Raw genomic sequence first — 265,784 nt, 5'->3', positions numbered from 1 at the left:
ATGGGTGCCTGAAATCTGAGCTACTTGGGAGGCTGAGGTGGGAGAATTGCATGAACCCGGGAAGCAGAGGCTGCAGTGAGCTGAGATCGTGCCATTGCATTCCAGTCTGGGTGATATGAGTGAGACCTCATCTCAAAAAATAATAAATAAATAAATAAGGAATGACCAAAAACCAAGAAAGGACTTTTGAATAATCACTAGAATAAACATTTAGTAAAACACTTGGAAAATAAAGATGAGAAGATATCCCCAGAGGACAGAACAAAAGCTCAAAGAGATGGACAAAAGGAAAAAAATGAATCAACAAGGAACAGAAGGTGGGTCTAAGAACTCCAAACCCCGGCTCACGGAGGGGAGGAAATTATCCAAGAAGGGAATCAAGCCTGGATGGCTGGGGTCCCCCGACTGGAAGAGCACACTGTGTTCCCAGCACAGTGACTGAATGAAAACCCAGCCTGGTGCATGTCGTGGTGAAATCCTCATCCTCTCAGTGTAAATACGTATTTACCCTAAAAGCTTCCAGATTGGGAGAAGCGAACAGACAGCACAGAGCACTAAGAATCCGATGATGAGAACCTAAGTAGACACCCATGTCCCTGACCAGAAGCAGCTCGGTTCTGGGCAGTTTGCTGGATCCCCTGCCAGTCCTGGGTCCGTCCTCAGCGGTCATCTGGACCTTCTGCTCCTCAGTGGCTCCAGAGGGCTGTCATTTTCTGGGAGGCACCTCGCCATCTAAAGGCCACAGTTCCCATGGTGTTCCCAAGTGGTCTGAATTGCCGAGCCCCTGCTAGCCTGTGCCCGACTCCAGAATCTCCCCAGGATGACTGAGGGCCCCACACAGAATGTGTCCCTCACCAGATACAATTCCCCAGGTGTTCAGTAGCAGAACGAGGATGTGCTGCTGTGTTCCCACGTTCCAGACCCTATATTCCTGTTGATGCAGCCTCAACTGGAATCGACTTCTGATGCCTGTTCTTTGCTAATTAATAGTTTTGCTAATTAATGGTGACTCTGTGGTGATGAGTGTGTGTGCTGCTCCCAAGCCCTCTGGGGTCTGTGCCTGGTCTCATCTGAGAGAGAGGATTTCTGCTTGGCCTGGCCCAGCCCAAAGGCCAGACTCGGATGTGGTGCTCAGAGTGTGTTGAGTTGTGACCGGGGCTCTGAAGTCAGTTCTTGGGCACCTAACTGGTGGTGCTTTTGCCTCTGTTTCCTCTCAACATCGTTGGGTTTTTGTGAAAGTCCAGCCACCTCCACTGTGCTGGGAGCTGGGAGGGAGAGTGGGTGTGTGCACTCCATCCCAGCCGTCCACTCTGGAGGGGCCGTATCCAGAGAGCCAGCATGGGGCAGCAGTGCCTCAAGGCTCTGTGCACCCCCCAGGGCTGTGGGGAGTCCTCCGCCCACCACCAAGCAGCCCCCACGCCAGGACATGCTGCAGAGGCTCTGGAAGAGTATCGTCTGCCTCGCCCCCTACTGTCCTCTACTCCACCCTGGCAAGGACTTCCTGAAGGGCACAGATGTGGGGAAAAGAAAGAAAGATCAGACTGTTATGTGTCTGTATAGAAAGAAGTAGATAGAAGAGACTCCATTTTGTTCTGTATTTGAGATGCTGTTAATCTGTGACCCTACCCCCAACCTTGTCCTTGCAAGAGACACGTGCTGTGGTGACTCGAGGCTTAATAGATTTTGGGCTGTGCAGGATGTGCTTTGTTAAACAAGTGCCTGAAGGCAGCTTGCTGGTTAGAAGTCATCACCATTCTCTTAATCTCAAGTACCCAGGGACACGTACATGGCCAAAGGTCAAAGGGACCTCTGCCTAGGAAAGCTAGGTATTGTCCAAGGTTTCTCCCCATGTGATAGTCTGAAATGTGGCCTCGTGGGAAGGGAAGGACCCGATCATCTCCCAGCCTGACACCCGTGAAGGGTCTGTGCTGAGGAGGACTAGTACAAGAGGAAAAAAGGCCTCTTGGCAGATGTTGGCAGTTAAGATAAAGAAAAGCATCTGTCTCCTGCCCGTCCCTGGGCAATGGAACATCTCGATGCAAAACCCGATTGTATGCTCTGTTTACTGAGATAGGAGAAAACCGCTTTAGGGCAAAAGGTGGGACTTGCTGGAGCAATGCTGCTAAAAGGTTTATGGAGATGTTTGCATATGCATATCAAGGCACAGCATTTTCCTTTGAACTTATTCATGTCACAGAGATCTTTATCCATATGTCTTACTGCTAATTTTCTCCCTACAATGATCCTATTGTCCTGCCACTCCCTTATCTTTAAGATGGTAAAGATAATTATCAATAAATACTAAGGGAACTCAGAGACCGGTGCCGGCGCGGGTCCTCTGTATGCTGAGCGCCGGTCCCCTGGGCCCACTTTTTCTTTCTCTATACTTTGTCTCTGTGTCTCATTTCTTTTCACAAGTCTCTCGTTTCACCCAACGAGAAACGCCCACAGGTGTGGAGGGGCAGGCCACCCCTTCACACAGACAGGGGCAGGGTGGGGCTCTGCCAGACCAGGAATGGGGCCTCTGCACACAGCACCCCTCTCTGTGCCTTGGATCCCCGAGGGAGCCTCAGAATCCTCCTTGACACAGAGCTCTCGGAAGCTACCACCTGGCCAGAGTTCACCTTTCCATCTAAAGCTCTTTGCCACAGCTGGTCTACACTGGCCATGTGAGTGCCCCCTCAGATGGGCAAGGCTGGAGCAGAGTCCCAGGCCCGGTTCTTCCTGTCTCCCTGATCCCCAAACCTGGCCAGGGACAAGACTGGACATCTGCGCTCAGCCCGGGCTCAGCTGTTCAGCTTCTAAGGAATCCATCCTGAGGTGGGGATTGTTCCATGGACTTCTCCATCTCTTGGAAATGAAAATCCCAGAGGGCCAGGGTGGTAGAAGTCAGGGACATGGAAACTATCTGCTTGGCTGTGCCCTGGACAAAGCCACAGGGTGGGCCCCAGAAAAGCTGGGTTTTGGTGACAGCAGGAGGTGTTTTGGGGCCGTGGGGGCAGGTCTGGAGGACCAGGGCAGATGTAAGAGTCCTGAGGAAGCCTTGAATAGGAGATATGGGGCCAGTGGCAGGGCCGGGACCCATTCCAAGGGTTCCCATAACACAGGAGGGCACTGCACTGGGGCAGTGGGGGCAGGATGGAGAGAGGAGAGGGTGCAAGCCCAAGTAGGCTGCCCTTATTCTCACACAGGTGCATCCCCCATCCCTGCTCCACTGGTAACTGTTGGTCACCTTCTTGGGCCTTTCCAGAATGGTGTGACCTGATCCCCCCCCCCCATGCAGGTCTGGGGTTTGGGGAGAGTCATGGGCAGGCTGAGCATGGCCTCTGCAGAGGGCAACTGAGGGCTCAGGCCCCTGAGGAGGGGGAGAGGAGCAGGGAGCCCCGTAGGGAGGCCTTCCAAGCAGAGGGCAGCCTAAGAGGCTTCGTCGGGCTGAGGCGAGCTCCTTGTGGGTGGGGCGGCAGCAAGCCTGGTCCTGGCTAGGCAGCGTGCCCTGTGGTGGTGAATGCAGGAACAGAAAGGGGAGGGCGGGGAGAGGCTGGTGCCATGACCACAGGCCATGCCGCAGGGCTGGACACAGCCAGGCCCGGGAGCCAGGTGTGCGGTTTTCAAGACCCCCTCGTTACATGTGGATGGTTGTGGGGAGGTGGGGAGAGGGAGCCCCTGGAATGAGCCAGGACTCAATGCGTGCACAGTGGCAGGGGCAGACCCCCAGGACCTGGGTACCAGGAAGTGATGTGGGCTCTGATACGGTCATGGTGTTTCCTGACTTTGGTCTTTGAGGATCACCAAAGACCTGGAAAGATCTGACTCAGCCAAGGGCCATGGGTGCTGTGGGAAGGGAAGAGAACAGAGAGGGAGGAGCCCAGGGATGCTGGTCCCCCTGAGCCCCCACCAAATGCACCATGGCTCCCTGAGCTGGTTCTGGGTCCAACTTGTCCCTGAAGCCTCCAACGGCCCCAGAGTTAGGGACAGGAGGGTTTCCAGCTGCAGACAGAAGCCTGGGGGCATGCCTGGGCCAGGGAGCTAGCCTACCTGAAGGCGGAGGGGGACAGAGGCCTCTAGAGCCTCTGGAATGGGGACCACACTGCCCAGTCCTGAGCTACCCCTGCAGGCCACAGGAAATGCAGGCCGCACAAAGCAAGAACCCAGGGCCTCTGAAAAATCAGGAAGCTCAGGACAGTGTTGCATTAAAGTAGGTAGAGCCCAGCTGAGCACAGGGCCTTCTGGGCATGGGCCCTCCTGAGCACGGGGCCCTATAGAGTGCAAGCCCTCCTGGGCATAAACACTCCTGGATATGGGCTTTCCTGGGCATGGGCCCTCCTAGGAATGGGCCCTCCTGGGCATGGACCATCCTGGGCATGGACCCTACTAAATATGGGTCTTCCTGGACATAGGACCCTCCTGGGCCTGGGCCCTCCTGGACATGGACTCTACTGTGCATGGGTCCTCCTGGATATGGACAGTACTGGGCATGGGACCTCCTGGACATGGACCCTCCCAGGCATGGACCCTTCTGGGAATGGGTTCTCCTGGATATGGATACTCCTGGATATGGACACTCCTGGGCATGGGTCCTCCTGAGCATGGACTCTTCTTGGTTGGCATGGACCCTCTTTGGTTGGCATCTACTGGTCATAGACCCTCCTGGTCATGGATCCTCTTGGGCATAGGCCCTTCTGGGTACAGAGCTCTTTTGTATGTGGACCCTCCTGTGAATAGGCCCTTGTGAACACTACTGGGCATGGGTCCTTGTGGGCATGAGCCCTCCTGGCCCCCAGACATGGACTTTCCTGGGTATGGACCCTCCTGGGCATGGAGTCTCCTGGGCATGGGGTCTCCTGGGTGTAGGTCCTCCTGGGTATGGCCCCTCCTGGGTATGGATCCTCCTGGACATAGACCCTACTGGGCATGGAGTCTCCTGGGCATGGGGTCTCCTGGGTGTAGGTCCTCCTGGGTATGGCCCCTCCTGGGTATGGATCCTCCTGGACATAGACCCTACTGGGCATGGGTCGTCCTGGGCATTGATCCTCCTTGGTTGGCATGGACCATCCTGGGCACAGACCTCTCCTGGACATGGACCCTCCAGGGCATGAACTCTCCTGTGAATAGACCCTCCTGAACATGACTTTACTGGGCATGGGTCCTCCTGGGCATGAACCTTCCTGGGCAGGGACCCCTGGACATGGACCCTCCTGGGAGGGACCCCCAGGCATGGACCCTCCTGGGCATGGATCCTCCTGGGCATGGGCCCCTGTATTATTCTGTTTTCATACTGCTATAAAGAACTGCCCGAGACTGGGTAGTTTATAAAGGAAAGAGTTAACTGACTCACAGTTCAGCATGGCTGGGGAGGTCTCAGGAAACTTATAATCGTGGTGGAAGGTGAAGGGGAAGCAAGGCACCTTCTTCACAAGGCAGCAAGAAGACATGCCAAGCCAATGGGAAAGAGTACCTTTAAAAAACTGTCAGATTTCATGAGAACTCTATCATGAGAATAGCATGGGGGAGACTGCCCCCATGATTCAGTTACCTGCACCTGGTCTCTCCCTTGACATGTGGGGACTGTAATTCAAGATGAGATTTGGGTGGGGACACAAAGCCTAATTACACCATTCTACCCCTAGCCCCTTCCAAATCTCATGTCTCTTTTACATTTCAAAACCAGTCATGCCTTCCCAAGAGTCCCCCAAAGTCTTAATTCATTCCAGTATTAACCCAAAAGTCCAAGACCAAAGTGTCATCTGAGACAAAGTAAGTCCCTTCTGCCTATAAATCTGTAAAATCAAAAGCAAGTTAGTTACATCCTAGATACAGTGGAGGTACAGGCAATTGGGTAAATATACTCATTCCAAATGGGATAAATTGGCCAAAATGAAGGGGCCACAGGCCCCATGCAAGTCTGAAATCCAGGTGGGCAGTCAAAACTTAAAGCTCCAAAATGATCTCTTTTGACTCCATGTCTCACATCCAAGTCAGGCTCATGCAAGAGGTGGGCTCCCATGACCTTGGGCAGTTCCACCTTTGTTGTTTCACAGGGTACAGCATCCCTTCCAACTGCCTTCACAGGCTGGTGTTGTGTGTCTGTGGCTTTTCCAGGTGCATGGTTCAAGTCATCAGTGGATCTACCATTCTGGGGTCTGGAGGATGGTGGCCTTCTTCTCACAGTTCCACAAGCAGTAGGCAGTGCCCCAGTGGGGACTGTGTGTGGGGGCTCCAACCCCATGTATCACTTCTACACTGCCCTAGCAGAGGTTCTACATGAGGGTTCCACCAGTGCAGCAAACTTCTGCAGGTCCAATACCACATGTAAGCCACCAAGGCTTGGGGCTTGCACCTTCTGAAGCAAAGGTCTAAGCTGTACATTGGCCCCTTTTAACCACTTCTGGGATGTGGGGCACCAAGTCCTGAGACTGCACAAAGCAGCAAGGCCCTGGGCCCCACCCACAAAACCATTTTTTCCTCCTAAGCCTCCAGGCCTGTGATGGGTGGGGTTGCTGTGAAGACCCCTGACATTCCGTGGAGACATTTCCCTCATTGTCTATGCTATTAACATGTGACTCCTAGTTACTTATGCAAATTTCTGAAGCTGGCTTGAATTTCTCCTCAGAAAATGGGTTTTTCTTTTCTATCCCATAGTCAGGATGTGCATTTTCTAAACTTTTATGCTCTGCTTCCCTTTTAAATGTGAGTTCCAATTCCAAATCATCTCTTTGTGAATGCATAAAATTGAATGCTTTTAAGAGCACTCTCTAATGCTTTGATGCTTAGAAATTTCTGCCAGATACCCTAAATCATCTCTCTCACATTCAAAGTTCCACAGATCTCTAAGGCAGGGGCAAAATGCTGCCAATCTCTTTGCTAAAGCATAGCAAGAATCACCTTTATTCCAGTTTCCAGCAAATTCCTCATCTCCATCTGAGACCACCTCAGCCTGGAATTCATTGTCCATATCACTATCAGCATTTTGATCAAAGCCATTCAACAAGTCTCTAGGAAGTTCCATACTTTCCCACATCTTTCTGTCTTCTGAGCCCTCCAAACTGTTCCAACCTCTGACTATTACCCAGTTCCAAATTTGCTTCCACATTTTTGCGTATGTTTACAGCAGCACCCCACTCTCTGTGGTACCAATTTGCTGCATTCGTCTGTTTTCATTGTTTTCATACTGATATAAAGAACTGCCCAAGACTGGGTAATTTTAAAGGAAAAAGGTTTAATTGACTCACAGTTCAGCATGGCTAGGGATGCCTCAGGAAACTTACAATCATAGCAGAAGTTGAAGGGGAAGCAAGGAACTTTCTTCACAAGACAGCAGGAAGGAGAAGTGCCAAGTGAAGGGGGAAGAGCCCCTTATAAAATCATCAAATCTCATGAGAACTCACTCATTATTTTCCACATGTATTTCCCACATTCCCACAGCATGTGGGAAACAGCTCCCATGATCCAATTGCCTCCACCTGGTCTCTCCCTTGACACAGGGGGACTATGGTTATTATAGGGATTACAATTCAAGACGAGATTTGGGTGGGGACACAAAGCCTAACCATATCAGCCCTCCTGGGTATGGACTCTTCTGGACATGGACCTTTCTGGGCATGGCCACTTTTAGGCATGGAACCCTCCTGGGCATAAACCTTCCTGGGCATTAACTGGCCTGGGCATGGACCCTCCTGGGCATGGGCCTTCCTAGGCATGAGGCATGAGGCTGTCATGGGCATGGCCCTTACTGGACATGGACCTTCCTGGGCATGGGGTTCTCCTGGACATGGTCCTTCCTGGGCACAGGGTTCTGTTGTGTATGGACCCTCCTAGGCATGGATCTTTCTGGACATGAACCCTCCTGGGCATGGACCCGCCTCAGCATGGACCTCTCCTGGACATGGGCCCGCCTGGGCTGGACCTTCCTGGGCATGAACCCTCTTTGACACAGGCCCTTCTGGTCATGGACCTTCCTAGGTAGGGACACTCCTGGACATGAATACTCCTAGGCATCAATCTTTCTTGACATGGAGCCTCCTGGGCATGGAACCTCCTGGACATGTATCCTCCTGGGCACAGGGCCCTCTGTGCACCTGATCCTCCTGGACATGGGGCCCTACTGGGCATAGACTCTCCTGGGCATAAACCCTCCTGAGCATGGACCCTCCCGGGCATGGGACCCTCCTGGACATAGACCCCCCACTAGGTATGGACACCCTTGGATATGAACCCTCCTGGACATGGGACCCTTTTGAGCATAGAACTCTCCTGGGCACAGGACCCTCCTGACAGTGGGGCCCTCCTGCTCACGGACCCTCCTGGGCATGGACCTTCCTGGGCACAGAAGCCTCCTAGACATGAACCCTCCTGAGCATGGGCCCACCTGGGATGCACCCTTTTAGGCACAGGGCCCTTATGGGGCTATCCTGGGTATGGGCTCTCCAGAGCCTGGGGTCCTGTGAGATGCCATCAGCTGCATGCTTGTGCCATGTCCCTGCCACAACATGACTGCCATCTCTCTCCAGTCCTGTGGAACGTGGAACAGGGTGGGGCGGTGCCTGTGGACATGCAATATGGGATGACACGATGGGGTTTGAGCCCAGGCCGTGCTGGCCCACACTCGCAGGAGGTCTCTGGAGTGCCCCGTCCTTCCAGCTTGGGGTTCGAGATGCCCTCCATGCAGAAGTACAGGAAAGTGAGAAACCCACAGGACATCCCGCCTCTACCTGGGTGGGCACCCAAGCCCTACCCCTGCCAGACATGGTTTCCAGCCTTTCCCTGAAGGAAGGAGAAGAGGGCTGGGTCCCCTGGCAGATCCTGGCCACCCCTTCACTGCCACCCACCCCAACCCACCCTCACCTGCTTGACCTTGGTCGCCCCTCCTCGCACCACTGTGCAGCCACTACATGGAGATAAGCTCTGCCTTGAGCAAGGAAACCTGGGCTAGGGACCTCTAGTGCGGTCCTGCCAGGAGCTTCCAACAGCCCCTGCTCACGCTTCAGATGATGGGGGTGGGAAAGTGTCAGGGGGCCTCAGAGTGAAGAGCCCCAAAGGGTCCCTGGAAGATGTCCGCTGGCCCTCTGAGCCACGTACTCCCTCCCTGCCTCCCATCATGTGAGTGGGCAACACAGAGGGCCCCACCAGGACTGAACTGGGGAGTTTTATTCCAGCCCCGAGGGGTGGCAGCAGGTGTCCTCAAGGCTGCACCCTCACCAGCAGGATCTCACTTTGGCCTGGTGAGCTGGTTCTGGGGGTGGCAAGTGTGAGGCCCCATCCCGGGGGTCTCTGACATTGGCCTTGCTCTGGTCTCAGTCCTCTTGCCCTTGTCCCTGTCCCTCTCTCTTCCCAAGAGAGCAGGTACCTGGGCCATCCCTGCCCACCCAAGGCTCCAAGAGAGCTCACAGTGAGTTCAGGGCTGATCCCAGGCTCCTTGCTGCTGGTCCCACCTTCCCCTGACAGGCAGCACCTCACGGAGCCCCCAAGACCTGGCCCACAGCGCCCTCCGCACGCCTCCTAGGCCAGGGTCACACTCAGAGAGGCCTGGCTTTTGTGGGCCTTGGCACTGGGAGCCACGGCCAATGCAGACGCCTCCTGGAACTCCTTGGCCATGTAGTAGTAGCAGATGGCGTCCAGGCAGCAGTTGGCATCTGAGAGCTTGCTGGTTATGAAGAGGGTACGACGGAGCATCTCCTGGAAGGCACAGGCGTTCCAGCCCACAGCGAGGCGCACCGTCAACCCCACATGCAGGGGCAGGAAGCAGACCACAAACACCACGAGGTTGGCCCAGACCATACGGGCAGCCTTGTGGCTAGCCTCTGCCTGCCCCACATCAATGGGTGGCCTCTGGGCCAGAGCAGTCACCACCTTCAGGGAGCAGAAGACCACCACGGCCAGTGGCAGGTAGAATCCCAGCAGCGGGAAGGCCATGGAGCTGAAATTGTGCCGGGTACTCCTGAAGCAGAAGCCACCCTCCTGCATGCCCAGGAACCAGCGAGCCACCAGGGAGCCGATGACTAGCACCCAGAGGACCACACACACGGCCGCAGCCTGCCTGGGGGACCGCAGCCCACGGGCGCGCAGGGGGTGCCGCACGGCCACGTAGCGGTCCACGGCAATGGCCGTGACCAGGCTGATGCTCATGTACCTGTTGGTCAGGTAGATGCCTTGGGAGAGCTGGCACAGTGGCGTGTCCGAGGTGTCCTGCAGGGAGTGCAGCACGAAGGGCAAGGCACACAGCAGGCAGAGGTCGGCCACCGCCAGGTTGGTCATGTAGATGCGGGTCTCCGTCCACCGCTGCATGCGGCAGCAGAACACCCAGAGCGCCAGGCTGTTGAGCAGCAGGCCCAGCACCAGCAGGATGCCCAAGTAGGCGTAGAAGCCCAGCTTGATCGCCGGGGGCCAGGTGAGGTCGCTGGAGCCACAGGTGTTGTAGGTGCCGTTCATGGTCCTGGGATTGCAGAGGGAGCTGGAGGTCAGCAGAGGGCGAGCGGGAGGAGCGAGGCACTGCCCCCACTCCGTCCACCTCGGCCTCACATCCACAAACACAAAACTCCTCAAAGAAAGCATGGATGCCGTAAAGAACTCCAAGTCACCCTCGAGGTCTAACCCCCGGACGGATCCTCTTCCTATCTCCTGAGCCCTTCTCTCCTGGGACCTGCCTGCTGTCATGGGGCAGGAAGGGAGGCAGAAGGAGCTCCACGTCCCCTCCAGTCCCCAACCCAGCAATCCCTACCCCTCCAGAGTGCAAATCCTGGACAGGGAACAAAGGCTGCCAGCCTCGCCCAGCACACAGCTCTCAGCAGGGAGGCTCAGAGGCAGCAGCACCTGTCAGTCTAAGGATGGGCCAGCCTCGCCCAGCACACAGCTCTCAGCGGGGAGGGTCAGAGGCAGCAGCACCTGTCAGTCTAAGGATGGGAAGACCAGGCTCCCAGACAAAGCCCAGGGTGGCCCCTCCACCCCTCCCGGGACCTGGCTGCAGGAGGTGCCCACATTTGACTCCACACCTGCATCGGCCCTTCCCCACAGCAGAGTCCAGGACAGCTGGGACTCTGGCCTGCCCCTCCCTCCCTGTGAGCTCACCACCCAGTCCTGAACTCTGGAGGTCCTGCCTGGATCAGCCTGAGTCCTCATTCCAGTCCCACATTTGGGATATGGGGTCCACCCTTTGAGCTCCCAGGGGTCAGAGCCCATGAGGGCAGCCCTGCCCCTCCAGGCCCTGGCTGTGCTGCTCAGGGGCCGCCCAGGGGTGGAACTGAGTATCCTCCTCTCAATCACTATCAGGACCACTCACAAAGCCACCTCTCCGCTGTCCATGCCAGCCTCTCACTGTCCCCATCACCCTCCACAACATAGTCCAGGAAGGCTGAGATCAGCCCCGGATGAACTTGGGCAGAGTCTGGTGTCCCGGACACGGGCTGGAGTCATCCTGACTCGGCCACCCCTGCAGCTGGGCAAACTCGTTCCCTTATCATAAGGGGTGCTGGTGTTGCACACAGGCAGGTGTGAGACGGAGCTGCTGGCGAGCGCCCAGAATCCGGGACTCACAGCCACACGTCCTACTGCCCAGGTTCCTCAGTGGGTCCAGGAAGATCCTGGAGGGGTGGGGGTGGGAGAAGACTCTCCCCCTACCACCAGGCTGTCCTGTGGGGCATCCCTCAGTGGCTTCCTGCTGGGCTGGTATGGAAGGTGGGAAGGACTCAGTCCACAGCGAACGGCCTTGCTCCTCCCTCTGCCTAGAGGAGCACACAAGTTCCCCCAAATCAGGAGATGGGAGAGCGCCCAAACCCCGTGACTGCAGCTGCTGGGGATGCCTTTCCCCCACGGTGGCCCCCGGGAACTCCAGGTCCCCAGTCCATGAGGGATACAGGGCACACGTTTCAGCCAAAAACAGAAACATCCTGCCCTCTGACTTCATTCCGTCTCCTTAGTCCCCACCCCCAGTGAAGTACGGTGGGCATTTGCTGACTTCCAAGTTTCAGGAGCCCCTCCCCCGAGTGCGAATCGCTGCGCGCCCGAGGATCTCTCCTCCCTTCTTGAGGGTCCTGCTTGCTTTCTCTCTGATTCATGAGCAACACCTTGCCCTGCTTCCAGGGATCTTTGTAGGGACCCTGAGCAAGGCCAGGTTCCGAGGACATCCCCAGAACCCACTGGAACCAACCGCTGGGATCTTCCCTTCCTGTCGGTCCTGTGCTCCTGCCGCAGCCCCCGCTGGGGACCAGGAGATCCCAGAACCTGCTCAGAATTTACATCTCAGAGGTACCTGAGCTGGGCAGGCGCTGTGCGTTGGGGAGGGCTCCGTGCGACTGACCTCCTACTCTCCCCACCTGAGCTCTCAAATCCACCAAAAGTCCAGGGCCAGCTTTGGCGGGGTGCAGACCTGGCGAGGGGAGGGGCCTGCATGGCTAGAGGGCGATTCCTTCGCTGCCTCATCTTGAGTAGCCTGGAACCCTGCCTGGTGGGAGGTGAGGACACGAGAGCTCGTAGGCCTGGGCCCCTTCCCGTTGCCCCAGCTTCCCAGATCCCTCCCCATGGCTGCCAAGGGGTTGTCAGGTCACACATACCCAGGGCTGTAACTTGCCTACTAGCCTCAGTGTGGCTGTGGGGGAATGTTTAACTGCAGACCAGGCACAGTGGCTCACGCCTGTAATCCTAACACTTCGGGAGACTGAGACAGGAGGATCACTTGAGGCCAGAAGTTTAAGAACAACCTGGGTATCATAGGGACACCCCGTCTCTACCAAATAATAATAATAATAATAATAATAATAATAATTAGCTGGACTGGTGACGCGTGCCTGTAGTTCCAGCTACTCGGGAGGCTGAGGCAGGAAGGTCGCTTGAGCCCAGGAGGTCGAGGCTGCAGTGAGCTATGCTGGCACCACTGCACACCAGCCTTAGGAGACAGAGTGAAACCTTGTCTATAAGAAGAAGAAAAAAAGTCTAACTACAATATTTAAATTTTCCCATTTATAATAAAACAAACACTGGACTATTCGGGAGAAAAATGCAAATGTTGCAAGAGTTTCAAGGTGTACGTAGGCTTTGAAGAAGTGCCCTGTTCATGGGTCCTTGTCTTGCCCCGGGGTGCCTCCCAAAAAAGTTCAGGAAATCAAGGCCCAGGTTTTAGCCCCGACGGCATGGGGCCCCGGGAGCTAACATGGCCAGCACAGATGCCTACCTACTGCCCCAGCCCCACACAGGAATCCGTCCAGGCTGCGGACCGTAGCTGGCCTCCTGCCTCAGATCCTCAGGCCTGGTCTTCCTCAACAGACACCAACACCATCAGCCTCAGGGAGCTCCCACTGCCGGGGACCATGGGGATAGGGCCTTTCCTCTTCCTGCCCAGGAGGCTTTCCGCTTCCTGCCCAGGAGACCCCGCCCTGAGACCCCATCACGGCCTCACCCCGCTCTGAGGCTAGTAGGCAAGTTACAGCCCTGGGTATGTGTGACCTGACAACCCCTTGGCAGCCATGGGGAGGGATCTGGGAAGCTGGGGCAATGGGAAGGGGCCCAGCAGTACACGTAGGAGGCCCCGCTTCCCCTTCTGATGACAAGGTCAGCCTCGGCTTCTGCACACAAAAGCAGAAAAGTGCCCTTTGATTCTGCACTGAGCAATCCAGGAGAGAAAGCTGGCCGTAGACAGGCATCCAGCCACACTGGAGCCCCTCGCCAGCCCTTCCCACTGTCTGGACCAGGGACCCACCCAGACCCCTGAGTACCTGGTTGGCCTGGGATTGGGAGCACAGGACCCAACCACTGCTGAAGACGTGGGGGCACGGAGTGGGGGTGCAGATCCCTGTGGCCCAGGCACCAAAGAGTGCCCCGTACCTGTGACCCTCTGGGCCTGGGCCCCACACCGCACAACCCACTGGGCCTGGGCCCCACACCGCACACCCCACTGGGCCTGGGCCCCACACAGCACACCCCACTGGGCCTGGGCCCCACACAGCACACCCCAGACCCAGGATGGGGCTGTGAGTGACACAAGTTCACCAAAGTAGCCGCTCACCTGAGGGCCACAGCACGGGGGTATTTATTCTTGTTTTTAGATGTCACATCCCACACTCCAACAAGCTGCTACCCACACACAGGCTCCGAGTCTTCATCAGCCTCAGCCACACCTGAGACCCCCAACAGCCCAAGCCCACCTGAGACCCCATCACAGCCTCACCCCGCTGAGACCCCATCACAGCCTCACCCCACCCTGAGACCCCATCACGGCCTCACCCCGCCCTGAGACCCCATCACGGCCTCACCCCGCTCTGAGAACCCCCATCACGCCCCTGCCCCACTGGGAGGCCCCTAGGGCAGTGGGCAGCACTGACCTGCAGGCAGCTTTGGCCTCCCGGCTGGAGTGTGTGACCCCCGCTGCCAAAGCCTGCACAGTGGCTGCCTGAGGAGGGCTGGGGGAAGTGAAGCTGGGGTGAGCCACCCCTTCGGGGCTGGTCCCTGACTCTGCCCCTCCTTAAGGTGGCGGGGCGGGTGGCCAACTGACGGCAGCAGGGCAGGGGTAACAGGAGATCGCCCTGCTCCTGCACCAGCTAGAAGGCGTGGGGGATTTCTGGGAGGGAAGTGGGGTGCCGGCTGCCTGTGCTGACGCCTCTGAAGAACCAGCATCCTTGCTGAGGGCACACATTTGTTCTGGAAACAGCGTGAGAGACAACAAAACCAGAGGCACTCCAGTCCCGCCCACGGAGCCTTCCTCCTCCCCAGCCCACTTCTGCCCTGTCATCTCGGAAAGCTTCTCAGGGCCCGGCCCTCCCAGGGTGTGCGGTCAGCCCGCCCTCCCCAGCACCTCACGCCCAGTCCCCTGACAGGGTGCAGCATGCACGCTCATCCTAGTTCACGCAGACACGCTCCGTGGTCATCTTCCAATACACACACACACACACACACCCCAGCACACACGCGCACACACACACCCCAGCACACACGCACACACACACCCCAGCACACACACACACACACACACCCCGGCACACACGCACACACACACCCCGGCACACACACACACACACCCCGGCACACACACACACACACACCCCGGCACACACACACACACCCCGGCACACACGCACACACACACCCCGGCACACACACACACACACACGCACACACACATGCACACACACACCCCAGCACACATGCACACACACACACATGCACACACACACCCCGGCACACACGCACACAGACACGCACACACACATGCACACACACACCCCGGCACACACGCGCACACCCCGGCACACACGCACACGCACACCCCGGCACACACGCACACACACACCCCGGCACACACGCACACGCACACCCCGGCACACGTGCACACGCACACCCCGGCACACACACACCCCGACACACACACACACCCCCCCAGCACACGTGCACACGCACACCCCGGCACACACACACACACCCTGGCACACACACACACACACCCCAGCACATGTGCACATGCACACCCCGGCACACACACACACACACCCCGGCACACACACACACACCCTGGTGCACACACACACACACCCCGGCACACATGCACACGCACACCCCGGCACACGTGCACACGCACACCCCGGCACACACACACACACACCCCGGCACACACACACACACACACCCCGGCACACGTGCACATGCACACCCCAGTGTGCACACACACACCCTGGCACACACACACCCTGGCACATGTGTACACGCACACCCCGGCACACACACGCACACACCCCGGCACACACACACACACCCCAGCACATGTGCACACGCACACCCTGGCACACACACACACACACCCCGGCACACACACACACACCCTGGTGCGCGCGCACACACACACACCCCGGCACACACATGCACACACATGCACACACACCCCGGCACACACACACACCCCAGCACACACACACATGCACACGCCAATGCACACGGGTGAGAGGCACGCACTCTGGCACACACAGGCAGGCTGGCTCCTCCCCCGCTTCCCCCCTCCTCGGCCATCTGCCCCTCCTCCAGACCCACCCCCTCAGAAGCCTATCCAGACCACCCCTGTCTGGTCTAGAATCTTCTCTCTGGCCCCCACCTCCTCGGCACACATCTTCCTTCTGAGCTCATGCTGGGGGAGCCCATAGGCCCAGGCTGTTCCCCCATGGTGCACATCACCCCCGTCCTGGGCCCCATCCACTCAGAGAGGAGGGGCCTTGTCTCCTCAACGTGGGCCCCACAGCCCCGACCACAGCCTCTCTCTCCTCAACGACTGCGATAGGCTGGGGAGAGCTTCAGTTTCACCCCTCCCCACTTTACAGCGGTGGAAACTGAGGCCCAAGGAAGGGGAACACTTGGCCCAGCATCACACAGGTGGTGGCAGGTCTGAGACCAGTGCCTGGGGCTCCTGAGCCAGACCAGGGCTCTCTACCCAGAGGCACCTGAGGAAGCCCTGCCTGGGCCTCGGTCCTTCTCTGCTGTCATCCCAGGCCCGGCGCCTTTCCCTTCCTTCCTGCTTCCTCCTACTGTCCTTCCTGCCCATCCTCCTGCTTCCCCAGCTGGCCCTCCAGAACCAGTCCCCAGTGTGGGCCCTCGGGTTCCCTGCCCAGTCCCCGTGGGCCATGATGTTCAGTGGAGAGGGACCTCCTCCCGCTGCAAGAGGCTCAGATTTGGGTTTTCATTTGCCTGATTTCAACTCCCATGCCTCACTCTGGCCACAGGATCTGGCCTCTGGGGTCAGCAGAAGACGCGGCACCTGCTCAGTCCAAGCCTGGCCACCGTCAAGCAGGGACTGGAGGTGCAGGGCGGGGCGTCTCCCAGGGGTGCTCCTTCCACCTCTGGCAGATCAGAGGCTAAACGGCGGGATGGTGCCCCAAGCAGGCCTGCCCAGCCCACCAGGGCCAGGACCCTGCAGAGACCCCCCCCACCCTCCCACCACCGGGCCAGCTACGAACTCCACGTCCCTCCCCAGCAGTGGCCTGGGGCATCCTGATCCCACCAGGCCTGGCCTCCCTGACGTGGCCTGGCGTCTGTGCTCCTCACACGCTGGAAGGGAAGCCCCTCTGGGCAGGGCCACATGGACCCAGTGGATTCTTGGGGGCTGTGTGGACTTGGGGAAGAAACTGGACATTTAGAGACTCCAGCTGTCTCTGGGAAGGCCCCTCGCCGCCAGGTTCCACCTGTGTACAGGAAATGCTGTCCCTAGCCCACCCCCCACCTCTCTCCATCTGCCCCTTGGCTATCTCCGCAGGGCATGGGGGCACTTCAGGGCAGTCCCCCCCAGCCTGGAGCCTGGGCCCTCATGCTCTGCTCCCTCCCACTCAGGCAGGCTTTGCCTAGGGCCCCTCCAGTGTGCTGTTTCTCTCTTGGCTCCCCGCTCACCCCCAGGGCCCCTCTCTCCCCAGAGCTGCACCCTCACGACCTGTTTGCACCCTCATGACCTGTTTCTAGCACTTCACCCTGTTTGATTTTATCACAGAACTTATTTTTTAAGTAACCCTTTCTGCGCACTGGGTTCATGCTTGTGGGACTCCATCTGCTTCCTGCCCTGTCAGGGCCCCGGCACAGAGCCTGACCTCTGTGAAGCTCGACAACCCCTCGCCCACAGCGACTCCTGCCGTGGGGCCGGCGAGTGCCTGGGACACAGCAGGTGATCAGTCATCGTCAGTTGCCTGGGGTCCTCTGCTGCCGCCCAGGCCCTTCTTCAAGGCCCCCTGGAGTCCCCAGGTTCGAGAGGCCAGAGGGCAGGTTTCCATTCCAGACCAGGCCTGTTCTCTCCCGGCTGGGCAACCTCAGACCACCCGGGCCTCTGTGGAGGAGAACTGGCAGCCAGGGTCCTGCTGTGGGCACAGGGGCACCGCCCAAGGTCCTCCGTCCCCCGCCTCTGCTTCTGGGCAGCTCCTTCACCCCCAAGGTTAGCCCCCTGCAGCAGCACCAGCCCCTCCCACTTCACCCTGCTGGGCTGTATGTGTGACAGGAGGAGCTCTGAACAGGATTCCTTCCTGCCCTTCCTCCTCCTTCCCCAGCTACAGCTGCTGGACGCCACCCCTGCAGCCCTATCTAAAGGAGCCTCTGCAGCAAGCTTGTCCAGCCCTCGGGCTGCGGGCTTTGAATGTGGCCCAACACAAATTTGTAAACTGTCTTAAAACATTATGAGATTTACGCACGGACCTTTTTTTGCTCATCGGCTACCGTGAGTGTTAGTGTATTTTATGTTTGGCCCAAGGCAATTCTTCTTCTTCCAACGTGGCCCAGGGAAGCCAAAAGACTGGACAGCCCTGCTTTGAAGGGAAGTGTGTGAGGGGATGTCAGGGAAGCAGGAGCCTGGGAGAGCCAGAGAAAAGCCGTTTACGTTCAGCTCCACCTTGAGACCAACGAGGCACATACCTGCCAGCCACAGCCCACGGTCATACGCTGTTTACAGCTAAAGCAGCAGCCAGTGACGCCTGCGTGGACACACTTCTATGACAGCAAAGTGTCCAAGTGCCCTGGTATACAGAACAACATATGCTTTCCAGATAACTATCCTTGGCCGGACACGGTGGCTCAGGCCTGTAATCCCAGCACTTTGGGAGGCCAAGGTGGGAGGATGGCTTAAGCCCAGAAGTTTTGAGACCAGCCTGGGCAACATAGCAAGATCCCGTCTCTAAAAAAGTAAAAAATATTAACCAGGCATGGGGGTGCATGCCTGTATTCCCAGCTGCTCGGGAGGCTAAGGCAGGAGGAGCACCTGAGCCTGGGTGGCAGAGGTTGAAATGAACTGAGATTGTGGTACTGTACTCCAGCCTGGGCAACGGAGGAAGTCCCCGTGATGGACGGTTTTCTTTAAATCAATAGAATAATACATGTTAGGCACAGTTTAGTTTAGTCTTTACATAGACGAGACCCCTGTATGAGAAAAACTTAAAGCTGGGTTGTTCCCCCTCTGGCTTTCTGAGGACGCCCCGCTCTGTGATGGAGCAACCTTCAATAAACCCTCTCTTCTCACCACATTCTGACTCACCTTGACTTCCTTCCTTCCTGAGACCCAAGAACCCTGCCTTGAGGTCTGAATCGAGACCCTATTCCAGTGAGGCTGTCTCCTAAATGCGTTGCTTGGATCCTCATGAGTCCTTTGCATAGTTTTTGTTCATTAAAACAACACTTTGGGCCGGGCACCGTGGCTCACGTGAGCCTGTATTCCCAGCACTTTGGGAGGCCGAGGCAGGCGGATCACGAGGTCAGGAGTTCAAGACCAGCCTGGCCAACATGGTGAAACCTCGTCTCTACTAAAAATACAAAAATTAGCTGGGCGTGGTGGCGCGTGCCTATAGTCCCAGCTACTCAGGAAGCTGAGGAAAGAGAATCGCTTGAACCCGGGAGGCGGAGGTTGTGGTGAGCCGGGATCACGCCACTGCACTTCAGCCTGGGCGAGAGAGGGAGACTCCATCTCAAAAATAAATAAATAAATAAGAAATAAAACAACACATTACTGTTTTATCTTTATGACCGTTTTTCTGGTGTCCCTTCCAGCACTGTGCCCCCGAGGCCAGTGCCTCACTTATCCATCTGGCAGCTGAGGCAGACCAGTGGGGTCCTCTGTGTGGGGGCTCAGCTGTGGACCCCGAGAGAGGATGTGAGTCCACCTCCCGCTTCTCGAGGTTTCTCTGTCACCCTCAGCACTTTCTGTTCCCCTCTTCACAGAACCAGGTCTGGAAGTGGATGTCCTGCTGGGAAACTCCCCTCCCCCACTGATCTTGCCTGAAGCCTGGGGGTGTCACCGTGAGGGGCTGGGGACCAGGACACAGGGTCTCTGTCCTAGATGTCCTGCTTTTGTGTGTATTTGATGTTTTCCATAATAAAAGTGTATAGCAAACTGAGTGTGTGGCCATGGAACGGCAGGGAGGGCAAAGCCCGTCAGCCGCAGGGCAGAGGAGGTGGCCTGCAGGGGTCCCGGGGCTGGCTGCACAAGACTGGCACCTGCGGCCTGAGGTCCCCTCCACCCAAGACCTGCCCTGTGCCCAGCCTCCTGTGATGGCCCCATCCCAGCCTGCCCAGCCCACGCCCAGCGGGTGTGTCCTACGTGACCCCAGACTCATCTTCCCACAAGAATTAGCCCCCGGCACCACTTGCCCCAAAGCCAGGGCAGCCAGTGGGGACTGGGCCACAGGGAATGGTTTGGGTTGGGGTGGCAGGGAAAGCCGAGGCCTCCTCCCTATGCTGACTGGGTGGGCAGCAGCCAGCATTTGCTGGCTGGAGCCGCCACCTGGAAGGAGCCGCCAGGGAACCAAGAGGAAGAGTGCAAACCAGGCCAACAGAGCCGCCAGGTTGCAGGAGACCCCTTCTGCCCCACAGCTCTTTGGCCCCCACCTCCCTCCACTCTTCAGAGAGAGATAGAGTCTCGCTCAGTCTCAAAAAAAGACAGAGTGAGTAGCTGGGATTACAGGCACATGCCACCACGCCCAGTTAATTTGTATTTTTAGTAGAGACAGGGTTTCACCATGTTGGCCAGAATGGTCTCGGTCTCCTCTTCTCGTGATCTGCCCACCTTGGCCTCCCAAAGTGGCAGGATTACAGGCATGAGCCACCACGCCTGGCCGGGGCCACCTCTCTTACTTGAAGGCCTCCTACCGCATGTCAGGCTCTTTCCAGCGGTCCCTACACAAAAGTCGCTTTGTGGCCCCTGAGACCTGCACTGCTTTCCCAGGCGCTCAGGCTGCATTCGGCGGCTGAGGAGCAGCAGGGATGCTGGCCAGGGAGGAGTGGGGTGGGCAGGAGGCTTCTGACACCTTAAGGGGCTTCCCATGCCAGGCTCGTGCTCCCTTCAGAGGGACTGAGAAGGATGCGTCCCCCAGTGCAGCCACCAGAAGAAGGTGCCACCCTGGCCTGCTCCCTGCCCTGGGGGCCTTGTGGCTGCTGAAGCCCCTCTGGGACCCGCCCAAGCATGGCTTCCCCCTCCAGAAGTGCCTCTGCTGGGCCTCTCTGGACCCCACACAGGCTCCAGCCAAGCTGGGTGCTCAGGGGGTCCCCACAGCCCAAGCATGGGGCCCTTGGTAGGAGCTGGGCACCACCACAGGATGGGCAGGGGACATGGCACCCCAGTGGTCTGGAAGGGATCCTGAGGGGTCCTGAGGGGACCACGATGGGGGTGGGAGGGGTCCTGAGAGGGTCTAAGGGGCTGCAAATTGCACCCAGGGCCCTTCCCTGCCTCCCCCGTGCCCACTCCTCCCTTCACCAGGCACCTTCACAGTGAGCCTCCAGCTCTGCCTACCTGCAGCAGGAGGCCTGGCTCTGCCCTGGGCACTCAGGGCCGCCTTCCCGCCTTGGAACTCCTGCCCCACCTTCACCCAGCCTGGGGGGCATCAAGGCATCTGGCCACCAGCAGGGGGTCACTGCCCAGGGAGATCCCAGCCCTGGCCACCAAAGGTCAGAAGAGGCTCCTCAGGCTGAGGGCAGGTGACCACAGCCCCTGGGCTACCCCGCCAGCTCACTCACCCTGATGGCTCCCACTGCCTGCTCCTGGGGACCCACTGCTGCCAGATGCCCTGCTGGGGTCCCCACTTGGCCTCGGGATGGGCCTTGGGTGCTGCCCCAGCCAGGTTTCTGCTATTTCCAGCAGCGTCCCCCTTTCTTGGCTCTGGACAGCAGGGCCACCCTCCCAGACTCCTTCCCCTTCCTCTGCACAAGGCTCTGTGACTGGGAGGCCGCCTGCTCCTTGGTCCTTCAACTGCCAGCTGCCTGTCTCCATCCCTACGGCCCTCCCTTCTCAGCAGAGAGAGCCATCCGGCCCCGCTTGGGGCCCTCCCAACTCACTCACCCTCCTGTCCAAGAGCCCCACTCCTAAGTGCCACTTCCTGGCTCGGGAACCTGCAGAGGCTCCCCGCTGCTTGCCGGAGGCTGCCTGCCAGCCGCTGGAAGGTCCTCCACTCCGGGGAGACCTCCGGTCGGGGAGTCTGGTGGGGAGGGAGTAGTAACTCTTGACAGTGGAGTGTGTGTCGTGTGCTGTCGTCCCTGCCCTACAATGAACCGTAAACACCCAGTAGCTGGACAGGGAAGGGACAGTCCCTCCAGAAGGGATTTTCCCCACGTCCTCCCCGGGGCGGCAGGATCCCGGCCTGGCTGACTTGCAGCAGCCTGTCTAGGACGGGCCCAGGAATGGCAAGTTTAATCACGCCCAGGAGCCACTGAGGCAGAGGGTCCTTAACCCCCCAAGAAGCACTGTGTGGAGAGTTCTCACGCCCGTCCCTTGGCCCTGTCCTGGGACCACCAGCCTTCAGAGACACTTCCTCCAGGGCCGGGTAAGACACCTGCCGATAGACATGGGAATAGACGTTCACAGAGGAGATGTAAACAGCTCCTTAAAGATACGAAAAGATGCTCAAGACGATCATAAAAAGAGAAACATAAATTAAGCTCAAAACTATCATAAAAAGAGAAACACAAATTAAAAGTTCACTGCAACACCGTTTCTCCTCCATTAGACAGGTCAAAATACAAGAGTCTGACCAACAGAAAGACATCCTCGGATATCACCCGTTGATCACTGATCTCTAAGGTGATACAAACCCCCATGCAGGTGGATTTGGCAACACCCTTAGCCAAACTAGAGATGCATTTACCCTTTGACCCAATAACCCCACTTCTGGGAATGTATTCACAGAGAGATGCAAGGACGATGAAGCATGTACTTCGGCAGCTATTCACTGTTGCAGTGTGGAGTGGGGACAGCCCGGGAACCACTCAGCCTCTCTCCAGAGGGCCCGGGTTGAATGAAGCATGTTCACTCACAGAACATTGGGCAGTTGTAAAGAGGAGGGAGAAATATTTCTACACACTATCATATGGTCATCTCCAGGATATATTTGTAAATGAAAAAAAGCATGCTTATGTACATATAGACAATTTATATGTTTTTAGATACAGCCATCAGCTTGTATGTTTTACAAATGGAAATATAAGCCACAAAATTTGCTTTAAATTAAACTGTTACCTGTAGGAAACAGGTGGAAATGGGGTGATGGGATAGGGGTGGACTTTCGTGATCATATCTTGGTTTCTAGATTTGGATTTAGAATCATGTCAAATGTTTGTGTAATTACTTAATTAAATTAATTTGTAAAAGGAATTCTGAAAATTGAAAGCAAAATGAAACTAACTGACTTGCATTATGGGTTGACAATATGACCCTACCAAACTCTTCCAAGTGATTTTAAAATCCAGTCATTTGGATGTATATCCATATAGCCTGACAACAAAAAAGAATGGCAAAAGAAGTTTTCATTATTTTAAATAATCATTTTCCAAATAATTTTAAAACACTGTTTTGTCTGTACATTGACATAACCCAAGGACTTTAAAAGTATCTAAAAATAATTTTAAACTATTTTCAGTGGTTATACTGTTGATGGTAGTGTTGGTAAAGTCATTTTGAGAACATTGTGTTACAGGATAAAACAAATGAATAACTATGTTGGGTATTGTTTGAGATTTTTGGCGTGGGAGAAAGGAGATGCACATGTATTATCAATAAGATTAAGTAAAAACTATGTAAATCTTAATTTAAATAGAAAGTGTCAGTTTGTACTCATAATGTGTCTTTCAAAAATAAAAAATAAATAAATAAAAAGCCTTAGTTCTGTCCACTGACAAGGCCTAAAAATAAGGACAAATCCAGGAACCACAAGCACACCTAACACCCAGATTGTGGTCTCTAAGTACCATTTTTCTTGAAGGGGAAGAGGGGCTCTTGGAGAGAAGTGTGTGCTGTCAAATCTGGGTTAGGAAATGTCTAAGATAATCCTAGATATGCCAGAGAACAAAGTAGCTGTCAAAGGTTATTAGGGCAGTGCCAAAGGGGCTCAAGAGTTAAATGAAATAGGCTAGCACTGGACAAAGACAGGAAGATCTGAATATCAATAAGGATAATAATTTTAACAAAAGGGAACATCAAAAAATGTTAAGCTCATGAATTCATAATTATACTTTAAAAACTCATTAGTCATTCTTGAAAGATGCCAGGAAAACAGTTCATTATTTTATAAACGAGGAAAGAAGGGAAAGAATCAAGCATTTACCCTGCCTTTCCTATGCAAACTGTACCTCAACATGACCAAAGAGTTAATGAAGGAACACTTCTTTTTACAGATACATTTCTGCTAATAAATAATGAAGGAAGACAGAAGTAGAATATCACCACTTTGCAAACCCTGATGGATGAATGAAACTAGCATTAGGGTTAATTATCTATTATTTTAGTTGTGCATTGTCAGTTACCTATTGCTACACAAAAAATTACCTCTAAAATGAGAAGATTAAAACCACAGAGTTTTATTTCCCAGTTCCCGTGGGTCAGGAATTCGGGCTTTGCCAGACTGGGTCTTCTACTCAGGGTCTTTCATGAGTCTGCAATCCAGGTGTCAGCTGGGGCTGCAGTTTCATCTGAAGGCTCAGCAAAGAGGAGATTCACTTCCAGCTTCCCCAGGTGGCTGCTGGTAGAGTTTCATTCCCAATGGGCAGCTGGCCTGGGACCCCAGGTCTCCCGTGGTTCCTGCCCTCAGTTCCTTACTGGCCATGTCTCTTCACAGGGCAGCACACAGCATGGCATCTGGCTTCCCCCAGAGCCAGCGAGAGAGAGTATGCATCCAAGACAGATGCCATGGTCTATTTCAACCTAACCACCGAAAAGACAATGCATCACGTTTTTTTTTTGTTTTTTTTTTACTGTATTGTTTGTTATAAGTAAGTCCAACCACCCTTACAGGAGGGAATTGCATGACATCGGGAGGCAGGAATCACCCACTGGGGATCTCTTGGCAGCTTCCTGCCACATTCATGATCATCGGTGGCTGCTGGCCTCACAAAAAGAGCCCACCAGACATCATGAGCCCCCTGGTAGAAATGCACGCCCCCCTGATGAAGTGGGCTTGCCAAAAAACCAAAACTCTCACCCGAATCTAGTGAAGTATCTGGAGCTGACTAGCAGCTGACAGGAGATTGGCAGGCATGTGAACTCCAGCCATGCAGGCTGCAAAGTCCAGTCTGCAGGAAGCTGCACAGGGCAAGAGACCCAGGAGGGGAATGGAGAGACGGAGGAGGAAGCTGCCAACTAAGAGTCCAACAGGTATGTCGGTCAGGTGACTGCGTGGACCTCGTGTGCATCCTGTGGAGCCACTGCTGTCGAGGTTGGGACCACGAGCCCAGCGGAAGGTCACCCTCAGGCCTGTATTCACAATTGCAATAGTGCAGGCAAGAGGCAAACAGAAGGAAAACGGTGCCGGCTCCTCCGTTTTTTGCCCCCTGGATGACATCAGGCAGATGGGGAGATGATCTCACTGCCAAGGAGGCGAAACAGAAGGCTCAAACAAAAGGATCTGGCCTGGGGAACCATGGAGGAGGCTGAGAGCGGAAAGTGCTGTCTGTGGCAGGAGGGCTGCTTCTCCTGTGGCAATGTCTGCGGTTGGGCCTGAATGATCACACGGGGGATTTTGGCCTGGAGCCAGACTCCTCAGATCTAATTCAACCAAATAAGCTATTTTTAAAAATGTATAAGGTGGGAATTGAGCCTCATCTCCCTTCCCTGCTGCAAACCTCCACTGTGGTAGCCTGCGTCGAATGAAGTCTACCTTACTGTTCTCTAAAAATCTGTAGAAGAAGTAGGGAAAATGTAAAAGTTAACTCCTGTTTGTTGCAATTAAGGAAGGGTTCATTTTTTGGCTAGATGTGATAATGGTTATTGTGGTCATGTGTTTTTAAAAAGTCCTTATCTTTTATTCACGTGACATTTTTTGTAGACAGAAGGATATGATGTCAGGCACTTATCTCAAAACACTTTGAGCCCATAGATGGAGTGTGGTGAAGCAACATCAGTTGTGACTTAGCGCTTGCCACAGGTGGGATGACAGGCACAAGGGGTTATTATACTTCTGCTTACTTCAGTCTGTTTGAACATTTCTTAAATAAAAGGTCAAAACCAAAGATGGTCAAACACCCCGCTGCTAGTCCGTAGAAAGTGTGGGAGTGTGTTGTGGCCTTCTCCTTTAACTCCATGGCAGTGAGGTAAAGATGGGGTTTCCTCACTGGCCCTGACATGAATGATCCCTAAGCATCACGGGCAGAGGAAACAGAGAAGGGACTCATGGGCCTACGTGAGCCTTAGAGAGGACTCGGCAAGGGGCTCTTGGGCACCATCTGGGCAGGAAGGCAGCGTGCTGGGGCCTCGTGAGCCCTGGGGAGACTGCACTTGGGCTCGCAGGGCCTGGTGTGGTGCTGCAACACAGCTTCTCCCTCGCCTGTCCACATGTATGTATACACACACACCCCCAGCACATGCATATACATATACACACAGACACATGTAAACATACACACATGCACATATACAATACACATGCACACACACAAAAACAGGCACATCACACAAGCACTGCATACACACATGCACACATGCATATAAACACACATAGATACACATACAAATACACACATAAACATACACACAAGCACACATATATACATATATGCACACATGTATACATATATACACATATACAGATACTACATATACATACATACACACAAGCACACACACATGCATATATATGCACACATATATACATATATACACACACATATACATCTATATACACATACACATAGAGATACTACATACACATACATACATAGGCATACACATACACACATGTGCATATATATGCACACATATATATACATACAACATACACACATGCACATGTGCACATACACACACATATACACACATTCTGATAAGCTACATCATTGGAGGGGCCTCTGAGTGGAGGGACAGGACTGTCAGCCCACATAAGCCTGAGCCAGGAGCATGGCGGTGCCATGTCAACCACGCCTACCTGGTCCCTCCCTACAGGAACTCACACAGAGATGGACACTGGCCAGGAAGTGCCCACGCTGGGTTATGAGCCCCCTTCCACATGGGCAAGGGGAGAACTGGGAGAGCAGAGGCCTCCTCGGGACCAGGGGCAGGCTTGTTCCATCGGCTCATGTGCCAGTCTTTGTACCCTCAGCCCCAAACCCATGCTGCACAGGCGAGGAAACCAAGGCCTGGGGGCCAGGGGTTGGCTCAAGTCCCTGGGAAGTCTGAAGGGAGGAGAACTGGAATGGTGATGGTGAGGGTGAGAGTTAAGGTGAGATCTGGCATTGGCTGAAGAGTTGTTTGGATCAGAGGGTGCATTTGGATTAGGGTTAGGATTTGAGTTAGGGTTAGGATTAGGGCTAGAGGTAGAATTAGGGTGAGGACTAGAGTCAGGGTTAGGGTTAGAGCCAGGCTGTGGTCAACACAAGGCTTAGGGTTAGGCTTAGAGTTCAGGTTAGGGTTTGAGCCAGGTTATGGTCAACATGAGGCTTACAGTTAGGGTTAGGTTTGGAGTTGGAGTTAGGGTTAGTGTTAGGGTTTTGGTTAGGGTTAGAGTTACAGTTAGGCTTAGGGTTAGGGTTGGAGTTAGGTTTAGGGTTCGGGTCCATAGATTCATGGTTAGGATTAGGGTTAGGGCCCACATGAGGCATCGTTAATTAGGTTTAGGGATTGGGAGAGCGTTAGGGTTGTAGTTGGAGTTAGTGTTACGGTTAGGGTTTGGGTTAGGGTTAAGGTTGGTTTGAGTCAGGGTTAGGGTTTTGGTTAGGGTTTGGATTTGGGTTCAGGTTAGAGTTGGGTTGAGTTAGGGTTAGGGTTAGAGTTTCGATTAGGGTTTGGATTTGTGTTAAGGTTCGGGTCCACATGAGGTTTAGGTTATGGTTAGCATTAGGGTTGGGGTCCACATTATTTACGGATTATTATGGCTCGTTATGGTTTACTTGGTGCTCCGTCCTTTAACCACCTCATGAGATTCTTCACTCCTTGTCTGGGGCCTCTTTTACACACCTGCACTCAACTGCACACCCTCTGACACTCCCCTCTTCACCCTCACAGTGCCAGGTAGGTTTTCCCGTGTCCTGATGCCCTCTCCGCTCATCCCCCATCTTGAAGGCCTGGTCAGTGTCTCTTTCCCCACTCCTCCTCCTTCTGGGTGGCCTGCAGTGCCTTCTGTCCCCGCACTTCACCTTCTCCTGTTCAGCGTATCTTCTAGAGTTCTTGTTTACTGAGCGTCCCAGCTGGGCCCTGAGCTATCAGGCTCTGCCCCATCCTCATCTGGGGTTACTGAAGGTCTGCACAGCTCATGTTACAGTTGAGGTTGGAGTTCCAGGAATTGCCACGGATGAGGCTGATTGCTCAGCTTCTGCGGTTGTGCAGAGCCTCTGCTGTCTGCAGCTGAGGCTGGGTTATGTCCGTGCCCCTGGGAGGTTGGGGATAGTGTCTCTCTGAGCACAGCTCCCACAGCAGGACTCTGGAGAACCATCACCAGGAGGCCTTGCACGCTGGGATGTGGAGCCCACCCATGGCCACGGGTCTAACCCACACTCTGACCTCCCCAGATCCACCCTTCCCCTTCTTCCTCTGGAGAAGGCTGGATTTGATCAGCTGCTTGCCTCCTCCTGAGGCCCCGCTGGCTGCCAAGCCCTGTTGAAGAACCGTGTGCTGGCTCAGGCCAGTCTTGCAAATTCCTCTGAAAGAGAAGTTCCCACTCACAGAGTCCATTTCCTCACAACCCCTCAAGGTCCACCTGCTAAAATTTGGATCCCACCATGGCCAGCCCACCAGAACTTCTCACTGAGGAGGTGAGAGCCCTTTGGACTCCCATGTCCCTAGAGCCCAGAGCACAGCTGACGGGCAGCACCTCCACGCATCCACCAGCAGCTTTTGGCCAAGTCAATGAGTCCTTAGTCCTTTTTTCTTTTTTTTTGAGACGAGTTTCGCTCTGTCACCCAGGTTGCAGTGCAGTGGCGCAATCTCCGCTCACTTCAAGCTCCACCTCCCGGGTTCACACCAGTCTCCTGCCTTGGCCTCCCGAGTAGCTGGGACTACAGGTGCCGCCACCAAACCCGGCTAATTTTTTGTACTTTTAATAGAGACAGGGTTTCACAGTGTTATCTAGGATGGTCTCGATCTCCTGACCTCAAGATCCGCCCACCTCGGCCTCCCAGTCCCTAGTCCTTTTTAAAAATTGTTTTAGTAAGATGTTGAGTAGATCTAAAAGAACACTAATTCACCCACCATAAAGGTGAAGGAACAGAACTTAAGATGATCTTTGAGGCCCCCTTGCACCCTGCCCTGAATCATCCTTATGTCAATGCCCCAGAAGTAACCACAAAGCCACTTCCTCGTGTGGCCTCCGTGACACACACTTCCTTGTTTTACTCCTTCTCTGGCCTCCCCTTTCATCTCTACTGTCCCGCATTTGGGTCCTTAAAATGTTGGGGCTCCTCAGGGTTTGGTCCTGGATTCTTCTTGTCCCATCGCACATTCTGCAACCACAGACTACCGTGTTTCCATTCATTCAATAATCACCCCTCTGCCCTTTACCCCTAGAGCCAGCTCTAGCCCTGGCCACTGCCCTGAGCTCAGGACCTTGTAAGGCAATGCCTACCAGGTATCTCCTCTTGGATGCCTCAGAAGCACTTTAAACACAACTAGTCCAAAACTGACCGCATCATCCAGCCCTTTCATCACTCCCCAAACTAATCTTCCTTCAGAGTTCTCCATCTCAGAGAGCGGTTCCTCTTGTTACCCAGGCCAGATATGTCAGTGTCATTTTGGAATCCTTCTCCCCCTCATCCCTCCTACATCCAATCAATCATGAATAAGTTAAATATGCATATCATAAACCCTATTGCAACTAATGAAATGATAAAACAAGGAAGTATAATAGTCAATAGAAGAGATAAGTGAAATACAAAACAGTTAATCTAAAAGAAGGCAGAAAAAGAGGAGGGAAAATGGGTACAAAGAACAGAGGAGATGAATAGGAAACAAATAGCAGATGGTAGGTTCAAACCCAAACATATCAACCATTACATTAAATGTGACTGGGATAAACAATCCAGTTAAAAGACAAAGATTATTGGCCAGGCACGGTGTCTCATGCCTGTAATCCCAGAACTTTGTGAGGCTGAGGTTGGTGGATCATTTGAGGTCAGGAGTTTGAGACCAGCCTAACCAACACAGGGAAATCCTTGTCTCTACTGAAAATACAAAAACAAACAAACAAACAAACAAACAAAAAAACAGCTGGGCGTGGTGGCACACACCTGTAATCCCAGCTACTCAGGAGGCTGAGGCATGAGAATCACTTGAACCTGGGAAGTGGAGGTTGCAGTGAGCAGAGATCATGCCACTGCACACTAGCCTGGGTGACACAGTGAGATTCCATCTCAAAAAAAAAAAAAAAAAAAAAAAAAAGCTAAGCGTGGTGGCTCATGCCTGTAACCCCAGCACTTTGGGTGGCCAAGACAGGTGGATCATGAGGTCAGGAGATCAAGACCATCCTGGCTAACACAGTGAAACTCTGTCTCTACTAAAAATAAAAAATAAAAATAAAAAAATTAGCCGGGCATGGCGGCGGGCACCTGTAGTCTCAGCTACTCAGAAGGCTGAGGCAGGAGAATGGTGTGAGTCCGGGAGGCGGAGCCTGCAGTGAGCCAAGATCATGCCACTGCACTCCAGCCTGGGCGACAGAGCAAGACTCCATCTCATAAAGAAAAAAAAAAAAAAAAAAAAAAAGACCAAGTTTATCAAACTGGATTTTAAAAAGCAAGAAGTGGCCGGGCATGGTAACTCACACCTGTAATCCCGGTGCTTTGGGAGGATAAGGCAGGAGGACTGCTTGAGGCCAAGAGTGTGAAACCAGCCTGGGCAACATAGTGAGATTTCATCTCTACAAAAAGTTAAAAACAGCCAGGCAGGGTGCCTCACGCCTGTAATCCCAGCACTTTGGGAGGCTGAGGCAAGCGGATCATGAGGTCAGGAGATTGAGACCATCCTGGCTAACACAGTGAAACTCCGTCTCTATTAAAAACACAAAAAAATTAAATTAGCCAGGTGTGGTGGCGGGCACCTGCAGTCCCAGCTACTCGGGAGGCTGAGGCAGGAGAATGGCGTGAACCCAGGAGGCAGAGCTTACAGTGAGCCGAGATCGCGCCACTGCACTCCAGCCTGGGTGACAGAGCAAGACTCCGTCTCAAAAAAAAGAAAAGTTAAAAACTAGGCTGGGTGCAATGGCTCAGCCTGTAATCTCAGCGCTTTGGGAGGCCGAGGTGTGTGGATCACTTGAGGTCAGGAGTTTGAGACCAGCCTGGCCAACATGGTGAAACCCCGACTCTACTAAAAATACAAAAATTAACCAGTTGTTGTGGACATGCCTATAATCCCAGCTACTGCCTGTAATCCCAGCTACTTGGGAGGCTGAGGCAGGAGAATCACTTGAACCAAGGAGGTGGAGGTTGCAGTGAGCCGAGATCATGCCACTGCACTCCAGCCTGGGTGACAGAGCAAGACTCTGTCTCAAAAACAGAAAAAAAAATGTTAAAAACTTAGCCACGTGTGGTGCCACATGCCAGTAGTCCTAGCTACTTGGGAGGCTGAGATAGGAGGATCGCTTGAATCCAGGAGTTTGAGGCTGCAGTGAGCCCTGATGGTACCACTGTATTCCAGGCTGAGCGACAGAAGAAGACTCTGCGTCTTGGGGCGGGGTGGGGAGGGAAGCAAGAAGTGACAATACGCTGTCTGCCTGATATAATATATACTTTAAATATAAAGAAAAGTTAAAAGTAAAAGAATGAAAACAATGTAAAAGAATGGAAAAATTTATAAAACGCAAGCATTAATTATAAGAAAGCAGGAATAGAAATATTGACATCAAAGTAGACTTTAGCACAGGCAATATTCCAAAATACAAAAAGGGACATTTCATGGCTGGGCGCGGTGGCTCATGTCTGTAATTCCAGCACTTTGGGAGGGTGAGGTGGGCAGACCATGAGGTCAGGAGCTTGAGACCAGCCTGGCCAAGATGATGAAACCCTGTCTCTACTAAAAATATAAAAATTAGCCAGGCGCAGTGGTGGGCACCTGTAATCCCAGCTACTCAGGAGGCTGAGGCAGGAGAATCACTTGAACCCAGGAGGCAGAGGTTGCAGTGAGCTGAGACTGTGCCACTGCACTCTAGCCTGGGTGACAGAGCAAGACTCCACTTCAAAAAAAAAAAAAAAGGATATTTCGTATGAAAAAAGGGTCAATTCATCAAAAATATCTAACAATTCTAAATGTATACATACCTAATTACAAAGAACCCAAAAAATGAAGTAAACTAAGAGAACTGAAAGGATAAATAGATACATTCACGATTGTGATCGGTTATTATGACACCCTCATCTCAGTAACTCACAGAACAAGTAAACCAACAATTAGTAAGAATATGACAGCCTTGAGCAACACCAATCATCTTATCCAAACTGATGTTTATAGAACACTATGCCCAACGACAGCAGAATATATATTCTTTTCAAGTGCACATTGAACATTTTCCAAAATAGGCAATATGCTAGGCCATAAATTAAGCCTCCACAAAATTAAAAAGATTTAAGTTATACAGAATATGTTCTCTAACAACAACAGAGCTTAATTAGAAATCAATAGCAACAAGGTATAAGACACCTAAAGAATGCTCAAATATTTGAAAATTAAACAACACATTTATAAATACCTCAGGGATCAAATAAGTAATCAAGGAGACGTAAGAAAATATTTTGAACTAAATGATTATAAAAATGTAACTTACTAATATTTGTGAGATACAGTTAATGTCATGCTTAGAGGAAAATCTGTAGCTCTAAGTGCTCATATTAGGAAAGAAGAAAGGTCTAAAATCATTGATCTAAGATTCCACTTTGAGAATCTAGAAAACACCACCACCAACAACAAATGAAACCCAAGTAAGTAGAAGAAATAAGAAAGAGTGAAAATCTGATGTGCTAGGGGAAAAGAAAACAAAGAAAATCAATAAAATGGAGATTGGTTACTTGAAATGATAAAAAAAAAAATTGATAAAGTTCTGGCTAGATTGATCAAAGAAAAAAAATCCACAAATTACTAATATCAGGAATAAAAGATGAGACATCCCTTCAGATCCTACAGACATCAGAATAATAATACAAGAATATTATTAAGAACTTGATGAAATTACATTTGACCACTTCGATGAAATGGAAACATTTATTGAAAGTTACAACTTGCCAAAATTTATACAAGAAAAGTAAAATTTAACTAGCTTATGTCTATTAAAGTTGTTGAATTCATAATTTGAAGCCTTTCTACAAAGAAAATACCTCCCCCAGATGGTGTTACTGATGAATTCCATCAAACACTTAAGAATAAAATAATACCAATCTTAACCACATCAGAAAAAAGGAGAAACACTTGCCAGCTCATTTTCTAAGTCAAGTTTTACCCCTGTATCAAAACCGGACAAAGATATTACAAGAAAAGAAAACTACAGGCCAATATCATGCAAAAACATAGACATAAAATCTCTAATAAAATATTAGCAAATCAAATCCAGCAACATATAAAATAAATAATACATCATGAAAAAAGCATGCAAGAAATGAAAGGTTTATTTTAGCATTAGAACATCAATTAATAGAATAAATGATAAAATGTAGTTATCTCAATAGATGCAGAAAAATATTTGACAAAATGCAACATCCATGAATGATAGAAACTCTCGGTAAACTAGAAATAGAAGGAAACTTCCTCAACGTGATAAAGATCACCTACAGATAAACTACAGGAAACTTCAAGCTGGGAAATGGTAAAAGACCAAACTTTCTCACCATACTCAGAAACAAAGGAAGTGACTCTCACGCTTCTATTAAAAACAGTATTGGAGGTCCTAGCCAGTGAAAATAAGGCAAGGGAAAAAATGCAGATAGAAAAGGAAGAAGTGAAACTACCTATTGTCACATGTGACATAATCATGCACGTAGAACATTCAGCTTGGCACAGTGGCTTAGGCCTCTAATCCCAACACTTGGGGAGGCTGAAGTGAGAAGATCACTTGAAGATAGGAGATCAAGACCAGCCTGAGCAACACAGCAAGACCCAATCTCAACAAAACATATAAAAATTAGCCAGGCATGATGGTGCACACCTGTAGTCCTAGCTATTTGGGAAGCTGAGGTGGGAAGATCACTTGAGACCAGGAGTTTGAGGCTACAGTGAGCTAAGATTGCATCAGTGTACTTCAGCCTGGGCAACAGAGTGAGCCCCTGTCTCAATTTAAAAAAAAAAAAAAGAAGAAGAAAGAAGAAAGAAGACGAAGAGGAGGAGGAAGAGGAGGATAAAGAAGAAAAAGAAAATCCTAAGGCAGAAGAAAAAGAAGAGGGGGAAGGCAGAGGATTGGGAGAAAAAGAAACTCCTAAAGCATTTACCAGAAAAGAACAAAAGAAGGAAAAACACTATAAACTAATAAATGCATTATCAAGGTTACAGGATACAAGATTAATATACCAAAAAATGCATTTCTGCATACTAGCAAAAAACAATTGGAAAATAAAACTAAATATACAATACCATTTACAAGCATTGGAAAACAAAGTACCTAGGCACAAGTGGAAAACATGTATGCTTAAAGTTACAAAATATTGCTGGGAGAAATTAAAGAAGATCTAAATAAATGGAGAGGGTTCAGCATAGTGGCTGAAGCCTATAATCCCAGCACTCTGGGAGGCCAAGGTGGGTGAATTGTTGGAGTCCAGGAGTTCGAGACTAGCCCGGGCAACATAGTGAAACCATGTTTCTACTAAAAAACAAAAATGCAAAAAATTAGCCAGGTGTGGTGATGTGTGCTTGTAGTCCCAGCTACTCAGGAGGCTAAGGTGGGAGAATCACCTGAGCCCAGAAGGTTGAGGCTGCAGTGAGCTGAAATCCTGCCACTGGACTCTAGCCTGGACAAACAGAGTGAGATCCTGTCTCAAAAAAATATATAAATTTAAAAAAATTAAAAATAAATAAATGGATGGGTATACCATGTTCATGGATTGAAATATGTCAGTCCTCCTAATATTGATCTATGTGATCAATCCAATCAAGCATCAAGCATCATGCCCTATTGGTTTTGCTTCCTGGGTATACCTCAACACTAGCCTATTCTCTTGGTGTCCATCACCTCCCACCTAACCCAGGACACCACCTTAATGTCTGCAACAACCATTTAGTTGGTCCTCTACTTCCAATTCATCCTCAAGACCAGCCAGAGAAAGATTTCAAACATATGTATGTCAGGTCCTGCTTTAAACTGCATAGTGGCTCCCCATTGCCCATGAGATAAGACTCAGGCTCCTTAAACAACACTCAAGGCCCCCCCTACTGCTTACATCTCCAGCCTCAGCTATTGCCATATTCTCCAAGCCCACTCCTCGCACTGCAGGCACAGAGAGCTTCTTTCCATTCCCTAAGGGTGCCCAGCCCCTTTCCTGCCCTTGGCTGCTCCTCAGCTGGTTAAGGAATACCCCCCTGCCACTCTCACCTGTTTTTCTACGAACCCCCTGTCTGAGTCAATGGATTACCTTTGTGCAGATGGTCCTCCCTAATGGATCATGAATGCCATGGGGGCAGGGGTGAAGGATGTCACGGCCACATCCACAGCTATCAGCAGTGTGCCTGCCACTCCACACATGTGCTTAGGAGGCATCAGGATGGAGGGACAGTGGGCAGCAAGATGGTGGAAAGTGATGTGTCCACACTTTTGATATCCTCATAGGGCTTGGAGGAGGAGTGATGAGCCCATGTCAGCTGCAACACAGAGACAGGCATGCAATGCCACAGTGCCCAATGTCACACCCATCCAGGCCCCAGCCCAAGCCTGGCTGCTCCTCCCCTGGCAGATTCATACAGGGACCCGGTGTCCTAGGCAGCTAAGGTAGGCCCAGCCTGAGCCTTGACCTGGGTGAGGGACACTGCACATACCCCTGACGAAACCTACTAAACCTGGTGCATGTTCCCTGGGACCCCTGAGTGAGTCTTGTGGTCCCAGCCCAGACCTGAGGCAGTGCTGTCTATGTGGACACTGCATGTTCCCTGGGAGCCCTGAGTGAGTCTTGTGGTCCCAGCCCAGGGCTGAGGCAGTGCTATCTGTGTGGACACTGGCTCTGCCTGCTGGGGATTAGGGAGGAATGGCCAGGGTTTGGAGGTAGCACTAATCAGACGGCCTACAGGCTATGGTCAGAGCCCTGCAGCCATGGTCTGAGCTCCCCAGGATGCTACGGAGAGCTGAGAGCTGCTGAGAGTCCCAGGCCAGCCTGCCCGCCAAAGCCCTTGCTCCAAAGCAGAAAAGACCCTTCCCCGGGTGAAGCAGCACGTCCAGGGCTTCACGTTGGGATCCAAAGGCCCCAAATCATCCCCAGGAATAAAATGATTCTTCCATTAGTTTCAAAAGGCAGCAAAACTAAAGTCTGGCAAAAATTAGGTGAAAACAAACAAAAAACAGCAAAACCAAATGAGGCCTCCCAAGGGACAGCGAGCAAGGCACGACCACGAAGAAAGCATAAGACCAGAGTTCAGGTCTGAACACCTTGGCCCCAGCCTGGCCAGCCGCATCCTGCATCCTGCCCAGGCAGCCCTGCCCCAGCCAGCCCTCTCCCCGGGTACTGCCCTCAGGGCACAGGATCTCGACACTCACCCCAGAAGCTCTGCTGCCCGCAAGGCTGGTCCAAGCCTGGAGGACTGTGAGAGAGATGGCGGAATCAGGACTGGGTAGGACACAGCTCCCGCCAAGAAGTCACCAACTGCTGTGCCTGGAGCTGGAAGTGACGATAGCAAGGTGGTTTGGGGCAAAGTCCACGGGAAAGGCCAGGAAGGAGGTGCTCTCACAGGACACACCCAGTCCTGCCCATCCAGATCTGCCAGGGCCACCCTTTGTCCCTTCCCGCCATGGTGGGGAGACGGTCTTCAGCCCATGTGCCCCGTTCTGCAGGTCCACAGTACAGCCAGGGACCCCACAGCCCCGGACCCCATAGAAAGGCCAGGTCCTGCCTTCGAGCATTCCTGAGAGTTCTGGGTGCCCTGCCAGGGCTGGCACTGGGGAGACAGCATTTTACTTTTCAGGGCAGTTCTTGTTTGCTAGGACGCAGGCCACTGGCAACTCAGCATTTGTGTAAGAGATGGGCCCTTCTGTGGATGACCTGTTTACGTTTCCGAAATTCACATACTGAAGTCCTCATCCCCAAAGTGAGGAATGAAAAGGTGGGGACCTCTGGTAGGTGATGAGGTCATGAAGGCAGAGGTGTCACGAATAGGATGAGGGCCCATATAAAATGGGCCCCAGGGAGTTCCCTTGCCCTTCCACCACGTCAGGACACAGGGAGAAGGCGCTGTCTCTGGACCAGGAAGCAGGCCCTCACCAGGGACCAGGTCTGCCAGTGCCTCGATCTTGGACTTGCAGTCTCTAGAATGGAGAGCAATGCATTACCATTGTTTATGAGCTGCCCAGGCTATGGTGCTTTGCTATAGCAGCCCAAAGGAACTCAAAGAGGGGCCCCGCCAAGGAACTCAGGCAGGTGCAACGCCAGAAGAGCCAGGAAAGCTTAACGAGGTGAGGAAACTCTTCGGCTTTCTCTATTTTTACGTAAACCAACAGCCTTGCAGCAAAACAACTGGTCAATAGGAGACTGAGTGAGTGCTTGGCAGATAGCCGAGAGAGGCTGGAGAGGGCAGGAGTGCTGGGCAGGGGCTCCCAGCTCCAGAGCACCCCTAGAGGCCCCTAGGTGAAACAGGCAGGGGAGCCTCACCGGGATCCAGGAGCAGGCATGCTGGTGCCGATGACAAGCCTGCTGATGGTCCAGGCAGAGCTATCGGCTCTGAGGCTGACGGGGCTGAGAGTTTCTAGGTGGCCTCCACCCCATAAGCAGAGCTGTGCAAGGAGTCCATCCAGGCCAGCAGCAGCCACTGCAGAGTCCACCCCAGCAGATGCTGAGAGAGAAATGTCACTGGGTGGCCTGTGGCCCCTGGCCCAGAAAGCAGGAAAAGCCCCACAGCGCCCCACCCCTGCTTGCCTCCCTTCCCTCCCGACACCCCAGGAGTCTCCCCCAGGCTGCCAGGCCAAGGGTGTGTCTCCCTGCAGGTGTTCCCAGGATGATGGTGCTCACGGCCACTGCTGAGAGGGTGCAGCCAGCAATGAGTAAATCCGCTGGCTGGCAGGTGTGAGCCGGGGTGGGAGCCCCAAGGGAAGGCCCATGGCTGGGCTGTGGGCAGCGTTCTTGGGGACGGCCTTGTCCAGGGATGCCATGGGGTAGCCTGCCTGGGGAGGCCAAGCCAGGCAGGGCACAAAGGCCAGGCGTTTCAGCCAGGTGGGGGCACCCTGGCTACCGACACTCCAGGCTTCTCCCTCACCAACCTCACCTCCTCCACCTTCCCTCCGAAATACCTTGCACCCAAATTCTATGTCTGTCTCTGCTTCTGGAGAATCCAACCCCCACTGGAGAAGAGAGTCACTAATTTGGGATTTGGAACTGGGTCACTCACGGCCCATGGGAAATGAGGACCCATCACTGGTCAGGGGAGATAGCTGGCACCTGGCACAAAGTGGTCGTCCTGTCCAGTCCAGTTGTGAATCTGGTTCCAGTGTCCAGTGGGAAAGCTGAGGAAGGGGGTGTGCTGGGGGGCCCAGCTGCTGTGTTTGATGAATGCACAGACATGAGGGGCCTCCAAGGAGGAAGCAAATAAGGCACAGGTGGCTGAAGCCTCACTGAAGTGCCCGGCTGGAGTTCAGAGAAGCTGGGCGGGGGCGCAGCACCCCCAACTCCTGACCAACACCTAGCCAAGGCCAAGGCCCCATCTGGAGAACCCAGGACCCTGGACAGGGAGGAGGCCGTGCATGGCGCCGGAAGGTTTCACTCTCTAGCCTCTCAGGAAGCTTCTGAGCCTGCAGAGGGACGTGGCCCACCCCTCGCTCCTCCCCCGTCAGGCCCTGGCCCCCTTGGGTGCTAGGGCTCCAATCGAGTGACGTGTCAGCAACATCCAGTGACCAGGGAGGAGGCTGCAGGCCTGGCCAGCTGGGGACAGGAGGCAGGAGCACTGATAGGACTGGGTGCTGAGGTGCCTGATAGGGAAGCTGAGACCTAATGACGGTGTCCAGAGACACAGGGTTTGACACCCTGGCAAGGCCCCTGGAGGTGGAGCAAGCCCAGAGATTTCCAGCAGCACAGGCCACACTTCCACTTTTGCTGGGCAGGGTGGAGACGTCACAACCGCTGTGGCTGGCGGAGGGTGGGCGTAGACGTGTGTGTGGTGGGAGCTGCCAAGCACTGGTTCCCTGGGAAAACCAAGGTGATGATGGGCAGGACTGGGTGTGTCCTGTGAGAGCACCTCCTTCCTGGCCTTTCCCGTGGACTTTGCCCCAAACCACCTTGCTATCACTTCCAGCTCCAGGCACAGCAGTTGGTGACTTCTTGGCGGGAGCTGTGTCCTACCCAGTTCTGATTCTGCCATCTCTCTCACAGTCCTCCAGGCTTGGACCACTTGTGCCATGCTGGTTAACGGGGACTGGCAGCTGTGCCGCAGGAGGCTGGCGGGAGTGGCAGCTGTGCCGCAGGAGGCTGGTGGCAGGAACCACCATCACAGGGTTTGGCTCGCCAGGGGCGGAGGGCATCAGACCTCTACACAGCAGAGGCAGAGACCAGGAGACAATCGTGAACACAGTGGGAGGGCGCCACGGGGCCTGACTGCAGGGCTTATAGGATGGCAGCAGAGCAAGGCAGGGGCCGCCAGCGAGGGCAGCGCTCAGGTAGAGCCAGCAGAGGGATCCAGGAGGACGGAGGGTGGTCACTCCACTGAAGAGCCCCAGTTGGGCCCACACTGCCCGAGTTGGTTTTCAGCCCAGGTATCTGTTGACTGAAGAGGTGGCCAGGCCTGCAAGATGAAGGACACTCCCCCATCGGCGAGTGTGCATGACAAGGACTTCCCCAGGGACTATGTGCACCGGGGAGAGAATGTCCAGACATCTGGGAGCCACTGAGCACACAGGCCGAGCTGACGCTGGTCCCCAAGAGTCACCAGGGCTCCATCACAGTGGGACACATGACAGGCAGTTAATAATGGAGTCCTGCCCTGGACCAGCTCACATGAGCCCACAGAGCCTACAGACCCACCCGGGGCCACGTCCTGGTCTCTGAGCCTGTGACAGATTGACACCTGGGGAGTGACCGACATCTTTGTTGCATCTTTGGGGTAGAGATGGCTGTGGGAAGGCCAAGAGGGACACCAGAAGGCCAAGACTGCCCCCTCCTGCCCGGGTCCCAGAGCAGCCATGGCATGTGGGGAGAGGGTGGTGGCCCTGCTGTCTCTCCATTTGGTTCAGTGTGGCCCTGTGGGGTGGGATTCCTGGAGGGCCACGTGGCAAGTGCACATATGGCTGAGGGGCGGCCCAGTGCAACAGGCTCTGGAGGCCCAAGTACCCAGGGTTGGCCATCAACTGGACGAACATGCCATGGAAGATCAGAAACTGCTCACATTCCTATGGAATTTGTATGGAATGGACAAAGGCATTTGCCATTTTTCCTGGGGCCTGTGCCATAATATAGGACAGAGAGACCAGCTGGCCGGACGCCCTGAAAGCACCGCACTGATCCACGACCTTGACGACAGGATGCTGATGGAGTCGGAGCAGGAGGCAACCAGGGACGAACAACGCCAGGCCGGGGCCTGCTGCACCGGAAGTGTTCAGGTTGGCTGGGGGTTAGAGGCCTGCCAGGCATTCCCTCCAATCGCATCTGGCACCTCCCATCAGAAGGAAGCACAGGGCCTCAGGGGTCTCTGCAGGCTCCAGAGGGAGCCTTTTCCACACCCAGGAACATGGTTCCAGCTGGTAGACCAGATGGCCAAGGCAGCCAGGTCGAGTGGAGCTAGCCCGCACCGGAGAGATGATGGGCACCAACCACGGCCCCTAGAGTCATGGAACGCTGCGCTTTCCAGGCCTCCTCTGAGGCGACGGCCCGGATGCGGGAAGCAGGTCCTGGCTGTGGACTTTGGGAAGAGCTGCTCAGCAGGAGGGTGTGTCCGCCACTGTCAGGGCCTGTCTTAGAGACAGTGGCTCCTGAGGGCTTGGGGGGCAGGGATGCTCAACATAAGGGCCCGGCCAGCCCAGGTGGGGTTTGCTCCAGAACTCTTCCTGGGGTCCCCACCACAGTCTATCCTGACATGGACACAACCCCTGCAACTGTCTTCCTTTCACAGGCACTGTCCCTGAGAAATACCTTGACCCCACCTGTCCCACCTCAACCTGCACCATCAGGCACCCCGCACAGGACCTGCCTCTGCCCACAAACCCAGGGATCCAGGGCAGCTCTGACCCAGCTCGAGCCTCTGGCTTGGGCACTGTCCTGCAGGGTATTTCTTTGGTGACTAGCCCCTCACTGTTTGCCCCAAGTTCCTGCACCCTAATAGGCAGCACCACTGGCTTCACCCGAAGTCAGCACATAAGCCAGTGGATAAGGGAGATCTGTGGCAGGCTCTGCACACAGGGAGACACGTCTGTGTGCAGAATCCGTGTCTGAAGATGCTGAGAACCCAGCTGCCACAGCCACTGCTGCTGTGGGCCACTGAACCAGCAAGCAGAGGGGCTAAGGGGGCAGGGGCCAGGGCCAGGGCAGGGGCCAGGGCCAGGGCAGCTTCCTGTGGGTGAGTGGGGAGGGTGACTTGGCATGACCAGGGTATGGAGAGGGGAACAGCGGCACAGGTCCCAGTGGGAACACAGACACCAGGACTCCAGAGATGGTCGTGATCGGGCAGCAAGGCCCAAATCAGGCTCACCGGGTGCTATGGTTTGGAGTTGTGTCCCTGCCCAAATGTCATGTCAAATTATATATAATCCCCAGTGTTGGAGGGGCCTGGTGGGAGATGACTGGATCATGGGGGCCAACATCCCCCTTGCTGTTTTCGTCACAGTGAGTTCTCCTGAGATCTGGTTGTTTAAAAGTGCACAGCACCTCCCCTTCGCTCTCTTCCTCCTCCAGACACCTGCAGACTGCCTGCTTTCCCTTCGCCACGATTCTAAGTTTCCTAAGGCCTCCCCAGCCATGCTTCCTGTACAGTCTTTGGAACTGAGGCAATTAAACCTCTTTTCTTTATAAATTACCAGTCTCAGAGAGTTGTTTATAGCAATGTGAAAAAGGACCAATATACGGGGTCTCCCCAGGCATGAAGGGACTCAGGAAGCGAATGGAATTTAAAAGGGATTAGTAGTAGTGGGGCTGGTGGCTCATTGCTGCAATCTTAGTGCTTTGGGAGGCCAAGGCAGGAGGATCGCTGAGGCCAGCCTAGGCAGCCATATATCAAGACCCCTAAGTATTCAAGAATTCAAAAGCTAACCAGGCTTGGCACCGCGCCTGCTTCCCTAGCCACCTGGGAGGCTGAAGGAGGATTCAAGAATTCAAAAGCTAACCAGGCTTGGCAGCGCACCTGCTTTCCTAGCCAGCTGGGAGGCTGAAGAGGGAGGATCGCTGAGCCCAGGAGGTCGAGGCTGCAGTGAGCTATGATCACACCACTGCACTCCAGCCTGAGCAACAGAGCAACACCCTGTCTCTAAAACAAAAGGGCTTAGTGACAGTGCTCCCCAGCCATGTCTGGAACTGACCTCTGCACCATTCAGTGACACTATAGCTCTCATTGCAGCATTTGGTGTGAGGGATGGAGAGAGGCCTGGAGAAATAAGTAATCCCAGGACACTGCCCAGGTGAACTCCGGCTGAAGGCAGAGGAGCCATCCAGATCCAAGACTCCCTGTCCACACGAACCTGGGGTGCCTCCCTCTGCGGCAGCTCCCATTCTAACACCCATTTCTGAGACGTTCTTCTTCACCACAGCCTTAGCAGTGCCTTCGCTGGCCCTCCCCACCCCTCACTCCCCAGTCTATCAGTCCCCCAAGGCCAAGGCTTGACCTGCCCTGGCCAGCCTCAACCTCAGCCCTCAGCCCCCTGGCCTGGGGCATGCCCTGTGCCCGCCCCTCCAAACTTCTCCCCTCCTCCCCACTTACCATCTCATCCTGCAACCTGCCCTGCCTGGGTTGGCTCTGCCCACCTCGCCAGGCCCCCAGCCCCTCCAAAGGCCATCTTCATCCTCACCACCTCGGCAGGCCCCCAGCCCTCCCCACAGCCTGCTCAGCAAGAGCGGGCATAGCCTGGAGCTACTTGGAGCAAGACAGATCTGCAAATCCTTAGCGTTCATGTTTATTTATAAAGTTACATCCTAAAAGTGATGCAAACAATAAATAGGTATAAAGAAGATCTGTTGCCCTACCCTGTGGGTGTGAGGCTTCCGTGTGGAGTCAGCAGAGGAGGATCTGGGAGGGATCCTGGGAAGCTCTGGGATCCTGGGGTCTCTGCCGTCTCAGAGGCGCGACAGAAGCCGCCAAGCTTCCCGCCCTTCCTCTGCAGCACCTGCTTGCCCCCAGGGCTGAGTCTCTCATGGAGGCTTCCCGTGAACCCTTAGGCAGCAGCCCCCTGGCAGGGCTGGGAGGCAGGCCAAGACTCAGGACCAGCCCTCACAGTGCAAAGCTGGCCGGCCCAGTTGCTGGGAACCTGTCAGGCCCTTGGGTTCCAGTCACCTGAGCTGGTACAGGGGGCCACCCTGTTAGGTTTTCATCACTGCCATGACGGAGACCTGCAAGGACAGATGGGGGCCCAGGTAGTGGTGGCACTCGCCCCTTCTCACATCCCACCCCGAGTGCACCCAGGGAATGGGACGCAGCCTCAGCTCCCCCTTTCCTTCAAAGCACCGCCCGGGGCTCTCACAGGAAGAGTCAAGGGCACCTCACGTCCCAGGCAGAAGCCACCTGCCTGAGGTTGCAGGTAGACCCTAGGCCACCAGGCAGCCCCAGGCAGGTGAGCCGAGCTGGCGGGGCTGCATACACACCTCCTGGAGGAACTGGCCCAGCATCTCCTGGCTGTGAATGGATGGCCTGTGGAGAGACACCAGGTCACCGCTCCCAGACTGCACTTGTCACACGAGGGCTGCGTGCTCCTGGCCCACCTCCCACCAGACTCTCCTCCCAGGCTCAGACCAGCAAGGAAGGGTCCCCAGGCAGGCAGGACAGCCCTGGTCCGCCAGGACAGGTAGAAGCTTGAGGGTGAGGGGTGGGCAGGAGAGACGTGGGGGGACGGGCGTGCTCCAAGACTCCAGGACCTCAGCCTCCAGCTGGCCACCCCCAAGTCCCAGAGCCCCACCTGTCAATCCTGGTTGCGATGGTCACAGTGAAGGCCCCTTCTGTGTCTGGCAGGTAGGTGGAGGGCACGACCCTGTAGGTGCCTGGAGGCAGGAGGCAGAGCCGGCTCACCTCCTGGGCATAGCGATGCGGCACGCAGCTCAGCAGCGGCTCCTGCAGCAGCAGTGGGGGTGCGTCCTGGCTCCTGCCACCCTCTGGGACCTGGGGGAAGCGTGGGCTCAGACTGAGGGAGCCAGCCTTGGGGTAGGGGATGCAGCCAGGGCCATCTGCTTGGATGCCCTCTTGAGTTACACACAGCCCCTTCTCCAAGGAGGGGCTGCCAGGCCTGGACACTGGACTCGCCTCCTCACCAAGGCCTGGCCGCCCTTGCCAGAAGGTGCTGGCAGTGGGGCCCCAGCCTGCAGGCCCATCGCATCATCAGGGGCTTTAACACCTGTGGCTGCCCAGCCTGCCCCAAGGGCTCCCACTGGCCCTGGTATGTGTTTTCCTCAGAGCTCTAGGGCACCTCAGCCAGCAGCCCAGGGCAAACAGCGAGGCTCTAACGGCCCCCAGGCAGCACACTGTGAACCAAGGGTCGAAGTGCCTTCCTCATCGGGGCCCCTGCATTCCAGGGGACACATGTCTGCAGAGAATGAACCTCGGGACACAATTGTTCTGAGTCAGGGTAAGTAGACAAGGGGCCACAGGCTGAGCCCAGTGACTGTGGACTTCCTCACACCCGAGAGGCTGCTACGGCCAGCCAGCCTGGGCCTCCCCTCCTCTCACTCCTGAGTCCATCGGCCTCCTGTGTCCCTAAGCCAGGGCTCGACCCACCCCCGCCAGTCTCAACCTTGGCCTCCTCCAAACTTCTCCCCTCCTCTCCACTCACCACCCCCTCCAGAAACCTGCCCTGCCTGGGTCAGCCCTGCCCGCCTCCCAGGCCCCCGGCCCTTCCAGAGGCCATCTTCAGCCTCGCCTCTGTGAGGATGGAGACGGGAGAGGGCCCGTGCGGGTTCCAGGCAGCGCCTCGAAGGACAGGGGGAGCCGGGCCTGTGTGCCCAAGTGACTGAGCCCAGAGCCCTCTGTTGAGACAGTGGAGGCCAAGATGCAAATTCTCTGAGGGCCCCTTCTACTCTCCCTCCCTCCCTGGGGCAAGGAGCTTGCCTGGAAGATATGGAAGCCGATGGGGTGGAACTCGGTGTCACTGGGCCGGCAGTGCTGATGCAGAGTGATGCGGACGCAGCGGGGGCCAGGGCCCTCGGGGACCGAGAAGGGGAAGCAGGGGTTGGTGGGGTACGAGGCAAAGTTCCTGCTGCCCCCCGCCGTCTGGCCAGCTCTCCAGGAGCCCCGCAGCTGCACGGTCCCCCACTCCCCCGAAGGCAGGGCTGCTCCGGGGCTGGCGTTCTTGGCCACTGCCCTGATGGCGCTGCCAAGAAGACAAACATGGGAAGGCGCTGGCAGCAGGTTCCCGGCGGCCTCAGTCCCCACATGGATACCTGCCAACCACAGAGGGAAAGAGCCCAAATCCTGCCTTGGAAAGGCCTGTGGTCCTCCAGAGGCTGTGGCCTCAGAGAGTCAGCAGCACTGCACGGTTCCTCTCACCTAAGGGAGACTCGCCCGGTAGAGAAGACTCGGAGCAGGAACTCCCCTGGCGCGTCCTTCAGGAAGGTGCTGGGGACAGCCAGGTAGTAGCCCGGTGAGAGCTCGCAACGCAGGTGGACCTCCCGGTCGTATGCGTGGCACGCAGTGCCAGCCACGGGGGGCGTGGAAAGGACCCTGGGCAGATTGACCCGCCGCTTCTCCACCTGTGAGCACAGGCAGGAGGCTCAGTGCAGAGGAGAGGCCGGCGTCAGGTGCCCTGGCCTTGGCCTTCCTGCTCCAAGCACAACGGCCTCTGGAGTTAACAGACGAAAGCGCAAGGCCTGTCAGCACCCTCCACCCTCTCTCAGGGCCAGCTAGAGATGCCCGCCAATCCCGGGCTTCACTTGGCCCTGGGGCCAGTATCTGTCCCAGACACAAGCCTGCAAGTCCTCCCTGTAGCTGGGCCCACAGAGGCACCGTGGCCCAGGCAACCTGGGGCTGCTGGACAGTGGGCCTTCCAGCAACTTCTTTTGCAAGAGGAAAGGAACATCATGTGGGCCACATCCATGACGGAACAGGGAACAGTGTAGTGCCAAGTGTCACACCCTGTCAAGACACACAAGATGACAATCCAGCTCCTAAGCAAGCAGCTGGCATATTCTCGACCCACACTCAGGCCCTTTGCTTCCAGGCGCCTCCATCTGTTCTTCCAGGAAACAGCACATTTTGTGAACCAGTGGTTGGGCCCGGGACTGCCTGGGCCTCAGAGCAATCCCATGAGATCCATGTCAGGACCCTGTCTTGCAGGGGGAGAGACAGGGAAGCAGGGAGAGGATGTGTGCCAGGTCACACAGCAAGCTGCAGAGCTGAGACTGGCCCTGACAGGTCCTCAGCCGTTGGCTCTACCTCCTTGCCTCAGAAAGGCACGGCGCTGCCAGGAGTCCCCAGGCCCAAGCCCCTCCGGTGGGTCCTGCCCTGGCTGCAGACTCTGTTGCTTTCCTTTGGCCAATGAGGCACACGGCAAGGCAGAAAGACGCCCAGACCTGCGGTCTCAGGTCAGAGCCAGGTCTGGGAGCACCAGCAGACGTCAACCCCGTGCAACAACACAAGGGTGCGGGAGACTGTTGGGGCTGGTGGCAGAGTCACACGTGTCCCGGCAGAGCCAGTCCTAGGACTAAGACCTCCACTGGCCTCCACACCACCTGCCCAACCGAGCGTGAGCCAGGCGGGGCTGAGTTACCTTCCAGAGGTGCAGGCCCACAGCCTGGTAGTGCTTGCCCGGGATGCTCGCTGGGCTCCACGAAGTATGACTGTCACCCACCAGTGCCCGGGCCCGGCCTGCCCAGTCCACTGCACGCAGCCTCGATCTCTGCAGGACGGCAACGTACACCTCACTCGGTTCTGAGACCCGCAGCCAGAATTTGGGGTTGCTGGGAAAGCCGCTGTTGTTCCGGCAGCCTCCTGCTGACTGCCCCTTGACCCAGGCCCCAGGAAGCGCCCGAGTGTGGCAGAGCAGCTTCTCTAGTGAGAAAACACCAGGCACCAGCTGTGGGACACGGCTCCTCACTGGCCTCCCGCCGTGGTGGCCTCATGAACCCTGGCAGTGTCTAAGCAGCAGCTATGGCCACAGACAGAGCCAGTCCCTCCCACGAGCCCACTCTCCTCCCAGCTCCTGGGACAGAATCATCTCTCCACACTTGAAAGCAGCAAACCAGGAATGGGCAGGGGGAACCCGGGCACCTGCCCAGCCGCCTCACTTGGGCAGGCAGAGCACATGCCCAGCACAGCCCCTCGGGGCACTACCTGTGTAGAGGCTCTGCAGGTGGCCAGCCTCTGTGATTGGGTAGCCAATGGTGATCTCGTCAAACTCCCTGAGGAACTCTTCCTCCTCCACCCAGAACTCCCCTTCCTGGAGCTGGGACAGGAGCTCAGACGTTACTGCTGCATCTACCTGGCTCCACCCTTCACCCCTGGAAGAAACCTCATCTCAGCAGAAGCCCCTCCCAAGAACTGGTAGCGTCAGCTACCAGCAGGCTGGGGGGAAACCTGGAGGGGACCCAGAGAGCCCTGAGTTCCTGCCAGCGCCCCCGCGCCCCCGCTATGCGGCCCCTCCCACACCTGAAGCAGCTCTGCAGCACAGGGCCTTCCGGGCAGCGGCCACCCACGGGAGCCTCTTTTCCCAGAGGAGCTTCACGTCTCTGGACGTGTCTTCCCAGGACTGCTGCCTGAGCCCGTGACGATGTCTGCCCTATTGAAACCCCAGGTCCAAGGGCCACCTAGGTCCCAGGCCTCAAAAGGATTGTCTGGAGCCAAGACAAGCATGGTGTCACAAGAGCAGTGGCTCAGGGGCCTTGCTGGAGATAGCCAAGTACGGTCCTGACAGCTGAAGGTGACCAGGACACAGGCCAGATTGGTACTGGGCCCCCCTCCCGACAGCAGCATGGTCCAGGCCCCAGCACTCACCCCTCTCTCCAGAGCCCCTGCCAGCACCGCCGGCCCCAGGGGTTCTGGATCCGCAGCAGCAGGATGCTCTGGCCCGTCTGATCCTGCAGCTCCCGCAGGTCCGAGACAATGAAGGCATGGAACTCCCCCAGCTCCCGAGCACCTGCGTGAGGAATGGCTCGGGCACGGGCACGGGCACAGAGGGCACCGTGGAGTCCCAAACTGACAAGGACACACGGGCCTCTGTCTCCTTTGGAGATGCTCCAGCCCACCTGACTACGGCTACATGGGAGACCCCAGATCCCCATGGACCACGGGAGCTCCTTTCTTAGCAGCTGTGGCCCGTCAGCTCAGGAGCATCTCCAGGAGCAAGCACACGGGGCCTGACTTGGCTGCCATCCGGGTCCGGTGCTGGGTAAGTCATCCCCTCCTCTAGGCCTCAGTCATTGCCCATACCCGTCAGTGCACGACGCCTGGCACAGCACCAGTTCTCAAACACACCGCACAGATGCAACTGCAACTGCCAAGAACCTAGAGTGTTTCTCTTGGCAAAGCCTGCTGGAGGTGGGACATTCACATAGTGCCTTGGCTAGAAGCCCACTGGAGGCAGGGAGGCCCAGAGGGGCAACAGCTCCACCTGGCCAGAGACCTTGAGACAGACGGGCATAGAAAAGAAAGAGCCAAACAGAGAGGGGCACCGCATCTGTGGCGGGGCAACGGTCTAGAGAGGAGGGTCTCCTGGAAAGACTTCAGTCTCATCCACGCTGCAGCCCCTTGCCACCTCAGCAGGCTCCAATGCACCTCCAGTCAGTGCCAGCTGCCATCTCTCTCTGCCTAGGGGCTTTCTCTAAAGCCTGAAGTGCTAGGACTTAGCCCTATCCCACCCTAGAGCAGCCCAAAACCAACAGGTCCCCGAGCTAATGCCCACGAGACCAGGGCCCTCGCTCCCAGGTGGGACGCTCTGAGGCCACCATCCTTCCTGGCACCCCCGCGGGGCTGGTGGGGAGTGCACGCCCTCCAGGTTCTCCAAACCTCTCAACGTGCTCCTGAACCCCATCTCAGGGTCTGCTTATGGGGGACCAGACCAAGGCCTATGACAATCTGTTTCAGTTTATTGTGATATTCATATTATTTAACCAATATTTTTAAAATAATCCTAAGTATGAAAAAAATTATAAAGATGTTCATTGATGCTATTTAGAATTATATAAAACCAGAAAGATCTTTTTTTTTTTTTTTTTTTTTTTTGAGACGGAGTCTCGCTCTGTCACCCAGGCTGGAGTGCAGTGGCCGGATCTCAGCTCACTGCAAGCTCCACCTCCCAGGTTTACGCCATTCTCCTGCCTCAGCCTCCCGAGTAGCTGGGACTACAGGTGCCCGCCACCTCGCCTGGCTAGTTTTTTGTATTTTTTAGTAGAGACGGGGTTTCACTGTGTTAGCCAGGATGGTCTCGATCTCCTGACCTTGTGATCCGCCCGTCTCGGCCTCTCAAAGTGCTGGGATTACAGGCTTGAGCCACCGCGCCCGGCCCAGAAAGATCTTAATATCCAACATCAGGGTAATGATTAAGAGACTATGGCAAACCTGCTCATTAGGCGAACATTTGACAGCGTGTGTGGCAGTGTGAGAAGTGGTGTGGAATGGAACGTGTAAACCACACGTGCTCACAGAAAACTGAGAGCGCACTCAAAAGTCACAAGAGGTTCTATCTGAGTGATATCTTTTCTTCATTTTTTGTAGAGATGAGATCTTGCTATGTTGCCCAGGCGGGTCTCGAACTCCTGGGTTCCAGCGATACGCCCACCTCAGCCTCCCAAAGTTTTGAGATTACAGATGTGAGCAACCACACCTGGCCCCCTTCTTTTTTTGGAAACAAATTGTTTTTAATGAACATATCTATCACTAAAATAAAAAACAGGTTTTGATTTTGCCAGGTTGCCAGCTGGGCCAAGGATGGCACAGACAGTGGGCTTTGACTCGGTGCCAGCTCTTCCTGCCTTGCACTAGCAGAAAGTACTGGTCAGGGGAGAGAAGGGCCACGTCCCTCCGGAAGAGGACAGTAGGAGAAGGTCACAAAGCGAGGACACCACCCTTCCGAATAAGCTTACTTCTTCCCACTTAGTCCTGACAGGGCTGTGTAGCCAGTCACATAAAAAGCTACAGCGTGCCTGAGGCCTGGCAGTGAGGAGCACTCCCGTGCTGGCCACGTGCCTCACCTGCTCTGGGGCTGAGCACGGAGCAGCTGATGAGACTCTGGTCCTTCAGGCGGAGCAGCTGCCGACAAGTCCTGTGCTCCCAGCGGCCCGGCCTGTCCTGCTGGCCTCCGCTTCCTGCTATGCCCTTCAGGCTCCATCTTTCTGCCAGGCCACCAGTCAGGTCCACCAGGGCATCCGCCACCTGCCCTGCCCACAGGTGCTCGTAGGACCCATGGACCCTAAGGGACACAATCACCACGGGAGTAAGCCCCTGGCATTGAGCATGCCCTCCTCTCCGATTCCCACGGTCTGCAGCACCCCAAGTCGTCCAACCGTTGCCTCAATCCCACCTCTTTACGCCCCTCTGCCTTCGTCCTCATCCTTATCAAGTCAAGGCTTAGCCTCACCTTCAAACGTCTTACTTTGTAGTAAGTGTGAGCGCCCTGTAGTCCACATATAGAAACTCTCTGGCCTCCGGTGTGGGCACAGGGGCAGGGCAGGAGGGGTGGAAGCTATGGATGCCCACATCCCTCGGCTCTCAAGCTCCAACCCTGCTTTTCCTAAACCAGCCCTTGGGATGGAAGGGCTCACTGGGCACTGATGTCACTGGCCAGCCTTCCCATGTTCGCCAGCTTCCCTGCCTGCCTGTTGGTCCAGTTGCCTTTGGCAAGATGATAAATGCATTCTAAGAGGGAAGGCTATTCAATTACGACTCATGGTGAGGGTCCTGGTCCCCTGAGCCAGCACCATGATACACAAGTGTTGGTGTGCCGGGGTAGCCCCATTCCTTCCCAATGACGACACAGTGAGACTGCCTATCCCAACCGTTCCACAACAAACAGAAAGAAGCATCTTTCTTGCTGGGGCCGAGAAACCGAGGAGGGCGGTGCACGTGCTCTCTGTGGAGGACGACTCCACGCTGGGCTTTGGAACAAGGGAAGGGAAAGATGGGAGTGGGGAAACCACAGGCCCAAAAGAAGAATCTCTGCACCTGGCCAGTCAGCCTGACCCACAGAACGAGCTGCCAGACCCTCAGAACGGAAGGGGGCTCTGCAGCCCAGAGTGAGCAGAGACCCTCCCAGGGCAGCCCATGGTAGTGGCAGCTCCCCGACTTGCCCCAGGCCAGGCCCTCAGCCCCCAGCACACGCACTTGGCGTAGACCTTTTCCAGTAAGGGGAGCCAGAACACATCCTCCCTCTGGCAGCGGGAGAAACAGAGTCTCCCCGCAAGGCATGGCAGGCGGTCATCTGTGGTCACCTCCACCCAGCGTCCAAACTGCCAAATGCGACAGGTGAAGGAGCCCTGGTACTCCTGGTCGGCCCAGCTTGGCTGTCCTGGAGGAATGACCTGCCATGCACAGGGAGAAGCAAAAGACAAGCATGACATAAGCACCACCCGGCGCTGCTCCAGTGTCCTGGCTGCGGTGTGGCCACAGCTGAGCACTCCACAGGCACCACGGTCTGCAGAGAACTCTACGGCACACCTGGATGTCGGCGCTTTCACAGGGCTCGGTCACCACACACGAAATTAACAGACCTCTCATTGCAAAACTTGAGGACTACAACGAAGGAGGCACATATCCCAGGCCACACTCTGCTGCCCTCACTAAAAGCATTTGACCTGAAGCCAAAACAAATATGACTTTCAAGGGTATGAGTGACCCAGTTCTTGACTGAGCTGACTGCAAGCAACATATCACCACAGGAACGGCAGCCCCTCCTGCTGCTGGGAGCCTGGCGCCCCAACACTGGGCCAGCTGGAATGCACCCACTGTGTCCACCGCAGGGCTCCTTCAGGAGTAAGCATTCTGACCCCCAGCATCAGGCGGAGTGCAGGCTGGGCACTAGGCGCCTGGTGCAGTCCTGGCTCTGCCACTTAATGGCCAGAAACACCATGGCAGTGGTTTTAGCACTCTCATTTAAAAACAAAAAAGGCCAAAGCTGGCAAGGCTGTGAGACTGAAAGCCAGTGACTGTGACATGCTTACCATGGGGCCTGGGACATGAGGGAAACTCTGAATGAGGTCACACTATCAATGCCGCTGCATTAATCAGCAACGCTTAGCAACGAGCCAAGCATAAAACTATGAACACTTCCAGGTAAGGAAAACCTGAGAAGGCCTTCTCTGCCCAGAGTATCTGTCTACCCACAGAAACAGGTTTAATAACCTTTTGCAAACTTATATTCAAAACCTGTATGAAAACCGGTCACTTAGCTGAGGAGAGATCTGGGGCAGAGTCCCCCAGCCAGCCCCGTTCTCCTGTGAGCTGGCATATTTGTCTCTTTATTCTAAATGTGGTGATCTGATTCCATGGAGAGCCCAGGGCTCACGAGAGCACAGAGCAGGGTGAACTTCCCTAACAGAGCCTCTGGCGAGGCCAAGGCACCCCGTCCTGCAGCCGAGGGACAGAGTGCAGTCCTCAGTCTCTGCCTTGGAATGTTCCTGCTTTCCCCAACACAGCGAGCGATCCGGCTGCAGCACGGCTCAGCTTTCGCAAGGGCTCCTGGTACTCAGCAGGCAGGAGAAACGCAAAGAGAAACCGGCTCCAGGACAAACACAGGGAAGAAGGGGCCCCACACCTGGTCCAGGAGGTGCCTGCTCTTCTGCAGGGCGGCGCAGGCACACAGGAACCAGCAATCCCCCAGCAGCCCCTGCTTCACCTGCCCTTCCTGCGGGTCATCTGGAAACAACCGGGGCATGGCACAAATCTCCTGAAATACAGAAAGTTGTCCAGAGTTAGATCATGCCTGCTGGGGAGTCCTTCAAACTAAGAACCCAAGGCTCTAGATGACAGGGGTTGGGGTGGAGCTTTTCCGATCATCAGTGTTACCCAAAAGCGGACAGGAAAGTGGTTTCCTGCAGTGGGTGTCCTTCAGCTCCTGGCTTCAAATCCCCCTGTCCAGCTTAATTCTGGGGTGCCTGTGTGTCTGCCTTCCTTACTGGAAAAATCCCAAACTCTACCAAGCTCCTTCTCAAAACAGCTAAATGTTGGTTTAGAAAAGTTTTACTTTTCACTCATGCTGGTAAATCTCAAATGCATCCTCCATCCTGCTGGAAATCTTACTGTTTCTCTAGCAGGCTCCATTTACCACATCCCCTAACTATCAAATACCTTCCCCTTTCTCCTCGTCTACTCAAAACATCCACACTGCCCTTGCCCACCCCTCTGAGCTTCCACCTTGCCTCCTGCTTCTGAACCTGACCCTCTCTCCTGCCCTCGGAGCCTGGGCTCCTCTCACAACTCCTTCCCTTCCAGCTCCCCAGGCAGAATCCCACCCCCATGTTGTTTAAGACATTATCCCTCAGCACCATATTCTCCTTCAGGCTTCTCTTCATTACAACCTTCTTGAAAGAGCTGCCATGCCCACTGCCCGCTTCCCATTTACTCTCCACGCAGGCTCCTCTAGCTTCTGAGACAATCATGGCCCCTAAACTGCCTCGATCAATGTCGCTGTCACCTCTATGTTATCAAACCCATTGGGCTTCTCTTGGTCCCAACTCTCTTTCCCAACTACTCAGCAGTATTCAGAACAGCAGGACAGCCATCTGCTACCCCTGAGGCAGTCCCCACTCAGCTTCCGTGAGGCCGCATGCCCCCAGGTACCCTCTACCTCACTGCCTGCTGCTTCTCAAGTCTATTTGTCAGGGCACCTGACCCCAAGAAATGTTAGGGTTCCTCAAGGCTCAGTCCCAAGGCCTCCTTCTTCTTTACTGATACTCCCCCGAGACACTCTCCCAGGCTATGGACCGTAAACCATCTAATATGGTCTGCCTCCCAGATGAATGTCTCTAGCACAGATCTCCCTGCTCTGTATCCACCTGCCTCCAGGCCAGCTCCACCTCAACACGTGAGAGCAAAGTCCGACTCGAGGTCCCCCCCAGGCTCTGTCCCAGGACCACCATCCACCCACTGGCTCAGGTCAGAAACCTAGAAAACATGCTGATTCCTCCACTATCCTCACCCTCTATTTCAATCAGTCACTAAGGCCTTTCAATTCCCATTGCAAAGTAGGTCTCAAACCAATCCACTCCAAATCCACATCCTAACGGTCGTCAGGCTAATCTGAGCCCCTTCATCTTTCTCCAGGACCACTGCAATGGTCCCCTGCATTCTTGCCCCGACAATCCACTTCCCACCCAGCAGCAAGAGTGAGTTTGTAAAAACACACATCCAAAAGAATCACTCCTCTACTAAAACCCGCTAGTGGCCTCCAGCTGCACCTAAAATCAAGCTTTTAACAAAATAAAACCCAAATTACAACGACAAGGCTCTACATGCTCTGACCTTTGCCTCCTCTCAGGCCCTTCAGTGTTGTCCAAGGAAACCAGGGGGCCTGTCAAAACCATCTCAGTCACCAGATTCCAGAAGTTCCAGCTCTGTTCGAAGACTGGTGGCCATCAGTTGTCTCTGCTAAGACTGCATCCGCTTAGGGCAAGATTGTTCCCTGGGTAGTCTTATTCAGCAGATAAACTACTTCTAAAAATATGACCACGGCACTCGGCCAGGACATCCCTTGGAGGTGCCATTTTTAACTGTTTACAACTGGAAAGGCAGGTGCACAAAATCCAAAACTTAAATTCTATCACGCTTTGCTTTGTGGGCTCGACCCAGCCACTTCAGAGGGGCATGAGCGGCCCTCTCTGCCGGGAGGAGCAGACACAAACGCTCTTCAAGCCGGAAGCAAACAGGTGGGCTGGGTTTGGGACTCTGTTAAAACGCCTCTCGCTGAGCTCCGAGCCTCCTTCTGGATTGGAGCTCTCGCAGGTGGTGGCCACGACCTAGTCTAGTGTCCTCGGGGTAGCGCGGCGTCCTGCTCGTTCTGGGCGGGGGTAGGAAGGAGGTAAGAAAGAGGGGGCCGGGCGTCCACTTCTGAGAACAACAGCGGATCCTGCGTTCGGAGCTACCCTGGCCGCCCGCCCCGTCCCGCCCCGTCCCGCCCCGCCCCCTGAGAGGAGCGTTCTCGGAAACCAGACACGGCGCCCACCGCACCCGCAAGGTCCCACCTGGGGCCGCCTCCACGTGATGTCCTCGCGGAACTGGGCCAGCGGCGTAGACAAGTCGCAGAAGAGCGAGGAGTCCGCGGCGGGGAAGGCGGCGTCCCGGAACAGCTCCCTCGCCGGCGTCGCGCCCCGGCCCGCCCGCATCCTCGGCTCCGCGGGCTCCCATCTGCAGCCGGTAGCCTCGGGGTCGCAGCCCCGGAGAGAAGGCGAGTCCGCCGCCGCCGCCGCCGCCGCCTCCGGCCCGTCCCGCCCGTTCCCCGCTCAGCCCAGCCCTCCAAACCCGAGGGCGGCGCAGGTGCTGGACTAGGCCAGGACGCCGGCCCGCTAGTCTCCCACTGGTAACCAGGCGGCAGCCAACCGGGCGCGGGGCCTCGGGTCACGTGACAGGCCGGCCCAATGGCACTCGGGCGACGGAAAACGCCACGGACATCGGAGGTCCAGGGGGCGGGGTTCCCCAGCTCTGCGCTTACGAGGTTGGGCAGCTGCCCGAGCTGTAGTTTTTCCTTCCGGGGGCGTCGGAGCCCAGGGGTGTCCCGGCCTCCGCTCATACCCGGAGGGCCGGCAGGCGTTTAGCCCTCCAGCAGGTGTGGCTCGGACCGGGGTGTCAGGACCGCCTGAACACGCGGGCTCTGGGAGCTTCAGGGACCAGGGAGGCACCTCGGCCGAGTTGCGTCACAGACTACAGCTCCCAGCATGCAGCGCCGTTCCCAGCATGCACCTCCCTGCCGAAACGCGTCTCTGTTTCCGGCGCTCTGCTGCGGAGGAGGTGGCCGCGGGTAGTTGGGAGGAACAGCGATTTGCGCAAGGGAAGGCGAGTAGCGAGCTGTCCAACGCCGGTCGAGGGCCTGCCGCCGTCGTCGTCAGGCAGGGGAGAAAGGGGCCTCGACCCTACTAGTGACAGCTGTTTGCTACCTAGTGGAGTTTTTCGTCCCACCAGGCCCCAGGGCTCTGGTTAGGGGCCCAGCAGGCTCAACTTCTTGCTGTGGTTCTGGAAAAGGGAGTGACCACCTAGCCCAACACCTCTCTCTGTGATGTGTTTGGGAGTTTTGGGAAATGAGACGGCTCCGAGGAAAGAGCTTGAGGGAGCGGCGTCGCAATGGTTGGACCTTCCTGGGCCTGGGCTTTGTTTCTAGGCATTTTAGGTCGAACGCTCTACATCTTAACAGGGATCAGGGGAGGCGGCCAGAGCATCCCGCTGAGCTTTTTCCGATCCCCAGATGGCCAGGCACCTGGTCCTGGTTGCTGGACAGTGACCCTGTGGACGCACATTTACAACTATTGCCACTCAGTGCCGCGGGGAGGTGAGGATAGTGATCCTGGGACCTGCTCAAGGATTCACCCTTGCCGCAAGAACCTGTTCCATTCCCAGGAATGAAGGCGGCCAGGCAGGGGAGGAGAAGGGGGCCTCAACTCTTCTAGTGACGGCAGTTTGCCACCTAATAGAGCTTTTCGGATTTTGCCGCCTCAGGCTGTTTTACCCAGCCTCGGGCTACGAAGGATGGTCACATTGAAGCTGTTTTTCTGCAGTCAGGAGTGAAAAGTCCCGCTGTTGAAGGAGAAACTGAATCAGGTTCAGGAGTCCCAGGTTCCTCCCTCTGAGAGGCCAGGTGGGGCCTGCGTGAGTAGCAGTTCAGGTTGCAGGACACTGCTGTTTTCATCCCATCTGGCCCCAGGCCCTTGATTAGGGGCCCAGAGTGCTTATCTCCTTGCCTTGGTCTGGAAAAGGGAGTGACTACATAGCCCAACACCTGTGGGATGCTTCATTGCCTATTCAGCACCCACTATGGTGCTGACTCTTGCAGAAGATGTTTCTGATTTCTTGCTAGGCTGGTGGTTGCACCACAGCCGAGAGGACTCAAGAAGAGCCTGGTCCCTGCTTCACTTAGTGGTCCTGGAGGAGTAAGAAACATATCTTCCCTGTCCTGGGCACATGTGGGTGGGTAGCAGAGCTGAGGCTGGCCGAGGATCTCGACTTTCCTTTGGGAGCCTTTTGCTGTGCCACTCTCCCAGGCTGATCAGATCTGGAGAGCTAACAGCTTTCTGTGGCCATATCTGTGTCCAAGGCTGGGCCCATGCCGGTAGCCAGATGCCCAGGATCTGGAAGGGGCCAAGAGACAGCTGGTGGTGGGTAGGCAGCAGCCCTGTGTCAACCTGCCCCCACCATTACCCTGTGCTGTGATTTGCATATGGTCTGCCCCTGCCCAAGCTGGTATTGAAATTTGGTCCCCAATGTGGCAGTGTTGGGAGGTGGTGCCTAGTAGGAGGAGTTTGGGTAATAGGGGTGGATCCCTCATGGATAGGTTAGTACCCTGTGTGGAGGGGTGAGTTCCCATGAGAGCTGGTTAGAGTCAGCCTTCCTGGGCTTGTCTCTTGCTTCCTCTCTCGCCATATTGCCACATAATCTCTTTGTGTGTGCCCCCCCCTTCCGCTTGGTGCCATGAGTTGAAGGAGCATGAGGCCCTCACCAGGTGCAGCGGCCCAATCTTGAAATTTCCACCAGAATTTTGAGCCAAATAAACCTGTTTTGCTTTTTTAAAAAATAAATTACCCAACCTCAGGTATAGCAGCGTGAAACAGACTAAGACACTGCATATGCCCTGTGGTCCCATCCACTACCCCAGGGTGCAGAGATGTTCCCTCAGCCGTGAAGAACGACATTCCTCCCCGGGATATCTGGAGGGGCTGTAAGCAGCTTGGGTTGGTGAGATAAGAAGGGGTTTGGGGGGCAGCTGCTTCGTGATCCTGGCGGCCTCAACTGCAGGCTCTTGGTCTGAAGTATTGTAAAGTACGAGAGCCTCGGGGCCCTCACTTCAAGGAGGGAACAGCATCCCCATGCCGCAGTATTTGAGGATTGTAGGAAGATGAGAGTCCTTCAGGTGGGACTAGTTCCCACCATGACCGCACTGCTGGCCAGTGGACTGAAATACATCTGACCACTTACTTCTCAGGTTCATGGGTGTTGAGGAGGAGCCCTATAGAATCAACCCTGTCTGCCTCCTCTCATCCTGCCACTCCTCTTGTTCTGTCTGGATGACTGCCCTTGTTTTTCAAGGGAATGTTCCCTGTCTTCCTCAGCCAGGATCTTTTCTGAACTTGACATCTCCATTTGTTCAGGGGGCAGTAATTGGGTACTTCACTGTGCTGGTCATTGCGTTCTCATGGAGATGCAGAGATGAAAAATTAGTATCTTGTCCATATACTGCCCAGAGTTAGAAAGGATTGCTCTTCTGTGGCTTTGTCTCAGGTCCGGTACAGTGGGGGTAGGGTCCTTCTCCCTTTTCCTAGCCTAAAGGTTCCAGCTGAATCTTCCCAGGCAGGGCTGAAACAGGAACCATTTTAGTCTTTGCTGCAACCCATGGTCAGTTCTCCAAGAAAAGTGAAGAAGGTTCCACCTGGGACAGTCCTCAAGGACTCAAAGGGCCAAAACACATGTAGAACATGTTGAGACACTGCGTTTGTGTGATCACACATCTCAGCAGTAGGTATTTCTGCCTCATTTTACTGATGAGGAACCTGAGCTTCAAAGGGAAGAGGTGACAGCTCAGGACCACACAGCTGTAGGTAGGAGGCAGGAAAATAGGGTCTGGGTGCAGGGAACATAGGCCGATTCACACTTAGTTATGACAGGAAATATCTTCTCCATAGGGCGTAGGACAATGACTTTGTAACTTCACCCTCTCCATCTACATAGTGCATACCCCAAGTAACCAATGGAATCATCTGGAGGGTATTTAAACTCCCCAAAATTCTATAACAGGGCTTTTGTGTGCCTATGCTCAGGCCCGCTCCCACACTGTGGAGTATACTTTCATTTTCAATAAATCCCTTCATTCCTTCTTTGCTCTCTTTGTGTGTTTTGTCTAATTCTTTATTCAAAACGCCAAGAACCTGGACATCTTCCACTGTTAACAGTAAGACACATCAACTCCTTAGAGTTGGGGCAGCCAGCATAAAACCATGCTGACCTCAGCCCGCTTCATTCACTGCAACATGAGGAATGGATTCTTTGTTGGCAATTTTTAGATTGAGCTTTTTTTCTCATAAGTATAATACATGCTTAGTAAACTAAACAGAGTGGGAATAAATAAATAGGGTACATGCTCCTTACAGGAATTTTTTTCCGAACTATTGGTATGAAGTGGTTTTGTGTTCTTCAATTTTATTACGAGGATTATGCAGATAATTTCCACAGTTGACTGGTTATCTGAGGTGAGCATATTTCAGATGTGGGCTATTTTCTGCATTGTGGGTGTTGTGTTCCCTCCACACTGGAATTTTTCTGTTTGCTCATTCATTTGGAACAAGGAGAGGTTTATTTGGGCCTGGCTGGATGGGTGGGTAGGTGGGAGTGATCTCCTTAGCACTCTGCCTGTGCCTGTTGAAAGCCCCTTAGATCTGTGCTGGGCCTGGCCACTCCGTGGACACCCTTGCCAAGCTCTATCTTTAGCTGGCATGTCCCTGCTCTTGGGCTTCTGTCTGACCAGGTGATTATTCGGAGAGATGGGGGTGGGGGGAGACTAACAGCTGACATCAGATTCCTCTTAGTAAAAGGACAGTGTTTGTTGGTGAAAACACCGCGGTGGGTGCTTGGGTTAGAGCCCTGAGGGCATGGCTACCTGAGGTGGCTTAGCTTGCAGGGTGCAAAGGTCTGATGGGAAGGGAAGAGAGATGTGGGGGAGAAAATGGCTAAAGAAATGAGGCTGAGTTGTGGGGTTGGGGGAGATGAAGGGCCATGGAGGGGACCCCTGGAGGGTAGAATGTAGGCCATGTTGAGAATGAGGATGCCTTGATTGATTGGAAATTTTTTTTTTTTTTTTTTTTTAACTCTCCATGACCTAATATCCCCAAGTTCATTTTCTGCTGCTATAACAATACCACAGACTGGGTAATTTATAATGAAAATAAACTTATTTCTTACAGTTCTGGAGGCTGGGAAGTCCAAGGTCAAGGGGCTGGCATCTGGTAAAGGCCTTCTTGCCACACCATTCCACGGGGGAAGATGAAAGAGCAAGAGGACACACAAGCAAGAGACAGCTAAACTCATTTTACAACACATCCTCATGATAACGAACCCACTCTGATAATGACATTAATCCATTCATGAAGGCAGAGACCTCATGGCCTAATCACTTAATGGTTCCACCTCTTAATACCATCACAATGGCAATTAAATTTCAACATGAATTTTGGAGGGAACATTCGAACCATAGCACTGTTCCACTGAGTTTTCATTTTTTAATGATTGCTTTTAAAAAAATTTCCAGGGTCTCTGGCTGGTTCTTTTTTATAAACTACCTGTTCTTGTTTCACAAGTGCCTCTTCCTATGTTATAGTTTATTTCAGAAGTCCCCTTTAGGTCTGAGATTTTGATTATATGTGTTCTAAAGTCCTTTTCTGATTTTTCTGTTGCCTCTGTCTCCTCAGGTTTGGGTTGAGTGGCCTGTTTTCCTTCACACTGTGTTGCTGTCCTGGGCAGGTGATTCTCAATTGTGCCTTACCTTTATACCTGAAGTTCCCTAGTGTTCTATGCAAAGCATCTGGCCTTAGGAGAGAAGCACCACCAATAAGTTCTAGTTAGAGTAGAGATGGCAGAGAAACACTCTGGGAGACAAATCTGGACTGAATAGGTCATGGCCTGAGGGACTTAGAAAACCTTATTTGGACCTCCAAGGCCTAGGAATTTGCATGGGTCTCCCTCACTGAAGCCTCAGGCTTCAGTTTTCTAATCTGTCTCTGTAGAAACCAATCTTTAATCAAGCTGCTTTTCCCTTTTTGAACATCATCTCCTCCTACCTGCCTGGCTAGGCCCTAATCCCCAAAATGCAGATCTCTCTCACATTCTGGCCTCAGCTCTGTCATTGTCATTAGTGCTGTTTGCCATCTACCCCCACTTTTGTGCATGTGGTGGGGTTGCAGCCCCTGTGGTTGTAGGCCCTTCAGAACTTCCACTGCCAGTGTGAGCCCCTCAACAGCTCTCTCATCCCTGGCAAAGTGCCTGGAAACATTCGAGATCTCTGTCCCATCAGTATAGGTCCCAGAGTGGTCACATTGAAGAGAATCCACCCTTCCCCTGCCAGCCTGAGGTGGGCCTGCAGCATGAGCAAGCTTTGTCGGGTGAGACGTCTGTGCCTCATAGTTGTCTAGCTGGAGCATAACTTGGCCTAATAGAGAAGCTGGCCGCTAGAATAGGGATGCTGTGCTAACAAAACATGTGACCTGCCAGGATTTGGAATGTTGGCAAGCTGTTAGGTGGGGCAAAACATTTGGTAAAGCTCAACGGTGATGACTCATAAGGCAGATCGTGAGCTAAGTGTGCATGTCTAGTGGAGAGGCTGGGAAACAACCCTGGCCTGAATATTGGCCAGAGGCTGCATTTGACAAGGGACTACAAGGAAGCGATGAGCTAAAAAAAAAACTGCACCTGCAAGCTGGGAGGAAAAGGAACGAAGGCCAGGAATGCAAGGACTTGAGGCTGAAAGAGCCCTCCTGTGCACCCCACGGGCGGGTACAGAGCCAGGACAGATTGTGGCAAGGGTGCCATCCTGGATCCAGATGCCCTCCTACCCCCCAGGTTATGATGCTGGGCACTGCTGCTGAGTTTCCCAAAGGCAGGTGTCAGGCAGAGGTGCGCAGCTCAGCAGTGTCCAGAGGTGGCGCTGCGGGCGTGGCTGTAGGCACCTGGAATGGAGTCACCTGCAGACCACAGAGTCATTTTGAGTTGAATTCCAAAAGAAAGAAGAGCCCCGGATGAAAGTTTGTGACTACTGGGACTTGAAAACAACCTTGGTGGGGAAGAGGCTGGGAAAGCAGTTCTGCCACTGAGGAGGGCTCCTTTGCGGACACCATCAAGCGTGGCCAAGAGGGAAACGGGAAAGGGGTCCTCCCGAGGCTAGAACCCCAGGCCACAGAGAGCACGACTTGGGGGAGTGGGGTGTCCACTCCCAGACAGGGGCCCTGGCTGTGCCTGCCTGGCAAGACTTTAGATGGCCATGGAGCAGGGACTGCCAGGTGCCCTCCACACCCACTTTCACAGGGGTTACTGCAGTTGTCCTATCCCTGGGTGTGAGGGGCAGTGACGGTCTTCTAGTTCCTAGGTCTTTGGATGGGGTGGCGCCTCCCCCAGCCTTGATGTGAAGAAGGTACGTGAAGCAACACATGCAGAGACAGTCCCAGACCCTAGACTGGAGTTGCTACTGCCACTGGAGGGGAACTCGTCTGCCCTGGGGAGGGGCGGGGCATCCAGAACAGGGAAGAGGGTGAGTGGGACATTTGGTGGCTGGGGACTGGATGGTGATGGCGTCAGGGTTATTTGCCCAACACCTCCTGCCCTCCCCACTTCCTGGCTGCCATGTGTGGAGTGGAGCTGTGACTGGGCCTGGCCAGTGGGTTGAGAGAGGAGACGTGCTGCTTCTGGGCCACGGCATGTTGGCCAGGTGTGTGTGGCACTGAGATGGTGGCACCACATCCTTGGGGACTCAGAAAAGCAGCGACACCTATTGCCTGGGAAAATGGAAATCTCAATTCTCCAAAACTAAACATGCCTGTCACCTGGTACCCATCTTGGGACAGGATCACCACTTGAGGCTGGGATTTGGCTTAAGCCACAAAGGTGAAGGCCCAGAGTGAAGGTGACACATGGCCTCTCTGTGACATCCAGAGGCTACTCAGGCCCAGGAGGTCCGGCCAAGGGGCTGGGCAGGACTCGGGGAGCCTGCTCTCAGGCTTGTGTATCAGAGGAGGGGGCCACGCCCAGCTCCTGACCAGCTGCAGGTTCCAAGTCCTGGCAGGCCAGCCCATCCTACACAGCCGGGAAGATGCAGAGGACAAGTCGAGAGAAAGAGGGAGGAAGATCAGGTTTGCAGAGTGGAAGTTTTAATGGGACCATCACCGTGATACCCCATCGCAGCAGTCCCAGGCTGGAGCCCCAGGCCCCATCCGCCTCTCCCAGCATGGTGGGCCTAGAGAGAGCACCAGCACCACCTCCCACTTTCCCTAGGGTATTGCTGTGCCCATCTGCCTCCCACCCCAGGAAGCCACAAGAGACAGGCTCCCCACACTCCCCCTGGGTCCTGGGACTCCCTGTTCTGAGGGGCTAAGGTTGCCTGGGGCCAGGGGGCCCTCCCCAGGGACAACTGTCCTCTCCCTGTGTCCCCTGCCCCCACACTGAGGGAATGTCTGTGTCCTTGTTCCTCTGCCAGGGGCCAACTGAGGCTGCCAACCCCAGGGGCGGGGTGCAGGGCTGTGCGGGGAGGGTGGCTCAGATCCCTGCAAGGAGGCGTGCTGCAGGGACGCAGACACAGCACAGCCCGGGCCCCTGGCAGATGTAAGGCACAGTGTGGCGGTCACCGTAGGGCTGCTGGGGCCCTTGCCCCAGGGGCAGCACCTGGCAGGTGCTGGCATCCGGGGCTAGGCACAGCTGTCAGTGTTGAGACAGGAGGCATGGCGTGTGCGGGCTGGCCCCAGGGCCTGCAGTGCAAGAGAGCTGGGAGTGGGGAGGCCAGGTCCACAGGTCTCTGCCGGACACAAGGAGGTCCCTCTCCCCATTCTCCCTGCCTGGGAGAGCCCAGGGGAGGGGCTTGTGGGCCTGGGCAGAGCTCATGGCCAGAGCCATAGGCGCAGTCATGGCAGGCCTGGCCCACAGAAGGCACAATTGTGGTGTCTGGGAGGTCGAGGGTCAGCCTGCCAACAGGGCTAGGCAGACACATTGACGTCCCTGAGAGAGATGGCACTGCTGGGGGCCTCATCCCCAAGCAGCAGGGCCTGTGCGTCTGAGTCTGTGTCTGCTTCAGCCCTGCCCAGCTCCGTGCTGGGCTCTGGGGCAGGCTCTGTGCTAGAGCCCAGGCCCTGGGACAGGATCTGCTGGATGGCTCTGCGCAGGTTGGGGTGTAGCCGGCCCTGCGTCTGGTAGAAGACCTCCAGCGCGAAGGACTTGAGGGCACCGGTGCAGAGGTCCTCGTACAGCGGGATGGTGTACATGCGTGACATCTGCGGGAGGGTCACTCGGTCACACTGGTGGGCTCCCCAGGCCCCTCGAGCCAGCCCACCCTGCCAGACCGGCCAGGCGGCTCTCCTACCCCTGGCTCCCCAGTTTCATCATCAGGGCTGTGGCCTGGAATCTGGTGTCCAGGAGGCCTGCCATTAGCCTCCAACCTCCACCCCACCCTTCCAGGCCAACCATGGAGTCCCCATCTCCAGGGAGCCTGGGCTGGAGGAAGCACATACAGGGAACAGGGCAGCCAGGTCCCACGGGCCTGAGGGCTCTGGGTTCTCTCTGAGGAGCTTGGACGTCCCCTCTGCCCAGACCTGGACGCTGAAGGCCCAGGGCCCAGCAGGCTGAGATGGCCTGGACCCCTGACTCCTGCTCCCAGCTGGTCCCTTCCACAGCTTCTCCAAGAACTGGTGGAGTCCAGGCTGCCCTCTGACACTTGCACCCAGTGCATGCCCCCACTCCCAACAGACCCCTATGTCTTCCCCGCCCCATTCTCCGGAATGTGCCTGGCCTGCCCCAACAGCTCAGACTAGGGAGTCAGGTGGGATTCCCACTCCGCATGGCTAGGCCGTTCCAGACTGGTTCCCTGGGTTGGTGACTACACCTGGCTCTCCAGGAAGCGCCGCACCCTGTGGAGGTCAGGATAGTAGTCATTGCGGACCACGATCTGTAGCCAGCGGATGCGGATCTCAGCGTTCATCGAGTCCAGCAGGGAGGAGTAGCACTTGGACAGGCTCATCACCACCTCTGCAGGGCAGGGGCAGGTCAGGGCTGAGCTGCTGTTGCACCCCAGCCCCTGGGCCACCCCCATCAGCTGCAAGGACCCACCCTGTGGCAGCGGGGACCCATCCAGGAGCCGGTCCAGGAAGAGTGCTGTCTGGAAGGTCCTCCACTTGGAGATGTCAATGGCACTGGCTGAGGCAGCTGCCTGGTCCAGGGGTTCTGCGGTCCACAGCTGGAAAAGGGCTTCCACGGGTCGGGTCAGGCTGGATCCCTGAGACAGGTCCGGCTCAGCCAGTGGCGGGCCTGTGGCATTGAGCCAGCGCTCGAATTCCAGCCCTGGAGGGGAGAAGTGACCCTGGGGTCCCTGCCCGGGCTGGGGAGGGGCTGCCTGAGCAATCTGCCCAGGAGACCCCAGACCCTGAGTGTGTCCCAGGCAGGTGGCCTGTTCCAGGGACATGGGCCGTTCAGGAAGGCGAGGTCAGCTCCAGCCAGCACTGCCACTTGAAGCCACTGAAGGGGCTTCTGTGAAGGGGTACAGGGAGGCAGAGGCTTGGGTTGGTGACCCAACCACGCCTCTCCTGGGTGGAAGACAATGAAGTAGTCTAAACCCAACCTCAGTGCTGGCAGAGGCCACCTGCGCCATGAGCCAGCAGGGGCGGGATGGGGGAAACAGGCTCTTAAGATGATGTTCCTGCTCTAAAAGGGCAGTGCCCATCCCCTACCCACAAAAAGCTCTTGGTGAACTTGCTGTACCTTCCAAAACTTGGTGTCACCATGCACAGCCCTCCCAGCGGCACCTCACCACCCTCCAGCAATTCTGGCCTCTCCCTCAATGTCTGAACCCTGCAGTGCCTTCCTGGGCCCCAAAGCCCTCAGACCCTCAGGGACACCCTTAGAAGTGATGCATAAGCAGGGCTGGCTGCTGCTTTCCAGCTCCAGGACACCCCCATCACCCGCCCTTCCTACACCAGGCCCTTTGCGCACCTGGTTTCCATGGCCCACTTCCTGGGAGTGCCTAACTCGGCCCACTTAGCCTTGTGCCACCGCCCCCAGGCAGGTCCCCAACCCCAGCCCTGTTCTCATAACATACCGGCCTGGGGCCCATATGGTCCAGCAAGGGTCAGCTGAAGGACAGACAGTGAACTGACTGGGCTTTCCTCCAGGCGGAGCGGCCTCTCAGGCAGCAGAGGCCCTGCCTGTCATCACACGCACAGTTCCCTGACTGCAGCAGTGGGGTCAGCCTCACCTGCCCGGCAGTCCACGCTCTGCTCCTTCAGCTCCGGGAAGAAGCTCAGGAAGGAGTCCAGCAGGTCCTGGGCCACCACACTGGTGAACTTGTACTTCTCCACGTAGGCCTGTGTGGCAGAGGTGGGGCCTCAGCAGGCCTGGAAGGGTGGGGCACAGGCAGCCCCATGAGAGGCCTGCAGGGCACTGCAGGGCATGCGCCAAGGTACGTGCTGGACACAGGGCAGGCGCAGAGGCAGCTAGTAGGCATTGCGGAGCCAGCATTTGGCACACAGGCCCTGCCAAGTGACCAAACGGAGGGTGGGAGAAGGGAAGGTGGCAACCCAGGCACTCCCCGCAAAGAAAGGCAGACTAGGTCCCAGCCAGGCTCACAGGCCCCTGCCAATTCCACCCCAACTGCCAGAAGAGCAGGCAGCCCTGTGAGCTGGGGAGGGGCTGGGGGCAGGTGGCAGCAGGGCCGTCCTGGGCACGGGGCTGCTCACTCGGAGAAAGTCATCAAAGCGCTGTGGGTCTCCGCAGAGCTGGGACAGGTAGTACACGAAGCAGTAGCCCTTCTCGTAGGTGAACAGGTTCATCAGGTGGCTGGGATTCACTCCTGCAAGGTGAACACCCACCTGGGCTGGCGTCCGAGACCACCAGTGTCCCATGGGACAGGGAGGGGCGGTGGTCAGGCTCCGAGGAGTAGGAAGGGCCAAGAGCCACAGTCCCTCACATGTCCAGATGTGTACTGACGCCCTGGGCACGTCTCGGGGAAGACTGAGGACTCACACGCCACTGTGACCAGTGCTCAGAGCCAGGGAGGTGGCGGTGGCTGTGGGAGCCTGGGGAGGCCTTGCCCAGACGAGGGGCTCTCAGCTTGGCCTTGGCAGGGGTCCAGGAACAGTGGGGGACAGAGAAGCCACAGCCAGAACACACGAAGGGCAGGCAAGGAGGCCTTGAGGGGTGACATCCCCGGTTCCAGGAGCAGGTCCTGAGGAGCAGGTACCTGGCTCCAGCTTGACCTGCAGTTTGCTGACCGGGCTGTCCTCTCCCAGAAGCTTCATCTGCCGGTGCAGGGCATCCAGGCGGAAAGCAGTCTCCAGGCAGGTGAAGGCAGCACCTGGATGGGGTCCGGAGACGGGCGAGGTGAGGGGGTGTAGGGAGAGTCGGGGGAAGCAGGAGGGTGTGGGCACCTGCAGCATGGCAGGGGAGCCAGGCTGGGCTTTCTGCCCCTGGCTCAGTGCCCAGGGTCCCCAGCGGCTGCCCTCCCCGGCCCCGGCCGCACCGTAGGTCTCGGTGGTGATGCGGCGCTGGGCATAGGTGGCCAGGCCCTCGCTCAGCCACATCTCTTCCCACGTGGCATTGGTGACAGCATTGCCGAACCAGCTGTGGGCCACCTCATGGATGACATCGATGACCAGGAACTCATCGCTCTCCAGGATGGAGGAGATGATGAAGGTGAGGCAGGGGTTCTCCATGGCCACGATGGGGAAGGAGGGGGGCAGGAAGACAATGTCGTACCTGCACCAGGGGGGCGGTGAGGGTGGCAGACCTCAGGGCTCAGACTCCCACCCCGCACACCCACACCCCACCTTCCACCCAGCAGGGATCAGCCCCGCCCCTGCAGTGAGCTCCGCTTCCTCCCCAGGAGATGGGGACAGGACACCCTAGGGGTCAGACGAGGGGCTCCCCCTCTGACCCCTCCTTCCAGTCAGCCAGGTCTACAGGTCCCCGGGGCCTACCTGCCCCACATGTACGGCCCATACAGCCGCTCAGCTGCACTCAGCCACTGCTCCACTGCGCCCGACAACTTGCTGGTGGCCGTGGGTAGGAGGCACGGCTCGGCCCACACGCGGCTCCTGTTGCATGCAGAGAGGGTCATCTGAGGCCGAGCAGCCCCAGCCCTGCTCACCCCAAAAGGCTCTCCCACTGCCCTGGGGCTCCAGTAACACCCACACCTCATCCAGCCTGGCTGACCACCCTAGCCCGCAGCCCGCCCTACCTCACTGGATGCGCAGCTACCCTGGCCCTTCCCACAGCAGGGGCAGAGCTGCATTCTAGGGGCCACTTAGCTCGTTTTATCTCTGGGTTGAAGGCACCAATGAAGGTGTGAGGGTGCCAGGCTGTGCAGGGGCCTTGGCAGGAAGGACCAGTTTGCAGGGCAGGCACTGGGTGGGCCAGGCTGCTGGGTCTGAGGGCACATGGGTGGGAGGACCTGGCAGACACGGCCCTGGCAGTGGCACCAAGGCAGGGGCAGGGCTGGCTCAGAGTGCCCAGAGGTCAGTGGGGGTCCTCAGCAGGGCACCTGTGGACACAGGTCACAGATCCCTGGTGGGGCTCTCCCTGAGGCCTGGGCAGCCCGAAGGCCCTCCCTACCTGGGCCCGATGTCTGCTGGCTTGAGGTCTCCGGCCACCAGGGCCACGAGGTAGGCGGGCACGGGATGTTCCATGTGGAAGTGGAAGACGCCTTCTTCCTCCATGTACGCACTCTGGGTGGCACTCATCAGCACCTGCACCCCCGATGGCGCCTGTAAGGAGGCCAGACTGAGACCAGGAGGCCCCACCGTCAACACACCCACAGCCCAAGCCAGGGAGCCCGTCAGGCTGCCCCACATTTGTAGCAGGAAACTCTACATCCCCATCAGGGAACATTTCTGTCAGAGAACTTTTCTCCAAAGACCTGCCACCCTCCACTCGGACCCCGAGCTCCCAGCCTGCAAACCTCATCCCAGTGCAGAGGGTGCTGCCAAGCTCGGGCCCAGTGACCTACAGACCCCACCAGAGATCAGCAGCTCTATCTAGAGACCCCTTGTCTGGGGCCCCTACAATCCCTCACCCTGGGTCCAGGACCCTGAACCCCTCAGGCCCGTTGGAGGCAGCCCAGCTTCCCCTGTTCCCTGCAAAGCAGCTCCTCCCATAGAGTAGGGAGGGTGGGCTCCTGCTAGCACTGTGACGTGCTGGCAGCTGGGGCCACAGTCCAGGCAGGTAGGAGCAAGGGGGAGGCGGTGTGGCCAGGCTGCTGGGCTGTCCTGGGAGCAAGGTGATGGCAGCTGGCGGCCCCTGACCTTGACGACGGCAGAGTAGGTGCACTTCACGGCAGGCGTATCAAAGCACGGGAAGAAGGAGCGGTTGCACACGGAGTGGCCCTGGGTGAAGACGAAGGGCTTGGCGCAGCCATAGGTCAGCTCTGGATCCAGCCACCAGATCTGCAGGCAGGATGGCACATCAGCAGATGGCCACCCAGCTGGGGTGCTGGGCCCTAGCCACTGGGCAGCAGCCTGAGAGAAGGCAGGAGGCTCTGGGAGGCGACGATGGCTGGATTATCTTGCTGAGTTCATCGAGCGCCAATAGCCACCCCCTAGCCTTCACTTGCCTGCCGGGGCAGGGAGACATCCCAGGCAGGTGACCCAGGGTGTGGCCTGCACTGTGTCATCAGGGCCAGACCCTAACCCAGGCAGGAGGCCCTGCATCAGGGAGCTGACAGGGGAATCTCCCAGCTAACACCAGGGCGAAGAAAGGGAATAGCCCATCATTGCATTATCTTAGCTTCCTTAGGGAAACTAAGGCAAAGTCGGAACACACTCAGTCCAAATTCCCAGCAGCTCATCTGGTCATGGCCAGGAAGGGGAGCCTGGGATGTGGAACCTGGGAAGCCAGAGCCTCCTGATGGCTACACACTGGCAGGCAGCACACCCGAGCCCAGAGCCACCCTGAGCCCAGGCAGCCTCGCCTGGAGGGACCCCGCAGGAAACAGGCTCCAGGCCAGGGAATGGCAAGCAGGGAGTGGAGGCCAGGCCAGAGGCTCCTGCTGGCAGGGGACAGGAGTGGCTAAGGGAAGGATGGCTGGGGCCACTGCCTGGAGGCTGGGGGCTGCGGTGAGTGCTGTGGAATGGGTGTGCTCACAGCAGCTGCTGCCCACCTAAGGTCACGCCCTGGCAAACCTCTCATCTGCGCCATAGCTGTTGAGGTTTTCCTCACCCCTAGATGCTGAGGCCAGGCCCCAGCGCCACTGAGAAGCCTGCACCCCTGGGCCCTCCTGCCACTATCCTGCCGCACCCATCTCATCTTCCTTCCAGGAATTCTGACCTCTCCAATGAGGGTAGCTCAGAGTCTGGGAGGGGGACCCTCTCCCAACCACAGCCACATTACCTTGGTCCCGAGTCAGCCCTGCACGCCGTCCCCACCCTCCCCTCTGCCGGAATGAGATTGTCAAGGCAAACTGAATTGCTCCTCATGCATGGGCCCTCCCAAGACCATGAGTGGGAGACGCCCCCAACACCTTCTGAGAGTGGACGAGTGGAATCCACAGCTGATGGCCACTGACGGCATGGAGGATCCCAGACCAGGAGGGCTGCCTCCCCTGCAGACCCAGCCAGACCCCTGCCAGCACTCTCAGATCTCTTCCAAACTTCCTGTTGGTGCCCTGGCCCTGCCCCAGCTGGGCAGCAAGGTGGCACAGGTGTCTTTTCATTCCTGCTAAGCCCTGGGCTGCCAGGGTGTTCAGGACCCACCTGGGGAGCCATTCACAAATGCAGCCTCCCCCTTGGGGGTACTGGGACCTGGGAATTGGTATGAAGGAACCTCCCTGCAGGAGGTTCAAGCCCAAGGAGAAGCCCATCCCTCAGTTCTCACGTGTCATACTGAGAGGCATACTTGCCACCTGTCAGAGCCCTGGAATACCACAGCAGGGGTGGGGCTGGCTGGCCAGCGGCCTGCACACCCACAGGGGTTCTGGGAGGAAGGTGAGGTGGCAGGTCCTGCTTAGGGCTCCTGGGAAATGTACAGGAAGCCCACAGGGGTGCACTGGTCTGGGTTCTTCCTGCCCAGATGTCACCTTGGCTCTTTGTGGCTTGACGCCTTTCCACCACCCTGTCTATTTATGTGCCGTGATCAGTGACAGCTGGACTTCCCAGCACCTGCACAGCTGTGTGTGTGCTGCATATGCTGGGTGTCACATGTGTGCCATCCATACCACCTGGGGATGCAGTATGAACCCCCATGCTGTAGGCAGGAAAGGCCCTGCTCCATCCTGTACACACCCCCACTGGTGGAGGTGGAGGGGGTGCTGCAGCCACAGCACCAGCCTGAGCCACCTGGCCTTTCTTGCAGAGCCTCTAGAGTGGTGGGTACCCAGTGTGCAAGCCCTGCAGAGCCTATGTGTGTCTATGTTGGGGTCGCGGGGCCCACTGGTCTCAACACTCCACCAGTGCTGGCCAAGGGAGCCCCAAATCGAGCATCACAACCACCCCCCTCCCATGGCCCTTTCCTCTGCCTCTTGCTTGGACACATCTGCAGGCCCTGGTCACATGGAGGCCCTTCCGCAGCTGACACTCCAGCCCTACCCTCGGTGCCAGGATCCTGCAGATGTACACCTTGGTGGGTGACAGAAGCTGCTCATGTCCCCAGGCAGGGACCGAACACTTGAACGGGAGGCTTCCCTGAGTGACATGCTGTCCCGTGTCCCCGCAGGACTCCGGCCTGTATGCAAAGGTCCTAAGGGCTCACAGGCAACAGCTGGGAATCACCAGGGTGAGGGGAGGGGGACACCTGTAGGGCACAGATTCGCGTCCCTCAGCCTGGCCGTGCGGCGAGAGGCCGCCAGCAGCGCCCTGCGGACCGGCCCGCAGCCCCGGCGCCCGCCCCGAACTCACGGCGGGGGCGTCGGTCGAGGTGTAGCGCAGGATAACCTGGAAGGGCTGGTGCGCCTGCAGCTCGGGCGGCAGCGTGACGGTGAGCGAAGAGCCGTAGTCGGTGAACGGGTCCACCCTGAAGGCCAGCGGGCAGCAGGCGGGCTCGGCGCCGGGCGCCTCGGGGAAGGCGGGCAGCGGGGGCGGCGGCGCGGGACCCGGCCCGGGGGCGGAGAAGGCGAAGGCGCAGGGCGTCTCGGCGGCGGCGGGGGCGCGACGGAAGGCAGCCGAATGCAGGCGCAGGGCCGGGTGCGCGTCGAGCACGAGCGCGCGGGGCGCGGGCCGCAGCGCGCACAGCTCGAGCACCAGGCAGCCGGCCAGCTCGCGCGCTTCGGGCCGCAGCTCCAGGCCCAGCTGCAGGTGGCGGAGGCGGAAGAGCTGCGCGCTGGAGGCCGAGGCCACGTCCAGGGCGGGCGGCGGCTCGGGCGGCGGGCGGACGGGCGCGGTCTCGGCGCCGGGCGCCTGGCGGCAGCAGCACTGCGCGGCCATGGCCGCCGGCACTAGGTGAAATCCATGGGCGGCGGCCGCGCCGGGCCGCGGGCAGCGGGCTAGGGGCGCCGGGCGGCGGCGGCGGGGCGCGGGCACAACAGGAAGTCGCGCCGGGAGCCGCCCGGCCCGGCCCCGCGCCGTGCGCCGCCCCGCTCGGGCTCCGCTCGGCCGCCGCCGGGGGCGCTGTGCGCGGGGCCGGGGCGCGGGACCGGGGCGCCGGGCGGGGAGGGCCGGGAGCCAGGGGCGCGGGGAGCCGGGGAATCGAGCGCGGCCCGGGGCCGGGGCGCTGTGTTGGGAACCGAGGCGCGCGGAGCGGCTGAGCAGGACCCCCAGCCCCTCGCTCCCTCCCCAGGCGGCGCCCGGGAGATCCCAGGAGGCGGGATCGCTGCTTCTTCCCGGACACTGCCGGCCAGGCCCCTGGGGCAGCCGCTGAAGGGACCTGGGAACCTTGGGGCCACCGGGGCAGGCTGCTTCCAGGTGTGGTTCGTGCTCCCGAGGAGCGCAGCGTCGCGAACTCAATGTCATCCTTCCATCCGGGGCTACGGGCAAGGCAGGATTCTCCTGGCATCCCTGCCACTCCCCCAAGTCTACCGGTGTGGTCTGTGCTGTGGGTCCTGCGGTGCGAGGAGCTCCGGAGCCTTTACGCAGCGTTGTCAACTACAGCACCCACCAACCACGTGTGGCCATTTAGATGCGAATTAAATACAGTTAGAAGTTCAGTTCCTTGGTGGCAGGTGGAGTGAGTGAGTGTGTGTGTTTTGCTGGGAGGAGTGGCTAATGGACAAAGCAGGCAGGAATCATTTCCACAATCGCAGAAGTTCCTCTGGGCAGCGCTGGGGACCTCTCAAGCCCTGTGCTGGGGTACGAACGAGGGCTTGGCCTGCCTGTCCCCACCCCATCCGCCAGGTCCACCCTTCCCAACGCTATTCTCTGCGGACCTGGCGAAGGCTGCCCAAGGCTGAGCCTGTCCAGGAGCCTGAGCCCCGAGGGAAGGGCTACTTGCCTGGCAGAAGCTGCTAGTGAGCTCACAGCGGGTGAATTTTGAGGCTGTGGATTAACAGGAGCCACCATGATGTCGTTGTTGTCATCAAGTAAGAATTCAAATTCCTAGGGACAAGGGGCTTCTGGGGCTGGGGAACTATCCGGGAACCCAAGACACCGCTCTCCTCTGCTGCACTGAGGTGTGGCAGTGCAGGGCTGGACTCGGGTACCGCACTTGACTCAGCGTCAGCCCTGAGTAGCATTTCCTGTGTCTGGACTCAGCCTCCCCGATGTGTAACCCTCCATGTCTACCCTCCTTCCATGGGGCGGGAAGGAAGGCTGAGAGGGAGAGTGTGTGTTCACGTTTGCGGGACAGAGCACTGAGGCATCATTTCACTTTTCCCATAGGACCTCAGGTGCCCACGTGCCCTTTTCAGGGACACGGCCACGATCTTGGGGCACCCATCCCAAACTCACCAGGAGCCCCTAGGCTTACACAGTCACTCAGAGATGTGATCAGCCTTGCATCCAAGGCTGACAGGGAAGACAACTGGGATGGGACCCTCCTCACTGCCCCCAGCGCCCTGCCCGGTGGGGCCCTGCAGTGCCAAGGGCATACTGTTTTCGAGGGCACCCCCAGTTCTACAGGCTCTCCAGAGCCCACCGGGCCATGTACCTGGCTGGAAGAACCTCAGTTCTGCACACGCGGTGCCACACTAGCTGGGCCTGGCCGCCCGGGGGGCAAGTCACCACAGGGAGCTTGGGGGCTTGCCACCCTAAGCCCCGCACTGGACTCAGGGAGCAGAGGTTGGGGTCTTGCCCTGGGCACCTCTCCGCGGCCAGTTCTGCACACAGGAGTCTAGAGTTGCTGTGGCACCTCCTCCCCAGGGGTCCACAAGTGTGCTCCGCACACTTATGCCAGGAGCTGCCCTACTGCACCCCACGGTGCGGGAGGCGCGGCTGAGCCGAGAAGGCGGGGTCTGCAATTGCGCTGCGGGCGCCTCTCGCACCGGCCCCGCCCAGCCCGAGGAGGCCCCGCCCCCGCCTGCCTGGCATCCCCTGGCGGCGGGAGGCTGCGCCGCAGCCAGGCCGGGGCAGGCACCTCTGACTTCTCTAACCCAGGAAGAGGAGCCTGGACGTCGGGACTGTCAGCCCTGGGTTTCTCCCACAGGAATTTTCATATTCCAGCTTTTTGGGGATCAGCGCAATGAAGTGGCTGCGCGGCATCTGCACCCCAGTCTTCCCCTGATGCGCCTGAGGGAGGGCTCCCTGGCTTCACCCACTAGGAGGTGGGTGTGGGCATGGAGGGTTCCAGCGGGCTAGGGAGGGCAGCAAAGCTTCCAGGAAAAAGCGGTGTTCAGATGGGGCTGCGTCCTCCCCAGACAGAGGACCAGGGAGCTACCAGTTCTCAGACGGAGCTGGTGGGCTACAAAGGTCTGATGTGTCCCACAGATATCCTTCAACCTGGCCGGGGCCCTGCTGCCCTTGTCCTCTTGTCACCAGGGCCAGGTCAGCAGGTAAAGGGTGTGCCCTGCCCTGAGGCGAGGGTAGCAAGGTTTTCATCAGGGTGCTGTGAGCAGGGCTGAGCCGCAGGGGAAACCGCAGGCCCAGGTCCTCCCTCCTCTCCAAGCCAGGGCTCCTCACCTGGTAGTGGAGACTGGCGACTGCTTCCTTCCGGGCTGTTGAAAAGGTTGCATGAGTCGTGAGGAGCTTATCTAGAGAGGCCAGCGGCAGGCAAGCCCTCCACAGAGATGGCGGCTGCCCTGGGCACCAGTTTATGATGGGGGCTGCGGTACACAGCGATGGGTGATGCTGACTGGTGACACTGGGCATAGAGGGGCAGCAACCGACAAGGTGTGGCCTGTGCTTGAGGCCCAGGTGCACAAGGCGTGGGGAGAAGGCCCTTCTCACTACCACCCCCACGCCTGGCTCACAGAATCGTGCTTCCCATCCCCCCAGCTTTGGGCTCTGCTGCATCAGAGCTGGTGGGTCCCCAGGTGGGATGCTTTTGCTTAGGAACACAACCGGGTCTCACTGGGAGGGTGGCTCAGCCACGGCCCAGCCACGGAAGCATGAGACAACACAGGACTGGCTCTGGCAGGTGGGCATGGGGCTTCGTGAGGCTTGGGGGCCAGGGAGAGTGGTGCCTCCTACTTCTCTCTGGTGGTGCAGTACAGGTAACAGAGGCCACAGCACCTGTGTGGGCAGCCACGCAGGGCCTGGGGCCTTAAAAATTAAGGATCAAGTCACGCCACCAGGTGAAGGCCACAAGCAGCTTAGGCACTGGCTGAGGGTAGAACATGGAACGAGTATTGGAAAAGGCAGATAAGCGCCAACTACAGTATTTTACTCATTGCCACATACAGAATATACATACATGTATGTGTATATATTAACCAATGACTACATTCTCTGTGATTCACATGTATTACACACATTTTCCTTTTCTTTCCCCACTCTTATTTAAGGAGTGTTGATTCTAGGATAGTCTTTAGGCCACAGGATGTCCAGGAGAGGTTGTGTCTGAACTAGAGAAGGAATCAACATGCTCGGAAGCCTCCAGTGGTGGCTTGTGGGACTCCACCCTCCCAAGGTGGGAGAGGCAGCCTTTGCGGGCTTGACAGTAGCTATGTGACTTTAGGGTGGGGTGCAATGTTGGTGAAACAGGTCAAAGTAGGAGAGGGGTGCAGATGCTGAAAGCCACCCAGGTTCCCTCACCGGGCCGTCAGTCGGCACAGCCTCCTTCTCCCCTGCCTGTCGCAGTAGGGGCTTCCCATGTGTGGTGCCAAGATGTGACCAGTGAGCGGTCTGGGAGGTGGGAGGAAGGAGATGCCCTTTGGCTTCAGCAGCTGGTGGGCAGGAGGCTCTGCTGGCACCTCCAGGCATCCTCCAGAGCCAGGACATCAGGCAGTGAGGATCTGGGTGGCAGGTCCCTGTGACTCCCCTATGTCCCATCTCCTGTCCTTGGCTCCCCAGCCTTCTCCCTGCATTCAGTTTCTTTCCACCCACAGTTCCATAAGTGGTTTAGATTTTCCTGACCAAGGCTTGTTTAATAAGCTGAGCTGACCACAGGGAGAGGACGGAGCATGTGGTGGTGCAGGGGTCTGTGCAGTCTGATGCACAGACCCCTGCCCCACCATCAAGAGGGGACAGAGACCCTCTTGAGCTGCATTTCAGGAAGATGGAGCTTAACTGGGAAAAATGAAAACTCAGTGTGGAGGCAGGTGCACTGGGCGGCCGTGGTGCAGCGGGACCATGGAGCTCGAAGGTCACTGGTGGCAAAGACCGTGGACCGGGCCCTTCAGCCTGCCACTGAGGCAGAGGATTCTCTTGTGAAGAAAGCAGTAGGAAGGATGGAAAACCATACTTCCTAGAGAGGCATCTGAAGCAGTTTTAGTTTTGATTGCTGTTATTACTACTGATAACTGAGCAAAAGTGGTGATGATGCTCGAGAGAAATTTCTGCAACCCATAGTCAACAATTATATGTACAGTCAAGTACAGTGTGTGGTCATTTCTCCCTCAATTTTTGAATCTGCAGTTTACCAAAGCAGCCAATGCTTTCTTATTACTTTATTGCAGCAAATTCCAGATGTGTCTCCAACGGGAAATATACAACCCTCTTACCTGTGATGATTATTCTTAGATTTCAGACATTAAAGAGGTTATACATTATAAATGACATGCAGACAAAATAGTTAAGGAACACAAGACTGTTACGACAGGATTCACGGCACATGATTAAGTGGAAAGAGGTGAATGTGGTGACACTGTGAAGGCCTCGAACGGGGAGCTCCTTCCTGCAGGCACAGTCTTGATGTGTTCCAGTGAGCCTCAGTCGATGTGTTTATATAGCAACATCTAATCTGGAAAGAGACAAATGTAAGACATGGCAGGCTTTGCCAGAAACAGCTGAAATGCAAACAGAAAACCAGCTGTTCGACCTATCTGGAAAAACAGACTGTGAAGCACCTGATCATCATTTCAATAGCTGAGCTGCGGCCTAAGTGGTAAAAGCCCTGTTCCAGTTGGGCCTGACCAGGTCTTGTTAAGAGATAAACAGCTTAGAAATGCTCAGTAGACTTACCAGGCGCCGTGGCTCACTCCTGTAATCCCAGCACTTTAGGAGGCTGAGGCGGGCAGATTACAAGGTCAGGAGATCATAGACCATCCTGGCTAACACAGTGAAACTCCGTCTCTACTAAAAATACAAAAAAATTAGCCGTGTGTAGTGGCGGGTGCCTGTAGTCCCAGCTACTCAGGAGGTTGAGGCAGAAGAATGGCATGAAGCCAGGAGGCGGAGCTTGCAGTGAGCCGAGATGGCACTACTGCACTCCAGCCGGGGTGACAGAGTGAGACTGTCTCAAGAAAAAAAAAGAAATGCTCAGTGGATCACTGGCATAGCTGTTTACACTGGATTTGAAACCAAATTCCTGCAGAATTCTGTCAAATCACCTCGAGATTAGAAAGTGACAATGTGTGGGTCTCCCTTTCGTTCCTGCTGCTCTGGTCATGTCCATGGTGAGCTGTGTGGGAGCCATGCTATGGAATAAAAAGTATGGTGACATTTGGTACCTGAAAGAGGATTCCAGCTTACGGCATTGTGTTTGACATACTGGTGTTCATCATTGTATAACAGAACCTTATCCCCATTAGTCTGCTGGTCACTATGGAAATTGTGAAATATATTCAGGCCCAGTTTATAAACTGGGATCAAGATGTGCATTATAAACTAAATAGTGTCCACACCATGGTCAGCACATTCAATCTCAGTGAAGAACTTGAGCAGGTAAAATATCTATTTTCTGATAAAATGGGAACGCTCACTTGCAATATTAAGAGATTTAAGCAGCATACCACTGCAGGTGTAATTTATGGTGCAACACCTTCCATCCGAGCCCTGACATTTTAATGACCACAATTTATTTGAGAACATTGAGAATGGCCATCCCACAGAAAACTATATAGAACAATTTCTTACCTTGTTATCTGCGTGCCACACTGTTATCCCTGAGAGAGATGGAAATATGTAATCTACCAGGCTTCCTCCCCAGATGAAGCAGCTTTAGTGAAAGGAGCAAAAAAACTTGGCTTTGTTTTCACTATAGGAACACCATACTCTGTCACCATAGAAGCTATGGGAGAAAAATTCGCTTTTGAAATTCTTAATGTCCTGGAGTTCTCTAGCAATAGAAAAAGGAGGCCAGGCATGGTGGCTCACGCCTGTAATCCCAGCACTCTGGGAGGCCGAGGTGGGTGGATCACGAGGTCAGGAGATTGAGACCATCCCGGCTAACATGGTGAAACCCCGTCTCTTCTAAAAATACAAAAAACTAGCCGGGTGTGGTGGCACGTGCCTGTAGTCCCAGCTACTTGGGAGGCTGAGGTAGGAGAATGGCGTGAACCTGGGAGGCGGAGGTTGCAGTGAGCCGGGATTGCGCCACTGCACTCCAGCCTGGGCAAGGGAGACTCCGTCTCAAATAAACAAACAAAAAAAGAAAGAAAGAAAGAAAAGGGATGTCCGTAATTATCCGAACTCCTATAGGACGGCTTCAGTTTTATTGCAGAGGGGCTGGTGAAGAGAATATTTCCCCAATCACCCAAGTTGCTCTTCAACAATGTCTTTGTCAACGGTGCTATAGCTCTAAATGTCCCACGTGGATTTGCATTTTCTCAAACAGAAGCATCTGTGGTCACGCAGGAAGAACCAGTCCATTCTTATGACACTACTAAAAATAAACGCAAGAAGAGTTGCTTTTCCTGATTTCACCTATGACTCAGATTCTGATGACTGTAGTCTGTACTCATGTCCTTCACTGAGACTGGTAGAATGCGCTGGCACTCCCAAACACTCAAGATTCTGGGGTATCAATAATGGAGGACCCCTATTTGCTTTTTCTTAATTTGTCTTCAGTGTTTTACCAAATGTATTTTTTTGTGTCTGTAAGATAATTTGTTCATCAGCTCAGCCAGAAACATAAAATTAAAAGCACTGTTTCACACACACACAAAAAGGAAAACTCGATGCGACAGTGAGGAAGGAGGGCAAAGACCAGCCTCCAGTATCAGTGCAGAACATCCTTCCTCCAGGCAGTAGGCCTTCAAGCTTCAAGCTTCAAGCCTCAGGGCCCAACCCTAAGGCTGGGGGCTCTCCCTGCAGGCAGGACTGTGCCTGGAGGGCCTCCTCATACTTCTGGAGCTGAGACCAGAAGCCCGGGTTGGGTTCCGCTACCGGGCGAGCGCTCTTCACCATCTGCAAACAAGAAGTGCACTGAATAACCCCAAGTCGCCCTAATGGCCAGAAAGGGCCAAAGGCCCCGCCCAACCCGGAAGTGCCTCTCCGCTTCCCTAAGCCCGCCCTTACGAGAGACCCGCCCCTCCCGGAAGTACCTCTCCCAATCCCGAAGCCCGCCACGCCCGGAAAACCCGTCCCCGGAAGACACGCCCCTCTCGAAACACCGGTCCCCTAAAGGCCCGCCCACCTGGAAAGCCTGCGCCAGGCTGAGGCCTCGGTGCCTCATAAGGTAGGCGGTGCAGACGGCGGCCGAGCGGCTGCGGCCGTTTTTGCAGTACACTAGGCAGGCGCCACCGCCGCGCACCGCGGCCTCCATGGCGGCGCACGTGGGCTCCAGGTGAGCCAGCAGGTCCTCTGCCGGGTCGTCGAACACGGGCACGCGCAGCTCTGCCACGCCGCGCGGGCCCGGGCCGGGCTGCTGGCGGGAGACGTTGACGCACAGCGTGACTCCCGCGCGCGCCAGCTGCTCCTCCGCGCCCGCGGCGCGCGCGCTCCCGAGGAAGAGCGAGGGCGCGACGCGCACGAACGGCGGCGGCACTGGCGAGGCGGTCACGCGGCGCCCCGCGTCTCCCGGCTCCATGGCGCCCGCCGAAGAGTCTGCTTGGGGCTCGGGCGCCCGCCCTGAGGATCTATTTTTGGGGCTCAGTCTATTTGTGGGAGCCGGGCGCCCCCGGGTCCTAGAGGCCTCCGAAGTGGACCAGGCCGGCACTTGGGCCTCCCGTGGGCGCCTGGCCGGGGCAGAGGGCTTGGGCCTCGTGGGGGCCGGGACATGGCAGAAGGCTTGGGCCTCGCCAGGGCTCCGGCGCCTTGGACCGCTCTGCGTCCCCTGCTCGCTGTCCTCAGGCGCCGTCCTCCCTGCCCCGGCGGCCTGCGGTACTGGGCTCGCGCCTGCGCTGAGCGGCGTCCCTGTCCGCTCTACTGCGGTGCCTGGCGCGGAGGCGTGGCTCGGCCGGGCCTGCCCACTGCGTGACCCAGTCGTTCGGCTAGGGCCCCGTGGTTGCCCCGGCCTGTGGACGGCGGGCAGCGTGGTTCCCGTGTCTTCCCCCTTTCCCTAGTGACTGCGTTGTCGGCTTTACGTTTGTTCCTTTTTGTGACGCGCATTGTAACTGGTGCATTTTTTTTTCTGTGTATTACAACACGTGGTTCATAAAACTAATTTCTATTTTCATCACTTCTTCATAGACCACACTATTCCTTTTGCTCTATCTTAGTAATTTATGGGGGTCAGCATTGTAACTTTAAAAAATTTAATATCACTTAATGTCCATGAAGTTGCCATTTAAGATCCCTTCAATTTTTCTGACGTCTGGTAATTTTCAGGGAATGGATACCGTGAAAATCAACTGTCTCACAGCCCTGCAGACATTTAGCGATTGAAGTCTCAGTTTTAGAAGTCTCTCTCGGGGTTATCTTCATTGCTTTGTTCCATCAGCCATCTAGTATTGGTAACTGTCAGATCTTTATTGCAGCCTGGGGTTCACTCTTGAGCTAAAGACTCAAATATGTCTGCAGCCAGGTCTTCACTGGTTGCAGCTCCAGACATCACCTCCGTGGAGGTCTTAACAGCATCTATTTCCCACTTCCTCCACCCTAAGGAAGGACTCCAGCTTTCCTGGGATGGAGAAGGAGTGGAATTCCCTTTTTTTCCCCATAGTTCATGGGAGCCATTGATTAGGTCGGGACACTGTCTCCCTCCACCTTCTAGGAGTTGGCCCTATCTCTGGCCAAAAGTAAAGGCCACACTCCTGTGACTGCTCTGGGAATGGGCTTGGTGTCTAATAACCCATGGAGGAGAGAGCACTTTGGAAGGCTCCTCTGTTCTCTCATGACCATAAGGGGAAGCCAGCCTTGGGTGAAAGCAGAGGAGATGGGAGAGCCAAGGTCCTTGATGCCACTGTTGGGCCACTTAAATGAATCAAACAAAACCTGAAGTCCCTCCTTGTGGACTGTTTCATGAATCATCACCCTGATGGTTGGAGAATGGTTGAGGTGGGTTTTCTGCTCCAAAGCCTGCTACTTGAACCATCATGCTCCCACACCATTGAGCTCATGGATTGGGAACCAATTCATCCTAAGTGTCTCTGCACCTCAATGCCACACACAGTCTAGGCCCGCCTCTGTCTCCCCCACAGTGTAACCAGAATGTACTTGGTAAGAACGGAGTGTTTCTACATGTTGGTTCTGACTCCTTAGCAAGTTGTAATTCACAACTAATGTGGGTTGTGAAATCAATTCTGTGGGTCATAAGCATTTTAGTTTTTAGAGAAATAGTAGACTACATGAAAATATTGGAGTGCATGCATGTAGTATGGTGAACTTTTAATGAAACATTTTTCTGAGTTGTTTGTACTGGGTCGTGGTGTGAGATTTTACTGTAGAGAGAAGTGAACTGAGAGACAGGCGCTGGCATGTGGAGGCAGTGCCCCTAGAACCCCAGAATCCTGGCCCAGCTTTAGTCCCTGGAAAGTCAGTTAGTGGGGAGGGCCAGGGCATCGGCTCTTCACACACCGTCCCCTGTTCTCAGAGGCAGTCTGTGTTGAGAAACGCAAGCCCTGCCCCTCCAAGAGCCTGTCCTCTCTTTCCAGGAAGGCCTAGCTGTTTCCCACCGTGGTGCCTCTGTACATCCCAGTCCAGTTCCTGAAATGCGCTCTGTAGCCTGGAGAGCTCCTGTGCATCCTGCGAAGCCCCATCAGGAATCCTCTCTCCCGCAGGCCTTCCCTAAGACCCTTGGTCCAAGACAGCCAATCCCTTTTCTCTGCGGTGACGCCTGCGGCCTCCCTCATCTCGTTCCCTCCGCAGGCCTCCAGCTCCCCTTGCGCCCTCCACATTTACCGAATGGACAAAGGCTGGGGCTGGAATAGGCAGGGCTTGATCAAGCTGTGGCTCCACGTGCCAGGTGATCAGGGTAAGTTAACACTTGGGCCTTAGTTTCCTCAGGTGTCCCACGGCGCTCCCCGTGCCGCCTTCACGGGAGTGTTGGGGGAATTTAGCGCTTTCTCTACCAGGGGCACTCAGCCCAGGGGCTGACCGGGTAAGCGGGAGGCTGGGACCCAGGCCGGGCTGGCGGCCGGGACCTGAGCCGCTGAAGTCACAGAGGGCGGGCACGCCCGGGGGCGGGGCCAGGTGCGTCCTGGCGCGGGGATTGGTGGAGCCGGAGAGTGGCCGCGGGCACGGGGCGGGGCTGTCTCCAGGGAAACGCGACGCTCTCCGGGGGCGCAGGGCTGGCGAGTAGTCGGGGAGGGAGCGCTGGCGTCCGCTGCGGCTGCGGTCTCGTCGGTCTCCGTGCTGTCCGACGCGAGCTCTCCGAGCCTTGCTTGGTGCGGTCCCGCGGCAGGGGCGCTGGGAGCCGGGGCTAGGGGGATCCCGGAGCTCGGTGAGGCGGCGGGTGGGGGCCAGTCTCGCCGTCCCCACTCCGGGGAGGGGCCGAAGGGCTGGGGGTGTGGGGTTAGGTGGGCGCGGCGTCTCCCGAGCCCACCCTTGAGCGCTGGCTTCCAAGGCCCGTGGCTGAGACCCGCTGTAAGCGGCGCTCCTTGGACGATAGTGGGCACGGGCCACGTGACGGCGACCGCCCTTGCTGTGATTCCCGCCCACGAAGGGACAGGGACACCTGGGGACGCGGGCGAAATTTGCCCATGGTTCCGACTGGCCTCCCTGAACTCCCAGGGATGGTGGCCCGGGGCCGGTGGGTGGCGGCCCAGGCTCCGGCGCGGTTCGGGGAGGGTCTTGGGTTCTCTGAGGCTCAGGGGCTGCGGACGGGGCCTCGGGCGCTCCCCGAGTTCCCGGCGGGAGCCCTGGGGGCAAATGTGCGGTCCTGACGTTGCTTCCAGGTTGGAAGACCACAGACATGGAAGGGGGCCGTGCCTCCTTTAGCTTAGACCACGAAGTCTCCGGGGCTGCCAGCCCCCGACGCCCGCTGGAGGGGAAGGGCGGCGAGACCTCTGCGGCCGAGGAACTGGGGCCCCTGGAGAATTACGCTGTCTTCGCCACAAGGTGCGGGGGACCCTCTGGCAGGGAGGTCCGACCCTGACCTGGGGCCTGGGGTTAGCGGGGTTCTCCTTAAGGCAAGCAGTAAAAATCGCTGAACTGTGTTACTCCCTGGGAAACTAGATTCTGGAGAAATCCGAAAGCCCCAACGCTGTATCTGTATCAGCAGCCACTGAGGAAAACGACAACAGATGGTAATGGGAACCTTCTCCCGTCCCTGCCTGCACACTCTGCCACCCGTGTCGCTGCCTGGTGGACGGAGGGAACGTTTCCCTCCCGAGATGGGGCTCCCGAGTTGCCCCCATCTTCACAGCTCTGTCGTTCGCAGCAAAGGCTGCTTTGAGCCAGGGGCTGCCCTGGAGCTTCACTGCAGCATCTCACGAGGTCCCTGTCACCCCATCGTGCTTGTCCCTGTTTGTGGGTCTCCAAAACTCAGTCCCAGCCCTGGCCCAGTGTGATGGGTATTGAGGACCAGCCTCAACACCACCCGTAGGGTACCCAAAGTCTGGTGGGGACAAAGGATTGAAAAGAGACAGGTTAAGAGTTGAAAGGTGGGGAGCCAGGGGGCCAGTTGCAAAATGGAGGCTGCAAAAGGCTCAGAGCTCTGGTCTCCACCCTATTTATTGAGTACAGTCACTTAGATCTGAGAAGCAGATGTTCAGGGCGAAACAGTGAAAGGGTGGCAGTGCATCATACACATAATCTATAGCCGTAGCGGTTTAAATGAATCTCCTTTGTGCTCAAACAACGTATCTTTAACTTACTGGAGAGTAGCTAGTGGGAGCAGACTTAACTAGGAGCCTGCACGTCTGTCCACATTCCAGTGCTTCAAAGGAGTGTCTTTCTCCTTGAACACCATGTTTACAGATAAAAGACCAGATCTTGCTCTGAGCATGGGAACATGATGGCAATTAGGAGGCTTTCCTCCTCAGAGGCCTCTTGTGGCTTTCCACAACTTACTGTCCCATATTTTCATGGCCAGTTTATACAGGCACCCCACAAGCCCTTTTCCCACAAGCCCTTTTCCCAACAATGGACTTTGGGTGGTGGCTGGGTTTAGATGGAGTGGTGAGGGTGGAGCCCATGATGGGATGAGTGTACCTATGAGAAGCGGAAGAGCCCAGAGTTCCCCCATCCTCTCTCACTACCATATGGGGAGCCAGTGAGAAGGCAGCTCCACAGGCCAGGAAGAGGACCCTCCCCAGGCAGGGACACTGCCGGCATCTTGGCCAGGGACTTTCACCCTGCACAGCTGAGAACGGAAGGCCCTTTGAGATGCCCTGTCCATCTGTGGGGGTCTCAGATGCTCCATCCATCTTTCATGGTCTGAGGCACCCTGTCCACCTGTGCTGGTCTGTCCTTCTGTAGGGGTCTGAGACACCCCATCGATCTGTGGTGGTCTGAGGTGCTGTCCATCTGTGGTGGTCTGAGGCACCACGTCTTTGGTGGTCTGAGATGCCCCGTCTGTCTGTGGTAGTCTGAGATGCCCCATCCGTCTGTGGTGGTCTCAGACACCTTGTCCATTTGTGGGGGATCTGACATGCCCCATCCGTCTGTGGACGCCCTGTGAGTTATGGCAAATCCACCCTGGTTTGTGCTCCCCTGTGTTGCAGCATACTCCCCAGCCCTGCATCCATCCATCTGTCCACCCATCCATCTGTCCACCCTAGTATGAGCTGGCTGCCTCTCAAGATGCCTTCCGACCTTCCATGGGTCCGCATGTATGGGCAGTCTGCTTTCTGTCCAGCTTGGGGCTGGCACTGCTGGCCCTTGAATGAGGGCCCTGCTGTAGGCACTCATGTCCTGCAGGCAGCTGGAGTGGGACAGAGGGCCATCGATCTCAGGAGATGCTGCCAGCAGGCCTGGGCTGGACAGGCCGACGGGCCTGGCAGCATCTCCCCTATCTGTTGGCAGCCTTAGTATGCATTCCACTTCCTTTGTGACCTTGGGCCATTGCTGTACCCTCTGTGCCTTGGTTTTCTCTCCTGTGGAATGGGGATGCAGCAACACCTGTCCCGGGGCTGTAGGATGAAATGAGATGCTGAGTTGTGCTCAGGGGTTGTGCTCAGCACTCACTGAAGGCACTGCAGCCATCTTGCTTTTCCCTCCCTCTGCTCCTGTCCTTTCAGGGATGTTTCAGCATCCTCTGAGAAGGAAGAGGAGGAATCTGAGGGCCCGTCGAGGGCGCAGGACCTGAAGGAGGCCTACATCCAGCTCGTCCAGGGTGTGCAGGAGTGGCAGGATGGCTGCGTGTACCGAGGGGAGTTTGGGCTGAACATGAAGCTGGGATATGGCGAATTCTCTTGGCCCACAGGCGAGGTAACTGCTTCCACACTTTCTCCGACTCCTCGCCCAGAGCCTCTGGTGGCCTTTCTCCTTCCAGGAGTGATGGGACAGGAACTTTTAGGCCCAGCAGTAGGAAGGATGCTATAGGCTAAAGTCTTTCCTTCTTGAGAAATGTCCAGAGAAAAGCATCTTTCCCAGCTTCCAGAATCACACCCATGGTTTGCTAGGGTCCACAGGATGAGGTTTGGGAAGCTGTGACTTAAGAAGGCAAGTTCTTATTCTGGGCAAACGTTTTAAAATTATGAATTACCATAGCAACTTGTATGTTTACCTTGGTGAAACTGCCTGTGTCTAGGCTTAAGCAGAAGGCAGCGAATGTTCTAAAAGACAAAATGAGAACCAGTTTTGCACCCCCAGGCTAGGTCCTGAGCCCACATTCAATGCAGCTGAAACTGAAAAGGCCTCTGTTGGCGCTTATAATGAAAAGTGCAGGGGTGAGGTAGCCTCAGGCCCGCCTGGATCCAGGGTTCTAATGATCTAACTAGGCCCTCTCTCTTTCCATTTCCACGAGGGGGTTCTAAGACTGACCTTGTTCCATCTGCCCAGCTCCTGGGCGTGGCATCAAACACCCCTGGGAAAGAGAAAGGCCCCAGCAGGATGCTGGTCTGGCTTGGGGATGCATGAACTGGTCAAATCCATCAAGGGTGGGGCAAGGGTAAGGCATCCTCTGGATGGCCAGGCCTGGCCCAGGCTCTGGGGCTGGGTCCCTTGGGGAATCCTCTCTGTAGGGAGAGGGTATCTGTTGTCAGAAGAAAGGGAAGGGACACTAAGCTATGAAAACTGCTGTGCCCTGCACATTGGGGTCAGGTCTGGGCGGACTGCGAGCATGATGGCTGTGTGTGCACTCCAGGCCCATCCTGTTTCTGAGAAAAAGGTGGTGCCTGGCACTCAGCATGAGGGTCTCCTGGCTGGAAGCCCTTGTCATGAATGCCACATTCTGTTTCCCTCCGGGGGCCTTGGTAGAGGGGTCGTCTCTGACACACTTACCCCTGTTGTTTGTGGAGCTCATGTGTCCAACCAATGATGAAGAGGTATAAATCAGAGTCCTGCCCTGTGCCCACCGGGGCCCAAAGCCAACCTCCAGGTTCAGCCTGTGAACCTGGCAGGGAGCTCAGCAGCTTGGGGCTCCTGAGTGGGGACAGGACCCCCCAAACCTAAGGTCAAGGTCACCAGGAGAAGACAGGTCTGTGCTCTCAGACTCAGGACGTCTGGGCAGTTTTAAGCCTCCCCACAGTCCCCCACCTGAGGAGAAGACAGGGAGCCTGGCTGTTGGGCTGACTGCCTGGTAATCCCTCTGGGTGCTTCAGGTGCCAACTCTTAATAGTTGCATGCCAGGCACCCCTGAGTTCTGCCACAGCCCCAGGTGGTCCCCATTCATTGCCAACCAGGCATGGTGGCTTGGCCTTGAGGGCATCCCGTCAGGTTCTGGAAGAGCAGCAATTTCTTACCAACTTCTCCATCTCACAGTCATACCATGGGCAGTTTTACCGGGACCACTGCCATGGCCTGGGTACCTACATGTGGCCAGATGGCTCCAGTTTCACGGGCACATTTTACCTCAGCCACCGGGAAGGCTACGGCACCATGTACATGAAGACACGGCTCTTCCAGGTGAGGGGGCTGCCATGTGCTCGGTTGGGGGCAAAGCGGCTGTGTGTGTCTAGGCCACTGGACAAAAAGACATTTAGGTCCTGGGGAAGTTTATTTAACTACAAGCAACTTTTTTACTTTTAATGATTAAAATGGTACCAATAATAAGGGTAATCATAGAAAATAAAAGCCTCCTTGTATTTTACTCCCCAGAGGGATACTAGCAAATCGTTATATATTCTTTAGATTTAAGAAATGCATGTGTTTATTTTTAAATATGTAAACTGGATCACTGTACACGTTTGAAATGTGCCTTTTTAAATGGATAACATGCCTAGTCTTTCAAATACAGATGCATTTTCCCCCTTTTATTACAGTATAATTTACAGTAAAATTCACCCATTTTAACACATAGTTCTGAAAGTTTTGACAATTATGGAGTTGGAAACTACTAATGCAGTCAGGATATAAAAAGTTCCATCACCCCCAAAATATGGCCATGGCCTTTGTAATAAATGTCTCCTCCCAACAAACTGTGGCTGATCTATTTTGGCCTAGAATTTTGCCCTTGAGAGAATGCCATATTAATGGTGTCAACAGAAAAAAACAAACTCTGCAAAATATTTTAGAGAGGTTTATTCTGAGCCAATATGAGTGGCTGTTACTGAAACACCAGGGGTTCGCTCTAGGTCTTTCTGCTTCCTGCACAGAAAGCCAATCACTGAGACAATGAGTATTGCCAAGGAAGAAGGCTGTAATTGGCAGGTGCAGCTGAAGAGATGGGAGCTCAATCTCAAATCCATCTCCCTGACTAAAACTAGGGGTTTATATAGCAAGGAAAAAATGTAATAATGTGTGAGAAAGCAGGAACTTGGGATAGGCAAGGAAGCAATCATGGTAAACAAAGGGCCTGGAATCACATTGAATGCCATGGTCTGGTGATTTTTAGTTCAGTGATACTTTTTGAGACTGCGTTTCAGCTCTTTGATACTTTTTGAGAGTCCTGAAGGTCTTCCTGAGGAAGGAACTCAGATAAAACAAATTTAAGTTTCAAGCTTTAAGACCAGAAGGGTCAATTTTTATGTTTATCTGTAAACAACTCTCTGTAGGATTAATGGGCTGTTGTTTCAGTGCCCCCTTTTTATTTATCAGTTCCTCAAATGGGGAATCAGGTCGTGGATCTTTCTGGCTGCTCCATGCTGAGGAGAGGCGTTGTGGGCAGCTCCATACCATGGGTGACCATGTGGTCACTTAGGAATCAAATGTTAATATAGAGTTTTCTTCTAAAAGACAATCTTTCTCTTTCCATTCCCCCACTTGCATCAAAGACAAATCACAGTAGGACAACCTACTTGCAAAATAAGCATCAGTTTTCTAGTGCCCTGATTGCACCCACACAAAGTGCAGCAAGAACCATGGTTCACATAGGCTATCCTGAACTGGCTTCACTGGAACCTCTCACAAGGCCATTTCAGTCAAAGCCTTGGGAAAATAACCTCCAATTGTGTCCCATTATAAAATAAAACAGATTCTTATTAAACATATGCAAACTAACACATTGCCATGAATTAAGAATATTCACAAATAGTTTAAAAATTCTGGAAAAATTAGGCAGAGAGAGAAATATTACTTCAATTTTGTTTACAAATGTGTACTCAGTACACTTAAAGTATATTTCAAGGTTATAAATTAGCTCAAAAGAAAAAATTATCCTGACTCAAAGACAAAAGAAAAATCAGCAATATTTAAAAAAAAAAAAAAAAAAAAAAACATAAAAAGTGTTATAGTCCTCCATTAGCTCACTCCATGCAATCAACTCCTGCTCTCCATCATATTGAATTAGCAATGTGTATGAACACATCAGCCTTCCAATTAGTGCAGTGGAAGTTTTCTCTGTCATCCAATGGCACAATCTCCAAGTTATTAGAAATCTGAATTCAATAGTCCTTTTCATGAATTCTCCCAAAGAAGCAAGCCCTGGATGGTAGCTGATTATGTCACTTTTTTGAGAAAGATCAAAGCAAAACAACAATTGTGGATGACAGAAGTCTTAAGGCAGCCATAGTCAAAGACACAGATGACAAGGAAATTGTTCATTTCTGTGTCATATAACAATTTAACATAATAATAACATAATAATCATTAGCTACTACTGACAACATATATTTAGACATACTAGAATTTCAAGAATATCATAAATCCTGGAACATGTATTAATAACATGTATATAAATATAACCCAAAGAAAGTTAAATCCTACCTCACAATTTACAGTGCTTCCTGTGTAATTCTAATATAACAAATAAGCCTAATATGTCTCTCTTGGACTTCAGGAAGCCTAATATCCAAAAAAAGATAATTTAAGAACAAAAATACTGAGTTTAGAACTTGAAAATTTGCTGCTGAAAAGCCTGTTTAAGGTTTAAGACACTTGATGTCACAAAATAGGATCACAAGTTACTATAAAACAGGTATTTAGCCACAATTATAATACAAAAACATTTTCTCTTTGATGGCATACTCAGTTTCCTGAACAATAAGACCTAAACAGAAGACAGTATGACCTATAATGTCAGCACTTTGGGATGCCAAGGCGGGTGGATCACTTGAGGTTAAGAGTTTGAGACCAGCCTGGCCAACCTGGAGAAACCTGTCTTTACTAAAAATACAAAAATTAACTAGGCGTAGTGGCACATGCCTGTAATCCCAGCTACTCGGAAGGCTGAGGCACGGGAATCACTTGAACCCGGGAGACAGAGGTTGCAATGAGCTGAGATTGTGTCACTGCACACCATCCTGAGTGACAGAGTGAGACTCTGTCTCAAAAAAAAAAACAAAAACAAAAAAGAAAACCCACAGCATAAGACCAACTAAATCTGTCTCCCTTGCTCCCTCTATTTTTTATACTGTAGTTTTATTCAAAAGGTAAACAAAAATCTCATCTCTTACATGAAAAAATTTTCAAAAGAGAAAACCGTATTTTACCTTTGTATGGTGTATTATTAATGTTAAAGTTAATTTTAATAAAGCCTTATAAACAAATCTGTCTAATTTTAATCAGTTTAACCATAAGGTAAGAGTTCTATATACTTTTTGTAATCTTTTACAATTTTCTATGGAAGACCAGATCAGTGCTCCAAGGAAACCATGTTACTCTGACACATGGGCCCAGACACTGGTCTTGCATTAGTGCACTTTTGATACTAAGGTTAAACCTAATTAATACTATTTCTCAAAATCAACCCTTAAAATCTCATGCACCCACCGCTTCTGCAATAGTCCCTGGGCCAAGAGGGATTGAACAGTTTTGATTTCTGGCCCTGTGTCTCATGAAAGCAGTTCATTTTTATTGTCTCCTCCTGGGTCTAAAGATGAGGTTTCAACTGGTGTCAATACTAAAGATGTAGCAGGGGTTGGTGCCTTCTTTAGACCCAGGATTCAAAGCCTTGTAACTTAATAGCATAAGGATTACTCAATAGGATATTTATACTGCAGAAAGTCCTATCATTCCCTCTAATATGTTACAAATTAAAACACTGTGATTTGGTGTCTGAGTTACTGCCTGCAGTAGTTTAAACCACTGTATTAAAGAATTAGGTTGCTCACTGCATATGTCTAGTTGCTAGCGCTCTAGAGACAGAACTGTGACCGAAAACATCAAAGTATGGTAAGTCCTATGCTAAACTTACCAAAGTAAGACAACTAACTTTTCTTTCCATTATTTAACCTATTTACTGTTTGCCCCAAGAATACTCATCTCTAATCCTAATGTAACATCATATACATTAGGATTAGAGACAAGTTCTGTTTAGAAATAACCCCAAGAGTTTTTTAATTTTATTTTTACATTGAAAATCAGATTTGCTTCACCCTCAAAGAGCATATTTATGTAAAATTAAATGAGTGTTGGCAGTGAGCTGCACTTTTTTTTTTTCCTAAATGGGAAATGGGTTAAAATGATGGTAAACACAAACATCAATTTTGTAAATTCAATATTTATTTCCTTTTCTTTAATCTCCTTTCACTTAAATATTATATAACAAAACAGTGACAAAGTAAGAACAAGCACACCCATCTTAATATATGGTTCTGAAAGTTTTGTATAATTTCTTTTCAGCTATTTTAAAAGGATATCATCACATGTTTACAAGATTGGTTTCTAAATACAGTACTGACAACTGATTAGGTAACTTGCACCACTAAAATCTTCAAACCAGTGCAACACTTGTGCGTACTTTGTGAGTACACAAATGAAGGCCCATCAGTGATAAATGGCTTAGGATCGAAAATCACTAGAAACTCTCACTTTTTAATTATCATTACTTAATCCAAGTGAATGTCACTTAGTTTTAATAATTGTAAACACAACTAAATTAGTTTGAGAAAAATCCCAATTAATATAATTTCTCTAAGGACAAGGCCAATCTTTCCTAAACATTAAAACTTTGTACCCACATCACAGTTTGTTTTTTTTTTTTCTCATTACTTAAAGGAAAGATTGGAAACCAACTCAAATTGATTGAATTGAATGACCTTGGAAATAAATGATATTTAAACATTTTTATTCTCACCTACTTTTTCAAGTAACAAAAATAGTGTATGTACTATTTCTGCTCAGAACTTGTAAAACAAAGTCTTCTCCAGATCATACGTGGTAAACAAAACCAACCACATTTTAATTGGCTGGTGTGCACTATCAATTTTTGCAGGCTTGACAAAGGTAGCTTAGGAATTCTAAATAAATAGAACAAATTATGACTTGTTAGAAATACATAGAAATAAAGTGACTATTCACAGAACAAAAACCTTCCATTAAAAAACTTTAAAAATCAGTGGTTTTATATATATGTATATATAATTAAAACCCAAAGGCAAATAAAGAGCAAATAATTGAAAATCAAAAGCAAAAACAAGTAAACAGGAAACCAATCCCAGATCTTTCTCCTACTCAGTTATCAGTTGACCTTGGATGCTACAGTATTACCCAGAGCCTAAAAGAACACATAATATTTTGTTCCTTGCACACAAATTAATGTCTTTAAGGCCGCCAACACCACTATACGTTTTGTGCTATTAAGAAATTCACTTCAGGTGCATGACCAGTAAGTACCTATCTATGCAGAAGAGCAAATACAGTGTGAAACAAAGCAATGTATGTATTTACATGATATTTGGCTCCATGTTAAATCTGGCTTCATGCTTAACTCTTATTAAAAAAAAAAAATTGCTGGCCGGGTGCAGTGGCTCATGCCTGTAATCCCAGCACATTGGGAGGCCAAGATGGACAGTTCACAAGGTCAGGAGATGGAGACCATCCTGGCTAACACAGTGAAACCCCATCTCTACTAAAAAAAAACCACAAAAAATTAGCCGGGAGTGGTGGCGGGCACCTGTAGTCCCAGCTACCTGGGAGGTTGAGGCAGGAGAATGGCATTAACCTGGGAAGCGGAGCTTGCAGAGAGCTGAGATTGCGCCACTGTACTCCAGCCTGGCAACAGAGTGTGACTCTGTCTCAAAAAAAAAAAAAAAAAAAATTACTAAACCACTAATGTATTTAATGACAATATTTCTTAATTTACTTCATCAAGAGTAAGACCTTTAACTTTGAACAATGTTAATTAGCCAAACTTCTCCAATGTTCTATCAGGTTTTAAAGAATATTTTACTATCTAAACTTTTTCAACTTTCTCTTTTCTCTGCATATTCATGAAGATAGACACACAGAGAAACAGGAAAAAACTACATATGCTTTACACAGACCATCTGTGACATGCTTGGACTTTGTTTTTCCTAAATTTTCTTTTCTTTTTTAAGTAACCAATCATTTTAGGACAAAAATTTATCATACAAGATTTCTTTCTTATGAAAAATTATTTTTTCTTTATAACCTTCCTTAACAAAAATATATCTTCATATCCGTAACTTTCTTTACATCTCTCTCCCCTACTTACTGGTTCCTTTCTACTTTGTTTCATAAATAACATTTTAAGTCTATAATTTGAATTAACCTTTAGATAACTTTTGAGTTGGACAAAATTCTTCTTTTTCTCACTAAGAGCACATATTCTTTGGTATATTTTATATACATAATTATAATTAACTATAATTTTTATTGTTAGTAACCTTACATTTTAGTGAAACCCTAGGAAGCAAGAAATCCTAAACTATCAAATACTAGCATTTTATAGATAACAGTTGCACAATTTTTAGAAACATATTTCCCCATACCATAACCTCTTCTTAATTGGAAATGACTTGGGTATCTAATGAACATCAAAAATAATTATAAGGTTTTAAATTACACAAAAATTCACCTATAGCACTTACATAACGTATATAAATACATTTTATTTTTAGCAATTTATCTAGATTTTTATGGATCATTTATTTCCTTGTTAACCATTTTATAACCTGTGAATATTAGGTATTCATCTAAATAAGAACCTTAAAGTTAACTACATGGGTATTTTCACCAATAACTCAGAAGACTCAGCTGCTTTCATTAAAGCAACAACATTAAATAGTCATACTTATCAAAAAATTCACAGAAAGATAATTTTGTTTTGGCTAGTTTTATAACCTCTGTGCCAAACCCTGATATCTCAAAATATCTAGCAAAGACAAATATAAAACCCAGATAAAAATACATGCTGACAATTCTGAAGATACTTCTATTTTTATTTTACCTGTAATTTCTTTTCTTTTCTTTTTCTTTTTCTTTTTTTTTTTTTTTGAGACAGAGTCTCAGTCTATCGCCCAGGCTGGAGTGCAGTGGCACAATCTCGGCTTACTGCAAACTCCGCCTCCTGGGTTCACACCATTCTCCTGGTGTGAATTAGCCTCCCGAGCAGCTGGGACTACAGGCACTCGCCACCACACCCGGCTAATTTTTTTTTTTGTATTTTTAGTAGAGACAGAGTTTCACTGTGTTAGCTAGGATGGTCTCGATCTCCTGACCTTGTGATCCGCCCATCTCGGCCTCCCAAAGTGCTGGGATTACAGGTGTGAGCCACCGCACCCAGCCTATTTTACCTATAATTTCAAAGCCAGTTTGTTTAGTGAAGATTTACTTAAGTCTCGTGAAAACTGCTTGGACTTATTTACTTAATTAATGAAATTGAAAACTAAGTAAATAATTTACCTAATAATTTACTTAATTTATGAGTTGAAAATTGCTTGGACTTACTTAATATATGAGTGCTCTTTTTTTTTTAATAAACCAACTTGGTAGACTCAACATATAATAAATGTATATATATAAACACATCTAGACATGTACACACACACCCACACACAGACACACAGATTCAATAGTTTTTACCTTTGAACTCTAGCCATGAGATAGCAATACAAACTCACCGGTCTACAAATTTGTTTACATGGCTGAACTTTGTTAGCCTCAATGTGTAATCCAGTGAAGGCTGTGGACCAAAATTTTGGGTAAAGCAGTTTCCATGGCAGTTTGGTTGTTTTTTTTTTTTTTTTTTTTTTTGTTTTTTTTTTTTTTTTTTTTGAGACAGAGTCTCGCTCTGTTGCCCAGGCTGGAGTGCAGTGGCATGATATCAGCTCATTGCAACCTCCACCTCCCAGGTTCAAACAATTCTCCACCTTGGCCTCTAGAGTTGCTGAGATTACAGGTGCCTGCCACCACGCCCAGCTAATTTTTGTATTTTTAGTAGAGATGGGGTTTTGCCATCTTGGCCAGGCTAGTCTTGAACTCCTGACTTTGTAATCCACCTGCCTTGACTTCACAAAGTGCTGGGATTACAGGCATAAGCCACTGTGCCTGGCCCTTTTTTTTTTTCTTCTGAAGTGGAGTCTTGCTGTCACCCAGGCTAGAGTGCAGTGGCACAATTTTGGCTCACTGCAGCCTCTGCCCCTGAGTTCCAGCAATTCTCCTGCCTCAGCCTCCTGAGTAGCTGGGATTACAGGTGAATGCCACCACGCCCACCTAATTTTTGTATTTTTAATAGGTGGGGTTTCGCCATGTTGGCCAGGCTGGTCTCGAACTCCTGACCTCAGGTGATCCACCCACCTTGGCTTCCCAAAGTGCTGGGATTACAGGCGTGAGCCACTGTGCCTGGTCAGCAGTTTGATTTTTAAAGGCCATACCTCCCCAGACTCCAAAGAGCACTTGGGCCAAACAGCAACCCAGAAGAACATCACCTGAAACAGACTAATCCGGCCCAGTCCTGCTTAGGTCCAGTGTGGTGGCTCATGCCTGTAATCCTAGCACTTTGGGAGGCTGAGGCAGGCGGATCACGAGGACAGGAGATTGAGATCATCCTGGCTAACATGGTGAAACCCCATCTCTACTAAAAACACAAAAAATTGCTGGGTGTGGTGGCATGCGCCTATAGTCCCAGCTACTCAGGAGGCTGAGGCAGGAGAATGGCATGAACCCTGGGGGGCAGAGCTTGTGGTGAGCTAAGATGGCACCACCGCACTCCAGTCTGGGTGACAGAGCAAGACTCCGTCTCAAAAAGAAAAAAAAAAAAGCAACATAAAAGCCACACGGAACTCCATCTTGCTTTCCCATTGAACAGCAAACTCTGAATTCCAAAGAATATTGGGGCCAAACAGTATTAGAAAAGATTATCAGTTTTCTGAATTTTAATTTCCTATGACACACATACAAACAATCACCAAAAGACAATCCAACTGCTGCAGCAAGAAAGAAGCCCCAAGAGTGTCCCAACTAAAACAGCCGGGGTGCTTCCTCTCTTCATCCATGGGGCTTGGTCACCCTGCAAACAAAAATTCCTTTGGAATTTCCCAAATTAAGAAGAGCTGATCCTGCTGTCTGGCACTCACAAAAGATACTCACTTTCCCAGACACACACACAACACACAGTTACAAACAAGCTCCCAGGAGTATCCATACTGAAACAGTTGTGGTGCTTTCCTCTCTTGGTCAGTTGGGCTTGTTGAACCACAAATGGAATTTCCTTTAAAAATGTCCCAAATTGAGAGGAGCAGATCCTGCTGTTTGGGCCCACAAAGGACACTCACCTATCTTGATGCAGATGTCAGATTTCAAAGACAGTGCTTCTGAGGCAATCAGGAACGCTTCTGGGGCTGGTAGCAGAGGGTCCAGAAAGAGACAGATACTCACCTCCAGCCAAAATTGGGCTGGCGTCTGTTTAGGAGGGCTTCTGAGACTTCAGAAGCTGATCCACGAGCAATGCATTCCCTGTCAGGGAACCAAAATCTGTTACCAAAACACCACAGGTTCAGTCTAGGTCCTGCTGCTCACCCCACAGAAAGCCAGTCACTAAGACCAAGAGTATTGCAAAAGAAGAAGGCTTTAATCGGGTGCTGCAGCCGAGGAGACTGGGGCTCAGTCTCAAATCCATCTCCATGACTGACTAGAACTAGGGGTTTAGATAGCAGGGAAGAAATGTAACAATGGTTAAGAAAACAGGAACTCAGGAGGGGTAAAGAAGCAATCATGGTGAATGAGGGCCTGGAGTCTCATTGGATGCAGTGATCTGGTGAGTTTCAGTTCTTTGATACTTTTTGAGAGGTCTGGGGTTCCTTTCCTGAGGAAAGAAGCACATAAGGTTTCAAGCTTTAAGACCAGAAGGGTCAATTTCTGTTTTTATCCTAAAAACTGCCTGTGGGACTGTTGGGTCAGTTTCAGGACCGTGGCTCAGGGAAGCACAATCTCAAGGAGTCCTGACAAAGTGTGCCTGAGGCGTCAGATTAGTCTTACATGTTTAAGGGAGACGAGAACTACAGCAAAGACTTAAATCAATACGTGGAAAACACACATTGGTTAGGTCCAAAAAGGTGGGATGTCTGCAAGAGGCGGCTTACAGGTTATAGGTGGATTCAGGGACTCTGTAATTTGCAGTTGGTTAAAGGCTCTTTCTAAAACTTGGAGTCAGCACAACGTTTTAAGTTAAGGATGCTACAAAGCGAGATTGATGGTCTGCAGATGTGGCCTATTGGGGAAAACCCCACCCCCGATATTTATCATGGGTTCTTTTCTATTCCCTAAGCATCTCGGCTGGTTTGAGAAATAAAGGGAAAGAGTACAAGAGATAGAAATTTTAAAGCTGAGTGTCTGGGGGAGACATCACATGTAAAAACCAGCAAGTTTTTATCATTGATTTTCAAAAGGGGAGGGAGTGCATGAATAGGGTGTGGGTCACAGAGATCACATACTTCACAAGGTAATAAAATATCACAAAGTAAGTGGAGGCAGGGCAAGATCACAGGACCACAGGATGGGGCGAAATTAAAATGGCTAATGAAGTTTCGGACACTCATTGTTATTGATAACATCTTATCAGGAGACAGGGTTTGAGAGCAGACAACCTGTCTGACCAGAATTTATTAGGTAGGAATTTCCTTGTCCTAATAAGCCTGGGAGTGCTACAGGAGACCGGGGCTTATTTCATCCCTTCAGCTTCAACTGTAAAAGGTGGTCACCTTAAGGGGGCCGTCTATAGACCTACCCTCAGGGTGCATTCTCTTTCTCAGGGATGTTCCTTGCTGAGGAAAAGAATTCAGGGATATTTCTCCTATTTGCATTTGAAAGACGAGAAATATGATTCTGTTCCATCCGGCTCACCAGCAGTCAGTTCAAGGTTACTTTCCTTGTTCCCTGAACATCGCTGTTATCCTGTTCTTTTTTCAAGATGCCCAGATTTCATATTGTTCAAACACACATACTCTACAAACAATTTGTGCAGTTAATGCAATCATCACAGGGTCCTGAGGCGACATTCATCCTCCTCAGCTTACCAAAATGGTGGGATTAAGAGATTAAAGTACAGACAGGCATAGGAAATCACAAAGGTATTGATTGGGGAAGTGATAAGTGTCCGTGAAATCTTCACTTTATGTTCAGAGATTGCAGTAAAGACAGGCGTAAGAATTATAAAAGTATTAATTTGAGGAACTAATAAATGTCCATGAAATCCTCACAATTTATGTTCTGCTGCGGCTTCAGCCGGTCTCTCTGTTCAGGGTCCCTGACTTCCCGCAGCAGTGGCCTTGCCATGCTTAGCCTTAGGTTCTGTTTATAATTGAGTATCTTATTGCCATAAAGCGTCTGTTTTGTCAGCCTTCTTGTCTCTATTTTGTCATTAGTGCTGGTCAGTTGTGTCTAAACTCCAAAAGGGAGGGGTTATGGCAAGGTATGTGTGACTTTCCTTCCTGCTATGGCCAAGCACACAGTTTTTCAGGTTTTTCTGGGGTCCTCTTGGCCAAGAGGGGGTCCATTCAGTCTGTTCAGGGGGTTTGGGATCTTATTTTTTGTCTGCAGTGAAATCACACAATGTGCAGCCTTTTGAGTCTGGCGTCTGACATTTAGCATCATGCATTTGAGATTCATCTCTTTGTTCCAGGAGTTTGTTCCTTTTTATTGCTTAACACATTTTCATTGTGTGGAGCTACCATAGTTTGTTCTCCTGATGAAGGACATTTGAGTTGTTTCCAGTGTTTGGCAATTATGAATAATCCCATTGTTAAAAACTTAAGCCAAATTAAATTTAAAGGAGTTTAATTGAGCAATGAACGATTCATGAATCGGGCAGCCCCCAGAATCACAGCAGATTCAGAGAGACTCCAGCACAGCCACATGGTGGAAGAAAATGTATAGACAGCAAAAGGAAGGTGAAATACAGAAAACAAAAGTGAGGTACAGAAACAGCTGGATTGGTTGCAGCTCAGTGTTTGCCTTATTTGAACATGGTTTGAACAGTGGCTACATTTGATTGGCCAAAACTCAGTGATTGGTGCAGGTGTGGGCTATGATCAGTTTACACCTCCTCTTGTTATAGTTCATGATGTGCAGAAAAACCTTTCCACCAAACTGAAATATGTAAGGAGGCAACTTTAGGCTGAACTTGGTTTAACACCATTATAGACATACACATTCAGTCATTTTTGTACATGTCAACATGAAGCATAGGTCTTCGTGTCACTTGGGTAGATACTTGGGAGTGGGACTGTGGGGTCATGTGGTGACTGCATAACCAAGGGGCTGTTGTCAACCTAAAGGAAGAGACTGAGGCAAGATTTAATGTAAGTAGAGTTTCGAGGACTGCAAGGTTTGAGGACTGCAGCCAGAGAGAAATAAATTAAAGTTGCCCTGAATACATGCTCCAGTTAGCAGCCGTTACAAGGGAAGTTTTAAAGGAAAAAAGAAGGGGAAGTTCTTAAGTTATCTACCAAGAATTTACATTGGTTCATTAAAATCACAGGAGCTATTGACTGAATGTTGTTTTTTGTATCAGAAATCCTACATACATGAAGACAATAGGTGAGGGTCACATTGTGGAACTTGTGATAACATTTTGGGTAACTTATCAGCAAATCTGGAAACTATAGGTAAAGAAAGGAAAAACAAAATGCCTTGAAACAATTACCCTGGGCCTGGCTGCAGGCTCAGGGTGGGAGCCTGACTGAGGCCTCTTGCTGGTCTCTCTGGGCCTCATCACTTTAGCCATCCTCACATTCCTCAGGCTGCCGTGAGATACCAGGAGAACCCGCTCCCGATGTTTAACGTGGGTTCTTCTCTATTTCCTAAGTGTCTCGGCTGGGTTGAGAAATAAAGGGAAAGGGCACAAGAGAGAGAAATTAAAGCTGGGTGTCCGGGGGAGACATCACATGTCAGCAGGATCCGTGATGCTCCCCGAGCCGTAAAACCAGCAAGTTTTTATTAGCGATTTTCAAAAGGGGAGGGAGTGCACGAATAGGGTGTGGTCACAGAGATCACATACTTCACAAGGTAATACCCAATGTCACAAAACAAATGGAGACAGGGCAAGATCACAGGACAACGAGAGGTCCCAGAAGCAGAACCACGGGGTCTGGGTTGTAACACCCTTGACCTCAACACTAATCATGGGGGCTGTTTTCTTGCTGCTGCCTCCTTGCCCATGGCCCCCTTTTCTTGCTCTACCCCCGGGTTTTTCCTGGCCCACCTGATCCAGTGACTTACGCCTCCTCAGGGGCTCTCTGAAGCTCCTGGGGTGAATGTGCAGCCCCCTTGCTATGCTCACCAGGCCCTCTAGACCTGCCAGGTACCCTCCTTGGCCCAACCTCACCTATCACTTCTCTCCACCTCCACCCCACTGAGCCACCCCAAAGGCTCTTCTGGAAACAGTCCCACTGCCCAACTCCCTTGCAGAGCAAAACCAGCCTGAGCACGCTTTCCTTCATTTCATTTTCTACCTCCTCCTCCAGGCTGCAAGCTGCTGGTGGGCAGGGGCCTCATGAAGCCGCACATCCCCAAGCGCGCAGCCTGGGGTTGCAGCTGGAGATGCTCAGGCGGGTGTGTTGTATGGGTGGTGTATTAGGCCATTCTCACGTTGCTGCAAAGAAACACCTGAGGCTGGGTAATTGGCTCATGGTTCTGCAGGCTGTACAGGAAGCGTGGCTGGGACGGCCGCAGGAAGCTTCCAGTCATGATGGAAGGTGAACGGGGAGCAGGCACATCATGTGGTGGGAGCAGGAGCAAGTGGGGAAGGAGATACCACATGCTTTTATACAAGCGGATCTCGCGAGAATGCCCTATCATGAGGGCAGCACCAAGGGGATGGGGCTAAACCATTCATGAAGGATCCACCCCCGTGATACAGTCACCTCCCACCAGGCCCCACCTGCAACACTGGGGATTACAATTTGACATGAGATTTGGGTGGGGACACAGATCCAAACTACATCCGGTGGAGACCTCTGAGATGGGAGTTTCACAGATGAAAATGCGGGCCCCAGGGAGGGAAGCATCCCTGCCACCCACTGTTGCAGGCCTCAGTGCCTTTTCCTGTGCTGTCTCCTCTACCCACTGTGCCCTCCAGGCATCCTTCAATGCCATCTCAGGAAGACACGCCTCCCCTGGGCAGCAGGCCCCTGACTGTGCTCCCTGCCCTGGGCACCTGGCAGTGGCCCCTCACTGGTTGTTTTGTGAGGCCCTCCTGGATGCCTTCTTCCTCTCCTGCACTGTGGTCTCCACTACCCACATGCAAAGGCCTGGGAGATGCTGGGTTCCTGGAAGCGAGGATTGGCTCCCTTTCTTCCTCTGTCCCCCTCTTTCTCCTTCCCTTTCCTCCTCCCCTCCTCCCCTCTTCCCTTTGGCCTCCTCTCCTGCTCTTCCCTCCTTCCTCCTCTTCCTTTCCTCTGTCTCCTCCTCCTCCTCCTGCCGCTTCTTGGATCATACCTGACCTGCTGCCTGCACACTTTGTCCCCACCCACTGCTGCCCCAGCATGTCGGGGTGTTTGGGCTGGGTTCCCTGAATTGAACCCACACCTGGCGTCTCTGACATGCTTTCACCATGAGACCTCCATCATGTCCTCACCTCAGAGGCCACCGAGACCTCCCTGGCCGCCCCCTTGCCCCTCCATGTGCTCTCTGGAGTGCCCTCCTTCCTGTCCCTCGGGAGAGCTGGTCCGCCTCAGCCCCTGGGCAGCACAGCCTAAGCCTCCAGATATGTTTACTGGGTGAATGCATGCATTTCTTGGGAAAGTTTTCTTTTTTGGGATTTCTTTTGATGTTACAAGCCTGATCACAGCGTGCAGCTGGGTCGTGCCATCTCTCCTCGGCCTGTTGCGCTTCCTTGGCAGGGGCTGTACAAAGCGGACCAGCGGTTTGGGCCAGGCGTTGAGACCTACCCCGACGGCAGCCAGGATGTGGGCCTGTGGTTCCGGGAGCAACTCATCAAGCTGTGCACCCAGATCCCCAGTGGCTTCTCCCTCCTCAGCTACCCTGAGTTCTCTGGCTTCCTCACCTACAGCCCTGCCAGGATCAGCCTCTCAGAAGAGGAGAAAACAGAGTGGGGACTGCAGGAGGAACAGGACCCCTTTTTCTATGAGTATAAGCGGTTTCTTCTGAATGACAACCTAATGCTGCCTCCAGAAACGTATGTCTACTCGACTGACTGTGACCACCTGCCCATGACAAGCTCTTTCCGCAAAGAGCTGGACACCTGCATCTTCCTCAATGAAATTCCTCCGTTCGTTGACGATGGAGAACCCTGGTTCATAATCAATGAGACCCCTTTGTTGATCAAAATCCAGAAGCAAACTTACAAGTTCAGGTGACCAGTCTACTACTGCTCCTCCCCCAGGGCCCTGCACTGTGCAGGCTGCCCCTAGGCAGGTTCCTGAGGCCCCCAGCCAGCTGCCACTGAGGGTGCTCCCTCAGGGTGACCTAAACACGCTCCTCCCATTACGTGACTGATGTGGGCCATAATGAAGGGAGGGAAAGCCCCTGCTGGCTCGAGCTGGGAGGCAGGCTGGGCCCTGGGGCCCTGGACATCTGTGCAGGGGAATGAGGGTCTCAGGATCCCACCTGCCCACTCTTGGGGACAGGAGTGATCAGGAGGTGGATTGGTGAACATGCAGCCAGGGGAGTCCCAAGGCTGGTGTGGAACCTGGGGCAGATGTGACTGGGGAGAAGCTCCTGAGTCCATGGAGCTGCAGGTGAGTCCTGGCCCTGGGCCCTGTGCATTTCCTGTTGTGCAGGCCGTAGCTAGTGCCCTGCCCTGACAATTGTGTCAGCGCCTAGGTGTTCCATGGGCCAAGTCTCCTCTCAGGGTTGGCATGGAGAGCAGGGTTTGTTGTTACTGTTATGTGGTGGTAAGGGATCTGCCTGAGAGCAAAGGGTGGGAGCACAGGGCAGTAGTGGTGTTGGGGCCCAGCCAGGCCTTCGACTTGTCCAAGGATGGCATGAAAAGATGCTCTGCTCTGTTGGTCTTCCAAAAACCCTCCTACCCTACCCAGCGCCCCAGGAAAGTCAGCCACCACCTAAGGAAAAGTGTTTAATTTTTTTGGTGGGGGGGCACAGAGTCTCACTCTGTCACCTAGGCTGGAGTGCAGTGGTGCGATCTTGGTTCATTGCAACCTCCGGCTCCCGGGTTCAAGCAGTTCTTTGCCTCAGCCTCCGGAGTAGCTGGGATTACAGGCGCCCACCGCCACACCCAGGTAATTTTTGTATTTTTAGTAGAGATGGGCTTTCACCATATTGGCCAGGCTGGTCTTGAACTCCTAACCTCATGGTCCACCCTCCTTGGCCTCCCAAAGTGTTGGGATTATAGGTGTAAGCCACTGTGCCCAGCCGAAGTGTTTAATTTTTAGAAGTTAAAATATTCAAGAACACTTTAATTCCTTTCCTAAATATTGACCTCAGATGTCACTAAACTTTCAGAATGCATATTTTCTGAGAATAAGTGGCTGCTTTTTCATTCATCAATCCATCCACCCACCCAATCACCCACCCACCTACCATCCAATCCACCCATGCAACATCCATTCATTCAAGCATCTGTTCATCTACCCACACACCCATCCATTCATCCGTCAGTTCATGCATGCAATATCCATTCATCCAGCCATCCATTCATCTACCCACCCACCCATTCAGTCATCCATCAATACACCCTTGCAGCATCCATTCATCCAGCCATCCATTCATCTATCCACCCACCTACCCATTCACCCACCCACCCATTCATTCATCTATCAGTCCACCCACACACCTACTCATTCATCCACCCACTTACCCATCCATTCATCCATCAATTCATGCATGCAATGTCCATTCATACAGCCATCCATTCATCTACCCACCCACCTACCCATTTGTCCACCCACCTACCAGTCCAGTCATCCATCAGTTCACCCTTGCAACATCCATTCATCCAGCCATCCATTTGTCTATCCACCCACCTACCCATTAATTCACCCACTCACCCACCTTTCCATCCATTCATCCATCAGTATACTCATGCAACATTCATCCACCCACCCACCCCTTCATCCATCAATCCACCCATGGAACATCCATTCATCTAGCCATCCTTTCATCTACCCATCTACCTACCCATTCATCCACCCACCCACCCATCCATTCATTCATCAGTCCACCCATGCAACATCCATTCATCCACCCACCTACCTACCCATTCATCCACTCACCTACCCATCTATCCATCCATCAATCTATTCATGCATCCACCTACCCACCCATCCATTCATCTATCAATCCACCAATGCAGCACCCATTCATCCACCCACCCACTCATCCATCTATTCATCCACCTGCCCATCCATCCACCCTCCCACCTACCCATTCATCCATCTTCCCACCCACCCGTCCATTCATCCACTCACCCACCCATTCATCCATCAATTCACTCATGCAACATATATCCACCTACCCAACCATCCATCCATCCATCATGCAAACATCAACTGGGCTTGTAATTGTTGACAGTTACAACTGGTCCTCCTGTGTGGACCAGGCTTGTACAGGGTGAGTTACAAGATAAGGCAAGGAGTGGGCAAGAGAGATAGAGCCTGGGCATCCCCCAAGAGACCCTGAGCTCCACCACAGATGCCAAGTGATATGTGTTCTTTACTCGTCACTTGCATAGCAGCCTGGGGCCCCGAGACCTGCCCTGCCAGCACTGTGTAGGCAGAAGACTGTTAGGTACAGAAGCAACTGTAATGCACAGGTTCTCTATTGTGAAAAGAGGTTGTGTACACACCAGGAGGCATCAGTGTTGTGTGGTAAGCCATGAGATATGCGTGTTGTCTACTCAGACAAAAGTGTACGAGCAGAGGGTGGAATGTGGGTGTTGGTACTGAGACTGGACCCACGTGTATGTTGGCCTCCTTCCTACCCAGCACCTTTGCTGTTACAGCCCATTTCTTAGCAAACACCCAGTGACCCAGATGAATGAGAGATGCATGGGTGTACTCGCAGCCAGCACATTCCTGCTGGGACAGACATGTAGCCCAAGCATCTTGACGTCCAGGTGGCATGTCCACACCGCCATGTGCAACCTAGTGGATCATGAGCAGCTGGGGGTGCAGCTGCCAGCACTCAGGATGCCTGAGGAGTGAACAGTGGGGAGCTGAGCCACAAGAAGGGGAGGCATTGGAGGGAGGTGGCCCAGCTGGACCCTTTCTCGTGGGAGGTGCGGAACCTGGTCTAGGACCACTGAAAGTTATTGTGTTGCCAGGAACAAGCCGGCTCACACCAGCTGGAACATGGGAGCCATCCTGGAGGGGAAGCGCAGTGGCTTTGCACTCTGTGGGCCCAAAGAGCGGCTTTCCACAGAGATGATCCTAAAGGCTGAGGAAGGGAACCACGACTGGATTTGTGGGATCCTGAAAGACAACTTTGCTAGTGCCGACGTGGCGGACGCAAAAGGCTACACTGTGCTCGCTGCAGCTGCTGTAAGTCCCCCACCCTCCTGGCTGGTACCCGCAGGAGCTTAGCTGTAAGGGTCACACATGTGGGTGGCCCTCTGTGCCCTCTGTGGCCCCCTCTGCAGGAACAGAGCTGAGGTACATGGGGATACTGATGTGTCCATACCTCTGCCTCACCGTTCAACAGAAACCCCCTCAGCTGAGTGTGACACTTATGGTCCTGTGGAGAAGGGTTTGGGGCAGAGTGCCCATTCCATTCCTCTGTCCCACACTTGTCCCTTTGCTAAGCTCCCGAATGAGCACCGGTTCCTGCCCTGCCATGGGGTGGCCTCATGAGGGCATCAAGACGCCCAGTGACCCTTCCCAGGCGCATCCTCCTGAGTCCCGCCTCATCTCCCTCCAGACTCACTGCCACAACGACATTGTCAACCTTCTCCTGGACTGTGGGGCCGACGTGAACAAGTGCTCAGATGAGGGTCTAACGGCACTCAGCATGTGTTTCCTCATCTACTACCCTGCCCAGTCCTTCAAGCCCAATGTTGCTGAACAGACCATGCCTGAGCCCCAGGTCAGCCCCCGGTGGTCACCGCACCACCAACTGTCCCCTGTTGTCTTCTCTGTCTCTCTAAGTGTCCACCGAGCCTCCTCCGTCCTCCTGTGTGCACCAGGCTTGTACAGGGTGAGCTATAAGATAAGGCAGGGAGTGGGCAAGAGAGATAGAGCCTGGGTATCCCTTAAGGGACCCTGAGCTCCACCACAGTTGCCAAGTGATGATGTGTTCTTTATGCATCACTTGCACAGCAGCCTGGGGCGCTGAGACCTGCCCTGCCAGCACTGTGCAGGAAAGGGGTGCTGTGGAGGGAGAGTGGGCATCCATGACAACGCCCCCAAGATGGGGCTGAGAATCTGCATGCCTAACAGTTTCCTGGCAGTACCAATGTTACTGAAACACCAGGGGTTCAGTCTCAGTCCTGCTGCTCACTGCATAGAAAGCCAATCACTGAGATGCCAAGTATTGCCAAGGAAGAAGGCTTTAATCGGGTGCTGCAGCCAGGGAGATGGGAGCTCAGTCTCAAGTCCATCTCCCTGACTGACTAACACAGGGAGTTTATGTAGCAGGAGAGAAATGTAACAATGTGTAAGAAAACAGGAACTAGGACAAGGCAAGGAGACATCTGGTGTGGTGATCTGGTGGGTTTCAGCTCTCTGATGCTTCCTGAAGGTCCTTTCCTGAGGAAGGAACTCAGATAAAACAAATACGGAGTTTCAAGCTTTAACAGAAGAGTCGATTTCTATGTTTATCCAAAAACAACTATCTGTGGGACTCTTGGGCTGGTTTCAATGATGCCTCTGGTCCAGGGGCCACACTTTGGGAACCATGGCTCAAAACACAAGCAGATCAAGGGCAGTGCCATGTGACAGAAATAAAACGGGTAATTGAAATTTGGGAGGTAGCCACATGAAAAAGTAAAATAGGTGAAATTAATTTTAATAATATATTTAATTTAGCCTAATGTATTCAAAATCCAATCATGTTGGTGTATGATCAATAAGCAGCATCATTAAGGTATTTGCCTTCGTTTTCCAACCTCTCCTTCACTCCTAAGCACCTGGGTGTGGACGGGCCACATTTTGTGAGCTCAGCAGCCATGTATAGGGCCATGCAGCCTGGGGTGTGGCCTGGTCAGGTGCAGGCTTCTGTGCGATACCTTCACAGGGTGTTTTTCCCCTCTTTGAGGGTTTGGGAAAAGCTGCCCTGGTCTTTTCAGCCTAGGTGCTTTGAAGACAGCTCTAGGCCATGGGCATTGGTCCTTGCTGAAGAAGGTCCTAGAATGAGGTTGTCACTCCAGTTTCTTCTAATGACACTTTTTTGGTTCTTTCCAAAGGAACCTCCAAAATTCCCAGTTGTTCCAGTCCTTTCATCATCATTCATGGACACAAACCTGGAGTCTCTGGACAGTGAGGTGAACGTGCCTTTCCAGGGTAGCTGTGAGCTGAGGCCACCGCCAACACCACCGCCACTGCCACACATCTTGGGCAGCCAGGAGGTTGGCCACTCTCAGGACATTGGGCAGCCTGGGGAGTCCGTGGACCACAGGAGCAGCTCTCTGAAGGGGGACTCCCCGTTGGTGAAGGGCAGCCTTGGCCATGTGGAAAGTGGGCTCGAGGACGTGCTGGGAAACACAGACCGGGGCACTCTGTGCAGCACTGAGACGAACTTTGAGTCCAACGTGTGTGTGTGCAACTTCTCCATCGAGCTCTCACAGGCCATGCTGGAGAGGAGCGCCCAGTCCCACAGCTTGCTGAAGATGGCCTCGCCCTCACTCTGCACCAGCAGCTTCGACAAAGGGACCATGCGGAGGATGGCGCTGTCCCTGATCGAGTAGGTCCTGGTGCCAGGGGGCAGGGGTGGAGGGCCACCATCAGGGCTGAATCCTATGCACAGCAGACCCATGTCTCTTCCGTGTGCCAGTGGGAGGCATTGTGTCCGGAGATGTGTGTCTGAATGTGTGAGCATCCCTGTGTTGGTGGCTCCACGCCATGGCCGAGCCTGTGGGGTTGCCACAGTGACGGGCTGTTTTCAGTGCCACCCCAGCCCTGCTTTGGCCTTTGGCACTGGCCTGAAGTGTCTCTGTGGGAGCCTTATCGGGGGCCACAGTCCAGGGGTCCTATCCTAGCCATGGTGCATGTGAGTGACACCTGCCCGGGCAGCCCACACACCCCTACTGCCCACCCTGTCTATACCAGTGTGTCTCAAAATGTGGTCCATGCACCCCTGGGGGGTCCAAGACCCTTTCAGGGAGTCTGTGGGGTCAAAACGATTCTCTTGATAACCCTGAGACTCTGTTAGCCTTCTCCTTGTGTTGACATTGGTGGATGGTATGAAGACAGGGAAATGCAGACCACCAACCCCCAGCCTGCAAGGCAGTAGTGCCCAGCCTGCATGGGGGCATGGTATTCCTTCGCCGCGATGTGCACTTGGGGGGATGCCTGTCTCACTGAAGAATGTCTTTGACAAAGCAGAAAAACAATGACGAATTGCATTAAATCTTGCTCCTTGAGTATACACCCCTCGAATATTCTGGATCAGAAAACACGGGAAGGACACCGATGTGCATCTGCCATAGACCAAGGCACACCGCTTCTGTGCAAGAAGCGCTTCCCCGCAAGAAGTGCTTCCCCCAGGGCCAGAGTAGCAAGTAGAATGTGGTGTCTTCCTTAACCTCCTGCCCCATTTTTGATCAGAAGAATGACCACTGGTATGTGGCTGTTCATTCTCCTGAACACAGCCTGCCGCTTTAAAGAAAACATATGACACTATTTGTTGCTGGTGAAATTTACGTTTTCAAGTGAAGAGCAGAATTTTGGACACTTGTACCCACCACCAAGACCTTCATAGCTTCCTTTGAGACGTGGGTATTCAGAGGTTTTTCGGGTGAGATGGCATAGGAGAACTTGGCCACACAGCCAAGTTCTGATGTTGAACCATTGCCAGGTGGATGAAGATCCATTGACAGTGAGAGGTGGGCCCGTGGGCTTCAGTGCAACCAGGTGTGGAAGGCTGGTTGATGAGTGTCCAGCTCCACCGGGTAGCTAGCTCACCGCCCCCAGCCTGGGTTCATGTAGTTCAAACAGGAAGATCATGATGATCAGAAAGGCTGCTCAAATACTCCTTCATCCAGCTGCATACCTGGGGGAAGCTGGGTCTCCACTCACTTCCACCAAGGCTGCAGCAGAGCAGATAGGGGAATCCAGCAAAGGTGGAAAACAGTGCCACCATTCTCCCTAACTGGTTTTGCTTTGTAAAATAACTTTTTGTGACAGTATTACTTATTGGTAACATGCAGTGGGTTTGTTATGGTTAACAAGTTGGTGAGCGTTATGGAGAGGTGAAGCCAGCTGAGCTTCTGGATCGGGTGGGGCCTTGGAGAACTTTTGTGTCTAGCTAAAAGATTGTAAATGCACCAATCAGCGCTCTGTGTCTAGCTAAAGGATTCTAACGTGCCAATCAGCACTCTGTAAAATCGCACCAATCAGCACTGTGTCTAGCTAAAGGATTGTAAATGCACCAATCAGCACTCTGTGAAATGGACCAATCAGTGCTCTGTAAAATGGACCAATCAACAGGATGTGGGCAGGGCCAAATAAGCAAATAAAAGCTGGCGGCAGTCCACCCCCCTTGCCCTTTCCCCAGCCAGCAGCGGCAATCTCCTTAGGTCACGTTGCCCGCTGTGGAAGCTTTTTTTTTTTTTTTGAGACGGAGTCTCGCTGTGTCTCTCAGGCTGGAGTGCAGGGGCGTGATCTCGGCTCACTGCAAACTCTGCCTCCCAGGTTCACGCCATTCTCCCGCCTCAGCCTCCCAAGTAGCTGGGACTACAGGCACCGCCACCACACCCGGCTAGTTTTTTGTATTTTTAGTAGAGACGGGGTTTCACCATATTAGCCAGGATGGTCTCGATTTCCTGACCTCGTGATCCACCCGCCTCGGCCTCCCAAAGTGCTGGGATTACAGGCTTGAGCCAGTGCACCCGGCCAGAAGCTTTTTTCTTTTAACAATAAATTTGTTTGGGTCTGCACCACCTTTAAGAGCTATAACACTCGCTGTGAAGGTCTAGGCTTTATTGTTGAAGTCAGTGAGACCATGAACTCACGGGAAGGAAGAAACTGGACACATCTGAAGGAACAAACTCCAGACCCACCAGCTTTAAGAGCTGTAACACTCACTGCAGGTCTGTGTCTCCATTATTGAAGTCAGCAGGACCAAGTACCCACCAGAAGGAATACATTCTGGACACATTTTGACAGTTTTTGAGCTTTACCTAGTAGTGACAGACAAGGAGAGTCAGCACCCACGTGAACACAGTTCCGCGGGCTTCAGAGTGGTAAGGGTCTGGATAGGGGTCTGGACGCTGGGGGCTGCTGCTCAAGGCCAGTCTAGTTCCCGTAGCTATGATTCTGTGCCTGCTGCAGGGTCAGCGAGCTTGGCTGGGTCCTACACCTGCCCTCCACGCATAGTCATTCCCGCTGCCACCTGGGCCCCCTAGCCCCAGCCCCTTCCTCCCCCCTTGAGCTTCTCCCTCAGCCCTGCATGGCTGCACAATCCCCACCCACCTGGCCCCAGCCTCTCCTGAGGCGCAAGTACCCTCCGGAGGCACAGCTTCCCCCTGAGCTGGCCAGCCTTTTGCTCAGTGACCCCTCAGAGGTGTGTGTGCCTGTGTGTTTGTGTCTTTGTGGTGTGAGTGGTGTGTTGTGTGTGGTTTGAGTGTGTGGTGTGCTGTGTGTGTACTGTGGTGTGTGTGCTCTGTGTGGCTTGTGTGTGGTTGGTGTGTGTGTGCTGTGTATACTGGGGTGTGTGTGCTCTGGTGTGGCTTGTGTGTGGTGTGCTGTGTGTGGTTGTGTGGTGTGTGTGCTCTGGTGTGGCTTGTGTGTGGGGTTGTGTGCTGTGTGGGGTTGTGTGCTGTGAATGTGCTGTGTGGTGTGCTGTGTGTGCCGTGTGTGTGGTGTGCGCTCTGGTGTGGCTTGTGTAGTTGTGTGTCTCCGTGTATGTGTGTGTTGTAGGTGTGCGCTCTGTGGTGTGGTGGGTGTGTGATTGTGTGGTTGCGGCACACACATACTCCCTACAAGCCCCTGCCCAGTCTCGTTGCTGGCATAGCCCCGTCCTGGGCGCAGTGCAGGTGCCTGCCCTCCAGGGGCCCACAAGTGTGCCCTCTTTTTCAGGCGGAGGAAGCGCTGGCAGACCATTAAGCTGCTGCTGCGCCGGGGCGCGGATCCCAACTTGTGCCGCGTGCCCATGCAGGTCCTGTTCCTCGCGGTGAAGGCCGGGGACGTGGATGGGGTGAGGCTGCTGCTGGAGCACGGGGCGAGGACCGACATCTGCTTTCCCCCGCAGGTAGGAGCCTCTGCGGGCGGGCGCCGGGATGAGCTCAGACTCTCGGGCATGGGCCGGGCAGCTCCTCGCTCCACCTAGGCGCGGAAGAGCGGGGTGGGCTCTTGCAGGCGACCACTGGGCTGTGTTGGTGATGGCGCGCCGGAGTGGGGGATCCCACAGCCCGCTGTTCTCCCATGTCCCCAGACCGGATTTGGACGCTGTGCTAGTTTCTAGACTATTTCGCGATCTGTATAATGTTTTCCCAGTGTTGAAGCAAACTCAGGGGAAGCGCGTCCTGAAGTCCCCTTGGAAAGGGGAGACTTGTGTTCAGGAGGAGGCGGGCCCCCTTTCACCCCAGGCTCAGCATCACAAGGACACCAGCAGCAGAGGCAAAGGGTTTTGGTGCTGAGATTTTATCCTTACCACAACAGATCCAGCCGGCAAAATATTTAGCTGAGAAAAAAATCTTTGAAGGGGAATCTGATTTTATATTTTCTTTGTTAAGAAGTGTGAGTCCTGTGCCTGCTAAGAGACAGAGCCTGTGCCTTTCCCAGAGGATGGCGTCCCCCTCTGAGGCCACGCGCACCTGTGAGCAAGCAGCTTCACAGGGCATTTTGCTCTGGAATAAATTAGCCTGCTAGTTCTTCGAAGAAAGTTTAGTGTTTCTGCTGAGTTTCACTGGGGACTCAGGGCTTTATGGGCTTTGCTCTTTCAAACGATTCTCCTTTTCCCACCTGTCCCCCTGGGCAGTGGGCATCCCGGTGCCTGGCCCCAGATTCCCGCAGCCTTCCCCACAGCACAGCTACTGGAAGGGCTTCCTTCCTGGATTTCCACTGCTCTGGAATGGAATCAGTCACTGCCCGTGACTGCGCCTCCTCTCAGAGGCATCTGGGGTGAGGCCAGGCTTCCCTCGCAGCTCCGTCAGTCCATGAGGGCCTCGTTAGGCTGCACAGGGGACAGGGCGAGATGGAGGTATGGCGGCAAGCGTGGGCTCACTGCGGCGTTTCCTGTTCACTTTAACATGACGTTATCTGTTGTGTTTCATCCCTTTGCCTGAACCCTTGTCGTTCTTTCTCTTTGTATTTTGAAGGGCCCTACAATCATTTCTCTAATTTTAAATCTAGACTAACCCCATCACAATTTTCCATTCAGTGCATCCACCCATCCACACTCAAGAAACGACTGCTGTCCACAGTGGCTGTGAAGATTCCAGATGGATCACGAACTGGCACCAGGGCCACCTTTGGGTGCCCCCAGAATAGGGGGCCCATTATGCCGACACATGATGGGGGTCTGTCCACTTGGCTGTGAAATTTACTTGTAGATTTTTTCTTCTTCAGTTGTGTAAACACTCGTCCATCATCCATCGTTTCAGCACTTTACCTTATTCACAGGGTGTTGATGGGGTGAGAGCTGACGGCTCTCTCTGGCCACCAGCCTTGCCAGTTGTCACTCAGGCGGCATCGAGTGTTTGAGGGCAGGTGGGTCTCACTGTCCAGGACCCTTAGTGCCCAGCCTTGGAAGAAATTAAACTTGTCTTCCAAGTGTAAGGTTACACAGAAAATAGAATTTTTGGTTTAAGACTCAGGATAATTTCATAACTTTTTAGGTTTACTGATCGGACTCCATTTTTGAAACTGATTAAGGTCACAACCTTTAAACTGGGCATGGGCATCCTTCACTGACTCATTTGTTCATAGCTGATCAGGAATGTATTATTTACACATTTATCTTTCAAATAGAAAGTTTTTTAGAAATTAAAATATTTGAGTGGGTTCGGAAATGAACATGTCACCAAAACGCCAGGGGTTCAGTCTAGATCCTGCTGCTTACCACACAGAAAGCCAATCAGTGAGATGATGGGCACTGCCGGGGAAGAAGGCTTTAATCGGGTGCTGCACTAGGGAGAACAGGAGATCGTTCTCAAATCCGTGTCCTCAACAGACTAAAATTGGGGGTTTACATAGCAGGGAAGAAATGTAACCATGTGTGGAAAAGCAGGAATTAGGAGGGCTAAGGAAAAAGAATTGGTCAACAGGAAGCTGGTGCTCCCAGAGGCAGTCATAATGGATGAGAGGTCTCGGGTCTCATGGTCCAGATGCCGTGATCTAGTGAGTCTCTGTTCCTTGACACTATTTAGAAGGCCTGCTGGTTGGTTTCCTGAGGAAGGATCTCAGATAAGACAAATGTAACTTTCTCAAGTTTTAAAGAATGGAAGGGTCAATTTCTTTGTTTATTTAAAAGAAACCATAGACATCCATTCTAAGGGACTACTAGGCCAGTTGCAACACGCTTCCCCCATTTGTCAATTCCTCAGTCATGAGGAATCAGGCCATGGATCCGTCTGGCTGCTTCATGCTGAGGAGGGGCATTGTGGGCAGCTCCACACCATGGGTAACCCTGCGGCCACCCAAGAATCAAAGGTTAATCTGATACTAGAGTTTTTTCTAAAACACAATCTTTCTCTTTCCAGTCCCCCACTTCCACCAAAGGCAAATCACAGCAAGACCAACCTACCTGCAAAATAAGCTTCAGTGGCCTGATTACTCACACAAAGTACAGGAAGAATTATTGTCTTTTTTTTCTTTTGAGACAGGGTCCCACTCTGTCATGTAGGCTGCAGTGCAGTGACATAATCATGGCTCACTGCAGCCTCAACCTTCTAGGCACAAGTGATCCTCCTACTTCAGCCTCCAGAGTAGCTGGACTACAGGCATGTATCACCAGGCCTGGCTAATTTTTAAAATTTTTTGTAAAGATAGAGTCTCACTATTTTGCCCAGGCTGGTCTCAAACTCCTGGACTCAAGCAGTCCTCCCACCTTGGCCTCCCAAAGTGCTAGGGTTAGAGGTATGAGCCACTGTGCCTGGCCAAGAATCATTGTCCATCCAGGCTCTCCTAAGTTGGCTTTGCTAGAACCTTTCACAAGGAATCTCAGACTCCACCTCAAAGGCCTCTCAAGCCAAGCCAAGGATCCATCTGCGCCTTCAGATCCCTGTGTGCATTGGGAGAACACTCTTCTCAAGGTCCCAAACAACTTGAGGCTCCTAGGCCTGACAGAAACGACCGCAGGCCAGGAAGCATGCAAAGGAACTGCATAGACAAGGTATGAGGCCAGTTATTCTAAGAGGTTCTCATTGGCTCTATAAAGTCAATCTCAATTTCTCAAAGCAATCTGCTTATTCTGAAAATGTGCCATTCTAGTCAAAGCCCTGGGAGAATAACCAGTTCCTCCAACTGTGTCCCGTTATAAAAGAAAGCAGATTCCTAATAAATGCATGCAAACAAATACATTGCCATGAATTAAAAATATTTGCATAGTCTCCAAATTCTGGAGAAGTCAGGCAGACACAGAAAAAAGCTTCAAATTCTGTTTGCAAGAGTATACTCTATTGTTAATGGATATAAGCAGCTCAGAAGAAAAAAGCTTTCCAGACTCCAAAAGATGAAACAAAAAGAACCAGCAGTGTTTCAAAAAACCATAAAAAAGGTTTCAGTCCTCCACTACTTCGGTCCATGCAGTCACTTCTTGCTATGCTTCATGCTGGGTTAGCCGTCATAACGGGTTAACACCAGCTTTTTAGAGCCCTGGAAGTTTCTTCCTGATCCAATGGCACAATCTCCAAAGTTAACAGAAATGTGCATTCAATAGTCCTTTCCATGAACTCCACCCAAAGAAGCAAGCCCTGGATGGTAGCTGATTATAAGTCACTTTGTGAAAAGAATCAAAGCAAAACAATAATTGTAGATGACAAAAGTCTTAGGACAGCTGTAAAGACACAGCTGACAAGGAAATTTTGTTATTTCTGTATCAGACAATTTAACAATAATTATAACCAATGGCAACACATATTAGGAGAGATGAGAATTTCAGGAATGTCGTGCAATCCTGGAACACATATGAACAACGTATCTATATACATGTAACCTAGAGAAAGTTAAACACCACTTTGCATTTGACGATGCTTTCTGTAAAATTCTAACATACCAAATAAGCCTACTATGTCTCTCTTGGACTTTGGGGACCCAATGGCCCCCAAAAAGGTAGTTTGAGGTAAAGAAGACTGAATTTAAAACTTGAAATTTTGATTTTGGAGTTTGTCATATATCAAAGGTTAAAGACACTTGATATTATAGAACAGGATCACAGGTCACTATACAATTGCCAATCCTTGAGCCAAAATAATTCAAATATTTCAAAAAAAAAACCCCACAAAAACCTTTACTCTTTGACAGGAGAATCAGTTTCCCAAACAATAAGACCTAATAAAGACAACATGAGGCCAGCTGAACCTCTCTCTCCTTTTTTTCCCTGCAGTTTACTCAAAAGAGAAACAAAAATATTTTATTATTGCCTGTAATCCCAGCACTTGGGGAGGCCGAGGTGGGCGGATCACGAGGTCAGGAGATAGAGACCATCCTGGCTAACACAGGGAAACCCCATCTCGGCTGGGCGCGGTGGCTCAAGCCTGTAATCCCAGCACTTTGGGAGGCTGAGACGGGCAGATCACGAGGTCAGGAGATCGAGACCATCCTGGCTAACACAGTGAAACCCCGTCTCTACTAAAAAAGATACAAAAAAAAATAGCCAGGCATGGTGGTGGGTGCCTGTAGTCCCAGCTACTTGGGAGGCTGAGGCAGGAGAATGGTGTGAACCCAGGAGGTGGAGCTTGCAGTGAGCCAAGACTGCGCCACTGCACTCCAGCCTGGGCGAAAAAGCGAGACTCCATCTCAAAAAAAAAAAAAAAAAAAAAACTAATCCAAGTGAATGTCACTTAATTTTAGTAACTGTAAAGACAACTAAGTAATTTGAGAGAAATCCCAGTCAATACAGTTTTAAGGACAAGGCCAATCTTTCCCGAACACTAAAACTTTGTCCCCATATCACAGTTTATCCTCATTACCTAAAGGAAAGGCTGTGAAACCAACTCAGATTATTGATTGAATAGAATTACCTTGGAAGTAAACATCATGTGAACATTGCTACTCTCACCTACTTTTCCAAGTAAGAAAATAAGTAATGTACTATTTCTTTTCAGAACTTGTAAAAATGCATCTTTTATTTATTGTCAGGAACCTTAATGCTTTTACAGCTCTCTAGATCGTCAGAGGTGAGAAAAACCAATCCAGTTTTAAATGGCTGGTGTGCGCTATCATTTTTTGGAGGCTTGATAAATAAAGGTAGCTTAGGAACTTTGGATAAACAGAGCAAATGACGAACTATTGGAAATGCATAGGAAACAAAGTGAGTATTTATAGAACCAAATACAGGCCTTCCATTAGAAGCTAGAAAATATCAGTGGTTTTATATATATAGATATATAAGTAAAACCCAAAGGAGAACAAACAACAAATCAGTGAAATATAAAAGCAAAAACAAATGGGAAACCAACACCCAATTTTTCTCCTACTGAGTTTACCTTAGAGACTTCAATGTTCCTGAGAGCCTAAAAAAGTATGATGAGTATCTCACACTTGGTATACAAATTAATATCTTTAAGGCCACCAACACCACTATACATTTTGTGTACCTAAGAAATTTGCTAGGCCGGGCGCGGTGGCTCAAGCCTGTAATCCCAGCACTTTGGGAGGCCGAGATGGGTGGATCACGAGGTCAGGAGATCGAGACCATCCTGGCTAATATGGTGAAACCCCATCTCTACTAAAAAATACAAAAAACTAGCCGGGCGAGGTGGCGGGCGCCTGTAGTCCCAGCTACTCGGGAGGCTGAGGCAGGAGAATGGCGTAAACCCGGGAGTCAGAGCTTGCAGTGAGCTGAGATCCGGCCACTGCACTCCAGCCTGGGCAACAGAGCGAGACTCTGTCTCAAAAAAAAAAAAAAAAAAAAAAAAAGAAATTTGCTTGAGTCATGTGGCCAGTAACTCTTTTAGTGCTAGTACTACCTATGCAGAAGAGCAAATACAGTGCGAGCCAAAGCAATGCAAGCATGGATGTGAAATTTGGCTCTATGCTAAATCTGGCTTCATCCTTAACTATATTAAAAAATTGCCAAACTGCCAATGCATTTTTTAATAGTATTTTTAAATTTACCTTCATTAAGACTAGGAGCTTTAACTGTGACCAATGCTAATTAGCCAGATTTAGCCAGTTTTCTATCAAGTTTTAAAGAATATTATCTAAATTTTTTCAACTTTCTATTTTGTCTGTATATACATGAAGGTAGACACACAGAGAAAAACAGAAAAAAAACTACATATGCCTTACACAGACCATATTTGACATACTTGGACTTTCTGTTTTGTCTTAGATTATTTTTTTCTTTTTTAAATAACAATTTTTAAAATACTCATTTTATCTTAGGACAAAAATTTACCGTATGAGATTGTTTCTCAAAATTATTCCCTTTATAACCTTCCTTAATGAAAATACATCTTAATATCCATAATTTTTTTCACATCTCTTTGCCTTCCTTACTCGTTCCTTTATATTAATACCTTGTTTCATAAATAATATTTTCAAGTCCATAATTTGAATCAACCTTTAGGTAACTTTTTTTCCTTCCTTCCTTCCTTCCTTCCTTCCTTCCTTCCTTCCTTCCTTCCTTCCTGCCTTCCTTCCTTCCTTCCTTCCTTCCTTCCTTCCTTCCTTCCTTCCTTCCTTTCTCTTTTTCCTTTTCCTTTTCCTTTTCTTTTTGAGGCAGGGTCTCACTCTGTCACCCAGGCTGGAGTGCAGGGGCACGATCATAGCTCGCTGCAATTTCAACCTCCTGGGCTCAAGTGATCCTCCCACCTCAGCCTCCTGAGTAGCTGGAACTACAGGTGCATGCCACCACACCTGGATAATTTTTTTAATTTTAATTTTTAGTAGTGACAAGGTCTCGCTGTGTTACCCAGGCTGGTTTCAAATTCCTGAGCTCAAGCAGTCATCCTGCCTTGGCTTCCCAAAGTGCTGGGATTACAGGCATGAGCTACCATTCCTGGCCTAGGTAACTTTTGAATTAGATGAAAGTATTGTTTTTTTCAATAAGGACACATCTTCTTTGGCACATTGTATCTACAGAACTGTACTTTAACTACAATTTTTATTTTTAGTAACCTTAAATTTTAGTGAAAAACTAGGAAGCAAGAAATACTGAGAATTTTAAGGATGCTAATTTCCCAGAGATAGTAAGATTTTATAGATGAGTACATTCCACAATTAAAAAAAAAATGTTTCCCCATATCATAACTCTTAACTGGAAATGACCCAGATATCCAACGAGCATCAAAAATGACTAAGATGGGGCCGGGTGAGGTGGCTCACGCCTGTAATCCCAGCACTTTGGGAGGCCAAGGCGGGCATATCATGAGGTCAGGCGATCAAGACCATCCTGGCTAACATGGTGAAACCCCATCTCTACTAAAACTACAAAAAATTTAGGTGGGCATGGTGGCAGGTGCCTGTACTCCCAGCTACTCGGGAGGCTGAGGCAGGAGAATAACTTGAACCTGGGAGGCAGAGCTTGCAGTGAGTGGTGATTGCGCCTTTGCACTCCAGCCTGGGCAACAGTGCGAGACTCTGTCTCAACAAAAAAGAAAAAGAAGAAAGAAAAATGACTAAGATTTTAAATTACAAAAAGGATTCACTACAACCATTTATCTCATTTACATGTACTAAATTCTTGTTTGTCAAAAAAGTTACACAAGGATCATTTTGTTTTGGCTGGATTTATAGTTTTATAACCTCCTCTGCCAAACCCTAGAACCTCAAAATATGTAGCAGAGAGAAATATAAAACCCGAATAAAAGGCCAGGCACAGTGGCTCACGCCTGTAATCCAGACACTTTAGGAGGAGGCCGAGGCAGGCAGATCACCTGAGGTCAGGAGTTTAAGACCAGACTGACCAACATGGAGAAACTCTGTCTCTACTAAAAATACAAAATTAGCCAGGTGTGGTGGTGTATTCCTGTAATCCCAGCTACTCAGGTGGCTGAGGCAGGAGAACTGCTTGAACCCAGGAGGCAGAGGTTGCGGTGAACTGAGATCATGCCATTGCACTCCAGCATGGGCAACAAGTGCAAAACTCTGTCGCAAATAAAAAAAAAAAAACCCGGATAAAAATAGATGCTGACAATTTCAAAGACACTTGTATTTATATCTTAACATAATGTTAAAGCCAGTTTGCTTATTAAAGATTTCCTTAAGTCATCTGAACTTGAAAATTGTTTAGACTCCTGTACTTAATTTATGAGCACAGTTATTTATAAGCCAATTTTGTAGACACAACATACAACATAACAAATATACAACATAAACACATCTAAACACATATATATGCATACATACAAAGATCCAATGGCTTTTACCTTTAACTCTAGCCATGAGGTAGCAATACAAACTCATCAGTTAACAAACATGTTCACATGGCTAAACTTTGTTTGCCCTAATAGGTAATCCAGTGAAGGCTGTGAACCAAATTTTGGGGTAAAGCAGTTTCCATATGGGTTTGAGTTTTAAAGGCCAAACCTCCCCAGACTTCAAAGAACACTGGGGCCAAACAGCACCGCACAACAACATCACCTATTAACCAGGCTTAACCCTGCTTAGAACAGCAACCTAAACTCCTGGATACAGGGAACTCCATCCCACTTTCCCATTCACATGTCAAATGAGGCCCATGGAGAGGTCAAACTTCTCTAGATTCCAAAGAATATCAGGGCCAAGAAGATGATCAGTGTATTCCGATTTCCCATGACTATATGGATACAAACAGTTACCAAAACACAATCCAACTGCTGGAGCAACAAACAAGCCCCAACTGTGTCCCAACTGAAACAGCTGGGGTGCTTACTTTCTGTCAGGCCTGTTCAACCTGAAAATGGAATTCTTTTGGAATATCCCCAAATTGAGGGGAGCACATCCTGCTGTCTGGTGCCCACAAAAGACAGTCATCCACTCAGACACAAATGTCACATTTCGAAGTCTGTTCTTTCTGGGCAATCAGGAACACTGTTGGAGCTGGCAGTGCTGTGACCAAAGAGAGAGACCAAAATCTATCTCCAGCAAAAAAGGGTCAGGCAGCTGCTTGAGGGGGTGGGGGGCGCTTCTGAAATTCTTGGCCCATAGCAGCTGAGCCATGAGCAATGCATTCCCGGTCAGGGAACCAAAACATGTTACTGAAACAGCAGGAGTTTGGTTGAGGTGCTGCTGCTTGCCACACAGAAAGCCAATCACTGAGACGAGTATTGCCAGGGAAGAAGGCTTTAATAGGGTGCTGCAACCAAGGAGATGGGAGATCAGTCTCAAATCCATCTACATACACAGCCCACTAAAATTAGGGGTTTATATTGCTGGGAGGAAATGTAACCATGCGTGGGAAAACATGAATTAGGGAGAGTGAGGAAGAGGAGTTGGCCAGCAGGAAGCAGGTGGCAGATCAGGCAGTCATGAAGGGTGAGGCATTTGCAATCTCACTCTCCAGATGCTGTGATCTGGTGAGTCTCAGCTCCTTGATACTATCTGGGAGGTCTGAGGGTCAATTTCCTGAGAAAGGAGCTCAGATAAAACAAATTTAACTTTCCCAAGTTTTCCGATTGGGAGGGTCAATTTCACTGTTTATTCAAAGGAACCAAAAACATCAGTTATATGGGACAACCGAGCCAGCTTCAAGCACCTGTTAGAAATAGGTGTAAAACAACTGTTCCATCCACAAGGACCCGATTTCCCTTAGACCTTTGAAGGTCCTGCCTCACTGTCTTCTGCCCTTCCGGAACTCGTGGGACTTAATGAGAAGTGGGATGCCCCGCTGACTCCTGTGTCTTTGTAAGGGTTAATTCTCTTCCTCCTCAAGTCACCTTAGCACTGGGTCAGAGCTGTGGGTCTGTGAAGTTTTCTCGCATTATTTGTCTAGTATTTCTCTCCATTGTGCCCTCCCTGCTGTCCTGGAGCTCCTAGCTGCGAGATGTTAGAACTCCAGCTCGCTCTCTCACGTCCCCGATGTTGTTTTGGAGTGTTTTCTATGTCTTTGTGCTTCTGCTGTTTTGGGGAATTTCCTCAGCTTAATCATTTCCCGGTTCACCCCTCAGCTGGGTTGGTTCTGTTACTAGCTCAGTTGTTGCTGTTGCTGCTGCTGTTTTAGGGGTGACGTGACATGTAAGGAGGGTGTGGCCTCCGGCTGACTGTCGTGGATCCACGGCCCCATGCGCCTCCTGGTGGCCTGGGCTGCAGTTACAATGGAGCAGTGGGCTGCCCATTCTCCCCTTGCCTGCTTAGGTCTGCATCCCTCTGAGGTCAGTAAATTGTCGACTGCAGCACCGGCCTCCCCAGCGTCAGGCGATGCCTGCATTGTATTCCCTTTCTCTCCTCTCGCCACATGCCTCTGCTGGCTGTGGATGCTGCTGGCCCTGGTCATGCTTGAGGCTGTGGGTATTGGGCTGTGTGGGGGTCCCAGGGGCTGCTGTCAAACTGGGAGAGTCCTGTTGTTCCTGGGAGTCAGCAGCTGCCTGGAACCTACCCTGCCCTCTGCCTCAGATGCCCCGGCCATCTCCCTGGGTCACTGGTGGATGGGCATGCATGGGCACACCCAGCTGCTCTCCCCAAGTTCCTCTGGCAGGTCCTCATGCTGGTGACTCTTCCCACCATCCAGGCTCACCTGTCTCCCCCTCAGGGGTCCCTCCTGGGTTCTTTTCTCTTTCCTGTTTGAGCGAGGCTGGTCTTCAAGGGACTGGGGAGCATCCCTTGACCCAAAGCCCACTGTCCATTCCCAGCCACGCTCTCCCTTGGGACGGCAGAGCTGCCTCTAGAGGCCAGGGCCTCTACGAACACCTCTGTCGCTGCCGCACAGCAGTGGCCTCTATGGATGCTGTCAGCTGATGGCTGGGGACACTGTGCGTGGAGAATGGACAGGTCAGGGGCTGGAGTCAGGAGGTCACTCAGGAGCTGCACGGCCGTTAATGTGGTGGGCCTGGCAGCGCAGGGAGGGGCTTTTCTCAGAGGAGAGTGTGGACAATGGCTTAAAATCACACTGGTTCAGGGTGGGCCTTCCTGCCTGCAGCCCTGGCAGAGAGAGGCGTATTAGGCGTTGGAAGCAACACATGTGGCTTGCTTAGCATGTTGGGAGCTTTTCCCTGCTGCCTTCAGGGACCAGTGTCCTGCACGTTGTGGGGCAGGTGAGGCTGAGAATGGTGCCCTCGGAGTCTCAGCCATGTCCCTGGCATTTGGGCCCCCCAGGTACCTCACCTGTCTCTCCCCATGAGTATGTGCCTTGCCGCCCATCCCGGTGTTTCCTCTGCAGCTGGGCACCCTGACACCACTCCACATCGCTGCCGCCCTTCCTGGGGAGGAGGGGGTACAGATCGTGGAGCTGCTGCTGCATGCCATCACCGATGTGGACGCCAAGGCATCTGACAAGGACAGCACTTACAAGTCTGGCAAGGTGTGTGCCTCGCGACCTGCGGCCGGGGTACGGGGCCTTGGCCAGGTGTGCCTGGATGGATTCACACACTATGCCTAGTCTGTGCTCGCCAAGCATGATGGGTCTCCTGGCTTGGGGCCCAGGCGGTGGAGATCCTGCGTAGAAACAACCCGTCCAGATGAGAGCCTTAGTCAGTGAGCTTGTTCTGGTATCAAGAGGCAAAAATGGGCGATTGGAATGAGTTAAGGACTTGATTCTTTAGGCAGTCCACAGAGCATGGTGGTCCCCATGAGGACCTTTTGCATATAACGCCATCTCATGCCTTTTGGAAGGTTCATAATTGCAGACAGAGGCCAGTTCCATGTCCTCAGGGCCTCCTCCAAAGGCAGGCCAAAGCCAGCTTGTCCCACCAGGCCCTACCAAGCTGCAAAAGACCACCAGTCATGGGCCATGAGGCCATGTCTTCCTGTACAAGGAGTTGAGCCCCTTGAGGTTAGGAGCTGTGAGGCTTTCCTTTTTGTGCTCCAGAGCCTTGTCCAGTTGCCGGCACACAGCAGAAGCTATTGAGAACACATACATGCTAGATGTGGGTGTGCGCAGCTCACCGCGTGGGGGACCCGGGAGGGGAGGGCACAGAATGGCTCTGACCCCTGTGGATGTTGGGGTATCTCAGGGACAGGCATGCAGGGGACAGGCTCGAAGAAAGTCAGGCATCTGGCTTCAAGAGGGTTTCGCAGGGTGAGACTCCAGACCCGCAGTGTGGGGAGGAAGCTCCCTTGCTTCCTGTGGGCACACGGCAGGTTCGTGGGCGCTGGCGGAGCCCTCCGTTTTACACAGCTGGATCTGCTGCCCTCAAGTCTGAAGCTCAGCAACGAGCCAGGCCCTCCCCAAGCCTACTACAGCATGAACACGCCCCTCCCCGAGGAGGGGGGCAGGACGGCTCTGCACATGGCCTGCGAGCGGGAGGATGACAACAAGGTGAGGGCAGCCAGGGCCTGGCGGGGACACAGGGCTGCCCAGCAGTGGGGCCACCTTCCAGGGCCTTGTGCCCCCCGGAAGCACGTGTTCTCATGCTGAGTCTTAGGCAGAAGCCAGGGAGCATGGAAGGATGGGGAGGGAAGCAAGGCAAGGCAGGAGGACGGGATTTCACACTCACATGCACACACGCACGCATGTGCACAGAGTCTGGGTGGCGGCATTAAGTCTACTTCTTACCACAGGTCCTGGTCAGACATGTTTGGGAGCCTCTGGCCTGGGCTATGACCATCTGGTGCTGCCAACCCTCCTCTCACTCTCCTGTGTCTCTGACTCAGGACCCCACGGGTGGTCTCATCTTCCAGAGCCCTGGGTGGTGCCCTGCTGGCCCTGTGGCCGCTGCCTCCTGCCTGCCTTAGGGGTTAGTTAATTCCTACCAAGTTGGGTGTGGGAACCACTCCGAGGATGCCCAGCGGCTGGGGTGGATGCGGGGAAACTGGGGCCAAGTTTGAGCTTTGCCGTGTGGCAGCAGGTGCAGCCCAAGCCAGTTGGCCACGGAGCACATGGCACACCGTGTCTCAGTTTACCCACTTACAAATGAAATGAATGATCCTGGGCCTTCGGCAAGGTGGTAACTTGTGAGGTCCTGACATGAGCATGAGGATGAGTGTGCAGGAGTGCCATGTGTGCGAGTGGGCATGTGGGTAACACTGGGAAGGGGATGGGCAGACAGGGAGGTGGGGGCACTGACAGGCCTGCCTGCTTCAGAACACCCCTGTCTGGTCAGAGCCTCCTTGGAGGGTGGGGAGAAGGAGCAGGTCTATTGGGGGTCTTCTTGGGGCCAGGTGCTCTGCCCTGACTGGACTGCCTGAGGGGTTGGCAGGAACCCACGTTAGGAATGAACAGTGAGGCTTCGAGAAGGCAGCTGGTCAAGACCCCCGCCGTGAAGGACAAGGCCTGGGCAGTGAACACAGGGCCTTCTGCTCGCACACTTGTGTCCTGATGACAGTTTGGGAAAGTTTTGGGGAAATAAAAGGAGACACTGAATGTGGCACTGTCGTTGTGACAGACCAGCAGGTGGAACTTCAGTGCTGTGGGCATGATGGCTGCAGCAGTCCAGCCATCACATCTGTATCCCAGAAGGGAGGGGACAGGGGGTCACTTTCCCAGGAGCCCCTCAGCAGACTTCTGCGGGTACCTCCTTGGCCTGGCCAGCAAGGCTGCGGGAAAGGGGAGTGTGCGTGGTGGTTGGGCCAGCCAGACATGGGGTCTGCCACATCTGAGGGCCACAGTCCCAGCAGAGCACTGGGAGAGGGAGCTGGGCCAGAGAAGAGTCCTTGCAGTGGGGGAGGAGAAGTCGCAGAGGTCAGGTCCTAGTGAACACTTCTGAGAGAAGACGAGGAAGAGAAGGGAGCAGCTGAGGGTTGCACAATGGGACATTCTGACAGGGGAGCAAGGATGGGAGAATGGAAAGGAAAGCAGAGGGGTTCCCGGGGAGGAGTCAGGGAGGTGGGAGGGCAGGGATGGGGGAGGAGGGCAGGAGGCAGGGAGGGAAAGGCTGGGGGAGGAAGGCAGAAGGTAGGGAGGCAGGGAGGGCAAGGATGGGGGGAGGAGGGCAGGGAGGCAGGGAGGGCAAGACCAGTGGGGAGAGCAGGGAGGCAGGGAGGGCATGGGTTGGGGAGGAGGGCAGGGAGGGAAAGGATGGGGGGAGGCGGGCAGGGAAGCAAGGGGGCAGGGAGGGCAAGAATGGGGAAGGAGAGCAGGGAGACAGAGGAAGGGAGGACAGGGACGGGAGAGGAGGGCAGGGAGGCAGAGAGGGCAGGGATAGGGGAAGAGTCAGGGAGGCGGGGAGGGCATGGATCGGGGAGGAGGGCAGGAGGCAGGGAGGGCATGGACGGGGCTGCCCTCCTGGTGCAGAGAGTGCTCCACCAGCCGAGGGTGGGGCTCTTTACACTCAGGCCGTCCTCTGTGGTCACTGAGCCCTGGAGGAGGAGGTGCTTCTCCAGTCACACCTGCTGTATGCCAGGACCTGCCACATGGTCATGTGGTCCGGACTGTCCCTTGTCCTTTCAAGCAAACTTTAAATCAACTTATGCATCAATATCCTCCTAGTTTTCATTTGGAAATGATGAATGCTTAGAAAATATCTTCTCCATTTGAAGCTCCATCCACCTCCCCATCCATTCACCTATCCATCCATCCTTCCATCCACAGTTTTGAACACCTTATGCCAGGCAAGGTAATGGTTGGGAGGAAGTGCCGTTGAGTGACTACATTGATTTCATGGCATTTAAATTCATAACTACTGTTAGGTGCTCCTTAGGGGTGGGGGTGCCTCTCTAACCTGTCATGCTTCTGCCTTTCTCCCCAACCAGTGTGCCAGGGACGTAGTCCAGCTCCTTCTATCCCACAGAGCAAATCCTAACCTGCTATGGAGTGGCCACTCCCCGCTCTCCCTGTCCATTGCCAGTGGGAATGACCTGGTGAGCATGTTCTGCACCCACAGACCTGAGCACCTATGTGTTTCCATCTCTAATGCCCACCCCGCCAGTCATCGGGATTTGAAGTTGTTGGCCGTTTGTCCATCCATCCATCCATCCATCTATCCATCCATCTATCCATCCAACTACCCATCCACTCACTCTTCCACTCACCTGTCTACCCATCCACCCATTCTTCCATTCATCCATCCATCTATTCACCCAACTTCTCATCCACTTATCCATCTACTCACCTGTCCATCTACCCTCCACTCATCCATTCATCCATTATTCCACTTATTCATCATCTCATCCATCCATCTATACATCCATCCTTTTAACCAATCACTCATGTATCAACCCAACTACCTATCCACTCATCCATCCACTCAACCGTTCACCCATCCATTCATTCATCTATTTATCCATCCATCCATCCACCCACCCACCTACCTAGACATCATCATCCTTCATTCACCCAGATGGAAGGATCTACCATCCACCCATTCATCCATTCATCCATCTGTCATGTAACTGTTATTTACTGAGCATCTGCTTTGTACCTGACAGGCACCATTCTAAGCACTAGGTGTTGAATTAAAGTCTCTGCTCTCAAGGATCCTATATTCTAGTTGGAGGAGCCAGACCATAAACTAGTATGTAACACAATTTCAGGAAATGACGAGTATTATGAAGAAAATAAAGCTTAGTGAGGGGATGGAGAATGACGGGAAGATAGGCTACATTAGCAGAGTGGCATGAAGTGCTACTCAGATGAGGTGACATTTCAGCAGAGGTCTGCAAATGCTGAAGGCATTCATAGAATTTGTAAAAGCTGATGTAGAATGGGGCTTCCAGGTGCTTCTGCAGAGGCCAGCATCTCTGCTCCCTGCTTCCTTCTGTCCTGCACAGAGACATCCATTCAATAAGTCATGTGGGGTCCTAGCTCAGGGCTAGGTCCTGTTAGAGGCAAGGGTGTGGAGGGAAGAGAGCTTTGTTCTGAGGGGCAGAAGCTTGTGGGAGCCAAACACTTAAGGCCCCGTGTCTGGCCACGGCTGTCCTTCCTCGGTGGGATCTGAGCTGGTGGCTGGGCACAGTAGGGAGAAGGGAGGTGTGCCTCATTCTGCATCTGGCCGAGTGGTCACAGTGACACTGGTGTTCCGGGGCAGAGGCAGACAGCCTGGGCACCAGGCAGATGTGCCCCTAACCCTGTGCTGGGGGCACTGGCCCCTGGGCTTGGCTCTGTCCAGGGCTGGAGAGCAAGGTGGGAGCTGGGACCACGCTGGAGAGTCCCCATTATGTCAGGGGACAGAGAAGGTGCTGGAACCGGCCCACCTGGGTGGAGTTCCAGCTCCTCCCTAACAGACCAGACATGGGACCCCTCCCCGCCCAGCGTCATCCTCTGTGGGACAGGCCAACAGTGGGACCCACCGTGGGAAGGATCTATGGGAAGGGCCAGCAGTGGCCTCCGTGAAGCTCCTGCTTTCAGGGGTTAGTTCTGGAGTGGCCCAGCTCTGGGGACTTCCCCACTGTCAGGGGAGGTGACATGGTGGCCACTGATGAGCCTGTCTGTGTATGTCCAGGTTGTGAAGGAGCTCCTGACCCACGGAGCAGACCCCAACCTGCCCCTGACCAAAGGCTTGGGCAGCGCCCTGTGTATTGCCTGTGACCTGACCTATGAGCACCAGAGGAGCGTGGATGACAGGCTGGCCCTGGTGAGGGCGGGGTGGGGGGGGATGGTCCTGGTGAGGGGGGAGGGAGGTTGGGGTGGCCCTGGGTGGTAGGGGTGTGAGGGTGGGTGACCTTGGTGAGGGGATTTGAGGGTGGGGTGGCCCTGGTGAGGGGGACGGGAGGTTGGGGTGGTCCTGGGTGGTAGGGGTGTGAGGGTGGGTGACCTTGGTGAGGGGTGTGAGGGCTGGGTGGCCCTGGTGAGGGGGACGGGAGGGTGGGTGGTCCTGGGTGGGGGGAGGGAGGAGTGTGAGGTGGGCTGGCCCTGAGCATGGGGAACAGGGGCTCTGGGAGTGGGGCCCTCATGGACTTCTCTGCCTGACTCTCATTCCTGACCGGCAGTGGATCATTTGTTCTGTGTTCTCCAAGCCTTGGTGGCCTAAATAGTGGAGAAAAGACAAAATGTTGTCTGCTTTTAATATTTTACAGGCCTTAAAAAAATATGAAGTGGCAGATCCACTCAACAGACCAGACAGAAAGGTTCCCTGAACTTTGTCTCAGTGAAAACAGGATTCAGGATACAAATAGGCCTCACCGTGGTCCAGCTGCACAATCCTGGCTTTCTCAGTGGTCCACACGGCTGCTGGGCGGGGGTGTGCGGCGTTGTCCCCGGCCACAGGGAGCGGTTTTCTTGGGTGGAAGCTCACATTCGGGAAGTCCTGCCCGCGCTGGAGTCACCTGTCCTGAGCCCTAGGCACGTCCCTTGAGTGTCCCTCCCACGTGGCTCCGGGAACTCTCGGTGGCTTCAGCTCAGGCAGGGCCTCCCTCTGTGGCCTGCTGCCTGCTGCCCTCTGCCCTCTGCCTGTGCCAGCCCATCCTGCGCGTGGTGTGGGCACCAACCACGAGCTTGCTCTCCTCAGTCCATCTTGATACGCACTTTGGTTCTTACCTGTCTGAGGGAGAAAGGGGGAAGCAGGAGGGGGGTGAGACTCAGGCGTCTGGAAGCGGGGGCGAGACTCGTGTCTGGAAGCGGGTGCGAGACTTAGGCGTCTGGAAGAGGGGGTGTCTGGAAGGTGGTTTGACGCCACAAAAGGGTAGCTTTAAAGAACTGAGATTCTTATCTTGAGATGCTGTTTCCAGATCTGATTTTAAGGCTCCTGTCCTCCTTCCTAAGACCCCGTTCTGTCTGGGATAGACTATGCAGGGACGCCGTGGTCAGCTTTCCGTAGGCGGCAGAGGATGGAATGAAACTGTATGTGTGGATAGTCGGCACCATTTCTGGACCTGGGGCCTGGGAGGGGCCCCGATGTGCTTTCTGAGCTTCATGGGGCCCAGGATTGATGACCAGTCTCTTGTTCATCTAAGTCTGAGTGAACAGGAAAAGGACACGAGACGGAGGCAGCTCAGGGGGCAGCGTTGTTGTGTGTGGACGCTGATTGGAAGATGTGTCTTGAACATACGGAATAGCACTTTGTCCAGGGTTGGGGGCTCCCAGTGCCTCGTCCAGGATTGGGGGCTCCCCAGCGCCTCGTCCGAGGTCAGGGGGCTCCGCAGTACCTCATCTGGGGTTAGGGGGCTCCCAGCACTTTGTCAGGGGTTAGGGGGTCCCCAGTGCCCCCTATTTTTTATTTGTAAAATATAAAAATATTTTTTATCATCTGTATGCCATCAGCCAGTTGTAAAAACACTAATAGGGCAGAATTTGATTCGCTTTTGTTATCTCTATGTGGATTCTCTTACCTCTTCCTAGGGTGACTTCTATCAGGGTCCTGTAGTCTGTTTAATGGACTGAATTTCTGTTAGTTTAAGAGTTCTCCAACTGATTCCTTTGAATTTGTCTCTTCCTTTCGAATTTTTTTTTTTTTTTTCTTTAGACGGAGTTTCGCTCTTGTCACCCAGGCTGGAGTGCAGTGGTGCGATCTCGGCTCACTGCAACCTCTGCCTCTCAGGTTCAAGCAATTCTCCTGCCTCAGCCTCCCAAGTAGCTGGGATTACAGGCGTGTGCCACCACGTCCAGCTAATTTTTGTATTTTTAGTAGAGATGGGGTTTCACCATGTTGGCCAGGCTGGTCTCTAACTCCTGACCTCGGGTAATCCGTCCGCTTTGGCCTCCCAAAGTGCTGGGATTACAGGCGTGAGCCACCGCGCCTGGCCCCTTTCCAGTATTTTAAATCTGTTTCCCTTTTCCTCATTGCCTGAGCCAGGTTCCACTTGAGTGACAGCATCCCAGCGTGTTCCTGATGCCGCGGGACCGTTTCTGCGGTGCCTTCTGTACATTTCCGGTAGCCGTCCTTTACCAAAGTAGGGAACACCCCTTCATTTGCAGCTTGCCTTGAGGATTTATCAGGTTGGTTATGGAAAAAATCTTTTTTCATTTTTATTTTTTGTTGGCCAAAAAACATTATGGTAACATACCTATAATGTTTTGCCTTTCAAAAACATTACGGTAACATCCCTATAACATGAAGTTTACCATCTTAACCACTGCAGGTGTGCATGTCGCGGTAAGTCTGTTCTCATTGCTGTGCAGCCGTCATCACCCTCCCTTTCCAGAGCTGCTTCATCTTGCGAAACGAAGCCTCTGTCTCCATTCCACACTCGCTCCCATTCCCCACCCCCAGCCTCTGGCCATTCTACTTTCTGTCTGTGAACGTGAAACGCCCCACATACATGGAAGCACACAGTACTTGTTCTTTTTGTGACTGGTTTCACTCAGCACCCTGTCCTGAAGGTTCATCTATGGGGTAGCTGGTGTCAGGATTTCCTTTCTTTTCACGGCTGAGTGACACCCCCCAGGATGCATGGACGACATCTGGCTTCTCCGTTTCTCTGTTGATGGACATTTGGGCTGCTTCCATGTTTGAGCTGTTGTGAGGAATGCCGCTAGTGGCACTAATGGACACGCTTCTCTTCAAGAGCCCACTTTCAGTTCTTCTGGGAACTTGCCTGGAAGTGGGATGGCTGGGTCCTATGGTATAATCATTCTATGTTTAATTTTTTTTTTTTTTTTTTTTTTGAGTCCAAGTCTCACTCTGTCGCCCAGGCTAGAGTGCAGAGGTGTGATCTCAGCTCACTGTGAACTCCGCCTCTCAGGTCCAAGCAGTCCTCCTGCCTCAGCCTCCTGAGTAGCTGGGATTACAGGTGTGCGCCACCACACCCAGCTAATTTTTATATTTTTAGTAGAGACGGGATTTCACCATGTTGGTCAGGCTGATCTTTGAACTCCTGACCTGAAGTGATCCGCCCACCTCGGCCTCCCAAAGTGCTGAGATTACAGGCCTGAGCCACCGCCCCCAGCCATATGTTTAATGTTTTGAAGAACCTCCATACTGTGTCCACGGCAGCTGCACTGTTTCATGTTCTCACCAACAGTGGACAGGGTTCCAGTCACTCCAGATGATCACCAATACTTGCTATTTTCTGTTTTTTTGATAGTTGCCATCCTAATGGATGCGGGGCGGTATTTTGTTTGTTTTTTAAACAGAGTCTCACTCTGTCGCCCAGGCAGGAGTGCAGTGATGTGATCTCGGCTCACTGTAGCCTCCACCTCCTGGGTTCAAGATTCTTGCTGGAATTACAGGCGCCCACCACCACACCCAGCCAATTTTTGTATTTTTAGTAGAGATGGGGTTTTGCCATGTTGGCCAGACTGGTCTCAAACTCCTGGCCTTAAGCGATCCATCTGTCTTGGCCTCCCAAAGTGCTGGGATTACAGGTGGAAGTCACCCCCGCCAGCCTTCTCATTGTGGTTTTGATATGTATTTCCCTAATGATGAGTGATGTTGAACGTCTTTCATGTGCTTGTTGGCCATTTATGTATCTTATTTGGAGAAATGTCTATTCAACTTCTTCGGCAATTTTTGAATCTTTATTATTATTGTTGAGTTTTAGGACATTTCTATATATTCTAGATGTTAATCCCTTATCGAGTATGTAATTTACAAATATTTTGATACACAAAAGTTTTTAATTTTCATGAAGTCCAGCTTGTCTATTTTTTCTTTTGTTGCCTTTACCTTTGGTGTCATAGCCAAGAAATCATTGCCAAATTCAATGTCATGAAGATTCTTCCTATGTTTTCTTCTAAGAGTTTTATAGTTTCAGCTAGGAACTTTCAGAAATACTTTTCCGTAGCCTCCTGGAAAATCTGGTACTTTTCTCTTATTATGCTTTCTTGGGATCTGAGTCCATGGAGTTCCCGAAACCCTAGGGGTGCCCTGGCTTGTGGGGTGTATGTAAACAATGGTGCTGCAGGACCTGAGTCCATGGAGTCCCTGAAACCCTAGGGGTGCCCTGGCTTGGGAGGTGTACGTAAACAATGGTGCTGCAGGACCCTTCTGCCAGAGGCCTGGGCTGCCTAGGTCCTGGCGACGCCTCCATCTCCCACCACGTCTTGCTGGTCAGGCTGTGGCAGAACCTTGTTTCAGGGGCTCTTCCTCTAGCGCTCCTGTGGCTGCTGTAGCAGACCACAGCCTGGGCGGCTTAAGCCACAGAAGTGAGCTGGCTCTGGTCCTGGAGGGTGGAGGCCACGGTCGCGGTGTTGCAGGGTTGCGACCCTGGTGTAGACCCTGCTGTAGACCTCGCCGTGGCTTCTGGGGGCTGGCTGGCCACCTCTGCCCTCCTCAGCTCATGGCGTTCTCCTGCATGCATGTCTGTCTCTGCAGCCAAACATCCCTTCTCAAAAGACAATGGTCATATTGGACCACCTACCACCCTAAGGACCTCATGTTACTTTGATCATCTGCAACGACCCTGTGTCCAAATAAAGTTATGTTCACAGATCCCGGGGGTTAGGACTTCAACTTACCTTTTTAGGGGACCCAAGCGAACCCACCACACACGGCTTCGGCGTTTTCAGTCTTCCTCTCCTTTCTCCTTGGCTGCTGTTCTTGGCCTTGGCCCGTGGTGAGCACGTGGGACGCACAGGCCTGAGGTGGAGCTTGTTGAGGGTCTGGGGTCACCAGGCCTCCTGAATATTCTCATACTAAACTTTCTAAAGATTGTCCCGTAAATGAATGCGTGAAGCTCGAGTTCCGGGCCCCCCGGACTCCCCAGGCCCCGGCATGTGGATGGCTGCAGCACCAGGCATGGGTTCCACATTTGTCTTTGAACGGCCAAGGAAGGGGCTGCCAGAACATGGGTTAGCAGTGTTTGGAGAAAAACCGTTGCAGAAAGGAGCTTTCATCAGCCAGGGGACCTTTAGAAAGTCCCTCCCTCACTGTCTTTTCTGTGGCCTCCGGGGGACAAAATCCTGTTCTCACGAACATTTCTAGCTCCTCTCACTGGGCAGACTCTGCTTAGATATGAGGCCCCAAATTTCCTTAATTTGAGAGCAGAGCAAGTCCGACTGAAGGATCCGTGTTCAAGCCCACTGATCCTGACAGACTCCTCAGAGGCACACGCCGGGCCGGTCCGCTTCAGGCCGCCCCTTCCTCTTCCCGGAAAGGTCCCAGCCTTCCCTCCCGGTGCTGTTCAGCAGGGGTTGTGGTCTCAGAGGCGGAGCCCCCTGGGCAGGGCTGGTTCCTGGAGTGTGCTGATGCTGCTGGGGTCTGAAGAGGCATGGAGGACAGGGCCACTGGAGAGGCGGGCTCCGGGGATGGAGGGGCGAGGTTATCCAGCTGCAGCCAAGGGCATGCCTGGGGAGCCTCAGCAGGGGAATGGGGTCGTTGTGCCGTGGAGGTGGGGCAGAGTGCCTGGGGGGTGAGGTAGAGACAGTAATGTCAAAGTTCAGATGGGGGTGCTTGGGAGGTGAGGGTCTGGAGGGGAGCGTTGGCGAGGGAATGGTTTGGCACAGTGACAGCAGAGTGTATCTCAGTTCTCACCGCGGGTGAGGCAGTCACCATGGGCAGCCAGGGCCTCCTGGTGAGAGACAGGCAGGTCAGCAGGTGGGGAGGGGCTATGGCGGGAGAGGAAGGGGTGAGTACATGGGACCTGGCTTGAGAAAGCCCCAGGCCACCCTGCACACCCTGCTGGGGCTGGTTGTCCCCAGTGACTCCCAGGGGTTGGGGTCAGTGTGGAGGGGTCTGTGGAGACATGGGAGCTGTGGGGATGCAGAAGTTCCCAGGAATGATGTTTGGCCAGAGGGGAGAAGGTGCCCAGCAGGGTGAGACTAAGGGGTGAATCCCAGCTGCTGCCGAGTGGCCAGTCCTGGGAGCCCAGGGGCGGGGAGGGGTAGCGTAGCTGCATCACTACCCAGGCAGAGCTGTCCAGAGAAGCTGTCCCAGTGCCAGGACTGACTGAGGCCTGGGTCCCCTACAAAGACACCACTTGGGGGATGGGGGTGGGCTGGCAAGTCCCCCAGCAACATTGGGCAGGGAAGGGTCGATCCATGGTCCACCCACCTGTCCATCACCAAGCACCTGTGGCAGCCCTCGCTCACCCACCATCTGCCCGCTTTTCCTGAAAAAGATTTGATGAGGTGGGGGGACCTCGGATGCATGTCCAGCAGGGAACTGACTCATGGGGTTTTCGGCATGTTATCATGGTTTCAGCAGGAAGGAGAGTCAAGAAGACGGGGGTGTCATGGGTGGATCTGGGTGGCTCTATCCTCGGGAGCAGTGGGAAACAGCCGCCTCCTGTGCCTGGCGTATGCCTTGCCTGGCCTCACTTGGCCTTGAGGAATCTGTGTATAAACTCCACCCATGCCCCCATGCGCCAGGGAGTCAGCCGTTCAGGCCAGGCTGGCCACTGGTGTTGGTGGCATTGGCTGCTCCGCCGTCCCGCACTGTGCCTGGTGCCATGCCCAGGGCATTGTTCTCGTGTGTTGCTGAGAAAGCAGGGTTGCTGTGTTTGTGTGGAATGTGTGTTATGCATGTCACAGAGAGTGGGGATCTCGCTGGGGGAGTTGTGTTTCACCGAATCATGGCCCTGCTTGCACTTGGCTAGCAAGGCCCCCATGCACACAGCAGTGAGCCTTCCACAGATGATGGCCTGGTTTTCATTCACTCACACGGGCTGCCCTGAGCCTGCCAGGCCCCCGATAGAACTTGCCTCCTCCCATGTCAGGAGGGGCAGCCTCTTTAGATGGTCCTTGCTTTGGATGGGATTGTTGTACCTGTTGAGCCAGAGACCATTGCTGTCGTATGTTTGCCACGAGTCAGGCACACATGCACACAGACTCAGACATACATGTGTGCCCTTACTCATGCATGCACACACACTAGCCCCCACTCATGCACAGACACACATGCAGGCGCACACACCCACACTGCACACCTAATGCATGCAGGCACACTCCTACCCACCTATGAACATGCATGCATATATCCACACACACTCACCCACTAGCCCCACACATGCACACACACACATCCACACACATCCACATACCTACATGCAGGCGCACTCACACCCACCCAGCCATGAACACACATACACATACCCATGCATGCCCACGCACTGGCCCCCCGCCCCGCACACACCAAATACAAGCATACACGTGCACTCGCTGTCTTGTTGAGCACCCCCATGGCGTGTTGGGATCTGATGAAGAACAAGAGCTGCCTGGTGTCTGCCCTCATGTCACTGACAGCCTGAGGGGAGCAGGACTGTAACAGACTTCACAGACTCCATTGATTCTATGGTGCTGCGAGTCGGGCGCCAGGGAGGACTCCCCGAGGCGTGGCCTAGCCTTGACTTCACTGTGACATCATTAGGCGAGGCTCAGCCCCAACTCCTTGTCCATGAGGTCAGCCCCATCTCCGTCTCCCTCTCCCCGTTTGTCTCCTGGGCACTGCTGCACACCTGCAAGGGTGGCCTCGGTGGGGACTGCAGGTGACCATGGCCCTTCTCAGGCGGTCTTCACTGCTCCCAGTAGCCAGGGTGTCCTTGCGCGTTTGACCTGGTTCTGTTCTCCACAGATTGACCGACTCATCGATCACGGGGCCGACATCCTGAAGCCCGTGACGCTCAGACAGGGGGAAAAGGTGGCGGTGGGCACAGCTGTGGACTATGGCTATTTCAGATTCTTCCAGGTAGGTGGTGAGCCTCCTGTGAGGAAGGAGGGGGAGTGTGGGTCATGTGCAGGACCCCCGGCTGGGGCATTAGCTCCTCTGGGGCAAAGCTGGGCTCAAGGTTGCTAGTGCCTCCCCCAGAGCAGCCCCTTGGCTGCAGAGGCAACCCCCCCGAAGTGCCGAGCTCATGCCAGGTGCAGCTGTGTGTGCTCCCAGCTTTGTATGTCTGTCAGGGTTCATCCTCAGTTATACATCATAAGAGCCGAGAGGGGCCCTTGATCACCCAGAGTCACCCCCGCAGTGAGGGGCGAGCCCGGGACCCTGTGGTGACCCTGGCGCTGTGTGCAGGACCGGAAGATTGCCCACTGCCCCTTCCATACGCTGATGCCAGCGGAGCGCGAGACGTTCCTGGCACGGAAGCGGCTCCTGGAGTACATGGGCTTGCAGCTACGGCAGGCTGTCTTTGCCAAGGAGAGCCAGTGGGACCCCACGTGGCTGTACCTGTGTAAGAGAGGTGAGCAGTGGGCCCTGTTCTGCTCTGCTCCAGGGGGCAGCGTTCCGGCCTCATGCCTCGGGCTGTGATCCCTGGAGATCTGGACCCCCTGGGGCTCTGGAGGAGCCTTCCTCGGGCTGGGCTCGTCAGCTTGGCTTGGCCCAGCCCCTTTGTGTCATATCCTCCAAGGAGCTCGTGCAGGAGAGATTGAGAAGAGGGGTCTGGACTGGGGAGGTTCCCCTGGGAAGTGGAGTTGGTGACCTAGGGCCAGGGCCCAGGTCAGAGGGGCCCCACGCCCAGGAGAGGACTAGGCACTGCTGCGGGAGCCCTGTAGGGAGTTCCAGTCCACCCAGTCCAGAGCATGTGGGCCCGAGGCCTGGGGTGGTGCTTCCCTGCATGGTCACACCCCTACAGGGTGTGTCCTGCACACTGCCACATGTCCCCAGCTCCACACATGCACCCACCCCACAAACGTACCATCCATCTACTGATGTCTACTCCCCCATGTACCCACACCCACATACCCACCCCCACCCACCTGGTCACCCCCCTCCCACATACTCACTCCCCACCCCCACATCCCCACCCACCTACTCACCCCCACGCCCACATACCCCCTCATGTTCTCACCCCCACGTTTACCTACTTATGTGTACCTTACACACACAGACCCACTTACACATCCATACACACTGACACCCACACCCATCCTCTCCTCACATAAAAACCTGTCATGTGTTAACGTGTGTGCGCACACACACACGAAGCTGCTGATCCCACCCTCCACTCTGAGTCCTCAGTCCCACACAGTCCCCCACTGAGCAACCCCCCAGATGCCTTCCCAGTACACAGTGCTCCGCCCCACACACTTCCACATGCTGTTAGTCCGTTTGCGTTGTAAAGGAACGTCTGAGGCCGGGTAATTAGAGAAGAGGTTTAATAGGCTTGTGGTTCTGCAGGCTGCACAGGAAGTACAGTACCAGCATCTGCTTCTGGGGAGACCTCAGGGAGCTTCCACTCCCGGTGGAGGGTGAAGGGAAGCCTGTCCATCACATGGCGAGAGAGGGAGGGAGAGAGAGAAGGCAGGGGTGTCCCAGGCTCTTCTAAACTCCCAGCTCTCATGTAAACTAACTGAGAACTCACTCATACCCAAGGGGATGGCACTAAGCTACTCATGAGAGGTCCATCCCCACGATCTGGTCACCTCCTACCAGGCCCACCTCCCACAGGGGGCCCGCAGTTCAACATGAGATTTGGAGGGGACACATCCAAACCACATCGCATGCTTATGTCCCCACAAATATTTACCAGCCACATGCCCACCCACATACTTGCACACTCCCCAGCGTGTATGCCCTGAAATCCCTCAGCCCCACCCCCACAGTTATCTGCACACCTACCCACACACATGCCTGTCCCCACCCACACAGCACACTGCTTCCCCGCATCCCACCCAACCACGGTCTGCATACATCTAGACACACACATGGACACCCCACACCCACCTCCCAAACTCACTTAGGTACTGTCACACATGTGCCCACCCTCGCATAACCCCCACCCCACCCTAACACCTGCCCCACCCAACCCCGGCCCTCACTTACATACCAGGTCATCCCCTGCCTCCCATGTCTCACACATGCACACAGCCACAAGCCACTCCCATAATATGTGCCCCCCACACACATACTAACCTCCCCTCGACACAAACGTAAACTTCCCCCCACCTGGCTCGCCCACCAGTACACATGGATGCACCTTTGCTGAGGCTACTTCATGGCCAGGGTGCCTGCAGGGTGAGGCCTCCGTTTGTGTAGAGCTCCACTTGGGGGATATAGGCTCTGCCTTGGGCATGACACCCCTGAGGACACTGGAGTTCTAATCAGGCTTGTACTGGCCCATGGGCGGAGGACCAGGCAGGGAGAGGCAAGTTGAGGAGACCCACGTCTACGGCCTCCTCCTGTCCATCAGAGATTAGGTCCTAAAATGGGGGTGTCACTTATGGAGAAGTATCCCATTGTCCCAACCCCCAGCTCCAGAGCCTTGGCTCAGCGATTCTGCCCAGGGGAGAGACACACCTTAAAACAGTGAGCTTCACACCTCATCGCAAAGAAACCGACTTCATTTTTAACAGAGCAAAGACAACTTCAAGCCTAATGTTGAGAGGCAATTGGAAGGAGATTGGTAAATTCACTGGAGATACAGACTAAACTATAGAATGGCTAATTGCTAGAGAAAACTAAGAAAAGAGAGACAGGAGAACCCTTCTTGTGGTCGTAACAAGTCTCACACACCCCAAGGACTGATCTAAAGAGCACACAGAGAAACATTTATTCAATAAAATCTTTTAAAACTCAGTAAGAACAGAATGTCTGTGGTATTAAACCAAGATCTACCTTCCTTTTCACTCTCACAGCTCAGGGAGGCAGAAACTCTTTTCCAGACGGGTACAGCCAAGAACACCAGTAGAAGGGGGCATGGTTGTCAGTAATTCTCATCCTGCCCCCAGCTACCTGTTGCTGAGGCTAAGTTCCTATTGCTCCAGACTTAGTGTGCCTCCAAGATGGCCAGGAGGTGGTGGCTCCATTCTTATGCTCAGCTTCCAAGATGGCCAGGAGGTGATGCACTAAGAATTACTGGAGGTGATGATGAGCAATATCAAGAAGATTGGTAAACTCACTGGAAATACAGGTGAAACTATCATCTGCCAGCAATTATATACTATAGTTTGTATTACCTATAAAGTATGCCAGAGAAAAATGAGGAAAGATAGCTGGGAAGAGCCCTCCTGTGGTCAGAACAAATCTTGAATACTGACCTTGGGAACTATCCCTTCAATGAGCTCTGATCTAATTGGATCAGCCTAGGAAGCCATTTATACCCAGGGCACTGTTGCAAATTATGAACAGTCAGCCAGCAATTATCAGAACTAAACAGGAGCGTATGGTCATGGAAGGAGACAGTCAAAGAGATCCTTGTCCAAACCACTGTCACCTTAGGGTCACTGTGGACAAACCCAAGGCTGCCTTCCATGAGAAGGAACATCAGAAGCTTTATACTGCAGGAGAGAAATGGATTTCACACAATTAACCCAGCTGGTCATGAACCAAATAAACAAACAGATAGTAATATCCAGCCCCGAGGGAGAAGAATGAAGGAAAATGAACAGGTCCTCAGAGAAAAGTGGGAGACCAACAAGAGAGAAAAAAAGAATGATGAGAAATGAAGAGATCATCAGGGGAAAGTGGACACCATCAAGCACACCAGTATGTATATAATTAGAGGACCGGAAGCAGAGGTGAGAGAGAGAGGAGCAGGAAAAATGTTTGGAGACATGATGGATAAAAACTTTCTAAATGTATTTAAAAATAATTTATGTATCTAGGAAGCTTAATGGAGTTTCAAGTAGGATAAAACGGAGATTCGTAAAACAGACAGAGTTAAAATACTGAAAGCCAAAGACAAGGAGAAAACATTAAAAGCAGCAAGAAAAAAATAACTCAAAACTTACAAGGAAATCCCAGTAAGATTAACAGCTAGCCGGCATCTCATCAGAAGAAATTGGTTGGGGGATGGTCAAGATGGCTAATAAGAAGCATTTCATGCCCAGTTTCTCCACTTAGTAGAACCAGAGCAGTGTATAGACAGTCACACTCCAAGTACTTTATCCAAGAGAGAATGCTGGAACTCAACAGAGAAGTGACAGGGGACACCAAAAGTGGGGGAGGAGGAGGAGAGGCAGCCTCTGACTGGGTTCGGCTGGGCACCAGGAGTGAATTCCCAGTGTAGGGAAGAGGTGAGTAGTAGATTTCCAGTGGCCCACTTCCTCACCATGGAATCATGCAGTCCTGGCAGGACAATCCCTTGACCCTCCCAACCCTTGAAGCTAATACAGGAAGCTTCCAGGAGACTGTGGGATGGAAGAGCTCCAGGAAGGAAGGTTGCACTGGGTTCCACACCCTTTCTGGGACCTAAGTGGCCTCAGCAAGTCACCATTTTCAAAACTAGCCTCTGGAAAACTACATTCTGTCCTGGGACCCACGGGCCCTGGGACTATGGAGTATTATGGAAACTCAAGTTGTCACTGCTGGGACGGGAGCAAGCCAGGTATGCTCCCACAGTAGGGGCTAGGAACTGAGCAAGGCCTGGGTGGCAGTGTCTGGTGCTGGGAAGTGAGTACTTCTGTGATCTGAGACAGGGATGTAAGTGGGCTGGAGTTCAGTGGCATAATCTCGGCCCACTGTAACCTCTGCCTCCTCTGTTCAAGTGTTTCTCCTGCCTCAGCCTCCTGAGTAGCTGGGATTACAGGTGCGCAGCACCATGCCTGGCTATTTTTTTTTTTGTATTTTTAATAGAGATGGGGTTTCACCATGTTGGTCAGGCTGGTCTTGTATTCCTGACCTGATGATCTGCCTGCCTTGGCCTCCCAAAGTGTTGGGATTACAGGCGTGAGCCACCACGCCCGGCCACCAAAAAGAAATTTTTGAGATCCCAGATAAAGAATTTGAAATACTGATTTTTAGGCCACGTGCGGTGGCTCATGCCTGTAATTCCAACACTGGGAGGCCGAGGCAGGCAGATCATTTGAGGTCAGGAGTTCCAGACCAGCCTGGCCAACATGGTGAAACCTTGTCTCTACTAAAGTACAAAAATTAGCTGGGTGTGGTGGTGCATGCCTGTAATCCCAGTCACTCGTGGGGCTGAGGCAGGAGAAATTATGAACCCGGGAGGCAGAGGCTGCAGTGAGCCGAGATGGTGCTACTGCACACCAGTCTAGGCGGCAGAGTGAGACTCTGTCTCAAAAAAAAAACTAAAAACAAAAAACGAAATAATTTATTTTAAAGGATCTAAAATAGAAGAGAATACTGAACAAACAATACAAATAAATTAGAAAAACAAGGATATGAATGAGAAATTTATCAAAGAGACATTTTAAAAAATAACCAAATAGAAATTCTGGAACTGAAGAATTCATTGAAGGAAATACAAAATACATTTGAAAGCATCAACAATAGACTAGATGAGACAGAGGAAATCTCAAAACTTGAGACAGGTCTTTTGAAATAATCCAATCAAACAAAAGTAAAGATAAAAGAATAAAAACAAATAAACAAAGGCTTCATGATATTTAGGACAACATAAAGCAAGTAAATTTGCAAATTATTGGTATCCTTAAGGGCAAAGAAACAAAGGATTAGAAAATGTACTAATGAATTAGGGCCAGGTGTGGTGGCTTACACCTATAATACCAGTGCTTTGGGAGGCCAAGGTGGGAAGATTGCTTGAGGCCAGGAATTTGAGACCACCCTGGGCAATATAGCAAGAGCCTATCTCTACAAAAAAGAAAAAAAAAATAGCTGGGTATCATGGCATGCACCTATAGTCCTAGCTGCTTGGGAGGCTGGGCCCAGGAGTTTGAGGTTATTGTGGGCTAGGATTGTGCCACTGTACTCCAGCCTGGGTGACACAGCCAGAACCTATCTCTAAAAATAAATAGTTTTTTTTTTTTAAAAAGAAAACTAATTTAATGAAATAATAGATGAAAACTTCTCAAGTCTAGCAAGAGATATAGACGTTCAGATAAAGGAAGTTCAAATGAACCACGGGAAGATACAACAATAAAAGATCTTCTGCATGGCACATTATAGTCAGACCATCTAAAGTCAAAGAAAATCTTAAAAGCAGCAAAAGAAAAGCGTCTAGTCAACCATAAAGGAAATTCCTTAAGACCAACAGATTTATCAGCAGAAACCTCACAGGCCATAAGAGAATGGGATGGTATATTCAACATGCTGAAAGAAGAAAACCCTGTCACCCAAGAATACTATATCCAGCAAAATTATCTTTCATAAATGAAGGACAAATAAAGTCACCCCTGGACAAACAAATGCTGAGGTAATTCATTACTACTAGACCAGTTCTACAAATGCTCAAGGGAGTCCTAAACATAGAAGTTAAAGGACAACATTTACCATTATGAAAACACACCAAAGTATAAAAGTCACTGGCAAAGTAGTTATACAAAGGAGGAAGAGAAAGAACTCAAATGCTACCACTATAGAAATCCACCAAAGCACAATGCCAAACTATAAGAAAGGAACAAGAAGTATATGAAACAACCAGAAAACAACATGATGGGAACAAAGCCTTAGGTATCAAGAATAACCTTGAACATGAACAAATTAAAGTATCCTCTTAAAAGATAGAATAGCTAAGTGGATTAAAAATGATCCATGATCCAAAAATGATTCTGCTTACTAGAAACTTACCTTATCATTAAAGACATATAGACTGAAATAAAGGGATGAAAAAAGATATTCCAAGCAAACATAAACCAGTAGTGAGCAGGAGTAACTAGGTATACTTATATCAGATAAAATGGACTTTTAGTCATGAAGAGTTAAAAAAAAAAAAAAAAGACAGTCATTATATAATGATAAAAGGATCAATCTAGCAAGAGGATATTACAACACTAAATATATATGCACCCAACACTGGAGCACCCAGATTCATGAAGCAAATATTACTAATCTAAAGGCAGATATATACTGCAATACAATAATAATGGGGGTCTTCAATACCACACTCTCAGCATTAGGCAGATTATCTAGACAGAAGATAAACAAAGAAACATTGGATTGCAACAGGACATCAGACCAAATGGGCCTCACAGACATTTACAGAACATTTTATCTAACAAATGCAGAATATACTTTTCATCAGCACATGGAACATCCTCCAGGATAGACCATATGTTAGAGAACAAAACAAATCTCAACAAATTAAAAAAATCAAAATCATATCAGGTATCTTCTCAGACCACTATGGACTAAAATAAGAAGTCTGTGCCAAGAAGAACTCTGTAAACTATACAAATACATATACTATTCAAATATGTATACTATACACATATTTATATACAAATATATACAACTATGTGTATACAATTTTGCAAACATAGAAATTAAACATGTTTTTGAATGAATATTGAATCAATGAAGAAATTAAGATGGAAATGAAAAAGTGTATTGAAACAAACGAAGATGGAAGCACAATATACCAAAACCTGTGGGATACAGCAAAAACAGGGCTAAGAGGGGAAGCTTATAGCAATAAATGCCTACAGCAAAATATTAGAAAGATTACAAACTAACAATCTAACAGTGCACCTCAAGGAACTAGAAAAGCAAGAACAAATCAAATCCAAAATTAGAAGAAGAAAGTAAATAAAGATCAGAGCAGAACTAAATGAAATAGAGAAAAAATACAGAGAATCAATGAAATAAAAAGTTGATTCTTTAAAAAGTTGGAAACAAGATTAGTAAACTGCTAGCTAGACTAACCAAGAAGAGAGAATAAATTTCTCCTTTTATATCTTATTTGAAGAAATGAATCTCTGTAAATAAAATCAGAAATGAAAAAGGAGATATTACAACTGATACCACAGAAATACAAAAGATCATCAGAGACTATATGACAAACTGGAAAACCCAGAGGAAATGGATAAATTCCTGGAAACATACAGTCTACCAAGATGGAATGAGGAATAACTAGAAAACCTGAACAGACCAATAATGAGTAGCAAGGTTGAATCAGCAATAAAAAGTCTCTCAACAAGGAAAAACCCAGGACCAGATGGATTCACAGCTGAATTCTACCAAATATATAAAGAAGAACTAATACCAATCCTCCTGAAACCATTCCAAAAAATTGAGGAGGGAATTCTCCCTAACTCATTCTGTCAGGCCAGTGTCACCCTGATATCAAAAGCAGACAAGGACACAAGCAGAAAATCTACAGGTCAATATTCCTGATTAATCTAGATGCAGAAATTCTCCATACAGTACTAGCAAGCCACATCCAACACCACTTTCAGAAGATTAGGTGAGGCTTATACCTCGCATGCAAGGATAGTTCAACATACGCAAATTAATAAATGTGATACATCACATCAACAGAATGAAGGACAAAAACCATACAACCATCTCAATAGATGCAGAAAAAACGCTAGATACAACTCAACAAGCCTTCATGATAAAAACTTTTTTTTTTTTTTGAGACAGTCTTGCTCTGTTGCCCAGGCTGGAGTGCAGTGGCATGATCTCAGCTCACTGCAACCTCTGCCTCCCAGGTTCAAGCAATTCTTCCTGCCTCAGCTTCCAGAGTAGCTGGGATTACAGGCACCTGCCACCAAGCCCAGCTATATTTTTTTTCTTTTGTATTTTTAGTAGAGACGGGGTTTTACCATGTTGGCCAGGCTGGTCTCGAACTCCTGACCTCAGGTGATCTGCCTGCCTCGGCCACCCAAAGTGCTGGGATTGCAGGTGTGAGCCACCATGCCCAGCTGATAAAAACTCTTAAGAAACTAGGCACAGAAGGAATATACTTTAAAATAATAAAGGCCGTATATGACAAGTCCACAGCTAACATCATCATAATGGGAAAAAATTAAAAGCCTTTCCTGTAAGAACTGTAATAAGGCTGCCCGCTTTCACCACTCCCATTCAACCTAGTACTGGAAGTCCTAGCCAGAGGAATCAGGCAAGGGAAAGAAATAAAAGGCATCCCCATTAGAAAAGCGCAAGTGAAATTGTCCCTCATTGCTGATATTATTCTATATCTAGAAAAACCTAAAGACCACCAAAACACTCTTAGATTTCATAAATGAATTCATTAAAATTGCAGGTTACAAAAGTAAAGGACAAAACAATCATTAGCATTTATATACCCCAATAATGACCTAGCCAAGACCAAAATCAAGAAGGCAATCACACAATAGCTGCAAAAAATACTTAGGAATAAATTTAACCAAAAAGGTGAAGGATGTCCATGAGGAAAACTATAAAACACTGATGAAAGAAATTGAAGAGGACACACAAAAACATGGAAAGACATCCCATGTTCATGGGTTGGAAGAATTAATATCGTGAAAATGACCATACCACCAAAAGCAATCTACAGAGTCAATACAATCCCTATCATAATACCAGTGCCATTCTTCACAAAAACAGAAAAAACAATTCTAAAATTCATGTAGCACCAAAAAAGATCCCAAATAGCCAAAGCAATCCAGAACAAAAAGAACAAAGCTAGAGACATCACATTACCTGGATTCAAAATATACTACAAAGCTATAGTAACCAAGACAGCATGTATTGATATACAAATGGATACATAGACCAATGAAACAGAATAAAGAACCCAGAAATAACGCCATATATTTACAGCCAACTGATCGTTGTCCAAGCTGATAAGAACGTACATTGGGGAAAGCACACTTTCTTCAGTAAATGGTGCTGGGAAAATTGGATAGCCACGTGCAGAAGAATGAAAGTGGACCCTTATCTCTCACCATATATAAAAAAGACTCTACATGGACTAAAGACTTAAACACAAGACTTGAAACTATAAAAATACTCAAAATTTAGGGCAAATTCTCCTGGACATTGATCTAGGCAAAGAAGGTATGACTAAGACTTCAAAAACACAGGCAACAAAACCAAAAATAGACAAATGGGATTTAATAAAACTAAGGAGCTTCTGCACAATGAAAGAAATAATCAACATAGTGAAGAGAGAACCTGGTGAATGGAGAAAACATTTGCAAACTATTTACCTGACAGGAGACTAATATTCAGAATATACAGGGAACTCATAAAATTCAACAGGAAAAAATAATCCTATTAAACTTGAGTAAGGGACATGAATTGACATTTCTCAAAAGAAGACATACAAACAGCCAGTGGGCGATGAAAAAAATGCTCATCTGTTCATCTTATGCCTAAAAAAACAAAAAAAGAATAGCTTAACATCACTAATCAGAGAAATGCAAATCAGTCAGAATGGCTATTTTAAAAAGACAGAAAAATAACAGATGGTAGAAAGGATGCCAAGGAAAGGGAACTCTTATATGCTGCTGGTGGAATGTAAACTAGTACAGGCACTATGGAAAACAGTATGAAGATTTCTACAAAAAAAAAATAGTATTATCATTCGATCCAGTAATCACACTACTATCTACCCAAAGGGGAAAAAATCAATATATCAAAGGAGTATCTACACTTGCCTATTTATTGCAGCACAATACACAATTGCTATGATACGGAATTGACCTAAATGTTCATCAGCAAATAAATAGATAAAGAAAATGTGGTGGCTGGGTGCGGTGGCTCACGCCTGTAATCCCAGCACTTTAGGAGGCTGAGGCGGGTGGATCATGAGGTCAGGAGATCAAGACCATCTGGCTAACACGGTGAAACCCCGTCTCTACTAAAAATACAAAAAAATTAGCTGGGCGTGGTGGTGGGCGCCTGTAGTCCCAGCTACTCGAGAGGCTGAGGCAGGAAAATGGCGTGAGCCCAGGAGGTAGAAATTGCAGTGAACCGAGATCGTGCCACTGCACTCCAGCCTGGGTGACAGAGCGAGACTCTATCTCAAAAACAAACCAACAACAACAACAACAAAAAGAAAACGTGGTATATATACACAATGGAATATTATTCAGACATAGGCAAGAATTAAATCATGTCATTTGTAGCAACACAAGTGGAACTGGAGGTTAGTATCTTAAGTGAAATAAGCCAGGCACAAAAAGACAAATATCGTATGTTCTCACTTTTATGTGGGAGCTAAAAAGTTTGAACACATGGAGGTAGAGAGTGGAAAACTAGATAACAGAGACTGGGAAGGGTGGGTAGGATGAAGAGAAGAGGTTTAAAGGGTACAAAGATGCAGTAAGATAGAAGAAATAAAGTCAATGTTTTAGAGCAGAGTAGAATTACTATACTTAACAAAAATGTATTTTATTCAGGTGATGGGCATCCGAATACCCTAACTTGATCACTAGACAGTATATACATGTCACAAAACTTTTGATGTGCTCCACAAATTTGTGTAAATAATAATAATAAAAGGATGCAATGAAGGGTTGTTAGAGGAGACTCAGGACAGTTGGATGTCATATTCAAAATGCTCAAAGATGGCTGGACATGGTGGCTCTCATGCCTGTAATACCAGCATTTTGGGAGACTGAGGCAGAAGGACTGTTTGAGCCCAGGAGATTGAGACCAGCCTGGGCAACATGGTGAGACCCAGTCTCTAGTTAAAGAAAATTGAAAGTAACCAAACAAAAAACAAAGTGCTCAGAGTTAAACTGCTAACTGAGAATCTTATGTCCAGCAAGTTAACTTGCAAGCATGAAAGTGAAATCGACATATTCCCAGATGAAACCTGTGAGAATTGGTTGTTATAGCCTTCCCTTAAAATAAATACTGAAAGTATTTTGAAAGCAAGTGACTTAAGGTGGGAATTAAATACACATGAACAAAGAGCATTGGCAAAGTTAATTGTAAAGAAGAATATAAATGCATATTTCTTCTTTGTTAGTTGACTGTAAAAGCAATTTAAAAATAATTTATATGTAAGCAATTTGTATATATGTATGTATGCATTGAATTTATATATTATGTGTGTGTGCATGCATGTGTGGTTGCATATGTGTATATGCCCGTAACATATAGAAATGTATTATATTTCGCAATAACAGTACAAAGGAAGTGGGCAGGGGGAAAGTTCTGTTGTGGTAAGAAACGACTTTAAATGATAACTCAAATTGAGAAGATGAAATGGAGATCCAGAAATGGTAAATAATTTTAATATAACTAAAGCTATAAATATGTATGTTTTCTCCTTTCTTCTCTCAGCTTCTTTAGAATACATAAAATTATATAAAGTAATAATCTTATAATGTTGGATTTATAACCTTTATAGATGTGTAATAATATCACAAAAAGGCAGAAAAGGAAATAGAGCTATATAGGAATAACTTTTTAATATCTCACTGCTGTTAGTATAGGTCTGAAGCTGATTATGACCAGTCAAGATTCATATGGTAGGCCAGGCATGATGATTCATGTCTATAATCCCAGCACTTTGGGAGGCTGAGGCAGAAGGATCATTTGAGCCCAAGAATTTAAGACCAACTTGGGCAACATGGCAAGACCCTGTCTCTACAAGAAATTTTTAAAAAACGAGCTTGACATGGTGGCATGTGCCTGTAGTCACAGCTACTCAGGTGGCTGAGGTGGAAGGATCACTGGCGCCTGGGAGGTTGAGGCTGCAGTGAGGCATGGTCATGCCACTGTACTTTAGCCTGGATGACAAGGTGAGAACCTGTCTCAAAAAGAAAAGAAAATAAAAAGAAGATTCATATGGTAAAGGCTGATGCGACCACTAAGTAAAGAACTCAAAAATACAGTTCAAAATTATTAGATAAATTAAGACATTACATTAAAAATAATATGCTTGTTCTAGATCCTTGAGGAATCACCACACTGTCTTCCACAATGGTTGAACTAATTTACACTCCCACCAACAGTGTAAAAGTGTTCCTATTTCTCCACATCCTCTCCAGCATCTGCTGTTTCCTGGCTTTTTTTTTGTTTTTGTTCTTTTTTTTTTTTTTGAGATGGAGTCTCGCTCTGTTGCCCAGGCTGGAGTGCAGTGGCATGATCTCGGCTTACAGCAAGCTCCACCTCCCGGGTTCAAGCCATCCTCCTGTCTCAGCCTCCTGAGTAGCTGGGACTACAGGCACGTGCTACCATGCCCAGCTAATTTTTTTTGTTTTTAGTAGAGACAGGGTTTCACTGTGTTAACCAGGATGGTCTCGATCTCCTGACCTCGTGATCCATCACCTTGGCCTGCCAAAGTGCCGATTACAGGCGTAAGCCACCATGACTGGCCATTTCCTGACTTGTAATGATCACCATTCTAACTGGCGTGAGATGGTATCTCATTGTGGTTTTGATTTGCATTTCTTTAATGACCAGTGATGATGAGCTTTTTTTCATGTTTGTTGGCTGCATAAATTGTCTTCTTTTGGGAAGTGTCTGTTCATATCCTTTGCCCACTTTTTGAGGGGGAGGGGGTTTCTTCTTGCAAATTTGTTTATATTCTTTGTAGATTCTGGATATTAGCCCTTTGTCAGATGGATAGATTGCAAAAATTTTCTCCCATTCTGTAGGTTAACTGTTCATTCTGATGATAGTTTCTTTTGCTGTGCAGAAGCTCTTTATTTTAATTAGATCTCATTGGTCAATTTTGGCTTTTGTTGCCATTGCTTTTGGTGTTTTTAGTCATGAAGTCTTTGCCCATGCCTATGTCCTGAATGGTATTGCCTAGGTTTTCTTCTGCGGTTTTTATGGTTTTAGTTCTTACATTTAAGTCTTTAATCCATCTTGAGTGAATTTTTGTATAAGGTGTAAGGAAGGGGTCCTGACTGTTTTCTGCATATGGCTAGCCAGTTTTCCCAACACCATTTATTAAATAGGGAACCCTTCCCCCCATTGCTTATTTTTGTCAGGTTTGTCAAACATCAGATGGTTGTAGATGTGTGGCATTATTTCTGAGGCCTCTGTTCTGTTCCATTAGTCTATATATCTGTTTTGGTACCAGTACCATGCTGTTTTGGTTACTGTAGCCTTGTAGTATAGTTTGAAGTCAGGTAGCATGATGCCTCCAGCTTTGTTCTTTTTGTTTAGGATTGTCTTGGCTGTACAAGCTCTACCATTTGACCCAGCAATCCCATTACTGGGTATCTACTCAAAGGATTATAAATCATTCTACTATAAAGACACATGTACACATATGTTTAGTGCAGCACTATTCACCATAGCAAAGACTTGGAACCAATCCAAATGCCCATCAATGATAGACTGGATAAAGAAAATGTGGCACATATACCATGGAATACTATGCAGCCATAAAAAGGCTGAGTTCATGTCCTTTGCAGAGATACGGATGAAGCTGGAAACCATCATTCTCAGCAAACTAACACAGGAACAGAAAACCAAACACCATATGTTTTCACTCTTAAGTGGGAGTTGAACAATGAGGACACATGGACACAGGGAGGGGACAATCACACACTGGGACCTGTTGGTGGGTAGGGGGCTAGGGGAGGAACAGCATTGGGAGAAATACCTAATGTAGATGACGGGTTGATGGGTGCAGCAAACCACCATGGCATGTGTATACCTCGGTAACAAACCTGCACGTTCTGCACATGTACCCCAGAACTAAAGTATAATAATAATAACAAAAAGAATCCACTTGATGCAGAACAGTAAAGGAAGAATAAAGAAACAGAAAAATTCGGAGACATATAGAAAACAAAATGCAAAATATCAAATGTAAATCCAACTACGGTATATCATTAATAACATTAAATGTGAATATATTAAACAAGAGGCAGAGATTGTCACATTAGACAAAAGCAGAAGATCCATCTATGTGCTATTTACAGGACACACATGTTAAATTCAATAATACAGGCCAGGTGTGGTGGCTCACGCCTGTAATCCCAGAACTTTGGGAGGCCGAGGAGGATGGATCACCTGAGCTCAGGCATTTGAGACCAGCCTGGCCAGCATGGTGAAACCCTGTCTCTACTAAAAGTACAAAAATTAGCTGTGTATGGTGGTGCAAACCTGTAATCCCCGCTACTGAGGAGGCTGAGGCAAGAGAATTACTTGAACCTGGGAGGTGGAGGTTGCAGTGAGCCAAGATCACGCTGCTGCACTCTAGCCTGGGTGACAGAGCAAGACTTTGTCTCAAAAAGAAAAAAAAATTCAATGATACAAACAGACAAAGTTAAAGGATGAAAAACTACCATGGGAACAGCAATCACAAGAAGGTTGGAATTGCTAATATCAGAAAAAATAGACTTACAAATGCTACTGGTGATAAAGAGGGACATTTTATGATAAAAGGGTCATCAATTAGGAAGATATAACAATTATAAACCCATATGCACTGAATCACAGACACCCAAATACATGAAGCAAAAAGTCACAGAAATGGAGAAACAGATAACAATAATAGTCGGAAATGTCAGTTCCTCACTTTCAACAATTGATCAAAAAACTAGGCCCAAGGTCATCAAGGAAACAGGAAGTTGAACCATACAAGCCTATCAGACTTATCAGATCTCTAGAACACTCTACCCAACAGCAACAGAATCTGTATTCTTCTCAAGTGTCCTGGAGACATTCTCCAGGATAGACCATACATAGATCACAAACCCTTTAAATAAAGAGAATAGAAATAATGCATTTCATATACTCTGACCATAATAGAATTTAATTAGAAATGACTAACAGAAGGACATTTGGGAAACTCACATAAAATAACACATGTCTAAATAACAAGTTTAAGAAGAACCCAAAAGGGAAATTTGAAGCACCTTGAAATGAATTAAAAAGAAGACACAACACAGGTGGAGCAGCAGACTGAAGAGTGAAGCCCCTCCCTGGAGCCCGTGGACTGCCCTGCGCCTCCAGGTCCACGCCCCACTCTACATCCTCGTCCTCGCACTCACTATGGAGCCATCGAAGGCTTGGTTCCGCCACCTGCCTCCCCAGTAGTGCAGGCGGGCACCACAGGGAGAGCCCAAGGAGGTGGCATCTGTAGTGGCGGCCCCCACCCTGCCATGTGGGTACTAATGCGGGACCCTCTTTCATACAGTGGAGCTGATCCCCAGCCACAGGATGAAGAAGAAGGGCCCCAGCCTGCCCAAGGGCCTGGATGTGAAGGAGCAGGGGCAGTAAGTGTGTCTGCGGGCTGGGTTCTTTCCAGGATGGCAGCCTGTGTTTGGACAGTGCTGCTGTGCCTGGCCTGACCACCTCATCCCGGGACAGCCTCTGCCATCTGATACCCAAGTGGCATGGCCTCCTCCCGGAAGTCCTGCTTGCAGGCTCTGGGCTTCAGCCAAGATGAGGTGCAGATGATGCAACCTGCAGATGAGGGTGCAGAGTCACAGGGCACACTCATGGAGCTGCCCTGGGCCGCTCCCAGTGGGTCAGAGAGGGGTTCCATGTCCTGCAGGAGGGTGGCCACCTCCCGTCCCAGAGACAGCCGCTGAGTGGGGTTTGAGCCCAGGCTCTGCTTCTGCAGGATGTCCTGTGGAGGCGTGCCTGGCCTGCTGGCTGTGCCGCAGAGCCTGCATACCTGCACCCTCCTTGCCCCTCCCCCCACCACTGGCCTCTCCTTGGAGTCTCAGCACTGTACTCACTCTGCTGTTCCAGAACAGTCTCTTTACATGGCTGTTTCTCCTCTGGGATGAGAAGGCAGGAACCAGGCCCTGTTCTTATGGGCGTCCCCACCTCACAAACCCTGAGCAGCCCAGCGAGGTGATGGAGAGGGGACCGGTGCAGGACAGGGAGGGTTTTTCTCCTCCTAAAGCAGAGGAGACTGGTACTTTGAGGCTCACCCCAAAGGCAGGCTCCATGCCCTGTCCTCGAAGAGTCACTTCTCCCATGCCACAGTGTACCACAGACATTTCCCTATGTGCTTAGGAGTTCCCCACCATCGTCGTGTTTGTGGCACCATGGCGGTCTCCTGAATGGATGTGCATTCACTTAACCAGCCCTTACTGGTGGGCAGAGGCGGTTCCCAGAGCTCGGCATGTGTTGGTTTGCTATTCTAAACGTTGCTGTGCTGAACAGCCGCAGGACGGGGACTTGGGGGCTTTTGTCCGTGTGTGAAGGCTGCCCAACGCAGGGGACAGTGCGGGACGCTGGGGACTAGCCCAGGAGCTCAGGGCCAGGCACAGCTCCCAGGCAGCGGCTGTTTGTGGGGAAGCGGGTTCCGGAGTGGCCACCTGCTGACTGTGAGGCTCTGTTGCAGAATTCCCTTCTTCAAGTTCTGCTACCAGTGTGGCCGCTCCATCGGGGTCCGCCTCTTGCCCTGCCCTCGCTGCTACGGGATCCTGACCTGCAGCAAGTACTGCAAGACCAAGGCCTGGAACGAGTTCCACAAGAAGGACTGCGGGGACCTGGTGGCCATCGGTAGGTTGGCCCTCAGGTTGGGAGGCAAGGGGTCCGCTGCTGCTGAGGGCGAAGGTGCAGACCTGGGGTGCTGGTGAGGGGCACTCCCATTTCCCGAAATCTCTCCAGATTCAGGCCACTTTTCCAACATTTCCAGATGGGTCTGTTGGGCATCAGGGGGCCACTGAGGCAGCCTGGCTCTTCCTCACCTACTGTGGCAGCATGATGCTTGTCCTCGCCCTGGAAGGGGATACACCCCATCCCTGCAGAGCTGGAACATGGACCCCTGGGGGCTCTGCGGACCCGTGGGAGCTTCACTGAACCCCTGGGGGCTCTGCGGACCCGTGGGAGCTTCACTGAACCCCTGGGGGCTCTGCGGACCCGTGGGAGCTTCACTGAAGCCCTGGGGGCTCTGCGGACCCGTGGGAGCTTCACTGAACCCCTGGGGGCTCTGCGGACCCGTGGGAGCTTCACTGAACCCCTGGGGGCTCTGCGGACCCGTGGGAGCTTCACTGAACCCCTGGGGGCTCTGCGGACCCGTGGGAGCTTCACTGAACCCCTGGGGGCTCTGCTGGACACCAGTGCCTCTGGACCACAGGGCAGTTGGCCTTGGGGCTCCTTCAGGAAATTTCCTGCCAGCCTGCCATCTCAGATGTCTGTCGTAGTGTGGACATCAACAGGTGTCTGCTTCTAGAAACACCCGGCTGTCCTGCGCTCCCCTCCTCCCCTCCTTGGTGTGACCAGGGCCCGGAGCCTCGAGGGTGCGGGCATTGCTGAGGCTGGTGTGTGAGGCTGTGCAGTGGTGACCGCTCTACTGGGACCTGGCTGGGTTCCCAGCCTGGTGGGGATGGGAGTGGGTCTGGGAAAGCCCCTGTCCTTAGGCCTGTGCCCTGAAGCGAAGGGCTGCTGACCTCCTTCCCCACTCTATAAAATGGGGCTTTATTTTTTTTTCTTTTGAGATGGAGTCTTACTGTGTCTCCAAGTCTGGAGTGCAGTGGTGCGACCTCCGCTCACTGCAACCTCTACCTCCCAGGTTCCAGCGATTCTCCTGCCTCAGCCTCCCCAGTAGCTGGGACTACAGGCGCACGCCACCACGTCTGGCTAATTTTTTGTATTTTTAGTACAGACGGGGTCTCACCATGTTAGCCAGGATGGTCTCGATCTCCTGACCTTGTGATCCACCCACCTCGTCCTCCCAAAGTGCTGGGATTACAGGTGTGAGCCCCCGTGCCCGGCCAATGGGGCTTTTAATAACAGGCATCCTTGGTGGGGTCGCAGCTCCTTGGCTTGTAGACTCCAGGATGGGACTTGGTGGGTCTGGCAGGCCCCTCTTTGAAGAGTTACGCAGATAGCCCTCAGGCCTTGCTGCGTCCAGTCTCCTTGCCTGCAAAAGCGCTAGACAGAGCACAGTCCTCAGCCGCCCCACACAGCCTGAGTTCTGGAGCCAGGCCTGGGGGGAGGCCAGCTCCAGCCCCCTCTTCCGCCTCCCCCATACCTTTTCCTCCTCCAGTGACACAACTGGAGGAAGTTTCCAGAAGGAGAGAAGAATCTCAGTGAAGCAGCAGCTGCACGTCTGAGGCTTGGGGAGGACCCAGGACTGTGGGTTTCCTACCTGCCTGAGCCCCCTCAGGGAATCTTCCAGCCTACTGCATGCATTTCTGCACCTTTGGGGCCATGCTATGTAGCCGTGTCTCCCTTGCGACCTCACAATAAATTGGCTCCACAGGGTGTGTTTGACAGTCTGTGCTGTGCTCTGCCCCTAGCGGGGCAGTCCCAGAGCTTTTGTGGAGCCTGTGCCTGCCTCTGCCCTTGGCTTGGATCTTGCCTGGCCTCCCATGGGGCCTGGCCTGGGCCGTCCTGATGGACCAGGCAGGTGAGGGTCAGGACTCGGAGCCTGCTGCAGAGATGGCGGTGGGGGCAACTCCTGGGTCTCTGGGGCTTGTTCTGGGACCTTGCTAGGAGCCCGCGGCAGCAGGCTCCACTCCCTGCTCAGGTGCCCATGGGTGCAAGGCTCCTACTGGGGTCTGTGGTGCTCATTTGTTCCCCGTGCACTTACGGAGTGTCTGCTGTGTGCTGAGTGTTCTGAAGATGACGGTGTTTGTGGAAATCACTGGGACTGAGAGGAAGGAGGGCCTGGAGCAAATGACAGGGAGCAGTGCTGCCTTCGAGGGTCGCCCACATGGAAATTCACGGAGAGGGCAGGGGAGGGTGCACCTCGAGGGGTGGACCTGGAAAAGGACAACAGCATCCCCGGGGACAAGGGGACAGTGTCCAGGGACGAGGACGATGGGGGTTTGCTGCTGAGGGCAGAATAGCTGGGAGTGTGGGGGGGGTGGGAGCCTGTGTTAGGGCTGGAGCCAAGCAGGTGAGGCCCCACTCCAGGCTGGCTTGTGGCTGTCAAAGCAGCTGCATCTGCAGTGATTTTTTGTTGCTGACTTCCTTGGTCTCAAAGATGGGCTGTGTGCGGGGGGTTTGTTGGGATACCCTGGGAAATGCTGCTATAAGGGGTCAGCAATGAGCCTGGGCAGAGGGACAGGCTGACCAATGGGTGGCTTTTCATAGGGGCTCCCAATGGACGCCGGGGCCAGGCCTTTGTACCCCTGCATCGGCTGGTCACTGGTCACAGGCTGCCCCTGGGAGGGTCGTAACCGTGTGAGCTAGCTCACTGCCGCCAAGAGCTGTTCGGGGTCGGGGGCTCCGGGATGCTGGGTGGGTGTGGGCACCCCCAGCTTCCACTACCTCTGCTAGAAAGGAAAACGCTGCTAATGGGTACGTATTTGATGGTACACTTAATTCTATAGAAGTTAGAGAATATCTGTAAAGCAAAAGAAAGAACCTGTAAGTGACAGTTACCCACACTCTATTAGTCCATTCTCGCACTGCTACAAATACAGATCAGAGACCAGAAAATGTTTAAAGAAAGGAGGTTTAACTGGCTCGGGGTTCTGCAGGTTGCACAGGAAGCATGGCAGCACGTGGCAGCTTCAATCATGGCAGAAGGAGAAGGGGAAGCCGGCACTTCACATGGCCGGAGCGGGAGGAAGGTGAGGGGCTGCCACACACTTTTAAACAGCCAGATCTCGTGAGAATTCTGTGACCACGAAAACTGCACCAGAGGGGGAGGTCTGCCCGCAGGATCCAGTCACCTTGCACCAGGCCCCACCTCCAGCATAGGGGATTACAATTTCACATGAGAATTGGGCAGAGACACAGATCCAAACCGTATCACAGACACCTGGAAATTACCACGGCCAACACTTTGTGTGTGTCCCTTCGATCTCTACAGGCCTGAGTGCACAGACACGTGTGTCTAGAAGTGGGAGCATCCTCTGTTCTGAACTAGGCCATGAACATCTGTGTTATTAAATATTTTTCTGCAACATAATTTCCCCAAATAGCTTTATTTTGTATTATGTATGCAACATATACTTATTTAAGAGAGAAGACAGCACAGATGAGTGATAAAAATAACTGGGGGAGGTGGCATATGCCTGTGATCCCAGTGACTTGGGAGGCCGAGGTAGGAGGATTGCTTGAGCCCAGGAGTTCCAGACCAGCCTGGGCAACATAGTGAGACCCTGTCTCTAAAAAAAAGATCTTAGCTGGGTGTGGTCACACACACCCGTAGTCCCAGCTAGCTACTCAGGAGGCTGTGGTGGGAGGACTGCTTGAACTAGGAGTTTGAGGCTACAGTGAGCTGTGATGGCATCACTGTGCTCTGGCCTGGGTGAGAGTAAGATGCTGAAAAATAATTTTTAAGAATGAGAAAATCATCTTAATCTTACAGTTCAAGGATAAGCATTCTCAGCATTTTGGGGAACATATTCTTTATTTTTTTGAGACAGAATTTCTCTCTTGTTGCCCAGTCTGGAGTGCAATGGTGGCATCTCAATTTGCTGCAACCTCTGCCTCCTGGGTTCAAGCAGTTCTCCTGCCTCACCCCCTGAGTAGCTGGGATCACAGGCGTGTGCCAACATGCCCGGCTAATTTTGTACTTTTAGTAGAGACAGGGTTTCACCATGTTGGGCAGGCTGATCTCGAACTCCTGACCTCAAGTGATCCACCCGCCTCGGCCTCCCAAAGTGCTGGGATTACAGGCATGAGCCACCGCGCCTGGCCCTTGGGGAACATATTCTTTGACTAACCCGTGCATGCAGGCATCCACACTGAGCCACACTGTGTACACACAGGCACTGTCTCGTGTCCCCGCCGCTTATTAAAATCGTGCAGTTAGTTCTTCAAGCCCAGCCTACCACACATGGTGTTGGTTCCGCCATCTTCGGTGGCCGACGGCACTGCACTCCCTGGGCTAGGCGGAGTTTACCCACGTGATGCCTGTTACAGGCATGCGGGCGGTTTCATGGTCCACGTTAAAGGGTGAACGGTTCTAAACAATGCTGTACACACACATGGTTGGCCTAGTTTTCCCTCCAGTTAAATTCCAGGAAGTTATGTTTTCAGGTTGTGAGAGTGTTTTTGTTCTCAGTTGTGTGTTCTTGGCGCACTCGTGGGGAAGGTTCTATCAGTCTAAAGCGTGGTCAAAGGACTGTGAGCGTGACTTCACCCTGCACCCGCGGCCATGAGCACTGCAGGAGGTTTAGCCTTACCCAGGCTCCTAAGGATTTATGCGCGAGTCTGAGCATCTGTGCATGTTGGCGTGACATTAATGTTTTCTACTGGTCCCTTTTTTTCTTTTTTTTGAGATGGAGTCTCACTCTGTCGCCCAGGCTGGAGTGCAGTGGTGCCATCTCCGCTCACTGCAAACTCCGCCTCCCGGGTTCAAACCATTCTCCTGCCTCAGCCTCCTGAGTAGCTGGGACTACAGGTGCCCACCACCTCGCCCAGCTAGTTTTTTGTATTTTTAGTAGAGACGGGGTTTCACCGTGTTAGCCCGGATGGTCTCGATCTCCCGACCTCGTGATCCGCCCGTCTCGGCCTCCCATAGTGTGGGGATTACAGGCAGGAGTCACCGCGCCCGGCCTCCACGGGTCCCTTTTTATTGGAGGTGTTTGCTCTTCCTGATGGATAGGAGCTCTCTAAAGCACAGCAACTTCTCCTATGACTTGTGTGCAAATAACTGTCTTGCAGTTTGCAGTGTGCACGTGGAAGTGTTTCTCGTGCTATGAAATCCATCTGTCCTTTCCTCAGGGCCTGGCTGGCTGGAGTGCATAGAGAGCGGTCCCTCGCTGGGCTTATGTATGCAAGGGTAGCCTTTGCCCAGATTCTCACCACCGTTTTAATGCGTTACTGTTTCACCTGTAATTGTATAACCAATCTAGCATTAATTTTTGTGTGAGGTTTGACAGCCAGCTATCTAGATCTAGCCCCAAACGGTCAGTGGGATCGAGTAATCCATTTCTCTTCCCTGGTGGGCACATGCCTGCCTCTTAGTTGCCATAGGGGCCCCTCCTGTGCTCTGCTGTCTCCACCTGCAGCTCTGGGCCCTTTTCACATCTGCCAGGACGGGCCCACCCTCCTCCTCACCGGCCCTGTGAAAGGCCCTGCTGTGGCCATGTGCTTTTTCTTCCAGATGAATTGTGCAGGGTGTGTCAAGTTCCAAAGTGTCTCACTGGGACTTAACAATTTTCTTGTTTCACTTGATTGGCAGACAGTTGGCATCTTCTGAGCAGTGTTTGTGAGATGGTGGTCACTTACTGGCGCTGGATAATTTCCTCTCTCTAGGAACCATCCCATGCTCCTCTCTGCTTTCACAGCTCACACCCGGTCCTTCCTGAGGTCTGCTCAGCTCTGTCTTCAAAGTACAGCTCAGCCAAGCCGCTTCCAGAATCCCCTCCTGCCGCCGTCCCTGTCCTCCTCACCATCCATGCAGCCAGAGCCCAGACCACCTGTCCCTCGGTTTTTCCCCACCCACTTCCCGGATGGCCCATTAAATCCCTGCTGCTCAGGCCCTGAGGCCTCCCCACCCCACCACTGCCCACCACCGTGGAGAAACCCTGCCCAGCCTCCTCCTTCGGAGCTGGCCAGGCTGGTTCTCGCCCAGCCCTGCCGGTGCCCCGCCCTCTGTAGGGAACGCCCTCCCCAAAATGTCATCCGTGCCCATCTCTCCTCTATGGGGTCAACACCTGCAGTGAGCCCTTGCCGTCTGACCCACAGGAGAGGTGAGGTGAGAATCTGGCAGAAGAGAACCGAGTCCCTGTGCCAGAGCCCAGTCATAGTACAGGGAGCTGGGATGCCAGATGACAGGCGTCCCATGGAGAGAGAGGGACTGACGCTGCAGGGCCAGGTGGGTGGCGTGAGCAGGGCGGGCTTGTTTGTTACAGCAAGGAGGGGCCCTGTAGCCTGTGTGTGACGGCTCTGTCCTGGGAAGGCAGGAGGGGCTGGGGGCTTCAGAAGGGAATGGACCACCCCCTCTTGGAGCAGCTCCTCTCTCCATCCCCTCCCCAGATGTTGACATTTGACATTTCACCTGCCAGCGGTGGTCCCCACCAGGCAGGGATTCTGCTGTTTCAGGCAGAGCCTCCAGCTGCTGTGACCGTGCTGGTACAAGGCAGCGCTCTGGGCCCTTAGTGGAGACTCAGCTGATAGGTCCTGCCTTGTACACACCCCAGCAGGAATCTCCTATTTCGCACCCATTGGTGAAGGGGGCCACATGCGCGGTTGCCGGTAGGGCAGCCGAGTTCCCTGAGTAGTTGCGGTGGTCCCTGTGGACGCTGCACCTGCTGAGCCTCTTTTCGGTCTTTCTGGCTCTTGGTTCCCTGCTGGGCGTCACGCAGCACCCTGGGATGACAGCATGGCAGCGCCTGGCGGTTTGTGGGAATGCCTTCAGCAGCCCTTTTCTTGGGTGGAGGCCAGCATGCCTTCCCATGGGGTGTCACACTTGAACTCATTCTGTTGATTAATTTCTCGCCTTTCAATCTTTAACTCTTTCTCAGACTTCAGTTTGCACGGCTGCCCTGCCTGTCCAGTCTATGCTCGCCTCTGTGTGCTCTATGTGTGGTGAAGACCCCTGACCCCCGCCTCCCGTGGTTCAGGGCATATCCTGGTCCTGCCCTGCCTGTGGTGGTCACCAGCATATCAGGGAGGAACGTGGAGCATCTATGCCTCATGGAGCCCCTGCTTTGCTTCAAGTCGGGTACCTCACCTGGTTTGTGGACAGGCCTCGACACTGGGGGGTCCTCCAGGCTGTCCTTCCTCTCCCTCGAGGCCCCTCTTCCCGCAGAGACTCCACCTAGAGCAGAGATGCCGCCGATCCTGCTGCCTCAGGATCTCGAGGGGCTCCAGCAGCTGGGTCTTGTCCTCAGAGACCCTCAGAAACAACTCAGGGCCCTTCGCTGTCACTGTGGTCAGCTTTGCCCTTTATGGACCCAGCTGTCTGTACTACAGCAGCTTGGAGCCCAGCACCACCAGAGCGTTCACAGTGGAAGGGAGGCTTGCTGGGGCCTCCCTGGGCTCCTGCAGAGGTCACTCTGCTCTGCAAGGTGGAAAGTGGTTGTGGCCTGGGAGGGTGCGGGGCCCTGTCTGCCTCCGGGCCCTGTCTGTTTCCGGGCCCTGTCTGCTTCTGGACCCTGTTTCTGGGCCCTGTCTGCTTCTGGGCCTTGTCTGTTTTTGTCTGTTTCTGGGCCCTGTCTGCCTCTGGGCCTTGTCTGTTTCTGTCTGCTTCTGGGCCCTGTGTGCTTCCGGGCCCTGTGTGCTTCCGGGCCCTGTGTGCTTCCGGACCCTGTCTGTTTCCGGGTCCTGTCTGTTTCTGGGCCTTGTCTGTTTCTGTCTGTTTCCGGGCCCTGTCTGTTTCTGGGCCTTGTCTGTTTCTGTCTGTTTCCGGGTCCTGTCTGCTTCTGGGCCTTGTCTGTTTCTGTCTGCTTCCGGGTCCTGTCTGCTTCTGGGCCCTGTCTGCTTCTGGGCCCTGTCTGCTTCCGGGTCCCGTCTGCTTCTGGGCCCTGTCTGCTTCCGGGTCCTGTCTGTTTCTGCTCTCGAGCCCTAGAGGAGGTCCCCCGAGAGCCAGGCTGCTCAGCGCGGCCCTCCATCCTTCCCTTGGGGGCCACAATATGGCCCGGCCCCTTAGCTATCTGTGAACGTGGAGTTCTGGGATGAGGGCCACATGTGAGAGCTGCAGTGTTCACCTAGGAGCATGTGGGGCCGGGCCAGGGCAGAGGGAGGGGAGAGAATCCCCGGGATCCAGATCCCCCTGCTGCTTCTCAGCTTAGCTCTTTTCTCCCCTGAGCAGCCTCTCTGAGACTTTTCCCAGGCTTCTGACTATAAGTGGAGGTCTCTGGCTGGAGCCTTCTCTTGTCCCCACGGGGAGGCAGGACAGCAGGCACAGGGAGCCACCTGTGTCCCCGGGGCCCCTCTAGACTCTCCTGGGCAGTCTCCAGGTCAGGGAGGGATACAGGGGTGCTCATCCTTGCCCACCCTGCCCCATCCCCACAGCCATCTTCAGTCCTATCCTGGCTGTGAGATGGTCTCCTGCCCTTTGGTTGCAGGGCCAGTGCCTCCCCCACTGTCCCTCCCCAGGAGGGCAGCCTTGGTGCCCCACAGTCGCCCTGGGCACTGGATGGCGAGTGGGGATCCTGGGCAGAGGGTCTGGGAGGAGCAGCTCACGGTCCATCTGGAAGGTGGATGCACACTCACCTGTCCCCTCGAAGGCTGAGGACCAGGCACCGTGGCTGGGTGGCATGGTGTACCTGCTGGGCGCAAGATGACTGGGCCAAGCCACAGCCACGGCGTCTTTAAGAAGCCTGAGGCCTGGAGCTCATCTCAGGTGCTCCACAAGTCGCCGTTTCTGAGAACTTCCTTCCAGCCAACTGCCTTGGAAGCAGGGAGAGGGGAGGGACGTGGGAGCGTCCCGTGGTTCTCCAGGGTGTCCAGGGCATCACCTGCTCTGCCTCGGCCTAGACCATTCCCCTTGCTGACGTGCACGCCGCTGCTGCCTCCTGAGCCGGTGACAGTGAGCCGGGGCAGGCCGGCACCGTGGAACCCTGGCAGCTATGAAGGAGCCTCAGCAGCGGGGAAGTCGGGTGGTCTGGAGTGGGAGGAGGGGGTCACCCATGGGACGGAGATGAGGAGCAGGGGTATCTGGGGAGGGAAGGCAGGGAGACACAGAGGCTGGGACATCTGGCGAGTCTGAAGCCCCCGGGACCCTCTACAGTGGGACTGGGAGCAAAGGAGAGGGCTCCTACCCTGGGGCTCACCCCCAGCTCTCTGGGGCAGCGGGGAACACGGCTTCAGGTGCATCGGCCCAAAGGCCCAGGAAGGGTGTCCCTGAGTCTGCTGTCGTCTGCTGAGCACCAGCCCCCAGCCCAACTGTGCTGCTATTGAAGGCGCTACAGAAGGGGGTCCCAGCAGGTCCAGGGGTGCTCGTGCCCCAGCCCCACAGTCCTCCCTCTCCTGCTTCCCCTGTGTCCCCCCACTGGCCTGAACCCTGGGCAGCCTCCAGGCCCTGCGGCCTCATTGCAGAGCGGAGGGTTGGGTTTGCCCAGGTGGCTGTTGAAGGGTCGGTGTGCTGAGGGTGGGCCTGGGGCCAGCCCCTCCCCTGGGTCAGCCTATACCACCCACTGCCCCCAGACCCCACTATACCTTACCTCTCGGGAGAGTGGGTAGCCACCTAGGGGATGCCAGGTGGTGGCCAGAGGAGCCTTGGGCGGAGAGGGCAAGAAAACTAGGAACGGAAAGCGGTGCTGGGGTCTGAGAGGGACACAAACGGCAGGGAGGAGAGCGCAGGAGGCAGAGGGGGCGGCTCTGGTTCTGACCTGGAAGCCTGTGCTGGAGATAAAGGGCCTGGAGTTTTCGGGTGTCAGGGTTCTGCCCAGAAGCCAGGGAGCTCCTGTGTTCTCTGGAAAGTTGGGGCAGCGGGCAGGAGTGAGTAGCCAAGGTATGTCCTGTGGTCCCAGGAAGGAGGCAGACAACATAGCTGTTGGCCAGGGTTTTCTTCCTTGGACATCACAGGGACAGGGCCTGGCCTCACCTGTTTTTCTTGGAGCCTAGAGTGCTGGCACCTGCCTCCCTCCCTCCTTCCTTCCCACCAGCCCCCATCTGCCTCAGCCCATGTCTTCCTTTGATTAACTGGAAAACAGAAACTTCCCGCACAGGCTGTGCCTCCATGCTGAATTGTTTGTGATTTTTCTTTAAGTAACTGCCTGCCACCTTGGAAGCTTCAAGGCCTTTCAAAACCTGGCTCTGACCTGATACACTATTTCAACTTAAAAACAAAAACAAAAAATGGTAGAATAATCGAAGGAGGCCCTGAGCCACCAGCATGCGGTGGGACATGTACGCACGTGTTGTCCTGCCCCAATGCCTGGATTTTACGGAAACAGAATGAGATGCAGCTAAACCTGCCACCTTTCTCCTGTTTTGTGATTCTGCTTTTCATTTGTACCTCCTTGCGTGGGATGTGGACTTGCTCTCTGCGTGAAGATTTTACACTGCACCATCTGTTGGAAAGCATCAGTTTGCATTTCCTTGATGATGGATGAAGTTCAGGGCTTTTTCATACATTAATTTATTGGCCACTTAGAGTTCCATGTCGGTGAATTACGTGTGAGCATGATCTTTGCCCCCTTTTCCTATTAAACTGTCTTTTTTTATTGCTTATGGGAGCATCTTGCATGCTCTATGGCCTCGTCTCACGGTGCGGTGCCTGTGCACGCAGTTTGGAGCACACATGCCTCGCCGTCGTCCCCTTTGCCTCTGCAGCGTAGGGTTTTGTCTCTGGGAAGGCTTGTTCCAGCCCGCGGCCATGCGTGTTCTCCTCTGCTGTCGCCTCCATGTAGTGAGGCATCGCTTTTCACATTTCGGTCTGTGTTCCATAAGAGAGTGATGAAGATATGTTTGTGTTGACACCATGACGTAGGGACCGTTTATCTTTCCCACGTGGACAGCCACAGCCCTGCACTGTATCGTTAAGGCTTCCTTGCCTACTCTTGTCTCTAGAGGTTCAATGTCATCCAGATGGAAGCAGACAGTGGGTGGTCTTTTGTTGCCTTGAGGCTGTGAACCTGTAGAGGAGGGGCCTGTGGGCTTATGTCATCTCCACGGGGAGGCCTTTGTTCCAACTCCCACCTCAGCGGGTCCAAGAGCTGAGCTCCCTCTTGGTCCTTACAGCCCAGCCCCTGCCTGCTGTAGCAGTCCCCACTGACCCTCCCCATGTCGGGGGTCTGGCCTTCCGATGGGGACTGTTACCACTTCAGCTCCACTTGGTGCTTTTTTTCCCTAACTTTATTGGGTATCATTGACAAATAAAAATTGTATATATTCACGGTGTACACATAATGATTTGATATCCATACACATCATGAAATGATGACCATGATCAAATTAATGAACACATCCATCACCTCTCATACTTCCCATTTGTGGGTATGTTCGCATGTGTGTGTGATGAGGTGGGTGTGTGCACATGTGTGTGACATGAGGTGGGTATGTGTGCATGTGTGTGTGACGGGTGTGTGCACATGTGTGACAGGTGGGTATATGCACGTGTGTGACAATAGGTGGGTATGTGTGCGTGTGTGTGAGATGAGGTGGGTGTGTGCGCATGTGTGAGATGAGGTGGGTGTATGTGCGTGTGTGACAGGTGGATGTGTGTGCGTGTGTGTGACAGGTGGATGTGTGCACGTGTGTGAGATGAGGTGGGTGTGGGTGTATGTGCATGTGACATGAGGTGGATGTGTGCGCATGTGTGTGTGAGATGAGGTGGGTGTGTGCATGTGTGTGTGACATGGGTGTGTGCACATGTGTGAGATGAGGTGTGTGCGTGTGTGACAGGTGGATGTGTGCACATGTGTGTGAGATGAGGTGGGTATGTGTGCATGTGTGTGAGATGAGGTGGGTGTGTGCGCATGTGTGAGATGAGGTGGGTGTATGTGTGTGTGTGACATGAGGTGGATGTGTGTGCGTGTGTGTGACAGGTGGATGTGTGCACGTGTGTGAGATGAGGTGGGTGTGGGTGTGTGTGCATGTGACATGAGGTGGATGTGTGCTCATGTGTGTGTGAGATGAGGTGTGTGCGTGTGTGTGACAGGTGGATGTGTGCACGTGTGTGAGATGAGGTGGGTATGGGTGTGTGTGCATGTGACAGGTGGATGTGTGCGCATGTGTGAGATGAGGTGGGTGTGTGTGCATGTGTGTGTGACGGGTGTGTGCGCGTGAAATGAGGGTGTGTGTGCGTGTGTGTGACATGAGGTGTGTGTGCATGTGTGTGTGAGATGAGGACACTTAGAATCTACTCTTAGCAAATTTCAAGTAAACAACACAGTACTGTTAACTACAGTCACCATGCTGTACACAAGACCCCAGAACTTACTCATCCTAACTGAAAGTTTGCGCCCTTTGACTAACTCCAAGCCCCACCCCACCCCCAGCTATTGACAACCACCCTTCTACTCTCTGCTTTTATGAATTTGAGTTTTCAAGATTCCACATACAAGTGAGATCATACAGTGTTTGTCCTTCTGTGTCTGTCTCATTTCACTGTGCATAATGTCCTCCAGGTTCATCCATGTTGTTGCAAAAGGCAGGGTTTCCTTCCTTTGTATAGCTGAATAGTATTACATTGCATATATGCATCAATTTTCTCCCATCCATCCATCCATCCATCCTTCCATCCACCGACACTTAAGTTGTTTCCATTTCTTGGCTATTAGGAATGATGCTGCAATGAAGATGGGAGTGCAGGTATCTCCTTGACATAGCGATTTCATTTCCTTTGGATATACGCCCACTAGTGGGATTGCTGGTTCATGTGGTAACTCTATTTTTAATTTTTGAGAAACCTCCATACTGTTTTCTATAATGGCTGTACCGATCATTCTCATCAATTGTGCACAAGGGTTTCCTTTTCTCCACATTCTTGTCAACACTTGTTATCTCTTGCCTTTTTGATAATGGCCATCCTAACAGGTGTGAGGCGATGTCTCATTGTGGTTTTGATTTTCATTTCCCTGATGATTAGATGAGCACCTTTTCATATACCTGTTGGCCATTTTCTTTGAAAAAATTTCTATTCAGATCTTTTACCCATTTAAAAAATCAGGCTATTTGTGGTTTTTTTTTTGCTGTTAAGTTGTATGAATTTCTTAAGTATTTTGGACATAAATCTAATTCAGATATATGGTTTACAAAGATTTTCACCAGTTCTGTAGATTGACTTTCATTTTATTGATTGTTTCCTTTGCTGTGCAGAGCTTTTTAGTTTGGTGTAGACCCACTTTTTATTTTTGCTTTCGTTGCCTGTGCTTTTGGTGTCACATCCAAAGAGTCATTGTCAAGACCAGTGTCAAGGGGGCATTTTCCTTATGTCTTCTTCTAGAAATTTTATGGTTTCAGGTCTTAAATTTACACTTTTAATCCATTTTTTTTTGTATATGGTGTAAGATAAGGGTCTGATTTCACTCTTCTGCATGTAAATATCCAACTTTCCAGGCGCCATTTGTCAAAGGGGCTCCTTTTGCTATTGTATATTCTTGGTCCCTTTGTCAAAGATTAGTTGGCTGCATATGTGTGAGTTTATTTCTGGACTCTTACCTGTTTTTATAACTGTATCATACTGTTTTGATTACTACAGCTTTGTAATATACTTGAAAACAGGATGTGTGATATATCCAGATTTGTTCTTCTTTTGCAAGTTTGCTTTAGCTGATGATTTTGCGATTCCATACAAATTTTAAGATTGTTTTTGCTATTTCTGTAAAAAAGATGCCATTGGAATTTTGATAGACATTGCATTGAGTTTGTAGACTGCTTTGGGTAGTATGGACATTTTAACAGTATTCTTCCAATCCATGAACATAACATATCTTCCATTTGTTTGTACCTTAATTTATCTCATCAGTATTTTATAGTTTGCAGTATACATTCTATATAGTATTTATAGTATTTATTTATAGTATTCAGTATATATTCTAAAAGTTCCACCAAAAAACCTGTTAGAAGTAATAATGAATTCATTAAAGTTGCAAGATACAATATCAGCATACAAAAATTAGTTGTGTTTTTATGTACTAACAATGAACTATCTGAAAAAGAAATTAAGAAAACAATGCCATTTACAATAGCATAAAAATAATAAAATACTTAGCAATAAATTTAAGCAAGGATCCTTTACCTCCCTTAAATTTATTGCTAAGTATTTTATTTAAGTATTTAAGCAAGGTTCTTTTACCTCACTTAAATTTATTGCTAAGTATTTTATTTAAGCATTTAAGCAAGGATCTTTTACCTCACTTAAATTTATTGCTAAGTATTTTGTTATATTTATGCTATTGTAAATGGGGTAATTTTCTTAATTTCCTTTTCAGATAGTTAATTGTTAGTGCATAAAAACACAACTAACTTTTGTGTGTTGATATTTTATCTTGCAACTTTAATGAATTCATTTATTACTTCTAACAGGTTTTTTGGTGGAACTTTTAGAATTTTGTATATGTAAGAGATCATGTCCGCTCTTCAAAAGAAGACATACGTATCCAGCCAACAAGCATACGAAAAAAGCTTAATATCACTGATCATTAGAGAAATGCAAATCAAAACCACAATATGATACCATCTCACACTAGTCAGAATGGCTATGATTAAAAGTAAAAAAACAATAGATGCAGGTGAGATTGCAGAGAAAAGGGAATGCATACGCACTGTTGGGTGAATGTAAATTAGTTTAACCTTGTGGAAAGCAGTGTGGTGATTCCTCAAAGAGCTAAAAACAGAGCTGCCACTTGACCTAGCAATCTCATCACTGTGTATGTACCCAAAGGAATATAAATCGTTCTACCATAAAGACATATATGCACACATATGTTCACTGTAGTTGTATTCACAATAGCAAGGACATGGAATCAACATAAATGCCCATCAGTGGTAGACTGGATCAAGAAAATATGGTACATATACACCATGAAGTACTAAGCAGCCATAAAAAAGAACTAGATCATGTCCTTTGCAGGAATGTGGATGGAGCTAGAGGCTATGATTCTTAGCAAACTAACACAGGAACAGAAAACTAAATACCACATGTTCTCACTTATATTAAGTGGGAGATAAATGATTAAAACATTTGGATACAAAAAAGAGGAAACAGCAGACACTGAGTCCTACTTGAGGGTGGAGGGTAAGAGGTTGGAGAGATTAGAAAAAATAACTATTAGGTACTAGGTTTAGTATTTGGGTGATGGAACAATCCATACAACAAACCCCTGTGACACGAGTTTACCTGTATAGGAAACCTGCACATGTAACCCTAAACCTAAAATAAAAGTTTTTTAAAAAAGAGATCATGTTGTCTGGGTGCGGTGGCTCATGCCTGTAACTCCAGCACTTTGGGAGGCCAAGGCAGGTGGATCACAAGGTCAGGAGATCTAGACCACCCTGGCTAACACAGTGAAACCCCGTCTCTACTGAAAAAAAAAAAATTAACTGGGCGTGGTGGCGGGTGCCTGTAGTCTCAGCCAGCTACTCGGGAGGCTGAGGCAGGAGAATGGTGTGAACCCGGGAAGCGGAGGTTACAGTGAGCCGAGATCGCGCCACTGCACTCCAGCCTGGGCAACATAGCGAGACTCTGTCTCAAAAAAGGAAAAAAAAATAAGTGGTGAGAGTGGGCACCTTTGTCTTGTTCTGATCTTAGAGGAAATGCTTTCAGCTTTTCACTATTGAGTATAATGTTAACTGTAGGCTTTTCACTATTGAGTATAATGTTAACTGTAGGCTTGTTATATATGTCCTGTATTACATTGAGGTATATTCCTTCTGTATCTAATTCGTTGAGAGTTTACCAAAGCAGGATGTTGAATTTTATCAAATACTTTTTCTGTATCTACTGAGATGACCATATGATTGTTATCCTTTATTCTGTTAATATGGTGTGTCACATTTATAGGTTTTCATATGTTGAACCTTGCATCAACATATATCCACATCCATATGGAATCTGTCCATGTCTACCCCAACTTTGAAACGTTTTCTGCCTTTGTTTCTTTAAATAAACTTTCTGCTCTTTGTTTCTGTCTTTTGAGACTTCTATAATTCACATATTTATTTTCTTGTTTGTCTCCATATGTTCCTTATGCTTTTTTCACTCTTTATTCTTTACTCCTTTTTTATTCTTTTTTTTTTTTTTTTTTTTGGTTAATTGGTGAGTTTTAAATAATTTGTCTTCAGGTTTACCAATTCTTTCTTCTGTATGATCGAGTCTGTTGAAGCTCTTTATTGAATTTTTCAATTTTGTCATTGTGTTTTTCAGCTCTAGGACTTTTATTTGGTTTTTTATGGTTTAAACTTTACATTTTATGCATTTGTTTTTCTTATTTTTTTAGTTGTCTGAGTTATCTCACATGTTATTGAGTTTATTTAAGATGATTGTTTTGAATTGTCAGGCAATTTATAGATCTTCATTTCTTTGGGATCACTTACTGGAGCTTTACTAGTTTCTTTTGATGGTATCTTTTTTTTTTGTTTTTTGTTTTTTTGGTGTTTTTTTTTTTTTTTTTTTTTTTTTTTTTTTTTTTTTTTTTTTTTTTTTTTTTTGAGACAGAGTTTTGCTCTTGTTGCCCAGGCTGGAGTACAGTGGCAGAATCTCAGCTCACTGCAACCTCCATCTCCCGGGTTCAAGCGATTCTCCCACCTCAGTCTCCCGAGTAGCTGGGATTACAAGCATGCACCACCATGCTCGGTTAATTTTTGTATTTTTAGTAGAGACGAGGTTTCACCATGTTGGCCAGGCTGGTCTCGAACTCCTGACCTCAAGTAACCTACCTGCCTCAGCCTCACAAAGTGCTGGGATGACAGGCCACCATGCCCAGCTGTGGCATCATGTTGGCCTGATTATTATTCATAGAGCCTTGCATTGGTGTCTCAGTTTGAGGGAGCAAACACCTCTTTCAGCCTTTACAGACTGATTTTGGCAGATAAAGATCTGTTGGGTCTCTGAAGGGATTGCCTCCAGGATTAGTCACATGGCTACTGCTGCTGCGTATACAGTGGGGTTTGTGGTTGGTGGGCCTATTCAGGATTGGAGCAGGCATTGATCATGTCCGGTCCCTGGGCAGACTGGACTGCCTCCGAGACCTTGAGGAATAGGGCTAGCTCTGGGACAAGGGTGCACTCAGTCACTGGGTGAGTTCCTGACAGACAGGACTGACCCCAGACTGTGGTTAAAAGGGGATGAAACCAAGTCACAAGGCTGCTTTAAGGTTCACAGCTGAGACTGAGGTCTGTAGGCCTGCCTCTGGGGCCACAGATGGGCATGCCTCCTGTCGGGTTCTTGGGATGGGCAGGGCTGCCTTCAGACCATGGCTGAGTGGGGCTGGAGCTGGGTCACAGGGCTCCTTCAACCTGTGTAGTTGTAGGTTGGTGGGCCTGCCTCGCGGCGTGCGGTTACAGGTTGGTAGGCCTGCCTCGCGGCGTGCGGTTACAGGTTGGTAGGCCTGCCTCGCGGCGTGCGGTTACAGGTTGGTAGGCCTGCCTCGCGGCGTGCGGTTGTAGGTTGGTGGGCCTGCCTCGCGGCGTGCGGTTGTAGGTTGGTGGGCCTGCCTCCCTGGGTGCAGATGGGCTTGTCTCTCAGTGGTCCTTGGGTGGGCAGGACTCCTCCAGGATTGTGACTGGGGAAGGATGGAGTAAACTCAGAACCATTTCAACAACTTTTGTGGGATTTTGTGGCCTAACTCAGACAAGTGTCTCCCAGCAAGTCCTTGGGAAGGCAGGACTGCTTTCAGACTCCGCTAAGGGGTTGGAGCTGACTTACAGGGCTATTTCAGAATCTGCGGTGGGACCAAGGTTGGTGGGCCTGCCTTCAGGGGGATGGACTAGTGTATCTTCCAGGAGGTCCCTGGGCAGATGGTTCCTGTGTCAGGAGAGCCAAACAAGGCTGTTGTTAAGTCCATAGGGGGATGTGGCCATTTCTGGATATGCAAAGGACCCCATTTGGTGAGGCTGCCGCCTGGGTGCAAACCTGCGCTCTTAAAACAGCCCTTCTCAGTTGGGCTCCATCAGGGTTTCACAGCCTCCTACCAGAGTCCTGAGGTTCCCACAAAGGCACTTTTGTGTGTGGGTGGCTGCCAAATTCTTGTTGCAATGGGTGGTTAAAAGCAGGGGTCCCCTATGCTGCCGGCTTGCTGACGTTACTTCCACTTGGTACTTTTTCCAATCTCCTTATTTTTTCTTTTTAAAAATGGAATTGTTCTATCCTTATGGTTTCTATTTCTCCCCCTTTTCTCTTTGGTAACACAAAACACTTTATAGACCATTTCAGTCTTCTCTATATAAAGTTCGCAGGGTGCTGGCTCTGGTGCCGGTTTTTTTTTTGTTTTTTGTTCTTTTTGCATTTTGAAATTTTAAAGAATCTGGTAATCCCAGCTGCACTCGGGAGGCTGAGGCAGGAGAATGGCTTGAACCCGGGAGGCGGAACTTGCAGTGAGCCGAGATCACGCCACTGCACTCCAGCCCGGGCGACAGAGTGAGACTCCGTCTCAAAGAAAAAAAAAAGAAGAAAAGAATTTGAGCTCATGTCACTGAGGCCTTGTGATTTCTCTGAGGGAATCTCACTTCCTCACTGTGGACAAACACTCCAGGTACTTTTGTATTTACTCATTATCTTTTGTCACCAGCCACTGGTTCTTCAAGAAGGAGGATTTTTTTTTTTTTTTCTTTTTTTTCTGCCCAGATCCCTAGGTGGCAAAAGCTTTCCTGGCCCATCTCTGGCAATAGGGAGAACTCTGTCATTTCTTTGAGGTTTGCAGGTCACCTGGGGTTCCGGTTCCAGCTCCCAGCCCTCATCCAGGTCTCTGGACACCCATCACTCCCAAGCGTCGATTCTGAGAGGGTATTTCTGTGCCTGATACACCACTCTCCCCGCTTCCCATTCATTGAAGCCTCTCACTTTCTTTTTCTTTTCAGCACATGAGGTTTTTAGCTCTTCTGTGACCTCAGATAGGTATTAACTTTGCGAAACTGACTTTTTTCCAGAATTTCGACGTGTCTCTGAGGAAAGAGGGTTATTTTAGCTGAGTCTACTATGTTGCTGTCATCTTTTCAAAGTCAACATTTCCCAGTGTTTGCTCCTGTTTCTTGTAATTCCCACATCAGGACAGTTGGTCTGATTTCCCAGGCCGATGCTGCATATTTTGACGTTTCGTATAAGTTTTTTACTGGCTCTTTTTTTGTGCTTTCTCAGATTGAGTATAAACATGGATTTGTGCTAGAAACCATGAAGGTTCCTGTTCATATTTCCAGGCCATATGAGAGGAGGAGGGAAATGTTTAGACTCACTGGTTTCGCTTTATGGGGTGGCCTCATCAGGGAGGGGCTCCTGTGCACACGAGGACAGCTTGCTGGGCAGTGACGGCCTCCAGCTCATCCTCAGCCGTGGCATCTGTGAAGCCTGTAAGGTTTACTGCCCCTCACCCACTCTCAGGAAAGCTGTGGTGGCCTTATTGTTGGGGTCTCTCAGCCCCACCTTCCCCAGACTCTACCCCCCTCTTTGGTGGCTGTGACACATGCTGTGCCACCAGCCTTCAGTGTCCATTGGAGAGACGGACGCCCAGTGATGGTCCTTCAGTGACTTCAGTAGTGCGTAGGGCAGGAGGAAGGTGGACTGAGACGTGGGAGTTAGTTTTCTGTCCCAAACTCAAGGGAGCACTGCGATTATAAATGGTGTTTCTCGATGGAGGGCCTTGTCCCCAGATAAAGAATACTTAGGGTCACCTGGACAGCAGTGTGTGCACCCACGGGTGTGTCTGAGTGTGTCTGTGTGAGTGCATGTGTGTGTACTGTGGATGTATGTAATGTGTGCACGTGTGTATGGACACGTGTGCATCTGTCTACAAGTGTGCATATGTGCATGTGTGTGTATGGGCATGTGTGCGTGAGTGCAGGTGTGTGTGCATGTGTATGGATGTGTGCTTGTGTGTGCATGCACAGGGCATTGTATGTGTCCATACCTATGTATGTGTGCGTGTGTGTGTACATGTGTAAGAGTGCACATGTGCATTTGTGTACACACGTGTAAGAGTGTGCACATGTGCATGTGTGTGTGCACGTGTGATGGGTGTATGTGTAGAGCAGACACCCGTGCTGGCCTGCTGGGGTGCCTGCAGATGGTGTGGGATGCTGAGGCCACCCACCGCGGCTGGGCTGGGCTGCTCAAGGGAGGCTGCCTGAGGGGCTGCTCTCTGCTCATCAGTGTGGGTGGGTCCGCTTCTGGAATTTCTGTGAGGAACGGAGAGGGACTGAAAGCCAGTCCTGGCTGGAAGGGGTCTCTCCCTGAGCAACCTCTTGGGGTAGCACTGGGGTGGGCAGAACTTGGGAGCTCCCTGGTGGTCCGAGGTGTGCCTGGGCAGGCAGGGCTGAGACCGGCCGGGTGCCCCTTCCCACCCACTCCTGGCCTGGTGTCAGTTCTGCATAGAGTGCACATCGCACCTGTGTCCTCCTTTCCCTGACAGGAAAGATGTATTTGCCTCGGTTCAAAAAGGGCTTGTGGAAGTTTAGAAGCAGCTGGGCAAAGTGGTGCCCGGAAGCCTGAGATCCTACCGGCCGGACCAAACACGTCATCACAACTACAGCCACTGATGAGCGTCTGGCTGCTCACCTGTCCCCTAGGGGTCCCACTGAGCCCCTAGGCTGCATCCCCTGGCCCACCAGGGAGAGGACTCCACCCCACACTGATTTTCTGGAGGAGGAACTGGGCCTCTGGGCTTTGTGAAGGGGCAAGTGAGGATCGTGGCTACCAGGGACCTGGCGGCTGCAGATGCTTTGGGGGAAGTGCGTGTGCAGCCCTTGGTCCTGCCCGGAGCTGTGACCTACTGAGCAATGGACTTCAGCAGGGCTGGGTGAAGCTGTGTCTCCCTCCTGGGGTGCCCACCCACCCCTCTGTGCTCTCCCGCTCACAAGGGGCCTGGAGGTCCCAGTTGCCAGGGGGCCTGCAGTATTCCTGGGTCCCAGATGATGGAAGCGCAATGTTAAAAATGTTCACCAGACCAACCTGTGCTGGCTGCAATTCTCAATAAAGCAGCTGAGGGACATACCTAGGAGTGGACGCTTCTGCCAGTGCCGCCGTGCCACTTCCCAGCCTCTGGCCATGACCCCACAGGAACAGGAGCGGGGCTACAGGGAGCCCCTAGGGTTACACAGGACCCTCCACCTTGGGAGAAAGGTGGCTGGGGACAAACTGGACCACAAGGGCATCCTTGGTTCCTTCTCTCTGGCGCCTTGGGCATCTCTGAGGCCACCTGGCAGGAACCAGAACCTTCCAGGGGTAGAGGATCTCTGTGCTGTGTGTGCCCAGAGCGGGGCCAAGAGGCAGGAAGAGGTAGATGGGAGGTGGGGTCTGCTGGAGGCCATCTGGGTCTCCATGCCCTGGCCTCTTCCTTCTCCCCTGCACCAAGGAGAGGGGCAGACAGACCTGTCTGCCCGGGGTGAGGTGGAGGCAGCTGGCAGGGGCTGCACGCTCACCCTGAACATGGAAGTGTGGTCCATGCCCAAGCCCCAGACGGACACACGTACACACACACACACTCTCTCTCTCTTCCCCCACCCCGCCATGAGGCCTCACCCTGCTGTAGGTCTCCAGCCTTTTATTCATACAAGGACTCAAAAGAACACGTCACCCGCTGACACTGAGTGGTGGGGGGACGTTGTGGAGGAAGGACACAGCAGGCTTGGCCACTGCCCTGACCAGTGACCACTCAGGGCTGCCCCTTCCAGAGATGAGCATAGGGTGGGGTCTGAGCGCCACCCCCGGGCCATCCGTGTGCAGCAGGAGTGCTGCTGTCCTGGCACCTCGCATCACTGTGCCAGAGTCCCCAGCCCACCCTGGTAATGGCAGGGTTATTATGGGGTGGACATGCCTGTGTTGGGGTGCTCCTGAACCCAAAACGTCTAAAGTCAGGTTCCAGAGAACAGAAGCCATGGGGACCTGACCAACAACCAGGGCGCTCTGTCCACTGTGCGGAACGGCGATGAAAAGCAAAGCAGCACTAAGCGGCCTCCTCAGGGTCAGTTGGTTCAGGACAGCTGCCCCCGACCCTCCGAGTCCTCCTCCCCTTGCAGGACCCCTTCCCAACATGACACCACCCCTCCCCAGGGCCGCCTGGCAGCTGGGGTACAGGAGGAAAGGAGGGCCCGTCCAGGCCTGGGGCAGGGTCCTGATGGCCTCAGTGAGTGACAGGAGGTCTCCAGGGTCCAAGGTGGGCCCTGTGTCTCTCCAAAGCTATCTGGAAGGAGCAAACAGCTCTCTGTGAACAAGGACAGTAAGTGTCAGTAAATGGATGCATGTTTGGAAAAGCCCTTAACTATCCAGGTCCCCGTCCCCTGCAGCCGGATGGGTCGGGAAGGGACCTAGGCGTTCCCGTCTGCAGTGCTGGGTCTCACCAGCCACCAGCATCCCTGTGTGACAGCCGAGGGTCACTCTGAGCCCTGGCCTGTGTCACCCTGAACAGGGAAGCCCTGGTTCCTGATCTGGGTGAGGATGGGAGCAAGCAGGTCCCGGCTGCTCCTCAGCCCTCGAGGTCTTCACGTAGCCCTGGACCCCAGCAAGGCCTGCCCTGTGAGCCCTGTGTGCAAGGGGGCAGCCCATATCAGCAGAGCCCACGCTGCCTCCCTGGGCCTTGGGCCCAGCTCCACCTCCTCCAGCAGAAGCGCAGGTGAGTCAGCGGCCCGTCATCCGCGCATGGAGGCTCCTCACCGCAGGTCTGTGGGAGGACAGAGTCCTCAGACTCCTCAGCACTGGTGCTTTCTCAGGCCCCACCCTGCAGACGCTGGGGCCCCTCAACGGCGCAGGGAGGTGGGGCCAGGCTCTGCAGCCTGCGCTGAGGGGAGGGTATCATGCATCATCTCAGAGGCTCCGCTAGACCCTGGAGGGTGGACACCCAGAAAGCCCTTGTGGGGCTTCTCTGGGGGCTGAGGAGTGGGCCAGGGCTGGCTGGTGGGCTCTGCTGGGAGTCCCAGCGGGAGGAGGCAGGGAGGAAGGCACAGGCTCGCTGCGGGCTCCAGCGGGTTGCTTTGAGGCCTCCTCTGCAGGCCTCAAGGGGCTGCTTCTGCAGCGGTGCAGGGAGCTGGGGGAGGGCTGGGCAGCCGGAGGTGCCCCTGAGGTCCCTGAAATACATGGCTTGTGGGGACACTGGCTCCCAGCTGACCTGAGGACCTCATACAAAATTAAAAGGCAGAGAGGCAGGCCAGGCCAAGCCTGGGGCCAGGGCCTCTGCACCTGCCCCTGCTCAGAGCCGCTGGCCCTCCCTGTCCCACCCCAGGCCTCTCCAGGCTGAGGTGAATTAAATATCGTCTGTTTTGTATTTTTGGCAAAGTCAGTCCTTGGCCTCTGTCCCTGGGGCCTTGGGGCAGTTACCGCCACCGGGGCCCGGCTACTGTAAGGGCCAGGGAGAGGAGGAGGGGCAGGAGGAAGGTGGGGGGCTGGGGGCAGCTGGCAGCCGAGGTCTTCTGCCCTTCCTGCTCTGACAGGCCTGGGAGGGCATGGGTCAAGGGCGTCCGGGAGCTGGAGCTCTTCCTGCTGGCCCCCCGGCCACAGCGATCATCCGGACAGCCATCACCACTGCCCGAGCCGCTGCCATCATCACCTGGGAAGGAGAGAAGGCTCCTGCAGGCTGGTCCCCACAGGAGACCCCAGGGCAGCATCACCCTGTGAGGACCCCACATGCCAGGTGACCCCGATATCCTTTCGGTGTGGAATCCCAGGACCAGCAGCACCCGATCCCCACTGACCCTGAGGCTGGGACACTCTCACTCCCTGGGGCTGCCTCCCTTGGTCCCTGGAGCCAAAGCTGATAGACATCCTGGCCAGGCCTCCAGGGGCCGCAGAGGTGAAGGGCTCGGTGACCGTGCCTGGGCAGCACAGCGTCCTGAGTCACTGTGGTGATGCTGGAGCAGAGGGCCCCTCAGGTGGGGGAACCTGGAAGGCAGTCACAGCCCTGCGGCACCCCCGCCATCCCTGGCCCCTTGCCCGCCTGGTCAGGCCCTGCTCTCACTGGCGTCCTGGAAGTCCACGTCGTTGCCGTTGTAGGCGCTGCGCAGCCGGTTGGTCATGATCTTCAGCTGCATGATCTGCTGCCGGATGGTCATGTCCGGCTTGGTGATGTCCACCTCCACCTCGGGGTTGTTGATCTGGTTGGCCAAGCCGTCACCCATGACCTCGGGGAGGTACCTGGAGGAAAGGCAGAGCCCAGGTCACTGCTCCAGCCCCTGCAAAGGGCCATCACCTGAGCAGGACACCCTCCTGTCCTCCGAGCCTGAGACCCTGGGCCTGAGATGCCCAGCAGGCCTCCAGGGACCGAGCAGAGCTCATGCAGGCCACAGAGAAGTGGGGCTCGAGCTCTCCAGCAAGGGACGTGGCCCTGTGCATACAGCAACCGGCCCAGGCACAGCCCAATGGAGACGGCATGGGAGGGAGGGCTGTGCCAGCCAGGCGGGCACCTACCGGCCTCTGGCCATCCCGTTCCAGCAGCGGTCATCACTGGCGGTGCTCAGGGCCATCTTCTCGCTGCACAGTGTCCCTGGGAGGCTGATCCAGAAGTCCTGGACGTCACGGAGCTGGGCCTTGGCTTCGGAGACCTGCCGGGCAGCAGTCAGGCCACTGGGTTGCCAGAGCCCGCCCGCCCCCGCCTGTCTGCCTCCCTCATGCATGGTCCGGTGGAACCAGCAGGGCCACTCACCAGCTTCTCCAGTGCGCCTGAGGGTGGCCTCTCCCGTGGGGCCAGCTTGCCCCGGCGCCGCTTCTCCTCAGGCCCAGAACCCTGGGGGTTGACCTTGGGGTTCCCACAGCCCTGGATGACCTGGAGAGACACCACAGGGTCCTTGGGGGGCAGCGGGGTCCCTCAAGCCCAATGGAGCCACATCCAGGACCGCCACCCCACTGTGCTCGTCATGTCCTCCCGCCCGCACCTTGGCCGTGAGCGTGTCCCTGTTGTCCTGGAGGGCGTTGATGGCCTCCGCCAGCCATGTGTGCACGCTGCCGATGACGCTCTCCACACCCGACGTGCCCCAGAACTTGTCGGTGATGAGCACCATGGAGTCTAGCACAGGCGTTAACACACGCGCACACAGGCGTCACCACGTGTGCACGTTAATGCAGTCCTGACAGCACAGGTCGGCATGGGAGATCCCACGCACGCACTCGGGTTGGCCCATGTGATGTGTGCAGGCCACGTGCACTCAGCTGCACTCAGCCTGGCCCACGCCCACACGTGCACATGTGCCACGGGCACAGGTGGACATACACACACGGAGGCCATTCTGCATGCTCGCTGGCCTGCCATGTCCCAGGTATGTCCACGCTGGCTCATGCAGGTGTTGACATGTACATATGCTGACTCACCTCGGTCCAGCTTGTGTGCACATGAGCCCGTGTGAGCTGGTGTTCACGCATGCTGGCTCACCTCATGCCCCCATGTACACCTTAGTTCAGTGTGCGTTGCATGCATGGTGAGCATATGTACAAGTAAAGCTTATGCATTTTGTCAGCTCCCATCACATTAGCACACACGTGTTGGCTCCATGTCAGCACATGCTAGCACGTGTTGGCACAGATGCATGCTGTCCCACCTCATGTAAGCATGTGTACACGTTAGTGGATGTGGATAAGCATGTACATATTAGCACACACGTGTTGGCATGGATGCGGGTCAGCCCAGCTCATGTCATCACACGCACACAGGAGCACACACCATACTGGTGGGTGCCGGCCCGCTGTGTGTCAGCAAGTGTGCACGCCAGCTTGCATGTGTTAGCCTGTCATGTGACAGTGCATATATGTGTTAGCTTAAGCAAGTGCTGGCCCTCCATGAGTCACATGTGTTGGCATGTATGCACACTGAGGTGCTTGCTTGCTCAGTGGGGAAGCACAAGAAACTACGACCTCACAGGGCTCCCTCCCTGGCAAGCTGCCCCAAGTCACACCCCCTGGTCAGGGCATCCCTGATCAGGTCCCTGGGTCCAAGCCCTGAGCTAGGGACCACCCGCCCTCCAGGACCCCCGCCACACACTCCCCAAGACAGTTCCAGGCCGCTCTGGCAGGTGGGGGCTCACCCAGGAGGTTCCTCCACTCAGCATCCAGGTCGGCCTGGTTGGCGAGGCAGCCCTTGAGCACGTTTCGGCAATAGTCAGGGCAGGGCCTGGCGCCGGGGACTCCCAGACAGTGAGCACAGTAGACCAGCTTCATGACAGCCCTCGAGCACTCCGGGCCCAGAGGGACCTGGGGAGCAAGGCAGCCTGAGCCAGACCCCGAGGCCCTGGGCGTGCCCAGCCCCAGCCAGCCTCTAATGGAGCCCCAGGGTGGGGGGCTCTGGAGGGAAGTCAGGGGAGGCCTGTGCTCTGCCCCAACTCGCAGTGGCCCTTGCCTGACTCGCAGGGCCTGCCAGCCCTGACGGCCCTCATTCTAATGACCTCAAGGGTCATGGGGAGGCACGAATATCCTCACCCACATGCTGCTGAGGATACCAAGGCGCCCCAGCCTACCTGGGTCTGACACGTGCCCCCCAATGGACCAAGGCATCGCCCTGGCCTGCGAGGCTCCGGAGCCCCACCCTGCCCGGCCCCCACGCATGTTGTCCTCTTCTGACTCCTGTGCATCTTCACTCCACAGCCTGGCTCAGCATCCAGCCCAGCCCCTGACCCTTCCCATCCTGGCCCATGATGGGTCTGAGGAGGGGTGGGCCAGCCCAGAGCCATGTGCCCAGAGCAGGGCTCACATCTGTGGGTGCACCGTTAGCAGGCCGTGGGTAGCAGCCAATGCAGGAGGGACTGAGGCTGCGGGGCAGAGGTCAGAGGCTGGCTAGGAGGTTCAGGGACACAGAGTTAAGTAGGGGGAAGAGGAAGTCCCTTGGGCAGAGCGTGGGGGTCTGGAGGGCCTTCTGAGAGCCCTGGGTGGCTGTGCGCACCTGAGCCACCTTGCGGACCACGTCACTGGCCACACCCAGGCCTTGCACGAAGGAGCGAGCAGCCACGAAGGCGCGGGTGGCCCGCAGGCGCAGCTCTCTTGGGGCCTCCCCGAAGGGCCGCAGTGCCTCGGCCTGCTTGCCCAGGCAGTCCAGGTAGTCATCAGGCAGCAGCAGCTGGGGGTGCAGCTGCTTGAAGAGGCGCTCGAGCAGGCGGGCCCAGAACTCGGCCAGCGTCTCCTCCAGGTGCAGGTTGGCACCGCGGTAGTACAGGCGCAGCTCTGCATACAGGTCCCGGAAGGCCTTGGTGTTCTGCGTGTACAGCTCTCCGAAGGCGCCCGGGAAGGTGCCCTGCAGTGTCCGCTCTGAGTCGTTCAGCAGGTGCTGGAAGTGGTCTGCGCACAGGGAAGGGGCGTGATCGGGACAATGTTTCCCCCGTGACAGCTGGACTAGAGCAGGAGACTCAGCTCGGGAGACCCGCGGCTCTGAGGATACACTCTGAGGTCCTCGGAGTCGGACGCCACATTGCAGCGGCTGTGGGCCCTGTGAGCGTCCACGGGGCTCCCCGAGACCTCACCCCACGGGGCTCCCCGAGACCTCACCCCACGGCCTGGGGAGCAGACACCCAGGTGGCAGGGGTCCTCTCTCAGATCTCAGGACCTCTGACTGGGGCTCCAGTGGCTGTTTCTGAGCTGAGCCCAGGGCAGGAACAGATGCTCTGTGACTGAGAACACCCAGGGAGGGGCTGCTGGTGGAGATGGGGCCTCACTGGGGTAAGAGGGCCGGACCAGTCTGTGCTCCCCTGCCAGCTGCTGCTTCTGTCCACCGGTCCCCATTTGTGTTCCCTGTGGCCCCAGCCGCCTGCCCTGTGAATCTCCAGGGCCTCTGCCCTTCCCGCCACCCTGTCTCTGCTGCTCTCCTGGGCGTCCCGTCTTTTCTCAGCTTCTAGAAGCCTCAGCTGTGAGCACCCCAGGCCTGAGGGCTCTGGGGAGCCTCCCACAGGCCAGAACCCCGGATGTTTTCCCTGCTGGGTGGGGGACGGGGAGGCACAGGCTCACCCTCAGACCTCCACCTGTGCTGCAGGAGCTTTGGGGAAAAGCCCCGTACCCCGTGCCTAGATGGGACCCTGGACTCTTCCCCATCCCATTTGGAAGTGAGATTCCAGGTCTGTAACTGCTCAGAGCATCCCTAGGGCCGTGGCCGGTCTTGCCCACAGGTACCAGGGGCTCGATGGCCCACCACGGGGTGCTCCAGGGACGCAGGGCAGAGGCTCTCCTCTGAAGCAGGGTGGCTGTCAGGCCTAGAGATCTCTGGACCAGCCCCCACGCTGACCCCTGGCAAGGCCTGGGACTATAGGGCTGGCATGGCTACAGAGAGCTCCCAGGCCGCTGTGGGGAGGGTAGACGGGCCACGCAGCTGTCCAGTGCCCGCCTCAGGTCCTGGCACCTGGAACACCGTGGCCTCTCCCAGAAGGGGGCAGCTTGCAGTTCATGCATTAGCCCAGACACACCTAGAGGGCCATGGGCCCTACCTCCTGCCAGGCCCCATTCAGTTGCCCCTGAAGGCTGGTGAGGGGGCGGGCATGGGGCTCCCAATCCCTGAACACAGCAACCAGAGGCTCAGTCAGGCTCCCCTCCTACCGCCTCCCACTGGCTCCCACCAGCACTGCAGACAAAGATGGAGGGGCCCTTGGCTGCCCTGGAGGCTGGGAGGGGCCAGCAGCTGCTGTGGGCGGGGGTGGGAGGGGAGGACATGGGAGGTGGGGGTTGGACAAGACTCCCTGGGGTACGGGCACAGGTGGGCCTTGGGCACACAGTGGGTCATTTTCAACACAAATGTCCCCAAAGGGTGTCTGTGTTTTCATGTCAAAGATAGGAGAGTCGAATAGGAAGGCTGGAGGCTTCCAGAGGGCAGCAGATGGAGGGCGGCGGCAGGGCACTGACACGGGACGGGCCCCAGAGCAGGGCAGCGACACCGACCCCCTTACAGCCAGGAGGAGGCAGGTGGGCAGGACGTCCCCAGGCCAGGAAGATGGTGTGATGGGCAATGGTCTTAGCAGGAGAGAGGAAGGGGCAGGGCTGGGTGGCACGCTGGGGTGGGAGCCAGGGCTCAGCGACACTGGGGAGAAACTGAGGCCCAGGACAGAGTAGAGGAGGTGAGCAGGGTCCCTACACAAGGGACAGACCTAAGCAGCTCAGGAAGGCTCCTGACTCGGGGTGCAGGGGTACGTTCCCTAGGGCCAGCTGGGCAGGAAGAAGGAGAGTCCCAGAGGGGCCAGGAGCGTCCCACGGGCCCACACCAGGGGAAGGCTGAGCTCTGAGCGTCGATGTCCAAGTCACAGAGAAGGAGCTTCTGACCCACCGTGACCCAGGTATACGCCAATAGCTGAGGTCCCGCAGCCCTGTGGAAATGGCCTTGGGGGCTCCTGGGGACAGACAGACTCTCCCGGGAGCCTGGGAGGCCACAAGCAGGTGTCCAGGAGCCGGAGAAGCAGGAATGCTGAGACAAACCCCAGGGCCCCAGCAGCAGCTGCCGTCCCTCACGGCGACATGGAGCTGCGCGGCCTCAGCGCTCCCTCCCTCTCGTTTGCTCAGGCTCACTGTCCTGGTGCCCCAGCTCCGCTGGGACACAGGGGCAGTACCTCAGCCCAGGCCGCCTCCCTCCACCAAGTCCTCGTGTTTCTGATCAGAGGTCACTTTATGGGGGTCCTCCTGACCCCACACTGTCCCCCTGGAGGTGTCTGCTGCTCTCCGCCTAGACACAAGGTGAGGCTCAGACTGGGCTGAGGAGTATGTGGCTCTGACACGGTAGCTGGCGAGGCCTCAAGGCCTGCAGGGGTCACTCCCCAGGGCCCCAAACGCCTGCCCCGATACAAAGGGCTGAGTGGCGGCCACCCCTGGGCAGGCCCCGCACTCTGCAGCCCTGTCCCCAGCCCCAGTCTCAGCCCTTGCACTGAGCTCCCTGGCTCCAGGCCACCGGGTCCCCAGGGGTGGCGGCCTGGGGCACGTGGGGAGTTGCAGGGAGGATCTGGCCGAGACCTGTCTCTCTGCAGGTGCTCGGGAGAATCTGCTGGTGACAGGAGCCTCTGCGGGGCTGATGGGACAGGCCCTCTGTCCCCAAACGTGCACTGGGAATGGGCTGTGCACACCCCCAGGTGGGTGTCAAACCCTGCAGATCCCTGCCTGAGGGGAGCCCCCAAATCCCAGCTGGGGCTTCAACCCAGCACCCTAGCCCCAAAGCACTAACTCCCCCACCTCCTCCTGCCAATGCCCCACCCTCCGCATTGACACACCAGGCAAGGCCCAGTGTGCCACCCCCCTTGCCCCGAGGCACCAGCACCCTGCGGCCACCGAGCACCCCTGGGAGGCACTCACCATCGAAGCTGCGCAGCTGGGTGGCGAGCATGGCCTGCAGGACGCGGCTGCTGTCCCGGAGCGCGGTCTCCAGCTCGGCACGGCTGCGGTTGGCCAGGTTCTCCTCCATCTCACTGGTGCAGCAGGTGTAGCCTTGGGGGCAGATCCGCAGATGCTCACCTGTGGGGAAAGGCCAGTATGAGGGAGAGGGGCTGGGACAGCACCGGCAGCCAGGAGGGCACCCTCAGGCTCTCCTGGGCAGAAGGATTGCAGACCCAGGGTGGAGCACAGCTCAGAGGTGGGCCAGCCTGGGGGGTGCCCTGGGTGAGGGCAGAAATGGTGGGGGCGTGGAGGGAGGAAAAGGCCTGGCTCGAGTCCTACAGCTTCCCACACAGGACACAAGAGCAGGGCTTCCTCAACAAGGGAGGGGGCCCCTTGGGCAAGTCCTGCCCCCCAGCCTGCTGTCCCAGCAGCCACAAGCAAAGAACTGGCCTCAGGTTCCTGTGTGCAAGTCGGGAGGAGGCTACCAGGCCCGACAGTCACCCCTTACCTGGGCCCATGGCCGAGGATGGGGAGGCAGGAAGGAATCCAATTCCCCTCTCTTCCCACACCAGCCCTGGGAGGCACCAAACTCCCACTGCAAGGACAGCGGATCCCACCAACAGTGGGCTGGCCAGAGGCAGTGGCCCTGCAGGACCCCATACACAAGTCTGGTGTGGGGACAGGTATGCCCTGGTGCAGGTGGCAGATCCCATGAAGGGGTCATCGGACCATGCCCCAAGCCCTGCAGGGCACACCCTGTGCCTCCTGGTGTCCTTGTGGAGTCCTCTCCTCTGCAGCCTGCCCTGAGCTGCTCTGCTCCAGTGTCCTGGGCAGTGACAGTGGCAGTGCCATCAGAGACAGCCTCACCTCCTTGTGGGGAGTGGGGACAGGCTGTGAGTCAGCCCTCAGCCCTGCTGCGCACACCTCGGTGCCCACCTGGAATATGTGTGTGGCACCAGGAAAAACTGCATATTTAAAAGGGTGTGCATCGCACTGTGATGAAGGCTGCCAAAATCCCCATTTTATTAACCAGGAAACCAGGGCTTATAGAGATGAAGTCTCTTGTCCCAGCTATACAGTGAGGGAGCAAGTGGCTCTGGCTGCCTGAGCTCAGGACTCCACTGTTCCTTCTGGGCCTCGTACCCTGCCTCTAAGGCCCTTCTGTGCTGGCCTATGTCAGGCACAGTGGAGAAGTGGAGGCAGGAGCTTGGCTTGGTCAGAGGGGCGGGGTCAAGCGGGGGTTGTCAGCAGGAATTCCAGAAACTTTCCTCAGGTCGGCCGCCTCAGGGGTCAGGGCTGAGGCCTTAGAGCCTGTCTCATCCTGTCCTGGGACCCTGGGCCAGGGTGGCTGGAATGTGGCAGGTCCTGCATTCTTTCACCTCCCGCCTGGGGGTCAGTGGGAAGTGAAGGCCAGGCCAGGGAGGAGAGGCAGGAGAGGGAGCTGGGACCGAGGGCAGGGTCAGCCTGGGCAGAGGCACCTGGCCCAAGGCTGTCCTGGGGGAGCTGGCAGCACAGCGGGAAGGGGTGCACCCCTGCCTGGAGCTGGGAGCAGGGACCTACAGCCCCAGTGCAGGCAGGGCCTGGAGCAGCCCAGGCAGTGCCCTACCCACTTACTGCAAGAGGAGTCACCCCTCAGGCCTGGGGTCCAGGGAACCCTTCCCCACTAGAGGCCATCTGGGTTGGGGACCCAGGGTTAAGTAACTACCCGGAGGTCGAATGCCTGGGTCAGATTGAGTCTGCCAATCTTCTGCAACCTCTAAGCACACACACCCAGGGAGGAGGCTGAGACAAGAGGAGGGAACAGAGAACCCGAACCTGGGCTTGGGTGGCTGCCGCTTGGCCCCTGTAGCCTCTGTGCCTGCTGATGTGACAGCAAGGAGACGGGCTGTCAGAGGGGCCTGGGAGAGCCAGAGAGGGCCGAGGCACAAGGATGGGCCCTCCCTAAACACAGCCCCGGCTTTCTGAGGTGGGGTTCTTGTCCTGGAGCGCTCCCTCCTCGCCCTCTTTTCATGCCTGAGTTCTGGAATGTACTGACGCAGGGGGCTCTGGCTTGAGCTGGGGCTGGAGGGGGAGGGAGCCCTCAGCAGGGGCTGCAGATCCAGGGAGCCCCCAGAGCCTGGACTTACGTTCCTATGCGGCGGGCAGAGCGGGAATGGCAAGTGTCCCTGTGCCCCCCGCCCCTCCTTACCCCCAGATGTCTGCTGGAGGGGAAGGTGGGGGTCTAAGAGAGTCTCGGGCCAGGAGGGCTTTGTGGGAGCCAGCTGGGGTGAGGGCAGAGCCTGGCTCTGAGAGTCCTGGGGCCTAGTAGAGAAGGGGTACCCCTTCCCCACTCCTCACATGGGCGGGAAGGCGCCCTCAGGCAGGGAGACTGGGACACAGGTACACTCGCCAGGGACCATCCTTCACTCTGTAGCCTTTATTCACTGATGGGATTCCGCCCCAGTGGGGACAGGATTTAGAGCAGGAACCGCCCCTCTGGGTCCTTTCCTGGGGCCTGCGCCAGGCTGAGCAGACTCAGGAGGCATCTCTCTGTGTGGGCTGTGATGGGGCCCTGTGCACCCTTCCAGGCTGCCAGGACCAGGAGGGCACAGGTCAGCCGGACACACGATGGTGCTGGGCTGGGCAGTGGGAGGGAAACGTGCCTGGGGGAGGGGGTGGCAGGTGCCAGCATAGCTTCCCGGTGACACCCTGGGCTCAGCTGTGACGGGGCACCCAGGCCAGGCTGGCTGGGCCACAGGCAACGAGTGGGCTGGTCCAGGACTCGGGACTAGGGCTCAAGCACTCCTAGGGAGTAGGGGTGGGTGACATCCCTCGCTGGCTCCTGTGCCCCTCCCTCGGGAGGTCCCTGGTAGACCCACTCTCCAGCCCCCACCACACAGATAGGAGAGGCTGATGAGACACGGAGAGGTGAGGCCCAAAACACCCGTAAGACATGGCAGGCTCCCCCTACCTGCAGGTTCTGAGGGGTTCCTTGGCACTGCCAGCCACCCCCTACACCCCCCTCACAGCTGTGCACCAGCCCCCCGCCTCAGCCTCCCCTGCTGCCCCCCTAGCCCTGCCCGGCCACCTCGCCCAGCCAGCCCGGTGACCTGCGCTGTTCCGGCTGCCCCAGCACAGCCCCCGTCCCTCCCTCCCTCCTCGGACAAACACGGGAGTGAAGACACGGAGCCAGAGCTTGGGCGCCGGCCTGGGAGCCCCGGGCAGGCTGGACCGAGGCGGCCCCCTGAGGCCCGCTGCAGGCTGGACGCACGGCAGTCAAAGGCAGGAGGCCTCCCGCTGGCTTCCTTCTGCTGAGCTCCAGCCCAGTGCAGGCCGGGGCCCGCAGGTCTCGGTCCTAGACATGAGATGGAAGAGGCGGGCTCTGCAAAGTCTCCTGCAGGCCAGCAAAGCAAGCCCCTCCTGGAAGAATGCCAGGGGCTGGGGTCTTTCTGGATGGCGAGCGATGTGCCCAAGTCCAGTTGTCATCTTAAATCTCCCCACCCCCAGGTGCCTCCCCACCACTTCTCTCAGCAACACCTGAGATACACCTGGGATACAGAGGCCTCAGGCCAGGAGGGAACCCTCCCCATGTCCCTCTCCCTCTCCTTCCTGGACCTTCCTTCTGATACCTCCTTCTTGGCCTTTCCACCCTCCAACCCAGAGGGAGGCATTTTCCAACCTAGGGGGTGAGTTCCGGCAGCCCCTCCCCTTCCCCCCCACACAGAAAGGTATCTGGGCCCTTCCCGCCCAGCCCTCCCTCCAGCCCTGGGGCTGTTCGGGTCAAGGTCACCAGGCCTGCTCCCCGCTGGGCCAGGGACTGGGCCCTCTCTTCCCTGATCCCTGGGCTGAAGTTGCTGTAGCTGACCCATCCTTACACAGCACTCCCCTCCCTCAGTCACTGGGACACTTCCCTCCCCAAGTGCTCTGAGGATTTTTTTGGGAGGAAGGGGATTATTTGTTTCATGGCAGATTCATCCCCCACCTCAAACCCAGAGGCTCCAATTCCCACGCTCCTGCTCCTCAGGTTAAAGCACAGAGATCTTGCTCCCTGGTCCTTAGGCAGCTGCTGTCTGGTTCCATCTTCCCCCTCCAGATCCTGACGGCTCCGGACCACCCCACTCTGCTGCTCCTCACTAAGCCCCCACCAGCCTTAGCTTTAGACACGTTTTAGGTCACACATTCCTGTCCCCTGCTGACATGTCCCCACCTAGCAGTCTCCCCTTGGTCATCAGCAGCATCACCCCAAAGCTTTAGGCGAGACTCCCATCTGGACAGTGGCCACCATCCCCGATGATGGACCCAGACCTCATTTGTCCAGACCCAGCCCGGCAGCTGCCCGCGACCAGTGGCTCTGGAGCCCTCCCAAAGAGAACGCAGAGAGATGATGGCGCCACACCACGCCCATCCCTCCAGAAGCTTCCACGGCACACACAGGAGGTGAAGGCTGTAAAGCCGGCTTTATCCGCCTTTACAGCCTTGTCCTAGACACTCAGTGTCAACAGACTCGAATGCCTACCGTACTGGAATTTGGTGTGGATAGTCAGCCTGCATTGCCTGCCATGGTGCTGGAGCAGGGCTGTGTGCAGAGCTCCAGGCACCGCAGCCTCCCAACACACAAGGGAAGAGCCTAAGCCTCCTGGCTCCTGACCTCTACTCAGTTCTGCACCCTGCAAGGTGGCCTTCCTGGCTGGCCGATGGCTGGGAAGGCTTTTCCCAAGCCCGAACCCTCTTCTCGAAGTCTGTCCCAGCTCCTGCCCCATCTGCTCTAGGACCCCATCCAGCTCCAGTGGCTGTGGCATCCTCCTGGCATGTCCAGCAGCCTCCTGTGGTGAGGGTGCACTGGGCAAATGTCCCAGGAGGTTTCCTGGGGACCACCCACCACCCAGGCTGCAGGGGATCTTTTCCTCACTTTTGCCCCATCCCCTAAGAACCCTGCGCCCCTGGCCAGTCCCTGTTCACCTGGGCTCCTGACATCTGAGCCGGAGGCAGCCTTGGCCCCACCTGCGAGGTGGACCAGCCAAGGCATCTCAGCTCCCTGTCAACAGCATCAACGGCCCCCAGCCTCACCCCATCGTGCTTCCCACCCCTCCCCACACCCCTGCCGCCTGCCCGAAGCCCCTGCCACCATTTCACCCAAATGACAGCGTCGCCAAGGAGACCCTCCGCAGCCGCAGAACCTCCGCCACGCACTGCGACCCGAAACCGAGGGGCGTCGCAGGGACACCTCTGCCCCGGGTGGGAGGGTCCGCGCCCCAGGCCGGCTAAGGCTTCTGCCACCCGCGGCTGCTTGCGAGGGCGACAGGCGAGAGACCGGCCCCGGCGGCGGAACAAAGGCTTGGCGGCACCAGCGGCCGGGTCGCCGTCCTGGGGGTCCCGGGCGCCCCGATGCCAGTCGCCAGTCGCCGCTGCCAGGGACGAGGACGGCAAACCGCGGAGCCGGAGTGGGCGGCAGGGGTCTGGACACGCGGCAGCGCTTGCGGCGAGGCGAGGAGGGGGCGCTGGTGCAGTGGGCGCGGCGGGGAGGGGAGGGGGCGGGCGGGGAGCTGGGGGCTGCGGCAGGAGGGCGAGGGGAGGAGGGCGCCGCGATTGGCGGGGAAGGGGCTTGTCGCAGTGGCTGCGGCAGGCACGGGGGCGGGGTGGCGGGGGAGAGGGCTCGAAGGGCTGCGACAGCCCGGGGGAGGGGGATGGGCCTGGCGGAAGAGAAAGGGGGGCCCCGGGGCTGCGGCAGGCGATGCGGAGCGGGGCAGAGGGTGGGGGCAGGGACGCCGGGATGCGGCCCGGGAGGGGTAGGGGTGGGTGAAGCTGGGGCGATGGGCGGGCTGGGATCGGGGACGGGCCACAGACTCCCGACGGGAGGGGCGGAAAGGGGATGGGGCTGCGGCGGCCAAGCGGGGCAGGACGGAGCGGAGGATGGGACGGAGGCGATGGGGACGAGGAGCAGGTGGAGATGGGGGTGGCGCGCCTGGGGATGTGGGTGCGGTGGCGCCGCGGGAGAGGGGGCGCGGCGGGCGGGGTCCTCGGGCCTGGCTTCCAGCGCGGTGGACGCGGGACCCCCTTCGCGGCGGCGGCGGCTCCAGCGGCTCCGGGCGGCGCGCGCGGCTCTGGGTGCAGGTGCTCCGGCCGGGGAAAGGCGGCGGAGCGGGGCCGGGCGGAAGGGCTCGCAGGAGGCGAAGAGCCAGCGGGGGACACGGGCGGGCTGCCGTCCGCCAGGCGCGCGGGAGACTCCGGCCGCAGCCGCCCCGGGCAGCGCCGCAGCCGCACTGGCGCGCACGGGCGAGGGCGGCGGCTCCCGGCGCGGGGACGAGCGTCCTCCCGCAGCCCCCGCCCCGCCGCGCACAGCGCCGCCCCCGTCTCCCTGGAAACCGCAGGCGGCCGCCCCGGCCCCTCCGGCCAGGTCCCCGCCGCCGCAGCCGCCTCCTGCCCGCCGCCCCGCGCCCGCCTCCCTGGCCGCCGCCGAGGCCGGGCCCCTCCCTCCGGCCTGCGGGTGCTGCTCCTCTTCGCGGGCAGCCGGGGCCTCCTGGTTTCCCCACCGCAGCTAAGCGGGCCAAGGCCTTAGTGCAGGGGCGCCTGGGTCTCAGCAGGGCTGGTGCTCGGGGGGTGCCAGGGCCCCTCCCCGCACGGTAATGGGGGCGGGGTGTCGGGTTTCTCTCTGTGATGAAGGTGGCAGCTGACCACTGCTGTCCTCACACAAAGCTTCCATGGTCATTCCACATCCTCTACCTGCCCCCTCCAGCCCCCAGTCCAAAGGCACCCGGGCCTTGACTCCAGACCCCCTGCCCCTATATCCTGACCTCCTTTCCTTCTGACATACCAAACCCAACAGGCCACATCCTTCTACCAAGTCCCCCATCCAGGTGCCCCCAGCCTGGGAGATCTATGCTGTGCGCTCTCGCCCCTCCTTGGACACCAAAGGGACAGCTCTCCCACCAACACTGTCCCATCCCTGCAGCCCAGGTCCTGCGTGGCTCCCACTGGCCCGGCCCAGCTCCCCACCTCCACCAGACCTGCTCCCCAGTCAGACAAAACCACCCACTCACACCAGTTCCCCTTGGGCAGCACTCGGGCCTCTCGGCCAGTCTGCAATGGGCACACAGAGTTGCTGGGCAAACCACCAAGGCAGGCCACAACACTGGAGACCCCCAAAGATGGGGGTTTTACCAGGCAACTCCCAAAACTGCTCTCTAAGCTGCCCAGATCCTGCTTGGGGAACCCCTGGGCAGGCCACCCTGCCGTCAGACACCAGGTCTGGGCGGTGCCTGCCCTGGCATGGCAGGGGCCCCTCAGATGGGGGCCTAGTCACAGCTCTGGCCAAGAGGTCACGGGCCCTCTGCAGACCTCCCCCCATGCCAGCCTGCTCCGCTGTCTGAGGCTTATGCTGTGGCCTCTGACACTGGAGATGAAAGGGGATTCAGAGCTTGTGCCACAAACCTCCTGCCACACCCAGGACCCGGTGTCTTGGCTGTAAGGCAGAAAGCCCTCTCTTGGAACCCAGGGCTAGGTGCTCCCCAGAGGCTGTGCCCCACGCCTGGCTCAGCCTTTCTCCTCCTCGGCTTGGTGGAGCTGAAGAGGGCACCCACATCTCTATGCCCACCCCTGCCAGCAGGGCTGAGATTCAGGCGGGCTGTGCGAGGCCGGGTTGTCCTCCTGGGGCTCTGCCCAGCTCTCCTATCTAGTTTCCCATAGACCCACTGCAGTGGCCACAGGCACCCAAGGAAGCCTCAAAGATGGACTGGCCCTCCCTGTCTGCTGCATCCACATTCCAATCCACAAACATGCCACGCAGGCCCGTCCATCTGCATCGTGAATGCCAACCAGGCAGACACACACATAGCTGAGGCTGGGCTGGATCCCAGAGCAAACCCTTGGGTGCCTCCGGAGGGAGCCCACAACGAGGGGTGGCTCGTAAACACTGGGGAAGGAACAGAAGAAGGGGAGAGAAAAGGAGCTCGGCCACTCACCCTGACCCAACCACTTCCCGGGAAGCCATCTCTGTGGGTCATGGTGGCCCCAGGCATGGCTCTCCCTTCGTCCACCCCCACCACCCAGTCACTCCACCCAGCTGTGACCTGCCGCTTTCCTCCATCTCACATGCCCCCAGGAAGCCTCCCGTCCCAGCAAGCCATGCTCCTTCCAGAGGGAACCTCTGCTAGGGGAGCCTCCATTTCCTTGCTCCTGCCTCCATACCTGGCACCCAGGCTGGTCCTGGTACCCTGGTACTGAATAAAGGCAGACGTCTAAATGATTTGTCTGGGAGAATCTGCCCAGTGTTGGCATTGGAGGGAACAAGACCCACAGCCAGCATGGCCCATAAGCCACGCCCCCCAAGCCAGCACCTCCTCCCCAGAGGAAGCACAGGGCTAGAGGGGATGTGCCCCTGAGTGGAAGGTCACACCCAGTGAGGGCTCCCTTGTTCCCAGAGGCCTAGCTGTCTGTCTCCCTGCTGAGACGCAGAGCTCACTATGGGCCTCGCAGGGGTTTAAGCCGCATCATTTCATCTTCACAGCAGCTGTAGGTCCCGCTGACAGAGCCGACACATAGGGAGCTAAAGTGACCTGCGCAAGGTCACAGGCTAGGAGTAGCAGCACGGGGCCCAGCACGAGGAACAGCCCTGGCCTCCCCCGCCTCCCCAACCCTGCAGCCTGCCCTGATTCCGATCCCAGGGGAATTCCTGCGCTGCAGGCAAAGCTGAAGCAGGAGCTGACAAGCCCTGCTGAGCCAGGAGAGGTCTGGGCGGTCCCAGGAGGGCGTCTCCCTAGGGCTTTGATGAGTTGGCGGCCGCCCAGGCACCTCTGCCTGCCTGCCCGGCATGGCAGGTGTGTGGGCTGGAGCTTCTGCCCGGCCCTGCCCTACAGCCACGATTAGGGGGACGAGTGCAGATAAAGCACAGAGGCCAGTTACATCTGAATTGCAAATCAACAATGAATTGTTATTTTAGTACAGTATAAAAGTATTTGGTCCCAAAGAACTGGAAGCAGGAAACGGAACGGGTCCCCATACACCCATGCTCACAGCATTATTCACCAGAGCCAGAAGGTAGAAACGATGTCTCTCCACAGTTGAATAGATTGTTTCCACAAACTGTCTGTAGGCGCATACAATGGAATAGGATTAATCCCTGAAAAGGAAGAAGTTCTGACACAGGCTCTGGTGTGGAGGAGCCTTGATGACGGCGCTGAGTGAAAGCAGCTACACAAAAGGACAGATCCGGCATGATTCCACTTCTGTGAGGTCCCTAGAGGAGTCGATTCATAGAGGCAGAAAGGATGGCAGGCACCAGGGGTGGTGGAGAGGGGAAATGGGGAGTTACTGTTTAATGGCGACAGTTTCAGTTTTACAAGATGAAAAGGGTCCTGGAGCTGGATGGGGGTGACGGCTGCACAACAGCATGAACGGACTGAATGCCACTGACCTGAACTCTTAAAAATTGTTAAATTGGCAAATTTTGTCATGCATATTTTGCCACAAAAAGCAAACAACTCTTCCCCCCCCCAAAATATCTGGGGCGTACTTACACTAAATACATAGGGCATATTTACTCTAAACATTTATTTCCTTATTTGAAATGAAAATATTTGGGACACACTGCGCTACAAAACGATTCAGGGTCTGCCTCAAACTCCCATGTACTGGGGTCCTGTCTTTGCATCTGCTAAATCCGGCAGCCCTTTGCAGCGTCGCGGGTGCGGGGTGGCAGGCGCCTGCCTGAATCACACAGGTCTCCCTACCCGCAGCAGCCCACATCACCTTTGGGCATCCACGCGTGCGCACCCACGTATCCCTGGCTCCCCAACTCAGGTCTCAGACCCCGTCCAGGCTGGCAGCAGGAGGTTTAAGGCCGTTTTCAACTCTGAACTGCCCCCAGCCTCCTTGGAGAGCAATGGGTCTCTCCCGAAATCAGCACTCTCTCAATTAACAGGCAGACAGGACCACCCCCAGCTTACAAATGGGAAGACTGAGGCCCACAGAGGTTAGGTGGCTGCCCCCCAGGTCTAGACCTCTGCCTAAGGCGATCTGCTTCCACTGGCCTGAGCGCCCCCCTGTCCTCACTGAAGGGGAGCAAATGAGAAGCCCAGGCTCGGCACTGGGGCAACCCGAGCTCAGGCGTGGAGATTAGGCCACTCTTGCAAAACTAGGATCAGGCCTGGCCACCCTCGCTGGCCTGACTGTCCCGTCGCTGGCCACGCGCTGCCGAGACCTAGCTGGGCCTCAGGCAGCTGGGCCAGCGTCTGCAAGGCCATGTCTGGGGAGGGATACCTGCTGGCCATGCTGCTGGTCAACAGCCCACCACCAAGAATGCGGAGGACTCCCAGCCCAGGGAGACTCTGAGCAGGTGGCCGTGTCATGTGCCCGCGTGCCTGCCTCCCCAGAGGCGAGTCCTGACCTCCTGTGGGCCCTGCGGGTCCTGCAGCAGGTGGGAATGTGGGCCCTCCGCCTCCATGACTCCCACCTATTTCCCGGAGCCACCTGCCGGAGGAGAGCCAGAGGCTCAGAGTTCCACCCCCAGGCACCTGGAGTCTTGACTCCGCCCTGTCTATACCCAGACTGCCTGGCAGGGACTGTCTACACCTAGACTGGCTGGCAGGAGGAGGGATGCCGGGATCCCATGAGATGGTTCTGGGCAGAAGTTGGGGACGCTGCCTGGGGCGGGCACATGAGATCCAGGAGGCAGACAGCCTGGGGGAAGGAACCAGCCCCATCTTGTAGGGGAAGGGAGAGGCCCCTATGAAGACAGCTGTCCAGACCCAGGGCCAGCATCTCCTGCCCTTCCTGCCTCTCCACAGGGCCTGCGGTGCCTCCTGGAGTCTCCATCCTCGACTCTCTTCCTGAAAACCAGCTGCCACCCTCAAGGCAGGCCTGAGAGCGCCTCCAGCCGTCCCACTGTCACTGCACCCTGGGTACACTGTGCATTCCACCCAGAATGGCCTGGCAGCAACTCTTCTTGCCATTTCCAACTTCTCACATCTAGCGCCAACGAATGGGAGTGCTGACACGGCGTGCTGTGAGTGCCCAGGGCAACACCCAGGAAGCACCTGCGCCAGTGACGAGGATGGGGTCTCCTGTCCAGGCGGATCTGGCCCTGGCTCCCCAGCCTGGCCTTCCTCCCTCCCCATGGAGTGCCCTCATCCACAGCCCGCCTTCTGGAAGATGGCACTTAGAGAAAGAGTAGGCCTCCCTGACATGACACACGCTGGACAGAAGGCGGGCCAGCCTTCTGCCAGGGCACACAGCGACTGTGGGGCACAGGCAGGGCCAGGGGCACGGGCAGTGTGGAGCCGGTCCTTAGCCCCCCGTGACCCCCCAGCAGGTTGGTTTTGGCTTTCCCTCAGGACCCGCCCCTTTGCCAAGATGACGGCCACCGGGAACGGCCACAATCTTCAAAAGAAGCAGCCCTCGGCCAAGGGTGTGACCTTCCCCAGAGGCCCGGCAGGCCGCCTCCCTGGGAACCCCGAGGTCCATGTGGACAGGGGAGCAGGCAGTGTGTGCACACCCACGTGCCCTCCCCCTCCACCTGCCGGCTCTGCACCGGCCTCAGAGTGTCCCTGACACACCCTCCTCACGGCGTTGAGCCTTCCTGACCTGAAATGACAGCCGATGTCGCCCCAGCCACACAGAGGTCCCAGAGACAGTACAGGGACTTTGCTGTGTCCCAGTGCCCAGAACAACCTCTGTGTCGGGGCATAGCTCAAGAGATCTCTGCTTGAGGGAGGAATGAACATGGGGGTCATCTACGACACCTCACTTTCGACTCAGACCTATGGTCATGCCCCTCCTGGCTCTGGGGTCCAGCCTTAATGCCCTCAGACCCTGCCCACCCAGCCCCCAGCCCCATCTCCGCCTGGCCCACTCACTGCCTCTGCTACTCAGAAACGGGGTGAAGCCTACCCCTTCTGGGCATCCCTGGGTGCCAGATGGCAGGGGTTCAGCCATGCCAGGCTGGGCTCCCAACATGGCTGTGGGTGGACACCCCTGCTTGGGCTTGGGGCGCCAGTCCACCCCAGATTCTGAGCCCAGCTGTGCGGCTCCACTGCTCCCCTCAGGCAGGTCTCTCCACACTGCCCAGGGGCTGCTCACCCTGGCCCTCTCTCCCTCCTGTGCGGGCCAAATGACGTGGGCCAGGAGAACCCAGTCCTTCTGGTCTGTTCCCCAAGTCTCCTCTCTGGTCCTCTCAATGAGCAGTGCTCCAGGCCCCAGATGCTCCAGGCTCCTTGGGTTGGGGAGGAGCCCCGGGTGCCTAGCCCCAGTTGAGGGTCCTATGAGGCAGCATGGGAGGCCGAGGACAGGGCAAGAGATGGCCATGGCAAGAGAGGGCCAAACTGCATTTGGGAGCCCTGGGCCAGTCCCCAGCCAGGGAGGGGTCTTCAGGGTTCGGCCCTCAGGGTTCTCATGACTCAGATGGGTGAGTGGTTGCAAACCTCACGTGCAGATGCCTAGACTCCTGCATGTCACACCCCTTTACTTGTAACTCACACAAGCTACACACTCATGGTGGCCGAGCACAGGCACAGCTTGTGTGGACCCTCTCACATATGCCATCTCTGCATTAACTGCGTCCAAAGAGCAAGTGCTCTGTCTGTGGCTGCGTTTCAGCACCAAGAACAGCACCCAGCACCCAGTAGGAGCTCAAGGAGCCTCCACCAATGAAGCAGAAGACCTGGGATGCGTCTCCCTCACTCACACGGCAGGCAAAGGGCCCTGCTCCTTACTCCACCCCAGGTGCCTGGGGACCCCTCACCACGTCCCCCCGTTCCAGACCCTTGGCCATGGCAGGCCCTCCTGGGCACAGACATACTGGGCCCCAAGCCTTTCCTTCTCTGCTACGGGGGCAACTCGCTGCTCAGGTCAGCCTGACTTTCTCTGTGCTGTGGGCCCCCTCGCCCACTGGTGAAGCCTGCAGACGCTTTCTCAGGATGAGGCCTGTTTCTGAAGCGCACAACTACACAGAGGACTATGGAGGAAGAGTTCACCACACACAGTTACCAGAATATGATACGACAAATTGTGAGGTGGCCACGCACGTGCTTCCCCAGGAGGTGGTTTTAAAGGAGCCATGACGGGTCTAATACTAACTAGGATTCAAAGTCAGGCGAGGGGACGCGGTTTCCAAGCTGCCTGCTGTGGATGTGAAGGGGCATGAGCAGTGGTGATGTCTACTGTGACAAAGCCCCAGGTCTTGGAACACCATCGTTCCGAGTAAGGAGAAATGCTAAATTCTGGTTAGAGATTAGAAATGATGGAGATGTAATCTCTTTCTCAGCCAAGTTCATGAACCCCCTGAATTACATCCCAGAACCTCATCCGTGCACCCACAGGAGGGTGGGTGCATCTAGAACCACCCTCCTGCATGCCGGTGTTTGGCCACCACAGTCTGCCCATCCTCCCATCCTAGCACCTGGCGCTGAGTGGTGCCGCCTCCTCTGAGCTCCCTCTTCCCCTGGCGTGGTCCTGCCTACAGCTTCGGTTCAAGTATTTCTCTTGGGGGTGCTACTGGCGTTTGTGGAAGGGCACCTCCATCTCACAGGATTACTGGGCTCCCTGCCCCCACCCACTAAAGACCAGAGCACCCCCACTCCTAAATCACTGGGATGTCACAAGTGCCCAGGGCAACTGCTCCTGGTTGGAAGCCACCATATCCCAGGGGACCTTCCCAGGTATGTGTCTGACCTGCAGCCACCCTTCACCCCAAATTGCCCGCAGGCTGAGGCTACGCACACAGAACAGGGAGGCACCTGTTCTAACACCTAACATCCCGCGTGTGAGGCCACAGAAGGGAGACTGAAGATGCCGAGGAGTGTCCTGTGTGCAGCTCCCCCAGGCTCAGGGACAATGGGGCTGGATTACACAAAGACTTATCCTTTTAAAATACCTCCTTGGGTCCAGTGTGTCCCAAGCTCCATGACAACTGGAGATGCATGGAAACGCCTGAGCCAACTCTGGTGGCAGGTGGCATCAGCTTTGTCCCCAGGGCCTGGCAGATGGTCACAGGTGGGTGGGATGCGCTCCCTGCAGTCTCCAGAGCCAAGGATGGGTCTCCTGGCCCCGGTTCTTGAGGAGACACTTGGATGTCACAAATGGGTTACCACAGGGACAGGATCAGAACAGCCACAGGGAGCCCCAGTCACCAAGGATGTGCCAGACACAGGGGTGGCCTGCAGGGTCCACAGGGGGTCCTGGCACTTAGGCTGCACCAGATGCAGGGACAGGCTGAGACCATCATCCATGGGCCACAGCTCTGTGACGCACTGGACAGCTGTCCTCGGTGTTTGGGGAAATTGTCTGAAGGTGTGCACAGGCCACAGACTTCCCTGCAGGTCCCACTACTGATGGTGCACCCAGGAAACACCCCTGCCAGGGAGGCTCAGGGTCCTGTCGCTGCTGTGTGGGCCTGTCCAAGGCTTGGCTGTTCCCAGGAGGGAGACGCGCTGTTCTGGGCCTCAGAGCATCAGGGTCACTGCAGCCAGATCCATCACCCCAGGATGGACCAGCGAGCAAGGACAGGGCTCGGGACCAGCGGGCGAGGACAGGGCTCAGGATGGACAGTGCTGCAGGGTCCTGGGCGGCTGGATTTAGGAGTCCCCGGAAGCCCCAGCCAAGTTTCTCAGTAGAACCGAACTTCTGTGGGGCAGGAGCAGAAGCCTAGCAACGTTGTGCTTCCTGGCCCGCCCAGCTCACCCTTGGCCCTCAGGAGCCAGGACAGCAGGCGGGCATGTGGTGCCCACTGCGGGGCCGGCTCTGACCTCAGGAGACCTGCCGGGCGTGGTGACTGGGCTGGGCTGAGGCTAGCCGGGCCCTCCTGCGGCATGTGTCCTCACACGGCCCCAACACGGGGCTGCAAAGAAGCCAAGCTGTGTTCACAGTCTCCCCTCCCATGTGCTCCCAGTGCCCTCAGGCCTCTGGGTGCCTGCACCTGCGGGGTGGTCTGTGGCCTTGGCCCAGCTCCCCATTCTCTGACCCAGCCTCACCCCTGCTAGCCAGGCCCAGAGCAGGAGTGAGTCACTCGGCAAGCAAGTGTGGGGCCTGGCCCGGGGCGGCGAGGCCTCTCAGCTCTGAGCCCTGGGGACCCTTCTCTGGGACTCAGCTTTCCAAACTGCTCACTAATTGGTGCTCAGCCCACCCAGCAGACAGCCCCTGGTGCTGCCAACTCTGGGAACTCCTGGGGCACCTCAAAGGTGGGAGCGGACCAGGGGAGGGAGGGCCTGGGGAAGGAGGGACCCCAGGGTCCTCCTCACTGCCCTGCTCCAGCCCCAGTCCCCTCCTCTCACTGTCCACCAGCTGCATCCCATCAAAGACCCCTGAGAGCCCACCAGGCGGCCTCGTTCACAGCTGCCGCTGGGCCTCACCTCCCACTGCCCCATGCTGGGCTCAGGGTTTGTGCTGCTGAGTCCCCTGGCCTCAGGGATGATCTACAGTAGCTCTGTGGCTGGCCCTCCTCCCCACCAGAGCCCTGGGAGGTCTCCTCCTCCTGAAGGAGCAGGTTGGGGGGAGCCCCTGGGGGCTGCCCTGTCACCCTGCCAAGCCTCCAGGACCCAAGGGGCACTTAGCACAAGAGAGCAGCGGGCCTCGTCGGCCAGCCACCACCTCAGGAGACAGCAGCGGTGCAGCCTCCTGGTACCCAGGCCTCCCTCACCTCTGCATCTCCAAACCCTCACTGGTTTGCAGTCCCACTGCGTCCCCTCCCTCACCCTGCAGTCCCACTGCCTCCCCGTCCAAAGTCCACCTGAAGGGCTCTGCCCCTGACAAGTGGGACGCTGGGGCCTGTCCAAGGCACACTCACACCACTGAGCCACGACTCCCCAACCCAACCTGGAGAAGGTTTTCAGGCCAGCCTGGCCACTGCCCCCGACCCAGGTCCTGTGACGGCACAGGTGGCGGCATCCTCAGCCACTGCCGTGCCACTAGACCTGGAACATCACCTGAGTGGCCTGGCCCTGCCACCCGGACCTGAGGGAGAAGCGGAGGCCCAGGGCAGGAGGGGCTGGCCAAGGAGCCAGGAGCCTCGCAGGGTCTGAAGCTGAGGCCTCCCGGGCTTGTGGGGACCAGGCTGTGCCCTGAGAGCACCTCGGGTGGGCGGGGGTGAGCGGCAGGCGGGGGCGTGGCGACTCCCTCACACTGTCACCAGGGTCTCAGGCACATCTGTGCTGAGCTCTAAGCCCATTACAGAGACACAGCCCCGTGCTCAGGAGGCCACAATCACGAAACATCCAGAGCCTTGGGGTCTTTGCGGCCTGACGGGAAGACGCAGGTGTGCTGGGCTGGGCTAGCTCCCCACTACAGACTAAACTGTGCCCCCAGGAACCCACACAGCCCAGGTCTAACCCCGATTCCTCAGGAAGTGACCGTGGGTGTGGAGTCTGCATGACACCTCTGGTTAAGAAGAGATGGTACCGGTGGGCCCTGACCCAATTAGAGCCGTGTTCTTGTGAAGAGGGGGAATTCGGAGACAGAAGCACACACGAGGAGAGTGGCCTGTGAAGAACGAGGTGGGATTTACCAGCCAAGGAACACCCGGAAGCTGGCAGCGGGCGAACAGACTCTTCCTCACGCCTCAGAAGGGGCCAGCCTGGTGGACGGACACCTTGATCTCAGGCCTCCAGCCTCTAGAACCAGATGACACACGCCTGCAGCTACAGCTGCTCAGCCCGTGGCACTGTTCTGGTGTGTTCTGGAAACACCTGTGCTCCTAACCCCAGCACCCATCCCTGCCTGGCACCGGGAGGGACTTGGGGCCTTCGCCACCCTGTGTGGAGCTCAGGCCTGCCCAGACGGTGGCCCCAGCAACAGGCAGTGTACATGTTGGGGGATGCCCAGGAAGTCAAGCTGTGGGGAAAGGCCAGAGGAGGAGCTGTGGGTGGGCACGGGGAGGACGCCGTGGAGGGAGGGGATAGGTGTGCCAGGAAGGTGGGTCAGCAGGAGCTGGTGGGAGATGGAGCTGAGGCCACAGGCAGAGGAGGGGATGGTGTGAGGCTGGCCTGGCCCTCTCAGGGGCTCCTAAACCCACCCCGGATTCCAGACTGCTACTGAGCCTGGGGCAGTGGGGTGTGCCCCTCACACCTGCACTTCCCTGCCACCCACAGAGGGCCAAGAGCAGCCAAGGAGGCTGCAGCTCTGGGCCCTGCTCCCCAGCATTGCCCTCACCTGACTGCTGTGTGCTCCCGCCTGGGTGTGGGGCCTGGAAGTGGAGGGAGAACCACCCGTTTCCCTGGCCCACGCCTCAACGCCCAGCACTGCACCCCCCACCCCATCAGGAGACTTCAAGCGGCTCAGGGCACCTGCCCAGGCCTGTTCCCAGACAAAGAAAAGCCGCCACAGTCACGGCAGCGAGGAGCCCAGGCTCCAGGTAGGCGGCTCCTGTCTGGAGCCCTCACGTAAGGTGGGCAAGATCCCGGGCCCCACAGGGCTGTGCTGGCGACTGGCAAGATCCAGGTTGGCTCAGGGCTCTGGGCACGTCGACACTGGACAGGGCCAGGGTTGGACAGAGGCCCCGCATATAGCAGTGCCCACACCCAGCCTCCACCAGGGATCCAGTCTTGATCTGAAATAACCGAGTCAGGCCCTGGGAGAACAGTCTGGCTTAAGAAAATGTGTCCAGCCTCTCACCGGCCCAGGCATGGCACATGTGGGGCCCCAGGCCAGACCTGACCCGTGTGGCTTCGAGTGAGCCCCTCCTGTGGCTCATCTCCCGTCTAGTGCCAGCCCACGGCTGACACCTGGGCCACGCACGTGGATGCCATAGAACAGATATGGGCACGTTCAGATACCCACTAAGCTCTCCTCTGGGATCGGATGCCCAGTCCTGCGGTTCGGCCACCAGGTAGGTATGCCCCTAGTCCTGCTGCAGGGGGGCGTCCTCGGCACCTGGGAAGGCGTGTTAGCCATGGGCTCGCACTGTCCCTAGCGATTGCTGGTGTGAAGGTATAAGCCCCAACAGACCGGCCTGCCTTGTCTCCCTGGCTTGGCACCTGTGGGCACCTGAATAGGATGCCTGTCCACTAATCCTGGGGCACTTGGCCCAGTGTGGGTGGCTGGTCTGCCCTGTTGGGGACATGCAGGGCTTTGCAGCACCCACCAGGAGCAGCCCTCCTAGCAGGCTGGAGCGGCAGCCCTCCCCTGACAGGCAGTGGAGCCAGGCCAGAGGGTGAGGCCCAGTTGTGTGGAAGGCCGGCTCTCTGGGCAGCATGGCCAGGAGGAGCTGGGCAAGACTGGAGGCAGGGAGGCCTGGAGGAGTCCCGGTTAAACGTTCCAAATGTGCCTAAGAGATGGAGCCCAGGCCCAGGAGAGCTGGCTGGGGAACACACGAGCCTTCCAGAAAGTGCAGAGCCTGGGACAGGCAGCCTGGCCTGGCTTTACTGGACAGTGATCAATGCTGTAGCCAGATCCGGCCCTAAGAGGAAGGCTTCGCCAGGCCTCGGTTTACTCATTTGCAAAACGGGTCTACAAAGACCCCTTCCGTCTGATGTGTTAACCAGACAGTAATGGCAAACGCTTCACCAGCCGGGTTCACGAGTGCTCCTGGGGTACCGGATGCCATTAACTGAGATGGGTGTGTGTGGGCCTTTGCAGAGGGTGTCCGGGGAGAGGGGAGGACACGGCCCGAGGCTGCCCACGAGGTGCATAGCATCCCAGCACCTTCTCCCTCCTGGCCACCTTCGTGGGGGGTCATGATTATTCCCTTTCTCTCTTGTGAAGAGGCCCAGGGAGGCTGTGGATGGGATGGGGTGGGGGCATCTGTGCCTGAGGAGCGCGGTGGCCTGCCTGGCCTGGGAGGCTTGGCGGTCCAGCAGGGACCCAGGTCACTGCATCACGCAAGTGGCCCTGTCAGATCAGGGCTCCACTGAGATCGGCTCAGTCCTTATGCTGGGGATGATGAAATCCCAGCTCCTCTCATGGAAGGAAGAGCGGTGGCACAGCAAAGGCTGAGGACCACCTGGGAACCATGGTGAGCCACCTGTACAGGACAGGGCACAGGGAACCATCTGGTCTGGTGAGGGGCTGTATGCCAGGCAGCCTCCGAGAGGCCCGCTGAGCAGGACTGAGAGGCAGATGCTGGTGGGCTCTCCTGGGCCGGGCCAGGAACACCCTTTCAGGCATGTGGGAAGGAGAGGTCCAGGCCCTCTGAGGACGGTCCCCCACAGTCTGTGTGCCAACCACCCAGGCAGTCAAAAGTGGCACAGAGAAGATTCCTTCACAGGGGCCCAACGAGTGGGTGCTTGGTACAGGCTCCAGGGCATGCTGGTACCCACTCCGGCTGGTAGGCGGGTTGCCACCCCAGGGCACAGGGGTGGCCAGGCAGTTCCTGTGATACAGACAGTCCCATACGCCGCTCTGACTTCCACCCCCAAAACTGGACCTTAGGGCCCCTCCTCCTCTGCCTCAGGCTGGGAGACCCTGAGAACAGGGGTGTCTGCTCTGAGGAGACCCTCCTCTACCCTCCATGTGTCGCTCCCCACCCAGCACAGCCAGATGTAAAGCCAGGAAGGCCTGGGGGTGTCCTCTGAGAAGCGACCCAGGGCCGGGAGTCAGTCAGGTTCTGTGGCTACAACAAGGAAACAGACAGAGGTGGTCCCAGCAACCAGGGAGCTCAGGTGCCAAGGTGGGGCACTGGGACCCCAGCAAAGGAGCAAACAGACACACATCACATCAGACGTCAGGGGACCAGGAAGGTGCTCTGGGAACACCTATGCTCAGATACAACCTTGCAGGCAAAAGCAGGAGGCCTGCTGGCACGTGGGCAGTGATTCAGCATGAGGGCTCCTGGCAGTGCAGGGGTGTCCAGGGTGCCACTCGGCTCCACCCTTGCCTTCTGTGCCGTGCCCTGGCATAAAGGGAGGGTGGCTGGGTGCCCCGCCACAGTGCCGTGGTCCAGCTGGTGGCACCCAGGCCTGCTTCCTTGCCCATAAGATGGGACGACTACTGCTGTCACTGCAGCCTGGCCCGGCTGTCCAGAAGACAAAAGGCGGCTCAAAAGGGAGCCCAACATGTCCTGACGCTGCCCTCTTTCATGAACAAAGTCTCCTGTTGCCCACTGCCATTTCTGGTCCCTGGGGCAGAGGCTGGGAAGGCCAGACACACACCCAGGGCCACCTGCTCTCCTTCCCACGAGGAAGTATCAGATCTCTACCCCCCTGCTCTGGGCCAGCGAGGTGTCCAACCCCAGGGGGCTCCCATCCCCTCTGAGGAGGTCCCCCTGGAGAAGTCTGGATGCAGGACGGACGGGACTGAGGAGGGTGCCCACTAGGCCACAGAGGGTCCTGGGCTCCTGGGAGGATATGCCACCCAGGGGCCACCAGAGGGCGCCCGTCCCGCGGAGCCCAGGCCCAGCCAACAAAGCAGGAGGGGACACTGGATTTGGCTACCCCCAGGACTGCTGCAGCCCGAGGGGGTCACCCTGTTCCCATCAGCCCACGTGGCTCCCACACTGTCTTCTGTACCCTGGGCCCCGAAGTTTACTCCCCACTTCTGCAGCCATAGGGGGTCCAGGGAGAGAGGCTCCCGTCGGAGGAGCACCGGCTAGAGAGGCAGTAACCCTGCCCAGTTGCAGTCCCGGCCTTGCAGGCCTGGAGGAGGGTGGCACCCCGAGCCCTGGCGGCAGGCACCGGTCCATGGCTGGCATCGTGGTTAGACAGCTGCAGGGCGTTCATACTCCCCACGTGGGGTGGACAGCATCCCCTGCCCCATCAGACACAGAGAAACCAACACAATCTGCCTGTCCTGGGTCTCTAACCCACTGCATTCCCCAACCCAAGGGCAGCAAGACCCATGCTCTCTGGCCCAGCCCCCTGTAAACTTCTCCATCTTGTCCTGCCCTCTCTTCTCACCCTTGGGAGATGGCCAGACTCTGCCACTCTGTCTCTCTAGCTGGGAACAGTGACCTGTGAATGCCAACAGGGTTAGGTTGGCTCCTAAGGGTGCAAATGCCCAGAGGACATGAAGGTACTAAAAATGGCTGGGGGCTAATGGCTTCCAATGGAGCAGCATTCAAGACTCTGGGCTGGGAGGGGCAGCCATTCAGCCACTCTGCTACCCTGGTGCCTGGGGAGCGATTCACCAGGAAGGTCAGGGATGCCTCTCTGGGTGTGAGTAGAGGGGCAGAGAACGAACCCAACCGTGCCCAGGGCCTTGTGCTGCCTGGCATCCAGGTGTGCCCCCTACCTGGGATAGACAGAGCCCAGTGGGGTGTGGGAGGCAGCCTGAAAATGACAGAGCTGCCTCTGCAGAGGCACAGGAAGGTCTGTCCCGGGGACTTCAGAGGGTCCTTGCAAGACCCTCAGGCTGGTGGGGAGGGCATAGGGAGATCCACCAAGAGACTGTCTGTGGGTTCTGTTCCTCCTGGGGACAGCAGTCAGGGGGTTCTTAAAGAACCTCAGGCTGGGGGCACTGGGAGATCCACCAAGGGCAAGCGGCTGTCTGTGGGTTCTGTTCCTCCTGGAGGGGCAGGGATCCAGAGCCCGGCTGCCTCCTCCCACCGCTTCCCACCCCGCCCCCCCGCAGCGAGGCATGGTCACAGACCCCCCTCACCCAGATGCACGGATCCTTCTTGTTCAGAATCCCCAGGACCGTGGGCATTCCTGCGCTGAGTCCCCATCTGAGTGGCCCTCCACCCGCACTCCTACTCCCCTGGTTTCAGAGGAGCCCCCCAGAGCAGAAACCTGGTCTGCTCTATTCTTGCCCACTGAGTCCCTGGCACGGGGTACAGACCGAGGGTGGTCCCCACACGTGGGAAGGTGAAGCTTGGGTTCCAAAAGGTCTTTAGAATATGGAGCCCACCGCTCCACCCATCCGTACACTTCTGTCCCCAAAGCTCCTTCGGGACCACAGGGAGGGAAGAAGCAGAGCCGAAGGCGGCTGCAGGGCTTAGGGGGCGCCAAGAGGGCCGCTGTTCTTACAAAGAAATGACACGGCCCCTGGGCGGGATCCAACGCGCCGACCACCTGCAGCTGGACTCAGCGCGAGGCCGCCCAAGTGCCAGGCGGGGGCCGGTGCGCACAAGTTCTTCGACGGGAATCTCTGCGAGGCGGCGTTCCACCCGTGGAGAAGCGCCCAGCTCCCTCCTCACCCCTCCACACTATCCCCCGAGGGGTCCGCTTATAAAATCCACCTAGGCTGCCTTTGCTGGAGACCCTACGAGAATCCCCGGGCAGGACCCAAGACGCCTCCCAGAGAGGTCTGTACAGAGATGAGGGGGTCTGCGGCCACCGTCAGCGGCGCCCCGACAGCCCGGCCACGCCGAGCCCCGCAGCGCCCCGACAGCCAGCCCCGGGACTAGGACTCCCGGCCTGCAGGCGCGCTGGGCCGAGCGGCGGGCAGAAGACGCCCAGCTCCAGCCGTGGCCCGGGAGGAGCGCCCCGAGCCCGCAGCCCAGCGAGATCAGCTCCGGCGTGCAGGGGGGTCGGGGAGGGGTGGAGGATGACCGAGCGGCCCGGAGGAGACCCTGGCGAGGGAGTACGGCGCGGGGCTTGGAGGCGAGGGTTGCAGAAGAGCCGCAGCGCAGGGGGCCACTCGGGGCCCGGGCGGCTGGGCGCAGGCGGCAGGATCCCGCGTCGGGGACGAGTAGCCGCGTGGGGAAGACCAGGGTCTGGAGCCCAAAGCCCGGCCAGGCCGGGGTCTCCGGCGCCGCGCCCTCACTCACCCGAGATCTCCGCCTGGGGCACGTCGCTCAGGCTGAAGCCCTTGGCTCCGTAGATCTGGCGGACCTCGCCGCAGCTCCGGCTCTTACTGGCCGGGTCCCCGCGGGCGCAGGCGACCAGCGCTGCGGCCGCGCACAGCAGCCACCAGCCTCGGGCCCGGAGCTCCATGGCGGGGCCGGCGGCGCCCCCGGCCAGCCTCCCGCGCCTCTCTCGGATCCTGGCCGGGTCCTGCGCAGCTCCCGCCCGCGAAGGGCAGAGCCAAGGTCCCGGCGCGCGCGGCTCGCGGTCCAGAGGCGGCGGCGGCCGAGGAGGCGGAGACAACAAAAGCCGGCGGCGGCGGTGGCGCGGGGCGCGCGGGGTGCGAGGTCCGAACGCTCGCTCGGGCAGCCCAGAGCGCAGCGGGCGAGCGCAGTCCCGGCTCGGCGCCTCCCCCGCCGCCGGCCCGGCCCCTCGGCGGCCGCGGGAGAGGAGAGGGGCGGGGCAGGGCTGGAGCGCAGGGGTGGGGGAGGGACTGGGAGCACCGGGCGGGGCGGGGCGCGGCGCGGGGGCGCCGGCCGGGGCGCACTGGGCGCTCCTCTGGCTTTCGGGGACCCAGAGGGCCCGCCCGGCCGCGCGACTTTGTCGATCCCCGGCGGGAGGCGGCGGAGCCGGGGAGCGCGGGGCCGCGGCCGGGGTCCCTGAGGGCGGCCCCCCACGCCCAGCGCCCAGGGCGGTGGCACCACCTGTGGGGGCGGGGACGGGGGCGGAGGGTGCGCGAGGCAGGGCTTCCCCCGCCGGACGTGACATCACGCCTCCCGCGCCCCAATCAGGGGCTTCCCCGCCCCCAGCCGAAATCGGCATCCCGCTCCCCGCTCCCTCCCGCGCGCTCCGGCTTCCTGCACCCTGGCAGCGCGCCCCGCAAACGCTTTCCCGGCGCCTCCATCCCCTCCGCCCGCCGGCCGCGCCTCGGGCCGCCGCCCCTCACCCCGCCTGCACCCCGCAGCGGCCCCTCCCCGCCCCCTTCCAGCCATCTCGCGCTGGGCTCCGGTTCACACCTGGGGCTTTTGTGGTGTGGGTGCTGCACGCAGGAAACTGGCCAAGAAACTCGACCTCACCTCTCCCAGTCCCAGGGAGCGGCAACAGATGGCTTAATTGTTGGACCTTGGAGGGTGACCCTCCACATCTTTGGATGCTGGAGAAACCAAAGTGATGTAGCAGAGCCGGTCTACTGGTTTTGGGCTGCTGGGTGGGGCCCGGTGACCTCTGGAGAAGGGATGGGGTCGGAACCCGGCGACAAGTTAGGTCACTGAGGGAGGAGAGTGGAGTGTCCCAGAGCAGCTGCCTCTTTGAAGAAGGCGGGAGGGCTGCCTGCACCTTGTATGGTAGGAGGGCGCGTGGCTTTAGCTGCACATGGGGAGCTGGCCTAGATGGGGTCTGTGGGGAGGGGGCGAGGACTACGGTGTTGGTGTCTGGAGAACTTTGCTCCTTCCTTGGCTCCCAGGCCCCCCACCCCAGCCCCCTGTTCTCCCCATGGTAAGGCCTGGCAGTGAAGCCAGATGCCTGACCCGCAGAATCGGGGGCAGACTTAGAGGTCGGCAGCCTTGGCAGAGTACCTCAAGATGACCCTCATGTACAGCAAGGGTGTCCTGATTTCAGGGCCTGTGGCATCACCTGGAAGCTGCAGCAGGGCCCATGGTGGGGGTGGTGCCAACATTCCCTGCCCCCGTGCCGGGGGCTCTCAGCCACTGTGTAGGGCTGGAGCAGGACGGTGGCTCCCCTCCCCCTGGGTGCTTGGGGTTTCCTGCCCTGCCCCCCAGAGAAGGTTGCTCCTTCACCCAGAGACACTGAGTCATTGCTGGAGAGGGAGGCTTTGGGGACCCGATCCAAGTGTACATTTCCCTGCCTTCCCCCCACATACCCTCTGCTGCGTCACATTTTGTGACTCACAGACCCCTGTGCAGTGCGTGCTCCGGGCTTGCTCCTTCTTGCCGGCCTGGAGTGGCTGCCTGCACACCTTATCCAGTACGGTCAGGAGCCCGGGCCCATGATCCCGCTCTCTCTGTGTGGTCTCACACACTGCCGGATCAGGCAGGGCTGCCTGAGCCTAGGAACCTGGACTTGGCGTTAACCCGGCCTGAGGCTCGATAGTTACCCCATCACTGTTTATGCCTCCTCAATCTCACCAGACTGGGTTATTCCTCCAGGCAGGTGCTTCCTCCAGCCCAGTTCTGGGCCTCTGGAGAGCAGTGTGGACAGCAGGGCTCAGAAAGTGATGCTCGAAGCCCTGGCCTGGCCCTGGTGACCCCTGGGTGGCTTCATCTCCTAAGGAAGTCCTTGCCACCATCGCAGGTCCTGGAATCATTCCCATTCCACAGGCCAGGAGACCTGTAGCCAGAACCTTCCCTGTAGAGGAGGCACATGCCACGGGGGGCATTGGAAGCAAAGGGCAGGGTTGCACCTGGGAGGAGCCACAGGATCCTGAGCAGCTGCAGCTGCCCCTGGTTCCCTCCTGGCAATGCTGCACACGCCTGCCGTCACCAGGGCAGGAGCCGCCAGGCTGCCCGTGCTGGTCGGGTGCAGGGTCCAGACTGGGACTCTGGGAGGGTGGGCAAGACTGATCAGTCCCCTCTTCCACCCCGTCCCTGGGGCCGCTCCACACAGGACACATGGGTGGGTTTGAGGACATAGTTGATGCCTCGAATCCCAGCCACCACAGTAGCCCATGTGGCTCTGATCAAGACCACCCCCTCCTGCTTTGGTGTCTTTGCCTGTCTGGACAGTGGGGGCACACGTGTGCAACACAAAGAAGGAATGAATGAGCAAGTGAGGAAACAACCAAGAGGAAAAGTTTGTTCCTAAGAGTGGGCGTGTGGCGCAGCCTGGACCTCCTCTTCCACTGACGCAGAGTTAGGGCAGAGGAGGGACACTTGGCATTGTCTGACAGGCTGAGGCGGGCAGTGCCTGTCAGGCCACAGCGTGGGGGCCTCCCTTCCATGCCCCCATCTTCCGTGGAGGACCCCAGGTCCTGGAGGGTATGTACTGCTCTCTTAGGACCCACTCCTGCCTCTGCCTAGGGAGGGTGGGGGTCTGCAGGATGCTGAGCCTGGTCTCTGCTCAGAAGACACGGAGCGCCGGGGGGGTCTGCAGCTCCCAGCCGTTCGGATGGCTTGTCTGCTCAGAAATTATTCTACTTTTGCTCTATGGAACCCCTGTGAGTGTGTGCGCCCTTGCCTGCTGCCACGGACGGACTGCTTTCCTTTTCTGTTTGGTTTCAGAGATTGTTTTTCGGAGACTCCAAAAGTAAGTTTCCAAACAGACTGAGCGATTGTCCTCGCTGCCATCCACGGGTGCCTTCTTGTGAATGTCATTGTCCGTAATGTCCTTACCGACGAGGGCCCTGTCCTGCTGGCTGTGGGAGGTGGGAGTGCGAGCGTGTGCGTGCAGACAGCAGGGGTTCAAGGGCGTGGACTAGGGCTGGCTAGGCTGTGGCATCTGATGTGTTAGAGCACCCAGGAGGTGTTTTGGTGCCCTGGGGCATAGTGGAGGACGTAGGGTCCCCACACCTCTGTGGGGGTCTGGGGACCCCTTGGGCAGCAGCCTGAAGAAGGAAGTGGATACCCCAGTGTGTGACTGATGGAGAGAACATGATCCCCAGGAGTGGCTGGCAGCCCTGGGCAGACCAGGGTGGGCAGGACATACTGCCTGCAGAGCTGGAGATGTTTCTGCAAATGGTAATCAGGGTGCCTGCTGGAAAGAAGCGGGGCTCTGGGCAGCTCTGCAGGGGTTAGCAATGGGGAGGGGATCTGCCTCAGGGCCTGCTCTGGCCCATGAACTCTACCTCCAGCTCACCCTGTGCTTCCTGCCCCGCCTTTTGGTGGTGACACTTGGGGAACATTCATCTGGTCTCTCATTCTGGTGCTGGCTCAGGGAGCCACTGTCATCTTACGAAGGAGCTCGGCCCCAGACGACCCTGTGGGACTATACTCGTGTGGGGTCTGTGAGGTAGGGTGCTCATCCCTGCTCTGCCTGGACATTCCGTGGGACCCTGAAAGGTTCTTCCAGCCCTGAGCCAGGACCCCAGTGTAGAGGAGTTCGGCTTTGAGTCTGAACCCTAGGGCTGCCTTGGCTCCCCCAACTTGGGGGCTGCCACTGGGCAGTGAGGGTGGGTGGACAAGGCCCCCAGCTGAGCAGAGTTTGCGGGACTGAGAAAACCTGGCACCATTATTCTCAAAGGAGGTTGCACCTGCACCTCCCTCCACCTCTCCCCAAACCCCTGCCATGGGGTAGTCAACTTCAAAACAAAGCTCTTCAGAGCCTGCTCTGCTCTGCTGGGTGCCTTTGGTCAGCGGAAGTCTGGGCTGGCCTCCTTATCCAGGTCAGAGGAGGGCAAGCCTTTTCAGTGAGGCCAGGTCACCCGTGTGGTAGGCGGGGTCAGAGTTGTGCAACTGTGGCCCCTCCAAGAGCTGGCACCTGTCTCTCTGGTCTGAGGACCCTGGTGGCAGGAGATGACCCGAAACACTCCACTCTGGGCTGAGCTGGGCTTGGCCTTCCCTGTGGTTGTTTTCCTGCCCGTTCCCACCCTGACTCTTGGCCTGGTCTCCTTGAGGAGAGAGGGAGCAGATGGGGGCACCCCGGCACTGTCTGCTATGTTAGGACAAAGCACCCCACACACCTGGAGCTCAGAGACCCACGTGGACGCCTCGGTGTCCCCAGCACCAGCAGCTCATGGCTTTCCTGCCAGGTCCTGTCTGCTTCATGTGTGGCTCCTGCCCTTCCCTCCATCTCTCCCCTGCTGGACCATTGCTTGCTTTTGACCTGTTCCTCCTGCGGTCCATACTACCTGGCTGATCATTCGAAAACCAGCATCAATCCAAAGCCTGCAAGGACTCTGAAGATCAGAGTGCGGCTGCCGTCAGCCACAGTGCAGGAGCCCCGAGCCTCCCCTTCCTCTCAAGGGGTCCAGGAAGCTGAACTCTCTTCCCCTCCCCATTCAGATTTCAGGTTCACCTCAAACCTTCCTCTAAGCTTAGGGAAGGCCTAAAGTTGCCTCCAGCTCTAGAAGTCTGGAGTCAAAGGGTTTCGTGTCCCTGTAGATGAGGCTCCTAAGGCCTGAGGGGGTCAGACTGTGGCCCTGCCCCGCCTCCCGCTGGCCTTCTGCAGGCCTGTCTGAAGAGCTTGCTTGGTTCCCAAAGCAAAGAGCCGTTTCCAGGGTGAGGCCAATTGGACGCATCCCCTGAGCTGCTCTGCAGGTAAGGGTTTGCCTCTGGACCATGCTGGCCTGAAAGGGTGGCACTGTCCACGCCATGCTCCCAACTTTCCCTGCTCGTGGTAAGGGTGTCCTGAGATGCTTAAGGCCCCTCGAGGGGAGTTGTCCAGTTGGTGGCAGGAACATGGCCGGAGCACCCTCTTCAGCCAACCTTCTCTCTGGAAGACCAGAGAACAAGACACAGGCATCTGTTCTCCTGGGCAGGAGCCCCCAGCCTGCGTGGGGGGAGGTGGCTGTGACCTCCATGTCCCTGGCTGGCAGGTCATGGGCTGGGGGGATGGGGGCCTGCACACCTGGCTGGGGAGGACCCAGGCCTGTACTGTGTCAGGGCCCAGAGCAGCCAGAGTGTTCACGGTGGCCTGCCCTGTGTGCCACTGGCCTGCGCTGGGTGGAAGGGAATCCAGGGGCTCAGTGGAAGAGCCTTCCAAGGGGAAGGCCTTGCCAGGGCCCACCAAGCAGGGTCTTGCAACCTTGGCAGGCGAGGCTGAGTCACAGGTGAGAGAGGCACCTGCATGGTGGAGCTGAGGGAGGACTGCTGGTCTTCTGTGGGAATCCTGTTTCCTGAGGAGGCAAAACTGCGGCATCTGAGTTTCTGTTTCTCTGTGCAGTGGTAATGCCCTGCTGGGTGGCAAGGGACAGGTGCCCTGAGTGTTGGACGGCTGAAGGGCGATGGAGCCCCTGAGGCCTGTGGGAGGGAAGGGGTGGTGCAAGGCCTCTTCTGGGGATGGGGACAGGCTGCCTGGTCCCTGGGGAGGGGGATGGGTAAAGGATTGGTTTGATTTGCCCTGCAGCCACAGGCACAACCAGAGGTGAAGGCAGCTGCAGGGTCCTCTTGGACACAGTGGGAGTGTCCGGGGAGGGAAGGAGGAGCAAGCGGGGCTGGAGCAAGACACAGCGAGGACTTGGGAGGAGGAGAGGCTGGAGCCATAGACATGGCTGAGGACCGGGGAGGAGGAGAGGCCATGACCACAGCCCGCAGCCATGGCCTGGCCCGTGGACCACACCTACAGCCAAGCTCAGCCACATCGGGTCAGCTCTGGGTGGCCCACCCTTGCTGGGGGGTGGGCAGGCACTAGTGGTGGTATAGCCCCTCCCCAAAGGTGGCGTTTACTAGCCCGCCTGGCCTTGGGTCCCCATCTTCGACGGAAGTCTGGCAAAGGCATCCTGAGAAGGTGACACAGGGAAGCCCTGCCCTTCCAGAGGGCCTCAGGCCAAAGTGCTCCCCATACCTGGGGCTGCAGCCCAGGGAGGGTGGCCAAGGGAGGCTTAGACACCTGGCCTCTGGGCCTCATTTTAGGGAGGTGAGGTGACTCTTGGGCAGGTGCAGGGCTTCCTGAGTAAGTGTCACATGAGCAGAGTGATTGCAGCCTGCAAGGGCAGGGCTGTCAGCCAGGTGAGGACAGCAGATTTGGGTCAGGGCCAGGCACAGCCACAGGGCCTCTGCCCCATGGACATCCTGGTCCTTTCCTGGCCTCTGAGTCCCTTTACTCCATCTGTCATTGCTGGCGCTGACCAGCTGAGCCACCCCCTTAGGTCACTCAGTCTTCTTCTGCCTTCATTTTCTCGGAGGAAAAATGGGCATGAAACAAGGATATTCCCTCAATAGCCACATAGTCTTAAAAAAAAAAAACAGAGTTGGAGGACTCAATTTCCCAGTTTCAAAACTTACTACAGTACAAAGCTACAGTAATCAAAACAGTTTGATATTGGCATGAAGGCAGACGTGGACAAATGGAATATAAGAGTTCAAACACAAACCCACACACCTGCCGTCAATTTTTTGGGACAAGGATGCCAAGATTATTCAATGAGACAAAGAGTAGTCTCTTCAACAAGTGGTACAGGGAAAACTGAAGCTAGACCCTACCTCACACCATACACAACAGTGAACCCAAAAGGGACCAAAACCCCCAGTGAGCAAAAACTCTTAGAAGAAAATACTGGGGAAATCTCATGACATTGGATTTGGCAAAAGATTCTTGGATATGAAACAAAAAACACAGGCAATAAAAGAAAAAAATAGGAGAATTGGACTTTATGAAAATTTGATAGTACTCTTTGTGTTTCAAAGGGTGCTCTCAAAACGGTGAAAAGACAAACCACAGAATGGGAGGATTTTTTGCAAATCAGGTATCTCATGAATGTCTAGTTTCCAGAAGATATAAAAAACTCTTCAACACAGCAAAAAGTCAGTTTTAAAAATAGCAAATAATTCAAATAGACACCTTTCCAAAGATGATATGCAAATGGCTAATAATCTCCTGAAAAGATGCTGAATATCATTAGTCATCAGGGACATGTAAATCAGAGTAACAAGACATCACACCACACTCAAGAGATAGCTAGCATCAAAAAGTCGGAAAATAAGTGTTGGTGAGGATGTGGGAAAATGACAAATCTTGTATATTGCTGGTGGAAACGTGAAATGGCTTAGCCACTGTGAAAACAGTTTGGTGGTTCCTCAAAAAGTAAAACAGAATTAACATACAGTTCAGCCAGCCTACACCTAGGTGTATGGTCAAAAGAATTGAAAACAAGTATTCAAACAAAAATTTTTGCATGGATGTTCACAGCAGCACCATTCACAGCAGTCAAAATATGGAAACATCCCAAATATCTGTCCAATGAGCAGACAAAACTGACCTATCCATGCAAGGGAATGTTTTCCAGCCATAAAAAGGAATGAGGCACCAATTCCTGCTGAAGTGTACAGGAGCCTTGGAAAGATCACGGTAAGTGAAAAAAGCCAGACACCAAAGATCACAGGCTGTGTGACTCCATTTCTGTGAAATAACCAGCATTTCACATTCCCCTGAACCCACAGCAACAGACAGTAGCTGCATGGTTGTGGGGGCCGGAGGCACAGAGGGATGGGGAGAGCCTGTTTAGTGGTTTCCCCTAAGCAGTTGGGCGATGAGATGTTTTGGAACTAGACAGAGGTGAGGCTGCACAGCCCTGTGAGCAGACGACGTGCCACAGAATTGGATGCTTTACAGTGGTTAATTTTATGTTATGTGAATTTTACCTCAGTAGAAACCAAAGCCAAGCGGAGTTGCTGTGAGAGGTGAGGCGTGGAGCTGGTTATCCATGTGGAGCCCAAGAGCAGGCCCGACACGGAGGGAGCCTCTCCCAGCGTCCAACATCCTCGTCCTTCCCAAGTGGGCCCAGTTCAGGCTGCCGGAGGTGCAGAGAAAGAGGCGAGACACCATCTCCCAGCAAGCGGCCCTGTCTTAACCTTAGCATCATGAGGCTGGGGTGGCCAGGTAACTGGGAGCTGCATTTCTCAATCCAGCCACCTGGCCACCTCCCTCTGCCACCACACATCACACGTGCCTGAAACAGAACCATGGCAGCCCACTCATGAGGACCCACCCACTGTAGGGAGGGAGAGTGCAGTGCGTGCCTGTGCCCACTGTGCCTCTGAAGCAGGTGCCGCGGGTGTCCCCCCAGGCCCCTCCTTCCTCCCTTCTACACACTCAAGGTCTCCAGTGACCGCTGCCTGCTGGGTTTCCCTGGGTCCGCCAGCAGGGCCACCTGGAAGTGGCAGAAAGCAAATGACTTAGACGTATCCCTTAGCTGGTGGATAGGCACCAGCTCCTACTACACAGCTGGAAACCCCAGGTCTGTGTGTGCTGTTACAAAACAAACTTTCCACACATTTGGTTAAGACCCGATATAGTTTGAATGTTTCTTCTCTTCAAGTCTCATGTCGAAATGTGATCCCCAGTGGTGGAGGTGGGGCCTGGTGGGAGGTGTTGGGTTACAGGTGTGGGACCCTAATGAATGGCTTAACACCATCCCTTTGGTGATGAGTGAACTGTCGCTCAGTGAGTCCACATGAGAACTGGTTGTTTAAGAGAGCCTGGGGCCTCTCCCTTCTCTCTCTTGCTCCTAGTCTTGCCATGTGACGCACCTGCTCCCCCTTTGCATTCCTGAGCCCTCACCAGAAGCAGATGATGGTGTTGTGCTTCCTGTACAGCCTGAGCTGATTAAAACTCTTTTCTTTATAAATGACCCAGCCTCAGGTGTTTCTTCATAGCAATGGAAGAACCGACTCACACAAGATCTAATTGGCTATCCCTGGTGACTCATGAATCGGGCAGCATCGTGTCTGGAGAGTTAGGAAGGGTGTTCCCATGAGCTGAGTGGAGGAGGTGGGCTTTACAGGCAGAAAAGGCTGAAGAAACAGAGATGGGGGACAGCAAGTGATTGGGCATTGTGGGGTCACTTTCCTTGTCAGACTAATACGGAGGGGTTTCCTGAGTCTGCTGACTCAGGTAGACTGATTGGCTGCTGTGAATCTCTTCATTTTGGGAAAAGGTGCCCCCCCCCCTTTTTTTTTTGAGACGGAATCTTGCTCTGTAGCCCTGGCTGGAGTGCAGTGGTGTGATCTCGGCTCACTGCAAGCTCCACCTCCCAGGTTCACACCATTCTCCCAACTCAGCTTCCCGAGTAGCTGGGACTACAGGCGCCCACCACCACGCCTGGCTAATTTTTTATGTATTTTTAGTAGAGACGGGGTTTCACCGTGTTAGCCAGGATGGTCTCGATCTCCTGACCTTGTGATCCGCCCACCTTGGCCTCCCAAAGTGCTGGGATTACAGGCATGAGCCACCACGCCCAGCCAAGGGGCCCTTTTTAAGTTCAGTTTGATGATGTGACATTCAGCATGAGTGACTCCATTCTGGTTTGATCTGGGTGTTGGGTTTGGGGCAGGAACTTCTCTGAACCAACAGCCACGGTCATTTTTATTTGACCGTTGCTCTATGCTGTCTCCTGAGGTTTCTTGTAGCCGAGCCGGGTCACAGGGAGCTGCACCCATCACCCATCCTGCTACTTCCCTCCTCATCTCTTCCTCACGCCCCTGTTGCTGTTTCCTGGGACCATCCAGTAAACGAACCTTGTCTCAGCATCTGCTTCTTGGGGGAACACAGATGAAGACTGTCTTAGATGTGCACAGTCTCCCTGCGAGGCGGGTCTGTTTGCATCCAGCTTATAGAAAAGCATCTGGCTCAGGAGGTTAAGTATTAATAATTCACACAAGTTCACAACAGCTGTGATCGTCCCTGCCCTGCCACCTCCCTGTTTATCACTGTGTTCTTCAGCGACATCCTCCCCTCCCATCATCTCATGCCTTGGGAAAGGTAGGAGAACCCTGAAGACAAAGCCCTTACCTGGAAGGGGAGGCTCCAGGTCTCCAGCAGGCAAGCCCTGGCTCCCTTCTACCCAGCAGGAACACTGGGCTGACTCTGGATGGATGGAACTGCTACAGTTTGCAGAGGTCTGAATGAACTGGAGGCATCTTCAATCCTGGTGCATGAATTGGTTTCCAAGATGTTGCCCATGATATTTCAACTATTTTTTTTTTTTTTAGAGACAAGGTCTTGCTCTGTTGCCCAGGCTGGAGTGCAGTGGCATGATCATAGCTCACTGCATCCTTGAACTCCAGTGCTCAAGCAATCCTCCTGCCTCAGCCTGCAGAATAGCTGGAATTACAGGTGCACACCACCACATCTGGCTAATTTTTATTTTATTTTTTTGTAGAGACAAGGTCTCGCTATTTGCCCAGGCTGGTCTTGAACTCCTGGCCTCCAGTAATCTTCCTGCCTTGGCCTCTCAAAGTGCTAGGATCACAGATGTGAGCCACCAGGCAGTGTGGTATACCGCAGATCAGCATGCAAGCCTGAGGGTAGGGCTTGATGAATTTGCATCTCATAAACTGCACCCAGATTGAGAAACAGAGCCTGCCCTGCCCCAGGGACTCCTCACGTCCTCTCCACATTGTCCTGCACCCTGAAGTCCCCCTGCCTGAAGCTCCCCTGCCACAGGACAGCTGCCCTGCCTTCGACCCCGACCCACCGACCAGGCTGTGGGGCCTGGTACTCTCCCCAGCGCTGACGTTGGTCTCTCGACACTGAGCACCGCCTGCACTGCTGCCCACTCCTAGTTCTCAGGTGGCCCTCCGTTGTGAGCGCTTGTGGTCTCCATGCCCAGGCCACCATGGGTGGACAATCGTGTGTTTTCAAGAGTGCTGCTGTAGCTGTGCTTGTCTCTGCCACCAGGGCCACATGGGTGCGTGTTTTTGCGGTGTCAGGGGTGCTGGGCACCAGGCTAGGCAGAGTCCGCCAAGCCACGTCACAGAGTGACTGCTGGCTGGGCTTCACGCCCCGTGTCCTCACCAGTGCCAGCTGCCTGAGAAATCATCTCTTCCTGGATGAGCTGACTTCCTCTCCCTGGAAGGTAACTGCACCACCAGGGCGAGGGTGGCCGTCGGTTCTGCTGTCTCTGAAGCACCAGAATGTGCCTGGTGGGGCAGTGCCAGCTGAGACTCGGGTCTTCACGGCTGGGTGGTGAGTGGTCGTTGTAGGAATGAGTAGTGCTTGTTGAATGAATGAATGACCAGGTGAGGTGGCATTGCCATTAACCCTCACGCTAAGAAGGAGCAGGGGCGTTTGGAAAAGTGTGAACCCGGCGGAGCCAGGCACTGCACCTGTGTGGACCCAAGGGCCTGGACATTTCCCCCATTCCCCTGGTCCAGACCAACAGGCCTGCCCTCCAAGATTTTGTCCCCAACATGAAGACTTCTGTATTCACTGAGAGCCTCAGGACTGTGTTTAGAATGTTGCACAACACAATCGTGGAGAAAGTGCAAACTTTCCGTCTTCCTTTACAGCGTCTGTCACCAGCCAGTCTCCTGCTTTCTGCCCCCGCAGGGTGTCAGGAAGACCCAACCCCCAGCCCCAGCCCCAGCCCCACCTCCTCATAGCCTCAGTCTCCCTCCATGCCTGCAGGTTTTCTGGAAGGAGCTTTTCTTGCTACGTGACCATTTCTAAATCTAATTTTGAAGCTGTCCAGAATTAGGCATTGCACTTTAATTGCCATTGTGGGAAAAGGCATTTCAAAATCACACACAGAGACCTCACCTGCTGGTCAGCCCTCCTGCCCTCCCAGTGGTTGGAAATGCTAGAGTCACACACAGTCTCGGCATTGGGTGGAAATCGACTCTGGAGCGTGGCACCTGGAGTGGCGTTAGGTACAGGGTAGCGGGAGGGTTGGTAACCTGGGTATTTCCATTCAACGAACTTGGGCTGAATGTGAGAGGCCCGAGGGCCGTACGCCTGGTGCACCCATCAGGAGGGTTAGCAGCAGAGATACCGGCACCAGGGACTGTCGCTGGTCAGAGTACGCCTGGCGCACTCAGGAGGGTTAGCGGCATCAGGAGGGTTAGTGGCAGAGATGCAGGTGCCGGGAACTGTCGCTGGTCGGGGGCAGGGCTAGGTCGGCTGAAGACCGTGTTGTCCCACAGGATCCAGTTTGTGGGACCAACAACCAGAATTGGAAGCTTTTGGAAAGCTTGAAAAAACTCTAGTAGTGATTAAAATAGAACACATCACGTTCTGAAATATATGAAAAAGAAAAAAGAGGGTTCCAGTTCACACTCCCAAATCATACCCTCACCCAGAGTGACCAGGGTGAGCCACTGTGGGCGCATCTTTCTAGAACTTTCTCCGGTTCCTAAATGGCCCTGTTCAAGCGTCTGATGCCCATTGGTGTGCAACATTGTTTTTCTAACTGAACCCTGAGTGAGCCTTGGTGGCCTCTCCACATCAGGGCCTAAAGCTCCGCCCACACCTCTGTTCCAACCCATTGTCAATATTCCAGAAAGGGGCTGCAGCCTCTATTTTACTATGCCTCAGTTCAAGAGTGTTTTTAGTTCAAACAAAGTGACACTAAAATGACACCAGTGGTTCCTATAGAACAGATGATGAGAAACACATCTGCTGAGTTACAGGGTGCACATTTCAATATTTTAAAGAGCTTTGGCCCAACTGTCCTTCAAAAAGACAAAGTCAGGCACAGTTCCTGGTGGCTCATACCCTTGTCAAAGCAGAGGTCATCACACCTCTCGATGTTGCCAACCAGAGGCACAAGGGGTGAGATCCGGGAATGTTTCCGTTTGTATTCCCTGCTCCCTGGGAAACTGAACATCTTTTCATGCATTTACCAGCCACTGTCAGATTTTCTCATGGCCTGTCTATTCAAGTCCTTTGCCATTTTTCACCTTCTTTGGTTTTTTTTTTTTTTTGGTATTGATTTTTGAGGCGCTCTTTATGGATTAAAGATTGTGCTCTTTGTCTGGAATCTATGTTGCAAATATTTCATCCTTCCTCTGTTCATTTATGTGAAATGCCAGTAAATACTCATTCCAGCACACACTGGCCTGTTTCTAGACTCACCCTGGATCTTTTTTGCATATTTCTGGGGTAGGGCCACACTGTTTTGAATAACATAGTTTTGTAAGATATACATTTCTTTTTATTCAAAATTTCTTGTTATTCTTTCCTGTGTCTCCCCCAGGTGAACATTGGATTCATCTGTCAAGTCCTGTAAATAATGGATGAGAATTGTCTGGAGCTCATAGATTAGTTCTGGGAGAATTGATATTTTTTCAGACATCCAGGAATTCTACATATTTCAAATTCTCCCTTTACTCAATTTAAAAAATTACTTTGCAGTAAAGTTTCACATTTTTCATCATCCAGCCCTTTTTATATTTTGGGGTTTATTCTTAGATGTTTTAAAGTTTTGGCTATTGTGAGCAGTATTTTTGGCCATACATTTTCATTGGTAATTGCTGTGTTTAGGGAAGTCATTGGCTTCATTGGTTTTTCAAGTCACAGCTTTGCTAAATTGTCTCCTTACTTCTAATAGATTTTCAATTGGCCGCCTTCTGATTTCTAGGTAGACGATCATAGCATCTGCAATTAGTGATGACTTAATCTTTTTATTTCCAAATATTTATGCCTTTCATTTCTTTTTTTAATAAATACATTATTATCCTCATTAGGATCTCTAGTATAATAGTAAAGACAAAATTGGTAATGTTGAAAACACTCACATTTTCTCCTTACCTTAAGACTAAGACTAATGCTTTTAAAGTTTTATCATTAATTACAATGTTGACTAAAGGCTTCTAGAACAAACTTTTATCAAGTTGAGGAAGTTTTTTCCTACTCTTTCCTTGCTACAAGATTTCTTTTTAAAGTCCTAATAGGGAAGGATATGGTATTTTTTCAACATCTGTTTCCATGATTGTATCATTTTCCTCAACTCAGTTCTTGGCATATTGAGTTATGCGTCTAGAGTTACTGCTATTAACCCATCCTTGCATTCCAGGATTAAACCCTACTTGCAATGGAAGCATTTTCAATGCCATCCTGGATGTGATTTGTTAAGGCTGGCTCCTAAGCCCTGTCTGTTTCCATGGTCTTGCAGGCCTCTCCTGCTGTGGTGGTCTCCTTGGGCTCAGAGCATTCCAGTGGCAGCAGGGCCAGAGCACAGGTGATGCTGTCCCTGCCTTGCATTGGCTGCTGTTCTGATGAGACGTGAGCAGTGGCTTTCCTAGCCTGTGTGGCATGAGGACACTTGTCAGGCCTGGGTTGCCCTGGCCAGATTCTCCTGGGGCTGCATGTCCCACAGCCTGGCATGGGCCCTGGGGAGCCAGGGCCTGCTCCATCCCCCTCTGGGACCTTGTAGCCTGCTCAGTGTCCCTGTATCAGTGTTGCCTGTGCTTGCTGACAGTGCCTTCCTGCCTGCTGGCCACACCTGTCCAGGGGGTCCTGGAAATGGACAGGGGTGCTTCTGATGGGATTCCACACCCTCCATCTGCTTGGGGAGAAGGTGCCCACACCTGTGAGTCGTGTCATGAAAAGCACACTTGTGAATCTGGCTTCCTCCCTGACCCTGGGGCATCCTGGTCTTGTGCTTCCCAGTTGGGAGGAGTCACCGTTCTCTGCATCCAGGCCCAGCAGCTGCCTTCCAGGGGACTGGGTGTTCCTCCTGCAGTATCTCTTTAAAGTTGGTAATTTGGAAGATTGAGCTGGAAATGCACAAGTGAGTGCTGCCTGAGGGCTGGGGGTTTGGGGGCGGAGGCTGCCACCTCACATGAGGTCTGGATGCTAGTTTGGGCCTTTCATGGGTCTGGTGTGAGTGGCAGGCCTCTGACACCACTGCTGTGCTCCTGGGCAGATCCGCAGAATGGGCCACTCTTGGAAGCAAAGACTTCCATCCTCTAATTTTCTCATCCTTTCCGAAACCGAGCTAAACCCGCTGCTCAAAATTGTCAACACATGGCTTCCAGCCCTGGGGAACAGGATTGACGGCCTTGTCATTCCACATGAGCATGTGGCTGAGTGGTTACTGTGGGGGTGGTGCCCATCTGCAGAGGGCGTGGGACCCTGTGAGGACCTGACTGTCCTTCCCTGTGGGCCGAGGAAGTCCCTAATGCTGGGGCACACACACCGGAGGAACCGGATGACCCAGGCCATTTGTGCTGAGGGGATTGGGTAGTGGGCAGCAGCCCCAGGATGCTGCCTGCCTATCCTGAGGGCCCAGACCAGGGTCTTGGTCCCTCCAGAGTCCCACAGCCCAGGGCTTGCCCACAACTCTGGTTTTGGGGTCATCTGCCTGCCCAGGAGTCCATCCTTCCATTCTTCATCCCTCAGCCCTCCCATTCTCCCGGGTACTCCCATAAGGCAAGCCTCAGGCTAAAGTATCAGCTGTGCCTTTCGAGGTCTTCTCCATGTCCCCAGCCTCCCACTCTGAAGTGGACCAGACCCTCCCAATATGTGCCAAAGGTGCTGAGCCTTTGGGCACTGTGAGTGGTGTCTGCTTGCCTCTGTCTGCCCCTGGCTCACTGAGGGGCTCAGGAAAGGGTCTTCTGGGTGCCTGAGCAGCCTGCAGTCTCTGAAATGGACTGGTGGGGTGGGGGCAAGGTTCAGTCCATGGCCCCTCCCATCAAGCTTCCTTGGGACCAGGAGCCCCTTGCAGGCTGCCCGGCCCCTCTGCCAACAGCTGGGGCTTGGCCTGGCTATGGCTCCCAGATACTGGCCTTAATGGCCTGGGAGTTGGGGGTCTCCACAGGCCTCATTTGGCCATCTGTGGCCTGGGCCGGGCTGGCTCTAACTCCCTGCAGAGATGCTGCCTCATTGTCAGATTGCACAATGAAATAAAATGTAAAACGGAAATTTGCAGAACTCAGGAGGAGGCTGGGTGAGGCTGTGTGGACACAGTGCAGACACTCTGATGCGTGTGGCAGAGTCAGCAGCCTGCAGACCACGTCTCCCCCGGAATGCACAGTGGTTTTGAATTTGTGCTTTTTTCTTTTTTAAATTATAGGAGGGAGGAGAGCTTGGCAAAGTGCAACATGGGACCTGCCAAGCCCAAACTATTTGAAAAAAAAAAATAAATCACAAGATTTTTCCCTAAACTCTGAAAAGGCTTTGATTCTGCTTGAAATTTGAGGTCTGTACAGACAGCCCTGAAGACAAGCTTGGCCACTGGCTTTGGGGTGCTTGGGCTGGGCCCCCCAGTGTGACCACAGTGTGGCCCTAGGAGGTAAGCCAGGCCAGACCCAGCTTCCTGGGTCCTGAGGGCCGATGGCTGAGGCTCACTTAGACGTGTGCAGACCCCACTCCCCACCTGGGAGTGCACTCATGGGTGTGGAGAGGAGCTGGGGTGGGTCTCCAGCTGCCCCGGTGCCTGCATTTCCCTGAGCGCCAGGAGGACCAGCCTCCCTGTGGGGCTCAGGTGCTCTGGAATGTGGGGGTCAGGGCCAGGCTTGCCTAGAGTTTTCTGAGCACAAGTGGGAAGGTGCAGTCCACACCAGACTGCCCTTGCTTCTGACTGCAGTGGCATGTTCAGGGACCTCAAGACCCCACTTTCAAGGCTCAGCAGCTTGCCAGAAAACCCACAGGACTCACAGAAGCTGTTTTACACAAGGCTATGGTTTTTCACAGGGAAAGGATCAGGGATGAAGTCAACCAAAGGAAGAACCACAGAGGTGGGATCTGGGGATGCACCAAACTCAAGACTTCTGTGTCCTCTCCCTGTGGCATCAGGACAATGTCACTCTCCCAGCATCTCGATGGGGCAGCACACCTGGAATGTTGCCAACTGGGATGCTTGCCTGAGCCTCTGTGGTCAGAATTTTTATTGGGGCTCCAATTCACAGGCACCACTGATTGATTGCCTGTGTGGTTATCTCAGTCTCTGTCTCCTCCCAAGGCCAACCGGTACCACCTGACCCACAGACTACCCTCCCACCCCATGCAAAACACATTGCTACCATGTGGGATGGCCTCAGGTCCCCAGGTCAACAAAGACAGTCCTATCAGGCACGACATTCCAGGGTAAGAGTCACCTCCTAGGAATCAGGGGCCAATGCCACACTGATTTCTGGACAGAGTTAAGTTCTTTCATACACAGGTATGCTCTAGGGTGCGCAGGGGCAGAGAACCCTGTTGGAGATGAGCGTATTTTTCCTGCGGCCCCCAGACAGCATGGTTTTGCACTCCACCCTGCGTTTATCTCCCAGTTGTCATTCTAAACTTTTTCTGAAGCTTCACCTCCACTGGATTCCATGGAGGATGGGGCAGGGAAACTGCATGAATGGGAGGCATGGGGTTGGCCTTCCTTCCAGGGCTGGCCATGGAGGGCCCAGTGCCATGTCACCTGGGAGGCAGGCAGCATCCCTTACGTCCTGTAGGGGCACCAGCCAACCCTCCACCTGAGGGTCCTAGATGGATGGCTAGGGATGTCAGTGGGGTCCCAGCTTGAGGGAGATGGTATAGAGCCATCAAAAGGTAAACTGAGGAAACATACAATTTTTAAAAGTTTATTCAAGGAAATAACTCATGACTCAGGCAGCTTAAAACCAGAAATGATTTAGGAGCTCCATCAAGAGAAAACAAGAGGGAGGCTTTTATAGAACGAATACAGAAGTAATGCAAACAAAATATCTGATTGGTCACAGTTGTGCAGTTGCCTTGTTGGGTCCATCCTGTTGGAAAGTCCCTAGTTACAGAATTATAAGTTTGCTGACGACTTCTGATTGGCTGAGCGTAAGTTTTGTTTTTCTCTAATATAGGTATTTACAAGAAATAGTTCACAGTAAGTTTCACGTATGTTTGCAAATGAAGTGGTTTGCACTTATGAGGCCTCACTGGCTTTGTCCACTCAGGGGCTCTTCAGGCCTAGCCCCTGTAACAGTTACTTCAACAATTCCCGCCCACCTTTTGGGTGCCCTGTCAGCAAGCTGAGACTGGGACCAAACAGCATGGCATTGCTCTAGGTTACCACTATGGGTGTAGTCCCTGTATCATCTCAATACTCGCATTGAGATATAAGGTCTTACAGTCATTGCTATACAAAATTACACAGTCATTGTGGCTTTGAGTGGTTGAGTTGTTGAACTCTCTTGAGTTGTCTAATTCTGATGGCAATCTTTCCATGCATGAGTGGCTGCTAGAAAGCATTTAAAACACTTGAGAGGATACCACGCACTCGGGAGGTGAATACAATGACTGTAAGGAGAGCCACAGCCAGGAATGAACATTTTCCTGGGGCAGAGATCCCCAGGAGCCAGATTTAACCAATGAAATCAATCACTGGAGGAGGCAGCACCCGTCTGGTGAGACTAGTATTTGTCTCTCAAAAGTCTTTAATTTTTGGCAACAATTTCTAATTTATTAAGGTAGAAGAAACATTTTTTAAATCTATAAGAGCACAAGCTCATTCTTGTTCAGCTGTTAAGGTATCATTAACTTTTATTTTGTAGTATGATTGAGGCTTAATTGTTCATTTAGCTGTCCTATGAAAACAAAAGAAAATCAATGGTTAATATTTGAAGTTTAATGATAATAATGAAGTTTAAAAATCAATGGTTAATGATTGCAGTTTTTGAGTGCAGAGGACAGCTAGTTGAGAAGATTTCTATGTTTCTACAGCTGAAAACATCTCTAGATGGTGGAATGAAGGACGGTAGTTGCAGTCCTGATGGATTTTCCTGGTTTGCGGTGTGACTGTCTCTGACGATGCCATGGGGTATTTGGATGAACTCTCTAAGTGACCTGTGGAGCAGCAGGCCTAAAGGTCATCCATATGTGGTCTCTAGTGATTTTTCTGAAGTTTGAAGTCATCCAGTTTCAGCCTTCGGGGCATGGGAAAAGGGAAGTTCTATTTTCTTGTGTAAGTAGAAGAATTCAGGATTCATTCCAGTTTATCGATGGATAACAAAATCCCAACAAAAATAAACAGGACTAGAATTTGATAATGGGTGCACTACAGTTTTCTATTGAAATACGATCTTTTATAGTCATTCCCATTTTTACCAAAAATAATATATATATTTTAAAACACAGGGTCTTTCTGTGTCACCCAGGCTATAGTGCAGTGGAACAAACATAGTTCACTGCAGCCTCCAACACTTCAGCTCAAGCAGTCCTCCTGCCTCAGCTTCCCAAGTAGCTGGGACCACAGGTGCATACCACCACGTCCAGCTAATTTTTTAATTTCCTGTTGAGATGGGGCCTGCCTAGGCTGTTTCAAACTCCTGAACTCAAGAAAGCAATTCTCCCACCTTGGCTTCCCAAAGTGCTGGGATTACAGGCATGAGGCACCAAGGCTGGCCAATTTTTAAAAATAAGTCATTTCATTAAGCTTGACTTGACTGTTTATATAAGTACAACAAGAATAGTAATTCTATGTATATTCAAAAATTTGATATTTTAGTCAGAGCTTTCGTAATATCTAAGGGGTTTTACTGATTTTGTATCACTCAACCTTCATTTTAAAGAATTATTTAGTAATGAGAAATCTTAGATTAGACCTTTAAAAACCTCTCTAGGCTAAGAAACCAAGCCAAGGACTTGTCCAGTTATGTCCTGTTACAAGGAGAACAGATTCCTATTGAACTTATGCAAATACTCGTATTGCTATGAAAATAAGAATATTTAATAAGAGTTCCCAAATTCTGGAGCGATCAGATAGGGAGAAAAATATAAATGTTCCATTTTTTTGTTTACAAAGTGTATTTTATTAAATTTCTACAAGTTATAGCTGGCTTAAGAGAAAAAGGATTCCTCAAATCTGAAAAGTAAGACATTAGAGAACCAACAACGTTTCTAACAAAAGGTGATACAAATTATAATTATTTTCATCAGCTAATTTAGTCCCATGTAATTAATTTGTTTTGTTGGATATTGGGTTAGTCCTTTTGTGAATCTATCAATTTTTCATGACTGTTCTGGAAAATCTTATCCCGCTACTAGAGTATGATCTTAAGGTTACCAGAAACCTGTACTTGTCAGTCTTTCTCATGAAACTCTTGCAATTTTGTATCATGCAACTGACAAGAAATTTGGTTGTTTCAGTGATATATAACATTTTAACATAATTAGAGTTATGAATGATAACAATTAGGATATGTCATATTTCTAGGAATTTCAAATAATTTCTGGAATACTCAGAACAATAATAAATATAACTTTAAAAAGGTGTAGTAGCTATCACTCATTATTTGGCAATGCCTCCCATGAAATTTAATGTATGAGATAAGCCTAGTTGGTTTAACATCTCTCTTTTTATTAAGAGAGAAAATAAATGCTTTTGATATAGTCCAGACATCCTTCACAAAGAAGAAGCCCAGAGAAACTCGCAAAGTTAATTTGAGGTAAAAAAGATTTAATTTAGAATTTGAATTTGGGAAGTTGTCAAAAATGTCCAAAGGGTTAAAACACTTGATTAAATAAGATTACGGGGCACTGCCAGGCGTGGTGGCTCAAGCCTGTAATCCCAGCACTTTGGGAGGCCGAGACAGGTGGATCATGAGGTCAGGAGATCGAGACCATCCTGGCTAACACGGTGAAACCCCATCTTTACTAAAAAATACAAAAAAACTAGCCGGGCGAGGTGGTGTAGTCTCAGCTACTCGGGAGGCTGAGGCAGGAGAATGGCGTAAACCCGGGAGGCGGAGCTTGCAGTGACCTGAGATCTGGCCACTGCACTCCAGCCTGGGTGACAGAGAGAGACACCGTTTCAAAAAAAAAAAAAGTAAAGAAAAAAATATCTTCATAATCAAGAGCAGACCAATAGTCCAAGAAAGCTTTGTCCTTCTAGCAGAGAGGAAACCTAATTATTGCTTTGCACTGTACATTACTGAGCTTATTTTTAAGAACAGATCTTATGAATAACGAGTTAATGGGTGCAGCACACCAACATGGCACAGGCATACATGTGTAACAAAACTGCACGTTGTGAACATGTCTCCTAGAACATAAAGTATAATAAAATAAAAGAAAATTTAAAAAATGTAATATTAGTAGTTTGACCACACCTAACATTCCTCTTTTGCGGGCCTTCTACAACTTTCTGTATCAGTTCAGTTTTTGCTCACTCTTTTCCTTCTTTTTTATTCTGAAACAATCTATCTTGCTTTAAGACAAAATTACTCTTTTTTCCTTAATGAAAACACATACCTTGTATACCTTTCCTTACTGAAGCCACATTGTACTTTCTTTGTACATTTTTTCACACACAGTTTTCTTTTAGCCTTATTATTTCTAGTAGTTTCAATTACATATATTATTTAAAATTCTTAATCCTCAGTATCCTTCATATCTAGTGAAAATTAGGAAGTACATGATTTCATAATTTTTAAATAGCCTATGCATCCTCAGCAGAGGACATGCTCATCCACGGACCCAAATATCTCTGACTCCTCTTTAATAAGAAACCAACCAGCACTTTGGGAGGCCGAGACGGGTGGCTCATGAGGTCAGGAGATCGAGACCATCCTGGCTAACACGGTGAAACCCCGTCTCTACTAAAAAATACAAAAAAACTAGCCGGGCGAGGTGGCGGCGCCTGTAGTCCCAGCTACTCGGGAGGCTGAGGCAGGAGAATGGCGTAAACCCGGGAGGCGGAGCTTGCAGTGAGCTGAGATCCGGCCACTGCACTCTAGCCTGGGCGACAGAGCAAGACTCCGTCTCAAAAAAAAAAAAAAAAAAAAAAAAAAGAAACCAAAAATATGTAAGCCTGGGCTTCCCTACGCCTTGATCTTGGCCAGCTCAGCTCCTTTTGGACACTGATGAGGTTTGGACTTGTGAGTACTTTGTGCACTTTATTTTTAGTAGCACGTGCTTAGCTAAACAAATAGCTTACACAGACCCGTCACCCATGGTGTATTCAGTGGACAAAGCTGAAGCTGTTTGGGCTACAGCATGGAAGGGGACCCCACATTCCACCCTATCAGTCCCACTGCCCTTGTGGTGGCCCCTCCTAGGGACCTCCAGGCTCCAGAGCGCCCAGCATCCATCTGCAGGGGCCTCTGCTCCCAACACCCTGAGGGTGTCTGGTTACCTGCTTCTCTAAGAATGGGCAGAGGTCTTGGGAGCTGCTGGCCCCTCCCTGTGCAGCACTCTTCTTAAGAGTGAGATGGAATCCTTGTTCCACCCTGCTCTTGGTGGAGGCTGACCTGAGCTCCCACCCACCAAGTGGTCTCATCTAGGGGTGGAGAGGAATGGCCCCCCAACACTGACACCTCGCACCCCTCCTGCCTGTCCCCCTGGAGAGTAACTCAGATCTCACATGGGATTGTGGGGAATGCAGCCATCCCATGACGATACAGCCACGGAGTGAGAGAGAGAGGGAGGGCGGGGGAGTCACGAGGCCTGCTGTCTCAGGATGCATCTGAGAACCCCTCCCTGGGGTTCACCATCACTGGATCCCACAGCCCCTGGCAGACATCACAGCAGAGTGGGGCCGGCTATCATGTGAGGACACAGAGGACCCCACGGCTGGTCAGGGAGGGCAAGGCCAGAGCCAGGTGTCCTGACTAGACCCATGTCCTTCCAACTCCACCCACCCCGGGTGAGGGAGCCGAGTGCAACGCAACACAGACCATCTGGCCCCGCGTGGCGCTCCTGCGCGTCCGTCCGCTACCTTGTGCCACTTCGGGACAGTGTGTCAGGCTCCCGCCCCAACTCAGCCTCCTCCGGACTTGGGGAGCACTGCAGGCCCCTGCCAGGGTGGTCTGGCTCCTCTCGGCCCTCCCATTTCCACCTGGCAGCCTTAGGCATCCCCCAATCCCCACTGGTGTCCATTCAGGGTGACCCCTGGCCTCTGGATCCTCCCTGGATGCTCCAGCCTCAGCGCGAGCCAGGTGAGGCCAAGCCTCACCCCTTCTCTGGCTGGTGTGGTGGGCCTGCAGGGACGACAGTGCCTGTCCCCAGGTGGACTGCATGTCTGTGACACTCTGGACAGGTGGCCCTTGGGAACTGGGTGGCAGAGATGTGAGGCAGTGGGCTCCATCTTCAGAGAGCTTAAGAGATAGGATGGGACGTGGAGAGACACCTTCCATCCCGGGACGGATTTGGGCAGTGGTGACCCTACCCAGGGGCAGGCAGGGCGCGGGAGAGGGACCGGGCTGGTGCATGGTCTGAGCTGGACACAGCCCGGAGATGGGACCTGAATCTCCAACCCTGGGCCCTGGACTGGCCACAGCAAACAACAGGGCCTAGAGTGCCACGGCCCAGAGCTGGGCCAGCCCCACAGGGATGCTCCATTGGCCAGCCGAGGTGCCCAGCCCACCAGGGTGGACAGCCACTGGTCCAGCTGCTTGAGGTCTGTGGGGCCTGTCTGGCCTGGCTTTCCTTTCCACGCAGGCAGCAGCTGCAGGAAGCCTTCGGAAGGAGGAAAACTGGGCCTGTCTTGGCCCTGCGTTATCCTGATGCCTGTCAATCACACCCAAAGCCTGGGGGAGGAGGAGCCAGAGTCCCCCACTGGGGCCTCCAGGGCATGGGGACAAGTTCCTCTGAAGTTGCTTGGAAAACCTCCCAGCCGCTGCCCTGGGCCTGGATTCCTGAGCTCAGAGCTGGCGGCTCTGTCCAGGGGTGACAGCCACTCTTACAGACCCCTACCTCGTCCCAAGGCCTGGCCTTGTCCCTTCGTCCAGCCCCCTTCTCCCTACGATCTGACCGTCAGGCTCAGCCTGAGACCCGGAGGGAAGGAGCAGCCGTGGGGCTGGTGAGGGAAGTCTCTGGGGCCATCCCTGGAGGATCCGGGAGAAGGTACCTGGCTCCTGACCTTTGACGTATCAAGGAACCGTGTCCTATGTGGGGGAGGAGGAGAACAGGGGGAGGTAGGGGTGTCTCCTTGGGGTGCAGATGGATGGGGCGGGGACAGGGACCTTGGAATGTCATGGTGCGCCAGGTCCCTGGTGGCTCTGGGAGATGTCTCGGCCCCCAGCTCCCCTATTCCCTCCTGGCAAACTGGGACCTGGGCAGGACCAAGCTGCTCCAAGGCAGGCGCTTTGCCCTGGAAGGGATGAGGGGCCTGTGAGGGCTGGATGGGGCTGGATGCGGGCTGGGGGCAGGCCCGACATACCTTGCAGAGCTGCCGCCAGTGATCTGTCATGGAGGTTGCTGGATAGACCCTAGAAAGGCACAGATCAGGGAGCAGGGACTGGCCCTGGGCCCCAAAATGCAGCTACAAGTCTGGCAGTGGGGGTAAAGCAGTGACAAGAGTGGATGGCATGGGGGGCGAGGCCTCTCGGGCCACAGGGTGGCAGAGTGAGTGCTGATGTTTGTGCACCAACTTCTCTGGTTGGTGGTCAGCGCCGTCTTGGGGTGGGGTTCCCACAGTGCAGGCCCAGGGTAGGCAGCGAGGGCCCATAACTGACCGTGGGTGAGAACGCGCGGCCCTGCAGCTCTCTGGTCCCCAGACCCCCCTGGGGGAGCAGCTGCTCTCGTTTTCCGTGTCCTCCCCAGGTGGGGGCATCCTTGGGCCTGCGATGGTGGGGGCCTGCCTCCCTCGCTTGCATGCTCTTCCTTCTACACTGGCCCTTACGAATGTTTGATTGCCTGCGGTCTTCCGCTTACCTGCTTTGCCGCTCATCCAAGGGGACAGTGTCTCCTCTTTCCTGGGGGCTGTTGTCTTTGGGCTTCAGTTCACCAGGCTGTCTTGCCCCCCTCAGCTCCCCAGTAGGCTCCAAAATATAGGACTTTGAAGGTTTGTTCTTGTTAGTGAAGGAGGGATGGTCTCTTGTGACTTCTTCCATCCTCACAGAAGCAAAGGTCCCAATCAGCTGTCAATTTGCAACACATTTTTAATGACTTATTGGTTTTGTCCTGTGCAGAAAGGTATCCTTGTAAGATAGAGACACACAGCAGTCCCCTGTGGCTTCTCTGAATCCCCACGTGATTGCGTTGTTTATCACTCTGATGTTTTGGTGTTGAATGTGAGATACGCGTCTGACCCTTTTCCTCAGATAGCTCTTGCTGTCCCTACAGCACTTACATTGAATGACCCAGGTTTCCCGGCACCTACTTGAGACATTTCCTTCTTCACAATATGAATATGTCATATTTTCAAACACGTTGAAAACGCGTGTGTGTTGACTTCTGGACATCCGAGTCGAGCCGTTTATCTGTTTACTCATGTGACACCACCTCATGGGTTTAATCATAGTGATGTTGTTTCATGATATGTTTTCACGTAAACTTTTGCTTTTTTGTCCTAAATGTTTTGTTGGTGTTTTATGGGAATCGCAGCGTTTTAGATGAAGCTGTAGAGGGTTGCCATACTCATGATGTTTAAATATGTCTCCTCACAGGTGTAATCGGGTCTTTCATTTGTTTAAAATATATCTGTGTCTCACAGAGCATTTACAGTTTTTCTTCATGTAGAATTTTACATTTCTTTTAAATTTTATTTCTTGGGATTTTATTGATTTTATTGCAATTTTAAATGGGATCTTCTCTCCCATTTTATCTTCTGAATTTGTTATTACTTAGGTGTATTTATTTTGTACTCAGCAGTTGGGCAAAACTCTCCTCTGGTTTACAACAAGGTTTAGTTGATTTTCTTGTTGGTTTTTCCAGGTACACAATTATATAATCTGAAAACAGGACTAATTTTATCTCTTTCTTTGCAATTTTGAAAGCTCTAGTTCTTTCTTTTTCTCATGGCCTTGGCCAGCACCTCTGTAGCAAGGCTGAATAATAGTGCTGAGGGCTGCCTTCTTATTTTACTCCAGTCTTAATGTGACTTGGGGATGGGTTTCCCATTAAGCAAGACGTGGTTTGGGGCAATGTTGGCCGCTCCATCTCATGCGGGAGGCTTCCATCTGTTTCTATTTTATTGCCGTTTTTAACTTTAAGTGAGAATGAATGTTGAATTTAATCTAATGCCTTCTTCAACATGGACGAACCATGCCAGCAACGTCCCCCTGAGATCAGCCCTCTTCTCTTGGAGGTCGATATTCTAAATGTGTGCTGGACTCCATCTGCCAGTATTTTATTTAGGATTTTTGCATGGATACTCATAGAAGACCTTGATCTTTGTGCATAATATTTGTTAGGTTTTCATATCCGTCTCATGATTGACTTATATAAGAATTCAGGAACTTTTCCTCTTCAACTATGCTCTAGAATGGTTGAGTGGCATTGGAATGCCGTGTTCTTTGAGGCTTTAGTAGAATTTCTTTGTTATATTACCTGGGCCTGGTTCTTTTGAAAAACTAGCTACTTGACAACTTCTTTCTTTTTCTTACAGTGTTCTATTCAGATTTCTCTCTCTCTTTAGTTACTAAAGTTTTGGTAAACTATGTTGCCTAGGAGAGTATCTGTTTTATCTCTTTTTTACATTTATTTGCATAGAGTTGAACAAGAGAGTTGCTCATTTATGTTTCTTTTAAGTTACTCTGTTATTTTCACCATGTCTTTTCTTATTTTTGTCTATTTCCATATTTCTTTCTTTTGAGTTTCTAACATTTTATCTGTTTTACGATTTCTTGTTATTTTTACCAATTCTTTAACCCATTAATTCTACTTAGGGTGCTAAGAATTTTATTTCCTTTTTTATCCTGTAGCATATTTTTTGTTCTTTTAAGAATTGAGGTGAATGCATATAGCTTTTATTTTCGTTTATTCTTCCTAATTAATGTTAGCATTTATTTGTGAGAACAGTTTTAGATGTATCCTATAGATGCGAATAACTTGTGATCCTATTATTTTTTATTATTCTATATATAATATACTTTATTCTTTTTGCTGTTTTCTAGATATTCTGAAATTTCAGTTTGGGTTTTTTCATTTTCCCAGGGATTTATGAAAAGTACATATTTTTTTCCCTACAGGTGGTAGAGGCAGGGACTGTTAGCTTTCTGATTTTATTAGTAAATTCTAGTTTTATACCTTGTGTACATAAAGTTGACTGTATAATTTCGAATTTTCAGAATTTGTTTCCTAAGTGGTGCAACTTGTTATTAATTTTTATGACTGTTCCAGAAGGACTTTAAAGGACGGTGAATTTTTAGTTTTCAGAACATAACATCGAAGAGGTATCAGTCAGACCTTTCTTATGATCTTACTTCTGTCTTTTATAGTCTTGCTGATTTTTAGGCCATTCGATCTGTGATTGGCCCAGAAAGGTGAGAAAAGGCTCCCGTGCCCTGGGCTGCCTTTCCTCTCAGGTGACATTGCCTCGTTAACGCTGACGCCGTGTCACCGTGGAACATAGATATTCCCAACTCTCGTAGCTTCACTGCGAGCTGCACCCCTCACCGTCCTTCACCTTTCTTTGTCTTGTTTAGAGATTTGGCTGAACTTCAGCCTTTCCTGGTATTAAGACTGTAACCTTTGCTTGCTTTGTTTCTGTTTGGATTTGCTGACATGGTCAATCCTTTTATTTATTTTATTTTCAGCCTGCCTGAATCTGAATATTCAGCTGACAGTTAGGTATTGTTTTATGATTAATCCTTATAGTCCCGTTTTTCTAATAGACGTGTTTAGCTCATTTTTGTACATTGATATGATGACACATTTGCTCTTAGTTTTGCCGTGATGTTTTCTGTCATGCGTGTTTCTTGACTTTCCAAAACCTTTCACTATGTGGCTTGTTTTCTTTGTGTGAGTACAGTGTGTGCAAGTATTATCAACAACTCTATAGAATATTTGAACCCCTAATTTCTTCCAATAGTATTTATTACTTCATTACTAGTAGCAATAATGAAATTAGAATATTTACTTTTTTCCTATTCCCTTTTTTCTCTACTATGTAGTCATAATTGATATTACGATTCTTAATATTTACTTTTGTACTATTGCATATTCCTATTCTTTTTTACTTAATTTAGGAATTATATTAGTCTGTTCTCACATTGCTATAAAGAACTACCTGAGACTGGGTAGTTTATAAAGAAAAGAGGTTTAATTGGCTCACAGTTCCACAGGTTGTACAGGAAGCATGGCTGAGAGGCCTCAGGAAACTTAAAATCATGTGGAAGGCAAAGGGGAAGCAGGCCCGTCTTACAGGGCCAGAGCAGGAACAAGAGAGTGAAGCGGAAGGTGCCACACACTTTTAAACAATCAGGTTTCGTGAGAAATCATCACTATCATGAGAATGGCAAGAGGGAGTCTGCCCCGTGATCCAGCCGTCTCCCACCAGGCCCTCCTCCAACACTGGGGATTACAATTTGACGAGATTTGGGCAGAGACAGAAATCCAAACCATATCACAAACGTCAAACAGTATCCTCAGCTATTAAAGATGAGGAAATCAGTGTCCCTACCTATCCTTCCATCACTGCTCACTGCAGCCTCTACCTCCCAGGCTCAAGCAGTCCTCCTGCCTCAGTCCCTCCAGCAGCTGGAACTACAGGCGCATGCCACCATGCTCAGCTGGTTTTTTGTGTATTTTTTGTAGAGGCAGGGTTTTGCCATATTTCTCAGACTGGTTTCGAATTCCTGGGCTCAAATGACCCACCCTCTTTGGTCTCCCAAAGTGCTGTGATTACAGGTTCAAGCCACCTTGCCCAACCAACATCATTTCTAAATTCTGAGAACATTTCACGTTTGATATCCTGATCTGCCGTAATAAACTCTACGTTTGTTTTAATTTTACTCCTGTGATTAAGTAGATTCGATGCTCATTTTCATTCTTTTTGCGATGGTCTTTCTACTTACATCTGGCTTTGCCTGAAATTTATAGTAGTACTTGTCGATAGTAAATTCTCAATAAGAATGTATGGAAACCGTGTTTCTTAAGTTGTTGAATGATTAAAACGTCTTTTTCACCTTTATACTTAAATTTCAACTGTCTTCTAACAGCATGTTGCCATCGGAAGCTGGTCAGACTTTTCCCTTCATTAGTGACTTGATTTTGGAGGGGGCAGGAGGAAGGACAGAGGTTGGCTTTCTTTAGGATTCTTCTGTGTTTGAGAAGTCCAGTAAGTATGTTGGAGGATACACGTTGATGCTGACTGTACTGTGTTCTCTGGGACCCACTGTGCCGTTTCAATCATTCAAGGTCCCTTTTACTTTGGTAAAGTTTCCTTCCTCCTGCCGTGCTTGGGCCTGGGGCCACCGTGGTCCCAGAGCCCCGGGTTGGCATGCCTCTGCTCGACTGTCCTCCTGGGACCTGTGCGCAGCATCTACCCAGCCGGGACCAGCAGTGCCCTCCAGCCCCTTGGCCCAAAAGTCTGATGGCTGATCAGCCTGTCTTGCGGTGTGGCCTCCAGCAAGTCCTTTGCCTGCCTGGTGTGCGGTGGGGGCTGTGCAGAGGCTGTGGGAGTCTGCAGCCTTGGCTCATGCAGGATACTGCACTAACTGTATGTGCTGCCGTCTAGTTATTGCCCTTGTTATTGATGATGATATTTCTGTGACTGTTGGTGACTGTCCCCCAGTGCTTGTTGGGCATGTTCTCCTGGCCTGGCCTGCTGTGGCCACTGAGCTAACACCACAGCCCTTGATCCCAAGAGCATTGCCGTCCTATAAGGCCAGAGCATTAGTCTCCTGTAAGGCTCAGGCCTGTCTCTGACGTGGAGGGACAGGAAGCCTCATGCGTGCTGGGGGGTGTGGGGTGGTTCAGCGGTGGTGGAAAGCGGCCTGGCAGTTCCTCTAAACCCTAAGCCAAGTGTCCGCGCCACCCAGCAACTCCATCCAAGGTACATGCTGAGCATCCCAAATCCCAAACTTGGAAATTCAAAGCTTGTTTGGTGCGCGCCGACGTGACACGAGGCTTAAAGAAACTGCTCATTGGAACAATTAGAATTTCTGATTTTCAAACGTGGGATGCTCAGCCTACCAGAATAGTGCAAGGACTCCAAAACTTACAAACACATGACAGCCCAAACACTTCTGGTCTCAGGTATCTCAGATAAGGGACACTCAACTTGTACGGGCCCAAGAGAAATGAAAACATATGTCCACAAATGCCTTTGGCAGCATTATTTATGAAAGCCAAAAAGGAGAAACAACTCAAATGCCCATAAATGGGTACATTATTAAGTACAACGTGGCCTCTCCACACACTGGAATATGACTCAGCAATAAAGAGGAGTGAAGTGCTGACGTCACCGCGTGGACAGACCTTGAGAACGAGGCGCTAAGTGAGGGCGCCCAGTCACAGAGCCCGTGAACGCTCTGGCTCCGTTTCTATGAACTGTCCCTAGAAGACAAGCCTGAGGAGACAGACAGGAGCGGAGCGCTTGCCTGGGGCTGGGGGTCGGGGGTACGGGGTGCTGCCAGTGGGCACAAGGTTTCTTTTGGGGGACGATGAAAATGTTCTCAAGTCAGATTATGGTGATGGTTGTGCAATTCTGTAAATATGTTAAAAATCGTTGAATTGTATACTTTCAATGGGGGAGGCCATTAAAAATGGAGCAAAAAAGTAAACACATCCTCAGCACATGTGACTTAAAAAATGTTTGTTATTTTTGTTTATTTATTTATTTTTAGAGACAAGGTCCCACTCTCTCGCCCAGGCTGGAGTGCAGTGGTGTGATCATAGCTCACTGGAACTTCAGACTCCTGGGCTCAAGCCATCCTCCAGCCTCAGCCTTTTGAGTAGTTGGGACTACAGGCATGTACCACCATGCCCAACTAATTTTTCTTTTTTCGTAGACATGGGGTTTCACTATGTTGCCCAGAGTGGACTCCAACTCCTTGGCTCAAGCGATCCTCCCCCTTCAGCCTCCCAAACTCCTGGGATTACAGGTGTGAGTCAACATGCGCCACCAGCACAACGTTTTATCTTACCATGCAAGACATGAACCCACCAGGGGAAGGGCGGGTCATCACTTACAATATGTGCCTGGGCCTAGCCAGGAGCTTTGAGAGAAATGGGCTCAGCCCACTTTTTCTGAGACAAATCTTGTATTGTTTTTCCTTCTCTCCCTCTCTCTCTCTCTCTCTCTCTCTCTCTCTCTGAGACTGTCTCACTCCATTGCCCAGGCTGGAGTACAGCGGCACGATGGCAGCTCACTGCAGCCTTGACCTCCCAGGCTCAGGTGATTCCACCTCAGCCTGGGTAGTTGCGACCACAGCTGCAGGCCACCATACCCGGCAAATTTTTGTATTTTTTGAGAGATGGGGTTTTGCCATGTTATCCAGGCTGGTCTCAAATTCCGGTCTCAAGTGATCCTCCTGCTTCAGTCTCCCAGGGTGCTGGGATTATAGGTGTGAGCCACTGCGCCTGGTCTGCTTTTTCAAATAATATTGAAAATTAAATGACATACAGAAAGGGAGTCTCATTGCAATTCTTTTAGATTTCAACTCTGTTAATAGTGTGGGGAGTGACATTCTGATATGTTGATATGCACATTTCAGGGTTTTTGAATCTTAGCACAGTCAGCATTTTGACTGGAGTGATTCCTTGTGGGGGTGTCCCGTGTATTGCAGGGTCTTTGACAACCCCATCTTCCACCCACAGATACTGGTAGCTTCCCCTGCAGTAGAGACTCTCAGAACCATCTCATCTCCAGACTTTGCCAGAAGTTCCATGGTGGTGTCGTTGCGACCTCACCCAGGGCTGGAAACTGCTGCTGCGTGGAGCATACCTGAGGTCGCAGGCGGCTTCTGAAACTATGTGGGCAGCTCTCCACAATGCCATGAAGTCATCCACCATGAGAGCAGGCCATTTATTCACCCACCCGGCCGGGTGCTGAGGGTCTTCTAGTTAACTTTTTGCTATTTAACAGATGTTCCTGGCACGTATGCTTTTGCACAATGATTTCCTGAGAATCAGTCTTCAGAAGTGAGATTCAGAATTGCAGGGTCAAATGTCTGCACATTTTCACTTTTGACAGAAAGGACGTGTACCTCCCAGAAGTTCACGGAAGTGCTCAGGACAAGAGGATATTGTGAGGCCAGCACAGCAAACAGAGCAATGATGAGCAGCCAGTTTTGACTTTGGTTTCCTTATTCAGGAAATAAAATGGACGATCTGATAGGAAAGAGCCGTTTCGTAGGAAAGATCGCAGCAGGGATTAACACAACAGTTTGTGACTCGTTTCTCGACTTTTAAAAGCCTTTGATGGGGTTGAATTATTTTCCACATCTCCGACACCTTGCTCAGAGTTTCTCTAACTTTGTGCGTTTTGGAAATTGCTTTCAAACTTTAATTTTAATCTTCTTTGAAAATGGGGCCTATGAAACCACTTCCATCCAACGCGAGGCCCCTGAATGCCCACGAAGCATCATGCTTCTGAGGCTGCTCATTTTGGAAAGAATTTTATAACTAAGCAAAGGAAATGACAGAACGGTGAATCTTCCTGCACAGTTTCATCTCAGGCACCCACTGCGGCCCCTCCCAGCCAGTGGCCCCAGCGTCTGGTTCCCACTCACCCTCTGCGGGGCCTCCTGCCAGGCCGGGCTCTGAAGTCCACCGTGGTCCACACGATTCCACAGCCCCACATCCCCCCAGCTCTCACCAAGCTCTGCCTGGGGTCTCCCCCACCCATCCACGGCCACTGTACACCTGAGTCCAAGAAGCAGGCACAATCGTAAGAGCAAACTTACAGGGCTCACGTCCTCCCAACGGGACCAGACACTGGGGGCCTTTCCTGGGAGCGGGGCAGGAGGGGATGGTGGGGGCTGGGATCTTGAGCCCCCCAGACAATGGATGGCCCCGGGGACCAGATGAGGGTGGACTGAGCAGAGGGAGCCGGTGGCAGCAAGGCCGTGGGGTCCCCGCAGCAATGGGTGGTGGGAAGGAGAGGTGAAGGTGGGCTCGAGTGGGCTTTTCGGTGCCACACCGAGGGGATCTGCTGGGGCTTTGGTTGAGGGCAGGCCTCCGCTGACTCAGGCATTGGTGGGGGATGTGGAGTCTGAGGGGTCTGGGGTCCGTGTTCTTGGGGAGGCTGTGTGGGGTCGGGGGTGTGGCTGCAGCTTGGATCCAGCCAGGGGCCTTGGCTATGAGGAGGGGCTCCCCTGAGTCCTCTGGAACCTGGAAGGGGTGGGGCAGGGGAGGAGTGAGGACCTCGGCTGCGACAGACACCATCTACATCCCTTCCCAGCCCAGGAAAGACACAGTGAGAATGAGTTAGGAAGGACCAAAGGCCAGGGCAGATGGGGCTCAGAGGGGCCAGTTGCCAGGGCCCAGCTGCTGCAGGGCAGGGTCCCTGAGCTGGGGACAGGGGAAGGTGGAGGCAGGGCCAGAGCGGCAACTGCAACAGAGGAAAGGGGTCTCCTGCTGGGAATCAGAACCCAGAGTGGGGAGCTCAGCCTGTGGGGAGGGGTGTGCCCTGTTCTGGGCATGGGATGCAGGAATCCTGGGGTGCAGGGACAGGCAGGGGCTGTGCACTGCTCCTCAGGGTGGAGCCCCAGCAGCAGTTCTCTCCTGAGTCCTCTGCACTGTGAGACAGACCGGTGGCTGGACTCAGGGGGACACAAGGCTTAGACTTGAAGGTGGGTGAGCCTCCTGGCGGGGGCCTGGAGAGCCCAGGTCAGGGCTCTGCTGGGCAGGGTGGACACTGTCTGGGGAGCAGGGGGTGCCTCCCACCTGCACTTGGAGTGAGGAGCACTGGGAGAGGAAAGGCCTTGTCTCTGACGAGCTCCTTCTTCTCCCAGGCCCTGGGCTTCCTCCCCTTCTCATGGGGGTCCCCGGTGTGGGGAGGCATCTGCTTTTTGCTGATTGGAGGCTCCACCTCAGGTGTTGGGCTCCTCTGAGGGACGTTTTCACCCCCTGTCCTGGGCTCTGATTAAATGCCTGGGCCCAGAACTGCCTCTGGGAGGAAGATGGGCACAGAGACAGACATAGAGGGCATCTTTGGGATCAGTCGGAGGTTCCAGTCACTGTGCCACAGGCTCTGCCTCGGCGTCCCTGAGGCTGTGAGATGCAGGGGGCTGTGGCTGCTGGTGGGAGGGTTGCTGCTGCCTTCCTCTGAGAAATGACCCACCTGCCTCCTCCTGCTCCATGGGCACAGGGTTCCAATTCCCCCCCGCTCTGGGAGCACAGGGGCTCATAGACCTTCTGCTCTGTGGCACAGTGGTTCTTAGACCCTCCGCTCCGTGGGCACAGGCGTTCCTGGCCACTGCTCCATGGGCACAGAGGTTCGTAGTCGGCCACTGTTCAAGTTTCCTAGGGCTGCTGTAATAAGTGACCCCCAAACCAGTGACTTAGAGCAGCACACGTTGATTCCCTTGCAGCTCTGAGGGGCCGAAGTCCCACCGAGCAGGTGTCCCACGGCTGCTCCTCTGAGGCTCTAGGGGATAGAATCAGCTTCCTGACCTTTCCGGGGTGAGTCAGGTGTCTTTTCTTGACTCCCAGGCGATGGCCCTGCTCTGGGCAGTGGGATGAACGCCAAGGGACTCATCTACCCCCAGGCCTGACCCAGATCCTCATCTACAGACTGGGGGGCGATGGATGGGGTCACAGAAACCCTTCGGAGCTTCCCTCTCCCCAGCAAATGGCCTGACCTGTGGCTGTCCACGTGACTGTGTGCGTGCCTATGCGCGGTCAGGGCTAGGACCCACGTCCACACACAACGTGCACTCATGGTCCCTCCCCGGCCCCTCCCTGCAGACACCCGCACGCTCATCTGATGTGCACCTGGATACCAGTTCATAAACACACCCCGCCGAACGCCCCGAGGCTGCATCCCTCATCCCGGCAGCCAGCCTGCTGGGCCCTCCCCAGAGCCCCGAGCGGTCTGTGTGCCTCCTCTGGGCTCATGCAGGCCTTGGGGGTTGTGGTGGTGGTTGCGCTTGTGGAGGGTGGCTCCCAGCTCCAGGGACCGCCCTCCGCTCTGGGGCTGGGCTCTGTACCTCCCAGAGGGCACATGCTGCAGAGAAGCGGCCTCATGCTGCAGCCTGTCCCCTTGGATGCGCCATCCTCCATCCTGGCTGCACAGGCCTTGTCTGGGCAGGCACCGACCGCCCCACCTCCTCGGCTGTGGGTCCCTGAGGGCAGTGAGGCAGGTGCAGCAGCTACAGAGACCCTGCACCTGCTCATCCCAGAGCCCAGACCCCTTCTCTCCCTGTTCCTTCTCCCCTTCGATCTCTGGGACCCTCCCCACCTGGCCCCTAATCTTCTGATGGAAAAAGTGAGGCTGAAAAAACAAGTCATACATGAAAAATCATGGGCAGGGGCCCGGGGCAGGGATCTCCGACTCCTGGTCTGGAGCCCTGACGGCCCGGCCTGTGGCTGGGACAGAACCCCTGGCCCTTTCCTCTGCTTCCTCCTCTCTCCAGCCCCGCAAGCCCTGCTGTCCTGGTGGCAGCACTGCCCAGGGCTGGTTTGTAGAGGGGAAGGCTGCGCCTCAAAGTTGTGGGCTCAACTTGGACAGGTGCAGTTCTGGAGAGGGCAGGTCACCAGGGTAGGCATCTAGTCGAGGTTCCCAAATTTGGGCAGTGCTAAAAGAGAGGCTGCCCAGCCCTGCCCTTCCCTGCCCTGCGCCTGCCCTGCACCTCCCACAGGCGGCTGTGAAGCATCCGAGTCCTGTGTCCAGTCTGCCCTGATTACCCCTTACCTTCCAGAACAGGCTTCTAGGGACTGAGGCTGTTCTCCAGATACATTCCTATGAAAAGACGGGGTGCTGCGGTCACGGCAGGGTGGCCCTCACTGTGGGCTGGTGGGTCCCTGGTGTGCGCTGGGCAGGGCCCTTGGCAGGATGGAGCCAGCACTTGGTGAGTTCTCAGCCCATCTTTTCTCCTTATCGACCCTCCCAGTTACAAACGACGCACCCCTGAGAGGCTAGGGAAGCTGGGAGGGCACCCCCACTGCTGGCCTCCAGGGTGAAGCTGCCTGCTCCCGTCCCCTGCCCTCCCCTCAGGGCAGGACCAGTCTGGGCCTGGCTGCCTGGAAAGATGGACAAGAGGTCAAGAGGACAGGATCCCTGCCCAGCAGGGTGCAGGGCAGGGGACAGGGAGGACAGCTTTCTCAGCCCCCTCAGGGCCAGGGGCCTGGGAAAGTGACTTCCGGAACCACCGTTAGCTCCAGAAACACAGACAAATGGACGGGAGGGGTAATTCCAGCTTCAGATAATAGCCCAAGTGAGGCTAAGTGGGTTAGAAAGTTAAATGCAGAAATAAAACTATGGTCAATTCTAAGGTAAGACATATGCCTTAGGTCAGGGTCTAGAAACACCTCTGGGGTGGAGGCCTGTTGGGGACGTGCCGGGGTCCATACCCTGGGGTGAGGGCAGCAGTGTGGGCAGAGAGAGGCAGGGCTGGGAGCAGTTGCCTGGAAGCTTCCCAGGATCCCCTGCCCACTCCCTTCCCAGGTGTCTGCATCCTGGACGCGGCTGGGCCTGGTGCTTCACACCCTGACACCTACCAGTCACTGGTGTGGCTGCCCAGCAAGGGCGTCACCCAGGCATCGGCTCCCCGGGCTGAGGTCACCTCCTGGGGAGGGGTCTCATAAAGCCATGTGGCTCCCGGGGAACCCAGCATTTGCTTCTGGGGGGACCTGGGAAGGCAGCACACCCTCAATGCCCCCACCAGCCCCACACGCTCAGAGTTTTGGGGGTATGCACTCTGAGTGGATATGAAAAGACCAAGTGGGGCACCCCACACCTTGGCACCCGCTGGCTACCCCATGGCCTGGTGGACAGACCTTGCTCAGAGGGAGAAAATAAGGGGTCTCCTGTGCTGTCCCAGAGGGTCTCCATTTCTGCTTAGGCCAAGCGCAGCCTGTGGGGCCAGCCATGCTGGGCTCCGGCCACCTGGCCCCAGCAGCCCAGGGAGGGAGGGGTGGACACTTCCTGTGTCTGTGCCTCCTTCTGCCTTTGGGTCTTACCATTTTCACATGTGTCTTAGCAGTCACTTGTGAAATACGGCGTTTTAAACTTCTGGAAAACTTCTAAAGGACTGCATAAAAGAAACCAAGTGAAGGAAGAACCCAGGGAGACAAAGATGTTCCATTGAAAAGCCTGCAAATTTACAAACATCTGCATTTCAGAAGACACCATCAGCAGAAGGCAGAGGCCCTGCCCGTGGGAGCAGCGCTCGCAGCCCGTGGGAAAGACGGTGGCCGGTGGCGCGGCTCTCCAGGCTCTCGGAGGTCAGCAGGAGGGATGGCCCATGGCGTCAGCGAGGTCCCGCGGTCTGTAAGGGAAGATGCACCGGTGGCCAGCTGTGGGAAAAACCATCCAACCTTGTTTTGAGTTAGAAACATGACAGATATTTCAAATTTTGTTGGCAGTGATTTCTACAGGCTTTTAATATTTTTCTCTGTAATTTTTGCTTTTCTGTAATTTCTGAATTTCCTGTATTTTCTTTAGAATCAGAAGAAGGGAAGGAGCTGGTGATGAGGCATGACCACTTGTCCCCCTGGTGCAGTTAGATGATGACGAGGGTCAGAGAGCATTTCGGCAGCGCCTCCCAAGAAACTGGCACTGCACCTATCAGTAGGTGCTTGTCACCATCCTGTGTTCAGGGCTAGGGTATCTCTGGTGGGGACACTACGGGCCCAGGACAGTGAAGTTCAAAGAGGGTTGGTGACTTGACCAAGGACCACAGCCAGGAGGACCCTCCCGCCTGCTGTATTTTCTGGGCCTGAAGATTATCTGCACTTATTTCTGCCATGTCCTATTCAGCTTCTGCAAGCCTAAGGCAGGGCCTCACCCTGGCAGGCAGGCTCCACAGTGCTGGAACCCTGACTCCTGCTGTGTCCCACACACCCGGTGGCAGCAGGCCAAAGGTGGGGTCTGGAGCCCTCAGACCTGGGCTAGATCCTAGATCCTGGCCCATCCTTCTGGCTGTGGTCCTTGGTCAAGTTGCCAACCCTCTTCGAACTTCGCTGTCCTCATCTGTAGGAAGTGGTTGGTAACATCCCTGTTCCAGCTCATAGCCCCTGGACTGTGCCAGAGCTCACAGGCCCCTGGGCAGTGCAGGGGTCCTGGGGGGTTAGTCCCGAGTCACCTAGGGTTTGGTAAAAAAAAAAAAAAAAAAGAGTGGTCTGGCCTAGAGGGTCTGCCAGGAGCACACCATGAGGCAGGGTGTCTGGACAATGTTGCACTGGCCTACCTGCCCGAGGCCTCCTTGGGCCTCCCAGGGAGCCCACCTGTGGGACGGAGTGGGCAGTGCCCTGGCCTTGGCCTCCCTGCTGGAACCGGCGTCTTGCCCCTGCATTGTGATGTCAGGAAAGCTGGTCCTGCTCAGGTTAGGAGGGTGGGTGTGGGCTCCCGCTGGGCACTAGGCGGTGCCAGGCCTGACTCATCCTTAGGGCCTAGCGGATACATGGGGCCCCTGCTGGTGCCCTTCAGGCCTTCAGTCTTCACTTTGTATTTCTATACTTATGTTTATTCTAAAAGTAATGCAAATTTGGTTACAAAACATCTGGAAAGAGAGAAGAGAAAACTAGCTGAACACAAGCATGGTTAGCATCTTCAGGGAATTTACTGCTATCCCTTACCCTGATGAAGCACTTTTATTCAGCTGTAATTGGTGTGTAGAGTTGGGAAACCTGCTCTTCCGTCAAGCCCCAGACTCCACGCAGACTAGACAGGCTGTGCACACTTGAATAGGCTCTGTGCTCACCTGGACAGGCTCCACGCTCACCTGAAGAGTCTTTACACACATCTGGAGGGACTCTGGACTGACCTGAATAGGCTCTGTGCTCACCTAGACAGGTTCCATGCTCACCTGGACGGGATTCATGCACACCTGCAGCGTCTTTATACACATCTGGAGGGACTCTGGACTGACCGGGTAGGCTCCATGCACACCTGGAGAGTCTTTACACACATCTGGAAGGACTCTGCACTGATGTGAACAGGCTCCGTGCACACCTGGAGAGGCTGATACACACCTAAGCAGGCTCCACACACACCTGGAGAGGCTGATACACACCTGAGCAGGCTCCGTGCACACCTGGAGAGGCTGATACACACCTGAGCAGGCTCCGTGCAGAGCCGGTCTTCACACGCGCCTGACTGGATTCCACGCGCACCCTGACAGTCTCCGCACACGCCTGAAGAGGTGCAGAGACCTGCAGAGGCCCCCCTGGGTGGATGTGCCACCATTTCCTAAGCTTTCCCTAGGGATGAGTTTTAACTTGTTCCTCTCCTTTTACGAGTTTAAATAACACTGTGATGAGCTTGACTGGGCCTGAGGTTCTTGGAACGGACTCTGGGGAAGAGATGGGCTGAGGTTCATAGAGGTGCTATTGGCAGCAGCCCCTGAGGGGAGGCCTTGAGCTGACCCCTGTCCATCTGTGGGGAGGGCTACAGCTGGGCTGGCCCTCAGAGTTGTCCTGAATGGCAGGGTTGGGCCACACCTCCATGGATGGCTACTGAAGCCGGCTGCCCCTGGCAGGTCCATGACCTCAGGCAGGTGGAGAACGTTCCCAGAAAGTACGGTGAGCCCAGCAGCTGAGGGTCCTGGGGGTGGGCAGTGGTGGCTTCACAGATCATACAAACCCAGCTTGGATTTTCTTTACAACAGATCCTTCAAGGGTAGTGGTTACAAGAGCAGGACTTGGGAGCAGCTGCTTAAGTCTGACTCCCGCACTGCTGCTGTGTGACCTTGGGCAAATCTCCTCACCTCTCTGGGTTCTGGTCTTTCTTGTCAAGTGGAATAACATCTTTACCTAGCAAAGCAATCAGGTATTGCTAACAGAGGCAGTGGGGCAGCCTGGTACCCAGATCTGAGAGTGGCTGCACTGGCCTGGCTCCTCCTGCAGCCTGCCCAGTGCTCGGGGCTCCTCAGGGGCCAGTGAGGACCGTCCTTGCCCGCTGGCAGGAGAGCTGGCCATCACCGTGGCACAAAACCACTGGGAAAGGGTGACTCAGTTGCCAGCATGGCAGGACTTTCCAGGGGCTGGGGCCGCAGTAGGTGGGGCTGGTGATGGCTCACAGAGGCCGTCACCCCCATTATCTATGTCCAGCCACCAGCACTGGGTGAAACGTGCCACCTCCCCAACCCTAAAAAGACACATCTGCCTGGAACCCGTGAATGGGGCCATATTGGAAAGAGCTTTGCACCTGGAACCTGTGAATGGGGCCATATTGGAAAGAGCTTTGCACCTGGAACCTATGAATGGGGCCGTATTGGAAGGGTCTTTGCGGTTGCGACTTGTGAATGGGGCCGTATTGGAAATGGCTTTGCACCTGGAACCTGTGAATGGGGCTGTATTGGAGAGGGTTCTGCACCTGGAACCAGTGAATGGGGCCGTATTGGAAAGGGCTTTGCACCTGGAACCTGTGAATGGGGCCATATTGGAGAGGGTTTTTCACCCGGAACCTGTGAATGGGGCCGTATTGGAGAGGGCTTTGCACCTGGAAACTGTGAATGGGGCCGTATTGGAAATGGCTTTGCACCTGGAACCTGTGAATGGGGCCGTATTGGAAATGGCTTTGCACCTGGAACCTGTGAATGGGGCCGTATGGGAGAGGGCTCTGCAGCTATCAGTTGAAGGCTCTCTGGATCAGCTTGCCCTGGGTTACCAGGCCAGTGCCCCTGGAGAGGGCCCTGTGAAGACAAAGGTAGATGGGAGGGAGGCACACAAGTCAGGGGTGCCTGGCCGCCACCAGAAGGAAAGAGGCAGGAAGGACCCTCCCCTGTAGCCTTGGGAGGAGCCCTGCCCACACCTGGGTTTCAGACATGCGACCTCCGCCACTGTAAGGATTCCCATGTTTTAAGCCCATCCCCACCTCCCCGCTCTGTGGTGCTGTGCTTGGCAGCCTGGGGAGCGAATGTGCCTTCCTTCCTGTTGAGACTGTGACTTTCGGCCCTGACGTGCCCCAGACGTGACCAAGTCAGCTGTTCACACTGGGAAGCACGAGTGAGCATCCGGGGTTCTTCTCCATGTTCGTGAGCATGGGTGCTGACGCACAGGATTGCAGGGTGGGTGTGCTCGTGAGCATGGGTGCTGACGCACAGGATTGCAGGGTGGGTGTGTTCGTGAGCATGGGTGCTGACGCACAGGATTGCAGGGTGGGTGTGTTCGTGAGCATGGGTGCTGATGCACAGGATTGCAGGGTAGTGGCAGGGTGAAGGGAGGCCGGGGCGGCTGCCTGGGCTCACAGTGACAGAGCTGCAGCTACCGCTCCCTGAGCCAGCCGAACCTGACAGCCATCCATTTGCACCACCACTGACCACACACTTGATTCCACTCCCCGTGAGCCCTGTGCGTGCTGGGGGCGTTGCACCATGGAGCGAATGCCACACACTGCCCACAAGCAGTCACGCAGCTGCCAAGGTGTGGTGCGGGGGCCTGGTGCTGGCCACCGAGGGTCGAAGCCCGTGTGCTGGATACCAGCATGTCCCACATTGAGGCCTCCGAGTCAGGGTCTCTGCAGGACAGTGGGAGGGTTCCGAATGCCGAGATGAGGTGTCCAGCCTGTGACCCGTGAGGACCTGTGACGCGGGAAGAAGCACGGTGGAAGCTGTGCTTGGGAGAGACGGGGTGGGCCCAGAGGATGCCCTCCTGGAGGCAGACAACCTCTGTGCCTGGTGTGGCGGGGGACGGCCAGGGAGACGGGAGTGGGCTCCTGTGGGACCTTTCTCTGCCCACCCACATGAGGCCAGGGTTGAAAGACAAGCCCCAAGCCCCAGAGGCGACCCAGAGTTTGGTGTCCTGCCTGAGGGAAGTAGGGATCTTTGGGGCAGCAGTGGGCATCTCTCCTCCCCTCTACAGGCTGTGGGAGGCCTGGAGCTTGGGCCGGGGCCTTTGAGCAGCCAAGCACAACTTCACAGCCCCGTCTGCCATCCACCGGCCGGGGTCACTGCAGCATGACCCGGGGCTTTCCCCGCATTCATGACACCTTCTTGTGAGACAGTGTGTGTACAAGTCTATGTGTGTGCATGAGTCTATGTGTGTGCATGGATCCGTGTGTGTGTACGTGTGCCAAGGTGTGTGTGTACACATGAACGTATATGTGGATAAACCCATGCCCATATGTGCCAGCCTGTGCATGTACACACACACGCAAGCCACACACCCGCCCCCAGTGACCAGGTGACAGGGAAGGGCTCCCTCATGGCCTCCAGGGCCTGGGCAGGTCCCATACTTGGGGCAGCAACCCATGGGGAGGACATCACGGGTTGCTGCTCCCTCCCAGCTCCAAGGCCTCGTTTCGAAGTGGCTCTGGGGACAGAGCCAAAGATCGGTCCATATCCACCTGACATGCCCTGTTTTTAGAGGCTTCCTTGGGAAGCCTTGGCTGGAGCTGGGGCTGCAGGGAGCGAACTGTGGATGAAGAGGGCTGGACTCCTCCAAGTGGTTCAAGATGTGAGGGGCTGGCCAGGGAGGGGAGTGCCTGGGGCATTTCCTGTGCTCTCTTTGAAGAACTGAAAACAAAGGCAGTGTGTTTTGGGGTGGGAGGGGCATCTGGGCCTGTCTGGCCCCTGTGTTTCAGACGAGTCAGGGCCTGGTGAGGACCTGCGAGGGGTGAGGACCCTGAGTTTGGATGGAGGCAGCTGGGGTCATCACTGCGGTGGCAGGGGTGGGCCACTTTCCACAGGGGACGACTTCCTGGGTCTGCTGCTGCCTCGGCCTTGCTGCCCGTCTGTCCGGGTCTGTCTGTGGTCTGTCCGAGACCATGCCGGCCCCTCGCCTGCACCACCCCGACCCGGGCAAGGAGGGCTGAGCACTTCGTAGGGTCTGGGGGGCCATTATCCAGCGTGGAGGCAGGACGGGGCCGCACCCCCATCAAGCCCTTCCCTAGCTGTCCTCACGCTCTGCCTTGGGTCAGCCAAGGGTCACGTGCCAGTTGCTGACAATGACCCCAGGCAGGACCCCAGCTGCCCTCACTGACGGGTGCAGCCTAGGCCCCTGCCCAGATAGGAGATGCTGTAGGAGGTCAGAGCCCACATGGCGGTCAGGCGGCAGGGTGCAGGGTGCAGGTGCGGAGCCCAGCCGGGGCTGGGGCCAGTCATGACCAGCGCGTGCCCTGATGGGCCTGGAGACTGCGCCGGCCTCGCCCTGGCACTGACGGTGGACAGTGGGGAGAGAAGGAGGGGAGGGGTGGACGATCTTAGCCCCTCCCCTTCCTTGCTCACCTGGTAGGAGACACCTGTAGAGAAGACAGAACAGGTGAGGTGGAAACCCGGCTTCTGAATGAAATCTGGCCACCTCTGTGTGCTCATGGCTCCATGTGGCTGGGTCCCAGTAAATTCTAGGCGAACTGTGGAAGTTCAGTTCTCCTTCAGAGGGCACCTCAGGCCAGGGGGTGGCTGCGGGGGCGGCCTGGAGCCAAGAGGGGCCCAGCCTGAGCACCTTTGCCTCCCATCCCCCACCTAGTGCTGGACCCCGGGGGTGCTCATTCCTGGGGCAGCCTCTGCCTCCAGCAGGGGCGCCCAGGAGAGTCCAGTGTGGGCCGCAGAACTCAGAGGTCCCACCTGCCCTGGGGCGGTCCAGCCTTTGGGGCTGCGACTCACACACCCTTGTCTCCTCGGGCTTGTGAGGCTCTGGGCTATAGGGCTGGGCAGGTGACATCCCAGCACCTGGAGGCAGGCCCTACCCTTCTTTGTATGGGTTGGAGGCACCTGCCTCGGGCCCAGGAGGAGGCTTCCACCACCAGCAGAGTGGGGTCCCCACCACATTCCTCTGGGGCAGGTGGAGGACAGGAGTCCTCAGTCCTGGGGGCAGAGGGGGTGCATCCAAGGCCCCAGGCCCTGGGCTGGCCACCTTGGGGGGCCTGCGTCCAGTGTCAGGGAATATCGGTGAGATCTCTGACCCCCATCCTTTCATCCTCTCTGGTCTCGGACTCCATCAGGAAACTTCCATGGCCTCTGTCGCTTCAGGAGGAAATCCAGACTCCTCCCGGTCTGACCCCGAACCCGCCCTTGGTAGTGGTTCCTCCCCTGTCAGGCGGCTAAGGTGGCCCGACCCTGCTTGCAGAGTATGTCCAGGCCCCTGTCTAGAACAACTCTGTGTTATCACATCTGTCTGCGCCGGCCTTGTCTCTGCTGTGCATGGGGCGAAGGCTCTGGGGCTTGACGGAAACCCAGAGGAGCTGGTTGCATCGAGAGCTGCTGTGCTACCTACAATGCTGGACTGTCTGCTGGTGAGCTGTGACTCCCCCACCCCCAGGCTGGAATCCGAGTTGGAGGGGATGCAGGCTCCCCAGGGGAGTGGACGGGCCCAGGGCCTTTCATTGGAATCTCACGGTCCAATGCCATGGTGTGATGCCTGCGTAAGGAAGAGGTGGCCGCCTCGGCCAAAGGGCCCCTGGGACACAGAAAGGGGCTTGGCCCAGGTTGGGACAGCTGGGGAGCCGCGGGGTCCAGCGACGCGGGCGTGGATGGCTGTGCAGTTGGGCGGGAGCATTTGGCCGCAGACAGGAGGGGCTGGCCCAGCAGGGAGGGCACAGGGGAGCCCTCGTGTTGCCGGCAAGAGAGAGGCAGATGCTGGTGCTGCCCCTCACCGCTGGTGCCTGAGCCCGGCCCGTGCACAGCTGCTGCTCCCTGTGGGATTCTGTGTCCAGGTTGCCATGTGGCTGGTCATCCTTGTCCCTGGGGCCCGGCTCTAGCGTCCCCTGCCAGTCTCCCTAAGCCTGCCCCCTAGTTCCTGTACCACTGAGTTTCACAGGCTCCCCTCCCATGCGATGGCCTGTGGGGCCGGAAGACACCCTGCCGTGAATGAGCTGTCCAGGCCACTCCCGGACAGCAGTACTGAGGAAGTGGAGCTGGGGTCAGAAGACCCTGAGACCTGAGCTGGAGCTTCCGCTCAGTCCCGGAGGCCGCAGACCTCAGCTGTCTGTGGGGAGAGGGGAGACCCCCTGGCTCAGCAGCCCCCTGCGTGGTTATTCAGTGTGGATTCTAGAATGAACTGGAAACTCTGGAAGTCTCAATGCCTGTCCCCACATCCAGTGCAGACTGGAGAGGGAGGGGACTCTCTGATGTTCCCCCTCCGGCCCAGCTGCCTTGGCCAGGGCTGCCCAGTGGCCTCAGTGACTGGACTCCCCAGCCAAGGAGAACTGGGATCCCGCCCTCAGCGAGTTCCAGGCACTGCAGTTCAGATCTGTTAAAACATCCACCACTGAACATCAGGATAAAATCTGTCCTGTTTACAGGACATCTGCTTCTGACACTTGGCTGCACAGCTGTGTGACCAAATGTTAGACATCTTTGGTTTTCTGTGTGGCAATTTCTAACCTGTAGACGGTGCTGTGGGGGTTTGGACATGTGACCGACCTGGCCATGTGACCTCTGACCAGATGAGGGTCACAGGCAGAGAACTGGAGGCCACCTCTGCGTTCCCTGGGAGGGCTGCCATCAGATGGAAACTTCTAGAAGTTCCCCCAGATGCTCAGGATTGTCCTGGACAGTGGAAGGAGGTTCATTTCACCCTCCCAGTGAAGCCTTCCCACAGTCGGTGTTTCTGTAGCCCATGGGCGCTTTCCTCCCTTGTCCGCCACAGGAGGCCAGCCCAGCTGGGGTGGGTGTTTGGGGCTTCCCTGGGCCAGCAGCTCACGCACAGCCCTCTGCGGGACCAGGTCCTCCCCAGAGAGAGGGATTCAGTACCACTTCCGCCTCAGCTCCCTCCGGACCTCAGGACACAACGCCTTTTCCAGCTTGAGGTCACAGAGCCCCAGAACACAGACTTAGGCCCCAGAGGGGGCAGATACAGAGTGCGGGCCTGGAGGCCCCCAGCCCAAGGCCCCACTGCTGCTCACTTGCTCATGTCAGGCACAGCTAGGAGAGTGCAGGGGCAACCAGGTCCTGCAGGACTAGGCAGCTCCAGGTCAGGGGCACCCCAGCTCTGGGCCTTGTCTTCCCATCTGTCAACGAGGGGCCTGATCTTCCAGCTCCCTCCCTTTCTGTGGAAGCAACAGGGCCTGGGCTCTCTGACAGGGCTCCAGGGAGGTGGGGGCGCTGAGCCTCTGGACCAAAGTACCCTTGTTCCTGAGTGGCCTGTCCAGCCACACTGAGGCCTCTGCAGCGCAGCTGCCCATGGCCCATAGGCAGCCTGACCCCACCCAGGGACACCTGGCCCTTCGGGTGCTGTTTCCTGGTGGGGCCACCTCTACCTGCCTGGGGACAGCCAGATGCTGGGGACCCCACATCTGCCGTCCTGCCAGCCCCACCCACCAGCGGCTCCCGGGATCTCCCCTGGATGCTTCTCAGGACCCCAGATGTCCCAGGAGTCTTCCTGAGTGTCCCATGCCACCAGCTTCCCAGGCCGGAATTGGGTGGTACGCAGGGTCCCCTCCCTCTTGCCACTGTCCCCCTCCCTCCTGCCCAGCCCCAGCTCTGCCTGATTTAACCCCTGTCATGTTTCAGTCTGGTCACCACTCAGCCTCCAGGCCGGCCCTTGCCCCCAGCCCTCCCAAAATGCCAGTGCAGAGCGTCCTGCATCAGGTCACCCCAGGACAGAACCCCGTCTCCGCCAGCCTGACCTCCTGGTCCTTTCTCCCTCCAGCCTGGGGCTTGGGGACCACCCAGAGATCCCTGCGGTCCTGCTTTTTTCTTGCTTCCCTTCACCTTCCCCCTTTCTGCTGCCCGTGGCCTGGTGGACACCCATGCCCCTCTTGCGAGGCTCCGGGCATAGCCACCCTGGGGCGCCTTGCTCAGGGCTGGGCTGGCTGAGGGTACACTTGCTTCCACGTCACAGTTCCCATATGTCTGCTGGGTGGTCTGGAGAGCTGGTCTCTTCTGTGAGTCTCAGTTTCCCCACGTATACGCAGGAGACTGGGGCTGTGGTTTTGCTCAGGGCCAGCCTGCAGGGATCCTGGCGGGGGTCTGGCTGTGGAGGGGCGTACAGGTCTGGCTGCCCTTGCCTGCGGCTTTCCCCGAGAGGAGGACCCTACCTGTGGGCTGGGTGAAGGGCTTCAAGGGGAGGGAGGCCAGGGTGGGCCAGGAAGCCCTGCTGGGATGGGCTGAGGTCCCACAGGCAGGCAGGTCCCACATGCGGGGTGGGCTAACACTGGGCCCTGTAGGGCTCACGCCCTTCCACAGCCTCTCTGGCCTGGCATTGCCTTCTCCCTGTGCCTGATAATGGCTCCTCTTGTGTTTTCAGAACAGGCACAGTGCCTAGGGTCCCAGTGGCTGGAGAGGAGCCCGAATGACCTGAAGTCCCTCTCCAGACCATACCCCCACTCCACATCCGGGACGGGGCCGCTGCGGGCCAAAGCTCTCCAGACGAGCCTTCTCCCGGGGAGAGGACTTCCTGGGTCCCTTCCAACTCTGGGACTCTGGGATTGGGGTCATCATGACTCAGCAGCTGGAGATGACTCAGGCACTGTCAGATTGACCGCTGAGCCATTTGGGAGTCCATGACTTGGCTGTTTTAGAAGCCGTGATGCACTGATCTCCCCCTGCGGGAGTTGGGAACGTGAAGGTTCCGCCAGTCACAGTTTTCAGATACGGCTGAAATGTGAATATCCTGATTGAAGTGTTGAGACGATGATTACGTGTATCTGAGATTTCAAGTGGTGTGTCTGTTTCCAGTGCAGCGGGGCAGCCTAGAAATCTGAGGGGTGATTGTGAGTAACATTCCTGGTTTCAGCCGCCTCACGTGCGTGTGTTTGTTTCTGTTGCAGTGATAACCCAAGTGACAGCTCAGTGACCAGGACCTGAGGCTTTCAGCACAAACGGCAAGAGATTCAAGTAGAAAAGCAGGTAAGAAGCCTGTGCTATTAAGCTGGTATTCCTCTTCTCTCTTTCTCTTTCTTTCTTTCTTTCCTTTCTTTCCTTTCTTTCCTTTCTCTCCTTTCTCTCTTTCTCTCTTTCTTTCTTTTCTTTCCCCTTCCTTCCTTCCTTCCTTCCTTCCTTCCTTCCTTCCTTCCTTCCTTCCTTCCTTCCTTCCTTCCTTCCCTCCCTCCTTCCTTTTGTTGAGACAAAGTCTCACTCTGTCACACAGGCTGAAGTACAGTGGCATGATCTCGGCTCACTGCAACCTCCACCTCCCGGGTTCAAGCGATTCTCCTGCCTCAGGCTCCCGAGTAGCTGGGATTACAGGCACCTGCCACCACACCTAGCTAATTTTTGTACTTTTAGGAGAGACAGGGTTTTGCCTGTTGGCCAGGCTGGTCTTGAACTCCTGACCTCAGGTGATCCACCTGCCTTGGCCTCCCAAAGTGCTGAGATAACAGGCGTGAACCACCGCGCCCGGCCTCTTTTCAAACATGTATATTTTCTAGCTCATTTCATAAGGAAGGAAGCCATGACAGCTGACGGCGGGGAGCATGGGAGCCTGCACGCAGCTCAGGACACCACCCCTCCCCAGGAGGGCCTGCAGGCTGAGTCTACGCCTGGGGCAGGATGGCGCCTCCAGTGTCTGGTTCATAAGCTTTTTTTTTTCCCTCTCTTTCCCCCAGAGATGGAGTTTCACTCTTGTCACTCAGACTGGAGTGCAGTGGCACGATCTCAGCTCATTGCAACCTCCGCCTCTCCTGCCTCAGCCTCCCAAGTAGCTGGAATTAAGTGCCCGCCACCATGCCTGGCTAATTTTTTTTTTTTTTAGTAGACATGGGGTTTCACCGTGTTGGCCAGGCTGGTCTCAAACTCCTGACCTCAGGTGATCCACCTGCCTCGGCCTTCCAAAGTGCTGGGATTACAGGTGTGAGCCACCATGCCAGTGCCCAGCCTCTGTTTTGCTTTGTTTTTTTAATAATAGCTTTATTGAGATGTAATTCATATGCCATATAAATCACCCGTTTGAAGCATTCAGTTCAATAGCTGCTAAGTGTTCAATTTAATCGCTGCTAAGTGTGTTTGTGGAGTTCTGTGGCCATCACCACTATCTCATTCCAGAACATTTTCATCACCCCCAAAAGAAACCCCATACTCTACAGTCACACACCCATTAACTACCCCAGCCCCAGGCGATCCCGTCGCCCTCTGCCTCTGCGGCTTTGCCTGTTCTGTACATTTCACAGAAGCGGAACGTGTCATATGTGGCCTCTGTGCCTGGCTTCTCTCACTCAGCTTGACGAAATCATGGAGCAGATTGTTCTCACAGAGGCCCCCGCGGTGCTTTCCAGAGCTCCTCTGCCAGGTCTCTCGTCGGGGCAGGGTCCACGTCGCCCCTCCCCTTGGCTCTGGCTTGGCCTTGTCACCAACATAGGTGGCGGGGCCACGTGGTGCCACCTGCTCCCTGTGCACACCTCTGGGCCCAGGAGGTCCTAGTGGGCAGGCATCTGCTGTGGGGCCTCTGGTGTGGGTGGAAACACTGGGTTCCGCCAGGCTCCTCCTCATCCCTTGCTCCCAACTGCTTCCTCTGTTCCCCAACAGTGCTCAGAGCTCAAGGGAGGGGGCGCTGACGAAGGGTCTTCACCGGTCTTGTCCTCAGCTTTTCTGGTCTATGAGCTCAGGCAAAATGGCCAGGCAGGCCCCAGTCCAGCCCAGTCCAGCTTAGGTCAGTCCACTCTAGCTTAGTTCAGCCCAGCCCAGCCCAGTGCAACCCTGTTTACCTCAGTTCAGCTCAGCCAAGCACAGCCCAGCCCACCTCAGCCTAGCCCAGCCCAGCCCAGCCTAGTTCAGCCTAGTTCAGCCCAGTTCAGCCCAGCTCAGCCCAGCCAATCTCAGCCCAGTTCAGCCTAGTTCAGCCCAGACCAGCTCAACCCAGCCCCGCTCAGCCCAGCTCAACCCAGCCTAGCTCAGCCCAGTTCAGCCCAGCCCTGCTTAGCCCAGCCCAGACCAGCCCAGCATAGCCCAGTCCAGCTCAGCTCAGTCCAGCTCAGCTCAGCCCGGCCCAGCCCAGTTCGGCCCAACCCAGTTCGGCCCAGCCCAGCTTAGCCCAGCCCACCTCAGCCCAGCCCAGCTCAGTTCAGTCTAGTTTAGTCCAGTCCAGTATAGCTCAGCCCAGCCTATTCCAGCCCAGCTCAGCCTAACCCAGTTCAGCCCAGCCCAGCGCAGCTCAGCCCAGCTCAGTCCAGCCCAGCCTAGTTCAGCCCAGCCCAGCCCAGCCAGCCCAGCCAGTCCGGCTCCAGGTCCGTGACTTCTAAAGCAGGACGTGCTTTGTGGGTTCAAGCTTGTGGCATTTGGGGAATCACATTTGGGGGCCTCAAGACGGAGCAGAGAGGACTTGTAGGACTGTGCAGCTGACAGGATTTGACATAGAGACAACTGTGGAAACCCGAGTGTGGAAGGCGTGACTCCGGGTCTCAGCAGCCACCTGCTGGGCAGATTACACCAGCAGCACCCCACCGTGGGGCCAGGCGCCGGTCACGGCCAGTGCTGGGATGCCCTGCAAAAAATCCGGGTCGACCACACACCACCCAGGTGTGTGGTCCCCATGGTTGCTGGTCCCCATGGTTGCTGGTCCCCATGCAACCAGCACGTGGTCCCCATGGTTGCTGGAGGCAGCTCAGGCTTCAGAGCAGCGACTATGCATCGCTGTCGCTCCACGTTCTAAGCCCAAACACCAAAGGTTTGCAACCAGCCACTGTGGGAGTGCGTGCGGATGCTGCAGACCAGCCCTGCCCCTTCTGAGAGTCCCTTGTTAAGCAATTACCAGAACACTGCTGACTGGCCGAGTCACTAACATACTAGGGTATTTTGATGTTCCCCCCAGAAGACTCTCTGCCCCACCCCATCCATGCTGGGGTACTGGCTGGCACAGGGGAAGGTGGCACCAGGCTGTGGGCTGCAGGTGGTGCAGAAGCCTGTGCTTCTCTGGAGGAGCCAGGGTTGGAGCTGGATACGTGTGGCATCGTCTGCCCAGGGGCACTGGAGACCTTGATTAGGAGCAGTCCCTGAGTGGTCTGACTGCTGGGCCAGCTGAAAGCTAAGTCCTAGCCCCTGAAGAGAGGGGCCCCCACCATCCCGGACCCGGCGCCCGCATCCATGGAGGGCTGGGCTCCATGCAGGGGCCAGAACACAGGGAGTGGGAAGGACTCAGAGACCCACCTGCGGTCACAGCACAGGGCAGCCGGCAGGGGACGGCCAGGCCGAGGGGGTGCCAGACGCAGGTGCTGGCCACCCAGCGGGGCTCTCTTTCCATCCTCTGTTCACAGTGGCAGTCTGAAAGACCCGCCCCCCGCTTGCCAGACAGCCCTCTGTGATCTGAGAAGTGAGCAGGGCTGCATGTGCTGCTCATCACTCACCCCTTCATTTGTTCACTTGGAAGCACCCGGTGAGCACTGTGAAGTCGTGGGCGCTGGTCCAGTGGTGACCAAGGGCACCCATCCTCAGGGACTCACGGTTAGCTGTGGGGAAAAAGTGGTGGGCGCTGGCGCTGGTCCAGCGGTGACCAAGGGCAGTGGTGGGCGCCGGGTCCGGCGGTGACCGAGGGCAGTGGTGGGTGCCGGGTCCGGTGGTGACCGAGGGTACTCGTCTTCAGGGACTCACAGCTGGGGAGACACCAATAAGCAAAGACAGAAGAAAGAACAAAAGGAAGATGGGTGGGTTCAGCACATGCGGCCGGGGCCGGGAGGAGCCTCACCCTGATGTTCCAGGCCCAGCAGCCCCAGCCTGTTCCCAGAACACCATCTGGCAAGGCAGGTCTGACCTTGTCCAGGCCACGCTGTCCACACGCCCTGTGACCCCTGTGGTCTCATGGCCCAGGACCCCACAGCAGCGAGCCCACAGGGGTGAGCCTGGGAAGGATGCTCTGTGTGGATGGGGAGCGGCAGGGGCAGGACTGTGGTCTGGGCTTAGGATGGGGAGCCTACGTGCCCCAGGGAGGCTGACTTTTCTGCATTAGAAGGAAATTTGTCTTGAGAAGGAACCTGGGACCGTGACTGAAAGACACAGCTGGGAGGGTCCAAGGCTGGCCAACCATAGGACTGAGGTCTTGGCCAGCTGCCCAGGGCACCTGGCTTGGTAGGAGGCTGGAGAGGCACTGGAGCCTGCTGAGGATGTCCAGCCCTCATGCTTTCTGGCTGCCTTGGGTGCGCCCCCCTGCCACGTGCAGACTTCTCAGTACCCCTCAAGCCTGCCCAACTCCGTCCTTCTCCGCATGTGCTCTCAGAGAGCGGGCGGTGGGCAAGACCACGCAGGGGTCATTGGGTATAAAACGGATTGATCCTGAGCTGTGGCTCATCTCTGTGAGCACTAGAGCGTGGAGCTAAAAGATGGCTTCAACTTCGGAGGACAAAGTTGACTTTCAATATCTCACTTTACGGGGGATGTGAACTGTGAGTTTAAGAGCCAAGACCGGCGTGCTAAAAATCGTCCAAGTTGTTTCATTCTCGCATCTCCAAGGAACCGGTCAGAATATGCGGGTAAGTATTGGAATCTGAGACATGCAGCTCCCAGGCAGACGGGATCCTTCAAGGTGGTCTAGACGTGTCCTCTGGGCTGGCAGCAAAGTACTTCTGGGCTCCACTGTTTACCACCTTAGCTGTGCAACACAGCGGAGCCTGCAGCATCTGGGCTGGCGTTGGACTTCAGAGGGTGCACGTGCGGTTTTTGTGGGCAGTTTTTCCTCAGTGGCCTTTTTATTGAAGAATAATATACATACGGAAAGGTTCCCAAATCATAAATGTACGGCTTGATGCATTTTAAAAAGTGGACACACCCTGAAACTTCCATCCAGACAAAGAGACGCGGTGTTTGCAGCACCCCCTCTCGTAGGCCCCCTCAGAGGGAACCGCTGTTCTGACTTTCATGACCATGCATGAGGTTTGCCTGGGTTTGAACTTTACATACATGAAATCGTAAGCTGTGGACCCTTTAGTGTCTGGTTTCTTTTGCTCAAGTTGTATTTGTGAGATTCATCTAGATCATTGTGGGCAGAAATTCTTTCTTTCTCCATGGCTGTCTTTGATGGTCTGAGTACACTTCTTTTTTAAAAAATTTAATTTAATTTTAAGTTCCGGTATCCATGTGCAGGATGTGCAGGTTTGTTACACAGGTAAATGTGTGCCATGGTGGTTTGCTGCACCCATCAGCCCATCACCCAGGTATTAAACCCAGCACACATTTGCTATCTATCCTGCTCAAGGGCCTCTCTCGCCTCACGCATGAACACTGTTGTTCTTTTGCATAGTTTGGGGCTGTGGGGCATAGTGCTGCCCCACGTTCAGGCACGTGTCTCTCGGTGAACACAGGCAGGCGTTGGGCATAGTCCCGCCCCACGTTCATGGATGCCTCTAGCGGGGAACATAAGTGGGCATTGGGCATAGTGCCGCCCCACGTTCAGGCACATGTCTTGTGGTGAGCATAGGCAGTCCTTTCACAGGATATGCGCAGTTTCCACTTGGGAAGATACTGCTGGGCGGCGTCCCCCACTTCCTGCACCCGGGCACTCTCTTACCCAGAACGCACCCGTCTCCCTGGCTCTGAGTCGGTGACAGCCCTTGGTACCATCCGTCCTTTCAGCTTCTGCCATCCTGGTGGTCACTGTGGCTTCTGATTTGCATTGCTATGAGGATTAATGTCAAGCACTTTTATTCTGTGTTTACTTACCTTTTCTAATCCTTTGCCCATTAAGAAAAATGAGTTGTCTTTTGTTTTCTCATTGATTTGTAGGAGTTCTTTATATATTCTGGACACAAACTTTTGATTGGATACATGCTGTATTAGTCAGGGTTTTCCAGAGAACCAAGAGGATAAATGTATCCATATATAAAAAGATATATTTATCCAACATATGTATATTTATTTATTAGGAGGGACTGGCTGACATGATTGATGAGGGAGGCGGAGAAGTCCCACCATCTGCTGTCAGAAAGCTGAGACCTAGGACAGCCAGTGGTGTCATTTAGTTCAGACCCGAAGGCTTGAGAACCAGGTGAGTTATGGTATTGATCTCAACCTGATAGCAAAAGGCCAATGTCCCAGTTCAAGCAGAAAGGCAAAAAGCAAAAGAGGTAGGTTCCTCCTTCCTCTGCCTTTTGTTGGATTCAGGTCTTCAGTGGGTGGGGTGATGCCTCCCACACTGGGGAGGGCCTCCTACTTTACCGAGTCTGCCGATTCAAACGCTGATCTCATCCAGAAACACCCTCACAGACACACCCAGGAACAGTATTTAATCTGAGCACCCCACAGCTTAGTCCAGTTGACATGTAAATCCAACCATCACACAGGCATTGTGAATATCTATTCACAGTTTCTGGCTTAGTTTTAATTCTCTTAACAATGTCCCTTGATAAACAGGCATTCTTAATTTTAACAAAGTCCAAAGTTTCCACCTTTCCATTAGTCTTCAGAAAAATAAGTAGCATTTAACAATTCTGTTTTCTATTTGTGTTACTGGTACATTGGGATATAATGTTTCATGCTAACCACATGTCTAGTGTCTTGCTAAATTCTCATGTTAATTGTAATAATTTAGCTGTAGATTCTTTTGGATTTTCTACATGCACAGTTATGGTACCTGTAACTAATTACAATTTCATTTCTTTATTTACAGTCCCATACTTTTGCTTTCCTTTCCTACCTTCTCATCCTGGCCTGGGCCTCCACCACCACATTTAACAGAAATGAAAATAGCAAAGACTCTTGTGTCATTCCTAACATCAGAGGAAAACTTTTGACATTTTACCAGGAAGTGTGTTGGCCGTAGGCTTTTAAATGATACTCTCTGTATCATATTAAGAAAGTTATTTTCTCAGTCTTTTACTCCAGCCTGGGTGACAGAGCGAGACTCCATCTCACAAAAAATAATAATAATAAAAAAAGTTATTTTCTCAGACTTTTCATCCTGAAGACTGTTGAATGTTATCAATGCTTTTCCTGAATTTACTGAGATTATTACATGATTTTTCTTTTTTATTCCTTTAATGTAGTGCATTACATTTGTTGATTTTCAAATATTAAACTAGCTCTTTATTTTTGTAATGAACCCAATTTGGTTGTGATGTTTTATCTACTTTATATGTTTCTGGATTTAGTTTTCTAATATTTTGATGAGAGTTTTGTGCCTATGTTCACAAGAGAGATTAACCTATGATATTCATTTTTTTTTAGTTTTCTCATGTTTTGGGATAAATTAATAATGATCTCAGAAAATGAATTGGGGAGTGTATTAGTCCGTTTTCACACTGCTATAATGAAATACCTGAGACTGGGTAATTTATAAAGGAAAGAGGTTTGATTGACTCACAGTTCCACATGGCTGGGGAGGCCTCTGGAAACTGACAATCATGGTGGAAGGGGAAGAGGCACATCTTACATGGCGGCAGGCGAGAGGGAGCATGTGAAGGGAGCTAAAGGGGAAGAGCCTCTTACAAAACTACCAGCTCTCATGAGAACGCCCTCACTAGCATGCGAACAGCATGGGGAGAAACTGCCCCCATAATCCAATTGCCTCCTGCCAGCTTCCTCCCTCAACACCTGGGGATTACAATTTATGATGAGATTTGGGTGAGGACACAAAGCCAAACCATAACAGGGGATATTTCTGTTTTTCCTGTTTTCTGGAAGAATTTTATAAGATTTGTGTTAGTCCATCTTTAAATATTTGAAAATATTTATCTTAAGTGTTCTGGGCCTAGAGATTTTTTTGTGGAAAGGTTTTAAATTAATGATTCAATTAATTTATTTATTATGCATAGGACTACTTACATACTCTATTCTTTTTTTTTTTTTTTTTTTTTTGAGGCGGAGTTTCGCTCTGTCGCCCAGGCTGGAGTGCAGTGGCCGGATCTCAGCTCACTGCAAGCTCCGCCTCCCGGGTTCACGCCATTCTCCTGCCTCAGCCTCCCGAGTAGCTGGGACTACAGGCGCCCGCCACCTCGCCCGGCTAGATTTTTGTATTTTTTAGTAGAGACGGGGTTTCACCGGGTTAGCCAGGATGGTCTCGATCTCCTGACCTCGTGATCCGCCCGTCTCGGCCTCCCAAAGTGCTGGGATTACAGGCTTGAGCCACCGCGCCCGGCCACATACTCTATTCTTGTGTCTCTTTTGTTATATTTGTTTTTCTAAGAATGTGTCCATTTCATTGGACTTACTGAATTGTTTGGCAGAAAGTTGTTTGTCATACTTCATAATATTTGTAATGTCTATGGGATCTTCAGTGGTAATCCCTTCTTAATCTCTACTATTGCCAACATGTGCCATATTATTTTGTGTGTGCGTGCGTGTGTGTGTGTGTGTGTGTGTTTGAGATGGAGTTTTGCTCTTGTCACCCAGGCTGGAGTGCAGTGGCATGATCTCAGCTCACTGCAACCTTTGCTTCCCAGGTTCAAGTGATTCTCCTGCCTCAACCTCCCAAGTAGCTGGGATTACAGGTGCCTGCCACCACACGTGGTTAATTTTTGTACTTTTAGTAGAGATGAGGTTTCACCATGTTGTCCAGGCTGGTCTTGAACTCCTGACCTCAAGTGATCCACCCACCTCAGCCTCCCAAAGTGCTGGCATGAGCCACGTTGCCCAGCCTATTTTGTGCTATTTTTTTATTAGTCTTGGGCAGTCAATATTATTAATCTGTACAAAACCCCACCTTTCTATTGACATTTGTTTTATTAATTATGTTCTACTTTCATCCCTATTAGTTCCCTCTTTCTATTTTCTTTGGGTTTAATTTGCTCCTTTTTTTCTAATGTCCTTACAAGGCTATACTTAGACTATTGTTGCAACTTTTTTCTTTCTAAGCAAACATTTCACTCTGAGCACAGTTTTAACTGGATTCTACAAGTTTGATAGGTTCTATTTTTATGATCATTCAGTTTAAAGATTTTCTAATTTCCATTTATGGTTCATCTTTGACCCATGGGTCATGCAGAGGTACATTGCTTAATTTCTAAACATTTGGGAGATTTTCTAGTTGCTTTTATCAGCATCCATTTCCAGCTTAATTCTACTGTAGTCTGAGAACATTTTCTGGATTACTGCAGTCCTTTGAAATGTGTTGGAACCAGCTCCTCGGCCCAGCACAGCGTCAGTTTTGGTCACCACGCGGGCTTAAACAGGAGTGTGTGTCAGCAGAGGGACCACTTGCAGGAGGGTTATGAGGAGGGAGCATGCCAGGCCATGCGCCTGGAGTGTGAGGAACAGGGAAAGGGTGTGAACCCTGAGGTCAGATCATGTGGAACCTTGCGGGTCAGTGCTTTAACTTCTACTCTAAGAGGGATTGGCATCTGCTGTGGAGCCCGAATAAAAGATGACATGATGTGACCTCAGGTTTACCAAGGCCACCTTGGCTTCTGTGTTGTGGGTGGAGCTTGGGGGCCACGTGAGAGAAGGTGGTGGTGATTCGGGCTGTGGACGACAGGCGTGTTCCAATTGTGGAAACGTTCGGGGGTGGAGCCAGGAGCGTTTTCTAAGAAATTAGAATTGGAGTAATAAAGAAATAGAGGAGCCAAATGATCTAGAAATTATCTAATTTCCGTTTAAATAAACACCAAAGCGATGACCTTTCTTCTTTAAAAAATTTTAACATTGTCACCCAAAATGTAATTTTTACAACTTCTACTTTTGGGGGGAATAGTTTGAAGCATGTTTTAAAAACTTTAGAGATAAAATATACAAGATAAAAGTGCCTTGATAAAAAATGTGCAGCTTAACAGAAAATCATACAGTGGACTCCTATGTGGCCACCACCGGGTCCTGACTCACAGTTTCAACAGCACACAGGTGCACCTCACTCTTTCTTAATCCTAGAGGGACCCACATCCTAACTTTTGTATTAAAATTATAACGATTAGAAAACAAGGAAGAAACAAAATAACTTTTTCAATATGATTTCATTTATATAAAGTGATTTTTTTGAATTTATTGAGATGTTTGGTGTGAACGACTAGAGGGTTAATTTCTTTTTCAGAGATGGGGTCTTGCTCTGTCAACCAGGCTGGAGTGCAGTGGTGCTATCATGGCTCACTGTAGCCTCAAACTCCAGAGCTTAAGCCATCCTCCTGCCTCAGCTTCCCAGAGTGGTGGGATTACAGGCGTGAGCCACAATGCTTAATTTTTTAAAAGCACATGGATGTTGGAAAAGGTGTATCCACTGCTTGCCAAGCACAAAGTATATTATACAGTTGAACTACATATATGACATCATGAAGTTTTATAGGATTGTATGCATATTTTAAATTTTATTGAGGATAAAATTAGAAATATAATAAAATCATCTCTATCTTTGTGTGCCTGAACGGGTTTAACTGGACAAACTCAGGTGCAGGGAGTCTACTGTGCTTTAACTGAATCAAACGTAGTTTCTGGGTGTGGAAACATGCCTGTCAGCCACCCCTATGCCTGTCAACCACCCCTAGGTGCCATCTCCAGCCTGTCTGCTCACTTGAAGCCCTGAAGTTCCCTTGTTGCCCAGAACACCTGTGGTGCTTTCCATCCATGTGGCAGGTGTGGACACAGGCCGGGTGCTGGGCGGCTCGGCTGGGAATCTCCGTGTTCCCCAGGAGAGGCTGGGACATCTGCCTGTGAATGCCCTACCTCCCTGAGCTTCTCAAGGGGACAGGGATGGGAATGGGGGCCATGGCTTCTCCTATCTCCTAGGCCCACTTGAAGCCTGACCCCTCCCCAGGGCTGGCTGTTTGGGCCTGCACTCCCCAAGAGGGTCCCTCTCTCTGCCCTTGCAGCGGGAGCTCTGCTTCTCAGCCTCCTGGGGTCTTGAGAGCCAGGGCTGGACTCTCCTCGGGGAAGGAATGGATGGAAGGGGCTCACATCACGTGGCATACTTTTCCTAACTTTCTAATTCCCATCTGCTAAGTTTTGGCCTTTCTGATCGGGGAACGAATGGATGGAAGGGGCTCACATCACGTGGCATACTTTTCCTAACTTTCTAATTCCCATCTGCTAAGTTTTGGCCTTTCTGATCTTCCAGAGAAGAAACACATGTCGACTTTCCCCACTATTAATCTGTTTCTCCAAGATTAATCACGCCTCCCCACCCCTGCTACTTTTTGAGACAGGGTCTCACTCTGCCGCCCAGGCTGGAGCGCAGTGACGCAGACATAGCTCACTGCAGCCTCGAACCCCCGGCTCAAACCATCCTCCCATCTTAGCTTCCCGAATAGCTGGGACCACAGGCACGTACCACCATGCCCAGCTACTTTTTTGATATTTTATGGGGATGGAGTCTCACTATGTTGCTCAGGCTGGTCTCAACTCCTGGGCTCTAGCACTCTTCTCGCCCCGGCTGTCCAAAGTGCTGGAGCTGTAGGCGTGAGCCACCATGCCTGGCTCTATTCCCTCTTTTTAAATAGTTCCCTTATGTAATTGTTGGTGCAAAGTCATTGGGGGGAGTTTATGCATTTTCTGGTGTTTTTCGAAGCACTGTGCTCATCTTTTGACCCCCTTCTCACCCTCAAACCAGGTGAGGTCCTGCCCCGCTGCCCCCTGGGTGAACGGCTTGCCCTGGGACGTGTTTTTTCTCCAGTTCTGTGGATGTTGAATCCTGATGCTGCTGACCCAGGTGGGAAAGAGATCGATGGTCCCAGCTTCCTGCCCAAGCCTGCAGCTCTGCCCCCAGAGACTGTGCTCCTGGCTCTCCCCTGTCATGTAGGGGT

The 265,784-nt window shown here is 53.7% G+C and overlaps 6 protein-coding genes and 1 long non-coding RNA gene across 23 annotated transcripts in view; 2 read left to right on the top strand and 5 right to left on the bottom strand.

Annotated features, from left to right (window-relative positions):
* Positions 1-6,243: 6,243 nt before the first annotated feature.
* On the bottom strand, positions 6,244-14,963 carry GPR35 (G protein-coupled receptor 35). Its single transcript, XM_007966914.3, has 2 exons — positions 14,307-14,963; positions 6,244-10,429 (listed from the first exon to the last, which is right to left on the bottom strand). The coding sequence occupies exon 2, from the start codon at positions 10,423-10,425 to the stop codon at positions 9,496-9,498; it is 930 nt and encodes a 309-aa protein (XP_007965105.1). The 5' UTR covers positions 10,426-10,429; positions 14,307-14,963; the 3' UTR covers positions 6,244-9,495.
* Positions 14,964-43,063: 28,100 nt separating this feature from the next.
* Positions 43,064-55,938, bottom strand: CAPN10 (calpain 10). Of its 5 annotated transcripts, none has more exons than XM_007966910.3 (12): positions 55,282-55,935; positions 52,857-52,988; positions 51,428-51,624; positions 50,299-50,516; positions 48,104-48,245; positions 47,444-47,610; positions 46,881-47,161; positions 45,662-45,864; positions 45,224-45,485; positions 44,082-44,281; positions 43,771-43,816; positions 43,064-43,518 (listed from the first exon to the last, which is right to left on the bottom strand). In XM_007966910.3, the coding sequence occupies exons 1-12, from the start codon at positions 55,420-55,422 to the stop codon at positions 43,489-43,491; spliced, it is 2,019 nt and encodes a 672-aa protein (XP_007965101.2). In that variant the 5' UTR covers positions 55,423-55,935; the 3' UTR covers positions 43,064-43,488. The 5 variants fall into 5 exon arrangements, with proteins under 5 accessions (XP_007965101.2, XP_007965102.2, XP_037857209.2 ...); XM_007966911.3 differs by having other exon boundaries at positions 44,082-44,272; XM_038001281.2 differs by lacking the exon at positions 55,282-55,935 and adding an exon at positions 54,563-55,049.
* A 7,190-nt stretch (positions 55,939-63,128) lies between these two features.
* Positions 63,129-72,497, bottom strand: RNPEPL1 (arginyl aminopeptidase like 1). 2 transcript variants are annotated; one of them, XM_073020215.1, is made up of 11 exons: positions 71,866-72,497; positions 69,280-69,420; positions 68,591-68,742; positions 67,957-68,073; positions 67,500-67,735; positions 67,221-67,334; positions 66,718-66,830; positions 66,237-66,345; positions 65,096-65,326; positions 64,872-65,014; positions 63,129-64,263 (listed from the first exon to the last, which is right to left on the bottom strand). In XM_073020215.1, exons 1-11 carry the CDS (start codon positions 72,388-72,390, stop codon positions 63,970-63,972), a joined length of 2,175 nt encoding a protein of 724 aa, XP_072876316.1. In that variant the 5' UTR covers positions 72,391-72,497; the 3' UTR covers positions 63,129-63,969. The 2 variants fall into 2 exon arrangements, with proteins under 2 accessions (XP_072876316.1, XP_072876317.1); XM_073020216.1 differs by having other exon boundaries at positions 71,902-72,475.
* A 4,431-nt stretch (positions 72,498-76,928) lies between these two features.
* DUSP28 (dual specificity phosphatase 28) lies at positions 76,929-80,589 on the bottom strand. Of its 4 annotated transcripts, none has more exons than XM_073020212.1 (4): positions 79,853-80,589; positions 78,352-79,623; positions 77,458-77,571; positions 76,929-77,236 (listed from the first exon to the last, which is right to left on the bottom strand). In XM_073020212.1, the coding sequence occupies exons 1-2, from the start codon at positions 80,243-80,245 to the stop codon at positions 79,486-79,488; spliced, it is 531 nt and encodes a 176-aa protein (XP_072876313.1). In that variant the 5' UTR covers positions 80,246-80,589; the 3' UTR covers positions 76,929-77,236; positions 77,458-77,571; positions 78,352-79,485. The 4 variants fall into 4 exon arrangements, with proteins under 4 accessions (XP_072876313.1, XP_072876315.1, XP_072876312.1 ...); XM_073020214.1 differs by having other exon boundaries at positions 77,458-77,568; XM_073020211.1 differs by lacking the exon at positions 77,458-77,571.
* ANKMY1 (ankyrin repeat and MYND domain containing 1) lies at positions 79,904-173,854 on the top strand. Of its 6 annotated transcripts, none has more exons than XM_007966890.3 (19): positions 79,905-80,002; positions 82,251-82,561; positions 83,493-83,655; positions 85,779-85,968; positions 87,463-87,606; positions 102,162-102,634; positions 105,563-105,779; positions 106,156-106,320; positions 107,639-108,135; positions 111,471-111,642; positions 122,854-122,994; positions 123,811-123,951; positions 126,324-126,431; positions 128,012-128,143; positions 135,956-136,069; positions 136,397-136,562; positions 152,064-152,142; positions 153,225-153,385; positions 173,746-173,854. In XM_007966890.3, exons 2-19 carry the CDS (start codon positions 82,501-82,503, stop codon positions 173,823-173,825), a joined length of 3,204 nt encoding a protein of 1,067 aa, XP_007965081.3. In that variant the 5' UTR covers positions 79,905-80,002; positions 82,251-82,500; the 3' UTR covers positions 173,826-173,854. The 6 variants fall into 6 exon arrangements, with proteins under 6 accessions (XP_037857214.2, XP_007965081.3, XP_037857216.2 ...); XM_038001288.2 differs by lacking the exon at positions 173,746-173,854 and adding an exon at positions 154,875-159,631; XM_073020209.1 differs by lacking the exon at positions 173,746-173,854 and adding an exon at positions 154,875-159,631 and having other exon boundaries at positions 82,251-82,570.
* A 1,007-nt stretch (positions 173,855-174,861) lies between these two features.
* GPC1 (glypican 1) lies at positions 174,862-206,654 on the bottom strand. The gene is made up of 9 exons (XM_007966904.3): positions 206,185-206,654; positions 183,561-183,719; positions 180,190-180,581; positions 179,339-179,504; positions 178,196-178,326; positions 177,967-178,086; positions 177,732-177,865; positions 177,283-177,458; positions 174,862-176,874 (listed from the first exon to the last, which is right to left on the bottom strand). The coding sequence occupies exons 1-9, from the start codon at positions 206,348-206,350 to the stop codon at positions 176,642-176,644; spliced, it is 1,677 nt and encodes a 558-aa protein (XP_007965095.2). The 5' UTR covers positions 206,351-206,654; the 3' UTR covers positions 174,862-176,641.
* Positions 206,655-253,708: 47,054 nt separating this feature from the next.
* Positions 253,709-265,784, top strand: part of LOC119625257 (uncharacterized) — a 16,065-nt gene continuing 3,989 nt past the window's right edge. For 3 of the 4 annotated variants that reach the window (XR_012094351.1, XR_012094350.1, XR_012094348.1), the window contains exons 1-4: positions 253,709-253,807; positions 253,974-254,052; positions 259,989-260,110; positions 265,592-265,690. This is a non-coding gene — a long non-coding RNA (uncharacterized lncRNA). Of the gene's footprint in view, positions 253,866-253,973; positions 254,053-259,988; positions 260,111-265,591; positions 265,691-265,784 lie in introns of all 4 variants that reach the window. The other variant, XR_012094349.1, reaches the window with a different exon arrangement.

Source organism: Chlorocebus sabaeus, chromosome 10, assembly GCF_047675955.1.
Source record: "Chlorocebus sabaeus isolate Y175 chromosome 10, mChlSab1.0.hap1, whole genome shotgun sequence".
Lineage (NCBI taxonomy): Eukaryota > Metazoa > Chordata > Mammalia > Primates > Cercopithecidae > Chlorocebus > Chlorocebus sabaeus.
The sequence above is the reverse complement of the archived record's forward strand: the minus strand, read 5'-3'. Positions and strand labels throughout refer to the sequence as shown.

Bases quoted from the DNA above. Each gene is read 5' to 3' on its own strand.
- ANKMY1 (XM_007966890.3), top strand. From the start codon at position 82,501: ATGGACAAAGGCTGGGGCTGGAATAGGCAGGGCTTGATCAAGCTGTGG. The intron at 102,635-105,562 runs GTGACCAGTCTA...TTGTGTTGCCAG, and splicing joins AAGCAAACTTACAAGTTCAG to GAACAAGCCGGCTCACACCA. The intron at 123,952-126,323 runs GTGAGGGCAGCC...CTCCCCAACCAG, and splicing joins AGCGGGAGGATGACAACAAG to TGTGCCAGGGACGTAGTCCA.
- GPC1 (XM_007966904.3), bottom strand. From the start codon at position 206,350: ATGGAGCTCCGGGCCCGAGGCTGGTGGCTGCTGTGCGCGGCCGCAGCG. The intron at 183,720-206,184 runs GTGAGTGAGGGC...CTTTCCCCACAG, and splicing joins GCCCCAGGCGGAGATCTCGG to GTGAGCATCTGCGGATCTGC. The intron at 177,866-177,966 runs GTGAGTGGCCCT...GCTGCCCGGCAG, and splicing joins CAGGCGCACTGGAGAAGCTG to GTCTCCGAAGCCAAGGCCCA.
- CAPN10 (XM_007966910.3), bottom strand. From the start codon at position 55,422: ATGCGGGCGGGCCGGGGCGCGACGCCGGCGAGGGAGCTGTTCCGGGAC. The intron at 50,517-51,427 runs GTGCGTGTGCTG...TGTGTCCCTTAG, and splicing joins CTGGAAAAGGTCTACGCCAA to GGTCCATGGGTCCTACGAGC. The intron at 47,162-47,443 runs GTAGTGCCCCGA...TTTTCTCACTAG, and splicing joins CCTGCAGAGCCTCTACACAG to AGAAGCTGCTCTGCCACACT.
- RNPEPL1 (XM_073020215.1), bottom strand. From the start codon at position 72,390: ATGGCCGCGCAGTGCTGCTGCCGCCAGGCGCCCGGCGCCGAGACCGCG. The intron at 68,074-68,590 runs GTAGGGAGGGCC...TGCATGCAACAG, and splicing joins CCAGCAGACATCGGGCCCAG to GAGCCGCGTGTGGGCCGAGC. The intron at 64,264-64,871 runs GTGTAGTCACCA...ACCCTCCCGCAG, and splicing joins GGCGCTTCCTGGAGAGCCAG to ATGTCACGCATGTACACCAT.
- GPR35 (XM_007966914.3), bottom strand. From the start codon at position 10,425: ATGAACGGCACCTACAACACCTGTGGCTCCAGCGACCTCACCTGGCCC.
- DUSP28 (XM_073020212.1), bottom strand. From the start codon at position 80,245: ATGGAGCCGGGAGACGCGGGGCGCCGCGTGACCGCCTCGCCAGTGCCG. The intron at 79,624-79,852 runs GTGGGCGGGCCT...TCTTGTTTGCAG, and splicing joins GCCTGGCGCAGGCTTTCCAG to ATGGTGAAGAGCGCTCGCCC.